Here is a 288,358-nt window from a genome sequence, read left to right on the forward strand (position 1 = left end):
CTGCGTAACACTTCACTACCCTGTGTCACCCTGCATTACTCTTTGTCGCCCTGCATTAACCCTGTGCTACCCTCCGTCATCCTGTGTCAGCCTGCGTCACCCTCTGTCATCATGCGTAGCCTTGCCTCGCCCTCTGTCATTTTGTGTCACCCTGCATTACTCTTTGTCACCCTGCATTACCCTGTGCTACCCTGCGTCATCCTGTGTCGCCCTGCGTCACCCTGCGTCGCCCTGCGTCACCCTGCGTCGCCTTGCGTCACCCTGTGTCGCCCTGCGTCACCCTGCGTCAACCTGTGTGCCCTTTGTCGCATTGTGTCACCCTGCGTCACCCTGTGTCACCCTGCGTCAACCTGTGTGCCCTGTGTCGCCCTGCGCCACCCTGTGTCGCCCTGCGCCACCCTGTGTCACCCTGCGTCACCCTGCGTCGCCCTGCGTAACCCGGCTTCACCCGGCGTCACCGTCGTGCCTCTAGTCGTGAGACCCCGGGGCGCGGCGCGCAGCACCGGTGACAGGCGTCGACCAACTTACTTAACGCTCTGCGCTGAGTTCCGAATGGGAGGCTTTGTTCCCGCGACTCGAGGCTCGACGAACAACCCCGGCCTGGGGTTCGTCACGCCTCGCGCCCGTGGGAGCGTGCAATCCGGCTGTCTCTACAACACCTCACGCACACAGCCTGCAGGTAGGACATACACAGCCTACAGGTCTCAAAAATAAAAAAAATTGGTTGTCTGTAAAGTCGGTTTACTGACGATAGTTTAACGTGACAACGTCATAACAAAACATTGATGAAATGATTGCATACTTTTATGAATAAAATTGAATCATTTTTATTGAAATAACACTATTTTGTATGCATACAAAGAAGGAGTGAAATGAAATCTACAATTTAATTGATAAATTTACTTTTATTTGCACTCTTTAATTCAAATATGTTTATTACTTTAACGAAGATATTATTTTAACTATAACTTTTATACATGTTTTCTATTTAACTTCTTCCAATCTGTGTTATTCTGTTGAGGATAGGACGATGATAGGAAAAGTAGGAAACGAATGGGAGTGTTTCAAGTTTAATGTGCCTCGAAAAAGTCAAATCGATGGTTGTTCCAATCGAGTGGAAGAGAGATAGATGCGGCGCAAGCGTACAATGAGCGTAACGGGACACATCGTAACGGGACAATGTGCGTAACGGGACACTTTTCCGTGCGTGCAGCCGGCGTTCATAGATTTATTAGACGTTGTCACGTCAAAAACTAGTGAAATGGCGGATGACCAACCTCTTTACGGCTAGGTATTGCACAAGCCTGTTGTAGATTGTGTAGCGTGATTTTAATTTTTATATTACATATTTGTTTTACAAGTTACGGTAATTTTTATCTCGTAATCGGCTAAGTTTTATCTAACCACACAATCTACCAACACTTTCGCGCGTTTTCACCATTTTTCTCTTCGGAAAAGCATCAATCAACAGTACGTTAACTGCTTTGGAACACGCTACTTCCTCGTCACTGTCAGATTCAAAAACATATTTTTTTTGTTTTAAATTATTTTCACTAACCAACAACATTTTCAACAGATATTCGCTAAATGTAATTAAAAAAAGAGTGTTAAGAAGTACTCAAGTAATTATAATTACGAACATTAGCGCGACTTTATACACCCATTATAATTCACTTAGCGAATATCTGTTGAAAATATTCGTGAGAGAAGAACAAATTCAAGAGGGGTTGAAATTTCAGAAATAGCCCTTAGGTAAAAATAATAACCAGAAATTTTAAAAAAAATCAACTTGGCGCAAGGACCACACAGATGCAACATGCAAACAACGCAGAAAATCAAGGTCGTTTATAAATCTCGAAAGTAGAAAGAGGTCATATACCCTACGACTATAAATTGTAAAACAGTACAAAAAAAATTTTCTTCCCCGGGCTTCTTTTATTGATTCATGTTTATCATGAAAACATATTAAACTGTCAATAGTTTTATTTAAAAGTGTTATTTTCTGCCACTGTGCGAAATGTTAACGTGATGAATAGAGACCTGAAAAATTCGCGGGTTCATTTCGTGTTATGCTAAAATTCAAATAATTATACCTTAGTGCTGCTTCTGTCATTGGTTCACTGTTAATCTGGAGGACTGATGGCCAATTAGAGACCCTCACTCATAGAAGTGTCGAATCACAGGCCACCCAGTCGAGACGACTCACAAGTCAGCAGCCAAAAAACAGTTGGCATTTGCCCGAGTGTGTACAGGATATTGGAGTCTATCCTGGAGGTCATTGAACCCGCGAATTTTTCCTGTCTCTGGTGATGAAAAAAAGAAAACGACATCGTGACTTTCTTAGCATTTGCGTCTTTGAAAGTCTTTAGAAACACTTCACTTCCAATACGGAAGGCGGACACGCAAGCCGAAACGCAAGAAAATTAAAATTGGGCGCTGCTTCTGCGTTTTGCGTATAAGTAGGTATAGTTTGCCAACGGGTATATGGAAACGTCGTTATTAAATTTGTCTTGCGTCTTGCGTAGTTTGTATAAAATTTAATTTAAATTCCTCAACCTAACAAATATTTCCCTGGCTACCTATGATTTTTTTTTATAGAAATTAAAAATTCCCTGATTAGTCCAGGTTTTCCAGTTAGCCTGCTAGATGCTAGATTAGTAACATAGGAAGTGGAGTCTAACGCAATAGGGAGCCAATGAACAGTGCACTTTACCCCTGGAGTATGCAGTATGACAGTGGAGTCTAGTCTGATGCGAGATCATGGGTCTCTACTAAACAACAGGCGCGCACAGAAACAGAAAGACGCGACAGCACGTGATGACTCGCGACACCGTTATTTCCGTTACGTTATTTCTTCCCCGCAATCTTGAAATCAAAATTGCTGTCGTGATTCTCCTTCAAAGATGTATAGTATAAAATAGGTCTTCCCTGCACTAATCTGCATCCAGCTCCATAATGAAAAGAAAAAAAAATGCTTCACAATCAACGATGAGAATCAGTTTCTTAACTAGTCAGCTATAAACACACTACCATAGGGTAAATGAGCGTATGCACACTACTTCGTTGAAAAAAAAAAAATTGTACACCTTCGCGTGCTCAGAACACTTCAGCCATCAGTAGAGACCTGCAAAATTCGCGGATTCATTTCGTGATATTCTACAATTCAAATAATTACACCTTAGCGCTGCTTCTGCAACTGGTTCACTGTTAATCTGGAGTAATGAGGGCCAATCGGAGAACCTCGCTCAAAGAAGTGTCGATTCCACAGACACTCAGTCGAGACGACTCACAAGTCAGCAGCCGAATGAACAGGTGGCATTTGCCCGAGTGTGTAGAGTGTAGTTAGAGTCTATCCTGGAGGTCATTGAATCCGCGAATTTTGCAGGTCTCTAGCCATCAGAGTGTCTGCTCGCGACGAAGTCTCATGTCTGATCGCGACAGTTCTGTGACGTCGTGTGACGCGGTCTGATTTCCGTGCGCATCGCCCTTAGGAGGTAAATTACATGGGAGGTGAACTGCTATCGGACTAAATGACGTGTTCGTGTCTCGTTCCCGTGTGCGCCCGGGCCTTCAACTGTCGGTCTGCCACCCCGCGGGCAATACATCGACCACAACAACGACGTCACGCTTTGAAGTCTCTCTCTCCCCCCCCCCCTCCCAACGACCCTCCCTCAGCAGAGTCGACACACACCGCCTCCGGGCGTGTGACTGGCCAATCGCGAATACACAGGCGTGTGCCTGACATGAGCAAGGGGTAAGAAGGGGGGAGGGGGGGCAGGAAGGGTTCATTAATAGAGACCGGAAAAATTCGCGGATTCATTTCGTGATGGGCTGAAATTCAAACATGTGTACAATTCTGCTGGTTCTGCTCACTCTAAAAAAAATTTGTACTTTTACAAGGAAAATTCTTGGAAACCCTATTGCCACGGATATTTCTTGCAAAACTACAAGGTAGAGCCTTGCAAAATCGCACATGGTACAAAACTCTGCCTTGTAGTTTTACAAGTAATATCCTTGGCAACAGGGTTTCCAAGGATTTTCCTTGTAAAATATACAAAAATTTATTTCAGTGTATTGGCTCGCAGTTTAACTGGACCAATGAGAGACTATCGACCAAAGAAGCGTCGAATCACAAGCTACCCAGTGGAGACGCCTCACAATTTAGTACCCAATGAACAGGCGTGTTTTACGTGAGAAATGCAGAGGATGATGGAGCATATATCCTAGAGGTCGATGAATCCGCGAATTTTTCCGGTCCCTATTCATCAAGACACGCCCCTTGCGCTCTCACGTACAATAATTACACTTCTGGCCAAAACCAGGTTGCTGCTAAGAATTGGCGGGAGGGGAGGGGAGGAGGCATCTTCGCTTGGGCAGATTTTCGTCGGCAAAGTGGTTGTTTACGTGACCTATGTTAGTTAGTGCACAACTCGCAAAACTACGAGTTCGTAATCGAGAGTGAGTTAATAGCTTTATTTGTAGGGACCGGAAAAAAATTCGAGTTTTCAATTACCTCTAGGATAGACTCCACAGTCCAGAGCAAGGGCGTAAATCGCGTGTCTTGGAAAGGGAAGAGCAGGGCAGGGGGGGCCCAGGCACCACTGCCACTTCCATAGAATGTTTTAATTTTACAAACACTGCTCTAATGCCGAATGATCTCGGCTCAAAAGAGAGTCAAGTACAGTAGTAGCTGCTGCAGTACTGAATTAAAACTTTTAAAGAAGGAAAAAAAAGTGTGAACGAATCTTTTAGTACTTTCCAGTGATGATGTGTAACATCTAGACTCGCTAACGAGCAAATTCATGTGTTGTCACGTTGCGAATACAATTATAATGCGATACTCACACACGTGATTTAACGTATAATTCTTTAGAATAACGCCGATCGAGAAAAAAAAAGGAAATTGTTTTTTCAACTACATTTATTGACACAAACGTAGCTTCTGCAAACGCCGCTAGAATTCGTTGCCTGAGGAGCTACGTCGACTATCGAATCATTCGATATGCAGAGCAAAAGGTTAAAATATATAATGAAGTGGCTCCGGTAAAAACGAAAAAGACTTGAAAAAATTACCAAACCTCAGCTTTGAACCTGATTTTCGACAAGGAATTTTATGAAAATACTGCCCTTCTTGTCCAAATTCATTAAAAAATTTAATACTATAATTTTTTTTCCTTTGGCTTTGTGAACTTTGGTTCGCGCTAGCCGCTACAGATGGCAGCACCGTGGTTACACATTTCCGTTCTTTGACTTCCGTCGCATTTATGAAATCACTACCACCAAATAGCGTGTTCCGAGAGCTAATATGTTACAATCAATGATAAGCATGTAATCCGACACATTCAATAGAGCAAAAGCAAAATTATCGATAAAGCTTCATTTCGTTCATGTATTGTTTCTGTTTCTACTAAGGTGATGTGCCCATTAAGTCAATGCTGTTTAAACTGAAAGAGTACATACAACGTTCATTTATTTTAAGCATAATAATGAGGTCTACACAAAAATATACTGATTTTTCTGGATGCCGCCCGATGTAAAGAACGAATCAGAATTCGACCAAACACTTTGGCTGTGGGTTTATCACAAAAAAAAATTAAAACATATATACGACTTAGGTTTTAAATTGCTTTCCAAGGATGCTATACGCTTTTGAAGAATTAGCCATTACTTTTTTTTTTGCATTAATAGAGAACGTATTTAATAGGAAACACTGAACGTCTGGATAATGTTTAATTAAACAGAGTTCTACAACCACCACAAAACTTGTCAATGCCGTAAAATATATATTTATTTGAAACATCAACACGTCAGATTAATGTATGGGAAATGGTGTATCCCTCAGATATTTCAATGAAATCATTTCAGCACAGCAACAAGTAGAAATGTGTTCAAAATAAACATTATCTAGGCGCTCAAGGGGCCTATCTGGTCGGGGTGTATGTGTATTAGTGAGGCGGAATGATAAGCGCGACGCTCGCTGGCATTTCTAGCGCGGTATCGCCTCTAAGCGCAAGACTCTGAACTGGTGCTCAGTCTTCTGGTCGGCCTTACGAAAACTATGAAATTTGAGCGGCGACCGTAACATTATATGACGGAGAAATGAAGATAAAGGTGTAATGCCAGTCCATCAAGTGCTTTCAAGAACATGTACCGGTTGTTTTACGCCTAAAAATTACTCTAAAAACCCGCCTTTTAACCATTTTAACTCTTTTAAAAATACTGTTTTAAAACTTCATCCGAAATCGAAAATATTTTTCGGCCCTCAACGAACTCTTAAATGCTTTTCGTAAGCAGACCCCACTCCGGTATCTTGAGTAGTTTTTAAATCACGTTGTTTTTTCCTGAAGCTCTGCGCACCGTGTGTGTGTGCCCGGGTAGGCGGGGGCCTTAAACACCTCTAATAATGACAGTAAAATATAAGTGGTTCCGCTCCAACTTCACACGCGTACCTATACCAGCCTTCATGGACGCAAAATCTGTAGGATTCGCAAAGGGGCAAGAGGAAATTTCCGTGGGGGGGGGGGGGGGGGAGGAGGCGAGAGTTTTGCACGTGGGGTTAACCGACACATCTCCAGTATACGGTGCTTGTATGTTGTACACTGCCCATATTTTGGCCTATATGCATAAGCAGAAACGCTTAAAATATACAATAAAGTTTTCCATAAGACATAGTTTTGACACCGAATCCGTTTCACCGTCACGCTTTTACAAGTGAGGAGCTTCTTAATTCCAGGGGGAGGGGGGGGCAGGGCGAACCCCCCCCCCCCCTCTGGATCAACGCCCATGCTAGCTTTGGTAAGAACTTTAGACTGTAAGTACCCAGTCTATATGTTTTCATATATATATATATATATATGTGTATATATATATATATATATATATATATATATATATAATATTAACCTATAACCAAAGTATGTCGGTGGGATTCTGACTCATTCTATACAGCCGTGTACAGACGGGTGCTGGACAAACATCCACTAGAACCCCGGTAGATTTTCTGCATGACATCTATATTTATATACAGATGTTCGGAAACTCCCGGGCGTACATTTAATGGGTGTTGTGGGGAACGCCATGACAAGCGGTTTTTTTTTTTTTTTTTATCAAAGAACAAATTTCCAGAAACACCTAGATGCGCGCAAAATCAAATGTTTGTCCTTCAGTTCGAACCTGTAGGTTTGCGTTTGTATACATCTGTTACTTTAAAAAAAAATCGCTTATTTTGGCATTCCCTGCACATCCTTTAAATTTATTTCCAGAAGTTTCTGAAAACTCCATACGAAAATAAAAAAATAAAAGTGATTTTACGTGTACTACCGCGATTTTGTACGTAGCTAAGGCTTTTCTCGCATTGACTGTACCTCTCAAATTATGCACTCTAAGATGTGGTGGACGTAGACAGAAATAAAGTAGAATGCATGAGTGCTGATTAAAGTAATTAATTTAAGTTTTGTAGTAATATTTATTCGAAATGCGCTATTTAAAATTATGAGAAATTTCAAATATAACATTTCAAGTATGTTTGATTTTTTTTTTAATTATTTTCATGAAATATAAAACTCCGATTGAATATGTGCCATGGTTTACTCGCTTTGTTTTCCTATTAAGAAGTCGGGTATTCAAATTCGGAATGCCGGAATATCTAAACCTTCTTCACTTGCTCCCGAACAGGTTTAAATTTGCAATACTCAGGTGCTGTCCACCAATAGAATTTGCAGTTACTTGAACACTGCTTCCTGTAATTAAGAACGCCAAATTAGCGCTTGGTTGTAGAAGTCGTAAAAGGTATAGATTACGCGGGGGAAAAAAACTTACCTCTTCAGAATACGTATTACTTTGCAACCTAACTAAGTAGAATATTAATATAAGATGAAAATGCATTGATTTAATTACAAATAATTCACTGCTTACTTCCACTGGACTATATCATCACAAATTTAATAATTTACAAAATTTAAATAAACAATCACTTATTCACTATTTTCCAAACACCAATCATCAATTGAACTCTACACTTTGTTATAATGGCGTTAAAAGACGCTGTCAAACATTATATTTTCGTAAATTTTGGTTTACTTGTAGTCGGTAACATTTGACAGGGCTGAAGGTAAAAATTGAGCTAGGTAAGTTATCGTGATTTCCACAAAAGCAATAAAATCGTTTGTGGATTTATTTCACATCTACTCATTCAAATATAAAAACCTAATTTTTATTATTTCTTATTTGCATTCAAACAGCCTCGCAGTCGGAAGTCACGTTAAACATACTGGTCACGTGCTATTGTTTATAGTAATAAATAACGTGCGATTTTAGCACATGTTTGAACGTTTCGTGTAGATCATATCTACATGCATTCAGAAAACAGCCATGATATCAGCAACAATTCAGCCACTGAAGTTACCATCCAGCTGCACAAATAAACTTGTAGCATTAAACTGTCCCTTGAAAAACCAATACATCATTCTTACGGAAAAAAAATGTTGTGAACTTACTCACCACAGGATCAACCTTGACAATTATCTGGTACTGCTTGCGTTAACAAAACTACTAATTAGGAAGTCGCAAAATTTAAACAAACTTAGGCTTACAGATAATTATTAGTGAGTTTTCTCACTACGACGCCGATTGAAAATTCACATTACGAACAATCTATACTTCCACGTCTGAGTACCTGACGGCGGTTACTGGTTTGGTTTACTGACAAAGTACAAGCATTAAGCAAAACGCAACGTTTTACCCAGCCACAACCGCCCATCCTAGCGGTTGAAAGCAGAAACACATGCAACTCAGTAGAGATACATAAAAAGAATCAGCTCGACCAAAACCCATCTTGTTGGGACGAATATCGGAACTTTTAATAAAGTATGTTAATAAGAGGGTTAAAATCAATTTTAGTTATAATTAAATCACACACACAAAACAAATTTTTTTTCTAAAGGGCATTAACATAAATCCTTAAAATAAATAGCATAATTAAAAATAAATTTTGTTTTAATAATAATTGCTCGGATCTGACTGTATAATTCTGGCCACTATTATCAAACTAATATCATTCTGGTGAATATTCACAGTACAACAGGTATGAAAAATAATTGAGATGTTACAAAATTATTTCAATTATTTGTATTATATGGAGGTGTACAGTATTCGTTTAAATGTATCACCATTTTAAATATTTTATAGCGGACACCTACAATTCACTGTATATATACCTGCAAAATGCGACAGAAAGAAACTCTGGGTACATCTCCGGCTCTCGTGAAGACAAGCCAGACATCTCCAAGTGGAAGGTGGTCATTGTTAGCTTTGCCCTGTGCTGGTTTTGTGAGAGCAGCTTACATGGCAGAGACAGAAGCATGGACCGTTCGACTCGCGCTATTACTGGAGATGACCTCACGTTGAGAATGTGGATGAAAGGAAATGTAGGACAGTGCGAGTATGCTCTTACATCTGCGGAACATTGCAGCTATCTCCCTTTACAGAGTATTGGGAATGGAATCAATTAATGAACTACTAACAGTTCTGAAAGTAGAATTGTTGGTTATATATATGGTATGGTGCACTGTTGCACTTAACGAAAACTCAAAAAGATGTGATAATTGTAGAGATCTTTAATTGGCACAGCACTTCAGTCCGAAAAAAAACCACGATAACACACAATCGTGGTCACAAGACACAAACAAAAGTCCGGAGTTGGCCCTTGGGTACCACATTAAGCCCACCCTGCCATTTTCCACGCAGCGCAAGGCTTTCGCACAAGAGAGGGAATTAGGTCTCCTGCTCAAAACTGTCGAGGCACTCGTGGAGCTGAAAAATACCATTTTAAACAGAAAATAAATTATTGAAACCAACGATCAGTGAATAATAAATGCTCCAGCTCCATGGTACAGGGTCTATCTCGGACAGTGGCCTATGCTTGACTGAAGCAGGCGCTCCCGGGATGCCACTTCTGACCCAAAGGTGGGAAGTAACATCACACACAACGTCCAAATTTAAAACACATCTGCCAGTCTGTCTTGCTGTTGACTATGACATCGCCAGGCTGTCCCTCCCTCGTTGATTTATGCCCGGCTGCCCAGCTGCTCTAGGTAGAGAAGGATTCGGCCAGATTGGCCCAGGAGGAACCAGCTCGAATACATAATTATTCAAAGCCTGTGTTAGCAGAATGTCTGTTTTATTCGCACAGAGACTCTTTACATGGGGCTGGTCCAGCTCTGCCTGCGACAGTCTGAAGCTTTGCGCGGCAACGCGAGTATTGTTCACCTACTCCACCACTGACACACTGGCCTGCACAAACTATATACAACAAAGAAAATCTAACTCTAAACCAATATATATGAACAAACTAAGAGATGACTGTTCCTTGGTAAAGCGTGCGATCCTATCATTGGCCTCTCCCCGTCCAATGCTAACGTGCCGGTAATTCGCAGTCTATCCTGTCACTGTCTGCGTGCCGCGATTGGCCCGTGCCTGCTGCTTGACCTATTGAGCTGACGATACTGCCCGACCGAGCTCGCTCCCAGACCAGGGCACTGTCCCCAGTAGTCTGGAAAGCCGTTGCCACTCCCCACATCATAATGCCAGCGTCCACTTACATGCTGCCCGCCTCGGTGTCCTGCGTGGCACATCTGTCCGCCGTGAAGGCCTGTCAGCGACTGCTGATAACTCTCTCCCCCCTCCCTCTCATCACGCGCTGCCACTGAGCACTGACGTGTCGCAGACGGCAGATCGTGACACAGTCGCCCAGTGAATAATGATTAACACAAACCCTTCAATAAAAATTCTATAAAAAGGAATTAACAAAGAATATTTACACAACTATTACAATTATTAATTAATACAATTATTTACACAACCTCCGAGTCTTCTCAAAGGAAATTCCTCTTCGGCCGTTGGCCTCCCTGATGCGCGAGTCTTCTCGCCCCTGCCCTAGCCGCACTGCACTGCACAATATGGCGCACTCGCGACACAGGGCAGGATAAGGAGTTGGCATGGCATAACAGGCTGCAGAAGCTAGGTAGACACTTGCGTCGACGTCAACTACAAGTACATAAATATACCCTATGCATCGAGTGTTGCCATTGGTGCAGTTCTATCACAAGAGTTCGATGGCCACAGGCAACCAAAAGCTTTCGCCTCTCGCACTCTAACTCACGCGTCGCAGTGCTGCTGTTGTCTAGGGGGGCGCCAGGCTAGTGGAACACTAGGCCGTTGGTGATGGGTCGTGGGTACTTGAAATCTAACCTAAACTTCCCTACTTGGTTGTGAGGCCGCTCGGCCGTGTGGAGGATGGGGTGGCGCGAAATAATCGTAAGCGACACCGGTTATGTTGATTTGCGTTTAATTAACGGACTTCTCCGGTGGTACGCATGGGTGCACGGTACTCCCTATGCATACTCTACATGGTGGCAGATCCGCTACAAAAACTATGCGAATGCGCTATGCAGCGTCTGAGCCGTTGTACAGTTACATTAACACACGCTGATTACAGAACAAAACACGACACTAACATATCACTATGAATTTGCCGCGGCAGTCTCGCGGGGCGCGGTTACTAGTGCTCTGGAGATGGCCAGTACCGAAAGTTAACTGTATTAGGGGGCTCAGTGAACGTGATCCTAAATTACACCTTACACTTACTTGAGGTTGCAGCCGGCAGGCGTATGCATGGCGGTATTAGCGAAAGCGCGTTAGCTGGAGTCGGACAGTGCCGTAAATGGCGTGGTCCGCGACGTGGTGCGGAACTACTAAGGAAAATGGTCGAGATAAGCCCGGGTCCGCAAAATACACGCCGAGTCGACGTGAGCAGCAATGAAGTAAAAAAAAAGTTTAGATATTAAAGTGACTACAGAATGAACGATCGGTGGAACAAAGTGGAAGGCTGCTCACGGACACACGTCTTGACCCGGCGCGGAGTGGTTGGAGATTGCCGAACATGGCCGCCTCGCAAGGGAGGGAAACTTTCACTTCCTTTGTGAGTCGGTGCCAAAAACTTACATTAACTTAATTTGCTCTATTATAAGCTAAAAACACGCTCCAAGTGCCCAATAAAAAGTTAGCACCTGGTAATTGGGTGCTTAAGGCTTAACAATTGTTTTAAAGTATTTAATTATTTGAATTGTGGCATCAAGTTGGCGACTGTAAATTTATTAACATATTGTCTCCCTGTGAACTGTATTAGTGGGATTTCTCCTAATCCGACTTGATCATTGTCACGGGCACTTTAATTAAGGCCAGTGGCTGCAGTGAATGTTAATGAGGTTCGTTGTCTGCTCCGTGCGTGCAGTGCTCACACGGAGTGACTATGATGCACTTGTTTAATGCCTGTGAATTAATAATTGTGTCCTAGTGTCTTGTCCCTTAATTGTTTTATGCGGTCGAGCCCCCGGGGTTTCGTGCCCTTAAGTTTATTTGAGTCTATTGGGTTCACGCCCGAGGCGCTCGCCTGACGCATTCCTGCTGGGCTAGGGGTGCGCTCCGAAAATTTTAAAGTTAAATATTTCATGATCATTAAATCAATATATTTTTGTAGATTACGGAAACTTGTTTCAATTATTATTAAACTGTTTTCGTAAAAATATATTCAATGTAAATTGATAAATTACATCAACAAGATTTCAAACGACGAGAAAAAATCTGTTTCGAGATCATCCATTGCAATTAATACAAGTGAATTTGAATTTCGCGGGCATTCTTCAGGTTGAGCCGCTAGGATAATTGCAGTCGGGTGTCTCTAGCGTTCGCCAAATTAAAAGGCCGGAGTTTCCAATATTGTTTTATTCCAATATTTGGTGTACCTATCATAACTGTCCCTGTGTCCATGTATCTTTAAACAGTTATTTTCAGTATGACACCGTAACAAACTACACGGATACTTCAAGCATGGCTCAGGTCTCAGGGAGTAACTTTACTAGGGGTGAATTGGTAGTGTTCTGCTACTTTGTTGTCAATATATTTTAAATGATAAACTACTTTTTCTTTTCTAATAATACTATATGATGATTTATTTAGTGAGGTTATGTCATTGACACGAGTTTTGCCTTAACAACTAATTATCTTTACTGTGTAGATAGTGATACTACTTTGAATTTGAGTGAATGGGATCGCTTAGACGTTTGGGCGTGAGGCTAAACTCATGCCTGAAGTGCTATAGGTACTTTAGTAGCGTGGGTTTACATCCCACGGAGTACGACGTGATAGTAGTCGGTGGCGGACATGCTGGGACGGAGGCATGCTCTGCAGCCGCCAGAATGGGTTGTCGCACCTTGCTGGTCACTCACAAAAAAGAAACGGTTGGTAAGTGTGTAACTTTTCGTAACAGAGATTTGTTTTCGAAGAGATGCTATTCGTGTGAAATGCAGCTGGCGGGCTTACTGGAGGATTTTGTACAGTGGGTGGATAATGGGCAGGCAGATAGATTCCTGTTTTATACAGTGGCGTAGCCAGGATTTGTGTATGGGGGGTGTTAAGAAGCATGGCCCCTCCCCGTATTAAAGTGGGGGGTCCGGGAAAATTTGGATTTTAAGGTGTAAAATAGTGCTATTTTAGCAGTTTTCGGTACTTAAATTTAAATAATGTAATGGTAAAAATTTTATTAATTTTAATATGAAATTTGTTTCAGTGATGAATAAGAAAATAATTAAAGATTTTTGTAGCTAAGGGGGGGGGGGGGGGGGGTTGAACCCCTAAAACCCCCCCGCTGGCTACGCCCCTGGTTTTATAATTTGTGAAAAAATATTCAACGAAGTACCTGATTAAGGTAAGAAATTGGTGGAGTGGATTGATGAAATCCTTAAAAATACAACATGCCGGGTAAGGGTGAAAAATGACCTGTCTGAGGAGGAATGTGTCACATGACGGGTGCCGCAGGCAGTATGCTTGGCCCACTGCTGTTAACCATCGTGGTGAATAATATAAAGGAGGGCAGTAAAGGGTTCAGGAGACTCTAGGCGGATGATATAAGTAATATATGGAGATGCAGAGGAGTCAGGATTACAAGAAGACTTGAATTTACTGTAAGAGTGGGAATAAAGGAATCAGGATAAACACGGACAGAAAAAAAGGTGGTAAGATTTACTAAGAAATAAAGTGGATAAGAGGATCACTGATGATAGGTGGCGCCATAAGCTACAAATATGTAGGGATAGTGCAGCAAGCAAACCTGGTGCGGGCAGAGCAAGTGGAGAAGGGGTCAAGAGCAGGCGGGCATTGGGCATGCTGGGGTGGGTGCTAGGGGGGCCCAGCAGCTGTATAAAAGAAAAGGCCTGTAACACCATGGTGCGCCCCATGCTGCAGCAGTATGGGACCCATACACAGAAGTATCGGGGAGGGAACCGGAGGGGGTGCAGAGGCAAGCAGCTGGGTGGGTTAGGTGAAAGTGGAGGCGAATGGGTAGAAATGCAAAGGCAGATTATTTTATTAGCCCCCCATTATCTGATGAAGGAATTGGGGTGGGAGAGGCTAGTTTAGGGTACATGAAATGTTGGTAGGGGTGGGATGGTGGGGAGAACTGGGAAAAAGAGTTGCGAGGGGAAAACTTAGAAGCAGAAGGGATAACTCAAGCAAGACTGTTGGGGAGAGAAGGAGAACGGAAAGGGAGAAAAAATCTAGATGGTAGTGAAAACGATAAGGGAGTGGAATTTGTTGGATAAGGTGTGTAGCTCAATTAAGGAGACGAGTGAGAGAGTAGAGAGTGAAATTCTTGCCACCGGGTTTGTGTCCAATTGCAGCGGCCTTCCTGAATGAATTAATACTGTAAATTTGTATGACTAGATTAGGATGTCAGAGGCTTGGAAGTAAGAGGTTGGGAGGGGGTGTGTGCAATCTTTGCCTTGTTCACACACCCTCGTTCCCACTTGGATTGCAAAACATTTTTGGTTACAACGAAGGATAAAAATCGTGGAGAGGAGTGTGTCCGATGAGAAAGCAAATTAAAATCCAAAAATTCATAAATTTTTTTCTTTAGGACATTTTTCTAACCATTCTGTGAAACTGCATGACAGAATTTTAGTTAACAGGTTTTGTTGGCTACGTTTTCTACATAGATCTATAAATACTTATTTTTTAACATTTTTATTAGCTTCACTTGTAACTATGTAATCAAATCTTGATAGTAATTTTTAACATACTCTAATTGTATCGATTTGAAACTTTGCAACTTTATGTAATTTGGATGACAATACAATAATTTCATGACTAGAACTTTACTTTCGAGCTATGGGCAAACGGCCACTACTTTAAAGCTATGGGCAATAACAATGCTTTTTGTGTATCTATGAGGTTGTCAACCATCAAAATTAATAAAATTTCAAAAATGGTTCTCTTTCTATTTGGAGTGTTTCTGATGCAAGAGGCTAGGTCAGGGTGTAAAATTTGTTTCCATTAAATTTTTTTCTTTTTAGTACTTGATTCTTATTTTAAGTTTATTAAAACAATTACCTACATTATACAGAGTTGTATTTCATTCTGTTGACTTGAGCAAATTACTTAAATTTATTTTATACTTACAAAATGGTGTGTTTTTTAGTGTTTTAAAAAATATTATAATATTATTTTACTTATTCACATATTGTCTAATCATTTTGTAAAATGGCATTGCTATAATATATGGTTTTAATGGTTGGTTAAGTTAATGTGAACTATTTGTGTAACTTTGGTTAGGTAAGGTTAGCAACATTAAAAATAATTTTTAAAAATTTGAATTGTTAGGCAGGTTAGTTCAGCTTAATTAATTCCATATTCATTATGTATTAAATACATTTTATTAATGTAACTGACGAACCCAACAAACTTTTCTATGTTGAAAGAATCTGCAACACGTGTGAAAATCTAACTTCGGAAACATATATTATTGAAATCAAACAATATCCAATGCTACTAAATGCAAAGAAACATTAAATAACTCACCTCGTCAACAACTGACAACCGCTCACAACTATACGAACTTCTTGTTTAATATATTCAACAAGGTGAACAACATATTCTATATTCATGCTACTGAAAAATATTTCTGTCTCATGTAGTAAAATTATAGAATTAAACTTTTGCTGTTTTACAGAATAATTATAAAAAAAGGAAAGGAAGTAAATATTTATTGTTATCATAAATAATTATTCCTCCTAGCAAGTTCCTTTCAAGCTATTAAAACCACTACCATTAGACTTTATACAAATATGATTTGTTTTGCTAACCAATTGCAAACCAGAGTGACTTCAACTTCATAACATGCACCCACTCCATAACCTGCCTTTCAAGTAATCCACTTCACTCCATTTGATCTTAGCCCAGAATTATTTCCACGAAAATTAAAGGAAGAGTTCACGGGTGTATCCTAAGGTCAGATGGGGTAAGGAAATATTTATTACATTTTTTTTACATTTTTCATATGTTTGCATTTCGGATTATCTTCTGGATTTCTCTCAAATCAAAAATTTTAAACTAGATGCAGTCATTAACCATGACTAAACCTACTTGGTCAAATTGTGATGAAAGTGTTTGTGTATTACGGGTAGGTACTAGAACATCACTGAAGCTCTTGAGTTATTTTATGAAGTGATTGGCAAGGTCAAATACTGCACTTGTTCTGTATTTCTAGGTGAGATGTCATGCAATCCGTCATTCGGAGGAATCGGGAAAGGTCATTTGATGAGGGAGATTGATGCTCTTGATGGCGTGTGCGGAAGAATATGTGACATGGCTGGGGTGCAATACAAGGTGTGTAGAGTTAGTTAACTACGGTTTGATTTTGGTTCCAATAAATTTAAAAATAGTTCAGTGTCTTAAATCAAAAAGAAGTATAACTTCTAGCATGCTAAAAAGTAGTTTCGACATTACATGTACCTTTCAGTTATTGTGTGTGTGAGAGAGAGAGAGAGAGAGTTGCCGCCGGGGTTAGGCGATTTAAACCACAAAAGTTAAACCAGGTGGTTATTATTTAAAAAAAAGTGTGTGAACATATGATGTAAGCATGCTAGAAGTTATACTTCTTGTTGATTTAAGACACTGAACTATTTTTAAATTTATTGGAACCAAAATCAATTAAATACTCAGTATTCAATAATAATTTAAATATGTGTATAAAATTAATTATTTAAGTTAGTAAAATAATCAAGATAAATTTTAATTAATAATTAAAATTAGTAAATATGCTGAATGTTTATCCTAATTTATTAATTTCAATTATTTTTAACTAATAACATAATAATTAATAATGCAAATAAATTAAACATACATGAACATAACCTCACATATATAAATACACTTAAAATAGATAATAAACAAAATTTCATTAATTTCACAATTAATAATTTTTTATTTAATTATATGGATCAGTATTCAGTATCAATCACTAAATTTCTGAACCCAACTCACACATATTTCCGCACCCACGGCTATAGCCTAATTCGCTACCGGAGCAGCTACATTGACTATCTATTTGCAGAGCAGAAAGGTTAAACTATGTAATTAAATGTCTCTGATAAAAATGAAAAAGAATTGAAAAAAATACTATATCCTTGGTTAAAATTCATTAAAAAATTAATAATATATTGTTTCTGCTCATGTGAGATGAGTATAAATTATTAAATGTTAAAGTAGTTGTACTATTATAAAGTTATCTTTTTCTTTTTACTCATGTGAATTCATGGAAATTAATTTCCTAACAAACATAGTTAATTTAATATTACTTTAAGTAGTAAGAGAGTATACAGGCAAAAGTGACAATATATGGGTTTATGTTCACACATTGGGGTCCGCCATTTTCCAGTGAAAATTTTCTTGCATGGTGCGTGCAAATTGTAAAAAATACACTCATAAATTTCCATAATACACCTAAAATTAAATATAACTTTTAATAATGTTTTCTTTAAATAGACTAATTACATTATTTTTTAATGAAAGGTACGTTTACTCACAAATAACAACAAAAATGTGTTCATTAATGTTTCTTGTGATTTAAGCATACAGGAACAAAATAAATATACTAATCAAGATATTATTTAAATTATCTGGGTAAGTTGTAAACCATACCAAAATACTTCTGAAATTAAAAAAAAATGAATTCCCATTCTGTGGGAAATCCCAAATATTTTTTTTAAATCCCCATTGTTTTGGAACGTACGTCTTTTATGGAGAGTCCTTGTGTGGGTAAATACTCTTTCTGTGGTCAAGTCCCAGTCAGATGTGCATATTTGCTTGACTTAAGCTCTTTGATGTTATAACTTTTCTGGGTCAACATGAGTGGCAGAAAGGGTTGTTGTTATGGCTTTCATTTGAAGAATTTAAGAGGGATTCAAGAAATGTGTTGAGGGCCAAATGTAAAAATGTGTTTTAAATATTTTTAACAATTATACTACTGTCACAGTTATTTTTATTTATTTATTTTTAGCAAAGTATTTTTGAAAAATCCTTTATATTAGAAATATCAGTAGAAAATTGGACTAATATTTTTGTGACTGAACTTGGCTAACTTTATAACATTTTGCATATAAGAAAGATTTTTTTTTTAACGAAAAGTAAATTTATTATTGTTGCTGTGAGTTTGGAATGGTGTCTAAATTCATTCATCTTTTTGAATAAGATATGTATATTTAATTTAGTTTCAATAACAAAAGTAATAAATAAACCCTGTTTTAATTGAATCAAACAAACCTTGTTTAAACCAACTGAGTTTTTTATAAACATGTTTTTTTCCCTTATTTCATTAATTTCTTTTTTCTTTTTTTCCTTCTCCTTCCTTCTTTCTGTCTTTCTTTCAACCCTTGGTTGTTGTTTCTTTCTTTCCCTCTTTCATCCGTTTCTTTTTCTTTTTTCCCTTCTTCCTTCTTTCTGTCTTTCTTTCAACCCTTGGTTGTTGTTTCTTTCTTTCCCTCTTTCATCCATTTCTTCTTTTTCTTTTTTTTTCCCTTCTCCTTCCTTCCTTCTGTCTTTCTTTCAACCCTTGGTTGTTGCTGATGGTGAGGGGCCGCAGGTGCTGAACCGGAGGAAAGGCCCCGCCGTGTGGGGCCCCCGGGCGCAGATCGACCGGCAGCTGTACAAGAGGCACCTGCAGCTGCAGCTGTTCGAGGGGACGCCCAACCTGGAGGTGATGGTCGCCCCGGTCGAGGACCTCCTCACCGCGGACGTCTCGTCCCCGGCCGACCCCGGCGCGCTGCGCCAGTGCCGCGGCGTCGTCCTGGGTGAGCTCCGGGCCGAGCACTAGGGGCCGGTCTAGTGATGAGCCCTCCCACCCCCTGTAACAGTTCGTTACATACGAAAATAAAACAAAAAGATGTTCTTCCCTTTTTCGTTTAAGTTTTTTTTTTATATTGTCCGAAAGACGAAACAACTGGAACCAATCCCCTTTCAGTATGCTGCTCGCACATTCCACACGTACATTCGCTAAACAATAAAATAACATCTTTAAGATTTCAAAAAAAACATTGGAGGGGAGGGGGTGGTAGCGGTAGAGCTGGTACAGGGATGTCTAAACCTCCATGGGACAGAGGGGTGTAGGGTGTCGACTGAAAAAAAAAAAGTATTATTCATCCCACATCGTTTCAGGTTTATTTCTGGTAAACTATGACCGACACATAAATAAATAGGCCTTCCTTCTCCCCGGGGTGAAAATAGTGATGAGCCCTCCCATCACCCTAAACCCTAGAAGACATTAGTTAATTAACCAGGCAAAGTTAAGTTTCCCATTTTATGAGTAATGTTTTAAACTAAATTTTATCAAACACTGTGTACTTAGCCACTTTTTGTGTACTTTTATTCACGGCCTCTACGCGAATAATAAAGATCACCATAAAAAAATTGATTATTGATAATAATTAAAATCAAAATTTAAGATGATATTGTGTAATTCTGTTCTGCCTGCCTTTTTATTTCAATTTTTTTTTTTAGTCCTAAGCAAAAATGTCAGCCCATCTTGTCTTCTCCTCTAACCCTGCACCCAGAACAAGCTCCCTCTTCCTGTCCATAGTCCCTGCCAATGATTTAAATGAAGCATGTCTTAACTTTTCAGAACAAATAAAATAAGTTTGTTAAGTATTTCTGTGTTTGAAAAATGTTTCTTAGGTCGTAATTTAAAAACATGTAAATAGTAACAGTTACAAGTTTAAAAAAAAAAAAGTTAATTTTTTAATTTTTTTTAATTGTGGTACTAACGTCATTTTAAAAAAAAATATTTTCAATGAATTTAGTATTTAAAAGATTACATATTTGTCATTATAGTCTAGTTTTTATTTAAATTCTTTGTAGTGTATTAACTTACATGTGGTGTATTAAGAAGTTTTTCTGTGTTATTTCGGTTTTATCGCAATTCACCATATAATCGTCTTGTTCACTGGCATACCAGCATACATTCTGTAAAGTTTTAATTTCTAATTTGTGTGGTGGCCATGCACAATTTTTTTTTTGTAATGACCACTGTGGCTATGTGAGTAGATATTTCATTGTAAGAAACGTAAATGCAGGTTCAATATCTTCGAAACATGAATAACACATGGAAATTGACCGAATGTTAACTACCAAACTTAATTGTTGATTTTGGATACTAGTGTGTTCCTGTAATGCCTTTAAAAAAAAACCAGTCTGTATTTTAATCACAAATTCATGTGTAGTTGATAACCCCAACTGGTTTCTTAACAAATGATTCAACTGCGTATTTAAAAAAGTTAATTGTCATTCACCTGGTCATGATAAATACTGTATTGATTTATAGTTTGATCAAATATTTTGGTTTTATTTGACAGACTTGGCAGCATTGGGTGCATAGCATTGGTGGAAACGATGACAGGCCGAACTGTTTATTTTGTGGGTAAAAATTCTATGGCCTATGGCCAGTTTAATGTATGCACTTTAACTTGCAAGATGAATTGATTAGTCAAGAAATTTAATTTTTTTTTTTTTTTTTTTTTTTTTTTTTTGGTTTGGACTGGAAAAACTTGGGGAGGTGGTCTTAAGGGGTCCGCCTACCCGGACACACATACGGTGTGCAGAGCTTCAGGAAAAACAATGCGATTTGATAACTACTCTAGGTATCCGAGTGGGGTCTGCTTACGAAAAGCATTTAAGAGTTCGCCGAGGGCCGAAAAGTACTTTTGATTTCGGTTTATGTTTTTAAACTGTAGTTTTAGAAGAGTTAAGATGGCTAAAACGCATGTTTTCAGAGTAATTTTTAGGCGTAAAACAACCAGTACATATTCTTGAAAGCACTTGAGGGACTTGCATTATGTACACCTTAATCATCATTTCTCAGCCATATAACGTTACGGTCACCGCTCAAATTTCACAGTTATCCTGTGTACGGCGAGAAGACTGTGCGCCAGTCCAGAGGCGACACCGCGCTAGAAGCAGATGTGAGCGTCGCGCTTATCGTCCCGCCTCACTGACACACGTACACCCCTGACGAGGCGGGCCCCTTAAGTGAAAGTGAGGGGACCCTGAAATGATGACCAGGGGCGTCTGCGATGGTGCCTCGGTGAGTTTCTTGACGGTGCGGCTTCCAGAGAACGGCGCCCGGGTCAGGGGGAAGGCTGTTGTCCTGACAACCGGCACCTTCCTGAACGGCCAGATCAACATCGGGCTGGAGGTGCGGCCGGCGGGGAGGATGGGGGATGCCCCGGCCGTCGGCCTCGCGAACACCCTGGGGAGCCTGGGCTTCCGGATGGGCCGCTTGAAAACAGGCAGGTCCGGGCCGCAGACGGCCCTTCCTCTTACAACCAGAGGGGAACACACTGATTTAGTTCTGCCTTTCTTCTTGTCCAACGAACAAGTACTCTTCAAAAAAAAAAACCTACTTTTCAAAAGAGAGTGGGGTTGACACTTGAGAAATTCACACTCAATAAACTTTCGTGCATAATAGCATACAATTTTACCCTTTTTTTTGGTAAAGTTTCCTTATATTTCTAAGAACTTTGAGATTTTTTTTTTTTTAACAGGGATGTACGGTATTTAATTCAGTAACTGAAACACAACTCGTGAGAATTCTAAATTAACGAATTTTCGACATATTTTTTTAGTTACAGTTTTGCGTTTTGTTTCTGCTTGAAAAATGAAACTAGGGTAATACTGGTGCTAGTAATTCAGAATACAGTTAGAAAATGTATGTCACTACACTATCTTTGTTTTCTACTTGGGAAACATTTTTTGTAGTCAAACAAACTTTTTGTTGTACCTTGTGATACCTGCATACGTATATGTTTGTAAAGGTACATAGTTCCCCCTGCATTGCGATTGTGCAACCGTTCAACATATGAGTGGCATAAAAATGCATTTAAAATTCAAATTTGTATGCAGATTTTACCATTCCATGCCATCCATTAAAATTAATCCCAGCAATTTCCAAAAATTCCTGCATATGGTGGCAAGATTGTCGAAGTCGGGTGATTATTATTTACTAAACCTGTTTTAAAAATTCACACTTTTTGTATACTCACATAAGTGATAGGCACCTTTTATTGAAATAGTGAAACTTTAGTAACAAAATCTTGGCTACATTCAAAATCGAGTGAGTTGCAGAGCTATGTAGGTATAAACTTCTGTGTGCTCTCATGTGGGGCAATGTTCTCGGCGCACATGTTTGGGTATTAATTTCTCGAGAAGACATGGAGTAGATTTCTTCGTTGCTGTTTCGCAGGCACGCCACCTCGGATCGCCGCGGATACAGTGGACTTCAGCGTGTGCGAAGTGCACAAGGGCGACAACCCGCCGATGCCTTTCTCGTTCCTCAACGACGAAGTCTGGATTAAGGTGAGTCGGCTTTAGTTGACAAGCCCGTGCCTTTGAAGCAACACACGTATTATACCAAGTCTTTATTGAAGTCAACTTTCTTTAGAGCCGATAGAGTATGTCAAAGGAATGACTCATCAGAGTGTAATGAAAAACAAAATGCAATGCTCATGTGTGAGGCACTTGATGGCAGATAGAGGGAGAAAGAGAAATAACAAATAAAATTTAAATTCTGATAACTGTAAGACTCTCTGAAAGTTATTTTTGCAATTTGTTACAATTTTTAACCTATTGTGTACTTAATTACGTAGTAATTAGTTTTATCACTAAAGCAAATTATTGAATATTTTTTTATTTTTTTAAATTTTATTTTTACTGTTATTGAAGTGTTCTAACATGGCAGCTGTGCTTTTTTGTTTTGTTAAAAAAAATTCTTTTCCTTTTGAACTATATAATTTTATTCTACTGAAATATGTTCCTTAATTGGTTTTATTCATAGTAAGTATAATATTTTTTTTTCTTCAACCTAAGACCTTTTCATGTCTACGATAACACTATTACAAACAGAAGGGGCTTGACACGAAAAGACATACAAAAATTCAATGTAGTGATCAGCAGAATCTTTTTTTTTGTGTAGTTCAACAGTTTTAAATTAGCTATATATGTTTCAAGGATATTAGTCACTTGCGTGTTCCATTATTATACCACCAGTGCAAGGTTAAATGCAGCAGCGTTTTGTTTTAGTTCAATTTTTTTTACACGTGTTTATTTTCTGTCACTTCATAAATATTTAAATCAATTTTTTTTTTTCCCTGCCCTCAGCCTGAAGACCAAATGGTTTGTCACCTGACGTTCACCGACCAGAGCATCAACCAAATAGTTCTGGATAACCTGCATGTTAACAGACACGTGACTGAAGAGGTGACCGGCCCGCGCTACTGCCCGTCCATCGAGTCAAAAATAATCAGGTAATAGTGCTACGAAGCAAGCACATCATTCCACTGTTTGAATGATTAGAAATTTGACTTATTTTGAACACATGGTGTTTTTTTTTTTTCAAATGGGGCATTACTCTTGAATATAAGTTAACACATTATATATACTGTATATAATTAATTATTATTTTGGTTGTGCAGTAAAAAGTTTCAAAATAATACAGGATGTGCATCAAAGCTATTAACTGTTCTCAAAACTGCCTCCATGCTGCCTTTGACCCTTTATTTCTTGGGCCTTTGCCTTGCACGGCCGCACAGCAGTTGGAATACGAGGCTGCACAGCTGCGTCTTCCACGCGCGGAACAGGCGTGACCTCACTGACCAATCACAATGCAGCTTTTACAAAGACAAAACAGTGTACAAGGTTCTTTTACCGTCCCAAAGTCTTCTCTGCTTGGCTTCGTGTGGTCACAAAAATCATAAAAAAAAAGCATAATGAAACTGAAGAACTTGTTGCAAAAGTGATAAATAAACAAAAAAGTAATGAAATAAACAGTAATGGTCCTAGAAGTCGCAAACCTTTGATTTCCATCTTTATTTTGCTGGCCTGCATCTTGTCTCCTGATGCTTAAATTCAGTTTATGGACGTACATTAGGTAAATTAGGTAAATAGTTGGAGATCGTCCTCTTAAATCATGTGGAAAAAAATCTCTGAAAACATTTAAGCTTTCTAACACAAAAATTGGCATGTTCCAGCAAATAGTGGATCTATTTCATATTGTAGTCAATTTTTCTTATTGTATATATAAAAAAAGACCATATGGTGTACAAAAATTGTAAGAAAAATTTAATTAAAAGGTCCAGAAAAATTCGGGGAATTGTTTGACCAGATGTTTGTAGATACTAATAATTTAACGAATGACACCTTTATAAGTTTCTTTTTCGCACTTCCATTCCATGAAATTTTGAGTGTTTTACCTTTTTTTATAAAGCAGTTATTTAATTAGCAAAATAAAAGTTACAAATAATGAGTATTTTGAAATAATTTAAATTTTCATTTTTTTTTCTTAGGATACTTTCACTTTTTCTTTTAGTGCTATTTGATCACTTTTTTTTTTTTTTTACTTACTTACTTACTTACTTACTTATGCAAGAGAATGGCATACATTTCCTCATGTACTGTAGTAAGTTTCATATTTTAAACATTTTGTGTTTAAAACATTTTTTTAAATTCGACCAGTCTTCAGTCTTGACATTAAACATAATTTTTGCATAGGGATTAACAAAACATTTAAGTAATCATCAGTTTATAAAAAAAAAGTAGCATGCAGTTATTGACAAATTGTGAATTTCTGGAAATAAATCTACAAACTCTGAATTTGAACTTTGTATGTTCATTCTTCAAGCAGCACTCTGTTTTAATTTATTTTTTTTGGTAGGTAACATTAATTGAATGAAAGTTTCTTAATAGTTCCAGTCAAGTTGACATAACATAAGATTTTTAAATAAATGGAAAAAAAAAACTTTCCTGACCTACACACTGACAAAATTTTTCTCCAAGTATTTTGTTTTGCTCCCTGAGATGATGATATAAAAGAAATGTGTTTTTTTTTTATCACTCTCCTGTACTGAAGTGATTTTGACGAATCATCAAGAATTTGGTTTTGGCTTTTTCAAACCAAAAGCAGGTAAGTCAATTTTAATAATAATTTTTTTAAGTTATATTGCTTTGCCTAATTTTTTAGTGTATTTCTCCTTTCACGTAATGTGTTTGATCTTGCCCAAGATTAATAAAGCAGATCACATTATTTCGAACTTACAATAACCTGGACAAAACTATATTTTACATTCCTAGATAAAACAACAGTAAGAGAAAACAGAGACAACACATTGTCACATAACAAGAATTAAACCCAATCATTAAAACATTCAAGCTGTACCATTGACGAAAAATTCATCAAAATAGTTATAAAAGAAATGCCAACTTTACAAGCCAGTTATACATGTTGGTTTTATACAGGCTGCATTAAAAATATTGTGCTCTTTTCAGTGCACAATATTTTAAGTGCAGATACAAAAAACAAAGAAAACCAGTATTTCTTGTAATTTCAGGGCAGGATATGTCCTGACATCTTGCCTCCTGGCTACAAGCTGGTTACATGGCTTATGGTTCTTCCGGATTAATTAAGACCACCATGTGGTCAAAAATTTTAATGAATTTTTGCTTGTGTTTGCTGTTATTTTGTATTGTCTCTTTTAATGTGTGTGTTATGTTTACCGCAATCAAACATAAAACAAAGTGACATTGTGTGTTTTTTCATCAGCATACAATCATGCAGACGTTACTGAAATCCTTTCGATGCCTTACAGCCGTTAAAAAAAAGCTTTGAGGAAGAAAAAAAAATCAACACAATACGTAAGACCAAGTCGACCAACCAACAAATATGTCCTGTTCCAGCTGATTATTTTATATGTATGTTCCAGACTTTTTGAGTAGCCAAACATTCACGAAGTAAAAGTTATAATTAGCTGGCAAAGTTGCATTTTTATTTTTAACATTTTTGTGCATTAACGATAAGGAGAATGAAGTGGAATATAAAACTGGAACCTTGTCATACAGTGTAATTTCTTTCAGAAAAAATCTGATTTTAGTTAGCCTTTTAAAATCCTCAGAAATTTTATGATTTTAAAAGTTTAATTAACTTAATTTTTCTGAAAGAAATTTGAAACATAACACGAACTATACACCAGCATTGCATTTAAACCCAGACATTTTCAGTTTATTATACCTTTTGGTTCTTCTTATCCATACTACACAAAAATGTTCAAAATTCATCTTTGCCAGCTAATTATCGCGCCAGCTAATTATCGCACGAAAAAGTGTCCCGTAATGCACATTGTCCTGTTACGCTGTGTCCCGTTACGCTCATTGTACGCTTGCGCCGCATCTATAGCTCTTCCACTCGATTGGAACAACCATCGATTTGACTTTTTTTTCATATTGTTGAAGTACAACTACTAAAGTCTACAAGTGTAACCATGTTAAAGGTGAAAATAAAATAAATACCTGGAATGGGAAATAACCCCTTAACACTGTAGTTTACACAAAGTGACTCTCAGCCGAATGCTGGGCTGTCCTTACAACAGGCTATGGCTGGCTACTTCCCAAGTTCTCCTTGTGTGAATCTCATTACCTCATTGTCGAAGATACGTGAAACCAAAAAAAATTGATAAAATATTCCGTATAAATTATCTACTACGCGGTGCAGTAGTAGCTTTTAAATTGAAGCGTCATCCCCGCTTCAAACTCCATGCGTGAGCGGCAATTTCCCTTCCGACCGGTGTTGCTATTCCTTTCCACCTTCATCCCTTTTCTCCCCTCCATTTCTTTTTTTTTTTTTTTTGTGTGTCATATGCCCCCTCTCCTCTTCCTCTGGTTTGTGTGTGTGTGTGCGTGATGATAGAGCAGTATTTATTAAAGTTCTTAGATGATTATGAACAGGAGGTAGCTTCGTAACATTTTTACTGTTTTTTTTTGTGAGTTTTATTTATGATTGTTTATGATGAACTGTACTATGTTTTATAGGTTAGATTGTGTTCTAATGTTGATATTTATACTTAATTTTGTTTACTGTAATTATGTATTACTTTTCTTTTATATATAATATCTAAATAGGTGCTTATTCATGGAAGTGCAGCTGTTTTATTATTTTAATTTTGTATGTTTTTAATACTGTTCTTGTACCTGTTTATGTGTTTGTATTTAATGTTTATTTGTATTTTTTTTTATGACATATTCTATACCATTATAAAGTATGGTCTATTGAATGAAATAAAAATCAATCAATCAATTCTTTGTGGATGACGTGCCTGCAGTCTTCTCCTGTTAGTCGTCGTCCAGAAGAGTCATTCTCGATGCGGGGTTTGATTGCACCAGCCTTTTTGGTCCGAGTGTCAGACCCCGATGGACGATCGGGGGAAAATAAAAGTTTGCTCCGAGACCGGCGACCTGGATTGGCGACAGGTTTTTCAGTGCGATGTTGAGCCTTGTGTGAGTTGCACGGCGGTTGCTTAAAGCGAATGTAAATGTCAGCGTGCCGGTTTGCTTTGAACCGTTTGTTCGACGGCTGTCTTATATATTTTAAGGTTTTAGTTTAAAATTGATCTCCGTTGCGAGTAATGGACACTGCGAGTTTGGTCTGAACTATCGTCATGCCAGGTAAGTGCTGTGTCTCGTAAGCGAGTCCATGTTTTGTATTCTAGTAATGTCTGTTTATTTTTCTTTGTTTTTGTTGCTCGTTGAGGGCGTTGGTCGCACTTGGCCTTAAAGAAAATTATGTAATCAGAATAACTTTTATTACCGACCGGGTATTATATTGCACACAGTATTTGTGTTCATTATCGTGTAACTTTGCTTTCTTGAGCCAACTTGTGGTCGAGTTGAATCGGGTCAACCCTGTTTTACTCTAAATGTGTAACGTCCGCATGCCTTTGTATATCTGCAAATAATAGTTTTTGCCCCTGTTAGCGCTGATGTAATTGCTGCCCTGGACCACGTGATCGTAGTTAATGGAATTTTCTATGTGAATCTTTTTACAAACCTATAGTATGTAAGTAAATTCAAAAATTTTCAATACGTACATATAAGTATGTATTGAAGTACTATGTACGTAATCCTCTTTTTTTTTTTTTTTTTTTTCTCTTTTCACTTTTCAGTTAGACAATGAAATAGATAAATTATGTTTCTTATGTACATATTAATAAACTTACAACATTACTTGTAAAAAAAATTGTTTTTCTTTACTTTTCTTAGTTCTTAAATGTTATAAAAAAAATTTTTTGTCCTAGCCCTGTTCGGATTAGATGGATTTTCGGATTAGCGGGACTCTACTGTAGTGTTATTATATTCTCCTTAATTGAGAATGGTCATATTCTTGTTGATAATTTCATGTTTGTGTTTGTTAATTATTTTTGTGACCTGTTAATTCTGGTATATATATAGGTAGATGAATTAGAAGTTGTTACAGTTTGCATGCTCTAGTATGATCACATATTCTCTGCACATAGTGTGTCCTTGTGGATGCCCTTAAAAGATAGGGACCAGCCCTTTCCTTATGCCCGGCATGATTTTTTGTAGTGGTTGGGTCTAGGATAGAACCCTGATCACTGCAAAATTATTTTTGTTAAAATACATTGATTTGTAAAGGTTTAGTTTTTTACACTTAACGCTAATCAATAATCTGTATTAACATGATATTCAGAAAAAGGTATAATTTAAATTTTTCTTCTCTTTATTGCAAAATAAATTTTTTAAATCTACTCTTTGAAGAATTACTAATTAATGTAATAGAAAAATAAATAATAAGTGTAATGGATAAACTATGGAAAGTAAACTTTAAACACCTGCAGACAATTCTTCCATTGAAGTATGCTGTAGCTAGGTAAATCTAATTTATTTTTCTGTGTAATATTTTACGCTGGATTTGTTGAAGTTAAGACTTCACAATTAAATAGTGATGATTAAATTCCAGTTTGAAGTAAAAATAGTGAGATGTGCACATTATCTCTGATTTTGGTTGATTAAGTTTATGTTGTAAATGTACTTGGGGAAAAAACAAAGAAGCTACATAAAATATTGACTTGTGATCATAGATTTCCTAAATGTGAACTTCATTGTGGTCACAAGTTACAAACATGTTGATCACATTTTACATCAGTGGTCTACTATTTGTATGTTAAAATTTTATAAGAAGTATAGTGTATAAGGTATATTAAACGTCCAAAGCATTAAGTATACAGATATATCATAGAGGTTGCATTCTATTTGCAGCTCTTTCTTATTTGTTTACATTTTCTTCTGTTTGTTCAAAATAAATTTTTTAGTATGCTAAATATAATTATATTTTAAAATCTTTTTGAGATATTAAATAATTCTGGTAAGTGCAAAAAATCATTTTAATACTGAATAACAAATTTTTCAACAAACATTTTTCTTCCATGAGATTTTTCAAATTTACATGCAAATAATAATCCAAAAAGTTTGTTACCTTATTATCCTCTTTTAGTTGGAGATGTTTTTTTTAATAAAACATGTTCCAGTGGGTTGTTTCAGGTTGTGACAAAATGGGCTATATCTTTTCCTGAAGTTATGTTGTTTCGAAAGACAATCTTAAGGCATATCTTAGGAAATTTCTAGAGTAGCAACTTTTGCAGGGAAAAATATCCCAGCAATAATAATAATTTTACTAATTGTTAAATTCTTAATGGTTTTTATTTGTACATATGCACAAATGTTTTTTAAAATGAAGGGTAAAATTCTGAGAAAGATTAATAATGTTAAGTCGGCAACATTTAAAATGCTGTAAAATTGTGCAGAAGACTGGTTAAGTTAGGTGATCAACATTCAAAATATTTCATAATCTTGTAGAATTTTGAAAAAAATGTTATGGAATCATAAAGGAACATTAGTAGGTTTTATAAAAAAATAATTTCTATTTTTTTTTTCAAAGACGTCATGACTCTCGGAACTTACTATCTCGTACGTGGAAAGATTTATAAATAATTCAAATTATGAATATTTAAATGTTCTTTGAAGAAAGCCATGGTTCACCGAGGGTGCAAACTTGTGGATACGTATATACCTCTTGAATTTTGAAAAATCACAACGAAAATATTGCCCACAACTTTTATAACTTCTAAGTTACGTATGTAAAAGATCTTACTACGCTGATGAATTTAGGCAAGTATGCACATTATTTGCGTACTAGTGCGCCACAATATTTTTGGATCAAGTTTGGCGGGGTGAGGCATCGCTTTTAGCCAGATTTGGCTACTATCTGGCCCCAAGTGGAAGGGTGCGTGGCCAGTAGTAGAAAGTAGGTCTTTAGGTCCAGAGCAAGGCTGCCTGAAGCGTAGCTGCGTAGGTTGTTTTGGGGGCCGGGTGAAAACTGCGTTGGGGTCAGCCTGGCGGTGCTGCGGCTCGGGAATGACCGTCGTCGTCGGGCCACTGGTCGGTTTTCAGTCGCCCTGGTCCGTCGTCATGGCCGCGGAATCGCAGCAGGACGTCTCGGGATCGGATCTCTCCCTCAGGGCCGGTCGCGCTCGACTGAGGTACTTGCGCGAGGGCCCCAGGCTGGTCGTCGGCGCGAAGGGCGGCGACGTGCCCCCGGAGTCCGTGCTGTGCCACGTGTGGTGGGACGTGCTGGAGCGGGAGCAGAAGGAGACCAACGCGGCGCTGCTGAAGCTCAGGAGGCGGCAGGAGGAGCGGCGCGGCGTGGTGCGGTTCGTGCTGGGGAGGGACCCGGGCCTCCGGGCGGAGCACCACCTGGCGCGGCTGGGGAGCCTCGGGCTGCAGGCGACGGTCGAGGCCAGCCCCCAGCTGGAGGGCGCGGTGGCCCGGGGCGACCCGGAGACGGCGGCGCGGCTGGTGCTCAGCACGGCCAACTGGGAGACCCTGCTGCTGGAGCGCCGGGAGTGGACGGCCGTCGTCAGCAAGCTGAGGGCGAACCATGAGGAGCGGCGCCAGATCGCCCGGGCCCTCGTCGAGGAAGACCCCTACCTCAGGAACCCGGAAACCGTCCTGGCGTTCCGCAAGCTCGGACTTAACAAAATCCAAGTCCGATGTTAAGATGGCCTGTTGATTCTCTCGACGTAGATGTTTCTCGAAGACCAAAAAGTGTACAATGTTTTTTTTATGAACATTTTGACGTTGATGATGTATTTGTTTTCAAAAACTTAAAGTTAAAAGTGGTAAACAGATAATTTATTTTTCTTCTCGACAAGATTGGCTAAAGTGCTTGAAATGGATTTCATGGATATATATTTTTTTTAATAACTTTGTGTTAAAAGTGGAAATTATTAAATTGAAATAACACTGCTATAATTTTTCGTTCTTCTTTTCTTTGTAGTAAACTTTTTTTTATCATAATGTAATTAATTCTCTTTGCTTACCATTTCAAAAATGTCACAGAGTACAAACTTTGTGTTTTGCAAGTTCTAATCTTTCATAGAGGTTGCATCTGTAGTTGTTTACATTATTTTCTGTTTAATGTACTTGTGAGGGAAAATGTCAGTGTATAAATTTTTAGCTTTTAAAATTAAATTATTGTTTTTGATTTGAATGCTTCCTGGTTAGTACTAACATTGTGTAACTTTAGTGGTTTAGTTTATGTCGACATGATTTAGGACTTATTACCTACTGCTTGTGACCTTAAGGCTGGCTTGCTTGTTGTGACTTGGGGAAATAGAAATTATTGTTTATTTTGATTAACCTGAAAAATGTTCTAATTTTCATATCTGACTGTGTAAATCAACTTTTTCAACTAAAATTCTTTCATCTTTTTTTTTGTTTAAATATTTATTTCTAGATAATTTTTGTAAGTCAAGTAAAATTGTATTACCATTTATTTTCATTGATAGGCACAATTCCTTTTTGTCCCTATCTGTTAACTAAGCAACAAGCAATTTATTAAAAATGTTTGAGATAATTTGTTGTTTTGGACCTTTTCATGTTAGATATTTATCATGTTTACTTCAATAAAAAAACGTGTAAAAATTAATTTTTCATACAAATATTCAAGAATCTTTTAGTCATCCACATAACTTATTATAACCAATGTTGTAAACCAACATATTTAAACTGATATATTTATACTAAACTGTAGGTGTACCATTCGCCAAAATTTATTTTTTTGGTTTTCACTGATGTGTATAAGTGAGTCCAGCCTCTAAAGTGTTCGTTTAGCAATTAAAAAAAAAATGTTATGATAAAGGTTTTGTATGGGTTATGGCCTACATTCAAAAATGATAAACAAGTTTCAGTGGGTACCTATTATTATTTTAAATTACAGCAAATCAGCAACGGTGAAAAAATTTTTATTTTAAAGTTTGAAAGGAGTCGAGTGGATGCTGTGTCTATGGAGGCTGTTATTCATTGGATCGTGGGTAGAAATGTTGGTCTGGCTGGATTGAACACAGTAAGTGTTTTGTCTTGGCATTCTATCATCCTGATGGCTCTCAGTACCAGTTACCTGTTTAGTAATACTTCATGATTAAGTGTTTATGACTTAAAAATATAAATTTTGAGCTCTATATAAAAGATTTTTTTTACATTTATGAACAGTGCTGTGCAAGGAACAGTGAAAGTCTTTAATCCAGCATGTTCGGGACCCCAGCCACGCCGGATTATTAGGGACAAGATTTTATTTATACTTTTATTTTTGTTCTTAAAACAGAAGATTTCTGGGTTATTGTTTTTTTTAAGAACTTCGTTTATTCATAAATATAGCTTATTATTAAACAAATATGAAACTTAAATGTATCATAATACTGATTTGACCAAAACAGTTCATGGTGCTCTTTTACAATATAATAATCTGTAATAACCATTTCTGAAAACATACATTTTAAGTTTTCTTAAAAAACTGTTTAAAAACAAAATATGGAAACAGAACTACCTACCCATCATCCTTAGGGTGTTCCTAAATGCTTCTCATAAACAGACACCTCAACAGAACAGTTTTCAAAATTGCGTGGTTTCTCCTGAAGCTCTGCACATTGAATGTGTGGCCAGGTAGGTTGACCCCTTAAAGGATTTCTCACTTAAAACTATACATTTTGAGATCCCTATAAGTGATTTTATTTTTTGTGAACAATTCAATACTTGTTACAGTAAATTGTGGTGGGTGCTTCTTCTTCCAGGTACGAGGTACTGAGGTTTCAGCTGCTGAGGATCCGCGGGCATGGCTGAAGAAGGGGACTGCAAGCCCTGGTCGCACGAGGCCGCCCTGCTCCGGCAGATAGTGGAGGACTACGTGTGGTGGCGCGTGGCCGAGAAGGAAGAGAAGGACCGCGCCAACCACCTGCTGGCGCTGCGCAAGGTGCAGGGCGAGAGGCGCGGCGCCGTGCGGCTGGCGCTCCGGCAGGACCCCGAGCTGCGGTCGCCCTTCACCCTGCAGCTGCTGCGGGAGGCCGGGCTCGCCGCGACGGCGGGGCTGAGCCCGCTCCTGGGACGCTGCCCCCCGGAGGGCGGGCGCCTGGCGTGGCTCGTCCGCCACCACGCCGAGTGGGCGGTGGCGACGCTGGAGCGGCGCGAGTGGAAGCGCGTCCACGAGCGGCTGAGGTCTCGCGGCAACAGGAGGCGCACCATCGTCAGCTCTGTCCTCGCGAGGGACCCCACGCTGGTGAAGCCCTCCAACCTGGGGCTCCTCCGCAGAATGGGGTTCAGAAAAATTTAGGAAACATCTCTTTCAAGTGCATGAAGGTGCAATTCACTCCGGCCTTAATGTAGTCCCGCAACACTAGGTCATTGATAAATGTTCTTGGAATCTTTGTTTCGAGTACCATCCTGTAAATTTAAAATGAGATTTTTATTATTTTCATTTTTTGTTTTGAAAATGTCATTCATATGAAATAAATATACTATAAAAAAAAACAATCATCCCTGTGTTTTCTCTGACCCTTACATTTCCCTTGGAGAATAAACTGAACGGTTTTTCCCAGCTTTCTAAGAATTAAGTGAAAAATGGGCAATGCATACTTTTTAGGGCGTTCATTGGCTCAATAATTGAACAGGATTCCCAAAGTGAAGAATCAAGAAGAAGAATAATCGGTAAGAAAGTCTTGTTTTTTTTTTTGTGAAATTTTCTTTGGTTAGAAATTTTGATTGAATTAGTCAAAAAAAAAAATACTTCCCTTGAATAATCCTGTGGTTAAAAGGAAATTTTTATATCGTTAGGTATGCTGCCAAAAGTAACCAAGTCAAAAAGTAGAAAAAATTAGATTAACTTTACCATCTGCCTAATAAAGGGCAGAAGTATAACTCAATAAAATGCCCAAGTCAGTAGTATTTCAATCAGTAGATAAAAAATTTAAATGTTGCTACTCTGACAAGGTCTCAATAACTCAAATACTGTTTACAAAAATATAATAAAGTTAACTAATTCAATTTTGCTACGTTTTGACTTTGTCACTTTTGGCACTATATTGACAATGTATCTAGAATTATTTTTCTTTTATACATGTGGCATCTTGTAGGAATCTCAAAATGTATAGTATATAGATTAACAGCTTTTTATTTAAAACAAGATCCTCTTGTTCTTCATTAGATACCGTTCTAGACTTATTATTATGCTCTATGTAGGTTAGCAACTCATTTTCTTCATAAAAATATCCTAAATTAATCACAGATGTAAGTACAGGTTTATTTATAAATGTTAGCAAAAAAATCATTTGGTAAACTCATGTGTCCCTTTCTTTTTCATGACTTCTTTCACATAATCTTTGAATATGCTGTTCAGTCATAGAGGTTGTAGTTGTATTCTTCAGTATTCTGTTTACTTTATTATTGTTTTCGTCAGTTGCTTATAAATTTCCTACATACAAAATTATTAAGTATTTCAGTTTATTTGACGGGGTGAGTAGGTGTGTAAATACTGCTTTAGAACATATGTTGTATAATAGGTCAATACATAAATAATGGTATATTTAAAAATTTAAATAGTGAGATCTGTTGTTACTTTATATATATAGCATATACAGTAGTCAAGGTTTTTTGAACTATTGTCACCTCTAATTTATATACTATGTAGATAGGCAGTCATTAATAAATATGAGGGCTTCAGTTTATCCTTTGTCCCCAGGCAGACAGATATTTTCATCTAAAGAACTACTATGAAAGCACATGATTGGTAATATCTACATACGATCCGGAAGAACATTCAAACATTTCTTCTCTTTGCTTCATTTCATATCTTTTTCACCATCTCTCATTTCCAGGGTTGAAATGGCACATCTCTCTCTCTCTCTCTCTCCCCCCCCCCCCCCTCCTTTGGTGTAGTTTGTGGGTGCCCTTTACTTCGTTCTCCTCTTGTGTGCGTTGTCAGCCCTGCCGCAAGTTTGTGCGATGTGCACACATTTTCTTCAGATAACACGGATCTTCTGACCCCTAACTGACAGTAACACACATTTGACTCTTAAGGACTGCAGCTTGTGAATGTAGGTAACCTCCATCTAGCACAGGCAGTTAGCCAGACACGTCACTGTACATAGGGGTGGAAGTGGCGTGATGGTAACTTGGCAACATTGGAAACTGTCAGCAGAGTAGAAGGGGAAGTTTTAAGATTTAATCTCTTTTGTCTTTGTTGTGCTCAAGTACAGATAATAGTTTTTACTTAGACCTTCTTGAGACCGAAATGAGTGTGATTGCAAGTTTACACTCTAGCATATTTTTGTGATTGTAAATACCACCAGAGGCGTTATTACAATTTCATCTCCCCTGTATACCTAGCTTGAAATTCTCACTGCTACAAATTTTTTTTTGATGGTTTGTTTTCAGTTACAACTCACCACAGCGTTAATCTTAACTTCCAGCGAAGCTCGACTCGGTCACAATGCCCATCCCGCGTGCAGCCGTATGGATCCCTCAGTTCGGGACGGACTTGATGGAGTGGCCGCTCACGCACCCGTGGACGGAGCCCGCCTCTCGCCCCAGGACGATGTGCGTGGAGCTGTGCGTCTCCGGAGCGGGAGACGAGCGGCGCGGGATCCTCCCGGAGCTGATCGGCTCGTACGTGCTGTGGGACATGCTGGAGAACGAGGAGAAGGACCGGGCCACGCTGCTGCTCAGGCTCGGCCGGCTCCACTCGGAGCGCCGCGGGGTCGCCCGCTTCGTGCTCCGGAACGACCCGGAGCTCCGGGACGGGGGCAGCCTGACGATGCTGCGGCAGCACGGCTTCGAGACGACCTGCCTGCTGAGCCCCCTCGGCCGCGACGCGCTCGCCGTCTCCCCCCGGCGGCTGAGGGAGCTCGTCCGGGGCTTCGCCTTCTGGGAGCTGCTGTCCTTGGAGCAGCAGGAGCGGGTCGCGGAGCTGGGGAGGCTGCAGAGGACCCACGCGCAGCTGTCCGAGATAGTCGAGGAGGTGCTCAAGCTCGACCCTCACCTCCGCGACCGGGAGAGCCTGGGGATCCTCCGCGACGCGGGCCTCACCAAGTTCCTCCCCTGCTGACCTCCACCTTTCCAAGCTGTCGAGTGTTGAATGCTGCACTGACCAGACTCTTCTGCAGAAACATCTTCCTGTGCTTCAACAGCAGTGCTGGTGAATGTAGCGTTGATTGTCTTATCCGTAATTTTAGTGACCTCCAGTGATGTTTCCGAGTTATCTACAATGGATTTTCAAGCAGGCACAGAATATTTTATTTAGTTCTCATTCTCAACAGTGATTTCAGTAATGCATCAAGGTAGCTTAAATTCCACAAAACAAAACATTTGTTAATGTGATATGAAACTTAATGTTTTTTTTGTTTAATATTCCACAAAATATATCAACCAAATATTGTAATCATTAAAAGTTGCAAAGGTTTTTATAAATTTTAATTTTTGCTCTAAGTTAACAAAAAGCTCAAATTAGTGTAAACAGTATTATTAATCAACACACATAGTTTGTGAAGTCAATATTGGCTAAAGAAAAGCTTAAATCTGAAGAGGTAAGGTTTGCTATTCTTATTTTATTTCTTTTATTTATTCATATGAGATGACAGTAGTTTATTATTTTTAGGACAGTACATGTGTATACTTAATTTTGAAGTTGTTATTAAAAACCGAGAGGTTAAATTTTATAGTACTTTTCTTAGTGTAGTAAATGTTTGTTGTGTGTGTTTAATAGCAATCAGAAACTAGGAACTAGAAAATGATCAGATTATTTTTAAATTTAAGTATGTCTGTTTGAAGAAATTTTTTTATAATTTATTTTTTTGGAACAAAATATTTAAACGTGCTATCTCTTTGTGCTTAAAAACCACAAAGAGATAGAAGTTAACTGGTTAGGTTAAGATTTGAAGTAAAAGAAGTCGGTAGAGGTTGGTTTATTCTACAATCGAGGGGAGAGAAGTGGTTATTGTAGATTTTAGAGGTAAATGATGCTCAAATATGTGGCAAGTTTAAATCCCTGGTAAGAAATGCTGGTTATGGGTTGATAATATGATAAGGAAAAGTTGGAGAATGCCAGGAATTGCAACATAACTATTCAGGCAGGGGTGGCTCCAGGGCCTCTTGTCTTTTTAGGGGGGGGGGGGGGTCCCTCCCTTCCCTTCCCTTCCCTTCCCTTCCCTTCCCTTCCCTTCCTCCACCATCAGCTTAGTCTATGGAAAATAGGGACATTTATGGGAAAAGGAAGAATTAAATTGTTATCATGTAATTTAAAGTTCTGGTCAATACCTTTCGATTTGAACTGAGTTCTCACAATTACATATTACAGTACAAAAAAATTTTCAAATTTTTTTTTTTTCTCATGTAATGATGCTATTTAACAGGAGTAGCATTCATAGAACTATCCAGAGTAAAGGAATTATGTAAGTACCATTTGGGCTTAAAAAGGATGTTGTTTCAGGAAGTTTATTTATTATTAGAGGGTTCCACATATAAATACTGTTTGCTATTCAGACTATCATTTTTGTGAGGGAAAGAATTTTGAATGATAAATATTTTTTTAAAACATTTTTAGGCATCTTAAAATCCACAGGGGACTTGTTATTAGTACAAAAAAAAAAGTACATCTTGTATTTGGTTCATAGAGAAAGTGAATTTTATTTGTAGAACTAGAATTGAAGTAATCTCCATGAAACATTAGTATTTTAATAATATATTTTATGTCTTGATTTGTTTTTCTTTGGGTAAAAATAAATGCGAAATGGGCTAAAGTAACCTGTTTTAAAATTGACTATGCATTAAAACATTTTCTTGTAAGTATTAATCAGTGTTAACCTTTTTTTTTTGTGTAAAATATACTATATATTGTGTTTTGCATAGAAAATATTTATCTTAACTGAATTGGGATAACAATCGGTTCCTGTACTAAATGTTAAAATGACTTAATTCTGTGTATATTATTTTTGAAAGTTCATAAAAAAAAAAATTTTTTTCTTTTACATTCTGAAGTGCATGTTGTACCTACCCCACATATTTGCCTTTCTCTCACTTCAGTTTTGTTTACTACAGAATACTTATGACTTTTCATTTATGATGTTAAGAAACCAATATTTCTATCCCACATTAGTTGAAAGGTTTGTTCAGAGGCTCTCACGCAATACATTAATTTATTTAGCCTAAGCCTCACATAGAATGTTGGTGATTTTATTTCCTTGGTGTTAACTATTAATTAATGACTATTTCTGTAAGTTTCAAGATGTTACCTCTCTTGCATTTGTGATTATATCACAATTATTTTCAACAGATATTCAGTAGGTGTGATATAATGAGTGTAATAAATTGTACAAGTGTTCTAAATTATTACCACTTGTGTGACCTTTGAGGCCAGTTGCATTACACTTAGAAATCAGTTTCATAATAAACTTACAAATCAAAATGATGTTCAAGAAAAGTAAATAATTATCATGGTATGTTAAGACCAGGTCAAGAGGCTGCACATTTTTGAATACAGAGCTAAGTCCATTGGATTGATTATTTTATACTAGGTAAGCCTATACACCAATCCCTCACTTAGGCATGTCTTCAAAATTGCGTGAATTCAGTTAGCATGTTAATTTTTACTGCCCTAGTCTAGAATAGCATGTCTGTAAATTTATTTCAGTTAGCATGAAGTTGCCACAGGCAAAAAAAAAGTCAGGCATGACGCCACAAAATCTGCTTCAACACGGTAAACAACAGTTAGCTAAACGACGGGGGGAAGGGATGTGTGCGTAGGTGAGTACGTTATCGGCTGATGTACAAACATCAGCTTTGGCAAGTTCAGTTGAGGCTATTGGGGTGTCAGCACATGGCAAACGTGCCTCCAACTTTTCATATGCATTTACTGCTTGCAACCGCACGTAACTCTATTTTTTATTTTATTTCACTTAACATCCTATGGCTTCTCACCATGAAAGTTGATGATGATGTTGATAGTAAAAAGAAATAACCAACTCAGCACGCAAGACCGATCGAAAACCGTCCGTTCCAGCCATGGCCGTGCTGCTCGTGCGCGGGGGCGGCTGCGAAGGGGAGGACGACCCGGACGTCGTCAGGTGGTTCGTGCTGAGGAGCGTCGCGAGGCTGGAGCAGAAGGAGGTGGACGCCGCCCTGCTGATCCTCAAGCGTCTGCAGGCGGAGCGGCGCGGCACGGTCCGCTACGTCCTCGCCACGGACCCCTGCCTCGGCCACGAGGAGTCCGTCGAGCTGCTGCGCCACTTCGGGCTGCGCTTCACGGGGCTCAAGCGCACCAACTTCCGGGACCCGGGAGGGGTGCGCGACCCCAACTTCGAGGTCATGATCCGCTGCGCGGCCAACTGCGAGGCGCTGGAGCTGGAGAAGGGCGAGAGGCGGACGGTCCTGCGCGAGCTGGAGAAGCGGCACGCGCGGAGGGAGGAGCGCGTGGCGTGCTGTCTCCAGCGGGACCCTCAGCTCCAGAGACAGGACAGCATTGACCTGCTCCACAAGATGGGGCTCGGAAACATCCAGCTAGCAGGGCAGTGATTCCCGCCATCGGAAATATTCCCACAACCTACAAGACCGAACGTTGGCCGTCAAGAATTTGAAATTCAAAACTAAAGACTATAATGCTCTGTTTGCCCTTTTTTTTATTATTATTTCTTCTTTGTATATACTCTCGTCTGTTACAAAATTTTGTGTCTGTGAAGGAATAAATTTATATTCTGAGCTTGTGATTAATTATTTTTTTATTTTATTTTTTAATTTAGAGTGATGTGTTCCTATTTTAGGTGGGATTGTAAAATTTTCTTGATTAAATTCCTTAGCAGTCACTGAAGTTTGACTTGTTTCATAATGCTTTCCGTGATGTCCTTTATGCTTGTTAAATACTAAGTTTTTTTTTTTAAGCCAATTCGCAGGAGATTTTGCGTAATGTTAAAAATAATTTTCATTCGACTGTTTGAAATCCTTAAATGTTGCATTTCAAGATATTGTGATCCAAAAGGACGTCTTAACACTGAGTAGCACTTACACTATGCGAACATTTTTCACTTTTCGTGCAAACTACACCGCATGTCGGTGAAAACACATTACAGGAATAAGAAAAAAACGTAATGCTCATACATCCTGTGACAATCCAATTATCAATATAAATTAGTTATACATATATGTGTGTGTGTGTGTGTATATGTATATATATATATGTATAGCTCTTGTTGTTGAGTCAAAAATTTAAAGGGGAGGCAGCCAGCAGGACGGAGGGGGGGGGTGATAGGGGAAATACACAGAGGACTCCAATGCACTGAAAAACAGTCCATAAAACTTCTGTTCTTCTATGCTGACCCATTGAACTATTACTAGAGACCATGGCTCTGCCTGGGATGATGCGCTGAGGAGTTGTTCGGTGTTGCCGCCCCCGCAGGTTCGGTAGCAAGCACCGCCACCAGATCTGGCTGGAGCCGGAGGGCCTGACGAGCGACGTCATCTACCCCAACGGCCTGTCCTGCACGCTGCCCGAGGACTTGCAGCTCCAGCTGGTCAGGAGGATCCCCGGCCTGGGGAACGCCCGCTTGCTGCGGCCGGGTGAGTTGACTCGTTACGCGTGGTACCTCGCCCGGTCGCCTCGGCTCGCCCCTTAAGGGGCCCACTTCGTCAGGGGTGTATGTGTGTTAGTGAGGCGGGTTGATAAGCGCGACTCTCGCTGGTGCTTCCAGCGCGGTGTCTCCTCTGGACTGGCGCACAGTCTTCTCGTCGTGCACAGGATAACTGTGAAATTTGAGCGGTGACCGTAACATTATATGGCCGAGAAATGAAGATAAAGGTGTTATGCAAGACCCTTAAGTTCTTTCAAGAATCTGTACTGATTGTTTTATGCCTAAAAATTACTGTGGAAACACGCGTTTTAGGCATTTTAACGCTTCTAAAAATACAGTTTAAAAACTTAATCCGAAATTAAAAGTACTTTTCGGTCCTCAGCGAACTCTTAAATGCTATTCGTAAATAGGCCCCACTCGGATATCTTGAGTAGTTTTGAAATCGCGTTGTTTTTCCTGAAGCTCTCACCGTATGTGTGCCCAGGTAGGCGGGCCCCTTAACACGCCTTCTTCTTAACGGGAATCTAGGCTGGGTGCAGCAGTTTTTTTTGGGGGGTTCAATATTTTTGTGCTGTCATCATTTGTGGGGGTTTTTTCCGTTTTGTTAGTCCATTTTTTTTTTGTTTTTTTTTTTTTGTTTGTCGACCATATTCCTGTTATGGAATATTATGTGGTGTTTATATCCTGTTGACAACAGCAATTTTTTTGCTTAATTTGTGTTTTTTTGTCTTTTGGGTTTTTGTATTTTTCTTCTACAGACATACATGTGCTTAGCAAATGGCGTATGTCCAAAAGCTTACATCAAGTCAGTTTTCTACAGTTGTTAAGCTAACTATCATTAGTCAAAACCCCTATTAAGTACCTAAATACCTTATCAGCCTATTTCATGTGAAGAACCTAAACCACCTCCCTATAACATCTGTTAGTAAGGCCTCTCACCTTCGCTGTTCGTCTGGGTCGCGGCCGCAGCGGGCCTGTTGATAAGGTGGTAGCAGCCGAGCTCTGTCATGTCGGCCACTCCCCGAAATAGCGCCTTTTCCCGGGCGTGGTTGCTGTATTTGAAACCTCAGGTCTGTGGTATGGTGCCAAGATCCTAGTTCTCTCTTCCCTTCCGCAATGGCGGCCGGCCACGCGAATGTGAAGCGCTGTGCCTATTTCGTGCTGACGACGCTGTCGTCACTGATGCCACAGCGTTGCCTGTGCGATGCGTTTTTGTAGTGACTTTGCGTCGTATCAGAGTGGTCCCAACGAGGCAGAACCGTTTTGGTTCCCAGCGGGGTGAAACTTATTTACAGCTGCTGGGGTAAGTTGAAGCGATGACTCATTAGAGCTTAGCAGTAAATTGCAATGATCAGGAGTGGGGTGACAATGGAAGAGGGAGAAGGGAAGGGAAGATAATGAATAAAGTAGAGAGTCGGACAACTGTAAGATACTTTGCAGTGTTTTTCATCAACATGTGTGTTATAATTGCGAAACTTTTATTGTGCACTTTATTCTTTAGTTTTATTGTTCAAGTGGATTATTGAAGTGGTTGCCTCGCACTGATTTTTTTTAGTTTGGAAACGTTACAGTTAGCATTTGGCTTTTCTCTGAGTAATTTCGTTTCTTCCATCCATCCAAGTCATCAATGCTGCATTATTATATCATCACACCTCATCATCTCTAAGACATCTATGTTGACGAGATGTTAAAACCCTAATTCATTCATTCATTCATTCATTCATTCATTCAAGATGGTCTCTGGTTAGAATTTTATTTTCCATTCTGATAAATTTAGTAGCTTGAACATTATCACTGTTCTGTTCAGATCATTATACTTGATATAATAGTAAATTTTTTTTATGTTGACTTGAATGTCTATTGACATCAAATGCACTAGAGACCTTAACACAAAAACTGCACATATCCAAGGGTACATCTTGCCTTACAAGTGTCACTAAAGGCAGTGACATACTACTTGGAATTCATCATTTCCTAGTGGCAGTCATAAGCTTTGAATCAATGATGCACTTTTTTTTATTTAATCTTTTCCATAATATTCTTTGTCTGCTGTACGCAAATTCACCAAATAATATGAAGCATTTTAAAAATTTAACAATTTAGCTCATTTTGAATTTCATCTCTGTCAGCAATTTGGTGGGTTTTTCTAGGTTTTTAGTCATACAATATGTTTAATATCTTGTAGGAGATAAAACTGCTACCAACACTTCGCAATTTACTAGCACTCTAAAATATATCCTTGATAACCAGCCTCAGTTGTCTGGGGATCATGGTGACTGTCTTCTATCCCTGAGGTCGTGGGTGCATTTCCTACGTCAGGATTGACTGTTCTTAGTATTAGTTTATTATCCGTCCCCCAATACACTTTAGGCTTACGGGGATAATGTCTTCTAAAAAGCCCCATACATGCTTAGTTTATCCGTCAGTTTACAACGTGTGATATCACTTCTGAACAATTGACTGAAGAAACGGCCCAGTTTTCTCCGGCAGAACCTGTGGTATTCGGCCTGAGCCCCGTGACTGACGGTTCATTCAAGTCCGTTAGTTGCAAGGAACATTTAGGGATGGTCGCATTGAGAAGGGAGAGCCTGCTTCCAGTTTAAAGGAAATGCACAACTAACTACCTTCCTGAGCTGTGGGAATTAGAAGAATACTGACAACCATCAAGAGATTAAAAAAGCTGCCACTTATGAACTAAACAAATGTAAAAGTAACCACATTGTAACTGTAAAGTAGTAACAAAAAAAAATTAACAACCTTCTCTCATCTTTCCGGGGAACTGACACAAATGGAGGAAAAACTGAAGGGACTGGACTGAAAACTGAGCTGTGGCCACAAAACCATAGTTCAGTTAGTTGTTGAGATTACGGTATTCTTTCACTTAGGATTCAGGTGAACTGACATAAACAGAGCATGTACGGAATAAAGTCCTCTAAAATAACATGTTTATGTAGTACATGCCAGAAGTCTGGCAAGCTGTCACCTTGGAGGTGAAGAACATGAGTGGTAAACAGGGCAAACAGTGAGTAATAGTTTTAAGTAATGTAAGTCAGTACCGTAATAGAATGATTTTAAATATGTATACGACAACAGAAAGTATTTACCGCATAAAATTTATGCACAGCACAATACACATTATGCCTTTGACTAATTTACGAACACAACATTATAGTAAAGTTGGAGTGAAAGATGCCTATGGAACTGTAAACAGGTAAATAGAAAATGTGTGTGACACCTGACTAGATTAAATTATTGTACTTTTTCATGGGTATCATTTTTTTTTAAGTATCGTTTGGAGATGCTTGTGTTTGAAATTCAGAAAGTTGAGAATTTTGGCTGACGCTGATACTGAAATGTTGGAATCTGCACATCACTAGCCAGGCTTGTGTTTTTTTTTTTTTACTTTTTTTACTTTTTTTACTTTTTACAAATCATAAACAGGTCACCGCGGACTTTAAATAATCACTTATATCAATATAAACATTCCAAACTGTTACAAAAATCCATTTTCATCTAGTTTCAATAATCGTTAAACATGTTGTATCAGCTGTTATGTGTCGTGCTGCGCCGCCCCCAGCTACTTGGCGCCCTGGGCGGTTGCCTAGTTCGCCTATATGGACGCGTTGGCCCTGTATATGTACCCGTGGTCGCAGGCTACGGGGTGGAATATGACTACGTGGATCCCCGGGAGCTGAACACCTCCTTGGAGACGCGGAGGGTCTGTGGCTTGTTCTTCGCCGGGCAGATCAACGGCACCACAGGCTACGAGGAAGCGGCCGCGCAAGGAATCGTTGCCGGCATCAACGCCGCTTCAAAGGTTTGTGCGTGTAGTTTTTTTTTTTATTTTTTATTTTTTAAGTTATACTTCTAATGCGACTTCCAACTAGGTTGCGTTAAACGTTAAACGCTACCATGGAGAATTATTTGCATGCAATTAAAAACTATTTTTTAATGATGCCAAAGAAGTATAACTTCTCTCGCGCATACCAAAGTACACGCACCCATATTTTTTTTCTCGTTGGTATCACTGGTTGGCTGAAGTAGGGTGGCAAATGCTTAAAGAATGGTTGCGGCCTGAAGAGGGAGAAATATAATTCGAAATCTATCATTTAATTTTCTAACTTTGGCTTTTTTTTAAAATCACAATATATAATTTAGTGGAATTTCCTGAAGTTATTGCATAGACTGGCTGGTAGAAATAGTTTTTACTTGTGAAGTCATTGGCATTCATGTATTTGGCATTAATTTTTGTGGAATAAATGCAACTGTAGTACCTAGTACTGCCAATAGACACGGAGTGGAGGGGACAGGGGAAGCGATGATGGCACCCATAGGACCGCCGCTGTGCAGACTCGGGGGTTTGTCGCTGCAGGTGCTGAACAGGCCCAGGTTCACGATCGACCGCACGGAGGGCTACATCGGGGTGCTGGTAGACGACCTGACGACGCAGGGGACCAGCGAGCCGTACCGCATGTTCACCAGCCGGGCGGAGTTCCGCTTGTCCCTGAGGCCGGACAACGCCGACTTGCGCCTCACAGAGAAGGGTGAGGTTGCTGAACGTGGACTTAGTGCAAAAACGGCCTATTATGACATAGGGTTGCAGATGGGTCGGAAATCTTATAACGACCCTAATCTCGGGAACCGTGATGGGTCGTTAATCTATTCTCCGTTCACTCTTAGCTGAGTTTTGAAATAAACAAACACTGTTGTATCACTGCGCCGCGTCAGCAAGTGATAGCCTGAATTTATCTTGCGTGCCGAGCACTAGTTGCAACACACATACTTCAGTGTGAGCCTGTGAAGAAAACTGAAGGATTTTTTTCGCGATTTTTTATGATGTCGTGCACTGTTGTGTTACCGACATCAAATTCAGTCGAATGTTTTGCAATACACATACTTCAGTGTGAGCCTGTGAAGAAAACTGAAGGATTTTTTTCGCGATTTTTTATGATGTCGTGCACTGTTGTGTTACCAACATCAAATTCAGTCGAATGTTTTGCAATCGTTTCTCCACTCTGAAATCTTTATATAATTTTTGTTTTGCTGTCGATTGACAGTACCACTCGCTTTCTTTTCTGTTCATTTGATGACATGATGAAATGTTACGCACAACACTTCCGCACAACACTACGGTATAATCCGTCGGAATGCAGATCACTGTTACAATACATAAAATTATCACCACCTTCACGCTTCAACAATGTACACTAATGGACTGTCTCCATGCGCCGGGTAATCTCTGAGGCACGGCGCCGTGCTGCGCGCGGGAGTGTACAGTCCGGTCATGCGGACATGGAATCGCGTACCTGTGTATAATCTATTCACGTAACATGGAACACAAAAATAGTATGTACATACGTATGAATGTACTAGTATTTTTTAAACTTTCTGTGTATATAAACATGACTGAGTCAAAGTACTTTGACCAACATACATTTTTCAAAGTATTTTAACTTTTACATACATATTGAATCACTGGTTATATGTAACTAAAAAATTGGACTTGATGAACATAAATCGCGTTTAATCCGCGAATCGTATGATCGAGTCGCTGATAATCGGGGTTCTACTGTATTTGCAATTCAATTTGACTTCGCAAATATTTTAGAAATTGGCATCAAAAAACTGGTACTCGCACAGGAGCCTAGTGTTCAGTGTTCGTGAAGATATATCGTGTGTTGCTTGCAAGTGACAGTGTGGGAAATGGGTGCCTTTGGTACGATGGCCCCTCCCAAAAAGTCTTCCTGGAGCCGCCCCTGTGATGATTTGTCCATTTTCCTTGCGCTCCACCACTGCTTCGATATTGCAGCTTCTTCTCGCGTCACGCACACAGGGGGGGGGTGACGCGCGGGTCGTGTTTTGTCGGGCAGGCTTCAGGGCCGGGTGCGTGAGCAGCGAGAGGTTCCACCGCGCCCGCCGCATGCAGCAGGACTTGGAGCAAGGCCTGGAGCTGCTCAAGTCCGTGAGAAAGTCCGCGGTGCACTGGCGCAGCCTGCTGCAGCTGCAGCAAGCCAAGTCCACCGCGCACAAGAGGTATCTGTCAGGCGTCTGCGAGTAGAGACGTCATGTAGTTTTACAGAAAAGTATTTTTTTGGAATAATTTCCCTGCGGCTTATCGGAAAAATTTCAGCACTACCCTTTCTCACAAACAAATTTTTAGCAACCGTTTTATACAAACATACCAAATAACAAAAAAAAAATAAGCCAAGAGCATGAAGACAAAATGTACGATACATGACGGAAAATACTACACAGTTCTGTACCTACTTTTTAACTTCAAAGTTTTTTTAGCTGTACTTTAATGGTAAAATAATATTTTACAAAGGGCATAAAAAGTTTGCATTTGAGGATACATAAAAACTAAACACTGTACTTGTACACCCATACACTACAACATACAAATTGCCTTTTAATATTTTTATCATTGGCGATTTCTGATTCCTGTTTATTAAATTTTCATACTTAATATTTTTTAGCTAATGTTGGCTTTATAATGGCTAATGCTTGTTTAAGTTGTAAACTGTATTGTGTCAATAGTTGGCAACACTTTATCTGATATACCAATATCATTGTTTCTGCAGTGTATATTTCAGCGGAAAGTTACGTGATTTGGTATTTTGTTACGATATATCAACAAGTTTAATTAATTTAATGTTGTTATAACGTAACTATTTACCGCTCTACATCATAATCATATAACTGTTGAAGTAACAAATGGACATGTCAAGTATGTAAAAAATTATTAGAGGTTGTAACTTAACCTCAATTTTTTTTATTGCAGATGACATTCATTTTCATGTTGTGACGAGTGAAGTTAATGTAGTTTGTTTGTTAAATAAATTTTATTACTGACATGTTATTACAAATTTACATCCAGTATTGGTGAATTTTTTTCAACTGAGACTAGTATTTAAAAATGGCCAAACCATATCACACAGGAAAGTCTTCCTTTCAGGACCAGTGGCAGAATGAACCTGATTTTAATGTTTGGTTACATGTGTGGTAATGCTAGTGTTGAGGGAAGATTTTCTGTATTTGTCTTATAGACAACATGAAAGAAGAAAACCTTGTAGCTGACAGGTATTTATGTGATGCTGTCAAGCTGTCATGTGTCTTGAGTGGTATTCAGTATGGGCCACATGAAATGGTATGAAAATATTAATAAAAGGTCTTGATAAAGTCCTTAAATTAGTTGACCAAATATTTGTAGACACTTTCATTAAGCCTAAATAAACATTAAAATAATTTATTAATTTTTAAGTGGTTCTTGCAGGCAGGGAAAATCTGAAGGGGAAAAAAAAGCGAAAATCTCAGGGAATTGAAAAAAAATTACTTGTGAACCTGGAAAAAACAAGGAAATTCTCAACAGTAAAATTTCAGTAATTTTTCATAATATGCACTATCTTATATCTTGAACCTGAATGTGTTTTAACCATAAATTCAATTGCTGTTTGTAGTCCGTATCTAATTTTTTTCTAACATTAATTAAACATAAGTGATACAAACAACTGTGTATTGATTCTACGGGAATCAAATATCTGTAGTCGTTAGTGTGATCAAAGTTGTGAATCGATAATGTATTATGTACTTCAAGTTATTTATCTTTATCAGTCTGGCAGTATTGGTTACGTAGTGTTGGTTACGTAGTTTTTTAGTAAAATTTGCATGATATGTACTTTTGTACAATTGTTTCTTGATAGTAAATTATAATTCTAGTATAAATGTTATTTCTCCAGATAGACCAATGATGCAGGAGGGAAAAAAAAATTTCATGGAACAGGGAAAACAGTGGAAACTCGGGGAATTTGGCAGAAGTAAGAGAGTTGGCAACCCTGTTTAAGGGCGGGTTCGACCGCCTGTTTGCAGCGCCTTGGAGTGCCTGTCGCTGCCCGGGGACGCGGTGACGGCCGAGGGGCTGGCGGCGGCGCTGCCCCGCGAGTTCGGCCACTTGGCGCGCCGCCCCGCGCTCTGCCACCGGCTCAAGGTGGAGGCCCTGTACGCCGCGGCGGTCGCCGACCAGCGGCAGGAGGTGGCGGAGGTGCGGCGCGACGAGGCCCTCGCCATCCCGGACACCATCGACTACGCCGCGTGAGTGTGCCCTGGAACCTCCGAGGCTCTGCCCTCAAGGAGGCCTGTCTCCCCTTGCTGGACTCTGTATGCGCACCCTGAGTTTTTTTTTCGCCCACTGCCATTAGGGAATCAAGTCGAATCTCTATCGGATCGAAGCAATCAAACCTCTTAATGTAAAATTAACACCCACCATGCCTTACCCGGGACCCGAACCCAGAACCCCTCGCACCGTTGCACCCTGAGGATTCTGCTGTTGGCCCAGCAGTTCATCTGTGAGACTCTGGGCCAGTGAGGAACCCTGAATCCAAAGAGGTTTTGAATCAACACGTCACCATTACCACAAAAACTTAAATTCAGCACGAAAACATTAACAAAGAAAGTCTGTGGTTGATGTTCTTTTGTGTTAAAAGTTTTTTTTTTTAGGTGTTAAAATTTTTAAGTCGTACACCACAGGTTTTTTTTTCTTCTTTCCTTCACATAAATGTTACAGCATGGCATACTTATAATGTAAGGACTGGGCACAATTCTTTATTACTGCCCCCTTTGGTTGAGTTACCAGCGTGGAGATGGGTCTTGTGAAACTGCCTGCTCTGGCTACATGTTAGCCCGACGCTGCATGGTGCATCCCTCATTTCCTCTAGAGCGTTGGTTTGTACTTCTGTGTACATTGAGTGACAATGTCGCAGGACTTATATTACAAATAAAGATTTTTAGGATTTATTTTTTTAAATATATATATATTTTTGAAGTTTGTGAAGTAAATACTAAAAAAATTCATCTATACATTTAGTATTTAAATAAAAATCAAATATCTGTTACGTAAAAACAAATAAGGATTTTGTTATTAATTGTGGAACATGATTAATTTCACTATCCACTTGGTCCTTATTATTTTGTTACAAACTTTTATGCTAAGAACAGTGGAGAACTTGCATGTCAGTGTTACTTGGATTTTATTGTTGATATGGTGTATTAAATCATTCTTCGGATTTATTTTGGTTTTATCTCGCAATTCACCATAAAATCTTGTCTCAAATGATACTTGATCAGTAATTTCAAATTTCATCATAGTTATTGAACATCATTAACTCCTGTTTCCAATGATATTGATCATGGATTGTAAGATGTTACCATGGTGTGTTTTTTGTAGTGATGGCCCGATATTCGATATCCGATATCGGAGATCGGTAATATCGGCACATTTTTCAATATCGGACATCGGTAAATACTTGCGATATTTTGATAACCGATGTTTGCTCTCGCCAATAATACTTCTCACATAACCTTAACCGTAATTCCAAGCTTATTTTCCGCGGGCGTAATTTATCTTTCTTCACGTCGCCATATTACCTAGTAATTCCAAGCATATTTTCCACAGAAACAATTTCAAGATTTCGAGCCTATTTATTCTTTCTGATACTGCAATGCATCCCGACGCGACAGTACAATTCTTCCATGTGTACACAAATCCCAGTCATTAGTGCATATTTATTCGTTTCAGATATTCGCAAAATGTTTTCGCTTGATGAATTTTCGAAGTTCACTATGTGTACATAAATTGAAATCATAAACGAAAATAATTACGATATTTAATTTAATAAGGGGTGTAGCCGTAAGTAAACATGAAGAAGAATAAAGTTGCTGCTTGATATAACAGACATTTTCTTTCCGTGTCGTTTCATGGTCGCCAACTGCTGTTCTATACAAAAACATTACGTAAGTTTTTACAAAAGCTAAAATATGAAACGTGTTTACGTAGGGCAAGTTGCAGCAAAGGTATTATGTTGGCTATATTGAGTGCATTGAAAACAACATAAATAAAGATGTGTGGTTTTATATACTCTGCAGTACGTTTCAAAGTTGTATTGAAATTACTTTTCACGTATTTTTAACGTGTTTTCGCACCAATAAATGGAGTGATACACTTGAACAATGGTCCCAAAATTTACTACTTGAAGACCTTCCTTTCTAGCATGTCGTTTACAGTGATGAAATTTTACAAAGGGTACAAAAGTTTGATGTTTTTCGGCGGTAGCCTACAACTCACGTAGTTTAGGTTCCCTACCACGTTCGTGCAACTTCGGATTTCTCTCAAAAATTGAAATTAAAAAAAATCGAAGTGTTAGGTTAGGTTAGGTCAGTCACAACATGCTTGAACTTCTGATTTAGCGGCTGAAGTGGCGTTAATAAACTTTGGAAATTCTTGCAGGGAACCGAAACTACGTGAGTTGTGGGCTTCCCGTTTTTCGGACGGTATTTTTCGTAGATTACAGTTGAGACACTGGACTCAGTACATGCAGTGGCTTGTAATTCATACATTATAAGCAAGTACACTAGAGACTAATACCGGACAGCTACAATATTTCTCAACATTTCTCCACAAAAATCTAAAATTTGTTTCCTTGTAGTTACAATATGTTTTTTGCATACTGTAGTTAATACCTACACCAGAATATTGCTTTATCTGGCCTTGAAAAACAATTTAAATTTTTAAGACCTTGAATTTAGAGAGCTTATTTGTAGGCCATTATGATAAATTCATTATTAGCTTTCATTTAATGTGAATTTACTATATTTTACAATTAATAAAAATAATATACATTCACATATATGTGTTTTATTAATATTTAACATTTTTCATTATTGTCTCTAACAATACTCCAGAACCACAATTTTATAGAATCAGTGTTAGAAATGAGATAGGCCTATTATCAGAATATCGGAATATCGGAATCGGTATCGGTATCGGGTTTTTGGATATCGGGCCATCACTAGTTTTTTGTTTGATTATTGACTGTAAGTTGTGACCATGGTGTTTTTTTGTTTGATTATTGACTGTAAAATGTGACCATGGTGTGTTTTTTGTTTCAGGGACTCTCTTTGCTTGTCTTTTGAGGAGAGGGATAAGCTGAGTGCAGCCAGACCTCAGACGGTAAGTCAGTTTTCTTCAAGTAGTAGTATTACGCCAAGGAAGGCTACCATGAGCATCAACCAGGGGGCAGTAGACAGGGAAATATATCCCCTCCTTCCCTTTTAAAAAAAAAAAAAAAAAAACTATCATTCTCACCAACACAGGGAATTAATTTGAAAGCAAACAGCAGGCAAAGAGGTTTTCATCTCCCACCCCTCACCCCCTTCATCCACAAATCTGCAAGAAATGTTCAAATGCCAAATCTGTACTTTCTGATGTTCAACATCTTAACTCTCGTGTATACAGCATTTTGTGGGAGTAATTTCTTAAGGGGCCCGCCTACCCGGGCACACATACGGTGTGCAGAGCTTCAGGAAAAACAACGCGATTTCAAAACTACTCAAGATATCCGAGTAGGGTCTGCTTACGAAAAGCATTTAAGAGTTTGCTGAGGCCCGAAAAGTACTTTTGATTTCGGATTAAGTTTTTAAACTGTATTTTTAGAAGAGTCAAAATGGCTAAAACGCATGTTTTCAGTGTAATTTTTAGGCGTAAAACAACCAGTACAGATTCTTGAAAGCACTTAAGGGACTTGCATTACACCTTTACCTTAATTTCTCCGCCATATAATGTTATGGTGGTAAAGATAATAATGAATTGTAACTGTAATTGTCAAAGGTTGAAATCTCAGTCCTGCTCAGTGACAAAGCTGCTTTCTTTTCAGGAATTGTAGTATGTTCATAATTATTGTGTATTAATTAATAAGCAGGGAAAACAGAATGCAGAAGTTAGTCTTAGGTTGCGCAACCGTTCTGGTAGTAAGCACTTAGAGGCTATACCGCGCTAGAAGCATCAGCGAGCGTCGCACTTATCATCCCGCCTCACTAACACACATACACCCCTGATGAGGCGGGCCCCTTAAGTGCGAGGGAAATCGGTAACAGGAAGTTGGTGCGGCCTACAGTTGGTGCTTGTGTGTTAGCGTGTCAGAAAGCGCAAACTTTTGTTTTCCATGGCGTTTGAAAAAAAAAGAGAGAAAAAGAAGAGACAGCTGTTTACCGTTCGTTCCACCAACAGTAGTCTTGAACAACACGACACATTGCCATGTGGCTTTTATAATAAGTTATAAATACATTGAGAAATAATCATGTATAACATGTAATATAAATTCAATAATTTTATAAGTGTTGTATTAAAATATGTGTTGTGTCAATACATAGTTTGCAATTTGAATTCATTCTTGGAATTTATTTGTATAAATTAAGTATGAGTAAATTAATTCTGTAATTGATGTCATTTTAAAGTTTTGAGGTCCATTCCTTTTAATGTCATGTTAAATAATAAATAATCCTTTTAAAATATTGCTCATAACCGAGGGTATATTTTACATATCACTGGAAAATACTGAAACTCACCCTTTTTTTTCTTTCTCTGAAATATAACACAATGACCTGAAGCACAGCTTTGGCATTTGGCAGAGTACTGACTTAAGAATTTTTTTTTGTATTTTTTTTTGTGTGTATGTAATTTTTTGGAAAAAGTCAGAAAAGAAAAAAAGGGAGTGGGGGATTGTTTTTTAAGAAATCAGCCTCTTTCATGGGGAAGGTGTGATACATAATAATCAATCACAAAAGGAAACATTTTATTATTAAAAAAAAGGAATAGTAAAATCTTAATAATAAATTCTTTGCTAATACTATCATTAATACAAAGTGTTCTTACAGTCCCCCAAAAGTGATATACGATATGCATTGCTAAGCAGTATGCTTAAAACAAAATATGGTTACTTTGTAATAAAAATTTGTGTTTGTACCAGTGGTAAACAATGTCATGTATGTATGAATGTTTTATAAAATATCGCAGAATGATTAAAAATAACAGCGTGAAGTTTCAACTAAACAAACACTGATGCCATATCGTTAGTTCAGTATAGAATGGTGAAAACAGCTAATAAAGTAATACTAATCTCATTAGGCAGGTAGACTATATATCCCTATAGGTATTACAGAACACATTTTTTTTTAGAGGTGTACCTAACCTAAAATTGCATTTATGTAATATCTTCAAAAATACATTTTATTTCAAACTGTATTAAAATTAGGAACACTTTTCTTAGAACACATTCTAGGTATTGCAAAGAAAAAAATATAACTTTATTTGAATATTTTTTAAATTTGTTAATCAAAATTTTTTTTAATAGAATGGTTAAAACAAACATGGTTACTATAGTATGTCAAAATTATTGTCCTTTCAGATTTGTATTCATGAGATTTTACATGTAGTTTCTGAGGATTAGTTACAAATTGTCTCAAACTAGGGCTCATTGCTGAATTTTTTTTTCTACTTCAGAAACAGGTGGGGTAAATAAGGGGGGCAAGATCCCCCCCCCCCCCCCCCCCCCCATTTCCCATAGATACGCCCTTGCTTGGCGTAGACAATAAAAGTACGGTAATTGATATAATTGTGCTATGAGACCCTTAAATTTTGAATTAACCTACAGCTAAATTTTTGGTAAAGATAATAATGAATTGTAACTGTAATTGTCAAAGGTTGAAATCTCAGTCCTGCTCAGTGACAAAGCTGCTTTCTTTTCAGGAATTGTAGTATGTTCATAATTATTGTGTATTAATTAATAAGCAGGGAAAACAGAATGCAGGAAGTTAGTCTGAGGTTGCGCAACCGTTCTGGTAGTAAGTTGCACACGATTGCCCGCAGATTGCAGCAGCGAGTCGCATAGCTGGAGTCACTCCGTCCTCCGTTCTGAGGCTGTTGCGACACGTGAAGAGCCACCAAGCAGCAGCCGCTTCTGGATTTTGAAATGTCTCTGACGTGCTGTTGCCTTCGTTGGATGTCAAACGGTGATTAAATACTATATGTTGTTTATAACTCTATGTAGCAATTAAATTACTTTTCACTTTGTAAAATTCTGTGTCAAAAATCTTTTGAAAGACAAGAGTTCTGTGAAGGTTTTTTTTTTCTTCCCTGCTTGATGTAACTTTATGGTTCAACAGTATTCAACATGTAACGTAATATTTTTGTTGCTGTTTGCTGTGGGATTAAAAAAAAAACTGTGACAGCATGCATGAAAACTATTTCATAGACACAGTTGCAGTGTAAATAAGCACTTATTTGGTTTTGGAATTAGTGAGAGACTTAGGGCTGAAAAAAAAAGCCATTCTTCACTTAAGTTAGTTTCGGGAGGCGTTTATTTTACAGTTAGTGGTAAAAGTACATTTTTCACGTAATAGTGTGTGCAAACTCTGATTAAGCAACTGTAAACAAAACATGACCTATGCTAAATCTTAATTTCTGGAAAAAAACTTTCTAAAAACTTACTAAGGTAAATTTGAAATTTTTTTAAAACAACATTGTATTTATTGCATGGACTTTGTGCATTTGTTTATATGTTCATTTACTATCTATGTAGGCTTCTGTAATACCTGCATTTTAGTTTAAATCAAATATCAAATTTCTCAAGAATATGAAATATTTTTCAAATCAAATTTAAAAGACAGTGCGAATGTTTTTTTTCCTTCACATTACACAGGAATACAAGAAAATATTAATGCAAAATATGTAAATAACAGTAAAATTTAAAGGGAAACACACATTGAAGAAATATTCATTAATTTTCAAGAAAAGAAACACTGCATTTCAATTTGTTAAAACAGTTAAATTTAAGTTTGAAAATTGTTTTGTTAAAACAACTGTAAAATATTTCCATTTAAAAAAAGAATTTTTAAGTGTAAAAACCAAATGGCATATTTTATTGCATTAAAAATGTATGTATGTATGTATGTAGTACTTGTGGGGAAAAAAAATCCAAATTTAACAGTTAATCTATTTGTCTTCATTAATTTTACACTATTTTCATTAAAATATTTTGTAAATGAATCCTACAAGTAAAAATATTTTTTTTAATACCTTTCCGAAATTTACTTTTAATGTATGGAGAAGATTTAAACAGCACCAGACTGCATTCATGTATTTGCGTGATATCATGTGTGCACGTGGTTAGTGCAAAACTTGTGTTCATACACACACATTTGTGACCACATATAACTGCGCATATGCATACGCATATGAATAAGTATGCATATATGTATGTACAATTAGTACATGTGCACTGATGAATTTGACTGGGGCTTGCTTGCATGCACACTGGTGCATGCGCACACTGGTGTATGCATGCACTGGTGCAATGCACGCACTGGTGCAATGTGCACACTGGTGCAATGTGCGCACTGGTGCAATGTGCGCACTGGTGCAATGTGCGCACTGGTGCAATGTGCGCCCTGGTGCCTTTGCACTGGTGTGTGCTCGCATACACGCACCAGTGCAAATTCACCACTGTGCAAAAGTGTGCACACAGCAGTGTGAATGCAAAGTGCACCATGCGTACACACACCAGTCCGAATGCACCAGTGCGTACTCGCATACGCACCAGTACGCACTCACGTACCAGTGCGCACTCACGCGCACACCGGTGCGAATGCTACAGTGCAAATGCACCAGTGCGCATGCATGCATGCAGGCACCAGTGCGAATGCACCAGTGTGCATGCATGAATGCAGGCACCAGTGTGCATGCATGAATGCAGGCACCAGTGTGCATGCATGAATGCAGGCACCAGTGCGCATGCATGAATGCATGCACCAGTGCACATGCATGCAGGCACCAGTGCACATGCATGCAGGCACCAGTGCGCATGAATGCTTGCAGGCACCAGTACGAATGCACCAGTGCGCATGCATGCATGCAGGCACCAGTGCGCATGCATGCATGCAGGCACCAGTGCGCATGCATGCATGCAGGCACCAGTGCGCATACATGCATGCAGGCACCAGTGCGCATACATGCATGCAGGCACCAGTGCGCATACATGCATGCAGGCACCAGTGTGCATGCATGCAGGCACCGGTGCGAATGCACCAGTGCGCATGCATGCAGGCACCAGTGCGAATGCACCAGTGCGCATGCATGCAGGCACCAGTGCGAATGCACCAGTGCGCATGCATGCAGGCACCAGTGCGAATGCACCAGTGCGCATGCATGCAGGCACCAGTGCGAATGCACCAGTGCGCATGCATGCAGGCACCAGTGCGAATGCACCAGTGCGCATGCATGCAGGCACCAGTGCGAAAGCACCAGTGCGCATGCATGCAGGCACCAGTGCGAATGCACCAGTGCGCATGCATGCAGGCACCAGTGCGAATGCACCAGTGCGCATGCATGCAGGCACCAGTGCGAATGCACCAGTGCGCATGCATGCAGGCACCAGTGCGAATGCACCAGTGCGCATGCACCAGTGCGCATGCATGCAGGCACCAGTGCGAATGCACCAGTGCGCATTCATGCATGCAGGCACCAGTGCGAATGCACCAGTGCGCATGCATGCACCAGTGCGTGCATGCATGCACCAGTGTGCATGCATGCACCAGTACGAATGCATGCAGGCACCAGTGCGAATGCACCAGTGCGAATGCACCGGTGCGCATGCATGCAGGCACCAGTGCGAATGCACCGGTGCGCATGCATGCAGGCACCGGTGCGAATGCACCAGTGCGCATGCATGCAGGCACCGGTGCGAATGCACCAGTGCGCATGCATGCAGGCACCGGTGCGAATGCACCAGTGAGCATGCATGCAGGCACCGGTGCGAATGCACCATTGCACATGCATGCTGCACCATTGCACATGCATGCAGCACCAGTGCGAATGCATGCAGCACCAGTGCGCATGCATGCAGCACCAGTGCGCATGCATGCAGGCACCAGTGCGAATGCATGCAGCACCAGTGCGAATGCATGCAGCACCAGTGCGAATGCATGCAGCCACCAGTGGGCATGCATGCAGGCACCAGTGCGCATGCATGCAGGCACCAGTGCGCATGCATGCAGGCACCAGTGCGAATGCACCAGTGCGAACGCACCAGTGCGAACGCACCAGTGCGAACGCACCAGTGCGAACGCACCAGTGCGAACGCACCAGTGCGAACGCACCAGTGCGAACGCACCAGTGCGAACGCACCAGTGCGAACGCACCAGTGCGAACGCACCAGTGCGAACGCACCAGTGCGCACGCATGCAGGCACCAGTGCGAATGCACCAGTGCGCACGCATGCAGGCACCAGTGCGAATGCACCAGTGCGCACGCATGCAGGCACCAGTGCGAATGCACCAGTGCGCACGCATGCAGGCACCAGTGCGAATGCACCAGTGCGCACGCATGCAGGCACCAGTGCGAATGCACCAGTGCGCACGCATGAAGGCACCAGTGCGAATGCACCAGTGCGCACGCATGAAGGCACCAGTGCGCACGCATGCAGTCACCAGTGCGAATGCACCAGTGCGCACGCATGCAGTCACCAGTGCGAATGCACCAGTGCGCATGCATGCAGGCACCAGTGCGAATGCACCAGTGCGCATGCATGCAGGCACCAGTGCGAATGCACCAGTGCGCATGCATGCAGGCACCAGTGCGAATGCACCAGTGCGCATGCATGCAGGCACCAGTGCGAATGCACCAGTGCGCATGCATGCAGGCACCAGTGCGAATGCACCAGTGCGCATGCATGCAGGCACCAGTGCGAATGCACCAGTGCGCATGCATGCAGGCACCAGTGCGAATGCACCAGTGCGCATGCATGCAGGCACCAGTGCGAATGCACCAGTGCGCATGCATGCAGGCACCAGTGCGAATGCACCAGTGCGCATGCATGCAGGCACCAGTGCGAATGCACCAGTGCGCATGCATGCAGGCACCAGTGCGAATGCACCAGTGCGCATGCATGCAGGCACCAGTGCGAATGCACCAGTGCGCATGCATGCAGGCACCAGTGCGAATGCACCAGTGCGCATGCATGCAGGCACCAGTGCGAATGCACCAGTGCGCATGCATGCAGGCACCAGTGCGAATGCACCAGTGCGCATGCATGCAGGCACCAGTGCGAATGCACCAGTGCGCATGCATGCAGGCACCAGTGCGAATGCACCAGTGCGCATGCATGCAGGCACCAGTGCGAATGCACCAGTGCGCATGCATGCAGGCACCAGTGCACATGCACCAGTGCGCATGCATGCAGGCACCAGCGCACATGCACCAGTGCGCATGCATGCAGGCACTAGCGTGCACGCATGCAGGCACCAGTGTGCATGCACCAGTGCGAATGCATGCAGGCACCAGTGCGAATGCAAGCATGCATGCACCAGTGCGAATGCACCAGTGCGAATGCACCAGTGCGAATGCACCAGTGCGAATGCACCAGTGCGAATGCACCAGTGCGAATGCACCAGTGCGAATGCACCAGTGCGAATGCACCAGTGCGAATGCACCAGTGCGAATGCACCAGTGCGAATGCACCAGTGCGAATGCACCAGTGCGCATGCATGCAGGCACCAGTGCGAATGCACCAGTGCGCTTGCATGCAGGCACCAGTGCGCTTGCATGCAGGCACCGGAGCGAACGCACCAGTGCGCACGCATGCATCAGGCACCGGAGCGAACGCACCAGTGCGCATGCATGCATCAGGCACCGGAGCGAACGCACCAGTGCGCACGCATGCATGCAGGTTCCGGTGCGAACGCACAGGTGCGCACGGACGGGTGCGAATGCATGAAGGCACCAGTGCCAATGCACCAGTGTGCATGCATGCAGGCAGGCACGCACACAAGCATGCACCAGTGTGCATGCATGCATGCACTCACTCGTGCCATGCATGCTGGCATGTACCAGTGCAAATGCACCAGTGCACATGTTTGCATGAATGCACCAGTCCCACAAAATTTTAAAAGTTGCCTCTTTCAGTGCGCACGCATGCATCAGGCACCGGAGCGAACGCACCAGTGCGCATGCATGCATCAGGCACCGGAGCGAACGCACCAGTGCGCACGCATGCATGCTGGTTCCGGTGCGAACGCACAGGTGCGCACGGACGGGTGCGAATGCATGAAGGCACCAGTGCCAATGCACCAGTGTGCATGCATGCAGGCAGGCACGCACACAAGCATGCACCAGTGCGCATGCATGCATGCAGGCACCGGTGCGAATGCACCAGTGCGCATGCATGCATGCACCGGTGCGAATGCATGCAGGCACCGGTGCACATGCATGCATGCATGCACCGGTGCGAATGCATGCAGGCACCGGTGCACATGCATGCAGGCAGGCACCGGTGCGAATGCATGCAGGCACCGGTGCGCATGCAGGCAGGCACCGGTGCGCATGCAGGCACCGGTGCGCATGCAGGCAGGCACCGGTGCGCATGCAGGCACCGGTGCGCATGCATGCAGGCACCGGTGCGCATGCATGCATGCAGGCACCGGTGCGAATGCACCAGTGCGCATGCATGCAGGCACCGGTGCGAATGCACCAGTGCGCATGCATGCAGGCAGGCACCGGTGCGAATGCACCAGTGCGCATGCATGCAGGCAGGCACCGGTGCGAATGCACCAGTGCGCATGCATGCAGGCAGGCACCGGTGCGAATGCACCAGTGCGCATGCATGCAGGCAGGCACCGGTGCTAATGCACCAGTGCGCATGCATGCAGGCAGGCACCGGTGCGAATGCACCAGTGCGCATGCATGCAGGCACCGGTGCGAATGCATGCATGCAGGCACCGGTGCGAATGCATGCATGCAGGCACCGGTGCGAATGCATGCAGGCACCGGTGCGAATGCACCAGTGCGAATGCACCAGTGCGCATGCATGCAGGCACCGGTGCGAATGCACCAGTGCGAATGCATGCAGGCACCAGTGCGAATGCACCAGTGCGAATGCACCAGTGCGCATGCATGCAGGCACCGGTGCGAATGCACCAGTGCACATGCATGCAGGCACCGGTGCGAATGCACCATTGCACATGCATGCAGCACCAGTGCGAATGCATGCAGGCACCAGTGCGAATGCACCAGTGCGAATGCTAGCAGGCACCAGTGCGAATGCACCAGTGCGAATGCACCAGTGCGCATGCATGCAGGCACCGGTGCGAATGCACCAGTGCGCATGCATGCAGGCACCGGTGCGAATGCACCAGTGCGCATGCATGCAGGCACCGGTGCGAATGCACCAGTGCGCATGCATGCAGGCACCGGTGCGAATGCACCAGTGCGCATGCATGCAGGCACCGGTGCGAATGCATGCAGGCACCAGTGCGAATGCACCAGTGCGAATGCTAGCAGGCACCAGTGCGAATGCACCAGTGCGAATGCACCAGTGCGCATGCATGCAGGCACCGGTGCGAATGCACCAGTGCGCATGCATGCAGGCACCGGTGCGAATGCACCAGTGCGCATGCATGCAGGCACCGGTGCGAATGCACCAGTGCGCATGCATGCAGGCACCGGTGCGAATGCATGCATGCAGGCACCGGTGCGAATGCATGCAGGCACCAGTGCGAATGCACCAGTGCGCATGCATGTAGGCACCAGTGCGCATGCATGCATGCACCAGTGCGAATGCACCATTGCACATGCATGCAGGCACCAGTGCGAATGCACCATTGCACATGCATGCAGGCACCAGTGCGAATGCACCATTGCACATGCATGCAGCACCAGTGCGAATGCATGCAGCACCAGTGCGAATGCACCAGTGCGCATGCATGCAGGCACCAGTGCGAATGCACCATTGCACATGCATGCAGGCACCAGTGCGAATGCACCATTGCACATGCATGCAGGCACCAGTGCGAATGCACCAGTGCGCATGCATGCAGGCACCGGTGCGAATGCACCATTTCACATGCATGCAGGCACCGGTGCGAATGCACCAGTGCGCATGCATGCAGGCACCGGTGCGAATGCACCAGTGCGCATGCATGCATGCAGGCACCGGTGCGAATGCACCAGTGCGCATGCATGCACGCAGGCACCGGTGCGAATGCACCAGTGCGCATGCATGCACGCAGGCACCGGTGCGAATGCACCGGTGCGCATGCATGCACGCAGGCACCGGTGCGAATGCACCGGTGCGCATGCATGCACGCAGGCACCGGTGCGAATGCACCGGTGCGCATGCATGCACGCAGGCACCGGTGCGAATGCACCGGTGCGCATGCATGCACGCAGGCGCACCGGTGAGAATGCACCGGTGCGCATGCATGCACGCAGGTACCGGTGCGAATGCATGCACGCAGGCACCGGTGCGCATGCATGCACGCAGGCACCGGTGCGCATGCATGCAGGCAGGCACCGGTGCGCATGCATGCAGGCAGGCACCGGTGCGCATGCATGCAGGCAGGCACCGGTGCGCATGCATGCAGGCACCAGTGCGCATGCATGCATGCAGGCACCAGTGCGAATGCATGCATGCAGGCACCAGTGCGAATGCACCAGTGCGCATGCATGCAGGCACCAGTGCGAAAGCATGCATGCAGGCACCAGTGCGAATGCACCAGTGCGCATGCATGCAGGCACCAGTGCGAATGCACCAGTGCGCATTCATGCATGCAGGCACCAGTGCGAATGCACCAGTGCGCATGCATGCACCAGTGCGAATGCACCAGTGCGCATGCATGCACTAGTGCGAATGCACCAGTGTGCATGCATGCACTAGTGCGAATGCACCAGTGTGCATGCATGCACCAGTGCGAATGCACCAGTGTGCATGCATGCACCAGTGCGAATGCACCAGTGTGCATGCATGCACCAGTGTGCATGCATGCACCAGTGCGAATGCATGCACCAGTGCGAATGCACCAGTGTGCATGCATGCACCAGTACGAATGCATGCATGCACCAGTGCGAATGCACCAGTGCGAATGCACCAGTGCGCATGCATGCAGGCACCGGTGCGAATGCACCAGTGCGCATGCATGCAGGCACCGGTGCGAATGCACCAGTGCGCATGCATGCAGGCACCGGTGCGAATGCACCAGTGCGCATGCATGCAGGCACCGGTGCGAATGCACCAGTGCGCATGCATGCAGGCACCGGTGCGAATGCACCAGTGCGCATGCATGCAGGCACCGGTGCGAATGCACCAGTGCGAATGCATGCAGGCACCGGTGCGAATGCACCAGTGCGCATGCATGCAGGCACCGGTGCGAATGCACCATTGCACATGCATGCAGCACCAGTGCGAATGCATGCAGCACCAGTGCGCATGCATGCAGGCACCAGTGCGAATGCATGCAGCACCAGTGCGAATGCATGCAGGCACCAGTGCGAATGCATGCAGCACCAGTGGGCATGCATGCAGGCACCAGTGCGCATGCATGCAGGCACCAGTGCGCATGCATGCAGGCACCAGTGCGAATGCACCAGTGCGAATGCACCAGTGCGAACGCACCAGTGCGAACGCACCAGTGCGAACGCACCAGTGCGAACGCACCAGTGCGAACGCACCAGTGCGCACGCATGCAGGCACCAGTGCGAATGCACCAGTGCGCACGCATGCAGGCACCAGTGCGAATGCACCAGTGCGCACGCATGCAGGCACCAGTGCGAATGCACCAGTGCGCACGCATGCAGGCACCAGTGCGAATGCACCAGTGCGCACGCATGCAGGCACCAGTGCGAATGCACCAGTGCGCACGCATGCAGGCACCAGTGCGAATGCACCAGTGCGCACGCATGAAGGCACCAGTGCGAATGCACCAGTGCGAATGCACCAGTGCGCACGCATGCAGTCACCAGTGCGAATGAACCAGTGCGCATGCATGCAGGCACCAGTGCGAATGCACCAGTGCGCATGCATGCAGGCACCAGTGCGAATGCACCAGTGCGCATGCATGCAGGCACCAGTGCGAATGCACCAGTGCGCATGCATGCAGGCACCAGTGCGAATGCACCAGTGCGCATGCATGCAGGCACCAGTGCGAATGCACCAGTGCGCATGCATGCAGGCACCAGTGCGAATGCACCAGTGCGCATGCATGCAGGCACCAGTGCGAATGCACCAGTGCGCATGCATGCAGGCACCAGTGCTAATGCACCAGTGCGCATGCATGCAGGCACCAGTGCGAATGCACCAGTGCGCATGCATGCAGGCACCAGTGCGAATGCACCAGTGCGCATGCATGCAGGCACCAGTGCACGTGCACCAGTGCGCATGCATGCAGGCACCAGTGCACATGCACCAGTGCGCATGCATGCAGGCACCAGTGCACATGCACCAGTGCGCATGCATGCAGGCACTAGCGCACATGCACCAGTGCGAATGCATGCAGGCACCAGTGCGAATGCAAGCATGCATGCACCAGTGCGAATGCAAGCATGCATGCACCAGTGCGAATGCACCAGTGCGAATGCACCAGTGCGAATGCACCAGTGCGAATGCACCAGTGCGAATGCACCAGTGCGAATGCACCAGTGCGAATGCACCAGTGCGCTTGCATGCAGGCACCAGTGCGCTTGCATGCAGGCACCGGAGCGAACGCACCAGTGCGCACGCATGCATCAGGCACCGGAGCGAACGCACCAGTGCGCACGCATGCATGCAGGTTCCGGTGCGAACGCACAGGTGCGCACGGACGGGTGCGAATGCATGAAGGCACCAGTGCCAATGCACCAGTGTGCATGCATGCAGGCAGGCACGCACACAAGCATGCACCAGTGTGCATGCATGCATGCACTCACTCGTGCCATGCATGCTGGCATGTACCAGTGCAAATGCACCAGTGCACATGTTTGCATGAATGCACCAGTCCCACAAAATTTTAAAAGTTGCCTCTTTCAGTATTTTTTTAAGATTTGAGGCAAATACTTCTAAGCGTTTGCGATATAAAATGTTCCTTAAAAGTACTCCTAGTGTTACCAACCAAGATATCAATATGTAATATTTACATTTCAGAATTAGAGTTAACAATAATAAGGTACAAGATTTTATTGTGTATTGCAATCGTGTATCTAAGAATATGAAACAATGTTAACACACCTTAAAAAATTTGGTTTATTTAACATTTTAAAATGTACAAAACACTTGAACACACATTTCTGTGGCACAGACATTTTTTTTTGCACATATTCAGTCTTTATTAAACTTGGTAATAACAATACTTGAGCTACAACATAAATGTGCCATAGTAAGTGTTGGGAATATTACCATTCCTGCAAAGTTTGTGTAAACTACAAGGATTACACAATCACAATACATCGGAATGTTGCTTAAAAAATGTATACCATTGTATGACTAAATAACAAAAAAAAAAAAAAAAAGTCTCGTCTGTAACAAACCACAAACTATAATCAGAATTTTTTCATACAAAAAGTCTTCTTTACTGATAAAACATATTTATATTTTACATCAGATGATTGCAGTATCGGTCTACAAAAGTGCAATGTATTTAACACCCCACAATAATTTTTAATGTATATGTTTTACTAGTTAACTGGGGAAAAAAATTTTTGTTTGATAAATATTTACACTTAACTATTTCAGGAATGTTGTCTATCACAAGTTTGAACATCAAACCTCAAGATCTTGAGCAACTATTTTATTTTTTTATATACAAATTTTATACAAATTTACCAACCATGTTCAACTATTATTTTACAGTAGGAAATTTACATCCTCTTGCAGTATGATGAAATAAGAATTTTTTTTTTAAAAAAGAAGGATTAAATCCATATTTATAGAGGCAAAATTATTCTCAGAATTTGACACATAGGCTACATAATTGCATAATGCATGTAGTGCAGTCTTAATGAAAATATTTCTCAAAAATCCTTACAAAACAAAAATTTGTGATGTATGAACAGTTGAGTTTTTTCTCCCACATAATCTACATAACAATTATTCTCTGCGACAAAAGAAATGTCCTGCTGTGGTATTCAATTTTGAGAAATTGTTCAGATTTAAATTTTTTCTCACAGCAGGCTATTAACAGAAATTTATTTACATACACCTTAAAAGTTTTTTGAACATAACTTTTTTCTTCTCTTTATTTTCTTTGTGTCATTGTTGAAAATTTGTATCATTAAAGAACAATAACTAAATCTGTATTGCACTCTCATATCTTCGTTAATAAATTATAATGTTAAGTTACATGAAACCACGGTACATTAAAATTTTTTTAACATAATCTGAGTTTTTCTAAGCAAGCACCATTTACAAAAATATACATTACATATTAATATTAATATGTATGTATTGATATTTCTTAGTCCCAGATATAATGAAGATTATAATTGTTTTTGTTATTTATCAAAACTACCACAATATATACTTGGGAATTATGATGTAATACTGAAACAGCTTTTACAACAACAAAAAAAGACATTAACATATAACAATTACACACATTTATATTGAGATCATAATCTATCTACGTCAACATATTTACAACTGGTAACCTTAACTTAAGGAACAGAATCATGCTAAGTCTAATAATAGCAATTATCATGTATAAAATAACTGAAAATTAAATTCTAAACCTGTAACATAGAGAGCATCTAATTACTAGTATTTTTCTAAGCATTTTTACTTTAAATAAAAACCTTACTCAAGATTTTTCAAAAAAAAAAAATATTGCGTGGAGTCCCTCCGCGCGGAAGAAGTGAAACTTCGTAATGTGGAAATGAAAATAGAAAGGGGTAGAAATTGATTTTTAGTGAAATCATATTGTTTCTTTAAGACAAACTTTACTAACATTAGCATTGTAAATGTTGTATTTTCGACGATTTTAACGAAGATGGGAAATGGAGATCGATTGGATGATGTTGAACTTGCACTAGAAATATTGAAAAAATAATGAATATTTTAAATTAAAATATAACAATAAAATAGAACAAGTACGTATTTAAGCTAATTTCACGACGCTCACACTGTTTACTTCGCTGCATAGCAAGAATACCACGCGCATGTGCTTGGAATATTGGACGCTACTCGTTGCTAACGCTCGCGCTGGCCTGTAACAGGTATACTCTGCGCATGCGTTCGAGTGCCACGCATTCACTCTCGCTCTGTCTCTTTCTATTCCCCCTCCCCAGGAGCGTTTAATCGTTTAACGCAACAGTGCTTTCATACCCCCTCCATGGTAGCGTTAAACGTTTAACGCAACCTTGTTGGAAGTCGCATTAGAAGTTTCACTTCAAAAAATAAAACTGCTACTATCAATTCACAAATGTTGTCGATAAATTAATGTCAATAGTACACAAACTGATTGATACCATCAGTAGTTAAACAACACAAGCATTTACAACATGCATGCTAGCAAATTATCATCCTCAAAATTCTTTATGATTCTACATGTAATTAATTTTTCAGAATACCTGCCAACTAATGAAATAACATAACACACAATTACAGCACAATTAAAAGTTACCCTGTATTCATAAAGATTTTTTGTGAAGAAGCAACTAATATTGCTAAATTTGCTTGGCAATATGAACAGAATTTTGGTATTGCTGAATTGCAGTGGATTATATTCCAGCCTTGCGCATGTATCGTTGCATAGTTTTTACTTTTACAAACCCCACAATCCATACTCTTGTACCTATGTGAAATATTTGATGATCAACCATTCATAAAACACTACTCTGCTTTTTTTTTTAAAATAATAATAATAATTTTGCTTACTGTTTGAAAGTATCTAGCCTGTACATTTATTATTAAGTTAGTGGTCACTTTTTTTTAAATGTTCTGCTTCTTCCAAGCCAAGTTTCATAATCATAAGTTGTTTTAAAAAACTTACTTTTTACTATACTACAATTTAAATTGGAATAACTGCTATGAAATAGTGCCATAAAAAAATTAAATTAAGTGTGTATATATAATTTGAAAATTGGATGATAATAAAATATTTATAAATGTCAGCACACAATGACTCACATTGAATTTTAGTTATACAAAATTTTTAGACAAAATAAATAAATTTAAATTTGTTTTGGCAGACCAGTGTGTGTGCTCTACTATGTTTTGAAAATTTTTCCCAACTTAAATTTGCGATTGATTAGAATAACTAACAGCATATATTCATTTTTTCACAACAAATAATGGAGAATTATAACTGCATTTCATTGGCTTGAAGAAAAGGATAATAATCCCGCTTATTTTTTTAGCACTATGTACCATCACTGAACAACTTAAAATCTGAGATGAAACACATTCATATCACAAATGTGTGCTGTAGTATATAGTTTTTTTTATTTTTTTCATTCTTGTGAATGCTGTTCAATCTTAAAAGTTTAGTTGTTTTTTTTCTGAATGAAAATATTTTTTTAATTTTCTGCTTATACTTTTGCTAGACTCAAAAATTGATCATTAAATGGAACAAAATCCATCACAGTTCAATTGTTGCAGTTATTATGACAAATAATAAGACTGATCTCTCTCGATCCACGTAAAGCACCCAGCTAACAAAGAAGGTCTTAATGATAAAAAAGTCTCTGCAAAATAGTAAAGTTTTCCCCCCCTCTATAATTTACATACACCTGAGATAAGAAAATGGCACAATTTATTACACAGAACTTCGTTTGTTAATTTGCTTCTTCCATATTTTTGGATAAAATTGACTTGTATTAGTTTAAAAAATATTACCTGCATGCACACAGGTACTACAATTGCTAGAAATTGCTAATTGTAACTAATTTCAATTTTCATCATGTTAAAAACTACAGACATGATCACATGAATAAAGCTTTCTCAACCTGCTTATTCTCTCAATTATAAAGCTCGCCTCACAAAATGAGAACCGTCACTACATACTGTCAAAACAGAACCAGTTCTTATATATATTTAGTTTTACATAAGTATTTACATATATGATTAATTTACTTGTACGAAGTACTAACAGCCCGTTTAGGAGCACAACATCTAGGTATGCCCAGTAACAACATAAGCTTGACTATGCTGCAAACTATCCACACTCAAAATTATAACTTCAGTGTTGTGCCTAAACTCTGGCTAAGTTCACTACTGGTTTCACGTATGTGAAAGACCTCATGCTGTACTGACAGTCGCCCGTAACTCTGTAAAGCTCATGCGTTTGAAAGTTGAATAATTTGTTTGCTATATAATGACTCAAACTAAAAAAAAATTCCTGTAAGTTATATATTTTCGTTAATGATCGTTTCAGAAACATGCAAAATCATGATTTTTATCAAAGAATGTAAAGTTCAAACATTGATACATGTTCAGAAATTTTGTAACTGGTGTGTTAACAACCTTAGTATTTAAATTCAACTTGATGTAACAGAGAATAGTTTCTTAAACTATTATATTGCTTTTTAATTTAATCTGTGGTAAAAGAAAGTTTAAAAAAAATTCCTCTTAGAAGTAAAACAAAAAATTTTGATTAATGAAAGCACGTAATGTGAAGAACAGTTATTAAATTTTTGAAATGAAAAGTTTGTATAGTTTTACTGAGGTGATTGATATAGGTTAAAGTTTGATAACCTTTGGTTTCAAATTCAGTCTGAACCAATGAGTAAATCTGCTAGACTACAGAATCGGCACCAAACAAAAAGATATTTCTTGAAATTATTTATCTTGCAACATTGGCATTCCTGGTAATATGGGAGTAGGATTGTGTGTTATTCTCATTGTCTTCCTTCTAACTTGATAAGATAATGTGCATCTGATAGTAAGTGATATCCCGATGTTTTACATGAGACACAGGCATTAATGGAAATTAAATCAGTTTGGATTTTACTTTGTTTATGTTTAGCTGTTTAATCATATAAAATATTTATCTTCAACCATTTGCAAACTAGTAAATTTTAGTAAAAAAAAAAAAAACTGCTAGTAAAATGTTATTAAAGGAAATCCCTGAACTAAAAAAAAAAAAAAAAAAAAACTACATTTCTTTGATTTGGAATCAAATGTATTGGACTTTTTAGTATTAAAAGTACCTACACCACAGAAAGTTTTGGGGGAAAAGTTACCATAGGAACTTTAAGATTTAAATCCACTCAGCTGCTTTTTCACTAAAAAAATTTTTGGTCGAGTTTAAACACTAGCAACAAAATTGTATACACACTTCGTATACTATGTACAACATTTCACAAAAATACAGTACTTACAATTTTTTTGGTATAAATAACCTTGTCAGAATTATATACAACATTTATTTCAATTTAACAGCACTTTCAATTTTAGTTTATTGTGCTGCATCTTTAAGTTATATGATAATATATTCTACATATCAGGAAAAAAACTACAAAAACAATATCTAGTCTTTGGATGCCTTCATTTAAGAACACAATGGTTTAGTATGAAATTGTGTGTCTAGAAGTTTATAGTAAGTTTACAGATCTTAATGCCTATTTTATTAAGTAGGTTTATTAAAATACTATCTAAATTCACCATCTTCTTAATTACCTAAATATGAATACATCTTAAAGTACTGTTATGAGCAGCAAGACATACTTGCTTGTTTGTTCATAAAATACAATTACAGGTATGGTAATATTACCTGTAAAAAAATAAATTTACAAATTGGTTCACATTGTGCAAAGATTTAGAGTGGAATGAATGACCAAATTATAGCATGATTTAAAATATCTGTTTAGTGTTAAATGGCCTTATTTAAAAACCTATACACAGTGTATTATACTGCTAATGTATGTAATGTTAGGACTCCCTCTAACGTAAAAAGAGTTATGGTGCTACAATTTTGAAGCACTGGAAACTGGTGAATCCTTCCACAATAACAACATCTTACTTCTTGTTTGCTTGCAAGTGCAACAAAAACAGAGCAGTCAAGAACTAAAAAGACAAATAAATACCTATTCTAGAATACACCAAGTTTTTTAAAACAATTTTGCAACATCATGTCCTTTAAATCAAAACAGGTATGAGCGAGCATAAATTTTTTCAAATACTTTAAAGTAAAAAGCAGATAAATATGTTTTTGTGGAATATGGTGATACACGGGGAGGATGAGAAATCTCAGTTGGCACAAAAATTTCCATTTGCACAACCAAACTAGTTTTGCTCTTCAGTGAGCACGAAAAGCGGGAATGTCTGTGGAGCCATCAAACTACGTACTCGAAGCCAAAGTTGCAAGGTAATTGATGTGACCAACTCAACGTAATGTCCCCAGTGATATGGTACACGTTCATTCAAGTGGTACAAATTTCCAACTCATGAACTCCTGTAGGCCTCCAAACACATGATGGATGGTGAATTACAGAGAACACAGTACGAGTTTCTTACAAAAGCACTGCTAGTAACTTATCACGACACAAGGTGTTAGCAGAATGTTCTTGTATGTGTTGTTTGATGCAGCAAAACACAAGGTTTTTTTTTGTGGCAAGCATCCTCGAGTGTAACTACTAGCTCAGTACAGCCTCTTCAAGAGAAATGGCCTTGGCTGCACTGATGGACTCATGAGAACACACAAGTTTATCCCACAGAGTGACTTTGTTACGGACTTGGATGTTTTTTTTTTTTTTTTTTTTAGATGGACTAGAACGTGGGAGAGTTTGCAAAGAGCTTGCTCTGTAAACACTCTTGTTCTCACTAAACACATCGTATTCGTGGATGCTTGCGTGCACAGGAGGTTCGCAGTAACTTGTACTGGTTCAACGTGCGATTAGCGGCACCAGCTGGATCGAGAAAAACAATCTGTGGCAAGTATCCTCAAGGGTAGCTGCATCTCGCTCAGCGCAGTCCCGGTTGTATCGATGGGAGTTTCTCACGCGTGCACTCATGCACTCATCCAACACGTGTTCAGAGGGCACGACCTTAGATAACGCTGGTGTTTGGTGCGAGGACTCGAGAGGGGAGTTAGTGACAAGTATCCTCTTGGGTAACAAGTGCACGCTCAGCACAGCGTCTGAAGCGGCATTATCCTCCTACCCGAGAACTCGAGAGTGACTAGTACTCTTCAACTTGGCACGCAACCAGATGTGTCTTGGCCGTCTAACATACCTGGGGAAGACTCGGTCCCTCGCTCAGCACAGCGTCTCAAGCGGCATGATCCTGGTGGGTGTCAGCAGACATTCCTACCCGAGGACTCGAGAGTGACTAGTACTCTTCAACTCGGCCGTCCAACGTACCCGGGTCCCCCGCTCAGCAGAGCGTCTCCAGCGGCAGGGTCTTGGTGGTGCCGGTGGTGAGCTCACCGACGGAGCGCCCCGACGCGTGCGAGCACGACGACAGGTGGCCGGCGCCGCGCGCCGCCTCGCGCCGCTCCTCCAGGCACCACAGCCGCTTGACGGCGCCCCACACCTGCGGGTGGCAGCCCACCACCGCGAAGATGAACACCCCCTGCAGCGTGTTCACCACGTCGGGGAGGTACCACAGGTAGCTGGGGCCGCCCGCCGCCCACGACACCACGTCCGCCAGCCACGTCAGCCCCATCACGATCACCAGCTTCAGGCACACCCGCCCCAGCGTCGACCTGCGCAACCAAGCCCCGTGTAAGGAGGGCTCAAAGGGGGGACCAGGCCACACCATCTTGCAATACAAAAATATTGTGAGAAGGGGGGGGGGGTTGTGGGGCATGTCTCCCCCCCCCCCCCCCACCAACACCACCTCCAGAAGGATATTATATATATACATATACATACATACTGTATAATACTACTTCTGAAGTAATAAGCAGGTATTATACTAAATACAGACATTCTCAACATGCATCAACTTCCTATGTGGTTCCAGGTGTTTTAACGGTTCAACCTAGCAACACCCAAAAAAAATAAGATTCTGCCTACGCAAAGATCTGGCATATTTTCCAATAAATAATTCATGTTGAAGCATGCGCCCTTCCCTTGTCGCTCCGGCGCGCGGCCTAGCGATTTCCTCCCCTCGATCATTTTCTTCCTCCCCTCCGTTGCTTCTTTTGATGGGTTTCCCCCCTCCACCTTCCTCCCCTTCTGTGGTCTCCCTCCGCTGCACTAGGAGGTTATATAAGCCCATGTCTAGCCTGGTCAAAAACAGTCTCGGGTACTTCGGTGGCGGTGGGAGAAACGTCTGGGTCAGATCTGTATCGGCGATGGCGAATTAAAAGAACACGGTAACCAGTAAGTACTTGCACGGAATGACAATGGCATCCTTTGTTGAGCCCTAGTTTGCTATAAAGTAATGAGACACATGAATTTTGTGCCTCGCCGATCGGCTTGCTGTTAGCCCGTGTGGTTTGCATAGCCACTTTTACCTTGCTTGCGTGATTTACGTTAACGTCCTGAGAAGCCGCACAGGTTTAGGCCGCCTATAAATTGTATAATGGGCTCATAATGGTAGGCTATTTAAGTCTGTGTTTTCTTGTTAGGTTTGTTTCCCCCCCCCCCGTAATCACTTGCCGTGCGGGCCTGTACCGTGTTAGGGCCCAGTTTAACTTTCTCTCCTGCCGCACCGAACCGTCCCGTCCCTATTTGTAGTAGACCCGACGTCTCACGTTTTTAATCGTTTGTAAATTCGGTCATTCCATTTGTTGCATTTTGTATTTCAATTTGCGTGCTCCTGCATGCCTGAAGTATATAGTATTACACGAGGCGTAACTCTTACGCGTATATGTTACACGAGTATACTTTGCGTGCCTCCGAGACAATTCACGTAATAGGCACCACGTTTAATCAACACTGTATTTGTAATACGCCCGTCGGGCATATATTCATTTAGTATGACGCCCAGAGGCAAATTATTGCATGACGCGCATGTGCGTTTTCTATAAAGGCCCTTATGATAAGGCTACAATTTATTAGCACGCTGGCTTGAAAATTTGTGTTGTAAGCCTTATATACCCTCTCATTTATTAGCACGCTGACTTGAAATCTTAAGGTGGTGTAAGCCTTATATTCTCTCTCAACGTATTTGTGACATAAATTGTAACGAGTATTAATTAACGTGTTTTGTTCCTGCATTTTTTTTGTACTTGCATTAATATTGCCATGTTACCCGTACGAGATTTTCAAAATTAAATTATCTTTCTACGGATTTGGACTTCCCTAACTCAAAGGAATACACTCCCAGCTCTCTAAAATTCCCTATTGGAAGGGAATACCAATTTTCATTGTGCTTTGGCATTGTAGTTTGCTCAAATTATTCAACCAGGCTGCAATGTGAAGGTGGTTGCAGTTTAGAATGAAAAAACAACTTGGAAACAACGCCGAATCATGTAACTTAGAACCATCGTACGTTAGAAAACCGTAACTTAGAAACAACACATCTTAGAACAGGCATAACTTAGACAATTCTGTCTTGTGTTTTTTTTCTAAGGCCCGTTTTACAATAATGACACGGAAACAAAGAGACGTATCACGTAAACGGGAACGGATCTCACGAATTAGCTTGGCGATGCCGAGCTCTCCCGTACGACCAGCAGTAGCCAAGCACCTGGCTGCGATGGTGGCCACGTTTGTTTGTGTTCTAGCACAAGAACATCTTGGGTTGTGTTATTACTTTCGTCATTTATTTTCATTATATGTGTAAATTCTGCCCGTGGGTATGATCTCGATGCCATTTATATTTAAGTCTTAGATTGCCAAGGTGCTAGTTTAATTTGTGACCTGTTTTTTGGTTGTATTTAACTACAGATGACTTGATTAACATGTTGGTTTTGAGATACGTATTTTTTTTACAGCTTCTCTATTTACTTCAGGATGAGTAACTATGCTAAATTTCAAGTCAATCGGGTGTATATTTTTCTGAGATCTCGTGATGAGTGAGTGGTAATATATATATATAATATATATTTCGTGACCTTGAAATGCAGTCTCATTGGTTGCCATTTGTTACGTCTCCGCGCATTGCGGAAGCACCAGACGGGGATCGATAAATCTGTGGTGTTATGGAAGAGAGGGTTAAGTCAAAAACATCAAATCTTATGAGAGGTGGATGAAAGTCTTAACATTATTTTCACGATCAAATATTGGTCGTTTATATTATTTATTATTGATATCTTATACAGGCAACACAAAACTACAAACCATATAAAGTGTCAAAAGGCATAGCCTTTTCAAATAATCCTTGACTTTCTTCCACCTCTTTTTTAAAATTTGATGTTTCTGACCAGGGGCGCAACAACTAAATTTCGAAAAGGGGGAGGGGGGAATATACCTTTTTATAAAGAATCATCGATCCCCCCTATTGAAGCGGGGGGTCCGGGGTTCCTCCCCCGGGAAAATTTGTATTTGAAGGTGGAAAGTGGTGCTATTTAAGCAGTTTTATTATCTACAAATTGATTACACAGCACTTTCTTTGCCCCCGTTTGCCACCACTTCAAGGTTTCAGAAGGGGGTGCAAAATACCCTTGCCCCCCCCCCCCTTGTTGTTGCGCCCCTGTTTCTGACTTTATCTGTGGTGTTATGGAAGAGAGGGTAATGTCCCGTTGCCGTGCCACCGCGGAAGGACGGCGCGCGCGCGCAACCACATACCTCTCTGAGCTGCTGTTGACGTCGCCTCGCCACAGGCCGCAGGTCAGCTCGCGCGCCGTCGCCGCGAACAGCAGCAGGTTCATGAGCAGCAGCACGCCCACCGGCGCGTAGAAGTAGGCCAGGATCTCCTTGTCCCCTGTGGCCGACACCACACTCCCTCCGTGACCGACTCGCTCTTTCACAGAGCCCTCTTACACGGCCTATCATTGTCCGGGAAGCCGACCTCCGTAGCGTAGTCGGATGTACACCGGGCTTACGGTGCGATGGGGTCCTGGGTTCGAGTCCCGGGTAAGGCATGGGTGTACCATATATATTCTGATATTTGATAACGACTGGAAAATTGAGATTCACGCTGCATATAATGACCCTTTGGCTATGGGCGAAAGCTGTAGGCCACAAAACTACATATAAAAATAAAATAAAATAGTTGTCCGGGAAGCCTACAATTCACGTAGTTTCGGTTCCCTACCACGTTCGGGCAACTTCGGATTCCTCTCAAAAATTGAAATTAAAAAAATCGAAAGGTTAGGTTAGGTTAGGTCAGTCACAACATGCTTGTTTTCATTTAGCGGCTTAAGTGGCGTTAATACCACAACGCAAAACTTCGGAAATTTTCGGAAAAACTTGCAGGTAACCGAAACTACGCGAGTTGTAGGCTTCCCTATCGTGTCCATCAAAAAAAAAAAAATTGGTTGTCTGCAAAGTCGGTTTACGGACGATAGTTTAACGTGACAACGCCATGACAAAACATTGATATAATTATTGCATACTTTTATGAATAAAATTGAATCATTTTTATTGAATTATCACTATTTTGTATGGATACAAAGAAGGAGTGAAATGAAATCTACAATTTAATTGATAAATTTACTTTCATTTGCACTCATTAATTCAAATATGTTTATTACTTCAACGAAGAGATTATTTTAACTATAACTTTTATACATGTGTGCTATTTAACTTCTTCCAATCTGTGTTATTCTGTTAAGGATAGGACGATGATAGGAAAAGTAGGAAACGCAAGGGAGTGTTTCAAGTTTAATGTGCCTCGAAAAAGTCAAATCGATGGTTGTTCCAATCGAGTGGAAGAGATAGATGCGGCGCGAGCGTAACGGGATAATGTGCGTAACGGGACACTTTCGTGCGTGCAGCCAGCGTTCATCGATTTATTAGACGTTGTCACGTCAAAAAAAAAGTTTGCGTCAATCGATTGAGTCAAGCTCTTGATAAAAATCATTGTTTCAATGGTGGTACCAGATCTGACAAGACACGAAAAACCGCAGCTACAAAAAAAAAACACGATTTCACTTTTAATATGCGAATTAATTTCGATGAAAATATTTGCGGGGTTGATTAAAAAGAGCGCGTCAATCGACTGACTCGATCTTTTGATCAAACAGTTGACAGTCCAGAGCCTCCTCTTAGTCGAGGCGTGACGGATATAGCGAAAACACTGACTGGATCGGAATTACTTGCCGAGAACACAAGATGGCAGCAGAGATTAGGGAAATATATAAAAAGGGCAGGGGGGATTTCAACGTACCTGCACGTACCAACATGGCGGCCGTTTTTATTACAAATGTATCAGCTGCACCTGAATTGGAGGTTAAATTTGAGGAAAATGTCTGTCAATTCTTACCATTCAATACATTTGTATCGTGAAGATTCGTTTTGGACTTTTAATATATCAATATTATCTCATTTTCTTCCGAACAGCTTTAACTACAGTTGTTAATAAAAGCAGGCTTCGAACAGCCGATACATATATAAACAAACGTCCGCCATATTGGCATGTGAAAATCGCAGCCGGGGGGGGGGGGGGGTGGATTTACATCTGACGGCTAATGCCCCATCTGTATCCTTTCTTAATCTCTGGACCACACATGCGATGAAAGAGGAGGGGGGAAGAGAAAAGTCACGCAGTCGCGTCTGTCTGGGGAAGCCTAGAACTCATGTAGTTTCGGTTCCCGACCACGTTCGTGCAACTTCGGATTTCTCTCAAAAATTGAAATTAAAAAAATCTAAGGGTTATGTTAGGTCAGTCACAACATGCTTGTTTTCATTGGAAACTTCTGATTTAGCGGCTGAAGTGGCGTTAATACCAAAACGCAAAACTTCGGAAATCTTCGGAAATCTTCGGAAATTCTTGCAGGGAACCGAAACAACGTGAGTTGTAGGCTTCCCGTCTGTCTGACGTGTCGGAGCTGACGGTACACATGTGGACATGGCGCTTGATTGGTTCACGTGGACCTGTGACGTCAGGTGCTGATTGATGGCGCCGACGAACTAGAACTCCCGCGGGAAGCCTTCTTTTCAGACGATAGAGCCAAACGCCCGATCGTGCATCTTCGGTTTTTTATTTTTTTTATTTTAGACAACTCATGATAACTAATGGTCAATTAAGTTAGGTTAGCTACATTATAAATACTTTAAAACATTGTGGACGGTTGATTTGGTTAGGATAGCTACATTTAAAGATACTGTGAAATAAAGTAAACGGTTTCCTAGCCCTGGATAGCTACATATTAAAAACGTTATTTGCTAAGCGACCTTCGGAGAACTTCGGGTGTGGCTCTCTAGTCTGTGAAATGAAGGCTTCCCAACTCCCGCGCTCAGGCATATCAGACAGCACCACCTGCCGTCTGACGTCATGAAAAATAATATTCGCCAATACGAAGCTTGACGAATACAAACAAAGTGTACGACAGCGCGTTAATAATCATTTCCAAGCAAACATTTTGAATTTAGGTTTTTTTTATATAATTTCGTCTTGGGAAACATTTTGTTGGTTTTTTTTTTTACGAAGTACCAGAAAACGCAAATAAAAATATAAAAGTGTGTAGGCACGAAATCAACAGGTTTTGCCCAAATATATACTCATTTTAACTCCAACAAATTTTCGAGTAATGATTTAAAATTCCTATAATACGAATTTCATTTATATCTCTCTTTATATATATATATATATAAATCCATCGAGTGATGCCACGCAATCTAGTGCTGCCCTCTCAGATTGATAATGTGAACCAGATGAATCTGACAAGTGAACGTGCCCCGTTGCTACAGGTAATCCATCAGACAACATGGTCGGACATCACAGGCAGATCAGTCAGACGCGGGGACGGACCACAGCGCCGAAATACCACAACGCCGAAAACCATAACGCCGAATGCCAAATTGACTACAACGCCGACAGCTAGAAAACTGCTGTGTACCACAACGCCGAAATACATTAACGCCGAAAAATGTAATTGCATGACTGCCACAAAGGTTAGGTTAGGTACGGTTAGCACACAAATTCATTCAGTTGTTTTTAATTTTGCTCCTGTGCCCTCCCCCCCCCCCCCTCCCCGCAGCAACATTTTTCGGCGTTACTGTATTTAAGCGTTGTGGTACACAGCAGTTTTCTAGCTGTCGGCGTTGCGGTCAATTTGGCATTTGGCGTTATGGTATTCGGCGTTATTGTACGTTCGGCGTTGTGGTAACGACCCGTCAGACGCGACTGCGCGAATGCGGTATAGGGCCTTCAAAGGACACGCAAGCGATCATAATATAATTGTGAACACTTTCGCTATTGTATAGTATTAAGTCATGTTGAGACATTTTGAGACGACACATCAAATGCAAAGAGTGTTATTGTGAGAAATTTACAGCCTATGCGAATTCCCTCAAACGACAGTAATGGCAAAGACATTATATAATAAATTATCGTGGGTATTTGATAGGCAACGACCACAGAACAAATATCTAGAGCAGAAAGCAGGGTTTATGAAGTTTCTGCACACTTTACAGCCGTTTAAGGCAGGTCAAGACGATGACGTACGCAAAGAAAAAGAAAACTGCATGTAAAGCTATCAATTTTACGATAATGTTAAAGGAGCTGCTTTATGAAAATTACGGAGTAACAAGTGCACACCCTCAAATATTAATTCACTCCATGTGCTTAATTCCGGGTTAGGAGGAGGGGGGCCCTCGGAATACTCCCCACCCTAGGCCTTAAGTGTATGTTCCGTTCCAGTTCTTTATTTTATATTTACGTTCCACGCGGTTAAACATATTTAGAGGGCGAATGTGCATTTCTAATTATTTTTTTTGCAGTACAGATGAGAATGAAATGGAATATAAACCAGGAACTTTTAAGTTTTAAAGTAAATTTTACTGGCTGCTATGTAATATGGTTTACTTTATTTCAGGAAAAAATATATATTCATATATAATTTTAACTGGCCTTTAAAAATTGTCAGAATTATTGTTAATTTTTAAAAAGGTTAAATAAAATTAAATATATTTTTTTAACATTCCCAGCACTACCAAAAAATGCAAAAAAAAAATCAGTTATTTAATTCATGGGGATCTCCTTATCCGAACTACACAAAAAAAAAATCAAATTTGCCAGCTTATTTGATATAATCAAAAAATATGCGCTAAGTATTTTTTGTTCATTTGTGGACGTTCGGTCACTCAAAAAAGTGTACTCTTGTTACAACGTCATACGCAGAAATCAAATAAAGACGTGGAACGGGAGCGTGAGACAGACGTCGCGGGAGGGGGGGGGGGCTGCTCCCGAGGGGTTAGGGGGGAGGGAGGGAGCTCCTCCCGAGGGGTAAGGGGGAGGGAGGGAGGGAGCTACTCTCGAAGAGTTAGGGGGGAGGGAGGGAGCTGCTCTCGAAGAGTTAGGGGGGAGGGAGGGAGCTGCTCTCGAAGAGTTAGGGGGGAGGGAGGGAGCTGCTCTCGAAGAGTTAGGGGGGAGGGAGGGAGCTGCCCTCGAGGGGTTAGGGGGGGCTGCTCCCGAGGGGTTAGGGGGGAGGGAGCTACTCCTGAGGGGGGAGGGAGCTACTCCCGAGGGGGGGGAGGGAGCTACTCCCGAGGGGGGAGGGAGGGAGCTACTCCCGAGGGGTTAGGGGGGAGGGAGGGAGCAACTCCCGAGGGGTTAGGGGGGAGCGAGGGAGCTACTCCCGAGGGGTTAGGGGGGAGGGAGGGAGCTACTCCCGAGGGGTTAGGGGGGAGGGAGGGAGCTACTCCCGAGGGGTTAGGGGGGAGGGAGGGAGCTACTCCCGAGGGGTTAGGGGGGAGCTAGGGAGCTACTCCCGAGGGGTTAGGGGGGAGGGAGGTAGCTGCTCCCGAGGGGTTAGGGGGAGGGAGGGAGCTACTCCCGAGGGGTTAGGGGGGAGGGAGGTAGCTGCTCCAGAGGGGTTAGGGGGGAGGAAGGGAGGGAGGGAGCTGCTCCCGAGGGGTTAGGTGGGAGGAAGGGAGGGAGGGAGCTACTCCCGAGGGGTTAGGAGGGAGGGAGCGAGCTGCTCTCGAGGGGTTAGGGGGAGGGAGGGAGGGAGCTGTACTAGAGGGGTTAGGGGGAGGGAGGGAGCTGCTCTAGAGGGGTTAGGGGGAGGGAGCTACTCCCAAGGGGTTAGGGGGAGGGAGCTACTCCCAAGGGGTTAGGGGGAGGGAGCTACTCCCGAGGGGTTAGGGGGGAGGGAGGGACCTGCTCCCGAGGGGTTTGGGGGGAGGGAGGGACCTGCTCCCGAGGGGTTAGGGGGGAGGGAGGTAGGGAGGGAGCTGCTCCCGAGGGGTTAGGGGGGAGGAAGGGAGCTGCTCCTGAGGGGTTAGGGGGGAGGGAGGGAGCTGCTCCTGAGGGGTTAGGGGGGAGGGAGGGAGCTGCTCCTGAGGGGTTAGGGGGAGGGAGGGAGCTGCTCCCGAGGGGTTAGGGGGTGGGAGGGTGCTACTCCCGAGGGGTTAGGGGGGAGAGAGGGAGGGAGCTGCTCCCGAAGGGTTAGGGGGAGGGAGGGAGCTGCTCTCGAGGGGTTAGGGGGAGGGAGCTACTCCCAAGGGGTTAGGGGGAGGGAGGGAGCTACTCCCGAGGGGTTAGGGGGGAGGGAGGTAGCTGCTCCAGAGGGGTTAGGGGGGAGGGAGGGAGCTGCTCCCGAGGGGTTAGGTGGGAGGAAGGGAGGGAGGGAGCTACTCCCGAGGGGTTAGGAGGGAGGGAGCGAGCTGCTCTCGAGGGGTTAGGGGGAGGGAGGGAGGGAGCTGCTCCCGAGGGGTTAGGGGGAGGGAGCTGCTCCCGAGGGGTTAGGGGGAGGGAGGGAGCTGCTCTCGAGGGGTTAGGGGGAGGGAGCTACTCCCAAGGGGTTAGGGGGGAGGGAGGGAGCTACTCCCAAGGGGTTAGGGGGGAGGGAGGGAGCTACTCCCGAGGGGTTAGGGGGGAGGGAGGGAGCTACTCCCGAGGGGTTAGGGAAGAAGGAGGGAGCTGCTCCCGAGGGGTTAGGGGGAGGGAGGGAGCTGCTCTCGAGGGGTTAGGGGGAGGGAGCTACTCCCAAGGGGTTAGGGGGGAGGGAGGGAGCTACTCCCAAGGGGTTAGGGGGGAGGGAGGGAGCTACTCCCGAGGGGTTAGGGGGGAGGGAGGGAGCTACTCCCGAGGGGTTAGGGAAGAAGGAGGGAGCTACTCCCGAGGGGTTAGGGGGGAGGGAGGGAGCTACTCCCGAGGGGTTAGGGAGGGAGCTGCTCTCGAGGGGTAGGGGGGAGGGAGGGAGCTGCTCCCGAGGGGTTAGGGGGGAGGGAGGGAGATGCTCCAGAACGGTTAGGGGGGGAGGGAGCTGCTGCATGTCGCTCACCGTATCCAATGCCGGCTGTGTTTCTAAAGACATGGGATTTTGAATTATACGCCTAAGTACTAGTATCATAATACGAATGCATCTGTTCTTGTTTGCTGTAGCTTGACACGCAGGCAGTTCAACCATAACACTTATATTATATTATAGTTATATTACACAGCCCAGTTATCTTAAGTATTTAATAATAAAAAAACCTTATGTACCATGCTGCGCGGAGCTCCTGGTTAACAGGCAAATCATTCTCCGTCTTTAGGGATGCGGCCTGTAGGGTGGCAATGCGTGGCATGATAGAATAATAAAAGAAAATAATGAAAAAAAGAAAATGCATAAAAATAATAGAATTAAGTATTATTCATATAATATAAATCATTTGCTTCCGACCTGCATGGTGGCATGTTTATTTTATTGTAACATATTTATTGTGTTATTCACGTTTCTTCTTTAGTTTTAGGTGCTGACTGGCGGCGGAGTGAGTGGTCAGTGCAACCACTCACCACCAGGGGCGCTTGCGTCCCTGGTCACTAAATCCAGTCCTGGACAAATAGCAAAGCGGACCACGAGTCCAAGTGCCCAACCCCCGCATGGTGGATTCTTTTCTACTCTGTCCAACTCTTCATCCAGACCATCCTCTTGTCTCCTGTATTCTCCTAAACTTTAATGCATGCAAATTTGCACCCCGCATGACAGTGTCCAGGGTTTTCCCTGTGTCTATTGCAGGTTTCACCTGGGCCCAACCTATCTCTAGTTATAGTCTAGATTTAAGAGTGAGGGGAGTTAGTCATGGCGCCAATCGCTGCCATGGCTGGCCAATCCCCTCCTAGCACATGATGCATGCGACCCTCTCCCTGCATGGCTAATCCCAGCATGACTAGGCGTATAGGCTTCGGCCTGAGACGCACCTAGGTCCCTCCCCTAACCCGGACCCCTCCAAAATACACTTAGTTTTAGTTAGGTTAGGAAAAAATAAAAAAATATTGGGATGCCTAAGATGTACATCAAGTTCTGTCCCTGCCCGAACACGCCGGAACCTCGGGTTTGTTTGTTTATTTTAATGTAGCTTTACTAACCTAACTAACCGTCCATAGTGTTAAAAAGTGTTTTAATGTAGCTTTACTAACCTAACTAACCGTCCATAGTGTTTAAAAGTGTTTTAATGTAGCTTTACTAACCTAACTAACCGTCCATAGTGTTTAAAAGTGCTTTAATGTAGCTTTACTAACCTAACTAACCGTCCATAGTGTTTACAGTGTTTTAACGTAGCTAACCTTAACCGACCACTTTTTAATATTTGAATTCATTTTTTTCCGCGCAAAAAAAAATTAAACGGATCCCGAGGTCGGCCGAAAGGTGAATGTTCGGGCGTGTTTTCGGGCACGGACGGAACTTGATGGACATCTTAGGGGGGAAGCCTACAACTCGCGTAGTTTCGGTTCCCTGCAAGAATTTCCGAAGTTTTGCATTTTGGTATAAACGCCACTTCAGCAGCTGAATCGGAAGTTTTCCAATGAAAACAAGGCTTGTTGTGACTGACCTAACCTGACCCAATCCTTAGATTTTATTTAAATTCGATTTTATTTAAATTCAATTTTAGAGAGAAATCCGAAGTTGCACGAACGCGGTAGGGAACCTAAACTACGTTTAGTTGTAGCTTTGAATATATATATACTGTAAAGAAGTCGCCAGCCCAGGTTAAAATTTCTAATACGGTTTTGAGGTAGTTGGTTAATTCACCGCCGCAATCGCCACCATCTCTAGGGCATCGACTTGTGGTGGTCCCTAGCGTACAAGTGTCGAACTCTTCAAACACCCCTTCCCCCTTCCCGTTGAACGACCTTGAGCTGCAGTGAATGATGGATGGGGGGTGTGGGGGAATGACAGCGGGCGACAGTGCTGCGCTCTAACGTGTAAAAAACAACCCAAGACGATACAGGGCGTTACGGCAGCGCACAGGCAGCGGTGAAGTTCCCAAGCTGCTCATCATACGCATCTGAAAAACGTAGAGTAAATCCTATCCACTCGCGACTTCTATACAGTATATATATATTCAAAGGTTGTAGGCTTCCCCCATCTTTAGGCTTCTCAAAAAATAAAAATAAACTCGGCTGACCGTAGAACCAGCAGCTGTGTCGGCCGAAGCGCGGCCTCAGCAGCGAGCCGTACTCGGCGGGCAGGTTGTCCACCAGCACGGCCAGGCCTGCCACGAGCACGGGGAACCCCCACGCGTACAGTTGGTACACCCGCAGGCGCCGCAGCTCCTGGCCCTTGTCCATGTTGGCCGGCCGCAGGTCCCTGCAACACCGCGACCACCAACCAACCCATCATCAACCTTTTCAAATTCAAATTCAAAAAGATTTTTATTCTTCTACGAGGTTTATTTTTTTTTCTCAACATCCGATCGGCTGTAATAAAAAAACGGGAATGAATTGGGAAATTATTTTAATGTCAAAAGAAACGTACATCTTTACTCTATTTTTCCACATAATCACCGTGCAAATTGAGGCATTTTTCGTACCGATGCACCAGCTTTCCAATACCCTCTGCATAAAATGATGCCTCCTGCCTATTCAGCCACGTTTTAACAGTGCTCTGCAGTTCATCATTGGTGTTGAAGCGTCGTCCTCCAAGCCACTTTTTCAACGTGGGGAAAAGGTGATAGTCACTCGGTGCCAAATCCGGCCTGTAAGGAGGGTGATCAAACAACTGAGGTGTGAGTTGGCCGCTCCACATGGTTGGTGGAAGGGGGTAAACACTACGAGACGTGTCGATTCGTGTACGAGCGATTAGGGTATCGATTAATGGGCATGCCATGGAGAAATGAAACTGTAATCACACTGCAGGGCACTGTTAAAACGTGGCTGAATAGGCAGGAGGCATCATTTTATGCAGAGGGTATTGGAAAGCTGGTGCATCGGTACGACAAATGCCTCAATCTGCACGGTGATTATGTGGAAAAATAGAGTAAAGATGTACGTTTCTTTTGACATTAAAATAATTTCCCAATTCATTCCCGTTTTTTTATTACAGCCGATCGGAGGATGAAAAAAAAAATAACCCTCGCACATGTTTACACTTTACAGTTATTTGTCAATGATTTATAAGACACGCCAGCCAGGGGCGTAGCCAGGGGGGGGGGGGGTTAGGGGTTTAACCCCCCCCCCCTCCCTTAGCACCACAAATCTTTAATTAATTTCTTATTCATCACTCAAACAAATTTCATATTAAAATTAATAAAAAAAATACCATTACAATATTTAAATTTAAGAACCGAAAAGCGCTAAAATAGCACTATTTTACACCTTAAAATCCAAATTTTCCTGGGGGAGGACCCCCGGACCCCCTGTTTTAATACGGGGGGGGGGGGGGGCCGCATGCTTCTTAACACCCCCCCCCCCCCCCCCCATACACAAATCCTGGCTACGCCACTGACGCCAGCACGCAGTGCTCTTTTGTCGAAAGTACAGGATTTTTAAATACAAATTTACACTTTGCTGGTATATACAAAATTTACAGAGGTTAACAGAAAAATATAAGAGGTATTAGTCAAAGGGAAAAAGGTTAAAAAAAAACCTTTGGTTAACCCATTAACCTTGAAGCCTTCTTTTCCACAGACGAGAAAAGAGCCAAACGCCCCGATCGTGCATCTTCGGGTTATTTTTTTTTTTGTTCATTGTAAATAAATATGGCAGTGTTGTTAAAAAGGATACTAATGGTCAATTAGGTTAGGTTAGCTACATTATAAATACTTTAAAACATTGTGGACGGTTGATTTTGTTAAGATAGCTACATTAAAGATACTGTGAAATCATGTAAACGGTTTCCTAGCCATGGATAGCTACATATTAAAAAGTTATTTGCTAAGCAACCATAAGATGATTTTTACAGTAGTTTTAATGTAGCTATGCTTACCTAATATAACCAACCATCCACAATTTTTTAAATTATTTATTATGTAGCTAACCTATCCTAATCGACAGCAAAATCTAATGCTACACCGGTTTATACAATGAGATAGAACGGGGGGAAAAAGCGAGCATGAACTTCGGGTGTGGCGCTCTCGTCTGTGAAATGAAGGCTTCCACTTCTCGTCGTAGGGCAACTATGAAACCTGAGCGGTGACCGTAACATTATCCTGGCGGAGACTTAAGATAAAAGGTGCAATGCAAGTACCTCGAGTGCTTTCAAGAATCTGTTCCGGTTGTTTTCATGCCTCAAAATTACACTGGAAACAAGCTATTTAGCAATTTTAACTCTTCTAAAAATTAAAAACGTATTCCTAAAACCAAACTAATTCTCGGCCATCAACAAACTCTTAAATGCTTTCCATAAGCACACTTCACTCGGATTCTAATCACGTTGTTTTTCCTGGAGCTCTGCGCACCGAGTGTGTGCCCGGGTAGGCGGCCACTTTAAGGGCTATTAAAAATCCGAATATTCGCGAGCGCGGGATCATTCGAGCGTGCGGCTCTCAACCCTGTGAACTGCAGGCTTCCAGTTCACAGGTATCAGAGAGCCACGACTGAAAAGTACCGAGTTCTATGTTCGCCGCTCGTTCGTGCAACCAATAGAAACCTTAATATTTTCAGGATTTTGGGAAAACATTTTTTTTTTTATTGATTTAATGAACTACATACCAACAGTAACGAGTTTTAAAAGAACGGTTAATCTAGAAATGTATAACATACGGTCCCATTCTTTCCAGTACATGCTATGACTGACACAAATGTTTGCCTTTAAGTTCATGAAAACCATTACATAAGGGCTTGTTTAGTACGGAAAATTAAAAAACAAAAAATTAGATATGGTTTTAGTATTAATTTATTTAAACCCTTCAGTCATATTTAGTCAATTCGTAAGATATACCTTATTAAAATATATTTATTGTGTTTACTGTTTTCTATTGGGAAATAATCTTACGCAATAATTATAGTATTGAAGTATAATAATTTTTAATAATAATTAATAAAAGTAAAATATAATTTATTTCATAGTCATAAAGTATACACTGTTCAATAAAATGCAGCTACACCTTACCCCACACATTCAAGGTTCGTTGAACTCCGTGCATTACTGAGAAATAAAATTGTCCAACTTCCAACTGACGAATGGACCGAAATAGTTTGAAACCATGAGCAAAAAACCACGAAAATGTTATAAGCACAATAATTTAAGTTAATACTCAGTTATAAAGAGCGCCGACAGCCGCTGGTGACACGAGGTAAGTGCCCTCATGAAGGATCAGTTACGTATATTCCCTCTCTCCCCCCTCCTACCGTCATGGTTGGACTGTAGCAAGGGCAAGTGTTATCAGCACGGCTCGTTTGGAGAAGAGGCCAGTATCCTCCCCACAAGAGCCTAGTTCTCCAGATAGTCGAGCGAGAGAGAGAGAGAGAGAGAGACAGCCTTCCATCACGAGCAAGTGGCAATAATGGGTTCCCCTTCCACACGTCAACCGATCTCTCGGGCGCCACCGCCACACGACGCGACGCCAAGCCGACATTATCGAACCTGCTCCCGCCAAGGACGCACGCGACGGACTTGAGACAGCAACCTTTGAATATATACACTGTATAGAAGTCGCGAGTGGATAGGATTTACTCTACGTTTTTCAGGAGCGCATGATGAGCAGCTTGGGAACTTCACCGCTGCAGTGCGCTGCCGTAACGCCCTGTATCGTCTTAGTTGTTATTTACGCGTTAGAGCGCAGCACTGTCGCCCGCTGTCATTCCCCGCACCCCCCACCTATCATTCACTGCAGCTCAAGGTCGTTCAGCGGGAGGGGGAAGGGGTGTTTGAAGAGTTCGACACTTGTCCGCTAGGGACCACCACAAGTCGATGCCCTAGAGATGGTGGCGATTGCGGCGGTGAATTAACCAACTACCTCAAAACCGTATTAGAAATTTTAACCTGGGCTGGCGACTTCTATACGGTATATATATTCAAAGCAGCAACGACGGACATATAACACGTCGCAAGCTAGGTTTGGCCGTATTCAATTACCTCTGCTGAACAGAAGATTTCAGTGAGGGATGTTAATTGGTGACTTTAAGTGTCACATGTCTTCGTTGTTAAGAGCAGTTTATTTGGAGCTGTGAGTTCTTATATTATTGAGCGGAAGACTCATTTTCTCTAGGTAATTGCCTAGTTATCAGACTGCGAGTTTGATATTTTGCTGCTTAATATGACGATTTGATGACACGGCACATGACGTCATCTATGTTTGAACTGATAGCTATTTATTATTTTGGCAAGATTATATATTTTGTAACAGCTGAAATACTGTTTATGGTCAAGGTGGATATGTTAAACTGTATGGTGATACATAACATTTCATTCTGGGCCCGTTCCGCAATAACACGTGAACGGAGATGGATCTCACGGAATGGAGGGTTTCTACGATATCATGCAGATGGAGACGGTGGTAGTGGTTCTAAACTTTGTGGACCCCTGGGCTCAGGGTTGAGGGGAAAATGAGTTTTTTTTAAACCCTGTTTCTGTTTATTACGTTAGTCATTTTTAGTTTTCAGCATGTTCAAAATGAAAGCCATACATCAAAGAACTGAAGTCTAGCAAACCTGCACATCGTACTGGGGACTCGAATCACAGAAACGGCATTTCCCCACAGGTAGATGATTCTTCATAGAATGGCTGTTTCTCTAGCCTTAAGAGTACAGTCGGGGATTTCCCACCGAATAGGAATTTAACTATTTGAGATTTTTTTACTTTACATGAGTATTTGGCTAGGTATAATTTACAACTTATTCGGATAATTTAAATATCTTCATTAGTGTGGGTATTTTTTGTTCCCGTACTTCACAAGAAACATTAATGAGCAAACTCGTTTGTCACTACAGTGGAATCAGACCTCAATAAAAAAAAATTGTACGTATTCTATTTAAAAGGACAATAAAAAACATTTGCTTTTTTCCCTAAAAACCACTTCGTTTAAACACTTTTAAACCATGGTTTAGTTCAGCCAACAAATAAAAAACTCTTTCAAACGTTTTTAACCCAACCTGGAACATTGATTTCAACGATGGTTTTGTTCTTTAATCTTAGGATATTTTGACATTCTTTCCTGATAAGTTATCCTCGGATCAGTTTTATAGGATTGCTTCAAAAACCTTTGCAGTAACTGAATGATTAATGATTAAATTATTTTAATCAGAGTCGTCATAAATCGGGCTATTCACTGTTTTTCAGCTTGACGTTGAGTTCTGGGACAGCCTGTATAAACAGACAAGAGGGGAAAAAAAAGTTAGAAGTATGGAGGGGGGAGGGAGATAGAGCTGGTGAAGATGAGTTGCCTAGCCGCCGTCGAGCTAACTAGGCCACCAAGTGTCCGGCATCGATATTTATAGTTTTATCTGCGTCTACTTGACTGGTGTATCTCCGGGTTGGACCTCCCCCCTGCAAGATGCGTTCACATCCCGTTGCGCTGCATGCACAAGTCATTACATGCAGAAGACGTTGAATGATCGTCCTTAAAAGAGTAAAAAAAAAAAGTAGGAAAAAACAAGGCCTCCTTAGTCGCAACGATGATGGTGATGTAAGTAGATAGAATGTATTGGGCCTAAAAATAACAGGAAGCGAAAGACGCCATCTTGGTTTCAATAGTTCTTGTGCCACAGCATATTTCCTGTACTTTAATAATTTTAACATTTGGGCTTCGTTAATCCACAGTTTTATAATTTAGTAGATACTATCTTTTTCAAATCTCATGTATGATTTATGCTTTTACTGAAGCAAATTTTAAACACTGACCGGTATAAAAAATTGATATGGAACAAAAATTGTTGAAACAAATATGGCATCTTTGGGTTTCCATAACCAACCCTTTAACGTCTCGTCGACATATCGGGATCACTAGATACTATAAACGTTTAAGAGTTTCCAATGGAACACTGACAAAATTAATGACCGGGGGAAAACGAAAAAAAGGGGCAATATATAACCCTATTATACCGAAATGCAACAAAGGCACCATAAAGCAGCTAAGTGAAATTAAAATTACTTAATCAGCATTTAAACGAAACTTACTTCAAATCACAAAAAAAAAAATGTAATTTTTTAATGTCAGAGTCAATGAATGTAATTTATTTAGCATAAATTATGTACCAAAATGTATGAACAACACTGATGTGGAAGAAATTAATTATGGTTTGTTTAATCGTGTATCTGTAATTAGTAACTAATTGTTACATTAATATCATTGGTACATTTTTTAAACACACATACACCTGTGACGTAGCAACCACCCTCCCAGCTATTAAATTCCAGCTGATTATAAGAATTCAACTTATAGCGCATCCTATCTTTCGATTGCATCAACTAACATCAAAATCCAAACTATTTTTATTTTTGTAATACCCGTGTGTTCAACTGTGCTTTAAGTGTTTGATAACTTTTACTGTCGGGTTGAGAAATATTGATGCAAGACACTTGACGATACATTTTTAATGTACCAGGTGGTTCTGCGAGAGACATGCTTATTAAACAATTTATTTTGAAAGTAAATAATAATCAGACCACAATACTAGTTTGGTGAAATAAGTATTCAGAACAATTTCAGGGTGTCTAAAAAATACCTATTTAAAGACCTTTAAGGATCTTTTTTTTAAAATCCCAACTACTTTTTGCACCGCAGTGTATTTTTGAAACATAAATCGAAACTGATATACCTATTATTCGCATTAACTTACTGATTTTGATGTTAGAAAACCTTAGAAGACATTAAGTTTTCATGTGATTTTACAATTAAATCTTCGACTGTTTTATTTAATGTTTGGCTATAAATTGAAGTATCAAGAAAAAGAAAAATATGGCCAGTTAGTAAGAGATTGCTGGGAATTTTTTTTTCGTGATATCCAGTAACGTTTCTACCGAGACTTTTTTTTGTAACTTACGGTTACCTGTCCTTGAAATTATTTGATTTGTCGTGACTTTCGGGAAACGCAAACATCCTGTAACTATTGTCACATTGGTTGGATAATGCACAGAGACTAATGGCGAGAAAAAAAAAAGAACGAGTCATTCAGTACTTGCCAGATATATGTAACATATAACCTCAGTAAAGAGCAAATTTTTGGGTTATCATGTTGCAAATACACATATAATATGAGGCTTGGGTTTCGGACAAGAAATTTAACGCATAGTTCTTTTAAAAAAATTCCGATCGTGATAAATATACGAAAGTTGCGTTTTCAACTATATTTCCAGCACCTGCCGCTAGAATTCGCTGCCGGAGCAGCTACGTCAGCTGATGAGTCATTTGATTAGCAGCCCGAAATTTCAAACTATATAATGTAACGGCTCCGATAAAAACTGAAAAAAAAAACTCGAAAAAAAAATACTGAAAACCCGGCTGTGGGCCTGATTTTCTACATGGAATTTTATAAAATACGGCCCATCTTGTTAAAATCCACTAAACAGTTTATATTATAAAGTTCGTTTTGTGCCTTTGGTTCGCACCATCCACCACAGCACCATGGTTACACATTTCCGTTCCATTCGCGTAAATACTCCTACCAAATACCGTATACCGATGTTACACATATAAAATTGGTTGTCTGTAAAGTCGGTTTACGGACGATAGTTTAACGTGACGTCATTGCAAAACATTGATCAAATGATTGCATACTTTTATGAATAAAATGGAATCATTTTTATTGAATTATCACTAGGTATTTTGTATGGATACAAAGGAGTGAAATGAAATCTACAATTCTAATTGATAAATTTACTTTTATTTGCACTCATTAATTCAAATATGTTTATTACTTTAACGAAAAGATTATTTTAACTATAACTTTTATACATGTTTGATATTTAACTTCTTCCAATCTGTGTTATTCTGTTAAGGATAGGACGACGATAGGAACAGTAGGAAACGAATGGAAGTGTTTCAAGTTTAATGTGCCTCGAAAAAGTCAAATCGATGGTGGTTCCAATCGAGTGGAAGAGAGATAGATGCGGCTCAAGCGTACAGTGAGCGTAACGGGACAATGTGCGTAACGGGACACTTTTTAGTGCGTGCAGCCGGCGTTCATCGATTTGTTAGACGTTGTCACGTCAAAAATTTAAACCACAATTTCGTGTCTCCAGCGATGGACCACCCAAGTTGCACGAAGAGAGACTCCAGAGTCTTGACCTCCCAGAAATAATATAAAAAACTACTGCTCTTGCACCGGTATGATCGGTCCGTGCGGAAGGTTGCAAGTATGTACTTACGCCTTCCAACGTCTCCGCGTTTCTCCAGGATTGTTCTCCCGAACCAGTCACGGGCCTCGTGCATTATTCATCATGCTGAACCTCGCGCATGTTTTAACCGAGCGTAATTAAGTGTTGGTTGGGTTTTTCGCCCCCCAACCCCCTTTTTCTCCTTTTTAAGGGCGTATGTCCCGTTCCAGGTCATGATTTTAGATTTATATTAATCACTGATCAACTTTTAGACATTTTCAATCGTTTAACTTTCACAAAATGAAAAATATATATATAGTTGCATACTTTTTGCATAATTAGCTGCCAAAATTAAATTTTTAGCCTTTTTGGGTTGTACAAATAAGGAGAATTTAATTTATTGCAGAACTGAAACTTTTTAGGATTAACTGCAATGCCACTGGCTACTTCAAGAAATAGTTTGCATTACTTTCAGAAAATATTAATTAATTTTACCTGACATTTCAAAATTCTCAAAATTTGTAAGATCTTGACAGCCAAGAAACATGAAATGAGTTTTTGTGATAGAAATGCAAACCATTTCTTGAAGTAGCCAGTGGCATTGCAGTTAATCCTAAAAAGTTTCAGTTCTGCAATAAATTAAATTCTCCTTATTTGTACAACCCAAAAAGGCTAAAAATTTAACTTTGGCAGCTAATTATGCAAAAAGTATGCAACTATATATATTTTTCATTTTGTGAAGGTTAAACGATTGAAAATGTCTAAAAGTTCATCAGTGATTAATATAAATCTAAAATCATGACCTGGAACGGGACATACGCCCTTAAGGCGAGCAGTACCTACTTTGCAATGAAGCAATCCACATATCAAGATCTGGATGAGGCCATGGTAGAATGGTTTAATCAACAACGGGCTCAAGGGATCCCGGGTTCTGGCATAATTTGCAGTACACAAGCAAAGTTCTTTTTTTTTGAAAATCTGGGTCTGGAAGGGAATTTCGATGCATCTTCGGGACAAGGCGTCTTTTTTCGGTAGCTGAACGAGCTAAGCCATCCTACACAGTAAAATAAAAACAATCGTGCAAATTAAAATTTATGCCGTGAAACATCCTATTCCGGCAGGTAACAACGTACATAAATGATAACCTAACAGTAACAACCAACTCACTCTCAGCGGACTTTAAAATAAAATAAAAAACCGCCAGCAGCAGTAATGCGATCTGGCAGCCAAGGTCAACAGCCGGATTACAGTATGTGCCTAACTATAGAATACAAGATTGAATACCCCCCTTACTGTAAAAAAAAATTATGGTAATTTTAAACTGCCGTGAAAGTTAAAGTACATACAAAACTGTGTAATTTTTCACACAAAATTACAAAAGAACCAAAACGTAAAATAAAAAAAAATTGTGAACTAGTCTTTCAGTACTCGCCAGAGATGTGTAACATCTAACCTCTGTAACGAGCAAATTATTTTGTTCTAATGTTGTAAATACACTTGCAAAACTAAATTTTTGGAAATGACAAATGTTGAATTCTTTTAAAATAACGCCGACAGTGATAAGTACACGAACAAATTATGTTTTCAACTACAATTATTGACTAGAATCGCACGTAGTTTCCGCTCCCGCCGCTAGAATTCGCTGCCGGAGCAGTTACGTCGACTATTGTGTCATTTGATTAGCAGACAAAAATTTTTAAACTATATAATGAAAAGGCTATAAATGATAAAAAAAAAAAATTTGAAGGGGGAGGGGAAACTTATCCCCGGAATTGGACCTGATATTTGACGCGGAATTTTAATTAAAACGCTGCCCATTTTGTTTTAAAATTCATCAAACAGTTAAAAAAAAAACAATTAAGTTTCCCTTTGGCTTTGCGAACTTTTGTTTCGCGCCGTACGCCACAACAGATGGCAGCACCGCGCGGTTGCACATTTCCCGCCGCATTCACGAAAAGATGTTAACCCCTCGCCAGGTACCGCCGCACACCGAGTGCTAAGGTACCCCGCTGACGTCACGCGGAGTGATAAAGTACCACGCATGACGTCACGCAGGTACAACTAACTAACTCCCCAAGGCGGACACCAGATATCCGCGCCCGACGGCCGGGCACGGCACATTGTATGCAAAGCACCGCCCGTCGTAACAATAATAGGAAGCACTCCCCCCTTCCCCCCCCCCCTCCCGCCATAAAACAAGGCCGCGATCACTCGTGTGGGGTCACCGCATACGCGCAGGATTTCATTTCGAGTTGGAGGGGAAGAGAGATAGAGATAGGGTGAGATATAGAGAGTCCGACAGATATAGAGATAGATGTATAAAGAGACCAATAGATATAGATAGATATATAAAGAGACCGATATATATAGATATATAGAGACCGATAGATATAGAGATAGATATATAGAGACCTATAGAGATAGATATAAAGAGACCTATAGAGATAGATATATAGAGACCTATAGAGATAGATATATAGAGACCTATAGAGATAGATATATAGAGACCGATATATATATAGATATATAGAGACCAATAGATATAGAGATAGATATATAGAGAGAGACCGATAGATATAGAGATAGATATAGAGAGACCGATAGATATATAGAGACCGATGGATATAGAGATAGATATATAGAGAGACCGATAGATAGAGATCGTATATATAAAATTCTCGTGTCACAGTTTTCGTTGCCATACTCCTCCGAAACGGCTTGACCGATTTTGATGAAATTTTTTGCGCTTATCCGGTATCTATGAGAATCGGCCAACATCTATTTTTCATCCCCCTAAATGTTAGGGGTAGTCCACCCCTAAATTTTTTTTTATTTCCAGTTTTTGGTAGGAAATCACCATGGCAACGGCTGTTGCTTTGTTGATGCTTCATTCGTCTCTATGGCAACGGCTATTTCATTTTTGCATTGTTCATGCCTTCTGCGTCTCCATGGCAACGGGCATCGCGCGGCAGTGGCGTACCCACAACGAGGGGCATGTATAATGAGCGGCGCAAGAGTGATCTGCCTGTAGACTGCCGTAGCGAAGTACGGGTACATCAGTTGTACGTTGCGTGCACGAGTCGGGAAACCATCGGTACATTATACAGCATTGTAATAAATTTTCACGGAATTTTTTATTATTTACCATTACTGTAAATGGGAGATGTGGCATAATTCTTTTTCCATTAGTATAGCCGTGCGAAGCCGGGTCTGGCAGCTAGTAGATATATAGATACCGATATAGATATATAGAGATCAATAGATATAGAAATAGATATGTAGAGAGACCGATATATATAGAACGATATAGAGATAGATATATAAAAAGAACCATAGATAAAAATATATATATAGAGATATGTGTCTATACATTTCTATATAGATAGAGAGAAGGATAGAACTTGACATAAAGTAATCTACCAAATCTAGTGGATTTAATTACTGATGAACACAAATTGAACACAGCCGGAGGTTCTATCCGATGAAAATTAGTATTTCCAGCTGCAAAATAATTATACTCAAGTATTTATTTGGAGAAATATTTTTTTTTCAAACAATTTTACAAATATACAATTACCACTGTGGAGCCAATCTCACTTAATATATCAAAGAAAACGAACTATTACACACTAAAATTTAAATAATTATTTACATTTATGTTAAGGCTGTATCTATAACAGATGACTTAAACATACCTACTCAAAAAATCGGTCACGCGATAGAAATAAACTATGAATAGAGACCGGAAAAATTCGCGGATTCATTTCGTGATAGGCTGAAATTCAAACATGTGTACAATTCTGCTGGTTCTGCTATTGGCTCGCAGTTTAACTGGATCTCTCTGGGCCAATGAGAGACTATCGACCAAAGAAGCGTCGAATCACAAGCTACCCAATGGAGACGCCTCACAATTTAGTACCCAATGAACACGCGTGTTTACTTGAGAAATGCAGAGGATAATAATGGAGGCTATCTTAGAGGTCATTGAATCCGCGAATTTTTCCGGTCCCTAACTATGAAAGTAGAACCTACAGTGCTACACATGGCGCGCTGTTTGCTTTCAATTTATTTCCATTTGTTGGTGTAGTAATATTAAGATTGTTTAGAATTTCTCGGAGAGGAAGGGATGCACACCACTTATATCGAAGCTGTACAATTTTTTGCACAGTAACAAGTAGTTTTTTTTTTCAAGAGAGCGTTTAAAAAATGTTTATACAATGCTATTTAAGGAGGCGGCTCTGGATACAAATCTATAATCCAACATACGGCTTTGTTAATCCGTAATCTTTAGCATCGCATCACTTCAAGCACATTTTATAAAGTGACCAAAATATTGCCACGACAGCGTTATATCAGATACTTGTGACCATCACAACATCGTTATTTGAACGTTATTTTTTCAAAATTTAAAATTTAGTTTGGGCCTTATTACGCTGGCATGTCCTTTTCCATTGGTGAAAAACTCAATTTCGCTTTTTTTTTTATGTGACCGTATTACATTCGACAGTGCGATTTGTGCGAGTAACGCTTTCATGTTCCTCGTAACTTGTTGTGAAATTTGCATAGGAGAAAAAGCGTTCATTCCCGCATATTTGTCTAAATGTGACCTCAAGGTCTCATACACTCTTAACTCTAGACATGTCCCCGAGTTTACTTGTTTTTCAATACGACATTAAAAATACTAAACTACAAACAATTACTGAAACACATTTCATCTACAGACATTAAACACGAGAAATTTTTTTCCTGCACCAATGCTGAGCAACGAACACCGCCAGTCCATTATACAAAACTACAATATTTCATCAAACTTTTGAAACAGTACCTACATACGCTATCGATTGTGATCTTCTGAATTGAATTTAGAAAAAAAAAATTAAGAAGCATTTTTTTTTTCAAAAACCAAGTTTAAGGTTGAAGGTGAAAATTTTATTTTAAAACTAAGTACTTAATTATTAAATTTTCAGTGCTTAGCACTTTCAATGACGCAATTTGCATTTTAAAGTCCGATTTAAAAATAATTAGCGGATGTCTACGTAGAAAAAGGAATACACGTACCAAATTTCAAGTCTGTGGGTATTAAAGAGTCCCCGAGAATTCGTGATGAGTGAGTCACTGAATGGTATTTCGCTTCATATAAACATCACCCCCTTTTCACCCCTTTAGGGATGGAAAAAAAAAATCCCTCCTTAGTGCACCCTAAGGTACTAAAAAAAAATATATTTTCTCCAAATTTCAAAACTCTAGGTCCACAGATTTAGGCTGGGCGTTGTCTGTCAGTCAGTGTTAAGAGTTTTTATTAAGTAGAAGTTATCAGTAGGTTCAAACAATTTAAAATAAATACTCTATCGAGTAAGTTAGATCGTAACAAAAATTATGATTCGGGGTAGGCAAAGTTATCACACACTCGTAAATTCCTGAGCCTTATAACTTCAAAGTCACCAACTGGAGAGGAAATTTCAGAGAACTTTCTGAAAACAATAATACATTTTTTAGAAAGTTTCTGTGACCACGAGAGGTTTATCTTTTCTTCCAAGGACAACGCCAATCGTATTGAAGTGTTTTCGACTCGAAATGAAAAATAGTGTTTTTGAAAGTATATCTTAAAAATCTGTTTTTCAGTCGTGAAGTGTTTTTACCTAGCACCTTCAAGAACAAATCTAACAATAACAATGATGCAAAAGTGAATAATGTCAAACAAAAATGGATCCTTTTTTTCTTTCGAAATTCAGTTGAAAAGGTTTTCCACCTGTTAACAAATCACTTTGGGCGTAACTTAAATGTAACTTTTTTTTTTCGGTTGTGGCGGTAGCTACTGTTTTCGACGCGAAACATCTTATAAATCAGAATGCCAGTTGGAAAAGTGGGGCGAAGGGAAAATAGGATAGATTTTGAACAATTATAAAATTATACACCGGGCTTAATATATTCGGGTTGCGCATCATATTGAGCACACGCGTTAACCAACTTGAATCAAAACAAAATCAATTTTGTGCGGGAACAACTGCGAGATAAAATTACGAGGGACTGTGAGGTAAAAAAAATACGTCGGGGGCGTATGGTGATTTTAAACTATCGGAACTGAAATAAATGACGGTTAGAAGAAAGAACAGCTTATGGCTATTCCTAAAAGGTGCCGAACGGACCAGATTCTGCAGGGAGAGGAAGAAAGCTAAGATGGCGGACTTTGTCTGGTCTATTAAGAGTGCAGGCATCACTGATGTGAGTAACATTGATATTGAAACAACAAACAGTTGAATGGAATAACTGTCTTTTTTTATCTTCCTTATTTACACGCAGTATACACGTTAAAAAAAAGCCAGACTCATTCAGTACTCGCCAGAGATGCGTAACGTCTAACCTCGTTAACGAGCAAATTCGTGTGTTCTCATGTTGCAAATACACTTGCAATACGAAAACTCTCGACATTAAATCTGTCGTACAATTCTTTAAAATAATGCCGAACGTGATAAATGGAGAGTAGGGTATAACGGGGTACTTAGTATAAATCGCTTTAATTTATTGTTTTAATATTGCGGTATCTGTCTGAAACCATCAGCATGCGTAGATTATAATGTGAGTTTAATTCTGCAACTAGTACCGTGTCTTCTGAAATATTATTATTGCAGAGATTTTTCATTATTTGAATGTATGCATACTACCCTGTTTTACCCAACTGGTTGGGTAAAACGGGGTACAGAAAGCAGATTTTTAAATGATAAAATATGTGCATTATAAAAAATTCTGAAAAATATGTAGTATGACAAATAAATGCAACTGTCAGTAAAAATATGAGAATTAAAAAAAATTCAATTATAAGCCTTCACCTTACATGTTCCTCTGTATTTGCAGTAAAACTTCACAAAAACATTGGTTTGCGGAAAATCACAATCATTGTTTGAACAACATAACACAACACTGTTAATTTTGAGGAAGTGGTTAGTCTAATAGCATAATCTAATTATGTATAATACAACCTTGCATATGCGGTTAACCCAAATATATGACAAAACATATGATTGTTTAATTAGCCTAATATGGCTTAGTAGGCCCAACAGAACACAAAATAAGGCCAGAGTCTATATTCCAAACTGGCAGAAATCACATTCAAATGGCCTACAGTCATCTGTGTCTACACCAGCACATCCTCCCCCTTCATGGCTCCAAGAATGACACTTTAAGCATTGCACCCAACTTTCCGCTGAATTTGAAGTGGAGAACTGTTCAGCGCAATACATGCCAGGAACGTCATCATCATCAGACACACGCAAAGTTACTGTTGGTATGGATTTGTTGCTGTCTTCATTATTCTTATGTTTTTTAGAACTGTTTTGAGATTTAGACACACCAGTATTTTTCTTTTTTAAAGATTTTGGTGAAGCTGACTGAATAATAATTAGTTCTTTCTTATATGGCGAGTCGGTCAGCACAGCTGCCTTGCCACGTCGTCGTCCTCTTCCTTCTGCAGGATTTCTTTTGGCATGGGGAATCGGCATCACTGTAGTCGGTGGATTGTGAAGCTACTGTTTGATGAAGCATTTCGATTGTTTTTATCAGATAGGCCTAAACGAGATTCAGTTGGTGAAGATACCAAACCAGGTGTCCCAGGAATATTACCAACACTGACATTTCCATGGGACTCTGAAGGCATTGTGTAAGCTCGGTCAGTTGTTGCAGCAGTTACTGGAATATCACCTACACTGTCATTTACACTCGGTTCTGAAGGCCTGGAGTTAGCTCGGTCAGTTATTGCAGCAGTCAGTGGAATATCACCTACACTGTCATTTCCACTCGGTTCTGAAGGCCTGGAGTTAGCTCGGTCATTTGTTGCAGCAGTCAGTGGAATATCACCAACAGTGTCATTTCCACTCGGTTATGAAGGCCTGGAGTTAGCTCGGTCAGTTGTTGCAGCAATCAGTGAAATATCACCGACAGTGTCATTTCCACTCGGTTCTGAAGGCCTGGAGTTAGCTCGGTCAGTTGTATTTTGGGTGACTGTATAAATGTACTGTAGGTAACTCTGTATAACATTTAGTATGCATAAAAAAACTGTTTTTAATTTTAAAAGTCATTTGCACATTTGATCGAAAATATGGTTAAAACAGGAAACTGGTTGGGCAGAACGGGGTACTACCCCGTTTTACCCATTACCTGTGTACCCTGTTTTACCCTACATGCAGGTTTTCAAGCAAAAACGACAACAGAAAATCTTAACACCCGTCAATTACATCGGTTACTATGGCAAAACCTAGCAAATATAATACTTTACTTGAATACAACTTACCATAAAATATATCTGCAACCACTGATTAAATATTGTATAGCCAATACACGCTAAACATTTTAGTGAAACATCATAAATTTGTAATTTCCATTATTACGCACGAAAGAATACTGTGCGACACTTCATACTACCTCACTCTAGTGACGACGTGTAGAGTAGTAACTTACCAAACGTACACACAGATAGCAGCACGTGTACGGAAAATAACAGTGGTACCCCGTTCTACCCAACTACCCTGTTTTACCCAACTCTCCCCTACGCAAGTTGTGTTTTCACCTACATTTCTGGACGCGACTCACGCGTAGCTTCCGCACCCGCCGCTAGAATTCGTTGCCGGAGCAGATGCGTCGTCTTACCAAATCATTCGATCTGCAAAAACGAATGGTTAAACTGCATAACAAAACGGCTTTGATAAAAAAAAAAGGGCGAAAACAAAATTTCGAGAAAATATATATATATTCTTAACTTCTGTCTTGGATCTGAATTTTCAACAAAGGAATTTTATTAAAATACTGCCCATCTTGTGTGGGGAAAAAAAAAATCATAAAACAGGTTTAATGCCACAAAGTTTCCGTTTAGCTTTTGTGAACTTTGGTTCGCGCCATTCCGCCCCAACGGGAGTGATTAAAGTAATAACATAATTGTATTTTGTAAACTACCAATAAAATTTCTTGCCGTTCAAATAGAACACGTCTCCATTACAAATTATTCAAAGTGCAAACATTTTTTTGAAATAGTAAATGTATTGTGAGTAATGACTGTGTACAAAGGTTTATATAAGTGTGAATAATTGCAGTTCTCACAAATAAATTGTTATCGCACCGTTGTTACGCGTTTCCGTTTCGTGCGACTTTCCGTTCCACTCCCGGAAATTTTACTCCCGCCAAATGCCGGAAGAGCTAGGGATGTTACACATCAAAAAAACTTGCTGGCCCGAGTCCCGACACAGACTACCCCAATTATTATTATTGTGTGTGTGTGTGTTTGTGTGTGAGTGTGAGTGTGAGTGTGGGTGTGGGTGTGGGTGTGGGTGTGGGTGTGGGTGTGGGTGTGGGTGTGAATGTGTGGGTGTGAATGTGTGGGTGTGTGGGTGTGTGTGTGCTGCATCCCTCGGAGAGGTGCGAGACAAAGAGTGCATACAACTTAGTTCTTAAGTCTCAGCTGGCTGGCAGCTGGGTGGGAAACGACTAAGTCGCTTCCAAAAAACCAGTGCCATTAAACCACCCAAGCGGACACAACCGTCCAAGCGCCCAAACCCTGCACGGTAGACTCTTTCTACTCTGACCAACTCTTCTTCCTGAACCATCCTCTTATTCCCGTAGCAAACCAGCTCGTCATCAATGCATGCAATTGCATCCCACATGACAGTGCCCAGGGTTTTCCCTCTGTCTATGGAGGTTTTACCAGGGGCCCAACTTATCTAGTTTTAGTTTAGAGTTAAGAGTGAGGGGAGTTAGTCATGGCGCCAATCGCAGCCATGGCTGGCCAATCCCCCGAACAAGCACACGATGCATGCTCCCTTGTCTGCATGGCTTAAAACCCAGCATGAATAGGCGTAAAGGCTTCTTCGGCCTGGGACGCACCTAGAGTCTTCCCTAACCCAGACCCCTCCCAAACAAAACACACTTAGTTTTAGCTTTGAATATATATACTGTATAGAAGTCGCGAGCGGATAGGATTTACTCTACGTTTTTCAGAAGCGTATGATGATCAGCTTGGGAACTTCACCGCTGCAGTGCGCTGCCGTAACGCCCTGTATCGTCTTAGTTGTTATTTACACGTTAGAGCGCTGCACTGTCGTCCGCTGTCATTCCCCGCACCCCGCACCCATCATTCACTGCAGCTGAAGGTCGTTCAACGGGAGGGGGAAGGGGTGTTTGAAGAGTTCGACACTTGTCCGCTAGGGACCACCACAAGTCGATGCCCTAGAGATGGTGGCGATTGCGGCGGTGAATTAACCAACTACCTCAAAACCGTATTAGAAATTTTAACCTGGGCTGGCGACTTCTATACAGTATATATATTCAAAGGTGTGTGTGTGTGTGTGTGTTGGTGCGTGCTGCAACACTCGGAGAGGTGCGAGAGACAAAGAGCGCGGCGCGGCTGCGACGAGAGAGCTCAGAGGCGCAGCGTTGCGTGGTCACTTCCTCCAACGGCCCCTCGGAGGCGCGATAACCCCCCTCGAGGTTCGCCGTCGGAATGCTCGTCCCGGATCAGAGAGGGCACTTGGACTCCAGGGTCAATGACCCGCGCGGGCGTAAACACAACACGAGCATGCTTCCTCCTCGCTTAACCCAGGCTAGGCCTCAACAAGCCGACATGCCTTTTCCATTGCTTCCATAGTGGGAGGCAATTAAAAAAAAAACGAATGATAACGAAATCAGGGGATGCAGTCTGCTGTTGCAGCTACATTATCTTATAGTCTAAGAGCCAGTGGGGCGGCTACCTAAATGTATTTGACCAGACCTGAGTTTTTGTACATAAGAGGCCCTTGTGCCTACCATACGTGAGATGGGGACTCACTAAGCCTAAAGTTGCGGACGCGACGGGCGCTCCGGTAAGACGGGTGTCGATTTTTGGTGAATTTTAAATCCATTTGACCACGTCGGCCGTTTTTAAATCTGAAAATATACTATTATTAGCATCGGAAAATAACAACGGCAGACCATTATCGCGCGGTTAACATTAAGGCAGACAATTTTTAAAATGCCAACAAAAAAAAATCTGAAAGTAATTGACCAGATCTGCCATTAGTATATTATATTCCATATACTCTTAAGAACTTATATTTATCACGGCAGACGTCTACATGGTGGATACAGATCAGGTAAGGGCCTCTATGTACAAAAACTCAGGTCTGGTCAAATACATATAGGTAGCCGCCCACTGGCTCTTAAGACTATTATCATATCCATCCAAAATTGTTTAATTACACCACTGGATAGCTAAAGGATCAAAAGAATTCGTAACGCTAAGTCAGGACTGTGACGCATCGCGCTCTCGTCAAAAATTTATCGATTGCACGTATAAAAAAAGGGTATAAAATAGTTACAGTGCATATAAATTGTGTTAAAATAAACAAATTGCGTATTTTGTATATAAAATATTACCTGTTACGTACACGTATTCACGTACAACACAAGGCCGTGTCCATGACACAGCCACACCCCATTTTTTTTTTTTTTCGATAGACACAAGGCCATCCACATTTCGGGAAAAAATATTCCAAGACTAGATGAAAGTTAAAACACTGAACGTTCTTCAGATGGTTCATGCAATGGGGAATTATGATTTAATGCAGATTTTTTTTACGCCATTGCAGTTTTGCACTGTTTGTCATGGAGAAAAAAAAAATTCCTAAAATCAATCAGATGAATCCGTGAAATTTTCCATAAACTAAGACCGATTCCTTCACAACATCCCGTGTGTGTGTGTGTGTGTGTGTGTTGGTGAGTGTGTGTGTGTGTTGGTGAGTGTGTGTGAGAGAGTGCGTGTGTCCATCTCTAATGCCATCGCCGCGGACGAGACGAAGTGAAATCCTTCCCACGACACGAGGGGGAGAAAAAAAAAATGCATCCCATCTCGAGGCGCCTCTAGGAAGAGGCGAGGTCCGAATACCAGAATTCCCCTAGACCGTTCCAAACACTCTCCTCCTTCCCCCCCCCCCCCCCCAAACCAACCTCCCCGGCAACATAATATTAATAGCTGTGACCAGGGGATTAATTGCGGCCATTACGCCGACGTGAAAGACGACGCCTGTGTTTCTGCGGTCTGGGAGGATCGGGTCGCCGAGATGGGCCCGTCGTCGTCGGGGCGTCTCGTATCAGGAGGATGGATTGCGTGGGGGAGGGAGGGCGGTCGCCGGTTGGCCACAACGAGGGCCTTTCTTGCGGCCGGAAGACCTTCTCCTGCGTCTGCCTCCGAGACGCCGTCGGCCGAAAACTCCGCTGTCCTCCGGGTAGTCGGTCCTGCGAGCTAGTCTCTCAATCCTCAGCCGGAGACGTGCGACATCATCTATAACCTCGGCGGCCGAGCAAAATTCACGCGTTCCCATGTCGCAAATAACACTATCTTATAATAAGAAACTCCGGACACGAAATATAACTTAAAGAGTTATTTAAAAACAATGCCGAGCGTGATGAATATAACGCAGTTTGTTTTGAATTACATTTTTTTGACGTGACAACGTCTAATAAATCGATGAACGCCGGCTGCACGCACGAAAAAGTGTCCCGTAACGCACATTGTCCCACTACGGATGTGTCCTGTTATGCTCATTGTACGCATGCGTGGCATCTCTCTTCCACTCGATTGGAACAACAATCGATTTGACTTTTCAATCATATTTTCGTCGTTTGAATGATTAATATTATGTAATTTAACGATCGTCCACCGATTTTCAGCACAATCGGTACGGTTATTTAAAAGTAATGTTGAATATTCAAATACGTTTTAAAACTTATACAACACAAAACAATATTTTTGTATATATAACATATGAAACATTTATTACCAATATGGCCTCGTGGCCGTGCGGTGAGCATCGCTGACTACTAATTCAAAGGTTGACGGATTGAAGCCCGGCCGCAGCAATATTTTTTTTTTTGTACGTTTAAAAATAAATACGGCGCGCGCGACACTTCATAAGCAATAAATATATTTGAATTAATGAATGCAAATAAAAGTAAATTTATTAATTAAATTGTAGATTTCATTTCACTCCTTTGTATCCATACAAAATAGTGATAATTCAATAAAAATGATTCAATTTTATTCATAAAAGTATGCAGAGGTAGATTTTATCATACAAACGATAGAAAAATTAAAAATATTCTTCCTCAAAGAATATAATATTATTAATGCCTAAATGGTTTGGTTGCAAAAACCTATTACGGCTCAGTCTCAGGCCGAATATGAAATTTCATTTTCTTCTGGATCAATCATTTCATCAATGTTTTGTTATGACGTTGTCACGTTAAACTATCGTCCGTAAACCGACTTTACAGACAACCAAATTTTTTTTGAAACGAAATCACACGTAGTGTATCTACCTGAAATAAAACACAGCCAACCACGAAACACAAGCCGATGATACAAAGCTTTCACACACGTCCTGGTCTGGAAATCTTGGGACCTACGTGCGACCATTAGAGAAAAGTTGAAGGTGGCACCAGTCAAATAAAACACATGAAACTGACTCCATTACGCAAACCTCACACCAAAAATATTCGAATTTTTGCAGGTATTCAGTAATTACGGATTTTTTTCTTTCTTAACCCAACTTCAAATAATTGTATTGGTTGGGAGAAGTCCGGATTAAGAAAAAACTCTGGAAGTGTGTCTCCGGCCGAAACTCGGTACGATACGTCTTATCGTGCGAGTTTTCGACAATGCAGGAAGGGTGGGCTCTTATGGGGATTGGCTAACAATTTACTAGAGTCAAGTTGGGCCACGGACGAATCCGGGAAGATTGGGGGGGAGGGGGGGGGTTTCCGGTCTGTGGGTTCCTGACCCCATCCTTCCAGAGGAATTAAAATTTAAAAAATAAAGCTAAGACAGGATAATAACATTATAGCAACCTTGCTACATCTATAAATATTATTTTGGAAGAATTATTAAAGTCTTTAGTGGGCTACGGTCATGAATTTCCTCCTCACCATAGCCCAACGTGACTCGTACACCGAAGCGGCAGGAATTAATTGTGTTTCCAAGTAGTCAATATTTAATGTCGGTTTGGACACCTTTCAGGGCATTTCTTTCATACAAACTTGACATGCACCAACATATTACGTTATTAAATACATGAATTTTCGGCTTGTTTTAAATAATTAAACAATTCACTTAAGAAACATGTATAAAAAAATTAAAATACAAAAATTACAAATTGTCATTTAACTTTTCTCAACCCAATTAATTACTTAAAGTCTTAAAAGTATGCCATTCCTAGGGATTTTAATGTGACATTCACTTTTCTTTTTAAAATTCGATCAACTAAAAACTACATGATGGTTCCTTCACAAAATTCTGGCTAAGGCCCTGGTTGCGCCCTGGTAAAACCTGCGTAGACGCAAGGAAAAACCCTGGGCTGAAGTCATACGAGGTGGAATAAGCCATGGATTACGAGTGAATGTTTAGTGCAGAACAAAAAAAAGGAATGGTCCAGGAGAAAAGTTTAGTTGGGCAGAAAAGGTTTCTACGGTGCATAGTTTGGGCGCTTGAAAATTGTTTTCACGCGCATACTCAGCACATGGGTGTGGACTTTTTTTTTTTGGGGGGGAGGGGGGGAAGGCGGATATTATCCATTATTCCCACCAACAAATGGAAATAATTAGGAAGTAAACAGCGGGAAAAGAAATTCTGTCCCCACAAAAAAAAAAAAAAAAAAAAAACAAGTGCAAGGATTTAAAATCTGCGTGCGCTCACGGTTGTTTTTGTCGGGAGATGCTGGGTTCGATCTAGTGTGACTAGCGCCGGTAGGTGTGCCTGTTAAAGTTGGCAGCGCTGTAATGACGATCTTGCAACGCCGGCGACTCTCGGGGGGGGGGGGGGAACCGCGGAAGAGAGCGAATGCCTGGCGAGGCTTGCATATGATGGCTCGCTTCCGGTCGCCTCTTCTGAAAGCCGCAACTCCCTCGGCATTAGTCCGTCCGGCGGGTGTGTGTGTGTGTGTGTCTCTCTCTCTCTCTCTCTCTCTCTCTCTCTCTCTCTCTCTCTCTCTCTCTCCTCCCCCCCCCCCAGGACCGCCTCGTCAACGACTCTGCCGTCTTGTGGGATGCCCGACAAAAAATATATATATATATATAAAGTGTGAGCGAGTCTTTCAGTATATACTAGAGGTGTAAAAGTAACGAAAAAAAAGTGTACCCGTATATGTATTCGTTACTATAACAATTAGTACTCGTTACTTTCGTATCGTTACTCGTTACTTCTGATACCGCATAACATGCTATGTTATGTAACAGCAACGAATCGAGTCGTATTTCGTACGCGTACAGTATGACGTCGCGTAAATAATAATAAATATAATATAAACAATTAAAAATATTTGATAATTAACAGCTTTTGTTAACCAAGAAACAATTAAATCTCATTAGAGCGGCTTTATTATAATATCTCTTTTAAGATAAGAACAAAAAACGTGAAAATACGCGATAATAAAAAAACAAAAACATACATATTTATAATTTGTGAAAAATACTTTCTTACGTTGTTGTTTCGTCTACACACAATACCTTTAATAAACAGTAAAAAAACTTGGACGACAAATTTCCAAATTATACTTTTCTTAATAAACAGACATCGTTCTTTGTAATGAATAAGCGCGCGCATGCGTAAAACATACGAAAAATGCGAGTAACGAAATGCATTCGTGTGTAACATTTCGTTACTCGTTACTAGATGCCGCACCCGTTACTCACTAACGAATACATACGGTTTGCTACAGCTCTAGTAGATACTCGCCGGCGATGCGTTAACATCTAACCTCGGCCAACATTCGTGTGTTCTCACGTTGCAAACGAACTTGTAAAACGCTAAACCCGAGACACGAAACGTAACGTAGAATTCTTCAAAATAAAGCTGGGCGTGATGAACATACGAAAAATTACTATATTTCTGGACGCGAATCATACGTAGTTTACCCACCCGCCCGCTAGAATTCGCAGCCGGAGCAGCTACGTCGACTATCGAATAATTGATGAGGGGACCAAAATTTTGTACTATGTAATAAAACGGCTCCGATAAAAGCGAAAAAAAGACTTGAAACATATTAAACCCAGGATCCTGTCAATCTTGTGAAAATTCATTGAATAGTTAATATTATAAATTTTTTTTTGTCTTTGTAAACTTTGGTTCGCGACATCCGTCACAGATGGCAGCACCGTTGTTACACATTTCCGTCCCATTCCCAAAATTTATCCTACCTACCAAATGTCGTATGCGGAGGTCTAAGATGTTACTCATCAAAAAAAGAATACTTCAAACCCCGCGCAAGGCGAATTTCGCGAGCGTTGCATTTTTTTTCCCCCCGAAGCGAGCCACTGCGACAGCAGCGGTCGGCCTTGCGCGGGATACGACGACGAAGGTATCGCAACCAGGAAGCAATTTCCCCCTCGGGCAACCCCCTCCCCCCTTCTCCTAGTGGCCGCGGGCGACGGACGCAGGTGTACCTCCGAAGGCCGCCGCAGAGTCGTAGCGGGTCCCTTGGCCGTCGTGTCTGCACAGCTGGAGCGTCAAAACGCCACGACGGACAACAACACGACAAAAATCCGAATACGCGTCGTACATCGTTCGAGCACGGGAAGCCTAAGAGATGTACAACAAGTTCTGTCCCTGCCCGAACACGCCCGAATATTCACCTTCGGCCAACCTCGGGTTTATTTATATATATTTATATTTCTCTATTTATTTAAATGTAGCTATACTAACTTAACTAACCGTCCAATAGTGTTTTGAAGTGTTTTAATGCAGCTAACCTAACCGACCACTTTTAATATTTGTATTCATTTTTTCCTGCGCAAAAAATAAAACAAATCCCCGAGGTTGGCCGAAGGTGAATATTCGGACGTGTTCGGGCAGGGACAGAACTTGATGTACATCTTAGTCTTCTCGTTCGAGCACGATAAGAGTCAACAGCGTAGGATTACAATACCACGACGACATTAGCCCGTCGAACTCTTAACGCGGCTGTCGGCAAATCTTCCCGTGCTAAAAGCTTCCGTAAAACGTAGTATAGAATGCGCTAATAACAGCGAAGGCCCAATAGAATTTTTTTTTGTATTATTTCTTTGTTGATAGTTGAACAGCGTAACGATATAACATTTATTTGTATCTAGGACTAAGTGAAATTAATATCAGTTCAGATACTTGGCTTCGGGGTTGTAACCGCTCACAGCAGCAGCCAATCAGGAAACACTCCCCTCTCTCAGGCGAGAGTATTAAAAAGGCAGGATAACTTGTAATAACATCAGTGGGTGGCTGTACCCTGACGATGGCGACTGCAACGTCGACCGAAACGTCGGTGATTCTACTCGCCTCGGACGCTGCTACAACCCCAGCAGCCAAGCAAATTCAGAAAAAAAAATGGCTGCGAAAGCCTTGCCATCTCTACCAAGATACAGAGCTGTGTCAATAAGGGACAGAAAAATAATTCCGCTAAAAAAGAAACGTAATGAATTGTTGAAGGTACATTACTTATGTGAACTTGTATCCAAACGTAAAAGCGAAATTTCTTTTTTCAGCATAAAGATTTTCCGAGTAAATATATATTTTTTTAAAGTTAGTTTTTTAAGGTTTCCGTTTTGATTTCTGTCTTGCGGCACGACACGACGAAATTAGAAATAGAACCGGCGAGGAAAGTTACGCAGGTCAGCCTCTGTGAAAATTTTCAAAATGTATTTGAAGCCATTTTGAATTTTTTTTTAAATGTACATTCGGAAGGTATACCTATACTTTGTGGTACATCATACAAATGACTACATTTTCTTGCAAGCAAGCCAGCCTCAACGTGGTGTTGTAAAGTAATTGATGTTGAAAAACTGAACTTTATAAGTTGGGGAAGGTCGGTATTATGTTAACAGCACATCTGTTTATTTCTTCAATTTGATGTAAAAAATACTTTAGTTTTAGTATAATTTTAATTAGATCCCATAAAAGAATGAAATACCTATCACTGCTTGGCTTGAGAATCGCATTTCACCAAAACCTTGTTCGCATAAAAGACTCTCCTCTGTGGAAGGAATCAAAGAATGGCTCAAGGCCTATAAATAAAAATAACTGAAACTTATTACAAGTCTTACGACGACAATTTATCAGTTTTATACATTCCTTTTTTTTCGCAGGTAGAATTTTTATGATACACAAGGCACTAGCTTTTACTGTTAAAAAAAAACCTCACTAGACTTCATATTTTGTAGTATTAGTTGTAATGAATTTTTATAATACTATATTAATTTTTAATGATTAATAATTTTTATATTTAATAAAATGCACCGCCAATACTGTTTTTGTGTTTGTATAATAATTAAATTTATCACCAGTTTAGTGTTTAAGATGTGTTAGAAAGAAGTTAGGTACCGAACATTATAACATTTTTATGGGCCATAAATGTGACTCTCTCTATACTACCAGTGAAAAAACGAATAGTGAAATTTAACCTTTTTGGGATGATAGTTTCTTGACAATAGTAAAGGTTATGTTCTTTTGAAACCTGCGAATAACAAGTCCCATTTTTCACGCAAAGCAAAATGAGACAACCAAGTCCTTTTTTTTTCTTCCCACTGAAATACCATCCGACAATCAAACCACCTTTCCCGGCATACGACCATGAAGTGCATCTTTATCTTTATTACAGCCCGCTGTTAAGTTACGGTACCATAAAACCTCCACGACATGCCGCAACATGGTGCTACACGCGCCGCCTTCGCTGTCCGACATGTCACGACCTGCGTGCGAGAAAGATTCTTCGCCCACTGCAAACACGACCACGTTAAAGAGGTTCGCTGTTCTAAGCCATAAAATCCGAGGCCTACGGACCTAACCTCCAAACGATATGCACAGCTTTAAAAAAAAAAAAAGGACTGGGAAGGTTACATCGTGTATGAATGAAGGAGAATAAATAAATTTTAAAAAAATTGGTTGTCTGTAAAGTCGGTTTACGGACGATAGTTTAACGTGACGTCATTAGAAAACATTGATGAAATAATTGCATAATTTTATGAATAAAATTGAATCATTTTTATTGGATTATCACTATTTTGTATGGATACAAAGGAGTGAAATGAAATCTACAATTTAATTGATAAATTTACTTTTATTTGCACTCATTAATTCAAATATGTTTATTACTTTAACGAACAGATTATTTTAACTATAACTTTTATACATGTTTGCTACTTAACTCCTTCCAATATGTGTTATTCTGTTAAGGATAGGACGATGATAGGAAAAGTAGGAAACGAATGGGAGTGTTTCAAGGATGATGTGAAGGAAAAACAAAAATAATATATTTGCGCCACGGACTCTGCAGCAATGCTAGGAGGTTCAGGTTAGCAAAGAGCAATATAAAATGAGCGTAACGGGACACAGCGAAACGGGATAATGTGCGTAACGGGACACTTTTTCGTGCGTGCAGCCGGCGTTCATCGATTTATTAGACGTTGTCACGTCAAAAAAATAACAGAATCCGAACGACTTGACAGAAGTTTATGGAGTTTGTTTTGTCGGCTAGATATTTTCATTACGGGTAACGATCACTCTGCTTGCTATTATTGAGAAAAATGATATTTCAATTTGGCTGGTCCACCAAGGAGTAATAATATGCATAATAGTCAATACAGTGTATTGTTACAATAAATTGGAAGTTTTTCATAAAATCAGAGCTTAAAAATAAAAATAATAAATATGAAAAAAAATTGGCATTAAGGATATTAAATTCTTTAAGAAAAACCTATACAACCAAATCTTATAATGATTTTTAAGCTAATTTTAACTTGCGAAATAGTCTATTGTGCAATCGTAAAACAACAGCAAATAAATACATTTGGTTAGTATAGGTTTTTTTATGCGATTTGAGTAATCTTGCAGCTATTTTTTTTTTTCATTTTTGTTTATTTCTTGGTTTCTAGCTCTTTTTTTTATAAAAACATCGTTTGGATTTTTTTTGTTAACTGTACATTCAAGTCTCCATAGGGAAAATATCCATCTGACAAAACCAATCCCATCGAATTCTGTCAAGTCTACATTCATGCAAAATGCGTATAAACCTCGAAAGAAACGCAAGCCTCAAATATTTGAGTACCGATATTTCGAATACGTGTTTATAAAGAACCTAAGACGCAAAAACGTAAATCAAGGATCAGCCAATTTTCAACCTCTTGCGTTTCAGCGTTCAAATATTTTGAAATGAACAGTAACGATAACTAATATATATATATATATATATATATATATATATATATATATAAAAATGAAACCCGTTTTCCTTGGTCACGGCATCATGCGTGAACGGCTGGACCGATTTCACTAATTTTTTTTTTGTTGTGTTTGCTATGGTCAGGAGAAGGTTCTTATGAAAGAAAAAATTTAACGGAAAATTAGAAAATTTAAGAATACTGAACCACCATGTATAAAATTATTTCCAAACTAACCCAACACTTTGTACAATATAAATATTTTTAAAGTAACCTTATGACATTCAGCTTTAAGCGTTTACAGTTTCCAGTGCGGCTTGCATTTGCAATGTCAATAAATAAATCGCAAGGGCAGTCGCTAAGTGTATGTGGCATCAACCTAGAAAATCCATGTTTTTCACATGGCCAATTATATGTCGCCTGTTCCCGTGTCGGAAAACCATCAACATTATTTATTTACGCGCCAGAACATAAAACTAAAAATATAGTTTATCAAAAAGCATTAGAGTAGAGAGAAGCAGTGAGGGGTACAGAGACTATTAGTTGATTTATAGAGCGCGCGTGGTATTGAGCTCATTGTTTACTTAAAAATGCCAAGTTGTTCAATAGCAATTTGTAAAAACATTAGTGGAATTATTGAATCCTATGGAATAAACAATATTTTGACAATATATATTTGGTTTTTTATTTAATTAAATTAGTAAGGTCCTTTTCAGTTATAGTGATACCAGGGAATTATGGATTCATTTTTATATGGAGGATATTATAGATTCCAGTTCAAATTGAATAGGTACTCATACCTAAGATAGGTCAGCTATACAAAATAAAGTAGTGCATCATTGCTACGCTAAGGCGGTACGAAGTTCGCCGGGTCAGCTAGTGTGTATATATATATATATATATATATATATATATATATATATATATATATATATAGCAAAGTTATTTTCTTTTTGACACGCGCATGCGTTTACACTCATTAATTTCACAGTGAAAGCAAATGACGTGTTTAAACCAAGCTAGTAAGTATTTAACACGTATTCGCGAAAATAAACAAATAAACGTTACCTACAACATTTTTTTTTATTCCTACAGTTTTACAGTTTTAATTTTTTGCGACTGGCGTGTTTTACAAACAACGATGTTTTCTTGTGTTTGTTGCGAGCAGCGTCTTCCTAGCTCGTTTGTCAATCGTCAATAAAAAAATTACACTTAATTAATTTGACTAATATCGGGAAAACACTATAAGCTTTAGATTAAACCAGAAAAATTTTAATTTTAAAAAAAATTATTTCCTGTTCAAGTACAAAAAATTACCTGACGGGAGATGCTACCTTTTATTGTTTAATTTTGATGACATTAATTTTTATCTAAAATAGTTTATTTGAATGTTTAAATAAATAAGCATTGAATTTTATGTTTTTTTTTTAATTCTGTCGCCAGAATTTTTTCTATTATTTGTAAAAATTCATGAAAATTTCGTAGTATTTGACTGTTTGTGTTGTTACTCGCTAGAAGTATAAACAAAATTGCTTCTTAGTAACATTTTCGAATTATTTCTTTATAAACTGTTTTTTAACAGCAGACAATCTTTAAATGGGCTGTGTACAGAGAAAAAAAAACATGGTTGCTAAGGAAAAAAAAAATTCACACTGACAAACATTTCGTGGAGACAGAAAAGCAATTATGTAGTGACTCATTCCTGTTTAGACTTATTAACACAAAATTTTACTAAAACCAATAACCAGTTCCTGTCACCACAAAATACTTGGCTAACCAAATATTCACATAAGTATTTTGTAGCAAACACACAAAAAAAAATTCTTCGGAGAGTTTGAGTTTAAAGAGGGTTGTGACCATCTTCCGAAATTTCAAGTATTATAATGAAATCTCATTTAAAAACTATTATTTCTAAAAAAAAAAAAAAAAAAAAAAAAACTAATGTCACATCAGAATCTGCTTGTTATTTTTTTCCCTTGTCAATGAAGAATTCGACCTTAAGTACTGTAAGTTAAAAAAAAATTATTAATAAATTCTCAAGTTTCGCCAATTTATTCAAATTTTCTACGGCATGTTCTGGTCGACTAATGTAGCTCGCGAGTGCGCGGGGGAGTTTCCAGAAACGCGCAGTCGCGAAGAATGCGACTTCGTAATAAATCTCCCCGGCAAACAGCCTTCTGCCAAGGTCACGTGTTTCCCCCAGCGGCCCCCCCCCCCCCCCAACCCCCCGAAATACCGCCTGCACCTCGGCGCAACCTTCAAGAATTTACGGCGGCGAAAATAACGACAAGTTCCTGCGTCACAGGCATTAGTTAAATGCCTCGCACGCAAGAAATTTTAGATTCGCGACGAGTTTAACATAAAAGATGTGATGTGGGAGATCGGGAAAGGCGCCAGCAGTGCTGATAAGGTCCAAGGGCTAAGGACACGGCCAACTGTCTGGTTAGGTGAGTGAGACAGGGAGGCTGAGGTGGTGACTATGCTGAGATGGGTAGTCCTAGCCTCTGGTCATAGCCGAAGCTATAACACCTTTCCTGATCAAAACTGGGGAGTAATCCCTTATACAGTTCTGGCTTCATCTATCGGCTCTGTAATGTTTAAACACAGATCTGTAGGTCGAATCCCAAACTAACCTATAAAGGCGTATATTTGGGAGGGGAGGTTGAGGGTTCCGACCTTCATGTTAGAAAACAGATAAGCTTTTCAGGACCGTCATCGCTAATTCCAAACTGTCTGGTGTTTGCCACACTGATCTAGAATGCAATGTAAAGCTTTCATGATACGAGATATCCTACTGCATTTTTTGGCTTTGCGAGGAGCTGGAAAACTGTTATAAACGAACCTACGGAGCTATCCAACTCATTTTTGAGGTGAATACGTCTTTAAATTGCTTCCATAGAGGGAGGCAATTCAAAAAACGAATGATGATAAAATCGGGGGATACAGTTTGGTGTTGCAGCTACGTTATCTTATCATCTCCATCCAAAATTTAATTACACCACTGGATCGCTAAAGGATCAAAGAACTCGTTACGGTAAGCGAGGACTGTGACGCATCGCGTGCGGTGGAGGGGGGAAGCGTCGCCATTTTGAGGTCAATTTGCTGCGTTTCGAGATTTTAATTTAGTATAACTTTTGACTCGGAGAAGCTACGACGTTTGCTTGGGTTTCAATCGTCAGCTCTCGTCAAAATTTATCGATTGCATGTATAAAACATTAGTGTAAAATAGTTACAGTGAATATATATATATATATATATATATATATATATATATATATATATATATATATATATGTGTGTGTGTGTGTGTGTGTGTGTGTGTGTGTGTGTGTATGTATATGTATATATATATACATACACACGCGCGCGCGTATTCACGTAAAACATATGGCAGTGTCCATGACACAGCCACACCCCATATTTGGGCTAATATTGGCTTTACTGCTTTTTAGACTAGCAGTAAGTGCATTACTGGGCACATGTTGATTCTCATATCCGCCGTTTTGTTTCAAACGCCTACATTTATATACATTTATAGATGTGTAACATCTGAGCTCTCGGTATAAGGCCATTTGGTAGGAGTATGTTCGTGAACTAAAGTACACGAAGACAAAAGGAATCTTTATAGTATTGGCTGTTTAATGAAGATGGCCAGTATTTAAATAAAATTTCTTGTAAAAAATCAGGTCCAAAACGGGGGTTTAGTATTGTTATTTCAAGTCTCTTTCGCTTTTAAAGGAGCCGTTTCATTACATAGTTTAACCTTTCACTCTGCAAATGGAATGATTTGATAGTCAACGTAGCTGCTCCGGCATCGAATCCTAGTGACTGGTGCGGAAACTACGTGTGAATTTCGTCAAGAAATTTATTTGAAAACACAATCATCACGCTCGGTATTATTTTTAAGAATTCTACGTTAAATTTCATGTCCGAGTTTCGTATTATGTTTATTTGCAACACGAGAACACATTTGCTCGTTACCGAGGTTAGATGTTCACACATCACTGGCGAATTCTGAGTCTCGCTCACGTTTTTTTTATACTACAAAGTTTTCAGTTGGTTTTTGCCCTGTTTGTGCCTAACGCATAGCACATTACATATTCATGGTGTTGTTCCGAGAAGATGCATTCGAAATGTGGCATACCAGTTTAATATTTTATCTGGATCATGCGTTTTTTAAAAAAAAAATATCGTTTTTCAAAAACCAGTGTGTTAAGAGACGTGCTACATCTTTATGTACAATATTTCGAGAAGTTTTAAATCCGTGGTTGTTTGTTTCAAATTACTCTTCAGCCGCGTTGAGCGATTTTTGGTAGGGGCAAAACTTATGGGTTCGCGTCACCGACATGCTGTAGTAGCAGTAAGTGAAGTTAAACTGACCACGCGAAAAGGTTTTATTTGTGTATATTGTGCATTGCCCAGTGAACAAATGACCTAGGTCTGACATCACTGGTAAATCATAGCTAGATAATGAATTTTTACGTAATTTTGACATACCACTGACATCTGTTGTAACTAAAAAAATGATGTAATGATAAATGATATCATGCTGACATCATACTGATAACTGATATTTATAGAAATCGAGGTATAGAGAGCTGAGAAAATCGGTATTAAATCTTCTGATGCCCTCACCCGATAAAATACAAATCAAGAATTTCAATTTTCTCTATTTTAAAGTAATTGTTTACAATAATCTTCCGAAAAGTAAAACAATAAAATTAAAAAGGGATATATTTTATAATAAATAATATAGAGTCCAACTTTTATATAATTGCCAAATGCGTACATAATAATTTGACATGTTATCGTGGCCTTTTATTCATTCTCCCTTAAATATTCGACAGAATGCATTATCATTTGTAAAGATGTGTTTTTCGATTAGTTTATATCATCTTACTAAAATGCTTAAAAGTAAATGGGTTGCGTAGCGTTGTGGATAGCGCATAAGACTGGTGAGAGTTCGATACTAGGTTCGAATCCCGAGTGTTGCACTGTTCGTCGTGATATTTTTTGTATTTGTAACATTAAAATTATATATTTATAATTTAAAATTTGTTTTAATAAATAATATATTTGTATACTTGTTATTGTTATTATTATTATTATTATTATTTCAATTAAGTTGTATTTATATTTTGTACTGGGCTTGTGCAATAAACTATACAAAATTGTACATAATTATTGTTCGGAGTGCCAATAGATGTGAGAACCAGACTAATGTTAATACTAACAAATTATGAAATTTTTATTATTCCGACTATAATTAATTTAGTAATTCAAAAAATAGAACAGTTATTCCAAAGTTTTTTAAGTTTTCACTTCTGTCGGCAGTCCCTAAGACTGTAATGCTCTATATTATTATTTTTTCTTGCCAAATACAACACAGCTCTCTCATTAGGAGTAGATGCTACAATTTTACGTCTGGTATCCATCGACAAACAAGTTACATATAGCGTCAATAACCAAACAAGCATGGCTTTTTTTTTTCAGCTGGACATAGGACAACGACAATCCAAGCGAGAGTGTGTGTGCTTTCCCACACGCACTGTTAGCAGTTCATCCGAGAAAATGTTGTGCACTGTTGCAATATCTCTGCCGAAAGCGGATGGGAACATGCTATCAGCAGTAACAACTCAAAAAGCGTTATGAAGACATCGGGTTTATAGGCTACCAGGTGAATAATAGTAGACAGCGCTTTCTAAGAACGACTGGGCCACTTTATAATCAGAACCTACTCTCTTACATTATATTCCACATACGTGTGGACTGCAGAATGGAAATTATGATTAATTTGCATCAAATGGGCGATTTTTCCAAAAATCACTGGTACATGATACAAGTATTCTACTTTTCTTACGTTTGTCTGGCTCAAATAAATCTTTGGACTGGATTTCATATTTTATAAATCTCCAAGTGTTTAAGGGGGGGGGGGGGGAGATAAATTGATTTGAGTTACGATATTATGGTCCATTAAAAGGTGAACGTTTTAAAGCATCTTTGGAACTAAACAAAGAACATAAATTTTGGACTGAAGTTCGTAGGCTCAGGTACAGCATTACCGCGGTAACAAGCAGAAAAATTGGGCTGATTGGAAAAGTTTCCTAGTCATTATCGAACCCAACTTGTTTAGCACTGTTCGAAAATCATCGATGTTTAAACCATTACGTCTAAATTTATAAACGTAATTTCAAAATCCCATCGCGGGGAGAGTCCGTGCCAACGTTCTTCCTAAATTTTAAAACACTTTCAAAGCGCCAGCATTCCGAACAGTTGAAAGCCGTCACGCGTAATGGTCGGCGAATTTCGGAACCAGCCCAGGGCCACGAAAGTGCCCAGCACGAATTACCATGCGATTAGTGGCTACTTGCTAAAGGAAGAGAAAAAAAAAATGTTCTAATCGTCTGGCACGCCCGCGAAAGCAGAAACTTTCGCCGCGAACGTTTGGCGTCGCACAATACGCACGTAAACGCACCAGCCATTCCGTAATCGCACCGCGGGGGTGGGGGTGGGGGGGGGGTGGTGGTGGTGGTGGTGGTGGTGGTGGTGGTGGTGGGGGGGGGGGGGGGGCGCCTCGAGAGACAACGTCTGCAAACGCTTCCACTGTCGCAGCAGAATTTTTTAAAAAAAGTTACATAATCTATATAAATAATGATAAATAATATATATAATGGAATTACGCCCTTAAACCAAAATAAAGAATTAAAGAGAAAGCAGTGGTTAATAATGTTATACAGAACGAAAAATATGGAAAAGAAAATTCCTTCTTGCATACCCCTCGGGGTTTATATCAAGAGGATAAAAGTTAAAAATAAACGCCTTTAAAGAACAGGATTAGTGTCGCAGAAGTTCTGCAATACAATGACCGCATTCTCACTGGACGAGATACATATGCAAAGACCACTTTTCACCAATCATAGCAAATAATAAATTCTTCCAAACACGAGCGTAAGCGTTATTAAGGGGGATTAAACCCCGCCACTTTACATTTTTTTTTCAAATTTTTGGCACTAATTCTAATTTCGTACTTGTACCAATTTTTGGCGGGTCAAGGCATAAATCTTATCTTCCAGACCGTTCACCCTGGTCACGACCTGTTAACAGACTCTAGTCCGGAAGCCCGCAAAAAAAAAAAAAAAAAAAAAAAACTTATGATTTCACGAGGGTCACTACAACTATCATGATAATCACACCAGTTCACAAGTGTTGACTTGAGAAAGTGGCCAAAGCTGAGTACTATGCCATATCAAGCCAAAGTTTTTAATACAGAAGCTTGATTGCAAGCGTTATCAAAATACGTGAAATTGCAAGATGGCGAGGACTAATCCCCCGTCTCCTAATTACGTCTTCAGTAACTACATTAATATATATATATATATATATATATATATATATATATATTTCTAACTTCGCGAAGCAAACTACGCTATGTAAAAACTTCGAAACACCTGGTGACGTGTCCGAAGCTACAGCGTGGGTCGAACCAGTCCTTGGACTCGCCGTATCTATAATCTTGTAGGACGCCTTCGGCTGTCTGGGACCTCGTTCGCCAAATTATCGTAATCATACGTGTGAAAGTGAGTGGTGTCGCCCGTCTAAGGCAGTTTTAATGGCGGTGGAGGGGGGAAGTGGTGAAGGGTGGGGGGGGGGAAGTTGTGAAGGGGGGGGGGGGGGGAATCAAGTTACAATCGGTTGTTTCTTTCACCCTCGTACCTGCCCTCCCAAGTGTTCGCTTCTTGAGAAACCCCAACATTTACGGACCCCGATACAGACACCAGAATAATTCACCTTCGTGCCACTTCGGAATTATTTTTTTTCGCAGCTGCAAGATGAAGGTAAGGTTGGATATTTTATGTACATGTAATATACTCGCAAAAATAATTATTCTATACTTTTTTTTTAGAATTTAGCTAGTTCAGGTCATCGAACAAAAAAATTATCAGTTGACTGGGTTAGATTATCAACATTTAAAATACTCAAAAATCGTGAAAATGCCTTAGTTCTCGCAAGGCGGTGACTCCCCCTGACGCCCCCCCCCCCTCCCCACAAAAAAAATTTCCGACCAAGAAATTGCGTGAAAGAGCGGCGAACTACGGGCACTGATCGGGGGACTGTGAATCTTAGGCTTCCCTGTCCACTCAGCGAACAAAAAAAAAAGTTGGCGAGTCTTCAGTATACTCGGCCAGTGATGTGTTAACATTTAACATATCGCATCACAAACTATGTATTACCACGACACGTATTTTAATACGCTTTATAAGTTATACTTACTTTGCGTAATAAAAAAAACTATCTTTTAGTTTGCATTCAAATAATCGACAGAAATAAAATAATAAAATGACTGGTGTGGAATTAAAAATTATGTTGGTAAAGCATAAATTCAACCAATTAATTTTTTTAAAATATATATTCAGTATTCAATATTAATATAAACATGTTTATAAAATTAATTATTTGATTCAGTAAAATAATCTAAATTTTAATTTATGACGAAAATTAAAAATATATATGTGCTGAAGTTTATTCTATTTATTAATTTTATTATTCATTAAATAATAATGTAAAAATTTATAACAAACAAATTATTCATACGGGAACCTAACTTCACGTATATAAATAAAATTTATATCACTAATATTCACATTAAATAAAACTGATTTTTATGGAACGGATCAGTTTTCAAAATTAAAAAAATAACGTAGAAGATTTAAAAACTCATATATATAATTTTTGACGTGACAACGTCTAATAAATCGATGAACGCCGGCTGCACGCACGAAAAAGGATGACTCATTGTCCCGTTACGCACATACTCCCGTTACGCACATACTCCCGTTACGATTTGTCCCGTTACGCTCATTTTACGCTTGCGCCGCATCTATCTCTCTTCCACTCGATTGGAACAACCATCGATTTGACTTTTTCGAAGCACATTAAACTTGAAACACTGCCATTCGTTTCCTACTTTTCCTATCATCGTCCTATCCTTAACAGAATAACACATATTGGAAGAAGTTAAATAGCAAACATGTATAAAAGTTATAGTTAAAATAATCTCTTCGTTAAAGTAATAAACATATTTGAATTAATGAGTGCAAATAAAAGTGCATTTATAAATTAAATTGTAGATTTCATTTCACTCCTTCTTTTCATCCATAAAAAATAGTGATAATTCAATAAAAAATGATTCAATTTTATTCATAAAAGTATGCAATCATTTCATCAATGTTTTGTTATGACGTTGTCACGTTCAACTATCGTCCGTAAACCAACTTTACAGACAACCAATTTTTTTTAAGTGTAGGGTTTTTTTTTTTTTTTTTTTTTTAATCCTGTGAAAATTTTGTTGCCTGGTGCGCGCAAAACGTAAAGACCCACTCTCGTTTTCTTTTCATAACGCGCCAGAAAGAAGTATATTATACCTTCAGAAGGAAAGACTCGACGCCGCGAGATGTCTTCCGAGGCGGCGGGGAAACTCCGTCGGCCATCCATCAGGACCGGGACAGGGTCTCGGGGAAAGATTCTGTAATCTTCCTCTCCCGGCGGATTCCCAAACAAGAAACTTTTCCTTCGGGGATTACTATACTCCCTTGAGCACTTTCACTCTCCCGCCCCATTCCGGCCACGTATTTCACTTTCTCCGGCAAATCCCGATTGTCACGCCGCCGCTCGCTTGACGTGGGAACGATGCGTTGAGAAATAAAGAGAAAGAGAGAGAGAAAGAGAGAGAGAGAGAGAGAGAGAATAAGTTGACATATTAATTATCTATTCCCCACGGCGGGCACCACCGACGGAAAAAAAAAAACCAAACAACAAAACAAAACAAAAAAGTTCACAAAAGCACACCCAAGTCGTCTATGCATTAAACATTTAGTGCGTAATTTGAAAACACCTAATGTGCCAAATCAACTTTTTTCTCAACTTCAAATCTAGAATCCGATTCTTAAAAAGTATCTCAAATTCTTATATATATATATATATATATATATATATATATATATATATATATATATATATATACACGCATACAAACACACATATGTGTGTGTGCCAGAATTAAAAAATATATTAGCAAAAAACTATAAATTACATTAGATCAATTAAAAATTAAATCATTAAAATTTAAAAAAAAAGTATATTTACATGTTTACGACAAAAAACAACGTGTGTCCAAAAGGTTCCCTGAAATGCTACACTAATATTCCCAGAGCACAACTTTTCAGTTCCTGTGATGTTAGCGTTAGAATTTCTGAATTTTCCTTCCTAAAGAATATCGTATCTTTACTTAAGATCCGATATCATGCTAGGGTTTTCAGGATTCGATTTGCGAATTCCGTGCGAAGAAATATGTACTACTAACTTGGATCTCGTAAATTATTTGTCGTTAATTCCTATATATTGAAATATATATCCCGAATATTAGCACAAGCAATTCAAATACCTTTCCAAGAGGAAATGAAATCACTTATTAATTTAGTTAACGTAATTCTCACACTAGGCCATGAATGTTGAACTAAACGAAGGTCCCAAAGATAGAACCTGTGGTACGTCGAGCCATATTAAATAATAGATACGTCTGTGGAGAATGGAGAAATTTTTTTTTATATCCTAGGTTTGTAGGGTATGTTACCTGCCTCTTAGTAATCAAGAAACTTCCCAACTGTATGATGAAATCGTAATAATGAAAACATTTGACTTTCACTCGTGTGGATCCGGGTTTAATTTCCGATGCAGACATCTGTGATTGCCTCCCAGTGTGGTTTCTCGACATTGTCGTCTCCCGGGTGGTTTTCCGAAATTCACTCCTCCTCCCCCTCCCCTCGTGTGGATTCATGAATTTTTTCCCTGGGGTTGATACCGAAATTCTCTCCCCGGATGGTACCCAGAATTGACTCCCAGGGTGGTTACTCGAAATTGACTCTGACAGTGGTTTCCCGATTGACTCCCAGGGTGATTCCCGAAATTGCTTCTCAGGGTGGTATCCCGGCATTGACAACCGGGTGGTTTCCCGAAATTGACCACCGGGTGGTTTCCCGAAATTGACCACCGGATGGGTTCCCAAAATTGACTCCCCATGTGGTTTCCAGAATTGGACACGGAGGTTTCCCAAAATTGACTCCCAGGGTAATTTCCCGAAACTGCCTCCCCAGGTGGTTTCCCGACAATGACTCCCAGGGTGGTTACCCTCAAATGATCCCCAGGTTCCCCCCCCCCCCTAGATTGATTCCCCGGGTGGTTTACAATAATCTATGGATCTGATTTAAAGAGTAGTCTGTTCACCAGGCCTGCATGTGTTGTGTATTCTGGAAGTCTTCCTTCTCTATACCGCTTCTTGTGCTTCTGAATATTGTCCAATGGGCAATATAAAATGTACCAATAATCTCTCTTCCATGAAATGAAATATTTTATGTTGGCTTTAAGGAATTGAATATCCACTGTTGTTTTGTAGACAGATTTATATCTATAAACTCTTTGGTGATTTTTTTTTTCTTCAAATTTATCTAAATTAATTTTTGTCCACAATTTATGCATTCCAGTATGATTCCTAAATGTTTGAATAAAGTTCAGATTCACTCCAGTTATTTCTGCAGCTTTCTCAGGGTTTCTAAAAAAAACATTGCGCGTAGAGTTGCCGTTATTTGTACTGCCAATATGCTGCTTAGGCTGTCTAACTCATGAATCTCTCCTGGACAGACTTTTTTTTCTTAGAAATATTTTCTTTATTTCAGAGACTCTTGTGTGCCTTCTATGCGATATGAAATATGAAAGATGTATTCAAACAGTCTGATCCAACAGTGAAGTAGTGATGTACCCAAGAGGAAAAATATTCTTGATTCAAAATGTTATTTTGGACATATGCCATTGCTGTTTTACACTGTATTCCATAAGAAACCTCAATAACGTACAAAATATATGAAAATTACGAGAACGATATACATGCAAACATGCAAAAAAAACAGCTAAAATCAATTTAGTTAAAAAATTAAAAAGATAAGCGGCACAGGTAATCCCGTGGAAACAATATTACAGAGGTGCCCACCCCCCTCAAACACTATGACTCACCCCCCTCCCTAACCTAATTTCCCCCCCCCCCCCGCGAAATTTTTTATGCCATTTTCTCAATGATTACTCAATTATTTTATAATATTATACTTTTTTAGTATTATATTTTATCACATTTTGCATTAATTAAAACTGATTTTCTAATAATAATTTTGGTCATATCAGGTAATATTTCCATCCTGAACCAACAGATGCCAAAATGCTTTTGTTGAGGAAAGTGCGGGGTTGCCAATTTGGTTTACAAGATCCCTTTCAATTATCAAAGCACCAGAAACGTATTTTCACATTAGAAGCTATAATTATGTAAATAATATATACATTTATACATTTTTCTCGTCTTTAAACCACCCCCCCCCCCTGAAATTTTAATGACGCAGTCTGCGTCGTTACCCCCCCTTGTGGGCACCCCTGAATATTACATAACAGACGGGCACACTGGGCTAAACGTACGAGACAGTAATAACAAGAACAGTACATAACATTTAAAAAAAACCACCTTGGACCAAACGGCAACAAGAAGACGAACCCAACGATGATACAGATAATATGTGGACACCACAACTAAAACGGTAGGCTTTCTGAGACAACAGTTGCGACGTTCGGAAAAACCGTGCGTGTGTTCTGTGGCGAATGTAGCCCGGCCTTAAAACGTTTTATTAATATTTTTTTTTTCGTTTTGGCGCGAATGGAGACTATATAAAGAAGTCTGATTTACGGCACGTTGATTGATGTGTTTGTTCGGCGCGCGTCAGGGCAGCGTGCCTTCCAAACGTAATGGTAGCGGTCAGATCGTAAATTACAGTCCCGAGCCGAACTAGCTACCAGAAGATCATTGAGGTTATGTTCCGTAAGCGCATATCCCAGCAATCTATACCACTGCCCCCTCTTCAAGCGTCTGACAACCTAAACAGCAATTCCCCCCCCCCCCCCAAGCATACTTATCTTATTCGAAACAATCCAGCGAATAATTGAATTGGGAGTCAAATGTCTGATCGACATCAATGGGGATGAAACAAAATTTGACAAGTGGTGCCCGTTTCCCCAACCGCAACTTACAAATAAACATATCGTGTTTGTTTACACAACAAACGGACGATCACGTGACGTTACGTTGTCAACAAACAATGTTAACAGGACGACAGCGGCAGAAGGATACGTACAACACTGATACTACTTCTGGGAAAAGGAATTGAGACAAGTTACAAAAGAACCAAAAACACATTTACTATTGGGACAATAAAGTAACCAACAAGGAATCTCATCAGTTTGGAAAACTTGATTTGGAAGACGTCTACTCATATTACTCTCACGTGTAATTTGACTGTTTCTTTTTTTAATGTGGGACATCTTAGCTCTCGGTATACGGCATTTGGTACGAGTAATTTCGTGAATGGAAAGGAAGTAGCATAGAACGGAATTACGTAACCACGTGCTGCCATTTGTGGCAGTTGGCGCGAATCAAAAGTTCACAAAGACAAGAGGTAAACATTATAGTAATAATTGTTTAATGAATCTTAACAAAACGAGCGGTATTTTAATAAAATTTTTTGTCGAAAAACAGGTCAGGAGTGTTTGGTAATATTTTTTTTTCAAGTCTTTTCGCTTTTATCGGAGCAGATTCATTATATAGTTTAAACATTTCGGTATGCTAATCGAATGATTCGATAATCGACTCAGCTGCTCCGGCAGCGAATTCTAGCGGCGTGTGCGGAAACTACGTGTGATTCGCGTCCAGAAATTTCGTTGAAAACACAATTTTTGTATATTCAAGGTATTTTATTTTAAAAGAAGAATTCTGCGTTAAAATTCGTGTTTCGAGTTTCGTATTATCTGTATTAGATACATGAGAACAGGGGCGCAAAAACTAAATTTCCAAAAGGGGAGGGGGGCAATATACCTTTATATAAAGAATCATCGATCCCCCCTATTGAAGCGAGGGGTCCGGGGGCCCTCCCCCGGGAAAATTTGTATTTCAAGGTGGAAAATGGTGCTATTTAAGCAGTTTTATTATCTAAAAATTGATTACACAGCACTTTCTTTGCCCCCGTTTGCCCCCCCCCCCCTGTTGTTGCGCCCTTGCATGAGAACACTTGAGTTAACCGAGGTTAGATGTCACACATCACTGGCGAGGAGTGAAAGACTCCCTCACGTGTTCTCTCCACGGCGCCTTCAAACGTGACCGGAAATATTCCCCCTTCTAAGAGACAGGCCGCGCGGCACAGCGACGCGAATGCAGTCCAAGGATGTTGTTGCAAAAAGTTGTGGAAGTGTGAAGGGGGTGGGGGAGAGAGGAAAGGAAAGAAGTCTATTGGAAAAACTGGTTCTTGGCCGAGATTCTCGTGCGCACTCAGGAACAGCGAAATGCGTTCTGCTCTTTTCTTCCCTTTAGCTCCCCCCTCACCCGCCGGTGTAATCATGGGTGTACACAAGGAAGGAGGGGGGGGGGGGGTAAATTTGTGGTGTATCTCCCCTTCCCCCTCCCCCCGAAATCATAACAAAAAAAAATACATGAAAGTTTATTTTCGAAGGTAAATATTATTTCTAGCAAACAGTTAAGCTTAAACTGGGTGTTACCAACTTGGGTTATACTAAAATCGTTGCATCATACAAGCAGCCCAACACACATCCAGCTATAATTTGCACGAGATTTGTCGTACTAAAATGCTGACAGACACACACGATGTACCATCCGTAATACCGCAGTTGGAGTTAATAAATCAGCGAAAATTCCCAAGCACAGTCCTAGTACTCGGGTCAGTTGGTAGTACTGCAGGTCCACTCCAAAGGAAAAACTGTACCTGCCGAAACATGAGACCTAGTTTTTTTTTTTTTTTTTTTTTAAGCAGTTCTGAGCCCGTCCGCTAGATGGTGGCTTTCATAATACATTCCTAACATAGCTACAATGATTGTGAGAAGTAATGCGTACGTCAGGCAAACAAACCAGTGAAAAATTAATTCACTCCATTTTAGTTGCTACATATTTTGTGGTGTGGCAAACCAGAAACGTTTGCATCGCATACTCATTTCTACGTTAACATTAGGTTTTTTTTTTTTAGTTACAAAACGGCCTTAAGTGTTATTCGCGCAGTTGAGATCACTTTTACCAAGTAACTGGTCTTCAAGTAAATAAATTAACATTACTAACATAAATTTTTGCACTACCGCTCCCATGTCATCTCACACCTTACATATATGCCTGCCCTGCCTGGGCGCACTCCTCCCTTTACAACCTCCGACCCATTCACACGCACTTTCTTCCTAGACACACGCCGGGACGATAGAATTGTATCCCCTCGGAAAGGTTATACCTTTCATACTTTTGGTGGCGGTAGTGTAGCTGGGTAGAAACTGGAAAAGTACCCTTTCCGATTTCTTAAAGTGTTTCGGTTTTAAAGCAAATATGCACTGGAAAGTTATCACATGATGTAGCTATACTAACCCGAACAACCGTCCACAATATTTTCAAGTATTTTTTTTTTAATATTGCTTATGATCTTACCCAATGAATCGTTACTTACTACATGATTCAAAACTACTTCAAATGAAAAGTAAAAAAAAAAAACTTTCTTAATTCTTAAGTTACGACTTTGATTGCACTATGAAAGAGCAAAATCCTTTCCGAGGGGATAACTTTCCAGTGCATATTTGCATTAAAACCGAAACATTTTAAGAAATCGGAAAAGGGTAGGTACCTTTCCAACTTATACCCAGCTACACTAACCGCCGCCAAAAGTATGAAAGGTTCCAATTACATGGGGATGCAAGTCAGCCCCCCCCCCCTTTCCCTTCAAAGCCTACTCCTGGGACTCCCCCGTGCCACACCACAACTACGACCAAACCTGCCCGACCAGGCCAAACTGCCACACATCCACGAAACCATCCGGAAGATCACCAACAACTTCCCTCACCAAATGATGCACCACCAGCCTCAATCCCAACATCCGATCAGCACAGAGCACGGGTTCCGAGTCCTCACTGCAACCCCCGCTCAAACCACCCAACTCGCGCAACACCTCAGGGTCACCAAGCATCCGTTATCTACATCACCATTAAAACATAATATGTATGTTCACAACCATAGGTAGCGAGCGGCAATCCGCGGCCTGGAACTCTACGCGGGCCCGCGGTTCGATGCCCGGATCTTGCACTCGGACCTCGAGGCCCACAGTGGCTATGATGACGGTACAGTTGCAGCTTACCCTGCGGCGGTATTGCCTGATTAAGCAAAAAGTCTGAGCCCCCCCCCCCCCTTACCCCCCAACATCCGACTCATCACAGAACCTCTCCCGGTCACTCCCCACCACAGACCACCTCCTCGAGACGAAGATGTCGTTGCCGTGGCCTGAGGATGACAGGGTGGACCAGCACTCCCGACGAAGGAAAGCACTGCGGGACCAACTCACCCCACGGTAGGTAGGTACCACACCAACTCCACCCTGATACCCGCCACCCGGATCCAGTCACCGACCGTTGCTGGTTGGCCCCCACAGCACCCATCCACCCAACCACAACAAATGCGTCAACCGAGGTCCCTCAAGGCATACCTGACTTCCGAGGGCTCATGAGTTGGATAGGAGTTTGTAACCAGTCAAGAAATAAAGTAAATAATGTAATTCCAGTGGTTTTATTTTTCTTTCAATTATTGTCAAGTGTCTCATTCCATGATGTATATTGGTACCCAATAAAGGACATCTTGTTTGGCAGGGTGACCCCCAATTAAAAAAAAAACTAGAACCTCTACCCAGAGGTTTTTTTTATTTTGCTAATAGTTATGGGTAGATACCCGGAAAATTCGCGGGTTCAATGACCTCCAGGATAGACTCCAACATCCTCTACACACACTGGCAAATGCCAACTGTTCATTGGCTGTTGACTTGTGAGTCGTCTCGACTGGGTTGCCTGTGATTCGTTACTTCTATGAGTGAGGGTCTCTAATTGGCCCTCAGTCCTCCAGATTAACAGTGAACCAATGACAGAAGCAGCACTAAGGTATAATTAGTTGAATTTTTAGCATAACGCGAAATGAACCCGCGAATTTTCCGGGTCTCTAGTTATGGGGCCCGCCCAACAGATGGCGTCACATTTTCGCGCGAAAACGTGGTTTCAGTCTCCTAGTGTTAAAGAGTCGCACTTCTATTTCTCCGTCTCAAGTGTTGAGAATCGCACTTCTATATCTCCCTCCTTTGTTCTGTGGAGGCCACACGCCGCGCTGCCGAATGACAGGACCTCGGACCGCCGCCTATCGCGCGAAAAAAAAGAAAAAAAACAGGGGTCGACGACCCCGCGAGTCCGCGCATGCGCAGACACGCCGCCCGCGTCGCTGACTCACCCATCCGCGGCCGGACCTCCTCCTGTTCGTGGAAGACCCACCCGTCCATTGCGCTGCTTTCAAACCCCCGAGTCCCATTTCACTATTTCATTCATTTTTGACGTGACGTCTAATAAATCGATGAACGCCGGCTGCACGCAAGAAAAAGTGGCCCGTAGCGCACATTGTCCCGTTACGCTGTGTCCCGTTACGCACATTGTACGCTTGCGCCGCATCTATCTCTCTTCCACACGATTGGAACAACCATCTATTTGACTTTTTTGAGGTACATTAAACTTGAAACACCAGACCTGCCAACATTCAAATTTAAAAAATCATGAGGTCCTCGATAAAAATTTTCAGGCCCATAAATACAGGTTAGATATAAAAAACAACAAATGAGAATCTTTAAATTTAAGTGACATACCTGTACATATGTTACATGGTCTCTGCTTCAAAATTTATTTCAACAAATTATAGGTTGCAGATTTAATCTAGTTGAACATAATTTAGCGCTGTCGTGTAGTGATCATGCAGGGCCGCAACTAAAAAAGATGTAAAATAACATTCTGCTCGTGTAACACTATTATCACTGTTCACAGAAAAATTAATTTTTTTATTGGAAGCAATACACTTCACGTGTTAGTTGTGTTTTTTTGTAGTGACATGTTTCACAATGTCTCCTCTTCCACTATGCGAGATAGAAAAATCAGCACGGCACACGCTACAAAACGCAAAATTGCTTCCTTTACGTGACTCCAGTATTGATGGAAACTCGTTACTGTAAGCTTTCGTAAAACTTGTTTTGTAACTTTTACAAACAAAATCTTGGGGCCCCGAAAAATCGTGAGGAAACACTATTTTGGCGTGAGGGCGTGAGATGGACCTTAAAATCGTGAGCCTCACACCAAAATCGTGAGAGTTGGCAGGTCTGAAACACTCCCATTCGTTTCCTACTTTTCCTTTCATCGTCCTATCCTTAACAGAATAACGCAAATTGGAAGTTAAATAGCAAACATGTATAAAAGTTATAGTTAAAATAATCTCTTCGTTAAAGTAATAAACATATTTGAATTAATGAGTGCAAATAAAAGTAAATTTATCAATTAAATTGTAGATTTCATTTCACTCCTTTTTTGTATCCATACAAAATAGTGATAATTCAGTAAAAATGATTTGATTTTATTCATAAAAGTGTGCAATAATTTCATCAATGTTTTGTTATGACGTTGTCACGTTCAACTATCGTCCGTAAACCAACTTTACAGACAACCAATTTTTTTTCATGTTTTTTTTACATATTACAATAAGTAAAATATCAATCTAACACAATGAATTAAACCACGCTATAGAAAACCATTAAAGTAACTTAATAATTAACATAATAAAAAAGTAACGCCAGTTCTTCCATAAATAAAGAAATAAGTAAAAAAAATACCTACTTGAAGGGTTTATTTCTATACAATTATACCGCATCTTATGAATTTGCTTTGGTTGTATTGACTGGGTAAGGGTCACACTTACAGTGTGAACATCTTTCACGCTTTCGACCCTCATAGAACTTTAATACCAAAATATTTGCAGTTATTTTAACTTTTTATATGTTTCATATTGTTAGGTATGTCTTTTAGAAATTTAAAAATAAATTGTAACACTGAAACATGAGTTTTTGTCTTTAGATTTATTCGGTGGCGTCCTAAATAAAATATGAATTTATTAACAAATAAAATTTGAATTCAATACACCTGCAAGTTAATTTTATTGATGTGATAAAGTTTGGAATACTTCAAAACCGTTGCCGCCTGGAGCGATACAATTTTTAATTCGCGTGATATATGGCAACAGCGCATGCAGGAACAATGACAGCGCTAACGGCATTCGACGTGTGTTAGATAGAGAGAGAAAGCGCCAATTTACTTCCCCACTGCAATCTAAGAGTGGGACGCTCTATACAACAGTCCGATACCAGTCCGAAACCGTGGCCTTAACCTAATGCGAATGACGTCACATTATCGCAAGGAAAACTGTTATGTATACAATTGCTATGTCCGATATCGGAATATACCGATTTCTTAAAATAGTCACCAGAGCGCAGTAAATATAGAGCGCTAAAATAAGTGTTTTTCGATGGTTTTTGTTTCTTGTTTTCATTAGTTGTAAATGACTACGCAGCTAAGTTTGATTTTTTTGATTTTTCAAAGACCATAAAACAGTGTAATGAAAATATTATTCCAGTTGTAGTCATCCTTAAAAAATAATAATAATAATTTAAAGCTAAACACCAATTATTATTTAACTGGAGAAACTATTTGTAGCAGTCGGTCACTTATAATAACAAGGCTTTACATTAAATTATGTGCTATGTTCACACATGACCAGAAAGATTGCTAATACTGAATGATATCAAAAGGTTTTTTTTGACAAATATGGTTGAAACCAAGATGGCGTCTTTTAGTTACGTCTCCTTAGAAGTAAAAAATGGGATATCATCATACGATGCTCTAAATAAAATACAAGTAAATGTATTTTTAAAACAAATCATTCAAAATTTTAATTTACAAAATATGTTTTAGATTTATTTTTATAAGAATTTCACTACATTATAAAGTTGTGTCTAAATATTTTGTGCTCTATGGCGTATATCTGGCAACAGAGCACATCGCAACTAAAGTCAACCTAAATTGCAGAAATCGTGCATTGGAAAAGTAGGAGTAATTGTCCATTAAACCCATCCGGTCTATTCGTACACTTTAAAGTGGACAATTCCTGTCTCAATGATACATGGAGTTTTATCAAACTTTGAATTCGTGGGGTGAAGGTTGTACCTACATTCTGGTGGACAGACATCATACTTTATGGCTAGGAAATAAACAATTTTTTATTTTACTTTTTATTATATATTATAGAATAATTTTACATCAATATTGTAATTATAACGTAAGTTTATTACCACAGAAAAGGGTGTATCTTGTGGAAAGGATTAAAATGCACGCTGCAAAAAGGAGGAGACAAGCTGGTGTCAGGGAATGAAAAGATCCCACAAAAAAGATCGTTGACTCTGCAGAGATTCGCCCACGCGGCCCTGTCACCCCCCCCCCCCTCCCCTACGCCAGAGGACGAACCACCCAGGAAGAACTACCCACACAGCACTGCCGCCGGGAAAGACAGCACTTCCTGAATCACCAGCGGCTTTATTTATCGCCTCTTTCTTCGCCGCACCGATGGAACAGTCGGCGAGGCGTCGCGTCTGTCATGCCTCTTTTAAGGCCCCTGCCCACACCCACACACGTGTGTGCAGAGCTTCAGAAGAAGCCACGCCATTTGAAAACCACTCAAGATATTAAGAGTCATGTCTTTGTTAAAAAAAAAAAAAAGCATTCAAGAATACGCTGAGAGCAGATAGATAGTTAGTTAGTTCTCTTTCCGTTATTTCGTTTTTAAACTTAAATCGCGTGTTTTTTTTTTTAAGGATAATGCTTGGATATGAAACGTCCGGGACAGATTCTTGAAAGTGCGCAATGGCCTTGCACTCTACACCTTAATCTTCATTTCTCCGCAATCTAGTTTTGGCAAATTGTATTTTTAGTAATTTACTTTTTTTTGCTTATCATTATTGGACTGTGCTTATTTACTTTTAAAAATTATTGTCATTGTTAACGGAAATATGTGATATATTTTTATAATTATTAGGGGTGACACCAACGCAGGAACTGTGCACCGAAAGTGTACGAGAAGTGTGTGCGTGGGTGTGACACCCTGTGCTGGGAGACTCGTACCAGAATTACGGTGTTTTTTTTTATGCGCGAGTGGCGCGCTCTGCGCATGCGCGGCGCCCGAGTGCCGCAGGTGAGTCTGCTTCGTGACGCCTGAGGGTGTGAACACGTGGGAGAGTGGGGCGCTCGACGCCTCCGTGGGCCGGCACATCTAGTAGTGCAGAGAGACTGCAAGACCGCCTGGACTCTGGCCGCAACACTTCAACTGCCAAAATAAGATGCGCCCAGTATTTTGGCCTCAGTGGTGACGGAACAGCTTCCTGAATTTTAAGTTTTGTGTAGAAGAAGTGTGTCTTTCCAGTTTGCTAATGACGAGGCATAGAACTAACTTTGTTTGATGCGGCACGTTTTTTTCTTTCCTTCGGGAAACTATATTGTAACTATTTTGCCAGTTTTTCATAGTCCCGAAACTGCTTCATTTTTAGTTTTGGAACTAGTGTTAAAGCGTGACGTCTGTTGCGTTTCCGCGCGCCTCCAACACGAGGCAGTTCCACGGCAAGCGGTGCGCGGGAGTGCGCGCCCAGGGTAACCTAGCCGCGCGCATCGGACTGCGAGCTCGGCGCGTGCAGTGTAATCCCTCCGGTAGCCACCTGCGTGTCTGCAGTGGGCAGGAGGAGGGCGTGGGGGAGTGACAGGCTCGCTACACTAGGCCTGCACCACCAGAACAGCTGCGAACATCAGTTTGGACTTTTTGATATATTTGTTCACTGCGAACTGTTGCTTCAGTTTTCATTCCGGACCTGTCTGCACAAATCATTTAAGTTTTGGAGCCATTTTAATGAACATACACTTCACATTCTTTTCGTTCAAGATTCGTTCAGAGACGCGATCGCACACACAAGTATAGTGATAAATTTGGTGGCACATCCAAACCATAAACTTAACAAACACTGTAAATAATTTATTCGCTAGTTTAGTATTAATTTTTGTAGGTTTAAGATTCATGTACACACACGTGTAAAGGTTTTACTCTACGACTAAGTAGGTACGTCAATAAATTCAGTAAGAAGTCAAAACAGTTTGACTCCGAATGATCTTACCTTTGTTATCTGTTATTATTTGTCCCCCTATTAACTCTACACTTTGTTACACACCCTTTTTTTAATTTAAATGTGTTCAACGTTTTGGAGGTTAGTTAACGTATTTGTGTTGTACCCCCTGAAGGAAGGAAGGCAGGGGTATGGGGTTGCAATGGATAATTAGGTTAGGTTAGCTACATTAACAATACTTTATTAATAATGTGGACGATAATAAATTAAGTTATTTTAACATCTTAAATTCTTTAAAATTGTATGAACGGTTGGTTAGGTTAGGTTACCTGCATTAGGTATACTTTTAAACGTATGTATGAAATAGTTGTATGCATGTACGAAATACGCTTCTCAAAACAATACCGAGCATTTATTACGAAAATTGGCGCCTTAATTATGTATTTTAATTTATGTTTCATCACAGCATATTTTTTTTTTAAACCATGAAAAAGATAAATCGAATATTCAATAACCGAACATCATTTTGTTTTATCACGCTTATTAATGTGCGCAGTCACAAAACTGGAAAGGTATTAAGGGAACGGTTTACAAAATGACTAACTGTTGGGAGGTACTGGGAGTACCTCGGACCCAGAGGAACAGTGTAGCCGATAAGAACCCAGACAATTCGACGTCGCGATGTGTAGCCAGTGACGTAGCTAAGGCAGGGTGTCCACAAGGAAAAAATATTTCGTACCAACTTAGGCGAGAAAAAAGTACTAGATTTGAAAAAAAAAGTTACTAAATTATAATTTGTTATGGTTTTTAACAATTTAGGAATTATTAATGAAATTGCAATGCTCTAACTTAAATATCACACGACACACACATACATTCCATAGTTTTTTAAAATAATTACGCTTAATAATAAACATATTGGAGTTACTGTAATATTATTACATTAAAGAAAAAAAGTACTAGATCTGAGCGTAAATGTACTAGACCGCTAAAAAAAACTTGTAAAAGTACTAGATCTAGTACGAAAGTACTAACTGTGGACACCCTGAGCTAAGGTGACTGGCGCCACTGGCCAGAATTGAAAATGGCGCCCCCTCTTGGATTAAAAGAAGGGGGGGGGGGGTTCCAGTAACGCGAAACCGTCGCCGCGGCGGCCCCCCCCCCCCCCTTTTGCTCCGGCGCCCCTGGCGGGGGGCCATCCCTGCCACCCGCTTGCTACGCCGCTGTGTGTAGACGGGCCTTAACGGGACGAGGACGATGGCACATCGACGACCGTCTCCAGCCATCAGGAGTGTTTCCTGGGCACTCCAGGCCCGGCTCTCTTCCTCGGGGTCTCCACACAACCTGTTTGGACAGCTCTGGGAGGGAGGAGGCTGCAGCCGGAGTGGACCACGCCGCGGATTTATTTAAGTGCCTCTTAAGAGCATCTCACGAGGTCATTCCGAGCGCCGGAGCACACACGTGCCCAACAAGACAACGAGAGCCAACAACGGCTTCATCGGATTACACCGAGCACCTGAGTCAATCTGTGCGCCACTTGGGATCCCAAACCAGTCAACAGTCAGCAACACCAGCCGAGTTCCTTCGGTGCTCTGTGCCCGAGTGCGCAGAGAACACAGAGCGAAACATTTTAAGGGTGTTATGTTCCCATTCCAGGTCATAATTTTTTTATATTTACGTTACACGTGGTTTAAACTTGCCGACGTTTTTTGAGTGGCTGAACTTTTCACAAAATGAAATTAAAAAATTATATACATATATATCGCACACGTATTGCATAATTAGCTGTCAAAGGTATGCTTTTTTTTCCGTTTGGAATATCAAACTGAAACCAGATTTTACTGGCTACTTATGTGGTCTTCTTTTATTTATTTTTTCAGAAAAATTGTTAGCTAACATTTTAATATCCTCATATCATTTACAATTTTAAAGGTTTAAAAAAATTAAATAAAATTTTTTGAAAGAAATTTGAAACATACCACGCATTAGCATCCAGAATTGCCTTTAAAGCCTAAATTTTCAGTGTTTCATTCCATTATTTTTCATTTACTTAAAATTAAATTCTGTGCATGTGTAACTTTTTTTTTGCTACAGATTCATTCCGAATATATTCTCCTTAAAAAATTTTAAATTACGATATTTTAGCAAATCACAGTTGAATATCATTGAATTATCATCACATTGTGAAAGATCAAAGCTTTTTTTAAAAACATTTCATACTGTTTTTTTCCTTCCCTGCTAAATAATTTATGGTAACATAATGTTTCAGTATGCCCTGAAAAATCAAGGGATCGTGGCCTACAGGCCACGAGAAAGATAAATAATTGATCATACCTGAACGTCCACCAGATGTTGAAGCACATGGTGTTGAGCCAGAAGAACGCAGCCAGGAACATGAAGTGCGTGGAAGTCGCTGGAACAAATCAGAACCCACATTATCGGCGTGAGGCACCACCTGCAAAAAATTTTGCGTCCTTACATAAACAACCAAGGCTGCAAAACTGGTATGAACATTTTAAGCCAATGAACAAGCGGCATTGCGCTGATAATGTGGATTAGGCCTACACCCTGATTCCAGCGAGAAAAAAAAAGACCAAAACACCGCAGGTCTCGCAATTTCAGTGACCTGTGGTATGGACTCATTTCGTTGCCGAATTGGTTTGGCACCAGAATTCATATCGTTTAAAAATTCTGTTTGATAACTAAAATATAAATTTATTAAATTAGCAACTGCCAACCCTAGCTTACGTTATTTTTCGTGTTTAACTCGTTTAGTTTTTGGGACATCCCTTTTGTAGCAAGGCTATAATCACGTGTTAGTTTCAGAGTAATTTATTTAAGTTAAATTTGTCTATAGGACACGTGGCTATTGCAAACAGTGGGGTGTCAGGATTGTGGTCACTAGTGAAGCGATTAGTTTCCACAGCTTGTATGGTGGAAAACTGTTTAAAAATGCCCTGCATAAAAATAATGCCATAAAAATGAAACAACACAACATGGCGGGTGAAATCAAGCCACTGGGTCCCCAAACACAGAGAACCAACAAAAGACATCTAAAAATGTTCTAAGCTCATCTTTAAAATCCAAAGAACTCCAGAACATGACAGAATCTATGTGGCAACAACAGAAACACTTACGTAGCTACACATTTTCACAAACTTACAGGAAAATTCAGGTCTTATACAAAACAATTTATACAGGTGTTCATTTTGTATTTGTATGGACACTACTACGTTATTGACCATCATACCATCTTACTACAACGAAAATCACGTGTTTTTTAAAATTAAAACTCAATATTTAAAACTGCAAGACATAAAAAAAGTTAAACATTCGTACTTGTTGGAAATCAGCAAAATACGATGGAACATAGTCTCGATTGCAATTATGCTTTTAACGTCCGTACAACTACGACCTAGTTTTTGCCTTGCTTTGGTATAATCTTACTTTCAAAAGAGAAGTAGTAGTAGAAGAATGACTGATTGATTGTCAAAGCTGCGGGAGAGAGAAAAAACTAAAGGGTGATAATTATTTTCACAATCAGGCGGGACTTAAAATGGCTGTAAGTTTCTTTCAAATGTGGGACTGGACGGTAGATAATTTGAATCGCCCCAAAATTACGTTGAGTGACAGGAAAACGCGAGATGAGTTACGCTGACGAAAAGCTCAGATTTTCATAGATTATTATTTTTTTTTTTTTGCAAATCTATACAACAGTAATAAAACTGAAATTTGATCATACATAAAACAACTGTACATTTTCATTAAATTGCGGACGGGACTAACTCAGTGAACATTAGAAGATTTTTCAATCGGAAGTTATAAGCTATTTTCTCGAAATTTTCACCTCAAAAGCGGTGCAACTTTACGCGACCAAGCGGCACGACCGTTTCGTTACGCGTTTCGCAAGGGGGGGGGGGGGGAAACTCCTATTGTAGTCAGGTGCCAAATCCTACCAACCGGGAAACCTACAACTAACTGATGGACCTCGAGTGCACGCCCCCAACAATCGGCTTTAGCGTTGCTACAGATTTTTTTTGCTTGCTTCGTTAAAGTAAAGGTAAGTTAGATTCAGTGGAGGCTACAGAAAAAAAATTCGGGATGGCAATGGGGCACAAGGGAACTTAAAAAAAAAGGAGAGAATAACTTGTGGATTGAAAAAAAAAAAAACTTGTATTACTAGTAGCCGTAAGCGAAGCGGCTTCCCACACAGCTGTGTTATGGTGCGATGTTATACCGAGAGCCAAGATGTTAAATATTTAAAAAAAAAAAAAACTGAAGAGCGAACCCAGCGTGTGGCGATCGCATTCTTGCGGACGTATCTGGCACTCGGCCATCGCGGAGGGGGAAGCCTCCATTTCACAGACGAGAGAGCCACACCCGAAGTTCCCCGAAGTTCATGTTCGCTTTTGTTTTCTCCGTTCTATCTCATTGTAAAAACCGGTGTGGCATTAAATTTTACGGTCGATTAGGATAGGTTAGCTACATTATAAATACTTTAAAACATTGTGGATGGTTGGTTAGCTACATTAAAAATACTGTAAAATCATTTTATGGTTGCTTAGCAAAATACTTTTTAATATATAGCTATCCAGCGCTAGGAAACTGTTTACATGATTTCACAGTAGGCATCTTTAATGTAGCTATCCTAACCAAATCAACCGTTCACAGTGTTTTAAAGTATTTATAATGCAGCTAGCCTAACCTAATTGACCATTAGTTATCATTAGTTACAATGGAAAAAAAAAACAGAAGATGCACGATCGGATGTTTGGCTCTCTCGTCTGCGAAAAGAAGGCTTCCCATCGCGGAGGCGATTGATTGTGCCGATTTGACGAGGGCGGAACAGCTGGCGGCATTCGAGGTTCGAGACCTCGCATGACCCGGTGTCACGATGGTAAAGGAGGGGGGGGGGGGCGAAGCCTGCCAATCATCTCGTTGAAAACCGGACGCCCATGTCTACGAGCACGTAGCCTGTCCGAAACAGCGCCGGCGACGGGCAGTCTGGGCCAGCCCGGGGAGGGAAGACGAGACGTCATCGGTGGCGGACCCTGCCAAGAATTTGGGGGGGGGGGGAGAGAGAGAGAGAGAGAGAAAGAGAGAAAGAAAGAGAGAGAAAGAGAGAGAGAAAGAGAAAGAAAGAGAGAGAAAGAGAAAGAAAGAGAGAGAAAGAGAGAGGCGAAAGACCGGTGAATTCCCAGTCAAATGGAGGTTTCCGACATTTTGGTTGGGCCATCTTAGTTTTGGATTCAGATTTTGGTGTTTATACCGTTACTTTCTTTTCGTTTTTTTTTTAATTTTTTTCTTACCAAGAGCACCATTTTTTTTTTCCAGGACTTCGAAAAGCTATTTTATCAACAAGGATTCATGATCTTAATGTAGGTCATCTGTGAATGTACACGTTGCGCCATATTGAAAAGATTTAGTTTGTTTTATGTCTACAGGAAAAGCATTCAGTGGATCATAAGACCGCCATACTGGAAAGAGGAAATGCCCGGTCTTTGCCCGGCAACAGTCCCGTGTGTTTGGCTTCACTTTTGCCTTTTTACACTACGCCGAGTCTCGGAAGAGCAGTGGAACAACGGCTAAAGTCAGCATCACGTAACCTACCTGTTGTTCTGTCAACAGTGTTTGTAAACAAAGATCGTGTGTTGCTTTGCAGGTGGTAGCACTGGTGCTACTTTAGATAACTTTCAAATCTGAGACAAGTTAGGCGTTCACACAGGCGCCAAGTTTGTTGGGAACTATTTGCCAACAAATTGTACTAATATTGACAAGTGTCGACAACACAGGCCGTTAAACATAGTTGAGTTCAGGATGCTTTCTGAGGAGTACGCGATTCTTGTGGTAGCGGCAATAGTCATTTTTAGTCTGTGTTCACGTAGACGTCAAAGTCGATTTTGGAGTCGCTGAAAGTATTCTGGACGAGTATAAATTTTGATGACTGAGGATTGCGTGTACATGAGAAGATTAACACGTAGTTTTAACAATTTCACAAGAATATATAGTTAAGATTTTGAGTTTATGCTTAACAACATTGGGAGAAAGGGAGAAAAAGAAGCAAGCAAGGCACAATCTGGCCAATCTTCACACTAAAGTAAACACACATTTCTCGGCTCAATTCCAAAATTGCACGTGTACAACAATGTTCCCAACATTATTCTTTGATGTTTACCACCACTCACCGGATGTGAAGATAAAAATATTTGTTGCCAACACAAAATGTTGTAAAAAACATTTTTCAGGTGCAGTTTCCGCGGTTTTTGTTGCCAACAATGTTGCGCGCGCCGGTGGCAAAACGCGCGGGCTTTTTTACATGACAACAGACTATACACCACTCGTCCAGGAAATGCAGACGCAAGCCAGCATTTTGCTATCTCGTGCGCGACGCCACGTAAAAAAAAAAAAACTTTGTAGTTGGTAGGTGGAACGATACAGGACGCACAAAACAAAGGAGGGAGGGTGGAGAAAGAGAGAAAGAAGAATGCTGACTAAAGAGAAAGAGGGAGGAACTCGCTTCGTGTAACTGGACCGGCCTACCCACGCCTTCGCAACGCCAAGACGCGAACCGCAAGCACGCGCTGACAGCTGCAGATGCAGTCACGCTGTACAGTCCGCGGGCGAATAAAAGTGGCAACCACGCGCACGCGAAGTGTTGATGCTTGTTTCGTGCAGAGTTATCAAGAACTTACGAATTTACCCTGTGGTTTGCAGGTTTTTTTGTCAAGACACCTTTTTTCAAACTCCCTGAGTTCCCCCCCCCCCCTGTTTCTTTGTTTACGGATGCAGTTTATGGATAATTCCTCTGTTGGTAGTCAATGGCATGAAGTCACTCACTCACTTCCTTCTGGCGGTAACAAGTAATGACCTGCTAATTAATGTTAAAACAACAGCAAGCCAGATGAACTGCCAGGTTTAAAAAAAAAATTGATACACTCGATAAATCTCTAGCGACTGTAAAGGATTTTCAAACGTGATTAAGGGATAAAATAATAAACCATTATTTGGCACCTAAAATACTAATGACTCCAAAATACACGGCCGACATCCAAAAATTAAATATCTCAACACCTTTATACGAAGAGTGTTTTTTTTTATTAATTGGCTGGAATAACAAATTAAGTTTCCCTAAAAAAGCAAACGCGAACACTTCAGCTCGACAGGAAAGGACAGAGATCAAATGAGACAGGCTGCTCACGCATATTACGACAGCAGGCGAGACACTTTCCTTGATACGCGGTCGTTCATTCCGTTATAATCTCCGACTCATTACTAATTAAAAATTAAGTTAAATTATGGTGGCATGTTCCACACTTTACTCCCGGAAATGAAACACAGAATTACTCCCAAAAATATTATTTTTTTTCTTTTCAGACAGAGTTTCTATTGTATTTAAAAAAAAAACAGGAGTGATCAGATTTTGAAAAGATTAAAAGTTATCAAAAATTGACTCATAGCTAAACATGCATAATCACGCAGTATAAATATTTTCTATCGCGAAACAAAAGTGTGAACAGTGTTTCACATGATTATTAACAATCTAGTAAGGTACTGAACACCCTTAATTACTTACAAGAAAAGCAGGAAGTAGCTGTCAGGTGGTAAGCATTGCCAGTATTATTACAGATGTCATTTCCAAAAAAAAAATGAACTCAATATTAAACGTCAAGAGGAAACTATTTGTAACCACCAATCATATTCAATTCCCAATAAATTATAAAAAAACATGATTTAAAGAAGCCATATTTTGAAAAAAAAAACCTAAACGATAGAATATTGTTAACGGCCTGAAAACTGTTGAAAAAACAAGATGGAATCTTTCGGGAAACCTGTTTGTATCCTAATGAATAAAGGAAAACTCTTGGTGTACGCTCGACGAATTAAAATAAGGTTACCTTCCCCAAGAAGGTACTCCTATGCAAACCCGCCACGTCAAGCTGTTCCGTTACTTTAAAACGAGTGTATGCGCAAAGTAAACGCACTGCTATTGTAGAACAGTTTGAAACACTGCACTATAGTGTTCAAGGGTCCGCCTACCTGGGCACACAAAACGACGTGCAGAGCTAAATAAAAATAAAAAAAAATCACGCGATTTGAAAACAGCTCAAGATATCTCAAGTATGACATTCAAAAATACGCTGAGGGAAGAAGAATAGTTCTGTTTTTGAACGGTATTTTTACAAAAATTGTAAATGGCTGAAAGGCGTGTTTTTCAAAAATAAAAAGTCTTAATGCCCTTAAAGGGACTTGCACTACACATTTACCTTCATTTATACACCGTACCATGTTACAGTCACCACTCTAATCTCGTGGTTGCCCTATGCGACGAAAAACAAGGGGAAAAGAGAATCTTGCTTTTGCAAAGCAGTACGTTGGCAAGCCACCGGAATTTTGAAGGCGGGTGCTATTACTGATGAATGCACATTCAAATTACGTAAACTACGTGGGTTGACAAAGAGGTACAGCGTAAGAAACTGCAGCCTACAGTTAACTAAGGCGGCGGAAGCATAATTGTATGAATATTTATGTCGGCAGCAGGGGGTTGTTTATTGCTGAAGATACCAGATTTCAGAGCCCCGTGTAGCACAGACTATGGTTGTTTTTGCTTTAACAGATAATTCTATGCATGCCCACCACAGGATGGACCAGAAAACGAAACATTGAATTTTTTGGACTATGGTTGCTTTTTTGCTCTTCAATTGTGAACCCAGTTGTGTACTATGCAGTTTAGTTTTAACGTTCAGAGAAATTATTCGAATTCATTAAATCTTTCAGATGAATTCTTTTTTTATTTTTTTTTAAATTTATTTTCCTATTTTTCAAAACTTCGGAAATAATTCACTCAATCAAACAGGAAATTCAGACACTCACAAAACCAAGCTTGTGTGCGAGTGTATCTTGTCACGGTAATCTACGTGCGGTATTTTGACTAAAGTAAACATTTTAAAAATTGTAAAAAAAAAAAAAAAACTGACAAATAAATAAATAAAAATGTAAGAAGGCCTACATTAGTTTTTATAATGTTCAAAGTTAAAAACAGCAAATAATGTAAATACAAGAGAAAAAATAAAAGGTTTCAGAAAATCTATAGAAAAAAGTCAAAAATTTAATATTTAAAAGAAGAAGTACAAGTAAATAATTTACAACAGTATCTATATAAATACTCATTTAAAAATTGAAGTAATATTCCTTAGTTAAATTAACCAGCAAAAATTTTACAAAGTTCTTTTTTACTTGATTTTTTTTAATTGTAAAATATATTCTTAAAGTGTGAAGAGCGTGGCTACCGAGAGTGACGATTATTTTTTCGAGACATTTTTCGTGAATTTCGTGGCCAGTTTGTTAGTTGTTATCGTGACCTGTAGACACTCTTGAGAGGAAACGAGGACGCGCTCTTTCGCAGAAGTGTTCGATCAAACCACGTGGCAGGAGATTGTGACTGGAACGGAGTGGGAAATGAAGGAGGGGGAGGAAGGGAAAGAGAGAGAGAGAGAGAGCCAGCTGGGCTGTCGAGAGGCACGTAGCCGCGCTGTTGCCTGATTGCCCTCTTTTCTCCGGGACACCCGTGCCCGCTCGGTCACGTACGACAAAAAGCCCCCTCCCCCCATCCCTCCCCCAAATCAAAGACCTGCCTGCTATTCACCGACCCCGAGTCAAAAACTCCCCCGAAAGATTCGCGTTGGATAGCCTGCAGTGGGTCGTTACCACAACGCCGAACGTACAATAACGCCGAAAACCATAACGCCGAATGTCAAAATTGACCACAACGCCGACAGCTAGAAAACTACTGTGTACCACAACGCCGAATTACCACAACGCCGAAAAATGATTTTGCGGGGAAGGGGGGGCCACAGGAGCAAAATGGAAAACAACTGAATGAATTTGTGTGCTAACCTTACCTAACGTAACCTTTGTGGCAGTCCTGCAATGACATTTCTCGGCGTTAATGTATTTCGGCGTTGTGGTAATTCGGCGTTGTGGTACACAGCAGTTCTAGCTGTCGGCGTTGTGGTCAATTTTGACATTCGGCGTTATGGTATTCGGCGTTATGGTATTCGGCGTTATTGTACGTTCGGCGTTGTGGTGCGTCCCCGCCTGCAGTTCGCCGGGAAGAAAAAGCCACAACCACAGCTTTTTAACAGTTCCGAAGTTCACCGAAGTAAAATGTTAGGTTAGGTTCGGTCGGTGTAATAAATAGATCTTTATTTTATTTTTTTATTTTTTTCCGTGGGAGAGTAGGTTAGGTTACAATGGTGGCTCGGATCAAGTGCTTAATGAAGCAATCCCAGGCGATCACCTCTGACTGGCTAACAGGGGTTTGTCATCATGGCCTTGATGGTCCCGGGGCAGAATGCTAGCACCTGGCGTGGATCCTTCCTCCCTGGGTCCGCTAGGAGCTCCGGGCTGCGGAAGAGGTTATGTACGTAGCCTGTATTGTTTACAAAACTAAGCGGCAACGATTTGTTTCGTTTCTTTTCCCCAAATTGAATTTGTTTACTCTCTCAATTTTAATTTAATACATGGAAAAATTAACGGGAATTAATACCTTACCTAACCTATTCCTTGCGACAATACAAATCCGTACCAGTACTTGAGTCGCCTTTATAGCCGACTTCATTAAGTACTACTTATATCAATGAATAAGCATGGCTTATTTGATTATGAATACTTGCGAAACAAGGCAAACTTATTTCATGACTGTGAATTCGTATTGAGCAGTACTTATTTGAGGCAGTGCTTCGTGAAGTATTACTTGAAGTAGTCCTAATAAGCAGTGATTTTTATTCACTATGAATTTAATGCCATACTTAAGCATGCATATAAGCAGTACTTTTTTCAAGTATTGCTTATATCACCACTATGAATTCCGCCTAGTGGCTAGTAGCTGCGCAGATGTGTGCGAGTTAAAACGGCCCCGAGGCAAATGACTTGCGTTGGGTTAATTTTTAATCTCGAGTCGCCTAGGCCCTAGGCGGTGGTAAACAATACTCTTGAGTGGGATTTCCAGCCCTTTCCGGCCGGTCTGTGGTGAAATTAAAAAAAAAGTAGGTTTGGTTAAGAGTGTTGCATAAACGAAACACTCGCAACCATTCGTTCTTTTTTTTCCCCCTGGGAGGGTAGGTCTTCGCACGTCTATGTGATATAAGTAGTACGTAACTAATATAAAACGTTGGTTAGGTTAATATCAACGACATTTAAAAATACTCTTAAATAAAGCATTAGGTTAGTCAGGGATATTTAAAAATACTCTTAAAATCGTGAAAATGGATGTATCCCTAGCAGCTTTATGTTTCGAGACTGATCGGGGCTCTGTGTATCTTAGGCTTCCCGTTGACCAACATTCTCTCTCTTCCCCCTTCCCAACACAAGACGCCCATCTGCCCTTACGGCGCAGCTGCCCGATCATCGAACCCATCCGCACTTCCCTTATCGTCGCGCTCCGAGGTCACGCGACGACTCTGACGTCAGCCGCAAGTCCCCGCCAATCACGCTTCGGGGCTTGCCCAACCGCTTTTTTTTTTGTCTTTGTTTTGTTAATATTTCAACCGGGCTGAAGAACGAATGGATGAACTGAGACTTGGGCCGTGTCAGAACTCACGTAGGCCCTATGCAGTGGTGTGCTTGCAGACATTGCGTAGGTACTTCAAATTGCCCTTGACCAGTGGCGGATCCAAGGGGGGGAGGGGCAAGTGCCCCCCCCCCCCTTCCCAAAACCAGTTGTCCGCTACATTTATATTGCCGACAAAAATGATTGTTTCTGAAACCAATAAAATATTTTAATATAACTAATGAATTTCTTGTAGAATCATAAAATCTGGTGTTTGGATGTTATGTGTAGTTTGAGCAGATTAAATACAAATTTGGTAATTTTAAAGACATTTTTTTCTCAGGCTATTCTGAAATCCTAGAGTGCCCCATCCGAGGTGAACCTCTGAATCCGCCACTGCCCTTGACTTATTTTTTCCCTTTCAAAATGGCGACGTGTCTTCAACTAGAAGTAAGCGAGAAGTACAAAAGACTCATTTGCATGCGCGCGCCTGCATACTTTCTGTTTGGACAGCCCTTGTGAGGTCACTTCCGGGGAAAAGTACGTACAAGTATATACTTCAGGCAAATTCGGACACTACCTAAGTACCCCGAGAAAACCCACCCACGCAACCGTTTGAAGTGGTGAGGGGGGAGAACCGAGGTTTGGCCCCATCGGAAATCGAATCTAGCCGGTTCCACCTTCGTTCGAAAAATAATTCCCGTCCGCGATGTCGTTCTGATCTTGCAACCACATTTTAGAGATATATAAGTAGTTTTTCCTTTCACAGTTTTGGTCTGTCGTTAAAACTAAGGAATTTTAGAAACCAAAATTTAAAAAAAACAAAAATTATGAAAACATTAAACCACATCGCATGGTAGCCAGTTGTAAATTGACTTCACACCTAAAAAGTTCCTGTTTTATGTTCCAATTCATTCTCATCCGTGCTCCACGAAAACGTTAAAAATGCAACTTTGCCAGATAATTCTGCAATTATATATTTTAATTATAGATATTATTTTGTTTTGTGAAAATTCTGCCTCTCAAAATGTCGGCACGTTTAACAGTGGTGGGAACGTAAATATGAAATGCAGACCTATTACAGGACTCGTCAGGGGTGTATGTGTTAGTGAGGCGGGATGATAAGCGCGACGCTCGTTGGTATTTCTAGCGCGGTATAGCCTCTAAGCGCAAGTCTATGAACCGGCGCGCAGTCTTCTCGTCGTCACGGGATAACTGTGAAATTTGAGCGGTGACCGTAACATTATATGGCGGAGAAATGAAGATAAAGGTGTAATGTAAGTCCCTTAAGTGCTTTCGAGAATCTGTACCGGTTGTTTTACGCCTAAAAATTACCTCTGAAAACATGCGTTTTAGCCATTTTAACTCTTCTAAAAATACCGTTTGAAAACTTAATCCAAAATCAAAAGTACTTTTCGGCCCTCAGTGAAATATCTTAAATGCTTTTCGTAAGCAGACGCCACTCGGATATCCTGAGTAGTTTTGAAATCACGTTGTTTTTCCTGAAGCTCTGCACACCGTGTGTGTGTGCCCGGGTGGACGTGGGCCTTAACAAACTGCGCAGCAGGGGTTTGTGGTGGGGGGGATGGATTTGTGGTGGGGGGGATGGATTTGTGGTGGGGGGGAAGGGGGGTGGGTTAAATTCGCTCCTACTGCAGCGGCGCACGAAGGCGTAGTTGGCTGGGAAACGGGTAAAACGGGGTCGACCCCGATGCAGACTTCTCGTTTCAAGGCCGGCACGACGCTATTTGAGAGAGAGCTGCCTCGTCTGGTGTCTTCCGCGTCTTCTCGCGTTGAAGAGGGAGGCAAAAAAAAATAATAATAATAAAAAGAGAGAGAAATGGCGCGTTCGTTTTCAGCATCACGTATCACATATGCAACGTGCATAGCTTCAGAAGAAGGGAAGGAAAAAAAACGCGATTTGAAAACTGATCCAGAGATACGAGAGAATTGCCTATTTAACATTTCAGAGTAAGCCGAAGATGGATGTGCGTATTTAGAACTCCATTTTTAAGAAAAGTTATTTTTTTTTTTTTAAAAAAAGGGCATGGGACAACCGGTAAAGATTCTTGAAAACACACAAAGGACTTTATTTCTCCGGCATATACGGTTACCGCTAATAAAAAGCTCATAGCTGTCCTATGCACGACAAGAAGACAGCGCGTCTGTCTATAACTCTACAGCCTTGTGCGCATAGAGGCGACGCCGCGCTAGAAGCACCAGTGAGCGTCGCACTTATAATCCCGCCTCACTGACACAGATACACATTCTGACTTGACGGTTCACTTAAAGACTCGGGCTCACGCCATGAATTAATTTTCTTCGTTTTTTCTGTCATGGCCCTTTTTTAAAGGGCTTTTTCTAAAAAAAATTTTTTTAACTCGATACCACCATTGTGTTTGTTGTTTTGCCACAATTGTGAGTGTAAAATGGAGCAAGTCATCGTAATTCGTAATTATGATCACTTCACGACTTTTTACACATATGAATATCTGTTGAAAACATTTGTGGCAGAACAATAAATGCAAAAATGTTAAAATCTTATCAATAGCTCTTTAAAAAAATCAATGACAATAATACATGGAAAAAAATCAACAATTCGTGTGAGACCCAAGCCTTAACATGTAAAAATTCTTATCTAAAAAAAGTCTTGGAAATCAGAAAATTGCATTATGAAGCATTTGTTAAAACAAAAAACCAAAATAAATTTTACTACCAAAAGACAGACGTGGCATAGTTTATGGTCATTTCACATTGTTTAGGTAGTTTTAATAAAAATAATTTTCTCTGTGAAATCATTCCAATAATATTCTACAAATAGTTACGTTATTTTGGTCAAATGAATGTAATTAATTTTCCTCAATTTTTTTTTAAAAATATATATTTCTTAATGTAGTTCAAGTCCGAGTGGTTCTAAGTCTACAATCATGTCGAGTCATGATTACACTGCTTCAAGTGAGTAAATCCGTCTCTCTTGGTTTTAGAGTTTATAAGTTCAGATCTATGAAATTATTCTTACCGGCATGGTGAACAGCCTTCTTAAAAATGGATTTAAGTGCTATAAGAAGTATACCACTTTCTTGGAATTATTCGTGCAATGGTGAAGACTGGTTTAAAAATTTTATGGACATACGCCATTGCTGGTTTTCACTGTGTGTCATAAGAGTAACCTCAGGAATGGACAAGATGGATGGACACACAAACAAACAGAAAGATAAGCCTAAATCAGCCTCTTTGTACCTGATGACGGGAAAAGAAGTCAGTTCCCGAAACGTGGCGACAATTGTGTTTTAGGAAACCTACTTGTGTTCGTCTTTTTGCCGTCGTCGGCGTGCTATCCAGAATATATGGTTAATTCCATCGCTGTGTTCGCCTGCGCGTCGCATGTATTGTCTTTGTATTGTCCAGATTATCAGTTTTGTATTATCTTTGGGTTCGTCTGTTAGCCGGTGTTTTGTTCAACGTGGTATTTTTTTTTCTTTCTGTTCCTGTTAAAACTGTCTGGTCGATATCAGCCCGCTGTGTTTGTCTGTGCCACATTATTTTTTCCTTCAAACTAATTCATTCCACGAGATTCTCTGTGCTGTCTGTTCATTTTAAATCGGCTGATTCTAGCTTGATTTTCTGCGTGTTTGTGTATTAATATTTTCTTGTCTATTCCTGTGGTTTAATCTTTTGACATGCCGTGAAAACCAGCAATGGTAGATATATGTCCGTAAAAAAAATAGTTTTGAAACATGTATACCGCTGTTTCGAGCCAACTTATTTTGAAACCATTTCAGAACACCCGAGTCTCGTGAGCTGGGCACCGTAGCAGGGTGTCCACAGTTAGTGCTTTCGTACTAGATCTAGTACTTTAATAAGTTTTTATAGTGGTCTAGTACATTTACACTCAGATCTAGTACTTTTTTTTCTTTAATATAATAATATTACAGTAACTCCAATATGTTTTATTATTAAGCGTACTAATTATTTTTAAAAACTATGGAATGTAGGTATGTGTGTGGTGTGTGATATTTAAGTTAGAGCACTGCAATTTCATTTTAACTTCCTAAATTGTTAAAACCATTACAAATTATAATTTAGTACTTTTTTTTCAAATCTAGTACCTTTTTCTCGCCTAAGTTGGTACGAAATATTTTTTTTTCCTTGTGGACAAACTATGGAATGTATGTGTGTGTGTGTGTGTGTGTGTGGTGTGATATTTAAGTTAGAGCATTGAAATTTCATTATAACTACCTAAATTGTTAAAACCATAACAAATTATGATTTAGTACTTTTTTTTTCAAATCTAGTACTTTTTTCTCGCCTAAGTTGGAACGAAATATTTTTTTCTTTGTGGATACCCTGCTCCGTAGTTCGATGGTAAGACGCATAGAGTAAGTAAAGGGAGAGGCGCCACTCCCATAGTAATGATCGTTTGCTTAAATTTGTAAACAAAACCCTTGCGATCATACCATTTCTTTGCAACTTGACAACGAAAAAATTACAGCCAGATACAACCTGAGAAAGGTTTAGCGCGCGATAGTTGGCACCTTTGTAGTTGCCATATTTTATATTTTTTACGATAAAGGCTACTGATATTGTAAAATTGCTTTATGATAGTCCTTATAATGGGACGTTAAACTATTTCCACAATAGAAAAAAAAATTCCGCAATTGAAAAAACATTGCTTCAAGGTGGATTAGAACCCGCGACCATTAGATCTGGAACACGACGCCTTTGTCCGCACGACCACCAATTCATCTTTTAAATAATTCTATAAGTGTATATACTTTAATATATTTCTGCACTAGTAAAGTACAAATTATACAGCCAGATTGAAACTCATGATCGTTTAGTAATTAATTTTATTTCTGTTTATTATATTTATTTTCCATTCCGTTATATATTTTTAATTTTCAACTTCAAAAACAGTAGCAGGTAATATGGAGAACGACAGGCCAACGTGCTTTAATTTTCGTTTTCGGCAATATGCCACGCTGCATCTAGTTTTCAGTGACATTTTAAAAATATATACTTTTACTTTCAAATCCCATTATTACCACGAGACAATACAAAGATGGCCGTATGTAATTATAACAACTGGATATGTAATAAACTAAAGAGATCATAACTTGTATTTTTTTTTTTTTTTCGATGTTGGTGAAACATGGTATGATACAATTTTTAAGGATTCAGTTTGTCCTATCTACTGTCACCCCCCTGGTAAGACGTTGGGTCAAAACGGGACCCGAAAGAGCAGGCGGAGACATGCATTGCCGACTCGACACGGCCCGGGTTACACATCAACTGTTCTGAAAACATCAACTGCAGTCATGACGCCGATGCGTGCCATCTACGTATCGCTCGGTTTAGGCCCGTTCTGCAATGGCACGTGGAAAATGGAGACGGATCACGTAACCAGAGACGGGGATATGCCGGAACATTATTTCACTATCGCGCCTTCTGCTTCCACAATGCGAGGAGACGTAAATGGCAACAAATGAGACTCCAATTTCAAGGTTGCGAAATGTTAATTTAAATATTTTAAAAAAATTCAAAATCACAGCACGGATATAATTAACATTCTGCTTCCACAATGCAAGTTGATGTAACAAATGAGACTGCATTTAAATGTTGCGAAATATAAATTCAAATTTATAAAAAAAAAAAATTTAAAATCACAGCACGGATATAAATTACATTCTGCTTCCACAATGCAAGTTGACCTAACAAAATGCAACCAATGAGACTGCATTTCAAAGTTACGAAATATTAATTTAAATTAAAAAACAAATTCAAAATCACAGAACGGATATAATTCACGTAAATATAAATAAACTACAAAATAATAACAGAACACTATATATTCTTGTACTACAAACAATTTTTAACGTATTTAGAACATAAACAAACATGGCTACCACTGAAGCCTAGCACTAGGTACTATACTACTGGTCGCACGTAGCAACGTAAACGGAAGAGCTCAGCATTGCCGAGCTATTCCGTAGGGTCCGTCTCCGTATGCGTGCTACTGTAGAAACTCTGTTCTGTGAGATACGTCTCCGTTTCTGTGTCATTGTAGAACGCGCCTCCCATTTCAGGTCATGAATATATATATATGTATATATATATCACTGATCAACTATTAGACTTTTTCAGTGCATACTTTTTGCATAATTAGCTGCCAAAGTTAAATTTTTAACGTTTTTGGGTTGTACAGATAAGGAGAATTTAATTTATTGGAGAACTAAAACTTTTTTGGTTTAACTGCAATGCCACTGGCTACTTCATGATACGGTTTTCATTTCTATCAGAAAAACTCATTTCATGTTTCTTGGCTGTCAAAATCGTAACAAATTTGAGAATTTTGAAATACCAGGTAAAAATTAATTAATCTTTTCAGAAAAAAATTCAAATAATCATAATTTTTTTCTTAAACAGTTACAATTCGGATAGCTTGAGCGTTCATTTCATTTATTTCATTACATTTGGTTACATTTAATTTAATTTCTATTGTTTCAATTAATTTTGTCAGATACATTACGTTTCAATTCAGTTCGTGAAATTTAATTGTATTTCATTTCCATTTGATTCGTTTCAGATTATTTCGATTGTTTAACTTTGATATGTGGAGTAAGGTATTTCAATAAATTTCCATTATTTTATTTGATTTATTACGTTAAACTTGAAACTATCGATTCTTTGCAATGTGTTTCATTTCAAATCGTTTTATTTCATTATAATTTGTTTCTAATGATTCAGTTTCACGTAGGTTCACTTCATTTCCTTTATTTATTACATTTGGGTTCATTTCATTTCATTTATATGTTTTCAATTTTTTTAGTTTGTTACATTAGGATTCAATTCATTTCATTTCATATGGTTGTTTATCATATCCGTTTGTTTCGTTTCAAATTATTTCGATTGTTCGTTTCACTTTGATATGTAGAGTAAGGTTGTGTATGCGTGTTCAGGTAAAGCTGGGTTTACGATTGATTTCCTTAAGAATTATAACTTAACATCGAGCACACGATTAAGTCAAAACTACATTTTCCAGTTTATGATTGACATAGAAGTCTTTAATTCCAACCAATCACAGCACAAAACACATGGTCGGCCATTGTTCGTAATGGAGAAGCAGGTTTGAAATAGGTTATTGACAAATGGGATATCTATTTTTCGAAATGGATGATGATTACAAATTACAAATATACGAATTCTAAACCAAAAAATACTGCCTCGCTCGGTACAATACCAAGACATAAACTTCCGGCTGAGAGGTTCCGGTTTGTTGTGATTGGTCGCTTCCCTTAAGTCTTAACGAAAAATATAAAATATAACCATTTCTGTTAAGTCTTAAGTCATCATATGATTCGCACACGACCCGTCAAAATTCACACACGACAATCATAAACCATTCCACTAGTTTACATAGAGTCATATGGTAAGTACACGACTAAGTCTTAATTCTTAATTGTTAGTTTTCAATCGTAAACCCACCTTAAGGCGGGGCCCCGGATCCAAGCACATGGCGGTCAACATATTTGGAACGGGTATTGACGCCTCTGGCGCGCGGAGTGTCGTGTGCGGCGCGCATGCGCGGGCAACCGTTAAAAACTCCCCCTCCCCCTCGGCCAAAGAACCACTCCCCCAACCTTCCTCGGCTCCTCCCGCCGTGACCGGACTTGTCAGGAATGTGATATATGAGGGGAGCCAGAGCGCCAGGCAGCTGACCCGCACACACCTTCTATTGTAAATGGAAAAGTACAAATTACTTCGTGTCTGTCGTGAAGTGATGTTATTGCAGAATTTAATTTACAGTAGCGTGCAATTGAACGTAATGCCTTAAACCTATTACGTATTTCAGCAACACGTATTGTTTACGCGGCAGTTAAGTCGATGGTTATGAACTATGACACTATTTTATTTAAGTGAAAATTATTTTTACATCCGGTAGAGTAAGGGGGCGTTCAAGTATTACGTAACGCAATTTGGGGGAGGAGGGGGGGTCTTGTAAAATGTTACGAAGCGATACAAGGGCGGGCGGGGGAATTCGAACAACGCGTTACTTAACATTGTTTTTTTTTTATTTAAATAAAAAAACCAGGCAAATAAAATTTTTCAAGTTCGCAACCCTTTTCGTTTATGTTTTACGGGGAATCCCTCGATATTATTGTACGTCATTGTCCAGTACTTTGCGCAAAACAATTATGACTTTTAAGTAAAAATGGTCACTTGGGTGTTACGTGACGTTTGATGAGGGGGAGGGGGTACAGAAAAATGTTACTGCGTGTTACATGGTTGGGGGGGGGGGAGAGAGAGAGAGAGAAGGGGGGGGGGGGGGGTCAAAAATCTTCAAAAATTGTGTTACGTAATACTTGAACGATCCCTAATATCAAAATCACACAGTAATGAAAGTAGTAGGTAACGTGTGTAACGAACGAATACTGTCCATTGACGCGAGGTTAAAAAAAAAAAAAAAAAAAAAAGTTTAGAACTGAAACACTTTTTCAGCCGGTTACAGATGGGATCAGAAGTACATGGTTTCGTATAGTATACTACCCAATACTTATACTTTTGTTTACTTTCGCAACTCTATAAACTCTCAACTCTACTGAAGTTGGGTCCTGTTTTAGCATTATAACTGCGACAATTTGTTTCCAAAAAGGGTAATGTAATCAAATATTAGGTATCATAAACCCATTAATTCATTCTTATATTTCAATGAAGACATGCACAGACACTAGTAAATAAAGGTATCTTTTCAACTAATGATTACGCTTGTTTCAAATATTAGAGTACCCTAAAAAAAAATTTTCTATCGCTCTTGCCAGTAAAAGTTTCGCTTCAAACGCACGCATCGGCCATGCACCCATTTATTGTTATTTCATATAAATATGTGTAAAAAACCAGACTTTTAAAAATACAGCTTAGAAACGTAATATGGAAACTTAACTACTCATCCGCCCTCAGCGTTTTCGTAATCAAAGACATCACTCTTGGTACCTTGAGACTTTTCTCAAATTGCGTGGTTTTATTTCTGAAGCTCTGCACTTCTTACACGTGTGGCCTTACGGGCTCCGCCCACCCGGGCACACACACGGCGCGCAGAGCTTCAGGAAAAACAACGCGATTTCAAAACTACTCAGGATATGCGAATGTGGTATGCTTAAGTAACGTATTTGAAAGTTCGCTGAGGACCGAACAGTACTTTTAATTTCGGATTAAGTATTTAAACTGTATTTTTGTAGAAGAGTTAAAATGGCTAAAACGCATGTTTTCAGAGTAATGTTTAGGCGTAATACAACCAGTACAGATACTTGAAAGCACTTAAGGGACTTGCATTACAACTTTATCTTCATTTCTCGGCCATATAATGTTAAGGTCACCGCTCTAGTTTCACAGTTGTGGGGTCGTCCATTAATCACGTGATGTTTTTTTAGCAAATTTTTAACCCCCCCTCCCCCCTAGTGATTTGTGGTGAGGTTTCAGACTACTACCCCCCCCCCCCCCCAATAAACCACGTGTATTTTTTTGGTACAAAATATTTTTAAAAATTTCAGAATATTATCTTTAAATATAGGTATAATCTAATTTAATTCTGGAAAATTAAGCACATTGATAAAAATGTCCAGACACACATTAAGGTTGCAGGTTTATTCTCACTGGCATAAAAATAATAAAGGAAATGCTTATATGTGATTTACGCATGTATTCGGCGCCAAAATCAGTCTTACTGGCGACTGGCAAGTCGGTTTAGTAGAAATCGCGCGAAAAAATAAATACACGTGATATCTCTCTACACTCCCCCTCCCCCTTTGTGATATTTCGTGATTTTTCCCGACACCCCCCCCCCCCCTTTTCGAGCCTTACGTGATTAATGGACGATCCCCGTCCTGTGACGACGAGAATACTGCGCGCCAGTCCAGAGGCGACACCGCGCTAGAAGCACCAGCGAGCGTCGCGCTTATCATCCCGCCTCGCCGACACACATACACCCCTGACGAGGCGAATCCATGAAAACATTCCTGCACTGGCTGTTAAACACAAGTGACCCCCGTTAGGGATTTTTGTGCATCCACCGGGCAAGCTATCTAGTTCGGTCTTCTTCAAAAGCTCCCGACGAGCGGGTAATCTCTGGCTGCCTTCCAGATGTTTTTTTCTTCTTCTTTCTTCTCCACTCTGGCCGACTAAACGTCAGATCTAATGAGAGGCTTGACATCTGCCCCCATATGCAGTGGCAGATAATTGCCGCAGTTGTTAAGCCGTGTGTACTGATTACATCCTCTGTAGAAAGACCCCGGATGTAGCCTCTGTTATGTAACTTGTCTGCAGTTTTGACAGTTCCCAAAAAGTGCTACAAGTGATTCTCATTTCCCCAACTGTCACTTTCAAACGTATCAGATGATGTTTGTTCGCGAACACTTGACAACATCGTCAAGCTGTTTACAAACAACTGTCGACATAACGGTGGCACAAATATACGTAGATCATTCGTACTGCTTTTGGAAACTTGTCAAAACCCGAGACAGTTACATTGCAAATCCAATATACCCGAGAGTTCGAATAGCTTATAGTAAAAATACTTGCAACTATCGTCATCAAAAACGTGCACTATCGCTTAAACTGGTCCTGGAATTCGGTGTTTCAAGTACGTCGTGAATGTTTGTGGCATTTATATGTGTAAAATTGTGTTTATTTGCTGGCAAGCCCTCCCTTTGGTAAGCCGAATTTTTTTTTAAGAATTGAGTGAGTCTTTCGGTAATCGCCAGAGATGTGTAATATCTAACCTGTAACGAGCAAATTCATGTGTTCCCATGTTGCAAATACACAAATAATTCCAAAATCGGACACGGAATTTAACAAAGCGTTCTTTAAAATAATGCCGTGCGTGATCAATATACGCAAGTTGTGTTTTCAACTACGTACATTTCTTGACGCGAAACACGCCTAGTTTTCGCACCCGCCGCTAGAATTCGTTGCCGGAGCATCTGCGTCGACTATCGAATCATTTGATTAGCAGACCGAATTTTTAAACTATATAATGAAACGGCTCCGATAAACGCGAAAAAAATATTTGTAAAAAATATATATATTAAACCCCGACTTTGTACTAAATGTTCGACAAGGAATTTTATTAAAATACTGCCCATCTTGTAAAAACTCAATAAACAGTTAATCGGCATGAAGTTTTCCTTTGGCTTTGTGAACTTTGGTTCGCGCCATCCACCACAGATGGCAGCACACATTTCCATTCCGTGCGACTTCCGTTCCATTCACGAAATTACTCCTTCCAAATGCCGTATACCGAGAGCTTAAGAAGATAATACATCAAATAAACTATTCTGTCCCGTTGTTTAGAGACTTTTTTTTTGTGTAGCGTTAAATTATAGGCTTTTTTTTTTTACGTAATAACGTCTTATAAATCGATGAACGCCAGCTGCACGCACGAAAAATTGTCACGTTCCGCCTGAGCCGAGCGTGTAAGAACCGGCCAACCACCGTGCGAGAAAAATCTTCTATAATATCAAACAGGTTAAGGCGGGCTTTTCAACTAATTGTTCGTGATTATATTTTAGAAAAAAAAATATTTAAATTAAATTTGCAAAAACTGTGAATAATACTTGAAAATTAAAAAGTATGCAATTTTTCAATAATGTTTTCTTATGACGTTTATCACGTAAAATTATCGTCCGTAAACCGACTTTACAGACAAACCCCCCATTTTTTTTTATTTTTTTTTTTAGGTTTCGTTCTATGGAATGGTTAACAAAGTTCACGTCATACTTTAGAGTGGAATTTTCGTTTTAATTGCGTTGTTCGAACCGCGCGATTCCAGGAAAGCAATCTGCAACCAGCCGCCTTGTGCCCTTCCTGGAACCGAAACTGGAAAAGCAAGGTGAGACGGGGCCATGAGCTCACTAACACGCAGTCGTTTCCTTGGGCGCCATTCCGATCGTGCGCCGTTTTACCTGCCTCGTTCCAGAACACGGGGACACTTAACCTCGATGGCAGGCGACCCGCTTTTCGCAAGTGACCTTGAATAAAAACCGTTCCGAGTTGAGGGGAGAAGGAAGAATTCATATTTTTGCCGTCTCCGCCGCTCAGATTGAAATATTTCGAGCGGGACGAGAATCATCGTTTCGAAAACAGCTTTAATTTCATTATTCGGTAAAATGGTGTGTGTGTGTGTGTGTGGGGGGGGGGGGGGGGGGGTTGTGGTTAGAAAAAAACTAACGGGCCGAAAAAAGAAAAATCACACGTGACAGTATTTATAAGAAATAACTTTTGATATATTGTCAATTAATTCTTGTGATTTTATTTCTTTTGTGGCACACCGTGAGGTTGAAGCACGGAGGGGCAGAAAACAAAATTATAAATTTAAAAAAAAAGTGCCAGAATGGTGTTATTGGTTCACAAAAGAATGTAGGTATGTAATCTAAATTTTAAAGTCATGCTCAGGAGTGAACGTATTATAAAGCTTTATGTATTATTGTGGCGCTGAGGAAACACATTGGATATCATTCAAAAATTCTTTATTTTTTTAAAATTTTGGATTTACTGGATTTGGGGGAAACCAAAATTTAAGAGATTTATTAATGCTATCCTAAAATAAAAGCGGTTAATGTCATTGTCGAAATGTAAATTTACCTTAAAACGTTGTTGAGAAATATAATATTTATCAAAAATTAAAACGTGACTATAACGTGAATTTCCAATTAAGTTATGTGCAAAATGAAAACGTAATTGCAAATCGCGCAACGTGTTGTTCGCTCCGTTGAAGGAAATTAGGCGACCTGAATGGCCAAAGCACCGGCCTTTCTCCTATTGTTCGAAAGTACCGTTACACCCGTGCGGGTTTCTGGGGGAGGGGCGACTGAAGAAGAAAAGGCGGAGAGAGAAAAAAAAAAAGAAATGAAGATGGAAGATAGAGACGCGCCGTGGTCTTCGTTTCGTCCCGAACAGATTGTATTGAATTGGAACTCATGCCGTAATTCTAAATGGCTGTAAGGCAGATGTCGACTACTAGAAACCTTTTAGTAACTACATAAAATATCTCACAGATGGCTTGTAGCTCTGGAAAAAAAAAGATTCGCTAAAGTAACGGTCATAATTTCATACAATTCAATCCCTTCCGTGAAATATATTGACATGAGAACATAACTAATATTGAGTTCCAAATGTTTTTGAGTACCGTATATAAAATTTTACTCATAGTTATACATATTTACGCACAATCGATGATTATTTAAAACGTGCATAATAATGAAATTTACTATATTATAGTTACTATGAAAAATATTCTAATGGCGTTAAGAAATTCTTCCGTCATTTTTTGTCCCAGAAAAGTATTTTCAACTGTGAAAGTGGCTGAAACTATTTAGGTTGTTTTTAAATGAAAATTTACAAGCAAACAATATTTAATTAGTGTTAAAATGTCATCACTTTAATCAGTTTTATCCAATGCCACGCCACAAAATTGTTTTTTTTTAGCACGCCAGAAGAAAGTTCTAAAAAAAATTCGTGACTGAGAGAAAATATTAAATAATTGAAATTTTAAATAATAGAAATGAGCTCATTTGGAGAGGGGAGAGGGGCGAGGAGGGGAGGGGTGGGGTGGGAAGGGACTGGGTAGAGGGAAGAGAGAAGAAGATATAGGGGAGAAGGGATAGGAGATAAGGGATAGGAGATAAGGGATAGGTGATAAGGGATAGGTGATAAGGGAGAGGGGTCAAGGGAGAGGGGAGTAAGGAGGTAGGTGAGAGGAGAGGGGAAAGGTCACACACTCGCCGACCTACATAATATCCTCGGAGACGCGGCCTGGGGCTCGCTAAGGTTACGGTCAGTGTCGCAAACCTTGTGTTGGCGGCGCGAGCTGTGAAAAGCGCGCAGCGAGGTCGCTTTTAAGAGGCCGTGTCACAAATTTGCGCTCCTATCTATATCAATGTTATTTTAAAAGGCAGTTTTTCTCAAAGTCTATAAGAGGTAGTGGCCGGAAATTTTGCCTACTGAAAGTATACAATACATTTAACATAACCGCTTTTTTCAAATTTAGTTATCATATCATATATTATTTCTGTGATGAAAATAATATTATCAATATTTTGATTTGTCCAGATACATTGAAATTTTGCTTATATTTATAATTATTTAGCAAAAACTGAAAACGCCATTGAAATGTATTGCACATTACCTTCCGATCAGTGTCTTCATGATCATGATGGGTTTATAAACCTGGGTGTAATCAAGTCTTTAACAATTACATGACAACATTTATACTTAATAATTTGGAGATATGCCTTTTCTATCCTCAGCCCCTGAGCTTTTACTATCTGGTCTGGCGACGGACCTGACACTCTTCAACCACCCCAGGGGTCTCCGATTGCACATCTTATCAAAAAAAAAAAAAGCTGTTCGTTCATTTGTTTTTGTGTTCGAGCGAAGGTTTACTTCTCCATAAGTGCCACAGACTTCACACATTTATGCCAAGGGAATATTCCGCTGATGTGACGCTATACGAATGTATTATTCGCGACCATACAACTTTTTTGTTTGTCATCGGGAAAATGACGCCGCAGTTTGATTTTTTGTGGTGATATAAAATAAATTTTCTTGCTAGGGAATGTTCATTTTGAATTGAGCATTTTTAAATGTCAGCGTAGAATATGCTTATCTGCCCATTTTGTTTCTTTCCATAATAATGAGTAAAGTTAACATTGTCATAGACATTTTATTATATTCGTTTGCCGTCCAAGTACAAATGTCACACTATATCGCACGTAATTCTATTTTTTACTAATTTGTTAGTTGTCATTTTATTTAAGTTATAAATAACAGTAATAAAAATTATTACTTAATAGTCCAGAATAGAGATTGAGTTATTTTTCATTTAATAGGAGTTTAAAATATGGTACTACATACATATTTATATTATCTTGTTGTCTTCTTTGTAACTTTACTGGAAGAATGGCATTTGGTATGTATGTTAACTCACAATGAAAATACTTCAGAAGTACTCAATTAACAGTGAACAACCTAGGGCCTATACTAATTTCATTATGTTCATGAAATATAATTGATATTACTAATAATGAACTGTATGTGTTTTGCGTAGAGATATCGTACGAACTGTATGTGGTACAGACCAACATTAGCTAAGACTCTGTAAATAAGTAATTTCAGTTAATGTGTAGAGAATATTAAAAGTTAGAAATAATGATATATATAAAACAATGCAGAGTAATCAGCATAAAAATAGAAGTTGTTTTTACGTAGCGCCTACTGGAATGTATATTTTGTGTTGAATTATGTGGTATGATTAGTATTCTCTTATTGTAAGATGTGTTTTGTTAAAATCTTATAAAACATCACTTACTGTTGAAGGATTTTCATTTTTTTTGTGATGATCTTACTTAAACAAGTTTTAATTATATTACACATGTATATTTTAAAAGCATTTTAATGTATACTTATAGAATTGTAATAGGCTTTATACGGACTCTCACGATGCATGTGAGCATCTATAATTAATAGAGACCGGAAAAATTCGCGGATTCATTCGGCGATAGGCTAGAAGTCAAATACATATACCTTTTAGATGATTTTGCTATTGGCTTACTGTTCATCTGGACGAATCTCAACCAATTATAAAACACCAACCAAAGAAGGATCGAATCACAGACAAACAAGCTGAGACGACTAACAAGTCAGCAGCAAATGAACTGCCGTTATTTGCCCGAGTGTACAGGGGAATGTGCAGTCTATCCTGAAGGCCGTCGAAACCGCGAATTTTTCCGGTCCCTAATCTACATCAATATTATGGCCGTTTCACAAGATCAAATATTTATTGAATTCAATCTGTTGCATTCATTGTACATGATTTTCGATATGTACATTGAATTCAATACAAATTGAAGATGTTACTCAACTAAGCTTATTCTTATTAACTTATAAGTATTTTGTTTGTTCAGTACATAAAAGTAAAAGATTCGTTATTATTTAAATAATGAGCATCTTTAAGCAATAACGTTTTCAAAATATTTACATAAACATAATGGAATATATTTTTTAAATACTTTATATCTACGATCACATCAACGGCAGTATTATGTAATCAATGAGGTAATGAAATATCCTGAAAGGATATTTTCTTCTCTGTAAAGTAAATTTGTAATGCAGCCCTCTTAATGTTAGTCTTGTGAGTTATTTCGTCTTCTAATATGCTACAGCAATGTATAAAATTAAGTTTTGTTAGTGTTTTAGTCTTGTGTAATGTGATAAATTCAATATTTTTTTTGTATGTTCGTATTCATAAAGGTAGGCTACATATCGTATTAAGATAAATAGTAATATTTGTAAATTTAAATTCTTTGAAACAACGTCGATAAGAGGTTCACCTACCTCTGTTAAACTGTATGATGGTGCATTGTAAAAAATTAGGTAGTCTGACTTAAGTGAGATTGTATTTAGATTGTGTGTGATGCATATGCAATATCTAAGCATATGCATTTATGTTATTATTCTTTTAAAACGTTACATGATGAATTTCGTATACTTTTTAATGTCAACTAACATTATTTTTCACGGACTATTACATCCAGATAAAGAATAATTACCACATGTTTGAAGATTAATTGTATTCCAATACGTTTAAAGTATTAAAATTTTTAGTTTTAGTTTTAGATACGACTCATACTACATTTGTTAAAGTGAGGTTTCTTGATTCTGAATCCCTGCATCTGCAATTTCCTAGTGAGCCGCCGGTCAGATTGTCATCCTCTCAGATTGTCGAGGAACCAGATACATTTTTCGTCGAGTAAACTCGAGCTGTCAACCTTCCCACTAATCCTGTGATAAGGGTATAGTAGCTTTATCACGCGCTGCGGCTACAGTTCCTTCGGTTGAAAAAGCCACTAAATCTCACTGTTAAAAGAGAGAACTTCTAGAGCAGAATATTGGAAATAAACATTTACTGACACGGCCTCTTAAGGGCGACCCTAGGCTCGCACCTCACGCGTTTCTTCGCCTCTACGCGATTCCAGGCACCGAGTTGGCGTGCGCGGATTTCGCGTCGGTCGCCCCCCTCCCCCCCCCCCCCCCGGACAGCCGAGCGGTGACCCTAGCATTGTACGGCGGAATACTAAAGCTGAAGGCTCCCTGTACGTCCCTACACCAATAACAATACTGCGTGCAAAATTTGTCTTGACTTGAACAACGCCCGTGACAGTTTGACTCGCACCCACACCTAAGAGTTCGCTGAGGGCCGAAAAATACTTTTTAATTTCGGATTAAACTTTTTAAACTGTATTTTTAGAAGAGTTGAAATCGCTAAAACGCGTGTTTCCAACGTAATTTTTATGCGTAACAACAACCGGTACAGATTCTTGATAGCACTTGCATACTTATCTTTATTTCTCCGCCATATAATGTTACGGTCACCGCTCAAATTTCACAGTTGTCCTGTGAAGACGAGAAGACTGCGCGCCAGTTCAGAGGAGACACCGCGCTAGAAATACCAGCAAGCGTCGCGCTTCATCCCGCCTCACTAACACACACACACACACGCCGACCAGACGACATCGTGGCAGCCATCTTGGAGCCACCATATTGTTTTCGCCCGCCACCATTATATTGGTTTGATTTTTACCTACTAAAGTGCCCATAGTGTCAATCACCAGACCGTCGTAGCTAGCATCCGCTATCTTATAGGCCATCTTGGCTGCCATTTAGAAAATCTGTAATCATTACCATAAAAATTTGGAAGAACAATTAAAAAGCATTAATAAATGTACTTATATATAGTCCTTGATTGGATCCTTGGCCGGAGCCAGAAAAGTTTGTTTAGGCTCTCTTCAATTTAATGTTACGCCATAAAAGTGTACAAACAGAGAGAGAGAGAGAGAGAGAGAGAGAGAGAGAGAGAGAGAGAGAAACTAGCTGTTTCGAAAAGTTTTAATTTAAAAGAGTTGGGATATTTATTTCAAAATCAACATATATTTGAACCCCTGTCCTACAGGTTCGGCGGGCTACTCAACCGCCTGCACTCGTCCAGGCAAAGCCCGATGTTCCGTCAAGGGTCACTACACTTCGGAGTAATTCGGCTGTTTGTTCCTGGCAACCGAGCAAACATTCGATCACTGCCCACTTATCAGAGTCGAGCGCAGCAGCTGTCGCCCGAAACGCAGTGAACAGATAAAAAATACATTTTCTTTTCTTTTTCCCCCACTTTCTCAATATTTGTTCACGACTACCGCAACTTCTACTGCTCGATTCTAAGAGAAAATGTGGACTATACATGAATGAACAGTCCCGAAAGGCAAATAACCAAGAAATTAGTCACAAATAGACACCCTATACTCTCAACGTGAATCAACCACTTAAATCAACGAAATCGTTAGTGAGTTGTTATACTAAGAATAAATAGCTTTACCACAAATACCACATACGAACTGTTAATTTAAAACCGTGTACGACACGATTGTATGTACCTAGTTCATGCTAGTAATTAAATATATATATGTGCATTTATGTTTTTCAAAAACATTAATCGAACCCTATATAAATTGTTTCTAATGTATTTAAATATAAATAAAATTACGAAATTATCAAAGAAAAAATCTTAGGACAGGAACATTTAAGACTGTCGTGGGCTCCATGTAAACATTTGGCAAACGACGCAACGCTCAGTTAAGCCGTCTTGCAAGACAAGTTGATAAGTGAACAAACTATACTGGCTACAATAGACGACCAGTTCCTAAAGACCAACACACACGATCAGTCCTACTGGTTGCTGTTGCTGTTGGATGTATCGTTTCATCGTGGAACATGGAAGAATCTTTGGATGTTGCAGTTGCAGTTGCACTTTTAGTAAGAGGGGAAAAAAACAACCTAACAGAATTGAAGAGAAAAAAATATTGTCTGCCACGACACTCAGCTGAAGGACTGATTGTTTGGACAGACAGTTTGGACTGGCGAAACGCTTTTTTTCTTTCCTGCACACAGCAGTTCGGTCCGATTTGATGGGAAGCCATCAGTTCGTCAGTCCATCAGAGTTCCGAACCAGGGACGTCGGAACAGGGGGGGGGGGGAGCAGGGGAGAGTCGCCCCCGTGCTGTTATGCATGGGGGGGGGGGCGAGAGTAGCATTTCGCCCCCCTCCTTTTCCCAGAATAAATGTTTGGTCTTAGTAGTATTTTTCTCAACCAGTACCTTAGTTACAAACGTTGCGTTGGTGATCACATTGATTAGAAAATCAAATTTATGATTGTCAATATACTGTAAAATGATTGCAAATTCCTAGATGGTATTTTATTTGAATTGTACTACATCTACTGTCAGAATAGTATTTAATACATACTACGTCATCAAATTCTTGGAATGGTATATTTAATATTTTGGTTCGGAAACTCATTAAATAGCACAATTTTGCATCTAAAATTACAAATTTTTCCGGGGGAGGACCCCCGTACCCCCCGCTCTAGAACTGAGGTAAGTGTGATACATCTTTTCGCCCCCCCCCCCCCCCCCCACACACACACACTCATGAAAATGTTCCGACGTCCCTGTTCCGAACTGATCAGTCCATCGTCCTTGCTCACACACGGCAGTTCCAACTGACAAGTCTGAACTGACTGTGTGTGGGGGCCTTTAGGTTGTCTAGCCATAGGAACCGGAAAGATTCGTGAGTTTGATGACCATCAGGCTATATTTCACTGTTTGTAAAAAAAAAATTCCTGGCCAAAGACGTAACTGACTGAGCGAGGAGTCTTGACTTTAGTCGTAAGTTATTCGCAGGGCCCCATGTTTGATCGAATACAATTTTCCTGGCCAGTAAATTATATATATATTTTTTTAAAGTTGCGAATTTGTTTTGTTATGACTATCCAAGTTCACAGGATAGTTTCAATGTCATAAAGATTACCTAGGCACACCAATATATACCCCGATGTTCACGAAACTTTAATATTCACGGGTGCATGTTGAACACGTGTGGTCCGCCATCTTGACTTCGGCTCGTGGCTACAGCAGTTTCTGCACGCATGCGCATTGGACTTTCAACCTGTTAAAATTTCCGTTCGGCAATGCGCGCTTAAGTCATTGCATTTCTGGTGCATAGGCCTACTAAAATTTCACCCTCAAGGCGCCTGAGGAAGTATTGATGCTCTTGATGAGATACAATAAAAGTCTTGATGTAAGCTTTTGGACATACGCCATTGCTAAGCACATGTATGTCTGTAGAAGAAAAAAAAAATACCCTAAAGATAAAAAACACAAATTATGCAAAAAAATGGCTGTTGTCAACAGGATATAAACACCACTTAATATTCCATAACAGTTTATTCCTGTTATGGAATATTATGTGGTGTTTATATCCTGTTGACAACAGCCATTTTTTTGCATAATTTGTGTTTTTGTCTTTTGGGTATATTTTAGTTTTCTTCTACAGACAGACATGTGCTTAGCAATGGCGTATGTCCAAAAGCTTACATCAAGTCATGCACTCCCATTGCACAAATCTTTCAAAGATAATAACAATAAAACGTATATTTTCAAAATTTTCATTCCAAATTTTCCTTTTACGAAATAATTGTATGAGTACCTACCTGTATTAAAAAAAAAAAAATCATTTACATTACAACGTCGTTTCCAAACCTAAGGTGCTATTTGGGTGTATCTGGCAACAGAGCTCACCCAGACAAGGACAGAGCTAACAGCAGATATCTTGCATTGGAAAGAGAGAGAGAGAGTAAATGTACATTAACCCTTTGAGGCACACAGAAATGTATTACAAATAAATTAGAATCTATTGTGTAACTTTTAGCAGACGTGGCGGAAGGAAAAATGAAAGCATCCAATGTTGCTTGTTCTTGTTAGGATCGCCAGATAGCAGCACAAGGCTTACTCACGCGAAGTATTTCGGCAATACCACTGAAACATTTCGAGAATAGTAACATTTTTTTTCAAAGTGGTATCATAGAAATACCACTACAAAACAAAGGGTTAAAACACACACTGTTAAACTAAGGCTGAGACACGCCACACTGGGATGCGCGTAAACGCACCTCCCTGTGGCAGCATTATTGTGTGCTGTGCGTTGTCGCGGTGGACATACGGCCCCGCCTGGGCAATTACGCGCGTCCGCTGACCAAGAACCCGGGGGCGGCGGGGGGGGGGGGAGGCGGTCATAGCGTACGTCCGCTGCACGTACCAATGGGTTTAAAGTGTGGAGGAAGACCGGGGGGGGGGGGGGACTGTCCGAAGAAGGGAAGCCACACAGGATGCATGTCTCCGCACGCCGTCGTCCTCCAGAATGGCAATCGCGGAAGAATATCGCACGGATTCCTTTCCTGGTTTGGATATCGTCTGCGAGCTACCTGAATCGTCAACCACGCTGATCACCAGGGGTGTTGGTGTTGGTGTTGGTGTTGGTGTTGGTGTTGGTGTTGGTGTTGGTGTTGGTGTTGGTGTTGGTGTTGGTGTTGGTGTTGGTGTTTGTGTTTGTGAGAGAGAGAGATTATGACCAAATTTAAAAAAAAATTGGTTAGGTCAGGTCAGCAACATTTAAAACAACACAAATATAAAATTGTATGAACTTTTTATTGTTATTATTCCCATCGCAAGATTGCACGAACGAGCGGCGAAATACGGGGCTAACGTCGAAACTGCTCTGGTGTCTTTTTAACTACACGATCAGTCCCGCTCACGGTTCCGGACTGCTTAGACCGAACTAACTCTTTTTCCTACTGAATAAAAATGACCCTTTGCACATAACGATCAGTCCAGGTGCTCAGTTAGGACTGAACTAATAAAGCCTTCCTCGCACAGATCGGTATTTTCGTTGCTGTTGCCATGTATCGTTTCCATCGTAGAATACGGAATTAACAGCTGATGAACTAATATAACTCACTCTCTCACACACATACTCACACTCTCACACACAATTACAACCACTCACACACATACTCAAACGAGAAGCCTAAGATGTCCATCAATTTGTTTTATCTTTGCGCAGGAAAAATGAATTCAAATATTTATAAGTGGTCGTTAGGTAAGCTACATTAAAACACTTTAAAACACTATGGACGGTTAGTTATATTAGTATAGCTACATTAAAATAAACAGATATATATGTATATATGTATGTGTATATATCTTTATATATATATATATATTTCTTGTGTGCGTGTGTATGTCACTGAACTCCTCCTAGACGGCTGGACCGATTTTGATGAAATTTTTTGTGTGAGTTCACGGGGATTCGAGGATGGTTTAGATTCAGAATTGGATATTTTATCTCGATTCTGAGTTAAGAAAAAACTAAAAAAACACGCTTTAAAAGCAAAAAAACTAAGCATTGTTGATAATTAGCCTCCATGGCAACGGGCTTTTGCATTGTTGTTGCCTTCTGCGTAACCATGGGAAAGGTTTTTGGTAACGGCAGTGGCGTGCCCAAGAGGAGGGGTATGTATAATGAGAAGATACAAAATGTCCAGCGTAGAAATACTTACCGCCATATCCATATCTCACAAAAAGTACATTTGGGCAGGACAATGTCTGTCGGGTCCGCTAGAAAGATATATAGAGATATATATGTAGAAAGATATATAGAGATATATATGTAGAAAGATATATAGAGAGATAGAGATATAAATAGAAAGATAGCGTTATAGAGATATATAGAGAGAGATAGAGAATTAGAGAGATAAAGAGAGATGCTTAGTATACGTTTAAAAAATTACAAAAAAATTGATTGAGGCATTGCAACGCATGCCGGGCATTATCTAGTATATAAATAAACCCCGAGGTTGGCCGAAGGTGAACATTCGGGCGTGTTCGGGCAGGGACAGAACTTGATGTACATCTTACTTATGCTTCCCTACTCAAACACTCTCACGTACTCACACACTCTCACATACTCACACACACACTCTCTCTCCTCGTTGCCCAACACCTTCATCCCTGCTCCCGAGTGTTATCTTGTCTTATCCGCCGCCACCGGAACGCGACAAAAGCCCCGGCCGCAGCATTCCTGCACGGAGGATGGGACCCCCAAACACCGGCTGGTTACAACTCAAGGCACGCGTCGCCCGCGGCAATAAGCGACTTGTTCTTTCCTGCACGCAGGGCCGGCCCAGCCCGTCGGCCGCTCACGAGGCTTGTCGCTCCTGGGAAGCCTAAGATGTACATCAAGTTCTGTCCCTGCCCGAACACGCCCGAATATTCACCTTCGGCCAACCTCGGGTTCATTTATATATATTTTTATATTCCTCTGTTTATTTTAATGTAGCCATACTAACCTAACTAAACCGTCCATAGTGTTTTAATGTAGCTAACCTAACCGACCACTTTTGATATATTTGAATTCATTTTTTTCCTGCGCAAAAATAAAACAAATCCCGAGGTCGGCCGAAGGTGAATATTCGGGCGTGTTCGGGCAGGGACAGAACTTGATGTACATCTTAGGCTTCTCGTCGCTTCTGCTGTAGTCTGCGCCATTCTACTAGCACGGGGGGGGGGGGGGATGGGGGTGTGGCTGTGTCATAGACACAGCCGTACGTTGTACGTGAATACCTGTACGCAACGGGTAATATTTTCTATACAAAATATAAAATACGATAATTTTTTATTTAGTTTTTTTTATTTCGTATTTTTTCAAGTCGTTTTCGCTTTTATCGGAGCCGTTTAATTATATAGTTTAAAATAAGATGATAATAGTCAACGTAGCTGCTCCGGCAACGAATTCTAGCGGCGGATGCGGAAACTACGTGTGATTCGCGTCATTAAATGTAGTTGAAAACACAATTATCGTATATCTTTATCACGCTTAACATTATTTTAAAGAATTCTACTTTAAAGTCTCGTGTCCGAGACCCGAGTTTAGTGACATAAAAGAAATATATCTTCGACACTTAAACCTTTTCAGCTGCACACAAGAAGACGTTTTTTTAAAGATCTTCTATAAACACTTGTGAAATTATAATCAAAAACGAACCACTCTCATCTGTTATATACTGAGCTCAAACGACAGTGTTGGCAGTATATGCAAAGCTGGTTCTTCAATCATGGTTGATTCAGACAAATACCTTTTTTAGAATCTTGCTTAATGTAAAACAGTATTTTGAAGACCTTCAACGATGATAAACAGAAGGAACTTTATAACGCCAGTTTAAAGGCTTCCTGAAAGCCTTCAGCTGTTAGACATGACATTTAAATCTCTAGGGGAAGTCTTGAATATGTTCGAATGCGAATAACAAAAACAAAAATATTCTCACCTACACTAGCTTGTCTCTTCAGTGTCATTATTTATGAATTTGTTTCTTTTTTTTGACTGTTAAAATGTTGTGGTGAGTGAGCGAGCGAGCTTCCAAATAACGTCTCATCGACATCGAGGTCATACGAAAATTGATCATTGAACGAATTGGCAGGGGGAACTGAAAGTACCCCGAGAAAACCCACAGTCAAGCATCTCAGAAACGTCCGCCACGTTTTCGATTTGTGTAAAATCCAGGCGTGACTCCACCACCACTCTGATCACCTAGGGGCAAAATAGCCCCCCCCCCCTTTTTTTTACAAACTTATGATCTCATAATCTTCAAACTCTCTGCAAGTGTTTAAATGAGCACATTTTACTCATAATACAAGCAGGAGCAGACTTAAACCTTAATCCCCCCCCCCCCCCCGCCTTCCCTGGTACGGTGAAGAGCTTCAGCAAAAGAATACGCGATTTGAAAACTGCTCAAGACAACACAGTGGTACCTGGTTACGAAAAGCATGTAATGGTGGATTAGGCATTGACATCTTGCGATTTCACGTATTTTAATACCGCTTGCCATAAAAAAAACTTTCGTATTTAATTTTTTTTTCTTGCTATGGCACAGTACTCAAGCTTCGACTACTTTTTGAAGTCAACACTTGTGAACTGGTGTGATTATCATGACAGTTGCAATCGCCCGTGTAAGATATTACGTTATTTTCCTCCAGGGGTTACAGAGTAGAGCCAGTTAGTGAATACGTCGTTGCAACAAGGTACAGAAGGTCTGGGAGATAAGACTTATGCTTTGACATGCCAAAAGTTGAGATTTAAAGAAAAAATTGGTTGTCAGTAATTTCGGTTTACGGACGATAGTTTAACGTGACGTCATAACAAAACATTAATGAAATGATTGCATACTTTTATGAATAAAATTGAATAATTTTTTTTTAATTATCACTATTTTGTATGGATACAAAGGAGGAGTGAAATGAAATCTACAGTTTAATTGATAAATTTACTTTTAATTGCACTCATTCATTCAAATATGTTTATTACTTTAACGAAGAGATAATTTTAACTATAAATTTAATACATGTTTGCTATTTAACTTCTTCCAATCTGTGTTATTCTGTTAAGGATAGGACGATGATAGGAAAAGTAGGAAATGAATGGGAGTGTTTCAAGTTTAATGTGCTTCGAAAAAGTCAAATCGATGGTTGTTCCAATCAAGTGGAAGAGAGATAGATGCGGCGCAAGCGTACAATGAGCGTAACGGGACACAGCGTAACGAGAGAATGTGCGTAACGGGACACTTTTTCGTGCGTGCAGCCGGCGTTCATAGATTTATTAGACGTTGTCACGTCAAAAAATTAGAAAAATTTAAAAAAAAAGGCGGGGCCTAATCCCTCTAAAAGATACGCTGAAGGAGTATTCTCTTTCCGGATTTCGTTTCTTAAACTGCATTTTTAGAACAGTGACAATTGCTTAATTTTTAAACATAAAACATCCAGTAAAGAATCTTCAGAGCACTCGAGGGGCTTGAAATAAACCTTAATCTTCATTTCCCTGCCTTATAATGTTACCTTTACCACTCACATATCATAAGTTGCCCCATGCACGACCAGAAGACGTGTGGGTCAACAACCTTGCGCTTAGAGGCGACACCTCACTATAAACTGGAGCGAACGCCAAACTTATCATCCTGGCTCACTAACACAAATAATACACCCCTGACTAGGCGTGCCCCTTAAAAGCTGGTTCCACAACGCCGATGCAGCTAATACACACGCGCTTTGTATTAACACGTTAAGATCTTAATAAACCAGGACGGAAATGATCCCATTAAAAAAAAGTCCCACAACTCAGAAAGGAATAGACCAAAATAAAAGATGGCGAGCCACACTTTCCCATCCGAACTAACATCAATTTCATGCATAATGCGCTTCCTGCCTCAGTAAAGGTGACACAATGTTCAATCATCTTTCCCTGAAATTGACGGATGACGCCGTGGTCTGTAATTTTTGGTCCAATTTGTTCCAGTTCTGTATCACAGCAACACAAGAAAATTTGGTTCTCACGCATGGGTGATGATTCGCCGCTAATTTGCCGTGCTTTGTACAAGGTAGTGGAAAAACGGGTTGAAACACCCAAGAATCGTTCGGCTTTGAAGTCCATCCTTGTTTATACTTCAGATTAAAAGATTACATATAAAATATAATCATGACATGAATAATACTTTTGAAAAATATTTTTGGTACTGTCGCAGTGTTTGTTACGTCACACACTGAACGCATAATCACATTATAAAAAGATACTAGGCACAAAAGCATTACAATTTTAAAAAAAAGACAGCCAAAATACAATATGGATTGAATAGTTAATGTGTTAGCGATACAGCATGCGCTTTGTAAAATCAAGACATTAATTCCCTGACGTAGCATAATTTCCCTAATTTCCATGACTATTATCTAATTCCCCCCCCCCCTCCAGAAATTAAAAAAATTTCCTGTAACTCGTATCCATCTTCTCTTCCGTAACTAAAACATTAAACACTATAAAATGGCAAGCAAATATAATAACTCATTCATGTTATTGTTTGAAATGTCGAAAGTTTATCCATTTTCCACGCATATTACGCGTGCCGCTTTTATGTCCCGTTTCAGCCTATTCCGGAATATTTTTAGGATTTATAAATTTACACTTAAGGAGTCCCCCATAGTCAGGGATGTAATCTCTGTTATTGAAGTGTGATGATAAGAGCGACGCTCGCTGGTGCTTCTAGCGCGGTGACGCCTCTACGTGCAAGGCTCTGTACTGGCGCGCAGATCGGTAATATAACCCCGTATGTGTGCCCGGGTAGGCGGGGGCCTTAACAAATTCTTTTTCACTTCTTTTAGGGAACAAAGTTTGACAAATATTGGGAAAAAAAGCGCATAATTCATTTCAGTGTAGATGAAACCATCTTTCACTTCTCGCATCACCACTTAATTTTGGCTGTATGATGATGGGGTTTGTAGGACCAAAAGGCTGGTTTAGACAACCTCTAATCACCATGGGCAGATGGTGATGATTGCGTAATGGGCACGTTGAATCTGCAGTCGCTCACCCTTGCCTACCGCAGGGTGGGAGCGAAACACAGCCAAGTGTTGCTTCTGAATGAAACACAGTTATATTAGAAGTTATTTTGCCCTAAGCAGAATGGCAAATATACCACGAAAGTTCACATTGTAACTATCTTTGTTGCACGTGGTAAGATGCAAGTATCATCCAACCAGCGAAAGAAACTTTTAACGGTGTATTTTTCATGAACATGCACGACCAAAACAGCTGTTTAAGATATACAGTATCTCCATGAAAGAATGTCCCAATTATAAATTTTAATACTATCAACTGTAAGCGTTGAAAATTTTTTGTTCAAGGTCACAATTAAAGTGTAACTCAAAACAGTTTCAGTTAAACGCATGCGCGAGAACTGCTTTGTTGTTCCATCGCTTGCAGCGCCACTTATGCAAAATGGCATCTCCTGAGCGTAAAGCGTTTTGTGTTCTGAAATTTGCTAAGAGTGAATCTGTAATTTCAGTTCAACATGCGCTTCGTTTAGAGTCCATACCGGTTACAGTTGTTACCTGCTCTTAAACCAGAAATGACTGTTGGATTGGTCGTAATGGTCGAGCCGACAAAGCTCTTTTTTCGCTGGCCTCCACGTTCAAAAGACATAACTCCATGCTATGTTTTTCCTTTGAGACTTTATAAAACATCGTGTCTACGTTCCACCGCTACCTAATGATTTTCCAGAGATGAGACACAGAATTGAAGAGGCTGTTGCTTCCACTTCTCCGGACGTGTTGAACAGAGTGTGGGAAGAATTTGACTTTAGTTTGGATGTGTGCAGTATAACAAAAAGTGCACATATTGAACATTTGTAAGAAAAACTAGGTTAGTTTACCTTCAATTTATGTATGATATGCAGGGACATTGTTTTATGGACATACTTGTGTGTGTGTGTGTGTGTGTGTGTGTGTGTGTGTGTGTGTGTGTGTGTGTATGTAACCCCTCAGGTATGTCGCATCACGTTATAAATTTAACCTCGAAGCCCGTTTCAACGAGGCTCAAATATGGTGTCGCATCAGTGGTCTATTAGTCATGGCCGACATTTTTTGATGTGTCTTTATTATGACCTCGTCGACGAAATGTAAACGCGAAGTGGAGGGAAAAAAATCGAATAACCGGTTGATCGGCCATCTGCCGCTTGCAGAGAGAGAGAGAGAGAGAGAAAGAGAGGAGAGAAGCAAATAGTATAAGATAAAGAAAAGACACAGAGGGTGACATAGAAAGACAGAGATAATATTTTTGGTTCATGGACCAAACAAACACACTTAGTTTTAGTTAGGTTAGGGAAAAAACATCAATCGGGCCACAAGTTCTTTTCCGTGCCGGTATTTACTCCCCTGAGGGATGAATCCACCAACACGAGCTACCTAGAGCCACGGCGTAATGGGATACGCCATTTCATAGCCAACTTGGGAGGTGTTTGGACAGAAGCTACAATGAAAGGCCAGTATCACCGCCACCCATTAACCAACCGACTAACCTGTGGTTGACTCTGAGGAGAACCCCTTCCTCGGAATATCACAAGGCGCTTAATCAAGAGACAAGAGAGAAAAAAGAGGGACAGAGAGAAGCAAAGAGAAATACAAGAACCAGAGAGAGCCACAGACAGAGAGACAAGAGGGAATGACAAGAGCCACGAGACAGTTAGAGAGACCGAGAGAGAGAAAGAAAGGAATGTAATAGAGAGAAAAAACATATAAAGAGAGAGAGAGAGGGGGGGGAGAGAAAAGAGAGACGAAAGCAGCGCGCGGTAGACACGTCAGCCCAGGATGAAACGTGACTATTCTCTTCTCGTTCCGCCTCCCTCGTTGAATCATTCATTCCGCGATAGCGCACACTCGTATACCCACGCTCATGAGGCGGTCGCCAACTGTTCTCTCGCTGGCGCACCGTTATCCAGGAGAGTCATCTCCCTCTATCCGCCGAGGAGGAGGTCATTTCGTCGGGCGGAGTTGAGGTCAAGAGAAATAATTGGTCTTCTGTAAAGTCGGTTTACGGACGACAGTTTAACGTGACAACGTCATAACAAAACATTGCTGAAATGATTGCATACTTTTATGAATAAAGTTGAATCATTTTTTATTGAATTATCACTATTTCGTATGGATACAAAGAAGGAGTGAAATGAAATCTACAATTTAATTGATAAATTCACTTTTATTTGCACTCATTAATTCAAATATGTTTATTACTTTAACGAAAAGATTATTTTAACTATAACTTTTATACACGTTTCCTATTTAACTTCTTCCAATCTGTGTTATTCTGTTAAGGAAAGGACGATGATAAGAAAAGTAGGAAACGAATGGGAGTGCTTCAAGTTTAATGTGCCTCGAAAAAGTCAAATCGATGGTTGTTCCAATCGATTGGAAGAGCGATAGATGCGGCGCAAGCGTACAATGAGCGTAACGGGACACAGCGTAACGGGACACTTTTTCGTGCGTGCAGCCGGCTTTCATCGATTTATTAGACGTTGTCACGTCAAAAAAATTACCACGAGATGGGTACGTTTCATCAAAATTAAGGGCCACACCTAACCGGACACACATACGATGTGCAGAGCTCCACGGAAAACCCAACGACTTCATAACAGCTCATGATATCTTGAGTGTTCCGTTTACGAGGACGGTTCAGTAGTTCTGTTTCCGCATTTCCTTTTTAACTGTCATTTTATAACAGCTAAAACGTCTAAAACGGGTCTTTTCAGGATAATCTTCAGGCATGAAACGCTTGGTACAGATTCTTGGAAGCACCCAAAGGACCTTGCATTACACCATCTAGTTTTATGGTTACCATTCAAATCTCATGGTTGTCCGATGCACGACGAGAAGACAGCGCGCCGGTCAACAGCCTTGAGCTTAGAGGCGACACCGCGCTAGAAACACCAGCTAGCGTCGCACTTATCACCCCGCCTAACCAACACAATACTTCTCTGACTATAGCCCGTCCCACTCTTAGATTGCAGTACACGGCTTATGGCGCGCGCTGTTGCCAAATCTCTAACACATTACGAATTTCAGGAGATGCGTGTCTTTGTAATTTGGATAGAACAAGAAGCATTTTAAGAAATCATATCGTAATTTATAATATTTTATACTATTACACATTTAAATTTGTAATAATGCCACTTTTATGTAAATTTCAAATAAAAACTACCTATTGTAGACGAAATGTTCTTATAGTTTTCTTTTCTGTTCTAAAAATCCCATATATATACCTATATAATTATATATATATATATATATATCACATTTCCATGGGCCCGATAAATGCCGTATTTTTGGACAAGTCATGTCCAAAATGATAAATAAAATACGGTAATGGAAATTCTCGGTCGAGTAAGTTATGGGAAAAATCCGAACAATTGGTTCGAAATGGGGAAGATTTTTTGAAAAACAGAAAAATCGCAACAACTCCCATAATATGAATAATATCGAATCCGTTTTAACGTATGATAACTCGGATTACCTAATGCCGAAAAATGTTTTCTAAATACATTTTTGATACGACCAGCCATAACTGCATGGGTTCGAAAAAAATTTTCACCGGACAAAAAAACGTAACTGCCTTAGTAGACACATTATCAAATCTGTTTAAATTGTTTGTAATAATATCATAATTATTTTCCAAAACTTTGTCTAAAACAATGTTTGATAAGATGCTTGGTGAGAAGGATAGAAAAATAATTCAAAATTTTGTACCATGATCGCTATTAAATTCCTTCGTATTTATTTCATACATTTTAAATATTATGTTCAAGAATCGATTATAATATTTTTTGTTGACTAAGGAAGCCATGTATTTGAAATTGCTTGTAGGACAGAACCCCACTTATCTAAACACACGGCCCTGTTTCCTTTTAGGACGGCAGCGCGCGCTCTTGTACTGATAAGACACATCTTTAACAGCTATTTCCACGGAAACTGTAGAAGCAATTGAGATGGCGCAGCTTTTAAAAACTAATTCAATTCATTGTGAACATTTTTCTCGCTTTCGTCCCCATCTATCTTTAATAGAAAAAAAATTTTCCGCGGGTCAACTTTTTGATGTGTCAGTATGTGAGAAAATGCATTTCAATATATTAAAAAAAATTATTTATGTGAAACCTGTACAGTTTTTGTCTTAACATTTGTTCGGTGGCGTCCTAAGGCATTAATTTACTAATTAAAAAAATCTGAATGAAATACACATGTAGGTTTTTTTTTTATGTGAAACATATCGGAATACTTCAAAACAGTTCGCAGCGAATAAGTTATGTTTTTTAATTTTTTCGGACACTTAAAATATTGTCAAGTATTCAAAATAAGCATTGCCTGATGCGTATTTTGATTCTATACAATATGAAAAAAAGCTTGGTCCAAAAATTAAAATTTTAAATTTCGTTTGATATTTGGCAACAACGCACGAAGAAACAAGGACAGTGCTAACGGCAATCGGCGTGTGTTAGAGAGAGAGAGAATGCGCCCATTTACTTCCATACTGCAATCTAAGAGTGGGATGCTCTATAGGCATCACAACTTTTTAAAATATTGACAATGGCCATGAGAAATGATCCCATTCGATTAAAAAAAAAAACATTAAACTATACTTCACTCTAGGAAGGTTGTCATTCCCAAATATGGGCGGAATCTGAACAAAGTTACATGAATAACAAATTATGTTGTTTACTTTATCTATTTTTTCTCTACTAAGGAGAGAATTCTTACAATACAACCAACTATTGTTACTACCATATTTCGCGCGGTGACTTTTTGCTTTTACAGTAGCGTTCTTATCACCTCCTAGTGTCTGCACCACGAATAATGTAACATCCTAAAAAACTTTTTGTATGTTTTTGAGGTGTAACATCTTAGCTCCCGTTATGCAGCATTTAGTACGATTAATTTCGTGGATGGAACGGTAGTAGCATGAAACGGAAATATGTAACCACGGTGTGCCATCTGTGGCGGAAGGTGCGAACCGAAGTCACAAAGACAAAGGGAAACTTACAGCTTAACCTTTTAATGGATTTTAACATAATAGGCAATATATTAATAAAATATCTTCTCGCATGATCATGTGCCAAGCCGGGGTTAAATAATTTTTTTTCGGACGTGAAAAAACGTTTATCGGAGCCGTTTCATTATATAGTTTTAAATTTCGGCCTCATAATCAAATGATTTAATAGTCGACGTAAATACTCCGGCAGCGAATTCTAGCGGTGGGTGCAGAAATTACTTGTAATTGGCGTCCAGAAACTTAGTTGAACACGCTATTTTTCGTATGTTTATCACGTACGGCATTATTTTAACAAATTCTAGGTTACATTTCGTGCCCGTGTTCCGTGTTATTAAGTGTACTTGTAACACGAGAACACTAGAATTTGCTCGTTACCGAGGTTATATATTACACATCTCTGGCGGGTCGATACCACAACGCCGAACGTACAATAACGCCGAATACCATAACGCCGAATGCCAAATTGACCGCAACGCCGACAGCTATAAAACTGCTGTGTAGGTACCACAACGCCGAAAAACAGTAACGCCGGAAAAATGTTGCTGCGGGGAGGGGGGGGGGGGGCACAGGAGCAAAATGAAAAACTTAATGAATTTGTGTGTGTTTCTTAAATGTATCTTAACGCTGAAATACCACAACCTAACCTAGGCTAGCTTAACCTAACCTAACCTAGCCTAACCTAACCTTTGTGGCAGTCCTGCAATGACATTTTTCGGCGTTAATTTATTTCGGCGTTGTGGTAATTCGGCGTTGTGGTACACAGCAGTTTTCTAGCTGTCGGCGTTGTAGTCAATTTGGCATTCCGCGTTAAGGTTTTCGGCGTTAATGCACGTTCGGCGTTGTGGTATTTCGGCGTTGTGGTGCGTCCACATCTCTGGCGAGTAATGAAAATACTCGCTCAAAATGTTTTTTGACAGTGTAGAAGTGTGGCACAGTCACGTGGCCGATGGCCATCTTGACAGCTGAACATCGGCGAGACGGCGGGAATGCCGGCCACTCGGGCGCGCGCTTGGCGGGAAGTGAAAACGAGTTTGGCGGAATGCAGGCGGCTAAAATGTTGGTCACACACTCACATAAGCATGCACTTACTCACATATTCACACATATACACGCGCGCGCATATACGCATACATACGCATATACACATACATACGCATATACACATACACACATACGCATACTCACCATGCACACGCATACTCATACACACGCGGTACACGGCCTTAGCTGCAACGAGATATATGTAGGCGTGGCTGCATGGCTTCGCCATTCCATCCGAGCGCGACCATTCAAACCTCAACAAGGTGTTCCAAGGTTCGCCGCACCAGAAGACGCCACTGGTTCGCCGACACATCTCCGGTCGTTACGCCCCCCCCCCCCCTGCCCCATTAACGATCCCCTTTTCAATCCTGATCCTACCATAGCGGGCTCACTCACATAATGTGCCATCGGACTATCTAAACATGACCGCAGGGACTGGTTACAACAAAGGAGAGCTGAGCGTAAGCGATCCTTGCCATGTTAATAATTGAAGCCGCTTCGAAAAACGACTCCCCCACCCACGCGTTTTACCATCTGGACAGCCAATTTAGTATTTGTAAATATAAGTTCCACACTGATTTCTTGCTGACGTGCTGTAAAAATCTGTTCATAGCAACACGTCACAATCATTACAGTTCATCCACGCGAGTTCATTACAAGCTATCGAACACACTTCTGGCATTGTCTTTATTCAGCTACGGTTTTTGTTTCGCTAAACAAATTGCTAACCGGAGTCACTTTACAAAACAGACATTCACCCCATGGACTCTAGACTTCCATGTCAAAAGACCGCGTTGTGTATCACCAAAGTGTTGGTTACTTCAGTGTGTTCGACCCTTTATCAGCTTGTTATTCATAATTCACGTGACTCCTAAGTGCTAAGCATATACCTGACCTGTTGGCTAAGCGGTTAGTGCTCTGTTTTTTTTCTCCCCTAAACTGAAGGTGTTTTATGTGTAACCTCTTAGATATCTGTACACGGCATTTAGTAGGAGTAATTTCATGAATGGAACGGGGAAGTCGCGTGGAACGGAAATGTGTAACCACAGTGCTGCCATCTACGGCGGATGGTGCGAACAAAGTCACAATGACGAAGGGAAACTTTATAGTATTAACTGGTTAATAAAGTTTTATTAAAATGTTGTTCATTTTAATAAAAATCCCTTGTCGGAAATTAGGTCCAAACCACGGTTCCATAATTGTTTTCCGGGTCTTTTACGCTTTTATCGGAGACGTTTTCATTGAACAGTTTAATATTTCGGTCTGTTAATCAAATTATTTCTATAGTCAACGTAAGCTGCTCCGGTAGCGAATTCTAGCGGCGGGCGCGGTAACTACGTGTGAATTGCGTCCAGAAATTTTGTTGAAAACTCAATTTGCGTATATTTACCACGCTTGGCACTATTACAAAGAATTATACATTATATTTCGTGTCCGAGTTTCGTATTATAAGAGTATTTTCAACATAAGAACACAAATTTGCTCGTCACCCAGGTTATATGGAACACATCTATGGCGAGTACTAAAAGACTAGCTCACTTTTTTTTTTTTAGTTTTCCTTAAATTATATATATTACGTACAAATATAAAACAATATGTAAAACCTTGACAAAACCTTTCTTAACTCTCAAAGCAACTGGCTTAATTACTTCACGATCAAATTATTACGTTATTTATGTACGAATCATTGTCAGATTTAATTTTGGTGTCGAAATTCTCCAAATTTTGAAGAACTTCCGACAGCCAAATTAAAAAAAAAAAAAAAAAAAAAGATAAAGGGAAATAAATGTTAATTATGAAGTTCAAAATGGATAACGACTTAACTACATTACCTAATGAGCGAACTCCAGGATTGGCCGAAGCCATTTACCTAAAAGTGTCGTCTCCAGACAGAGGTTACTCGTCTATACCTTTGAATATATATACTGTATAGAAGTCGCGAGTGGATAGGATTTACTCTACGTTTTTCAAGAGAGTAAAATGAGCAGCTTGGGAACTTCACCGCTGCAGTGCGCTGCCGTAAAGCCCTGTATCGTCTTAGTTGTTGTGTACACGTTAGAATGCAGCACTGTCGCCCGCTGTCATTCCCCGCACCCCCCACCCATCATTCACTGCAGCTCGAGGTCGTTCAACGGGAGGGGGAAGGGGTGTTTGAAGAGTTCGGCACTTGTCCGCTAGGGACCACCACAAGTCGATGCCCTAGAGATGGTGGCGATTGCGGCGGTGAATTAACCAACTACCTCAAAACCGTATTAGAAATTTTAACCTGGGCAGGCGACTTCTATACAATATATATATTCAAAGTCTATACTCAGGTGCCCTGGACTTACAATTTCGCACCCTCGCTCTGTTAACAAAAGAGCAAAAAAAAAACCAAGGTTGGCACTGTCCAGATTTCAAACAATTTTCGCGACGTTCCTAACTACTCCAAAACAATGGTTTCACGGAGAGAGAGAGAGAGAAAAAAACACACACACATACACTCCTTGGTTTTGTCCGCCTTGCTTTCTTTCACCTCATTCGAACAGAAGGTGGGGGGAAAAAGGAATGGTGGGAAGGGGGAAGGCTGGGGTAACTTCCGCGGCACGCAGCGGCTAATAATTACCGCCCGTGTAGGCGGCAGGAAGCGCAGCGACTGATCGTTACGCCAGTTTAGCACGCAGAGCGCTGGCGCAGCTAACTCGCGACTCACGATCCCCCCCCCTACCACTTCCTTTATTTCCTGTGACGGCGTCGGCCTCCCTTTTCCTATTTGTCGAGGGGAGGGGTGAACTGAAGGTAGGGCTACGAGGCCTTCTTCCCTCGTAGTACGCTACCGAGGGGGTGAACTGGCTGCAGGACAACTGTGGCGGTGCGGCGCGACGCGGCGACACGGTCAAAAAAGGAGCCTGGTCAACAGGCCAGCGCCGAGTGGTCAACAATTGTGGCGGCGCGGCACAACATGTTAAATATTATAGTGGCGTCACGGCACAATTAAACAACTGTGGCGACGCGGCACGCAGGCAGCACAATTACTGTGGCGCGACGCGGCACGGTCCCAAGATACGGCAACCTTGCGGTCAACAACTATGGCGGCGCGGCACATCAGCAGCATAAATTAACTACTGGTCCTGTCGTACTAATAGAAAATATTTTTTTAAAAAATTAAGGATATAAACCAACCTGTCTCATGCCTGTTTAAGCTCAAGAGTGGCGGTGCAGCAGATAGGCAGCACATGTTAACTACTGTGGCAGCGCGGCAAATCACCGGCAGCGCAACCTAACTACCCGCAATACCTGGGAGATGTGTAACAAGGGCTGGCAGTTTTCTGAGTCCAGTCATACATACAGTGAACAACCGTTGGGGGGGGGGGGGGAGAGAGAGAGAGAGAGAGACTGCATAGCTGCACAACCATTCCACACCAATGTCTGGGGAAACTCGTTGCAAGATGCAAGGGCCTGCAGTTTATTCCCGAAGGGGCGTTTTCCCACGTGGTCGACCACACTGTGATAAAACCGCAACTTCTGCACCAAGGTCCAAGGAAGACTCGTGCCAGAACTAGGAGCTCATTATGAACGATGTAGCCGCGCTTCTGACTTCTATGGAGGATTTCACTCACAGAGATTTCCCGAGTTCACAAACATGGCGGCACAGCACTGCAGCACAAACATAACCGAAATGTAGTAAAGCTGAAGGTCTTCACCTCAACAGAGTGATGTTTCAGCAAGCACAGACAAGAAGAGCATATGCGACCTGCGAGGTGATTCACCATCTGGGAGTTAAGCTTCACTTGCCTCGGACGCTCTTGAACGCAACAGAATCGTTTTTGCTTGGAAGTAAGCGTCTCTCCGTGCTTCCACGGTGGAAACACGAAGGCCGAAAGGAATCCCAACAGTAATATTTTTTAATCAAAAAAAATTGCGGGGCACAGTCATCATGCACCAGAAGTTAAATTTCACAGATAAAGGGATGGTAACTTTGTAAGGTGCACAAATATTTCAATCACGTGTAATTATATTTGAAAAAATATATTTATTTACTATTGGCCCATGTATTCAGTACAATCTAAGCTGTCATTCCCAATCCTTGACCGTAAGCGAGGGGTACGGCATTCAATAACTCCCCTCCCTCTCTCAAGAGCATTGCACTTTCCGTTATGCTCTTTTTTTATGGATCATCGTCTCTAGTTACCCTGCAGTCCACAAAGAAGTTTCACAAAACAAAAATTAACTTGGTGTTACATCGCACTGCCACAGTGCAAAGGCAAGGGCTGGAAGAAATTTATTTATTTTTTTACCCAGGAAATTCGTCTCGCAGCGCTGCCACAGTGGAAACGAAAGGACTACGGAAGAATTCGATATTTTTTGACGTGACGTCTAATAAATCTATGAACGCCGGCTGCACGCACGAAAAAGAATCCCGTTACGCACATTGTTCCGTTACGATGTGTCCCGTTACGCTGTGTCCCGTTACGCTCATTGTACGCTTGCGCCGCATCTATCTCTCTTCCACTCGATTGGCCTATGCGTCCGAGGAGAAGAAAGACGGCGGCAGCACACAACTTACATCTACACACGTGAACTGTTTCGTCGACTGTTTATAAAGTGAAGTGAAAAAGTTAATGTGGTTTTCATTACTTATTACAAAAACAATTTCGGCAATAAAGGTTGATTATTATTCTTGCATTTTAAAAATCTGATTACTATTATATATTCAAGTATTTATTATTTTATTATTAAAATAAAAATTATTCAATTTTATTCATAAAAGTATGTAATCATTTCATCAATGTTTTTTGTTATGACGTTGTCACGTTAAACTATCGTCCGTAAACCGACTTTACAGACAACCAATTTATTTTTTCGACTCGGGAAGTTGGTCTCGCCGCGCTGCCACGGTGCCGGGCAGAGGGGGGCAGAGGGAGACACGCGGCGCGGTGCCTTCCCGCCCCCGACACGCGATGCCAGCAGCTCACCCGGAACCCACGCCAGGCCTCCCCCCCACCTGGCGGGAGCCACAAGCCGTGGACAAGCAAGAGGGGCCGCCGCCGCCGCCGCCGCCGCCGCGTCCTACCCGAGTAAACATGCAACCACAACTCTCTGGCTGGCTGCGGGAGGGCTGTCGTAGCTTAGAAACACACAGCTTGGAAACACACAGCTTAGAACCCACACATTAGAAACACACAGCTTAGAAACCACACATTAGAAACACACAGCTTAGAAACCACACATTAGAAACACACAGCTTAGAAACTACACAGCTTAGAAACCACACAGCTTAGAAACCACACAGCTTAGACACCACACAGCTTAGACACCACACATTAGAAACACACAGATTAGAAACACACAGCTTAGAAACCACACATCAGAAACCACACAGCTTAGACACCACACATTAGAAACACACAAGATAGAATTTTGTTAGGCTGTGGCGGTCCTAGGCTGTGGTGGTCCTAGGCTGTGGTGGTCCTAGGCTGTGGCGGTCCTAGGCTGTGGCGTTTCTAGGCTGTGGCTTTTCTAGGATGTGGCTTTTCTAGGCTGTGGCGTTTCTAAGTTGTGTGTTTGTATGTTACTTTTTTTTTAAACTTATGACAGTCCTAAGTTGTTGATCGGCGCTTCGTGCATTGGGCAAAATATGAAAATTTGAGTGGTAACCGTAACATTATATGATGGCGAATGAGAGTCCCTCGAGTGCTTTTCAAGAATCTCTACCGGATGTCTCACGCCTGAAAATTATTCTGAAAAACAACAGTTCAAGAACGAAATAAGGGGGAACATAACTAGTTGATCCTTTCTCGGCGTAATCTTAAATGATTTTTTTTGTAAGCATACATTATTCAGATATGCTGAGCACAGTTTTCAAAATCACGTGGTTTTCTCGGAAGCCGTGCGCGTGCCATGCATTGATTGTCGACTCAGTACAAGTTCTCTATCCATTCTACGCGCTGAACTAGACTAGCGACAAGGCGCCGGCAAGCAGGCGGCGGGGTGGCCTGATGGAGGTGATGTAGGTGAGGCTGAGCTGTCTCGTCGGCACTATGTCGTGCGCGTGTTCGTGAGAACCGGGGGCCGCCATTTCCTCGTCCTCCGCGGGTCGTGGGAAGACATTCCAGCGCGCGCCGGCCAGGGGCGGCTCCTGCAGACCCAGTTCCCGCCCAGGTCGTGCCGAGGAGAGAGGGGGAGATAGTTGGAGTAAGAAAGGAGGAGAGGGAGAGAGTTGGAGAAACAGGGGATAGAATTGAGAGGGATAGAGAGGAAGAAAAAGGGGAGAGATGGAGAGAGAGATTGAGAGATGGAGAGAGAGAGAGATTGAGAGATGGAAAGAGAATGAGATTGAGAGAGATGGAAAGAGAGAGGTGGAGAGATGGAGAGAGATGGAAAGAGAGAGAGGTGGAGAGGTGGAGAGGTGGAGAGGTGGAGAGATGGAGAGATGGAGAGATGGAAAGAGATGGAGAGAGAGAGAAAGAGAGTACCATACTGGAAAACTACTGTATTGGCACTTTTCCCCTTGGGTCACCAAACAGGGGGGGAAATGCCACAATGGAAAACAACCATAAAGAAAAAGTACTTGGGGAATTCTAACAATTTTTTTATGCATCATGGTTATAAGATGACAGTTATGCTTCCTATAATAAATGTTAGGATCTTTTTTTTTTTTTTTAACTTCTGTCGCGCTCTGTAGAGTTGGTTAATGATTGTCACTGCAATTAAGTCACCGTCAGTCAGAAGTGCTATCTGTGGTCTTTCAAGTTATTAACCTAGAAACTGCTGGGGTTGACAGCGCTTCCTATCAAAGTGTTCTATACAATACTCTTTTGAAAGTGAAGGGGTCGTACTCATTCCATGGAGTGTATACGAAATTATGGTGGAATTCCCCTTGGTTCTTTTCCCTTACGGTAATTTTCCCCCTGTTTCGAGGATGGCACGGGGAAAAGTGTCATTATGATACTTTTCCCCCGACAAGGTATTGGGAAGGGGACTGAACCCTCCTCCCCGATTGTGTTTCGAGATTTTTTCCTTCAATGCCTGAGGTTAACCCTAACAGCAGGACGGAAATCACACGTAAATTGTTAACATTATTCATAGGCAATGGCGAATACAGTGAAAAAAAAAAAAAAAAAAGGGAAGAGAAATATGGGGAAATGTCACCCCCCTTAAAGTAATGGGTAAAAAAATTGCAAGATCTTGGTGAATTCAGTATATTATTTTGGGTTATGCATGTTGAGAATGATAATGCAAATAATACAACTATTGCTGTTGACGTAAAAATTTTTTGAATACAAAATCACTATTTTTTTTATATTCTTCCTAAATAAATTTTTATATCCGCCACTGCTCATAGGCACCCTTTTCAAGTTATGTGCAAAGCACATGTTATTTTTTATGTGTAACATCTTAGCTCTCGGTATACTGCGTTTGGTAAGAGTAATTTCGTGAATGGAATGGAAGTCGCAAGGAACGGAAATATGTAACCACGGTGCTGCCATCTTTGGCGGATGACGAGAACCAAAGATTACAATGCCAAAGGGAAACGTTATCGTATTAATTGTTTAATTAATTTAAACAATATGGGCAATATTAAAAAATATCCTTGTCGAAAACCAAGTCCAATGCCGGAGTTAGTATTTTTTCCAAGTCTTTTTCGGTTTTATCGGAGCCGCTTCATTATATAGTTTAAAATTTATGACTGGTAATCGAATGGTTCGATAGTCGACGTCTCGAACGTGATGCTCTCTGAGCGTGATGGTTAGAGACCGGAAAAATTCGCGATTTCAATGACCTGTAGGATATACTCCATGATCCTCTATGCACGCGGGAAAATTACATATGCTCATTGGCTACTGACTCGTGACACCTGTTAACTGGGACGCTAGTGATTTGATACTTATTTTGTTAAAGGTTTTTCATTGGCCGAGTATCATTCAGATAAACTGTGGCCCAATCACTGATGCAGTAAAAAGGCAAACTTTTTTGGATTTTAGACTATCACGAAATGAATCCGCGAATTTTTCCGGTCTCTAGTGATGGTGGTTAGTCAGTTTTACGATTTCGGCAGCGAATTCTAGCGGCGGGTGCGAAAAAGTACCTACGTGTGATTCTCGTCCAGAATGTGTAGTTTAAAACACATTTTGCGTGTATTTACCACGCTCGGTATCAGTTTTGCAGAATTCTGCTTTTAAAATTTCGTGTCCGTGGCCCAAGTTTAGTATTTATTATAAGTGTATTTGCAACATGGGAACACATGAATTTGCTCGTTACCGAGATTAGATGTTGCACATCGCTGATGAGTACTGAAATACTAGCTCACTTTTTTTTTACCGTCTGTGACTTAAGATTTAGACGAGACATCCAGTCCAAATAATAATTTAAAAAAAAAAAAACACTCCGCCAATTTTCAGTCATATGGTGGCTAAGCGAAACGCAACAAGAAGCTACCTGAGCAAAAAACAAAAGCGAAACAACCAGATACTACAATCCCGTGTGAGAGAGCAGTCATGATCAAACCTATTTTCGAAAGAGAGAGAGAGAAAAAAAATCTAACTAGCGTCAGAATGGTATGCACAGAGCTAACGGTTTAACATTCCTGTGCTATCGGGCATCTAAAGAATTTCTGTGACGTCATTCGGCGAAAGCACCCACTGGCCGTGTTTTTCTGGTACAGCTGCTCCAAGTATATGCAGACTGCAACCGAGTGTTAGTTCAACAACCACATATTTAACTCCATGCACTTGGGTAATGCAAGTTTCAAACTATTTTTATTAACCTGTATAAAGTTTTAAATTTAATTGTTTTCCTTTAATGACTGTGAACGTGAGTCGAAGATTTTGTACATTACAGAAATGACGAAAATTTAAATAATCAACATGTCTACTACGAAGATACCACAATTAACACTCTCTCTCAAAATCCTGACATTTTCAACAAAACTCATTTGGAAATGTAACGAGTGAAATAACTTTCCTAGACCAATGGTAGCAGCCCAGAATAAATTATAGATTTTTTTTAATCAAGTGATTACATTCTGCAGTTTTACTCAAACCACTTCAAAACTCACTACAATAGAAATTAAAAAATTGTTCCCTACATAAAAAGTTGTAATGATTGGCCTCCAAAGTTTACAATTAAGTCACAGGATGAGCCCGCGTGAAATTTTCGTCCGTAAATATGGAACCAATGATTGTATTGTGCAACATATTAAATATGATCGCCGGGATTATGACGAATGACCACCTACAATGAGGTGAAAAAAATTCTAATCGCTAGCATTCGTTCCATCTGAAAAAGCAGAATGTGCTATAGCGCTGTAAACTTTCCTGCTAGAACCACCATATTATTTTTTTTTTAGTTATGAAAAAAAAAGGGGGGGGCCTTGGGCGATATGGAATCACTTCCAGTTAAATGGGGAGTACGATATGAAGAGGCTAATTTAACACCATTCTGACGTCTCGAAAAGTCATTATTAAAACAAGGGTGTTATCTTTTTTTAAAAATTACTCACGCATGAAAAAGAAATCACACAGTACCCAAAACAGAATAAAAAATTATAAATTTTTACAAATAAAATTGAGCTTTATTCGCGCGGAATTATATAAAAAAATAATAAAAGCTGTTAACATTTTCTCTTAAATTCAAAAGTATCCATTATACCGTCTTGAGAAAGCAGATTACCAAACTTTCGATAATATAAATTTATATTTTTTTCTATTAACATTTACTCTGTAAAATTTGTATCGCAGACTGTGTCATTTCTTCTTGATTTTAGATTTTGAATGTCACACAATTTGGCCACAGTACGATTTTAAGTTGAAATTTCAAATGCACAATTTTACGTAGCGAAGGCAATAAACGTTGCAAAAAGGAGCAGTGTAAATCAATACCTAACAGTCACTAATGGGCTCTTGAATACTTTTATCATACGGGATCATCATTGTCTAAAATATCACTGACCGTTTTCCCATCTTCTGGGCAAACTACGAATCATCGCATGTTCACTTAGTTATAACGGTGACGCATGCCTTAGCTTCGCGCACAAAGGTCGTACATGACTCACGCCGCGGACAAATTAACTTCCAACAAGGAATGGCGAGGGGTCACAGGGTCACAGTCCAGACATTCGATGTACGGAAAACAAATCAGTGAGCCTAGCATTCGCGTGTAAGCGTAGACCAAGAACAAAACAATAACGAGAATGCAGCGACGTAATATTTTACAACAACTACCTCTGTATACGCGAATATATGCAGAATAAAGTCAGTCTAGTGGAGAGACAAGTGTTTTCTTTACAGGATAAAAAAAACTCCAGGACAATAAACGCGTGAGCGAAGTCTTCTAGTAGTCGCCAGTGATGTGTAACATCTAACCTAGGTAACGAGCAAATTCTTGTGTTCTCGTATTGCAAATACACGTTAATATGAAAATTTTGTTTTCAACTACATTTCTGGACGTGAATCACGCGTAAGTTTCCGTACCCGCCGCTAGAATTCGCTGCCGGTGAAGCTACGTCGACTATCAAATCATTCGATTTTAAAATAAATAATGAAAAGGCTCCGACAAAAGCGAAAAAAGAACTAAAATAAATACTAAACCCCGGCTATGGACCTTGGTTTTTCGACAGTTTCATTTATTAAAATACTGTCCATCTTGTTCAAATTCCCTAAACAGTTAATGGTATAAAGTTTTCCTTTGGTTTTGTGAACTTTGGTTGGCGCCATCCGCCAAAGATGGCAGCACCGTGGATGTTACACATTTCCGTCCCTTTGTCTTCCGCCGCGTTCACGAAATGACTCCCACCAAATGCCGTAAACCGAGATCTAAGATGTTACGTATCAAAATTGATTTTTTTTTTTTTAGATACTGAAGCTTGAAAGGTTCGATGTAGCGTTGACGTTATCACAAAAACCGGCTCACTGTGTTTTTATCTGCTGGCCAAAATCATTTACAATCCTGCGTCTGCCGCAGTTGGAATTATTGGAACGTACGTTATTATCTTTGAAAGATTTGTGCAATGGAGTGCATGACTTGATGTAATATTTTAAACATACGCCATTGCATGCACATGTATGTCTGTAGAATAAAACTACAAAAAACACAAATGACCAAAACACAAATTAAGCAAAAAAATTGCTGTTGTCAGGATATAAACACCACACAATACTCCACAACAGGAATATGGTCAACAAACAAAGAAAACCAAAGAAAAATGGATTAACAGAACGAAAAAAAAAAAAAAAAAAACACAAATGATTACAGCACAAAAATACCGAACCCAAAAAATTCTGCACTACAGTTGAAACGAGACAAAAACACAGCAAAACTAAAAGACGAAACAAACACAATAGTTTTCCAAAAAACAGAAGATAACGAGAAAAAAAAACCACAAATGATGACAGCACAAAAATATTGAACCCAAAAAAATTCAGCACAACAGTCAAAAACACGACAAAACGAACACAACGTTCGTTACCCCACCCCAGAGCGCTGACGTCACGGTCACGCCATACCGACGCAGGTTTCTCAAGGACGCAAGAGTGGAAAGCGTCGTTAAAGGCCAAGTCCGCGGGGACGCGAAGGCGGCGCTGAGTCAACGCACGGGAAATCGCACTACGTCGTTAGCCGCACGCGCCTAATGGCGTACATGGTTTTAGCAGCAAAAAGATGAGGGGGGGGGGACAGTAGGCCCAGTCGCATTCCCAACCTTCAAGGCCCTGGTCTTTGAATATATATACTGTATAGAAGTCGCGAGTGGATAGGATTTACTCTACGTTTTTCAGATGCGTATGATGAGCAGCTTGGGAACTTCGCCGCTGCAGTGCGCTGCCGTAACGCCCTGTATCGTCTTAGTTCTTATTTACACGTTAGAGCGCAGCTCTGTTGCCCGCTGTCATTCCCCGCACCCCTCACCTATCATTCACTGCAGCTCACGGTCGTTCAGCAGGAGGGGGAAGGGGTGTTTGAAGAGTTTGACACTTGTCCGCTAGGGACCACCACAAGTCGATGCCCTAGAGATGGTGGTGATTGCGGCGGTGAATTAACCAACTACCTCAAAACCGTATTACAATTTTTAACCTGGGCTGGCGACTTCTATACAGTATATATATATTCAAAGCCCTGGTGTCACGCTGTCAAATAATGTTTGTCTACAAACTACATTAGCCAATGGAGCTAGAGGGGTAGTACTGGAAGGAAAAAAAAAATATTTTCCAATTTTCTCCATTAAATAAATTTGGAAACATGCCACACCGTCAAATTTTATTTCTAGTCTGAGCTATATCTCAAAATTTTCAAAATTTATCTCATTTGTGAAAATTAAATAATGCATCACAGTATTGGATGGAGTTTAATTGTTACGCTTTTCGTTTATTTTTTTCAAAATTTTATTCGTGTGTAAATATAACTCACAATTATATTCGTTACAAAATAAAAATAAATGTTCAGTGATTTTTTTTTAAAAGTTCTAAAACGTAATTCCCTTTAAAATATTTTAGAACCCGTCGTATATGCAAAATATTTTGTGTAAACGCAAATCATCCTACTTGTCAAATAAACTTGAATGCGCTGGTGACGTTTTTGGTTGACGCCATAACCCTAAAAAAAAAAAAAAGGGGGGGGGGGTTGTCTGTAAAGTGATAACGTCATAAGAAAACATTGATGAAAAATTGCAAACTTTTTAATTTTCAAATATTATTTACAGTATTTCGCAAATTTAATTTAAATAATTTGTATAAATATAATCACGAATAATAAGTTAAAAAGCCCGCCTTAACCTGTTTGATATTATTGAAGATTTGAGTCTCGCAAGGTGGTGGTAGGCCGGTTCTTGCACGCTCGGCTCAGGTTGGAACGTGACAAATTTTTTCGTGCGTGCAGCCGGCGTTCACCGATTTATAAGACGGTTATCACGTCAAAATTCCTACAGAATTTTTCGCCACTGCGCGTTGACCGTGCTTCAGTTAAATAACTTTTCAACTTTGAGATTACTCCGCGCATGTCTGAGCTGTTTGTTTCACAACTCGAGACTTGTGATATGTCCGTGTGCGAGCGCGCCTGGTATCGAACAACTGTACAGCGCTAACAAGGTGCAGGAGGAAGAAGGGGGGAGGGAGAGAGGGAGAGAGGGAGAGAGGGAGAGGGAGAGAGAGAGAGAGAGAGAGAGAGAGAGAGAGAGAGAGAGAAGGTCGCTGAACTCCGTGAGCTCGTTATCAGGTCGGGCATGTGAACCTCGGCGCCAGAAATGTTAATTCGACGTGTCGTTACGCCGCTTGTGTCTTCGGCTAAACCGCACCGGCTCACGTGCTGGAATGTCTCTGGCTGCCTCTGTCCCACTATTACGGTACAGTTTGACAACCTCATTATGTATTTATTGATCATTGGTACATGAAAATCAGAAAATAACTATTAAATATTTGTTTTAAATATTCCAGGTTATTAAAACTGACTACAAAAAAAAGTATAAAATAATTTTTCATAGCCACGTACAGATTGTCTTGAAATTTTGTAACTGCGAATTTTCAAATACATATGTAAAACTCCATTGTCTGATGATAGTATGAATTAAAATCACCTTCGTTGACACACAGTCACTTTCATATGAAAAAGGGGAGTTTTAAAACTGTTTCCACTTCATTCTGCGTCTGACCAATATGGCGGAAAAATCAGCTGAAGTTAAAATAAACGGGTTCACCCAGTTGAAATGTAATCACTAAGACGTGGCAACTCCCTGGGGAAACCCCGTATTTTTTTGTAAGTGAAAAAACTGGCGAATTTTGCCTTGAGTAGGTACTGCTTCCCCCCCCCCCCCCTCCTACCCTCCAGCTAACCGACAATCAATTTTTCATTGCGGTGATCACAATAATTGTATTACAGGTCTTATAATTGTATTTCAGTTCATTTATTTGTTGTGATTAGAATTTTTTTTTTTAAATTATACTTGAAAATTTTTACTTTATTTTCAAACAAAGAAACGAGGCTTTCGTACTGGGAAGGGAGAAAAATAGTCCGCAATCGACCCTAATTACCACACAAATTTTGCAAAGATCACGAAAGTGATCTTCGAAAATTGTATAATAATCATCGATTTGCGGGAAAATCGTTCGCCAACTTATACAAATGGCGTACGAGGTTGGCGCGACCATTAAAAAAAAAAATATCACGTGCCCTTCTCTGGAACGGGGTACGAAACAACTCATCATAAATGGCGCTGTAATTGAGGCCAACTAGCGCCCCTGGAGGCGATCGCGTGATTTACGTTACCCTGAATTGCGCAGTCGACCGGCCACCTTAGTTTCCTTGGACCACCTTAATCTGCAAGCTGGTGGCGGCATATTCGAAGTTACGTTTTACTTACAAAAAAAGAACCACGTTAATTTTACCAACAACTTTTTTTACCTTCAAATTTGCTATCATCTTCCACGAAAAGCAAAATGAGCTCAAAGAGGCATGATAAGAAAATGCGACTTTTAAACAAAAGTTTAACGTATAACTAAAAGTATTTCCAAATTTTATTTAAAAAAAAAACATTTAACATGCTTTTTAATGTATGATTTTTTTATAACTGGTGAAATAACCGACTCTTGCTCCAAGACAAGCAAACACGAACACTTAATTGTTAATCAAATTATTGTTACGAGTGGGAAAAGTCGGTTACACTCCCCACTGGAGCTCGGCTAGACAGTCTCTCTCTTATCCGCGCACCTCAGTATCATACCTGCCAACTTTGGCCAGTCCAAAAGAGGTTTTTTAGTGGAGTATATACTTGTTCCCCCCAATAAAGCAGGGGGCCCGGGAAAATTTTGTTTATTTTGTAAATTTTGAAAAAAAAATTTAAAGAGTAAACCAGCATGATCAGCACAAGCAATGGGCAAATTGTGTTCTAAAATAAAATACGTTAACAAACATTCTGCTTTTGTCACACTATCTTCTTTCCGACTTGTGTCACGAAAAACGTCTAATTTCTGATTTGATGCTATATGCATTTAGCATTGACGGCATGTTTCTTCGTATTTATATGCTTCACAATGTCGCCCTTTCCGGCATGCGAGACGGATAAATCACAACGACAAAAAGAACAAAATGCAGCATGTTCACCTTTCCTCGATTGCAAAATGCACGGAAATTCGTCACTAAATGTATTCTTGTACACAGCAAGATACTTCACTGTAGGCTTACTTAGCGCCATTTCTATTAAATCCCTATTGCGGAGTAGGCCTACAACTATACAACGCGTACAAAATACTCATCAAGCAACTGCTTCCACAAAATAATATTTTTATGAATACACCGTTTAATAAATTCGAAGACTATACTATAATGCTACCTATACACTTCGTCTGTGAGCACAGACGCGAACAAAGGCGAATTTTTTCGGGGACGAACAAACAATTCACACATAGCCGGCTGACAAACAGAAGCGAATTTGGGCACGAATGTAAACAGTGGTATCATAAACTCATTATTAATCCAGTCCGTCTTTATTTCAAACCAACACCACCGAAAACACAGTTTACAATGTTGACATAACACGCCATCTTGGAAAACAAATGAAACCTTTTTCTGGTTGGTTAACAAACACCAATGACGAACGTGTACCAAAACAGCTCCCATAATTATCGTAAATAACTACGTTTCTTTCTTAGATGTACGCTTAACCAAGAGTTTTAGCCGACAATTGTGGGCATTTAGGCTATTAAAATAACTACACGTTATGGTACGAACCGTAGTTACTATACGATTGTACGAAATAATGGTACAAACATATTAATTCTATAAAATTATTGCATTAAAAACTTCAAGAGAAACAGAACCAAAAAACGGGAGATTTGAATGACAAATCGGGAGGGCGGGAGAAAGGGTATAAAATCGGGAGTCTCCCGCCTAAAGCGGGAGGGTTGGCAGGTATGCAGTATCAACGCGCTACCTCGCACTACTCACTCGTCCGCCGCACACACAACACCGTCCCGGGTGCTTCGGTCCCCGATGCACGAAGCCCGTTGCTCGACGTCCGCCTACGCTCGCCAAGGCGTCACTCGCCCTCTTAATTTCACTACCTCGAAAGATGGCGTCGCCGTTTTAATACCCCTCAGTCCCTTCCTGGAATGGTCTCGCTCCCCTTCGATGCGCCGCGTCATCAGGGTCGACTTGGCAGCCGAAGCTCCCAGAACAATAGCGTCCTAGTCACGCCACTGCACGCGGGCGGGGCTCTGGTAACGTGCCGAACCCTCCAGAGCCGCATAAAGTTCTCCGGAGTGCAAGGGGGGGGGGGTAGCGAGGCGCCGTTGCTAATCGCATTAGGCGTGTAGCATTAATAGACCGCGCCCCCACCATGCGGTTTGGCTGGCGAGCTGGGTTGTCTCATTGTATCGCATATACCCAGTTGTGGTCAAGTGAAAATTTCCAGTGTGCCTACCCAGGCACACATACCGTGCGCAGAGCTTTATATGAAAAAAAACACTAGATCTGAAAGCTGCTCAAGCTATCAGGTGGTGTCTGTTTACGAAAATAATTTAATAATACGCCGAGGACAGATGAGTTGTTCTGTTTCCGTATTTCGTTTTTAAACTGTATTTTTGTAGAGTGAAAATGGCATAAACGCATGTTTTCACAATAATTTACAGGCGTGAAACATAGTGTAAAAATTCTTGTGAAAGCACTCAAAAAAGACTTGCATTACACGTTCATCTTCATTTATTCCCAATGTAATGTTATAGCTATCACTCATATCTCAATAGTTGCCCTATACACGATAAAGACTGCGCGCCAGTCCACAGACTTGCGCTTAGGGGAGATACCGTGCTAGAAGCACCGCCTCACTAACACAAGATATACCCCTGTCTAGGCGGGTCCCTTACTATTATAGAGAGGCTGCAAGTCGAGAAAACATCGACCATAGACGAGGCATATATCGCGGGCACACCATTAGGGGTGGTAGCCTACTTAGATTCCCTCCAGTAGAGAACAAAGTTCTTTCATCCGGAGCTGCTTCTGTTATCTGAGCTATCGGTGTGTCACGATAAACATATATGTATACACACACACACACACACTCTCTACAGCCTCACAAGTCACTGGGCTTCCTGAACGAGATAACATCCTATCTACTCGGGTTCACTATCTAAAATATTATCAAATCCCTCCCCATAACAAAATAAAAAACTTTTTTTTTTGGAATGCCAGTCTCCTTGGAAAAGGACTTGAAGGCTAAGTCTAATATTATCATAATTTTGACAGAATATATAAATTTATATTTCATGGGGGGGGGGGGCAAAGTAAGAGACGCTATCTTTCTCTCAACCGATTTTAGGACATAATGTATTTTTCTACATTTGCCTTAGTTCGGGCAGAGAGAACCCATTAAAAAGGTTTTTTTGAGACTATAAAATAGTTTCTACAGACAGTATTAAAACAGTTCCAGACATCCTAGAAAATTAATTCAATACTAAAATCCAAATACTTCACTGGGAAAACCATTTGTAGTAGCCAAGCCGAAATTTACACAAGGCACTCGGTTAAATTTTCGACTATGCTTTATCAAAGACAAACTTCCAAATTAAACTAACAAAAAAGTGGTGACCTAAAAACTATTGAAACCAAGATGGTTGGTTCCCTTTAAAGGCCACGCCTACCTGGACACACATGCGGTGCGCATAGCTTCAGGAAAAAAACAAAGCGATTTGAAAACTACACAAGTCATCCGAGCGGAATCTGTTTGTTTACGAAAAGCATTCAAAAATTCGCTGAGGTGCCGATAAAGCAGTGTGGTTTCCGGATTATATGTTTTTTTTTAACTGAGTTTTTTAGAAGAGTTAAAAATTGCTAAAAAAAAGTGTGTTTTTGAGAATAATATTTTTATGGCATGAAACATCAGGTACAGATTCTTGAAAACCGAAGATGTTTTACTTTGTACAATTGTCCTTTTAGAGTGAGCAAGGTGATAAACCATGATGCATTGGAGACGGTGAACAATCACAAGTTAGTGGGTAATCATAACTTAAGAAAGTTAAGAGAGTACAAACAGCCCATAATACAAGCTTTAAAAAAATCTTTTTGTGTAAAACTAACACTGGAATCAAGTTGAATGGTACGTGATGATAGCATATGAAAAATACATTATAAAATTGAATTAATTATCCTCAAATGGTTCAGAGGAAATACACTTTAAGTATGGATTAACCAGTATTATGGTGAGAATTTTGTGGTCTTTATTTTTTCAGAAAGTGGCTCTCCTTCAGAATTACCAAAAATACAAATGATTTCTACACAATTATTTCTATAGACATAATTAAGAGAGAGAGAGAGACGCACACACGCACCTTCTCCCCTCCCTCCTTACCAGGGGCGCAACAACAAGGGGGGGGGGGGGCAAAGGTATTTTGCCCCCCCCCCCCTCCCTTTTGAAACCTTGAAATGGGGACAAACAGGGGCAAAGAAAGTGCTGTGTAATCAAATTTTAAATAATAAAACTGCTTAAATAGCACAATTTTCCACCTTGAAATACAAATTTTCCCGGGGGAGGACCCCCGCCCCCCCCCCTCGCTTCAATAGGGGGGGATCGATGATTCTTTATAAAAAGGTATATTGCCCCCCTTTGGAAATTTAGTTGTTGCGCCCCTGCTCCTTACGTACGCCACCAGCAGCGTCCACGCTGATTAAGCAGAACGTGGCCATGAAGGTATTACTTCTCAAGAGCGCACTCAAAAGGACGGGGCTTGTTTACGAACGGTCGGAGAAAGAGAGCTGTGCACACACACAGACGTCGGCGGTCGCTTGATGCACTGCCCCCGGGTAAAGAGGAGTCGAAAACGTTATTTGGGTTACGAAAACAAAAAACCACGCGGTGGTTCGAACCAGCCACACAAACACAAAAGACACTGGCGGGATCTGGCCTACCGCGAGAAAATAAACCCGGTATGGAGTTGTTGAATACGTGCTCGTCGAATAGGGGGGAGGGCGGAAAACTAGTACATATTACTCACTGACCCCAAGTCAAGACGCGTTAGTGCCACTTAAAAAAAGATATATATTTTGATTTTAAGTGAGACATTTTTACAGCCGGTTTACAGATGGCAGCAACAACGGCGCATTATTTCGTACACTTTCCAATACTTTTGAAAAACGTTCACACACTTTCTCATTACGTTTGCATACTTTCACAACTCTTTGAACTCTCAACTCTTGTGTTAGCATTAGAATTGTGACACTTTGTACGCAGACATTTCGAGTAGGGTTATATATATATATATATAGTATTACAGCTATCGTAAACCCATGAACTCATTATTATATTCCATTGAAGACATGGAAGGATATATATTAGTAAATAAATGTTTATTTTAAACAAATAATCCCACGTGTTTCAAATATTTTACCCTAAAAATTTAATCATATCCCTATTGTCTGGTAAGTTTCATTTCGCGTGACAGCCACGCATAGGGTTACTAGACGTCCGGCAAAAGGAGGACATGTCCTCCTTTTTATGTATTTTTTTGCGTCCGGCCGGATTTTCCTTAATGCTACAAAATGTCCGGCTTTTTTATAAAGTGAGATAATTCCTGCAGTTACACTCTGAGTAAAGCGCGCGGTGCGCACTAATGCGCTGTCCGCAGAGTCACCCCACTAGTAAGTAGTTCTATGACAGCTTGACAGGTAGCAGCACATGCAGAAGCACGTGTTTTTAATATGCTGTATAGGCCTATGCGTAGTTTGTTTGATTCTTTATACTGAAACTGTATTAAATGCCAAAACATTGTGTAATATCTTACTCCATTGTAATCAATTCATGGCTTTTTAAAAATATATATATATTGTCCTTTTTAGTGAAATGTCCTTTTGCGAGGTGAATGTCCTCCTTTTTTGTTATCAGTGTCTGGTAACCCTAGCCACGCACTCTTTACTTTTTTAACGGAATTATATTTTTTTACAGTCGTTGAGGTAAAGTCTAGGCCATTAACTCATCAGGGCATTACATAAAGGTACAATGCTCACGAGTGGGGCTTTCGATAGCAGATAGGAGGGAGGGGATAGCAAATAGGGTGTCTTAACAACTGTGAGACTATTTGCAGGTTTTTTCGTCCTCGGTTTTTGTTTACAATTATTGTGAACCTCCAGTTTCATTGTTCAATTGGATTATTTATGTATGAAGTTTCACTTCTAAAGCACTATTTTTTTTTGCAGTTTTTTAAAAAGTATAAAAGACAGGTTAGGTTAATTAGGTTAGGTATTGTTGCATAGATAAAATTCGCGTAAGAAAAGTTCGTTCTTCGGCTCGTCCAAGTGAACGTAACTAAATCGAGTGGTTGGTGAGGTTATGTCAGTACATTAATAATTCGTATTATCGTTGTTAAAGTATTAAAACTCTTGCAAAAAGACGTAAAGTTTTCATTTCCCGGGGAAGTAATATTTCTGCAGGTGATCGCAACTAGAATGAACGGTTGTTTGAGTTGGGTCAGTGTCATTTAAAAAAAAAAATAAAAATAAAAAATCGTGTAAAACTCGCAAAACTGTTTTTTTTTTTAAATTCAAACCACGAAGTTGCACGAGCGAGTGGCGAGTTTCGGATATGTTCGGGACAGATCCGAGATTAGTGAATCGTAGGCTTAACTATTCATTATTTTGGTTTGTGAAAAGCGGGGGGGGGGGGGGGGGAGGGACAGAGACCCCCACGCAGACGTTATGATCACTCCCAGGGGCCTCGTTGTTTATTTGAGTTTATGTTAACTCGAGAAAGAGGCGGCACCCGATGGGAAAAAGACACGAACAGTGCGGGTGAGAAGGTCTTTCACACCAACGATTCACCGTCTGTCCGCAAGCAGCGATCGTTCCTCGGATACCAGAAGCATTAACTAAAGACACGGTTGCTACAAATCCGGGAAGCCTAAGATGTACATAAAGTTCTGTCCCTGCCCGAACACGCCCGAATATTCACCTTCGGCCAACCTCGGGTTTATTTATATATATTTATATTTCTCTGTTTATATTAATGTAGCTATACTAACCTAACTAACCGTCCATAGTGTTATAAAGTGCTAACCTAACCGACCACTTTTAATATTTGAATTCATTTTTCCTGCGCAAAAATAAAACAAATCCCGAGGTTGGCCGAAGGCGAATATTCGGGCGTGTTCGGGCAGGGACAGAACTTGATGGACATCTTAGGCTTCTCCTACAAATCCTCACCAAGACAAAATTTACCTGACTATTGGGGTTCCTTGACAAAAAAAAAAATTACCTGGCTCTTAGGTTTCCTTGACAAAAAAAATTACCCGACTCTTAGGTTTTCTGGACAAAAAAATCTAAGTTTATAGGTATTTTTGAAATTAAATAGTTGCTATTACGATCAAACTTACTCACAAAAATAGTGCTAAGAATGTTATCAAGATCAAATTTCCAGAATTTTTCAAGGTTTCCCTAAAAAAAATTGATTTTCAACCATTTTTAAAATTATATAGTTGCTTTTTCTATCATACGTAGACTATTGTTAAGCGTGATTGAGACAAAATGGTTGGATTTACTTAAGCTGTACGACTTATATTTATTTTAATGCAAATTCCTATTACAATGTTATTTTTCTGATATCCACGCATATTGTTTTAGCAGTTAAACAGGTTTGTAATGCTTAAGGAAATGATTTCCATTGTTGCTGTATTTCAGGTTAAATTTTAAGCGTGCGTTCTTTTGCACTATTCTATTTTTTTTTTCATTTTCTCGTAATTACTACTATTTAAGTTTTTTTTTTAATTTACAAAAAATACGTCCGCTGCATTCATTGTTCCGTAATAAATATTTTCAGCAAATATTCACTAAGTGCAATATAATGGCTATAAAACTTTTATTTTTCATGGCGTCGAAAATATACGTAGGCTAAAAATTTGTTGTCTCTCTTCAGTAGTATGATGAACACTGAGCTATCTCTACATTTCAACGTTAACTAAGGTTTGTCAAAATATATACCAGGATTCTAACGTAATTTTTAAGTTGCCATTTCTATTCATGACTAAAAGTTGTAACAACGTATTGAAGAATAGTTGTTTAATTTTTTTAACACCTATGCGCGGAGTGAATTCTGCGATGTACAAGAAAGCAACATGCACGGATGGATCACGCCGATCCGCCGTATTTTTTTTTCGACATTCCTGAGACTTTCACACACGCGGAAGCACCGTGTTTACACATTTCCGTTCCTCGACTCCTGCCGTATTCACGAAATTCGCTCCCACCAAAATGCCGTACACCCTGAACTACGATGTCGTACCTCACAAGAGGGTTATTGCACCGGTCCCGCAAAGAGCACTGTCTCGGCAACTATGAAGCCTTCAGCACTGTCGGCAACTCTGAAGCCTTCAGCACTGTCGGCAACTATGAAGCCTTCAGCAACGTCAGCCGCGCCTGTAAGTATCCGCTGATGGGAAGCCTGACTTCCGGTGGGCGTGGGCGACCCGCCTTAATCTGTGGCACGAGCCAAGCGACGGCGAATATTTTAGAATTGGGTTGGAGTTGTTTGATAAAAGGGGGGGGGGGGGGAAGAGAGAAAGAAAGAAAGAGAGAAAGAAAGAAAGAGAGAGAAAGAGAGAGAAAGGGTGAGATAGAGGGTGAGAGAAAGAGAGAGAAAGGGTGAGAGAAAGGGTGAGAGAAAGGGTGAGAGAAAGAGAGAGAAAGGGTGAGAGAAAGAGAGAGAAAGGGTGAGATAAAGAGAGAGAAAGGGTGAGATAAAGAGAGAGAAAGGGTGAGAGAAAGAGAGAAAGGGTGAGAGAAAGAGAGAAAGGGTGAGAGAAAGAGAGAGAAAGGGTGAGAGAAAGAGAGAAAAAGAGAGAGAGAGAGAGAAAGTTTGAGAGAAAGAGAAAAAGAGAGAGAAAGAGAGAGAATGAGATAGAAAGAGACAGAGAGAGAGACAGAGAAAGACAGAAAGAGAAAAAGGGAGAGGGAGAGAGAGAGAGGGAGAAAGAGGGAGAACGAGAGGGAGAAAGAGAAAGAGTTAGAGAAAGAGAGAGCGTTAGAAAAAGAGAGTGGAAGAAAAAGAGATAGAGTAAAAGACAGATTAGCTGGCAAGCTTATACAACTTCCTCATATATGTATACTTTGTGTCGGTTGAAAGGGATATGTAGAACATAAGTGATAATGTGGGGAAGAGATATAAAAGTGCTTCACGAGTTGCTCTATTTAAACGCCACAATTTGCTGTTCAACAGAAGTCTTCTCGTACTCAAAGAGTATCGCCACCTTGGCGGATCAAAAGCTTGTTTCAATATATTTTACTATTTCTTAAAATAAAAAAAAAATAAAAAAACCATATGTAAATGGAGCGCGGTGGTGGGTAGCTTGAGACGTAAAGGTCTAGAAGGGGAAGTACGTCAATTTTCTCGTTGTGATCAACTAGCGATAGGTAGATAAACGCAGCAGACACTTTCACTTTAACCACATTAAAATATTCTCGTATTAACATAGTACGTTACAAAAGAAAGCAATAAAGCATAACAAAAAAAACTTCAGTGTATTATCTTAATAAAGCATAACAAAAAAAACTTCAGTGTATTATCTATGACAAAAATAACTTGAATGCTAACTAAATTCTCAAAGATAAAATAGAAAACGTATTTATATGTAAATTCGAAATTAATCACCAAGCACGCCTGCAGGGAAATAATTAAAGGCACAAAAGTCATTAGTTGCCAACGTATTCCACAACCACAGTTGCTTAAGTGAATGTGTAATGTTTGTAACCACATATCTTAAGTATTCCCGTTTTCTATTTTTTTTTAAATGCTGTGTTAAGTTATTTATTACTGAAAAAGTCTGGATTTTAGTTCTTAAGTTATTAGGTTAGTTTGGTACGAAAAGCTTATGAAGTATGATTTTTGTGTGGTTGTTAATGTACTGTGGTTAAGTGTAAGATAAGTTTAAAAGACTTGACTTCGCCACTAAGTCGATAAATTAAATTTAAAAAAAACATTACTCGCACATCCACACACACACACAGATTCATGCAGTTGGCAAGACACGAGCCGCGAGATTATAATGCTGAGTAGGTGTTCCAGAGATGCTTCTTCAACCTGTGCTTAAAAGGTAGCTTTAGGTTACTAGATTGTTTGTTGCCTCGCTGATGGTTTTTATAACTGTTGGTACGAAATCGTGCCGGCCGATTCGGCACTGTTTGGTTCCGTAAGAATTACTCCTACTATTTGGCCGTGTCGGTACATTCCGAGCAACGCATTTTTTTAATCGAACTATAGAGCCCAGACTTTGGTCCCGCAGTATACAGCCCGATGTTGTAATTTATGGGCAGCAACACAAAATTTCATTACGTGTTTCCAATTTAGCAGAATTCTTTTTGATTTTAGCATATTCAATCAGACTTTCAGTTCAGAACTTGGCAACATCCTGCGATCTGATTTTTAGTTCGCAGGCATTTTCGTCGAGCGTACGGACGGGGAACAAATTTCGCGTTTCGGATTAAAAAAAAACAGGTTCGTAAATAACGACTGAATTTCTCTGGGCGCTAACTGCGAAATAAAGCATGGGAAAATATAGGTGCATAGCCTCCACGCGAAAACTTCACAGACTAGAAACAGGAAAATGTATATGGTTATTTGTGGAGTACGCAATCATTTTAAAACACGTGTAATCGTGTGCTAGATTACAACCGTACAGGTAGAGGTGGGTCGAAAAGTATCAACATGATACTTTGTCACTGATACGCGGCTGTATCAGGAACGGCAAACGAGTACACTTGAAAAATATCAAGTACTTTAGTATCAGTTCAGAATTCGCCTGGAACAACACCACGGCCAATGTGCGCAGAACCCGATCGCAGATGACGGTCACTTGGGCGGAGCTTGTGAAAGGGGAGGGAGCAGGAACGACGAATAAGGGATAAAGAAGGGAAATAATGTAGGGGAGGAAGCGCAGGGGAAGGCGTTGAAGGAGAGGCGCAAAGCGAAATTGTTACGAGTCGTTTGGTTATTGTCCCACATCAAAGTACGCTCAGTGCGCAGTGCGTGCACAGTCTCGTTCAATAATAAAACTAATGAAATTTTAATATTAAAAAGTTCATTAATACAAGATATAATGTTTATATTTGTGCACCTAACAGCTATGAAAATGCAAATAAATTCTCAGTTGACACTAATAACAGATGTAAACAACATATGGACTTTTTTTTCGAAAACAATTAGTAACTAGTGTTTTCATACATTAAAAGATTACGATTTTATCAAAAATAAAAAAACAGATAGGTACATTAGTGAGCATACTATATCAATGTTTACGTTTCAAATGTTTCTTCAGATTAGTCGATGATGATTTATAACTCAGTTTTTGTTTACACAAATTACAATTAGCAAACTCATTATTTTCCGTAAAAAAATTCCACACAAATGAAGTCTTTTTCCTGCACTTATCCATTCCTTATTTCACTATAAAGATACTAACTACAAAGCATGACAGCCCGCAACAATGTACATGGTGGTACACGGCCAGGACGAACTGCAGAAATGTTGAACTGATTGATACTGGCTGTATCAGGCAGGCATGAGCGTAACAGAGGTAGAGAATTACCGGGCGTGATGAATAATGTATCAGAGACACCGATACCTTTTTACGCTGGTGATGACGGCACGGACGATGTGTACCCTGTAACGAGAATGCTGATACCTTGTCGCTTCCTGGGACCGCTACTGCTCTGATACAAAAGTATCAGATACTTGTAACTAGGTACATTACTGTATCAGTATCAGGTTGGAACAAATACCGAAAATTGCTGTAACAACCCACCTCTACGTACAGGTATATGCGTGTGCATGAGATCGAGAATTCCGAGTGCAGAGTGTGCGAATACCCCAAGACAAAAGCGTGCCAAGTATGTCACTGTGGTGTAATGCAACTGCTGCTGTTGACGCGCACAAACCACAAACCATCGAGCGCTGCTACGGCTGCTGTCTGCGTCTTCAGCAAGTATAGGTAATTTTATATTATAGACGAATTCGCGTTACACTTATCGTTACACCCTGATGACGTGTTCCGTTACTGCATCGGCTTACCTTACTGGCTAAAAATAAATTTCACTTCAAAAACATCTGAGCCAGTCTTTCAGTACTCGCCAGTGATTTTAAACTACCTATATAATGCAACGGCTCCGATAAAAGCGAAAAAGACTCAAACAAATATTAAACCCCAACCTTGGACCCGATTTTCAACGAAGAATTTTTCTTCTTCAAATAGTGCCCATCTTGTTAAAATTCATTAAACAGTATAGTACTAGGTATAAAGTTTCTCTTTGGCTTTGTGAACTTTGGTTTGGATGTCAGCGCCGTGGCTAAACATTTCCGTTCCACTCACGAAATGTCCTCCTACCAAATGCCGTATACCGAGGAGAAGCCTAAGATGTGCATCAAGTTCTGTCCCTGCCGGAACACGCCCGAATATTCACCTTCGGCCAACCTCGGGATGTGTTTTATTTTTGCGCATGAAGAAATGAATTCAAATATTAAAAGTGGTCGGTTAGGTCAGCTACATTAAAACACTTTAAAACACTATGGACGGTTAGTTAGGTTAGTATAGCTACATTAAAATAAACAGAGAAATATAAATATATATATAAATAAATCCGAGGTTGGCCGAAGGTGAATATTCGGGCGTGTTCGGGCAGGGACAGAGCTTGATGTACATCTTAGGCTTCCCTATACCGAGAGTTAAGATGTTAAACGGATCACGGGGTTCCCCCCCCCCCCCTTTCCCGTTTGCCGCTTTCCGAGTGATGAAGAGCTCGACCATAAGGAACGCTGGCACTTGGCTTGAATTTATATCGTCGGTCCCAGCCAATCACAATAGCACGACGGCGGCGACGCTAAAATTTCCAACCAATAACGTTCATCACATCCATGACGTAGGCGCGACAAACACAGCGAACGTGACAAGACTTCCCCGACTAGAAATATCTTCTATTTCCATCACGTCTTTGACGTGGCGTTACCGAAATGCGCGTAAGAATTATTTTCTTCCCTGAAGATGTTTAAATTGATGCATTGATATTTCGATTATTCTTGTTATTTTAAGTTTCAGTTTACTAACAAAGATTGCACGGTGATTTTTTTTTTAACTGAGAGTTAAATTGAAAAATAACATTTCTCTCATAATGCTTTAAAAAAACTTAAATAATTTTTTCCTAACATAAGTTAGGGACGTATGCGAAAATGCATAACTATTACAACAGTTAATTTTTTGTTTTAACGCGGGTAAAAACAGAATGTGTATGAATACGTAGGATTTATTACAAGAACACGTAGGCTATAAGTATTTTTTTGAAATTTTGTTATGTCTTGGTTAGTTTTTCTTTAAAAGTTTCTGTCATAAATTATTTTCAAACCGTTAAAACTATAACATTGAAATATATTTATAATAAACCTTTTTTTAAAATCTGTCTTTGATATCTTGTAAATTAGGTAAATCATGTTTATCTTATAAGCTGATATTTTGTTATTTTAAATCTGCTAGTGATTTAGTTTTTATTTTATTGTATATGTAAGTATTTTTATTTTATTTTTCTCGGCTATAATTATTAACCTTATCTTGCACGTACCTACTTGGCAAAGATGTACGTGGTTAAGTGTAAGACGCCTTTAACTTCGCCAATTAAAAATAAAACAGCAAAATGAATAATTAAGTGAACGATAACGCGATATCTTGCCGCCGGTTTTTTTTTTTATCCCACCATCAAGCGTTCACGCCTATGTTCTTGCGATTACATCTGACAGGCATCTAGGACGTCGTCTGGCAAGTCTACAGCGACGACGCAATCGTAAACCGGATCGTCACTTCGCTGACGATCACCAACAAACTCTCAAACAACATTCGGTTTGATTTACAAAATAAGTCGTCTGCCAACTGGATGGGTGCCCACAATTTACTGTTGAGAGTCCAGGGCGACTTCCAGAATTCTGTACCGGTATTTATGAACATCGCTACATAAAGTGTCCACGGCCAGGGGGTTCGATTCCGACGAGGGAGTAACAGTAAAAAAAAAATTTTTTAAACGCAAAACTCAAATCTTTGGCATTTAAATTTACGAAGTTTTAGGACTTGTTCAAATTCCGTTCCTCTGACGAACTTATTCAAGCTTTCGAACGTGAGATTGTTTCATGCAGCAACACTGGGTTATTTTTAACTTAGGCCTATCTATGAGACTATATGATGAGTAAATATTTCAAGTCCTCTTGGAAATCGGGTCTTCCCGGAACAAACGGGCTATTGTTTTGACAGCAGTCGAGCGCAAACATGTTTACCAACACAAATAACTTTATCTACTCAGGAAAGCTTCCGTTCATATTTCACAGGATGTCCGCACATCTGTACAAAAATTTCCCCGAAACTCCATGACCAAAATTACCAATTTCCCTGACGAAGTTTTTCAAACAATTTACCTATTTGAAAAACAGCAAATGCATACGAACAATACAAACAGATAAACCTCCATAAGATACAGGATGTCCATAAAATAATATCCCAATTTCAATTGTACATTAAAACAGTTCAATTTTGACTATTTAAAACAAATCATACATAAAATAGAAGGCAAACAATATTAGTTTTTTTTCCCCCTTCACAAATGTCTAATATGTACACCTTTAGCTAAATGGCACACAACCAACCTAATGTACAATTCTTCCCACACTTTGATTAACAAGTCCGGAGTAATGGAAGCATTACGTAGCTGCGGAACGTAGACACGATCTTTTATAAAGCCTCAAAGGAAAAAAAATCGCATGGCTTTGTATCAGGTGAACCTGGAGAACCAGCGAAAAAAAGAGCTCTGTCGTCTTCACCATTACGACCAATCCAATGTTCAGGGACTTGGACGTTCAACCACTCTCGTACAAAAATAATCTAATTGGGTGGGGGGGGGGGGGGGGGTGCTGAAACTACATATTAACTCTTAGCTAATTGCAGGATACAAAACGATTTTATGCTCAGCAGTCGCCATTTTGCGTAGATGGCGCTGCAAGCGAGAAAACAACCAACCAAAAGCATTTAACTATAACTTTTATACATGTTTTTTATTTAACTTCTTCCAATCTGTGTTATTCTGTTAAGGATAGGAAAAGTAGGAAACCAATGGGAGTGTTTCAAGTTTAATGTGCCTCGAAAAAGTCAAATCGATGGTTGTTCCAATCGAGTGGAAGAGAGATAGATGCGGCGCAAGCGTACAATGAGCGTAACGGGACACCACGTAACGGGAAAATATGCGTAACGGGACACTTTTTCGTGCGTGCAGCCGGCGTTCATCGATTTATTAGACGTTATCACGTCAAAAAAGTTAACTAGTATTTCAGTATGTACTCACAAGTATTGTGTAACATCAAACCTCGGTAAGATCTCATGTTTCAAATATATTTATAACACGAAAATCATATACAAAATTAGACGTATAACTTCAAGCGTGATAAAGATAAAAAAAATTGTGTTTTCAATTGCATTTCTGGACGCGAATCACAAGTAGTTTCCGCACCCGCCGCTAGAATTCACTGTCGGAGCAGCTACGTTAGCACAGCGGTTCCCAAACAGTGGGTCGCGACCCACCAGTGGGTCGCGGAAAGGTTACAGGTGGGTCGCGACTCGATCCTAAAACTATCAGAGACCATCGAATAAACCATCAGAAAATATAAGAAAAAACGAAACAAATCGAATTGTGTGCAAACACATATAGGTATCTATTTTTTAAAAAATAACTTTTTCTACAAAGGACTTATAATTTGTCAACCATTTTCAAATCATAACACAAATTGTTTATCAATAATCAATAAGTATCTTTAAAAAACATACTTATATCTATGCAATATTTTATGGTAAATTAAATATACATAAGGAAGGGATACGATACAAATTACCATGGACCGATAGACCGTGGAGGTATTCCCATAAGGAAATGTGGGTCGCCAGCTGAAAAAGTTTGGGAACCACTGGATTAGCAGACCAAAATTTTAAACCATATAGGCCTAATGAAACGGTTCCGATAAAAGTTAAAAAGACATCACAAAAATACTAAACCCCGGCTTTGGACCTAATTTTCAACCAAAATTTTTGTTAACTTACGTTTTGTTATTAACTTAATGGCCATCTTGTTCAAATTCACTAAACAGTTATTATAAGGTTTCCCTTTGTATTTGTGACTTCGTTTCGAGCCATCCACCACACATTGCAAGGAGTTGCATATTTTACGGTCAATAGTATTTTAAATAACGCTAACCTAACAAACCTTTCATTTTAGTTACGATAAACTAATCTAACGTAACGTCCCGGGGGAAAAAAGCACTATTATTTAGTAGAGTGACACAACCTAACCTTTTACTTCGGTAAACTTCGGAACTGTTTATGTTGTGGTTGTGGAATCAAACGGAATTTTCTTTTCTGATTCCAAGATTAAAAACACCCTTTTTTTTTTAGAGATCACAAATAAACATTAACAGTACTTAAACCAAATTTTTGTATTATTTTATATTAGTAGAAACACTCAGCATTTACCCCATTCAAAATGTTCTACGTCAAATTACAGTTTTATATTTAATAATTTTAAAAGCAAAGTCGCGAGTTGAGTAGTGTAAAAGAATGTAAATTTAAACCCACTTCATGAGGAGATTTTAACACTTCTGTTTGGCTAAAAGTCAACGTCTTGCTCGAGAGCGGAAGAAAAGAAAGTTTTGTTATTTTAACATTAATTAATGCCCGAACATCCGCACTCCGTCAACTTCAACTAGAAATACGTATGGCCTCCGACCCAGACGCCAAAGCATTATACAGTGTTTCTGCGAGCTTGGCATTAAAAAAAAAATCTCAACTTTGCCAGGTTTTCCAAACCAGAATCGACACCTGGGCTTATAAAAAATGTCCGCGAGGTGCCTCCAGGAGTAGACCTTTTTTTTTTAAGGAGTTGATGTACGTGCCAGTGACGTTTCATTTTGATCATAACGTACTTCAATTGCACGTTTTGGTAATAATTACACTTCTTTTCAAACGACAAACAATGATTATATTTACCCAGTGGCGTAGCGTGGGTGGGGCGGAGGGGGCGGCCCGCCCCGGGCGGCAGCCCGCGGGGGCGGGTCGCCGGTGAAGCGGGTTGAGATCTGATCTATGATTCATTCATTACATGTGTCAGACACACTATAATGTTCCATTTTTATCTAAAATTTTGCGCACCAACTATTTTTTAATATTTATTTAAAAGAAAAACTGCGAAATCACTGACAGAGCTCTTTATAACGTTTGTTTGTTTACATACGAACGGCAACATCGCATCACGCCGCGCCGCCCGGCGCGCGCGTGCCGAGTTGAGCGGCACTCCTTATTATGTTCATTACTCATACAAAATATTTTGTTTCACGCGTCGGCCCGTGTCGATGCCTCTCTTTCGCACTCATTGAATTTAGTACTACGCATTGTACTGTAAAGTTTGACCTTAACCCAGGGCAAACCAAACAACTTCCGCAAACCGGGACACAGTAAAACTCCTATATTGCCCCGTACCGCGAGCGCAGGTAAACCCAAAAAAATATTAAAACCCAAACTAATAGCAGGCTTAAAAAATACTAATAAGATTGCGAACAGTGAGAGGAGGCAGCAAGTTAAAAAGACGCAAAATTTATATGACAACATTTAATAAATATATATATATATATATATATATATCTTAAAATCGTTTCATCACAAATCGGCGCATCCATCATAAAATACCTACCCTATTACTACTTATAAAAAATAGCTATATAATAATACTAAAAAAATACTTTAACAATTCCCCGAAAAAATTATAATTTGATCATATACTTCGGAGCTCCAAAAATTAAATATAATTACCAAAAAGGCATTAAAAATATATAAGAACATATTAATACAAATACAAATACAAATATAGATACGCACCGGGCGTATCACCGCTGTAAATACTAATTAACATAGGCGAAATGTAGCAAAAAATTGACACACCTTAACATGCAAATAAATATACCAAAAATTTAGCAAATTACAAATTATGGGTTTACAAGCCCGTCTCAGTTTAATCATTTTCTAACGGTCGACGCCTTTTTACATGCTTTATATTAGCTTCACCTGTATGTTTGTCTGTCCGTCTGTAACTCTTTCGACTAAGTTTTCTTTTCTTGCAAAGCATATACTATTACCAGTTTCAATTGTTCCTTCCTCTGTGCTAGCCTTTCAGCTTGCTTAACTATTTTTTTTTATTTTTTTATTTTTACATGCTTTATATTAGCTTCACCTGTATGTTTATTTGTCTGTCCGTCTGTAACTCTTTCGACTAAGAGTGAGTGCCTCATGACTGTAAAATGTCCCACCAATTTCATTACGTTCGTTAGCCGAGCGGTCTAAGGCGCGCGACTTCTGTGACGTCAGCTTTCGGATTCAGCGGTCGTGGGTTCTACTCCCAGCCACGCCGGAAAAAAAGACTTGTTTTTTTTTTTTTCCGGTAAATTCTAAGATTATATCCATACATCTAACTGTAAATGATTCGGAGAGACTTTACCATTTCTTTGTGACGTTGCAACTCCAAATAGTTATCTCAGATGGTAGTAGTTAGTGTCGGTAACTCATTTCCCTATGATAATTATACATAAATATAGTTTAAAAAACTAAGAAAAACATGCTTTTAAAGAATATCAAACTAAAAAGTTAAAAATAAATATAGTTTAAAAAACTAAAAAAACATGCTTTTAAAGAATATCAAACTAAAAAGTTAAAAATAAATATAGTTTAAAAAACTAAAGAAACATGCTTTTAAAGATTATCAAACTAAAAAGTAAAAAATAATTTTAAAATTTAATTTATGACAATAGTATATAAGCAATACTAGTATAAATGAGAAAAAAGCATGGGGCGCTTAATATACAAAAAATATGGCACAAAGCGCCTCAAGATTTTTTCTCATTTATACTAGTATTGCTTATATACTATTGTCATAAATTAAATTTTAAAATTATTTTTTACTTTTTAGTTTGATAATCTTTAAAAGCATGTTTCTTTAGTTTTTTAAACTATATTTTTTCTTCTAGGTCTGGCAGGGATGGGGTGAAACACGCTGAACGTAAAATCCAAGTTTCAGTTTTATTAGTCCGTTAATTTAAATCCCAAAAATCCACAAATTATAGTTTCGCACCAGGGGTCTAAAGGGTCAACGGGGCAGTGGCACAATTACCTCAGATCTACTATGAGCTCCGCTAGACTATAAACTTGGCTATATTGTCGATTGAACAAGAATTGGCTGCTAATATTGATTTTGACAAAGTTATTTCTGACTTCGCTGCTCATAAGGCCCGTAGAATCCGCTTGTAAAACCACTCATCCTATTTTAACTTCAATAAAAGGTACCTCATTGCATGTGAAATTTAATTTTAACTAAACACCTATAGAATGGGGGCGGCAAAATGGGTCTCCCGCCCCAGGCGCCGAGATGGCACGCTACGCCACTGTATTTACCGTGTTATAGCAATGGCGTATCCAGAGGGTGGTAAAGCAGTTCCACTTTGGTAGATTTTAGGAAAAGAAGTAAACCGAGAAGGGGGGGGGGGGGGAGGAAAAAAAGAAAATTAAACAAAAAATATATGACAAAATTATTGACATGTTGGTTGATATTTCAACACTGAAAGAAACTAATATAGTGAAGTAGAGAAAACTGCGTCAAATACAACTTAAAGATGTTCTTCAATATTTTATTGTTTATTATTCCATCGCACAATCAACCCTCGTCGTCGCAACGTCCAATGATATATTTAGAAACGCTAGTACGGTAATTATAATCACGATTTTTATTGAAAACTTTATTTTTCCCCCATTACCAACATTGATCTCATAATTAGGTTGATATACAAAGCACAATATATTTTTTTTCCAGCATTGGTAGTTGGTAGGTAGGCCTATTGTTACAACCACGTTTTGTTCTTATCAGTTGGTAGAGAGTAGCATGGGTCCAACACAAAACTCAATTGGATGGAAAAGAAAGAAAAAATGTGTGTTTTATTTTGTTCCTGATTGTTTGCGTTTTTTCTGTGAAAGTACAACACTCGCTGGAAAATTTTCCGGATTAGCAGAAAATTTAAATTACTGGAAAATGTACCCAAAAATACTTTTCCTGTCAACTAACACAGTTAACAGTTCCGTATCTTGAATCCAAGTTTATCCTTTTATACTAATATCATGATTATATATATATATATATAATCTTTAGGTATATGATGGTGGCTGTTTTAATTTAGTACGTCTGAATATCCTGGCCAAACAAATCCTCAATTTCACGATACAAACAAGTTATGTTAGGTCTTATGGAAATTATTTCTTTAGTATATAACTAACAACAATAAATCATCGTTATATCCATTCGATTACGGTCCCTGGACCCAAGATCGGACACGACCACCCCCCCCCCCCTCCCACAAAACAATTTTACAGTCACGTGCTATATTAAAATTGCGTGGTTATTTCTAACCTACACTATTTTTTAGAATGTTATTTGACCTGAAAATACAGGGCAAATTATAGTTACTATTTATATAAGTCCAGGCTAAGCTTTATTTACAAAATTATTTTACTTTTAAGTGACCACAGCAAGTTTGTATATTTATTACACACGCAAGGATAATAAAAAACGGGGCTGGAGCCAGGGGTCCACCCAGCTCCACCCTTGTGGGGGCCATGAGTTCTGTTATAGCCAGGATATTTAGACGGGGGACGCACCACAACGCCGAACGTACAATAAGGCCGAATGTCAAAATTGACCACAACGCCGACAGCTAGAAAACTGCTGTGTACCACAACGCCAGAAATACCACAACTACGAAAAATGTCATCGCAGGACTGCCACAAAGGTTACGTTAGGTAAGGTTAGCACACAAATTCATTCAGTTTTTTTTTTTTTCATTTTGCTCTTGTGGGCCACACCCCCCCCCCCCCCCTTCCCCGCAAAATAATTTTTCGGCGTTGTGGTACACAGCAGTTTTCTAGCTGTCGGCGTTGTGGTCAATTTTAACATTTAGCGTTATGGTATTCGGCGTTATTGTACGTTCGGCGTTCAGGGCCGCAACTAGAGTCTCTGGCACCCGGGGCAGGAATGGATTCATGCGGCCACCCCCCCCCCCCTCCCTCTCTTTTTTTGCACATACCACACCAATAAAGCGGATGTCCGGGGGCCCCTCCCACGGAAAAATGGTGCTATTTAAGCAATTTTCCATACCTACATGAGAAACAGATTCTGTGCTACTGTAACTTCCATGCAAAAAATTTTTTTTACAAGTTACCAGTTGTAGTAGGAATTACAATGCAAGCGATTTCGTCGCCCCCACAGCTTTGCGCCCGGGGCGTATGCCCAGCTTGCCCCCCCCCCCCCCCCCCTAGTTGCGGCCCTGTAACGGCGTTGTGGTATTCAGAGGCGTAGGAACCGGGGGGGGACAGGGGGGACGTGTCCCCCTAAACTTTTTGGGTGGAGGGGGACTGTCCCCCCCCCCCAACTTTCTAGACCGTGATATTTTTATTTTATAATATTATTCTGCCCAACTTTATTTGTAATTTCTTCACTCATCAAATTTGATCTTAAGGAAACAATAATAATTTTAACATCGATGTATCCAATGGTTAGATATAAAAAACCTGCTTAAAAAAACCCTATTTTGCACTTTTAAAATCAAAATTTTCCGGTGGAGGACCCCCGGACCACCCCGTCTTAGTAAGAGAGGGGGAATGGGTTTACATGACATCAAAATCATTATTTGTCCCCCCCCCCCCCCACAACTTAATGAACACAGCTACGCCAATGGACTGGTATTTCGGCGTTGTGGAAACGACCCCATTCCGACGCCGCGGGGCGAGCGGGCAGGCAAGCAGCGACACTCACCCAGCACGAGGCAGAAGGCGCCGGCGACGCGGTGTCCCGACAGGTGGGTGACGGCCAGCAGGAAGTCTCCCAGCAGGAGGCACGCCACGTGGTAGGTCTGGCAGCGCCAGTGCAGCATGTGGTGCGAGGCGGGCAGCAGGCAGCCGGCCGCCAGCGTGCACGCCAGGAAGAAGCACGACAGGAACAGCCCCACCGGGTAGAGCACGAAGCGCAGATCGGCCGGGTCGCGGTGTACCGGCGAGTCATGGGCCGGCACGTGGCACGCGAACACGGACACGTCGTCCTCCGCCGCCCCCAGCAGGCGCTCCAGGCAGTGGTCTCCGTGCCCCGCCCCCGCGGGGGCGGTGTCAACCACCCCCAGCTCCTCGCCGTCGCGACACGCCGGGAAGCCCTGGGCCCTGCCCGCCCCCGGGATCCCCGGGTCACCCTCCGCCATGACGCACGCGAGCGCCGCCTCGCTGAAGCGCGCCTCCGGGCCGCAGCACTTGGGCACGCCTCCCCCGGGGGCGGCCGGAACCCCCGCCCCACCACCCGCCGCCGGCGACTCCACGCACGCCACGGCCTCCGAGTGGTCGACGCAGTACCTCCCCGGCGGTACCATCCCCTCGGTAGCCAGCAGGAGCAGCGAGCCGTTCTCGAAGAGCACGAACGCCGGGGCCTGCGGCGACGAGCGCACCCGAACCTCCGAACCGGCAACGCCGCAGTCGGGCCTGCCCCCGTCCACCAGGTTCCAGTGCGCGGGAGTCACGCCGAAGGGCAGGTACTCCCCGCGGCGCTCAGAGTAGATGAGCGGCGTCCAGGGCTCGTCCGTGGGTCCGCAGCCGCCTTCCAGCAGCTTCTGGCCGCGCGGGCAGCACCTGAGCACGTCGGCGCAGCGCGACGCCGTGATCACGCAGCAGAGCAGCAGCAGCAGCTGCTGCAACATCCTCTCGCGGTCCGCCTGCGTGCGCGGCCGCGCGGACACTGACTGGACTGCCGCGGTCAGGAGCCGGTTCCCCCCTCGCCAGGAGTCGGCGCCTCCCTCCCCTACTTCTCTCCTGCTTCCCCTCCGCCGCGCCAGGGTGGCGTACCAACGTAACCTCCTCAAGGTCGTTCGCTTCCTGAGACCCGCTGCATCTGCAACTATCATTCCGGGTCGCTTCCTTCGAGTCTCACGCCCAAAAACCTTCCTATTTCGATTCCCCTCAAGGGGTCGTTACCACAACGCCGAAATACCATAACGCTGAACATCAAAATCGACCACAACGCCGAATATGTCAAAATTGACCACAACGCCGACAGCTAGAAAACTGCTGTGTACTACAACGCCGAAATAACAACTGAATGAATTTGTGTGTGTTTCTTATATGTACCTTAACGCCGAAATACCACAATCAAACCTAACCTTACCTAACCTAACCTGGCGTAATGTAACCTAACCTAACCTAGCCTAGCCTAACTTAGCCTAGCCTAACCTAGTCTAACCTAACCTAACCTTTGTGGCAGTCCTGCAATGAAATTTTTCGACGTTCTGGTACGTCCCCTTCCCCGGGTGGGACCTACAATAATTGACGTAAAATCTTTATTTCAAAACAACGCTTAACGAATTTCAAAGCAGTCGGAGATGACTTTCTGTTTTTTTTTTTTTGTTTTTTTTAAGTGAGTCAGTTTTTCAGTCCTCACCAGTGATACGTTAAGGAGCAACCGTGGAATTATTTTACATTATGCCGAGCGTGATAATTATATACGCCAATTGTGTTTTCAACTAAAAAAAATTTTCTACGCGAAACAACGTAGTTCCCGCAACCGCCGCTAGAATTCGCTGCCGGAGCAGCTACGTCGTATATCGAATTGTTCGATTTGGAGAGCAAAAAATTTTAAACTATACAATAAAACAACTCCGATAAAAGTGAAAAAGACAATAAAAAATTTCCAAATCCCTGCTTTGGTCATGATTTTCGACAAGGAATTTTAATTTAAACACTATAAAGTTAATACTGTTACGACCTATGTGTGTTCGTAAGGGACAGCCTAATTATGTTTTCCAATTAAAATTTTATTACAGTTTAGTTAATTACTAATATTTGGTTTGATAATAAATAATTGTACTCAAAACTTTCCGATCACTAATCACTAACACTTAAAATGTTATATTCGCAAGTCACTCAATGTCTTGTCAACTTCCACAGTTCGCACTCCTCACTGGAGCTAGGCTCAACAGGAAGCCTTCATTTCACAGACGAGAGAGCCACACCAAAAGTTCCCTGAAGTTTACATGATCTCACAGTATCTTTAATGTAGCTATCCTAACCAAATCAACCGTCCACAATGTTTTAAAGTATTTAAAATGTAGCTAACCTAACATAATTGACCATTATAATCCTTTTATCAACACCGCCATATTTATTTACAATGAACAAAAAAAACCGAAGATGCACGATCGGGCGTTTGGCTCTCTCGTCTGTGAAAAGAAGGCTTTCCTCAACGGTGGTTCGCCCCTTGCCTCGCGTCTGTCCACACACACAGCTTTGAATATATATATATATATATATATATATATATATATATATATATATATATACTGTATAGAAGTCGCGAGTGGATAGGATTTACTCTACGTTTTTCAGAAGCGTATGATGAGCAGCTTGGGAACTTCACCGCTGCAGTGCGCTGCCGTAACGCCCTGTATCGTCTTAGTTGTTATTTACACGCTAGAGCGCAGCGCTGTCGCCCACTGTCATTCCCCGCACCCCTCATCCATCATTCACTGCAGCTCAACGTCGTTCTAGGGAAGGGGGAAGGGGCGTTTGAAGAGTTCGACACTTGTCCGCTAGGGACCACCACAAGTCGATGCCCTAGAGATGGTGGCGATTGCAGCGGTGAATTAACCAACTACCTCAAAACCGTATTAGAAATTTTAACCTGGGCTGGCGACTTCTATACAGTATATATATTCAAAGCACACAGTCTCTCGCCACTCAGTCGCACTCTCTCGATCCCGTCGCTCGGATTCGAGATTTAGATCCGAGAAAATTAGGATTTTCCCCCCATCGCTGGAATTTATCTTTGATCTCCAATCTTCAGGTTTCTTGTACGATCGCCCGCATGAACAAGCTATTGGCGTATTTTCCATAAAATTGTTTCAGATCCCATCGGGAGTAAGGCCACTTGGGTGAACCACCTCGGCGAGACCGTTGCCACACCGGCGAAATTCACGCTCGACCTGCCACGGAAGTGAGCGTAGAATGTTCGCTAGGAACTTTCTCTTCCATCGAACCGAGAAGCCGGAAAAAAAAAAATTGGTTGTCTGTAAAGTCGGTTTACGGACGATAGTTTAACGTGCCAACGTCATAACAAAACATTGATGAAATTATTGCATACTTTTATGAATAAAATTTAATCATTTTTATTGAATTATCACTATTTTGTATGGATACAAGGAATTAGTGAAATGAAATCTACAATTTAATTGACAAATTTACTTTTGTTTGCACTCATTAATTCAAATATGTTTATTACTGTAACGAATAGATTATTTTAACTATAACTTTTATACATGTTTGCTATTAAACTTCTTCCAATCTGTGTTATTCTGTATAAGGATAGGACGATGATAGGAAAAATAGGAAACGAATGGGAGTGTTTCAACTTTTATGTGCCTCGAAAAAGTCAAATCGATGGTTGTTCCAATCGAGTGGAAGAGAGAGATGCGGCGCAAGCGTACAATGAGCGTAACGGGACACAGCGTAACGGGACAATGTGCGTAACGGGACACTTTTTCGTGCGTGCTGCCGGCGTTCATAGATTTATTAGACGTTGTCACGTCAAAAGCTTTTCGGCACTCTTCGCCGAAGTCTGATCGCAATACAGTGGGACGCGGGCTTTTCTTGTGCGGAAAGAAGACGTTGAGAATGCATCAATCAATCAATCAATCAATGCAATTGAATAAAATCAAAGTGTTATGTGTAATCCATATTAAACGTTAATAATGTTCGCAGACTTTTCACGGCTATTGTCTGGAAGTAGCTTGGCTTCTGGGTTGTAGCCGTGTCCCTGGCGAATAATTCACTGACGTTTCGGTCAATATTGCAGTCGCCATCATCAGGGAGCAGTAATTCATATTTAACGTTATTATTTTTGTCCTACGAAATTATTTAACTAAAAAATAACTGATACAAAACATTTTTGTGATTACACGCCATTGATGGTTTACATTGTATGTGTATGTCATAGAGAAACATCAAGAACTATTTTTATATATATATATATATTTTTTTTTTTTTTAGGTTTTTCTGTTTTATACTGTTTAAACCAGCAATAGCGTATGTCCACAAAGAAAAGTTTTTAATCATTCTTCTCCATTGCAATAATCATCCAAAAAAACACGTTAACTCAAAAAACTGCTATGGCTAATATGCTTTCGAGGCTAACATTACTTATTTTTGATTGTAAAGTTAAAAAGTATAATTAAATAATACATAAGAAAAACAAAACTTAAGTACTGAATAAAACACCGTCTGAAAATACAGCTTAAATATTAAATGCTGAAACAAAACTACTCAACATATCCAAGTCGGGTCTCTTGACGAAAAGCATTTAAGATTTCGCTGAGGGCCGCAAAGTACTTTTGATTTCGGATTAAGTTTTTTTAAACTGTATTTTTTAGAAGAGTTTAAATCGCTAAAAGGCGTGTTTTCAGATTGATTTTTTTGGCGTAAAACAACCGGTACAGATTCTTGAAAGCACTTAAGGGACTCGCATTACACATTTACCTTCATTTCTATGCCATATAATGTTACGGTCACCGCCCAAATATCACAGTTGTGCTTGGAACGACGAGAAGACTGCGCGCCAGTCCAGAGGCGACACCGCGCTAGAAGCACCAGCGAGCGTCGCGCTATCCGGTGCGCGTCATTTGACCTAAAAGTCATATCTCCTAAACGTCACTTGACCTAAAAGTCAGTTGCCCTAAAAGTCATTCGACCTAACAGGCATTCAGCCGAAATTCATTTTAGGTCGAATGACTCTAGGGCAAGTGGAGTGTACTCGCGCTATCATCCCGCCTCGCCGACACAGATACACCCCCCGACTAGACGAGGCCATCTACGAGTGCAGCACTCGTCCTGCCCTCGTTCTTGCAACCCGCGCCTGTTCGCCTCGCCCCGCGTTGCGAAAGCGCGGTGCAATGGGACGTCGGGACGTGTGACCCTGGTTGGTCTTCCAAGTGCTTGCACTTGGCGACGGATGCAAGGACGAGAGGAGAGGACAGTGTAAGAGACGAAGTGTTGTGAAACGCGCGCATCACGTTCTGCGAAGACGCACGAGAGTAAGAACGCGCCGCCGCCATTTTCCCCCGCAGAAGAAATGGCTGAAGATTAAATGGTAATTAATCCGTGACTCCAGTTAATTTTTCAACATCACTATCAGTCGGGTGTTACGATTTTATCGCCATACGTAAAGGGGGGGGGGGGGCAAGAAAAACAAACTCCATATTGGTTTCAACAAATTGGTGATAGAGCACTTGAAGACTTTTTTTTTACATGATAATTTCTCTAACACTTTCCCACCCAAAAAGAAAATTTGTTTGCCTGATTAACAAGTTTAAGAATATGTAATGTGTTAAAAAGTTTCATAAATCAATATTTTTTTTCCTTCTACTAGCGAAGAAACCAGAAAATCAAATAAAGTTGAAATCAATCTAAAATCTCTTCTTTTTAAAAGTTACTATCTCGTGAACGTTGTGTCCCGTACCTCCGCGGGTACAGAAACAATAACGTGAACTTTGCCCGTCTCGAGGTATGCGTCGTCATGGTCGCAACGCCAGCGGGGGTGCTACGGGTCGTTACCACAACGCCGAATACCATAACGCCGAATGCCAAATTGACCGCAACGCCGACAGCTAGAAAACTGCTGTGTACCACAACGCCGAAAAACAGTAACGTCGAAAAATGTTGCTGCTGAGAGGGGGGGGGGGGGGGCACAGGAGCAAAATGAAAAACAACTGAATGAATTTGTGTGTGTTTCTTGAATGTATCTTAACGCCGAAATACCACAACCTAACATAACCTAGGCTAGACTAACCTAGCCTAGCCTAGCCTAACCTAACCTTACCTTACCTAACCTTTGTGGCAGTCCTGCAATGACATTTTTCGGTGTTAATGTATTTCGGCGTTGTGGTACACAGCAGTTTTGTAGCTGTCGGCGTTGTAGTCAATTTGGCATACGGCGTTGTGGTATTTCGGCGTTGTGGTGCGTCCCCGGGGTGCTACGACGTCCTGCTGACCTAATTTCGTAGCTCTAGCTCCCGGAAACTGCCAGAGGCCGAAGCTTGGTGCAGGTCGTGGTGGCAAGGTGAGACATTCATCAAATCTGAGCTTCTGTTTATTTGTTCATTTTTTTTTTTTTTTTACTCCCGCCCCTGCCACGCTGCTGTCTCCATGGAGAATAAACGAATGAAGGTGGTGGTGATGGGTAGAGGGTAGGGTGGGGAGTTTGAGCTACGGGGTGGAACATCTGCCCAGTGAAACCCGAGCAGCAGAACGGAAGTGAACCCCCCTCTACTCCTGTTTCCCGCTCTGCTCCCGGGAGCAGCACGGAACAAGACACCCTCACGTAACATGGAGAGGGGGGGAGGGGGTGTGGCCGAAACGAAGAAGGGAGTGGGGGAAGGGGAACCAGGGGTGCCAACTGTTTCCGAGCCGGCCTCATTGGGGCCGCGTCCTGATTCAAGTTTCATAGTTTAATATTGCGAGAAATAAAGCCAGTGTGCCAACCATCATTTATTCACCTTAACGTTGTATTCTTGTATGTCTCTCTCTCTCCCCCCCCCCCCCCCACCACAGAGTCGTTGTGAAATCGTGTTTGTAGTTGTTGGTGTACGGGGTAAGCGCCAAAGAGGACAACTAGGACGACACAAGTTACACCCATGTCTTACCCGGGATTCGAACCCAGATACCCCCGCACCGTAGCCCGGTGCATTGCCGACTACGCGCTGCGGAGGCCGACTCAAACCTCTGAGCCACGTCCCTGACTTGACAATAATTTTAAACAATATTTCTGAAACAACAATTGAACTTAACTAACGAATTAAAAAAAAAAAACAGGCATTTAGTACAGATTAGCCATTTACCAAGGGGAAGCCTTAAGATGTACGTATCAAGTTCTGTCCCTGCCCGAACACGCCCGAATATTCACCTTCGGCCAACCTCGGGTTTATTTATTTATATATTTATATTTCTCTGTTTATTTTAATGTAGCTATACTAACCTAACTAACCGTCCATAGTGTTTTAAAGTGTTTTAATGTAGCTAACCTAACCGACCACTTTTAATATTTGAATTCATTTTTCCTGCGCAAAAATAAAACATATCCCGAGGTTGGCCGAAGGTGAATATTCGGGCGTGTTCGGGCAGGGACAGAACTTGATGTACATCTTAGGCTTCTCTTTACCAAGCACCCAAACGAATGAAGGAAAAAAAAAAAAGTAATTTTGGGAGAAAAAAATAATAAAAAAACAGACGGAATTAGAACTTATGCCATATTTTATTCGAAGCTCCTATTTGACACAATGTTAATAATGGGTTGCCAGACTTATCTACGTGACCGTGGTCGACACTAGCTGTGTAGTGCTAAGTATGATGTATGTTAGATTTTTTACGTAATCAGCCAATCAGAATCGCTCCCAGTGAAAAACAAAAGCTTTCATTTCACTCTCAACAAATCTTTAAAATAAAAAAAAAAACACTAAGGGATTAAAGAGGTTGTAAAGGGTAAAATAATTAAAAATAACATTTAATTTATGCATGCAAAAAATAAATCATGTATCTTCAAAATTTAATGATCGCAGCCCAACCCTTTGTAAAATGCAAATAATAGATATTAACATGAATTAAAGTTACAAATGTTAAAAAAAAGTTATAACCACGGTGCTGCCATCTGTGGCGGATGGCGGGAACCAACGTTCACAAAGACAAAGAGAAAATTCATAGTATTAACTGTTTAATTAATTTTAACAAGACAGGCAGTATTTTAATAATAGTTGAACGAAAGTTTGCTAAGCGACGATACTTATTACCGCATCATTCATTCTATCTTCATATTCTATCTGCGATTCATTGTACCGTTCATTTTTGAACATCTCCGTAGCCACTGGCCAATCACGGGGACGTACCACAACGCCGAAATGCCAAATTGACCACAACGCCGACAGTTAGAAAACTGCTGTGTACCACAGCGCCGAATTACCACAACGCCGAAAAATGTAATTGCAGGACTGCCACAAAGGTTAGGTTAGGTTAGACTAGGTTAGGTTAAACTAGGTTAGGCTAGGAATAGGCTAGGTTAAGTTAGGTTAGGTTACATTACGCTAGGTTAGGTTAGGTTAGGTAAGGTTAGGTTTGATTGTGGTATTTCGGCGTTAAGGCACATTTAAGAAACAAAAATTCCTTCAGTTGTTATTTCGGCGTTGTGGCACACAGCAGTTTTCTAGCTGTCGGCGTTGTGGTCAATTTTGACATTCGGCGTTATGGTATTTCTGCGTTGTGGTAACTACCCGCCAATCACAGCCAAGCCTCCAAGCTGAATTTCGACGCACGTGCAGACGCGTAGAAAGGTTGATCATGACCTGACCTCGGGGAGGACAGGAAGCGGTGGGATAATTGTCGGCCGGGTTCATTCCGAAATGAATATGTATGAAGCACTGCCATGGCCCAGCGAATTACCTGCCCCGTGAAGGTTGGATTCATTACCGCGCTGTGAATTTTGTTTTCCTTGATTTCACAAAGGAATTCCCCGGAAACAAGTTTGTGGAAACTACATAGCTGAACTAAAAAAAAAAAAACATAATTTTCTTGTAAATCCACAAAAACATTAGAGCATAAATTTTACGACACACACACCTGTGATATGTATAAAACTAATGGTTTGTCAATACAATCTGAATGTATATTGTAGTCCCCCTAAATTATGACGAACGTATGTTTAAAGCATACTTCTCATACTTAGCATGATCACCTGGCGGCTTACCCACCTCCAGGAACTACGCCTTTCTGTAATTCGCTTTGCGGGAAGATAGTATAAAAATTGTGCACCCCTCCCCTCCCTCACCCCTTCACTTTCTTCGAATCAGTGGAAACGACGGCGGGGCCCAAAGTGTGCGGTTGTAAGATCAAGAGTGGTTCACGGTCCAGAAAAGGTAAAGGAAAAAAAAAAAAGAAGAAGAAGCTGTCGCATGTCGCTTGAGTCTATTTTAATTGCGTAAGGTTAGGCGGAGACCCTTAAGAATCATTCCCCGAGTGCGCGTGTTTTATAGCAAGTGACAATTTTTTTTCTCCATGCGCAAAAAATAAAAAAAGTTGTTTCCCGCCCGTGAAGAATTTATTTACGACTGCGCCCACGTCTTTCGACGCAGACATCTGGCTTGGGTCTTCTGGCACGTTCCAGGGAGGCGTCCCGTGTTCCTTTTTTCGGCGGGGGGGGGAGGGGATAGGGGGGTTTTCTAATGAGTAACAGAGCTGGCAGGCTGTCGAGGAACCCTCAAGGTTCTTTGTGACTCGTCCTGCCCTTCCCCCCCGCCCTTTCCATATCCCGAACCCCCTCCCTTTTCATCAGCCTCCATAAACCGTACCATCTCTTTTCGGGCAGCTACTTCCTGTAGTAGGGACAAAGCGAAATGATGTCGTCTCTCTCACTTCGCCCTCCTTCCGCCCCACATGTAGTAAGTAGTACACCCGTGGCCAAAACGTTGTGAATCTGACGACATAGGATTCACACGTGATTTAGAACAGTCATTACTTAGAATTCTCAATTTGAAAAATCCACATATTTGGAAACACACAACGCCAAATAACACCACTTAGAAACGCAGTAACTTAGAAAATCATATCATCACACAATGTAAAAAAAAAAAAAAAATATGTTGTAAATTAAAAAAATCATTACTTTTAACTATAGCAACTTAGAAACACACAACTTAGAACTGTACCAACTTAGAAAACACACACGCCGCTAGAATTCGTTGCTGTAGCAGCTACGTCGACTATCGAACTATCGAATCATTTGATTAGCAGACCGAATTTTTTAAACTACATAATAAAAACGGTACCGATTAAAGAAAAAAGATTTGGAGGGGGAGGGGTAGGAACTGAACCCCTACCTTGGACCTAAATTTTCGACGGTTAACTTTATTAAAAACACTGTCCGTCTTGTGAAATCAAAAATAAATTCATTAAACAGCTAACGCATTTAAAGTTTCACTTTGGCTTTGAGAACTTTGCCATCCGCCACAGACGGCAGCACCGTGGTTACACATTTCCGTCCCACTCACGGAATCACCACGGGTCGTTACCACAACGCCGAAATACCACAACGCCGAACGTACAATAACGCCGAATGCCATATCGCCGAATGCCAAATTTACCGCAACGCCGACAGCTAGAAAACTGCTGTGTACCACAACGCCGAAATACAGTAACGCCGAAAAATGTTTCTGCGGGGAGGAGGGCCGGGGGGGGGGGAGGGGGGGGGGGGCACTGGAGAAAAATTAAAAACAACTGAATGAATTTGTGTGCTAACCTTAGATACCTAACCTAACCTTTTTGGCAGTCCTGCAATGACATTTTTCGGGGTTAATGTATTTCGGCGTTGTGGTACACAGCAGTTTTCTAGCTGTCGGCGTTGTAGTCAATTTGGCATTCGTTGTTATGGTTTCCGGCGTTAATTTTACGTTCGGCGTTGTGTTATTTCGGCTTTGTGGTGCGTCCCCAATCATCACTACCAGATGCCGCGTGCCCCGAGAGCTGAGATTGTTACACGTCGGGAAGGAGTCGTGAAAGCTTGCGGGACAGGAGAGGGAGAGGGAGAGGGAGGGAGAGAGAGAGAGAGAGAGAGAGAGAGGTCTCACGACCGCCGCTGGGGAACCCGGGAGACGTCGTGCTGCTAGGGCGTCGCCTCAAGAGGACTCGGAGGACTTCGTGTCCTCGGCCGTCGTGACGAACCCCCTCCTGGCGCGGGATGTGTGTCAGACGTGCCCCCCTCCCCCATCCCCCTTCCTTCCCAAACCAAGCCTCCCGACGTCCATCTTGGTTTCAATTCCGTTTTATCGAGACACCCGGTCTCTCACGCCGAGACCTGCCGTTGTTCCTCCTGGTGCTGTCGGCGTTTGTTTGTCTGGAACAGGGAGTTAGTTCTGTGGTGTTATTGAAGTGAGGGTTACGTCAAAAACATAAAATTTTAAGAGAGGTGGAAGAAAGTCTAATGTTATTTTCACGATCAAATATTAGTCGTTATATTATTAATTATTGATATTTTATACTGGCAACACAAAACTACAAACCATATAAAGTGTCAAAAGGCATATCCTTCAAATAATCCTTGACTTTCTTCCACCTCTCGAGAAATATGATGCTTTTGACTTAACCCTCTCTTCCATAACACCACAGAGTTAGACAATGGCGCCTTCAGGATTACTTTTCGGGAGGGGCTATCGCACAAAGAAAGGTCGTAGTTGCAAAAAAAAAAAAATGAAAGTGGTCAGATATTGGGCTTGGAATATTATTTACAAATTACAGGTTTCAAATACAGAATCTTGGTAGCTCCATGCAACTTCTGATGAGATAAAAGTTTAACATATATTAAATTAAATATTTAAGTAAACATAAATATACACTAATCAATGAAATTGGTCTCGGGAGGGGCTATCGCCCCCACCGCCCCCGCCTTCTGGAGCTGCGCTTGTAGTTAGATCTACGCCGTGGGTTTCAACCGGCACAGAATTCATCTCTGGAGAGAAGGTGGCTTGCATGTCGTACACTGTGCCCGTCATGTAATAATCATGCTATAAGCAGGAGAAAAAAAATTAAAATATACAGAAAGAATTCCATAGAACATGGTTTTGTCGTTTACGTTTAAACCCCGTTTCACAGGCAGGCCTCCTCGGTAAGGGGCTTTAAAATGCCGGTAGGGGGGGGGGGGAGAGTGTGTCCCCTCCGGGATTTACGCCCATTGTCCAGATTATCTGTTTTGTTACATCGTCGGGCTCGTCTGTTTGACGCTGTTGTGCTCTGTTAGAAATGTTCCGAAGAATGCTGGTTACAAATAATTACCCACGGATCTTTGTTAATTTTACGGTTATCTTCGTAAGTTTACTGGTGGCCGAGTTCAGTTACTTTCCAAAAAGAATCAACAATAATAACATTATTACATTAACAAAGCATTCAAAATTTTGTTATGTCTACAGCCAAAACTATTTTTTTCTTCCTTTCTGCATATGTGTTTACCTTGTTTACAACGAAATACATAATTTGTAGTAAAATAATAGATTTTTAGTTTTTTTTGTGTAAAGTGAAAAATCAACGATAATTATCTTAATTAATGTATCGATACCTGAAGGTATCGATTCTTTTATTCAATACCTTTGTAAGATACTTCATTTTCGAAATTACTCACGAGTACAGTAAAAAAAAATGGTTTTTCATTCGGTACCGTGTCTCTACACGTCCCTCCCCGTGAATGAGTACTCAGTACGCCATTGTTAAGATCGAAAACCCAGCGGGATCCTCTTTGTAGAGTGAACTCTACGCTTCTCTTGACCTTGGTTCCTTTTTTCTACCGGGACTTAGTGATCTGTGCGCAGGTGAGGGATGCTTGGCCATCATTCTCCTTTTTCCTTCACAGCCCGACCCCCGGATCAACAGGAAGATCTTTCTTTCTCTCTCTTTCTTTCTTCCCAGAGCTCTCGGGAGCGAGGTTGCCAAAACGAAACGCGGCAGGGTCGCCAAATTTCCTGCGGCAAAAATAATTGCAGGAAGTTGACTCGCTAACCTAGTCTTTGAAGACTAATCTGTCTTGTTATTTTTTTTTCTCCTCCTTCTTTCTTCACACTAGGTGTTCGCTCATTTCAACACTTCCAAAAGAATCTTGTTTCCCACGAGTTATTTGTCAGGAGCACGATGCCTGCATGCTTTCCTCAAAGTTAGTTATCTTTCTACTTATTTTGTTTTAAATTTTCGACAATATTTGTGTTTGTTCAGGTAAATTCGTGATGTAAAAAAAAACTATTCGCTAGGCTTTCCACCAAAGTTTGAAGTGACTATAAAATGCTTTCTTTTATTTACTTTGAAGGAAAGGAAATAACCATGAAATACATTTATAAAATTTATAATGACTAATTATTAGAATGAATATTTCTCAGAATAAAATATATAGCGCTATCATCTACACAGATCATTTATATAGTTAGAGAAAATGTTTTGGTTCAAAAATACTGCCCAGTGGAACTGCTAGACTCAAGCTCAGAGAGTTTACTATTGTATTATTTACTTGAAATCTATTGAGACCTGCTATTAAAACCACTTTAAAACCATATACAAAACCCCTTATCACTTCTTTGTCCACCTTACCCGCATCCGCAATAATTTTTATCTGAAACTGTATCGAAATTCTTAGGTGGATCCGACTTACACACCAACAGGCTTAAATGTTTAAATCTTGTTCTATTGATTTGTGCAAAAGGTTTCAACGTTTGTGTCTGAACGTTCATGGAAGTGTGGGGGAAAAAAAAATGTAAGTTTACGAAAGAGATTCTAAACATAAATACATTATTAGGAAATTAATTTTACTAATGTGGTAGTATACGAGAAGAGCTTTCAAAAAAAATCTAAATGATAAATAGTCAAAGAGAACTGATCGCATACTTTTTTTTTTAGGTGAAACTTCTAATGCGACTTCCAAGGTTGCGTTAAACGAATAACGCTACCATGGAGGGGGTATGAAATCACTGTCTGTTTGTACGCGGTGTTCTACAAATACGAATTTTAATGGGGTTTTCAAGTTAACTTGAGCGTAGCAGAGAAAGAAATATAAGCTTTATTTCATCAAAATCGGCTCAAGGAAAGAAAAGAAATCTTAATTTTATGACATACAATATAATCATTATAAGAAGCCATTAAGTTTTGCTATTGTAAGGAACTAAGTAGAGAGTAAGAACAAAATAAAGATCCTGACAGTTTGTAGTGTCGCCATATTTGTTTCAGTTTTCTATACCTACCCTTTTTGTAAATTAGAATTTAAATTGCAGAAAAAAATCATGTTTCGTAGACACATAAATAGTGAGTGTGTGTCATTTCTCTATGTCCACGAGGTCTCGCCGCGTCAATTTTCTCCTTGGGGCGAACCCGTCCGCTTAGTTAAATAAACAGCTTTTATCGTTGAATGATTTCATGATTTATTTCATGAAAAACTGCTCTCATAAAAAAGTTAGTTGTATAGACATTCAATATGTCTCTCTCTCTCTCTCTCTCTCTCTCTCTGAAAATCAATCTATGAATCGTTACAAATTTATTTCCTTTTTTTTTTTTTAGTAAAATTTAAAAAAAAATAGGATTTCACTAAAAATAAATTTCTACCCCTTCCTATTTTCATTTCCACATTACGAAGTTTCACTTCTTCCTCGCGGAGGAACTGCAAGCACTATATATATATATATATATATATATATTTATTTATTTATTTATTTATAGCAGAAATTGCAATGTGTTGCGTGTTTGCGTCTTTTATTAGGCATCTTTGGAACACCTTCTTAGCTTGACCACTTCGCTGCTTATCAACTGCATGTATGTCTGTATGTGACAGGTATCAGTGTAACCCCATTTCCTTTTTTTTTTTTTTTAGTTGGACTAGTGTGATGTTTTGCCATTGGTTTTTATTGCAGCAGGTCAGGTTTATGCGTGTACTTAATTTAGAGTGGGATGATAATTGGTATTTAGGTTGGAGTTTGTAACGTTTAACTCTCATATTATCAATGTTATGGTCAACGCTAGGTACATAGCTAATGCAATCAATGGCTTACGCGGGAGGAGGGGGGGAGGAAATCATAAGAAATCTTTTAAAAAATAAATCTATAAATTTTACCAAATAAAAGGAAAAAGTGTTAAGCAAACAGCCGAAAAAAAAGAGGTTCTAAAAACCATACTATTCCCCTCCCCCAAAATAAAATTCTGCGTACGCTCTTGAATATAATGGTAGATAATTTACTTATGTGGATTGAGTGTAGGAGAAGTCTAAAAGCCTTATCTTCGCCACCTTCACAGACGTAAAATTAAAAATAATAAATAATTGTAGACGATTAGATGAACAAATTTAAACGCGGGGGGGGGGGGGGAACTAAAGTTATTTTAGCTTCCGCACACAGATAATGCGAAGGGGGGGGGGGAGAGGGGGGCTTTTGCTCAGTCTGTTCTCTCTCTCTTACACAAACACACTCCACCCCCCCCCCCAAACCCCCGTCTTTTTTCCTACCCAACACTGACTGTTCCGATAGGGGACGCACCACAACGCCGAAATACCACAACGCCGAAATACCACAACGCCGAAATACCACAACGCCGAAATGCCAAATTGACCACAACGCCGACAGCTAGAAAACTGTTGTGTACCACAACGCCGAATTATCACAACACCGAAATACACTAACGCCGTAAAATGTCATTGCAGGACTGCCACAAAGGTTAGGTTAGGTTATACTAGGTTAGGTTAGACTACGTTAGGTTAGACTAGGTTAGGTTGGACTAGGTTAGGCGAGGCTAGGTTAGGCTAGGCTAGGCTAGGTAAGGTTAGGTAAGGCTAGGCTAGGATAGGCTAGGTTCAGTTAGGTTAGGTTAGGTTAGGTAAGGTTAAGTTTGATTGTGGTATTTCGGCGTTAAGGTACATTTAAGAAACACACACAAATTCATTCAGTTGTTATTTCGGCGTTGTGGTACACAGCAGTTTTCTAGCTGTCGGCGTTGTGGTCAATTTTGACATTCGGCGTTATGGTATTTCGGCGTCCCGTTCCGATATCCCTGCTGCTGTAAGCAAAAACGATGGGCACATACTGAACCCGAGACTTATTTTTTTTTAATGGAGGGGGAGGGGTTGAATGTGGCGAGAGAAGCAGATGGCTGATGAGGCCTCAGCTAGAACCCTCTACCCCCCCTCCTCCCCCACTAATTAACACGTAGGCTTGGGGGCGCTGTTGCCATATTTATCCACCCTCCGATTTTTATTTATTGCTGGCGTGCCGCTACATCTTTTCCAGAGCGAGGCCGATGCACCATCTTGCGATTTTATCTATCTATTTACTTGATGATTTGGGTTAAAAATGGGAATTTAAGTTTACTTATTTATAATTCTAATTTTGCAACAATTATACTTTTTTTTATATATTTATAATTTTCAGGAGTTGACTGGCAGCCACACTGATAGAAAACTACAGTAAAATTTACGTACCTTTGTACGAAGAATTTAACTCAAATAAACGGAAGAGTTCTTCTTCGTAATTTAAAATAACTGAATATTCGTAGAATCTACGCCGTATTTCGACTGTAAAGTTGTGCCTAAGTTTCGTTTTAAGCAAAGGTTCAATACACGCGTAGACAAAATTTCTGTAGATTTAACCAGTTTTCTAATGTTTTGTTAGTATACCAAGAATGTTCTTTTAGATTCGTGTTCATTGTAAGTGAACGCAGTATCCATAAATTTAAGAAGATTCCTGGATAATTTGCAACCAGCGTTCTTTGTAAATTAAAAGGTGAAAATTTCTAAACAGTGCGGGTGGGTGACGAAACACAATCACCCGCCACTAGGAGCGCATGCGCCCCTGGTTATGCCAAATCCAGATGCGAACACATTTCTAACGCGGACAGTAATGTCCCAAGTAGGGAAGCCTACGATTCACGCCGAGTATTCGACATGCCCGAAGATTACCGAATACCTGCCTTCGGGTGACTTCGGAATTCTTTTGTTTAGGTGAAAAAACGCAATTTTTATTTTGCCGTGTGTTCGTGAATGCCTAATTAATTAAAATGGTCGATTAGGTCAGGTCAGTTACATTAAAAATACTTTCAAACTAAGCGGCCATTAAAAAAAAATAGAAATATTTTTAATGGTTGCTTAGTTTTAAACAACCCGGGACAAAGGATGAACAGTAGGAACTCACATAATTTTTTTTTTTACTTATTACTTGCGCTACAATATCCAAACAATAAATAAATCTTCAGTTAATTACATCGCATTTTAATTTGATGACATTGCCAGATGAATGTAAAAGATAAGAATGTTCGTTTATTTACTCAAATATTAGTCTTGGTTTTAATGGCTTAATTTGTATTATTGCTATGAAACTTCCTACCTTTATTTGTTTATGTCCGGCATTTAAAACAGACGTTTATTCACCTAAACAAAAGAATTCCGAAGACACTCGAAGGCAAGTATTCGGTAATGTTCGGGCATGTCGAATACTCGGCTCACTTAATCAAGCTACAGAGAATTCAGAATAAGAGTATTCGTATTGCGACAGATGCGCCTGTGTATTGCCCCGTAAGGGCTATGCACAGAGAGCTCAAACTCGAACTTTTAAAACATTATTATTTCCGAACTGCGCAAAAATTCTATGATAAATGTGCCATAAGCAGAAACCCATATATTTCATCACTGGGCGAACAAGATCCAGAGTTGCATGGAAAATATAAAATGCCAAATTCAATCTTGGCTCACAGACCTCCGTAGTGTGCTGTGGCTGGCTGAGCGATCGGCCAATCAGTCTCCCGCGAGTTGAAACTTAAATTATAGACATTAACGAAAAATTTGCTTATTCAAAATGGTCCGAAGCACGCAGGTGTAGGTTCGGCTCCCGGGAGTTCACTGCCTGTTGTGTTAGGGCTGACTCCCTATGTACGATGGGCATGGCCCGCCTGGCAGGCTTCACCTCCAGTGCCGGTTGTGTTTCTGAAAGACATGGGATTTTGAATTACAAGCTTGCAACCATGCCAGAATGCGAATAGGTCTTGACTTAATTCACCTGTAACTTTATACACCGACAGTTCCTCTATATATAACTAGTAGTATAGTAGTAGATATTAGAGATTTGTAAATTAGTAATAAGCCCTAGATACTAAGTAATAGTCATCAAAAATATATATTTCTAAAATAATAATAAAAAATCTAAAAAAAAATAAAAAATTAAAAAAAAAAAATTAAAAAAATATATATATATATTTTTAGTTCTTATTTTAGTTTTATCTTAAGCACTGCACGTCCATCCCTGAGTTGGGTGTTTGCATATTTCGTAACGAAATGCCTAGTTTGTAAGTCATTTATCTTTTTTCTGTTTTAGTTTCTTAGTTTTTTAGGTGCTGACTGGCGGCGGAGTGAGTGGTCAGTGCAACCACTCACCACCAGGGGCGCTTGCGTCCCTGGTCACTAAATCCAGTCTTGGATAAAAAGCAAAGCGGACTACGAGTCCAAGTTCCCAACCCCCGCATGGTAGACTCTTCTCTACTCTGTCCAACACTTCATCCAGACCATCCTCTGTCTCCTGTAAACTCCTACACGTAATGCATGCCAATTTGCATCCCGCATGAATGTGCCCAGGGTTTTCCCTGTGTCTATGCAGGTTTTACCTGGGCCCAACCTATCTCTAGTTATAGTCTAGATTTAAGAGTGAGGGGAGTTAGTCATGGCGCCAATCGCTGCCATGGCTGGCCAATCCCCTCCTAGCACATGATGCATGCGACCCTCTCCTTGCATGGCTAATCCCAGCATGACTAGGCGTATAGGCTTCGGCCTGAGACGCACCTAGGTCCCTCCCTAACCCGGACCCCTCCAAAATACACTTAGTTTTAGTTAGGTTAGGAAAATTTAAAAAAAAAAAAAAAATAAAATCGCGTGAATCGTAGGCTTCCCGTCCAAGTAAAGGCCCGTCTACAACGTCCAACGGACACTAATGGCTGATTGGTCCACGTAACCCTCTGACGTCATGCGTGGTGTGGGCGATGGTACGAATGCATTGGTCAACTTGAACTTTTTTTGTCCCAATCCGCGTGTCCTTTGGTAGCCCAGTAAAACAACTGAACATTCACGATGTTTTGAGTTTCCGGCTCCCGTTTGAAAAAAAGCATGCATGAAAACTATGAAAAAAAAAATTGGTTGTCTGTAAAGTCGTTTTACGGACAATAGTTTAACGTGACAACGTCATAACAAAACATTGATGAAATGATTGCATACTTTTATGAATTAAAGTAAATCACTTTTATTGAATTATCACTATTTTGTATGGATAGAAAAAAGGAGTGAAATGAAATCTACAATTTAATTGATGTAAATTTACTTTTATTTGCACTCATTAATTCAAATCTGTTTATTACTTTAACGAACAGATTATTTTAACTATAACTTTTATACGTGTTTGCTATTTAACTTCTTCCAATCTGTGTTATTCTGTTAAGGATAGGACGACGATAGGAAAAGTAGGAAACGAATGGGAATGTTTCAAGTTTAATGTGCCTCGAAAAAGTCAAATCGATGCGGTTGTTCCAATCGAGTGGAAGAGAGATAGATGCGGCGCAAGCGTACAATGAGCGTAACGGGACAATGTGCGTAACGGGAAAATGAGTCATCCTTTTTCGTGCTAGCAGCCGGCGTTCATCGATTTATTAGACGTTGTCACGTCAAAAAAAATTGTGTCTTCAGCGTGGGGCTCGCCGTACAAAAGCGCGGATTTTTTTCGCGCCCCGCGCCCACCCGTAAAACGCGGGGGCTGTCCTGTCGAGAGGAACGACTCTGCGGCAACCTTCAGGAAGCAGCACAGAGTCTAGGTTTGACCCCTCGGGTCGCCTCGACAGTGAGGCTTAAGCTGGGTTTACGTTTGATTCCCTTAAGAATTATAACTTAACATCGAGCACACGATTAAGTCAAAACTACATCTTCCAGTTTGTGATTGACACAGAAGTCGTTAATTCCAACCAATCACAGCACAAAACACACGGTCGGCCATTGTTCGAAACGGAGAAGCAGGTTTGAAATAGGTTATTGACAAAATTGGATATCTATTTTTCGAAATGGATGATGATTACAAATTACAAATATACGAATTCTAACCAAAAATACTGCCTCGCTCGGTACAATACCAAAACATAAACTTCCGGCTGAAAGGTTCCGGTTTGTTGTGATTGGTCGCTTCCCTCAAGTCTTAACGAAAAATATAAAATATAACCATTTCTGTTAAGTCTTAAGTCATCATATGGTTCGCACACGACCCGTCAAAATTCACACACGACAATCACAAACCATTCCACTAGTTTACATAGAGTCATATGGTAAGTACACGACTAAGTCTTAATTCTTAATTCTTAATTTTCAATCGTAAACCCACCTTAACTTCTATAGCTCGTCTCGCCCTTAGACTGCAGTGCAGAGCAAACGTCATCCGCTGCTGCCGCATTCACACTACCCGGAAAGTTAACCTAACGCTTATTTCCCCCTACTATCGACAATTACGATAAGTTTCAGTATATTTTAAAATTATTTTAAGACCACATAAAAGTGCCTTTGGATCGTTATAACAACAGTGGTATACTTGATGTAAGTTTTTGGACATACGCCATTGCTAAGAACTTTTTCTGTTGAAGAAAAACTAATAAATAAAATAAATAAATAAAAATAAAAATACTCAAAAAAATATACAAAAAACACACAAAATTAAGCAAACAATTGCTGTTGTCAACAAGGATATGAACACCACAAAATATTCCGAAACAGGAATATGGTCAGCAAACAAAGAAAAAACAAAGAAAAATGTACTAAGAGAACGAAAAAATCCCCACAAATGATGACAACACAAAAATATTGAAACCCAAAATAATTCAGCACAACAGTTGAAGCGAGACAAAAAACATGACAAAACGAAAAAACAAACAAATACAATAGTTTTACCTAAACAGAAACAAGCGACGTTTCGGGAACTGCTATCTGCTCCCGTCCTTAGCAATGGCGTATGTCCAAAAACTTACATCAAGTCATGCACTCCCATTGCACAAATCTTTTAAAGATAACAACAGTGGTATAGGTACGTTATGGAAAGAAAAAAAATATATACCGATTCTATTCATCAATTATTATTTACAGGAGAAACTATTTGTAACAGTCGGTCACTATTAGTCTCTATGATCTATCATTGATAAAATGTCTTAATATTGAAAGATATTTAAAAAAAAATCTACGATAAAAATTTTTTTGGAACCATGATAGAGGATTTTTGATATGTTTTATTAGAAGAGAGAATTGAATATTATCAGATGAAGCTCTTCATGAAAGACAACAAGAAGTTGTATTTTCAAAAATCTCATTCCATATTTTCCTCAAAAAATTTTTTTTAATAAATTTAAAAACATTTTGTTTTTTTTTTAAATTAGAAAGCTGTGGATTAAACTTTTGTGCTCTTTGAAACGGTAACGGAGAAAATCGGAAACAAGGACAGCTCTAATAGCATAGAAGAGAAAGTTAAATGTTTTTTTTTAAATGCACTTTGCAATCTAAGGATGAGACTCGCTATAGGCACGGGCGTGAGCTTTTGCTTCCTTACAATCCCCCCCCCCCTTTTTTTCCCCTTCACCGTCGTTCACAAACTCCTACGTGCTGCTTCGTGGGAACCAGGAAGTCTTTATTGCCTCCGCCCAACATTGCACGCTTCTGGGGGGTCACGGTTTAAAAAAAAAAAAAAAAAAAGAGGGGAGGAGGAAATATTCCTTATCTCACGTAGGCGTCCCTCCACTTCCCACACACAGCCAACTACATTGTTACCCTCGTGTAAAGAGTGTGTCGTAAAGCTGCGGACAGCCGCATGTTATATGAGCTGATATGGTAACTTTTTTGTTTTCGTCCTGTGGCTTTTTTTCCAGACCGAATCACAGGAAGCGAAAGCACACGTCACAAGACTCCCGACAGTAAACGGTGCTATATACACCGCTAGATTACACTAAAATCAATAAATACAATAATTACGAAACCTCTTTGTCTGTTTGAATCAACGTTATATTCTAAATCCTACAAATCTTTAAGGCTGGGTTTTTATTCGAGCCCAACTAAGTGTGCAAGGAACAGTGGCAATTACATGATATTTTTTTTCGGGTAGGGTTGGAAGAATTAATAAAAAAAATAGAAAGATTTAAAATTTGAATACGTGCTCAAAAAAAAAATCATACATTACTGTTGACAATGACGCACTGGCATATGGACCTACACTGGCAGCCCTATACGTGACTCTACTTCTCACACGGTAACAAACAGACTGTTTTCACTGATATTTTTTATAATGTTTACATTATTTCGGGGTGTTATATATCACCATATTTCCCCCGCCACAAAACCTGTGTCAGTCACTGCAGGAACCGAGCCCCAGAAATCAACCTCCATTCGAACGTGGCACGTTTGCGGACTCGGCCATTTTTCGATTTTCATTTCTTTCTTTTAATGGTTACATATAACAACAACGCAAACACTGATTCTTTATATTACATGTACCTACATTAATAACATAAAAAATTCTAAAATTACAAAAAATGCGTACAATGGCGTATGTCCAAAAACTTACATCAAGTCAAAAAAGAGGCATTCGTATAATGACACATGACAAAATGTCAGCTCACTGTAAACAAAAAATTCAGAAAACTTAAAATCTTAACAGTCATAAACGAGTATATACTAAGAATACTCTTATTCATACATAAGAAGAAACGCTATTTTCAAAAAAATCTAGATATTAATTTATACAACACAAGAAACTCCAATAAATTGAGGATAACAGTTCATAATACCAGTCAGTATGAAAAGGGCACAAATTACATAGGCATAAAAATTTACAACTTATGCCACAAAATGTCACAAATATAACCGATTTATCTATATTCAAAAGAACAATCAAACAAGTTCTGTTAGAACATCCTTCCTACTCTCTGATAGAATCTTTGATCTAATAACAGACAAGAAAACTAAACTCTGGTAAATATTTAAATCCATCACAAAAAGAGGAGAAAAATATTGAGTTTTGTAAACTAACTCTTCGCTCTGAGCCTTAGACTTGAGTTTATACCTTTCTTATGTACCCATGTTTTATTTTCTTTCTTACTATTTAAATGTAAAAATACTCTGTAATATTTAGTTTTTGTGGTTGTACAGTATGTTTGTATATATGTATATATTTGTATTAATTGACTTGTTCTATATCCCGGAGTCCTTACCTCCATATGGGATCTACAGATCAAAAACTGAATAAATAAATAAATAAATAAATAAATAAATAAATAAAAGTATTCCAGTCCTCGGTGGCCCTGCACTTTGCTGAACCCTCTGGGCCATTTGCTTTTGCGGAGCGCTAATACCGTGGAGAGTTGCCATTGAAACAACGTCTTTAAGCCAACCTGAATCTCAAATATCGACTATTCATTTTAATTCGTTTTAAAGAAATGTTCTTATTAAAATCCGAATATGTTAAGTTTACGTTATACAATAATTAAAGGTCTAAAATTAAAATGAAAAATAATCACATTGCAGGTGCATCGGTAATAAAAGTGTCGAATTTAGACGAGTACAAAATTCATGTATATATATATGACTATATGTATATATATGACTATATGTATATATATATACATGTAGTCATATATATGTATATATATGACTATATGTATATATATACATGTAGTCATATATGCATATATGAATTTTGTACTCCTCGTCTAAATTCGACACATATTCGACACATATTCATATATATGTAGGTATATATGAATTTTGTACTCCTCGTCTAAATTCGACACTTTTATTACCGAAGCACCTGTAATGTGATTATTTTTTATTTTAATTTTAGACCTTTAATTATCGTATAATGTAAACTTTACATATTCGGATTTTAAAAAGAACGTTTCTTTAAAACGAATTAAAATGAATAGTCGATATTTGAGTGTATATATTTGTGTATATATGTATATATACACACACACATAAAAAGCTATTTTAACTTATCTCTGATATCTTGGAAAGTTATTTTCAATTTATGGTTTTATATATTAAAAAATAATAATATTTGGGAAAAGTACACGGTAGATTAGCATAACATATTAAAATAATAATTAAAAAGTATTTATAAAATAAATTTTAGTTTCTCTAAAATGTAATACTTTTTAACGAAAACTTACCAACATGTGCAGGATGCTGTTGCTAACATAGCTAAAATACCATCAACCAGCATCCTTGTTGTTTCATAAATGATACAAGAGCAGTTTAGCCAGCATAGCAAAAACCATAAAAAATTGTACAATCATGGGCAATTTTTTTTACGGAAAATATTATTCAGAATTTGCAGAACCATTATTTTTTATATTAATGAATCATAGTCACACATGATTATTGAAAAAAATTACATAAAATAAATTTTGTATTGCAAAAAATTGATATTATTAGTTTTTTCAGGTTGTGTGACCATAGTCACCCCTGTGACCGAAGTCACCCCTTCTGACGGTAGTTTATAAAGTAGGTACGGAAGTATGAAATTGTGAAAAGAAGAAAAATAATTTCTGTCCCAGGCTTCTATTGCTAATTCAAATATAATGTGTGAAAGGCGGAATCAAGACGAAACGCAAAAAATTCAAAGTTCCGAGATGCTAGTTTTTGCGTGTTGCGCAGTATGTAAACACGTATTTAAAAACGCATAATTTCAACCTTTTACCTTTTACCCAGCTGAAGTGCATTTGTGTCAAAAATTATAGAATAAACAGCGAATTCACATGTTATAGATTTTTCTTGTTTATCATGTTTGTATTTCAAAACAACATTTAAAAAATATAACCCTATTAACTTATAATCTTATATAATCCATCCTAATCTAACGAAAAAAAGGGTTATTTGTTTATGATTAGTCAACGCACAATATGAACAAGATATGAACGTGGTGATCACACTCAATACAGCTGCCATCTGTTGGTAGGTATGGTATCTATCTCAAAGAGAAGTAGTTTGTTAATCTCGGTGACAAAAAAAGCGCCATGTTGGTTTCACGCACTCTGTAGGGAATTTAGAGTTCTGGGGGGATTGAGGCTAAAATTTCTGATATACTAATAATGGATATAGACCGCATTACGAAAACTGCGCAGAATAAATGTTTGTGTTCAACATAGGATGGCCTATATGTCAATGCAACTGTCAAACATGTGTCTCATGGCCGATGCAGCTTATACTGGTTTACGTTTTCATAGAACTTTATTTGTCCACATTTCAATGCAGTAAGTATTTCTTATTTCATTTTATACTGCATTAAAATCTAATTTTCATCCAATTTCGACTTTAAAATTATAAGTTTAATAAGATTGTGTGAATATTTAAATATCATTTGTAAAAAAAACTCAATTTGTCTTGTTTAAATCAGGAGATTTTGAAATTTCTGTTGGTAAATCGTATACTTAGAAGAAAATGATTTTTATATTTACATAATTACATTATTAGTATATGAGAGAGCTATGTATGCGTAATTAAAATATAGTTATTTATTTTTCAAATCACAATCTTGTAAGCATGAGCAGTTTGTTGCTGCTAAAATTTTTAATTATTATAAATACTGACTATCGAAATTTAATTTATCCTTAATAATTAAAATTTATGACACCCGTTGGTGCTCCCTCGCTCGTACAGGCCATTATGTCTCATCACCACCTCATCAGGGCAAGTGCAATGCAAGCCATGTGAGGAAAACAAATTCAGCGCAGGGCAGTGCAGCACGGTGCCATGTATCAACCGAACTACAACACCTTACGAATCGATTGTCACTCTAGCGGCTTTGAATATATATACTGTATAGAAGTCGCGAGTGGATAGGATTTACTCTACGTTTTTCAAAAGCGTAAGATGAGCAGCTTGGGAACTTCACCGCTGCAGTGCGCTGCCGTAACGCCCTGTATCGTCTTAGTTGTTATTTACACGTTAGAGCGCAGCGCTGTCGCCCGCTGTTATTCCCCGCACCCCCCACCTATCATTCACTGCAGCTCAAGTTCGTTCAACGGGAGGGGGAAGGGGTTTTTGAAGAGTTCGACACTTGTCCGCTAGGGACCACCACAAGTCGATGCCCTAGAGATGGTGGCGATTGCGGCGGTGAATTAACCAACTACCTCAAAACCGTATTAGAAGTTTTAACCTGGGCTGGCAACTTCTATACAGTATATATATTCAAAGCTAGCGGTAACTAATCAGGGCTTTTCTATTGTAAATTATATAAAAAAAAATTGTTTCAAATATTATAAGTTATTGTTTCACACAAGGAGTATAAGAGGTAGAGAGATATTTGACTACCAGGTTGAACCTCTTTGCTTATTTATTTTTCTCGGATAACGACCACTATGTAATGTATTAATACCATCAACCAGAGTGAAATAAACCTTACAATAAAATACTTTAAATATCTAGTTTTATTAATGCATAATGTTAAATTATGGTTTCAAATTTGTTATGACAATTTTTAATTAAATGAATGTATTTACGAATATTAAATTCACAATTACTCTTTAGAAAGTTTTTTTGTCCCAATACCACAGGATCTAGGGCGTAATATTGTATAGAATCTAAGGCGCTTAATATGTTCCAGTTTGTTGGAAATATTTTAATTCCCCTCCCCCAAATTCCTTTTTGGTTTTCATAATATAATCGTTCGTAGAAGAACTTAGGTGATTACCTATTCATCAAAGTATTAAGTTATTCTTAAGTTCAGCAAATACCCATAACCTAAAATTGACATGTTTACTTTAAGATGGGCATATAATTTTTTGAAAGATATTTTTTAAATTACTTAATTTGTCTATATAATATAAAGAAATCATAATGTGTGGAACAAACAAATTTGTCAAATATTCCACAAGTTTTCTTCTTAACTTTATACATACCTATCAAAAAGTTTAAAGAATTAAAAGTGACAAAAAAAATTTGTTTCAAATTCAAACTATTCAACAGTTTAAATTTTTAAAAGAACAGTGACACCAACCCAAAGTCATTAATACGACTCCTGCATTCAAAACGTCAAAGAAATAAGTTATTTTGAATTACTGTGACGTCGTCCAACCGAAGGCCACCCTAAACCCCGACCTGCAACCGCCAGTATCCGACCCCGCTAACGGAACGCACCCCTAGCCTTGGCCCACCCACGTCAGGCGAGCACCGCGGAGCAAAGGTAGAATTAAAGCCAATTGAAGCCGACCGCCAATGCTCCTCTATGTCGCATAGACCGCTATGCCACATAAACGTCTCGCAAAGGCGTGTGCACCGAACGCGCTCGTGAGCGCAACAAAGTGTAGTTCGTGCAACGAGGCGAACGCCAGACAACGAGTGCTATGTCGGCGGAAGGATCCGGCTGGGTGTGGCATATCCCTCCGCTGAACTACAGCAAATGCAATTATGTATATTTTTCCACAGGTTTTTATTAGACATTATTTTCATTATTTAATATTTCAGTCCTTTCAAAATTATGTTTCACTGTGCGCTTTGTCCCGAACCTGGCCGGTTCAGTTTCCCGTGAAAATCACACGTTTCTGCGGGAGGGCTGGCAGGGGGAGGGGGGTCGCGCGCGGCGAGGAAGTCAGTGTCCTTCAGGAGCTCGGATAGGCCGGCAGCCTTCGCGCAACGCGGAACCATCAACTCTTGCTTTCACCGATATGTAACTTCAATAGTTTTAATCTTTCTTAATCGTTTACGTACAGTTATGCAGTCGGCCTCAATTTACCATGAGGTATTTCACTTAAATAAATCAGAGCTCCAAGATGGGTGTTCAACGTATTACGTAAGTACTGTGGGGAAGTCTACGAGACGTTACAACGGTGCTTCACGCGACAACTTAGCTTACCAGCTATTTAGTTTTAGCCCGCACGGGGCAGCCAGAAGGCGACACGTGCCACCCAACGTACTAACGAATCAGTCTCTGGGACACATCTAAGAATCACGTAGAGTCGCCAGAGATACGGGCCTACGTGCCAATAGCCCAGTATAATAAGTATCGTGTAATAGTGAAGTGTTTTGTTCGTCAAGGTATAATTTGTCATTTTAGAGTTTATTTTGTAATTGCCGCATCGTGTGCAAGAGTACGTCCTTCACGCGCAGTAAAATCGTGAGCCGCCACTGAGGAAGTGGGCTGCGCGTGTGACTATGACGCCGTCGTCGGTGCTCCCTCTGAGAGCACAGGCCGTTATGTGTCCTCAACACCTGATCAGTGCCGCGCCTCGAACGCGCCCGTGCGTGCAACGTAGTGCAGTGCCCCGAACGGCGTGACGTCAGTCACGGCCCCCTACGTGTGCAAAGCGCCCGGCCGGGTGTGGCACTGCGCAACTAAATAATTTGTTCATGCATTCGATAAAACAAACAAAAAATAATACTTGTAAAATAACTAATAATTAATATTAATTCAATAATCATTTTGTAAACTGGTATCATTCACAAAACTGGCCGAAATCATCTTCCCGCGCTCCGTAGTTTCCCGCGGAATTTCCCCCCTCCCTGGCCCCGGTGGCCAGGGAGGTTAGTCAGTCGTCATCGGTGACTCGCCAGGGCCGGCAGCCCCGCGCACGGGAAGCACTCACCTCTCGCGCCAATTCATCATTAACTACAATAGGTAATTATAGTCAAACCGTTTCAACAGCTTCCCGGTCGGCCCTAACCGGCCGTATGAGATTTCGTACGGTCTTTAAATATAATGTGTGGCTCGCCATCGAGCCTTTCTTGTGATACGTAAGTTAAATAGGCGACCCGCCGTGGCGCCTGCGCCTCACGCTATCAAAATCCCCATGGGGAATTAGTTCATCGCCCACGCGGGGCGGCACTGCGCCAAACGCGAGAATAAGTTTACGGACGATTCATCATCTGGGACGTGCGATGGTCACGGACGTGATATCCCGCCGGATTCCGCCGTGCCCGTGCCCAGTATAACGTGGCCCTCGCCACCACGCGGAGTAGCCGCCATTGTGTAACCACCTGTGTGGGACACCCGGACCTGGTCCGAACCCGGGACTAGCCCTAGTGACGTTAGTGTATTGTTTCAGTGTTAATAACTTTGTGTAACCCGCCGTAAGCGTACTTCATATCACGCCCCGCCCAGACTCTCTCGGGTGCAGAACCGGTTTGCCGCTCACCTGAACATTCATCTCGCCTCTCGCCGGGTAACTACCCCTCTTAATGTACTAGCTGCCGGGCCACTGAGCGGCCGTAACGAGTACCGCCAAGAGAGGGTGGTGTAGGTGGAGCATAGGTCAACGATGAAGCAGCCAGTCGCGTGAGCATGTCAAGTGTAAAGTGTGCGACGGAATAAACCAGTTAAAAGTACGTGTGTGTTTTTACTAATACGGCATCCTGGGAGGCCATAACAGCCCGGGGAGCCCTTTGCCGACACGTCCCTGCCTGCAGCCACGAGGCCAGGAACCCCGCCCTTGAGATCAAAATTAATCAAAACATTTCTAATTCAGGTAAAATTCAAATCAGGCAGCGGGGATGGCGTCAACTATTCGATTCGAGACAACCGTTACGGCCAGAACGGGCAGCACTATGTATAGGGCTGTGCCGTAATAAATTCGTCAAGTATCCACCAGTAACTTTGTGTTCTTCTTCAGGGGTCCCAAGTGGCCATAACAGCTCGGGGGGCCCCTCTAGCCACAAGACCGAACCCTCCCTGAGATCTCGAACCCGAACAAAAATCACGTAAAAATCATAGGAGGTAGCGGGGACGGCGTCACAATACCGTAATCAACCAGACAACACGAGTCCTTTACATAATAAATTCAACGTAAATTAATGTTCACATCACTTGTAATTAAAAACCCAGTGCAAAGGAAGTGCGGTGTAGGAGTGCCCGGGTCCCTCACATTTGGATTTTTATTAATACATTTGTGAGTGCTCCCCTTGTGGCCTTCAGCCTAATTTAAATAAAGTAGTGTGTGACTTAATTATAACCGTCCCAAATTGTTATGTATCATTCGCCATTGGAGCAGTCATCAAGCGACGAACAGTCTCCAGTGTGACTCACATTATTCAAACTTAATTAATGTAAACTTGTTAAATCCAATTTCCAAAAGTTTCTATATATTAGGTTAATTGTTATTATTTAATGTGTTAATTTAGAGCCACTTAAAATCTTTTATTAATATAATAATTTACGATTAACGGAACTTTAGAAACCTTGGCGCGAGAGGATGCTGAGCCCTCCCCTCGCACCAGCGCCAGACACCAGTACCGAGCGACTCACGGACCGGGACGGACATGCGTTCCACGGGGAGCCTTCAACCATTGTCTTCACCGATTTCATTCCTGGTAATTATAGTCACTCTCCAAAACCTTTTTGTAATTAACTCCCCGTTTGCGCCCGATCCTTTTACGGTGTAGGGCCTATCCCAGCCGCTTAAACGTAAACTCCCCGCACCACGCTTTACACGGGGCAGTACAGCATATGGCACGGGCCGACTCCCGCCATCACAGATATTTGGTTAATTGCCGAAGTGCACAGGCACCGGCTACATCTAGTTAATGACTTTTAACTAATTTCATAGCGAGCCGCGGTCCACACAGGTGGGCCCGAGCGTCGCCGTTCACAATTTACGGGATTGGCCGACTCCAATTGAACTCTCCCCCTCAACCTCGACTGGCGTGAGGGCTTAATATTAGTGACGGCACGTCAGAGTGCCCAGTGTAAACATAGTGTAATTTGTGTAGGGAAAAATAGTGTAACTGTAACTGCAAGTGTAACTGCCACGTTCAATTAAACGTCCACTCCGCACACTCCGTGCGCGACGTGTATACGACAGTGCAAACCAGACTCATGTATGTTATTTGTGAATCTCCCCAATCCAGTTAGGGATCAGCGTGCTATGCTGTGTAGGGCCAGTAGTGCATCAGTAACCAGGGATCCCTAACACCACGACCACCGCCGCCGTTCCTAGTGGGCCACGCAGGGGCCTTCGTACCCACCGACCCACCTCATGGTTAACCACCGAGTTAGCCTGGCGCCCTCCCGGACACTTTTTCCGTAAAGACCCAGCTTTCCCTCTAGGAACTACGCCAGATCTCGAACACGAGAACCCGGGCGATGGCAAATGATTGTAAACATGTAAACTATAGTAGATTTATAAAATAAAATCAGATTTCTTCATCAAAGTCAAATAATTCAAGATTAAATTATTTAGTTTAACATAGCTTTCTCACATTGGCACAAGCCTTCTCCACAGTCTTCAATAAGGCCAGTGTAGGTCCTATATAGTGACGACCCCCTTGTTGCAAGGCCAGTGACAGGCACGTGCGCCTCGTATGATGCAAAACAAAACACTCGCTGGGTAGTGTGTACATTTAATACAATTATAAGGTGCAGTCAAATATTAAATTATGCTAACACGAATAAAATATATAGAATAAAATAATTAACTAAAACTAAAATCAAACACTAATTCATAGCAGGAACTGTTTGCTGTATTCTACAAAATACCCTATATAACATTGATGTTGAGGAGCGATGTTCCATAGTGTCCTCAAAGGATATTGAGGGTAATGAATTTTCTGACCACCTTTCTGTGACTACAATTAGAGCGAGAATGCAGGGGTGGCAGTTGACGTGTGGTTGCCCTTGTATCAATTCATGGAACATTAAGATTCTAGTAATCTCTGCAGCATTATGTCGCCATGTGACTTGCAGGAAGTAGCATGTAAACCAGACTGAGTTACCCCGGGATGTTAAAGCCCCCCAGGATGCTACTGAAAATATGGAATGGCAATCGGAACTCTGGTGCGAGTTATTTATTGAATGCACACACTATTTAGAAATTACTCATGCCAGTGACATGTTCCCGGCTCAAAGTCGTAGATTTGTTGTTTTACCTGTCACGATATGGGTTGCAGAAGGCAACCAAGCCTGTTAACCATTGTGGAATTTCCTGCACTGAATGTGCTACAGCTGGTCGCAACACTGACAAATTAATTTTGCGGGATAAATTCCTAAACACTCTAATGTGTGCAGCAAATGGTACAGTGATGCACAACACATTAGACATGTTGCATTAACAATTACCTTAACATGATACTTTGATGTCCTGTTTCCATCCGCCATTGATAATACTGATAGATTAATAAACTGACTAACTAGTTACTTAATGAGAGATCTAATGCTCTGGTAAGATTGACTTTATTGACACATTATCTTTGAAAGATTTGTGCAATGGGAGTGCATGACCTCATGTAAGCTTTTGGACATACACCATTGCTAAGCACCTTTTCTGTAGAAGAAAACTAAAAAATTCCCAAAAGACAAAAAACACAAATTAAGCAAACAATTGCTGTTGTCAACATTATATAAACACCACATAATATTCCATAACAGGAATATGGTCAACAAACAAAGAAAAACAAAGAAAAATGGACTAAGAGAACGAAAAAAAACCCACAAATGATGACAGCACAAAAAAATATTGAACCAAAAAAAATTCAGCACAACAGTTGGAACGAGACAAAAACACGACACCACGAAAAGACAAAACAAACTCAATAGTTTTCCAAAACAGAAGAGAACGAAAAAAAAAAAAAAATCGCCTGAAAGAACTATCTAGGAAGAATCGTACATATGTAATCATGAATTGAGTATTGTTATAAATATAAAGATTTTAAGGAATTAGAATTAAACTTCATTATAACAAAAAAAAGTTTTGCTATTCAGATAGGTACTAAGGGAAGGGTTGTTTCTCATCTTGACTTTAATAATTAACATTGCAAAGATTGTACACGCTCGATACCTAACTTCCTACCTCCATGATACAAATGTAAAGTTTGCTTACGACTTTGGTGTTTCAGACTCACCACATAGTTATAAAATTCCGGTCGATAACGTCCATTACGCATTAAAAATAAAATAAACTAAACTTACTACAAATTCAATTGCACAAAGCCTCCCACCTAAAACCGCATGAATAAATCTGCAAGAGGCAATCCAGACCACTTGACGATGACTCCACTTTTAATTTTTTTTCGAATTCGTGGCGATGTCAAAGAGTTCTTGGCTGTTAAAACTTTACGATGCCATCAATTGAGTAGCGCCCCACGAGAAATCGCACGTCGGTGACCGTCGTAAAATCAAACTGTGGAGTCACACGTCAAAAGGTTTTTGACGTAAAAACGTCTAATAAATCTATGAACGCCGGCTGCATGCACGAAAACGTGTCCTATTACGCACATTGTTCCGTTACGCTGTGTCCCGTTACGCTCATTGTTCCGTTCCGCTGTGTTCCGTTACGCTGTCGGCGAGTGCAGTAATAATAGCATATGTTACAATTGACTAAAAAATTATGGTGATTCATATAATTGATGATAGATATTTGATTACTGTTTATTTATATGAAAACTTGTTCATAATTATATTTAAACTTTATAGCTAAACGCCAGTTTTTAAAATTAATTACAAGTTATCTACACGTGAACTGTTTCGTCGACTGTTTATAAAGTGAAGTGAAAAGTTAATGTGGTTTTCTTTGCTTATTGCAACAAAAATTTCGGTAATAAAGGTTAATTATTCTTGCATTTAAAAAAACTGATTACTAGTATAATTTCAAGTATTTATTCTTTTATTATTAAAATAAAAATGATTCAATTTTATTCATAAAAATATGCAATCATTTCATCAATGTTTTGTTATGACGTTGTCACGTTAAACTATCGTCGCGTAAAACCGACTTTACAGACAACCAATTTTTTTTTTTCAATTACGTAAAGGACCTCCCGGCAGCCCTGCGCCCAACACTCGCGTGGGTGCGCGGGTCATCAAATACCCGCTCGCCCGCTTTCACTTGTGCCGCGTGCAGTTTGCCTGCCGACTTCCGCAGTTTAACCCGCCGACATGTTCCGAGAGAACTGTTCCCTCCCTGGAGCGAGTCTGAACTCGAACGACAAACCCACGACAAAATAAGTCGAAAAAATACACACGACTCACGGTCTAAAATTTCATTCCATGGCTGGTATACGTCTTTGAAGTTGAGCTGGACAGTCGTATCGTAAATCCACGGGAAAAAGGGGATATGTCAAATGACTTACCCCCTTTTTCACGCACGAAAACTTGTCAGTTTGTGATGTAACTCCAAAAGTTCAGTGCCACTGAATAACACACAAGGGTGCTAGACATAACCCATTTGGACCATTTTGTAGAGCTTGGTCTCCTTTATTCCATACCATAAAAAAAACATTTTTTTGCCAACATTTGACTTATCCCCCTTATTCCCGCGCACCCGCGAAATAATAGAGAAAGTAATCAAGATTGGAAACTGAGCGTCCCTCAGGCCTATCAAAAATTTATCATTGCTATAGCTACTTCATTTGACCATACTCTCCAACAATTACTGGCTATACGTCCATCAGTGGCCATACGTCCATTCAGTCCAGGAGGGGGCTATCGTACAAAGAAAGGACGCAGTAGCTAAACGTGATGCCAAATAAGTTGGAGATTCGTGGTCTCGAGATACTGAACGTTATTGGTTTCAAACCGTTGTTGATGAAATAAAAGTTTAACACACGAATTTAAGAATAGGGTGTCAATAAAAGAATATCCCAGTTTCAATGGTATATTATAACAGTTTCATTTAGATTATTTACAACAAATCACACATAAAATTGAAGGTAAAATAACGTAATTATTCTTAAAAATGAAAATGTTTTCAACATTAGTTATACGGCACACATCCACCTAAAGTCCGATTCTTCCCACACTTTGGTTAACACGTCCGGATAAATTGAAGCAATAGCCTCTTCAATCCTATGTCACAACTCTGGCTAATCATTAGGTAGCGGCGGAACGTAGACACGATTTTTTTTATAAAACCCCAACGAAAATGAAAATTGCATGGCAGGGGCGTAGGGAAGGGGGGGATCATAGGGATCCATCCCCCCCCCCCCCCGAAATGTGTGGAAGGTTTTTTTTTACCTGAGTTGTGTTTGTAATTTGTGTTATTTTAATATTCAAAAACAATAATGTTTACAGCAGAACAATATTCAATGTTATATTATGAAAACTGCTAAAATAGCACCATTTTGCACGGAAAAATCCAAATTTTTCCGGGGGAGGACCCACGGACCCCCCCCCCCCCCCGCTTCACAAGGGGGTGAGTGAATAGCCAAATGTTTAATCCCCCCCCCCAAAATAAAATCCTGGCTACGCCCCTGTTGCATGGTGTTATGTCGGGTGAACTTTGAGGTCAGCGTAAGAGAGCTGTGTCGTCTCGACCATGACGACCAATCCAACGGTCAAGGACTTGGTTGGGCGCAATGGCAGCTTCAGGACGACTTTTCGGGAGGGGCTATCGCACAAAGAAAGGTCGTAGTTACAAAAAATGAAAGTGGTCATAAATTGGCCGTGGAATATTATTTACAAATTACAGGTTTCAAATACAGAACCTTAGTAGCTCCATGCAACTTTTGATGAGATGAAAGTTTAACATATGAAATTAAATATTTAAGTAAACATAAATATACGCTAAATAAAATTGGTCTCGGGAGGGGCTATCACCCCCACCGCCCCCCGCCTTCTGCAGCCGCGCTTGTTGGACGTTCAACCACTCTCGTACAAACGAAAATCACATTGAACTGTTATCACAGATCCACTCTTAGCAAATTTAAGAACACAAAAATGTTTTTTTTTTACGCTTAGGAGTCGCCATTTTGCAAGCGAGAAAAAACAACAAAGTAGTGCACTCGCGCATGCGCTTATATCTAAAACTTGTCTTGAGTCACTCTTTGATTGTGACTTCGAACCAAAAACTCTGCAACGCTTGCAGTCGATACTATTAAAATTGTACAGCCGGGTACATTCTTTCATGGACGTACTGTAATTTTAAAGTGAACTTAAATACACACTCCGAAATCGATGTGAAGTAAAATTCGAGCTCCTTTCTGGAGGCGCGCGTGACGCCCGTGTACAGCTGAGGTCTTGAAGCCCGGATACATCCATGAGGAAGGGCCATGTCGTTTTCGCGAAAAGATTTCCAGACCAGCTGTGTGTTAAAACTGTGTAGCGTTATCTGTGTTTCGTGGTTGGCTGGGTTTATTTCAGGCGCATGTCTACTGCCGGCGTACCAATCGCAGCCATCCAGCGCGGAAGCAAACGCGTCCTGATTGGCCAGACCAGACAGGGCTGTGGCTTTCTTGCAGACGGCCGCCAATCTCAAGGGAACAATAGCATACTTTGTTGCAGTCTAATGAGTAGAGACCTGCAAAATTCGCGGATTCATTCGGTGATAGGCTAGAATTCAAACACATATACCGCTTAGATAATTTTGCTATTGGCTTACTGTTCATCTGGACGAATCTCAACCAGTTATAAACCCTCAACCAAAGAAGGGATCGAATCACAGACGAACCAGCTGAGACGACTTACAAGTCGGCAGCCAATGAACTTGCGTTATTTGCCCGAGTGTACAGGGGTATGTGCAGTCTATCCTGAAGTCCACCGAAACCGCGAATTTTGCAGGTCTCTACTAACTTTGAATATATATACTGTATAGAAGTCGCCAGCCCAGGTTAAAATTTCTAATACGGTTTTGAGGTAGTTGGTTAATTCACCGCCGCAATCGCCACCATCTCTAGGGCATCGACTTGTGGTGGTCCCTAGCGGACAAGTGTCGAACTCTTCAAACACCCCTTCCCCCTCCCGTTGAACGACGTTGAGCTGCAGTGAATGATGGATGAGGGGTGCGGGAATGACAGCGGGCGACAGTGCTGCGCTCTAACGTGTAAATAACAACTAAGACGATACAGGGCGTTACGGCAGCGCACTGCAGCGGTGAATTTCCCAAGCTGCTCATCATACGCTTCTGAAAAACGTAGAGTAAATCCTATCCACTCGCGACTTCTATACAGTATATATATTCAAAGCTACTAATTAGTGTCCAGATTATTTCGCGAAAAATGCATGCCCCCTATCCATGATGGCTGTTGGAGAAGATGTTGGAGGGAGAGGAAAAAGGTGACCTCCCCCCTCCTCATCCTGGATGGTGAACGGGAGACAAACGTCGGGGAAGGCGGGTCGCTCGGTTAGAAAGCGGGTAACCAGGGCAGCGGTGCAGTTGAGACGCCATCAGGGTACGCCGCGCCACAGAAGCGAAATACCGTGGCGGATACGCAAAGCCGCGAATTCTTTTTTTTTTTTTTTTTGACGTGACAACGTCTTATAAATCGATGAACACAAGGCTGCACGCACGAAAAAAGTGTCCCGTAACGCACATTGTCCCGTTAAGCCGCGTCCCGTTACGCTCGATGTACGGTTGCGCCGCATCTGTCTCTCTTCCACTCGATTGGAACAACCATCGATTTGACTTTTTCGAGACACATTGAACTTGAAACACTCCCATTCGTTTCCTACTTTTCCTATCATCGTCCTATCCTTAACAGAATAACACAGATTGGAAGAATTTAAATAGCAAACGTGTATAAAAGTTACAGTTAAAATAATCTCTTCGTTAAAGTAATAAACATATTTGAATTACTGAGTGCAAATAAAAGTAAATTTATCAATTACATTGTAGATTTCATTTCACTCGTTCTTTGTATCCATACAAAATAATGATAATTCAATAAAAATGATTCAATTTTATTCATAAAAGTATGCAATCATTTCATCAATGTTTTGTTATGACGTTGTCACGTTAAACTATCGTCCGTAAACCGACTTTACAGACAACCAATTTTTTTTAGTTGTCATTTATTTTTATGACTTTAAATTATAACAAATTATTAAAGCATAGTTGTACTAATAAAGTTTTATTTTTTAACACATATGTGCGGTGTAAATTCTGCGAGATTTTTGAAAGCAATAAATACGAATGAATCACTCGGGACCGCTGTATTTTTTTTTGTTGAGATTTCTGATACTTCCACAGATGGCAGCACCGTGGTTACACATTTCCGTTGCAATCGACTTCCGCTCCAATCCCGAGATTTTTCCTACCAAATGCCGTAAACCGGGAGATTAGTCGTTTGCACAGGGGGAAAAAAAACCTTCAATAAATTTATATAACGTAAAAACAAACAAAGACTCGCAGGACATGGCAAGCAACTGATGTATTGTTAGTGGAGCTACGACATCTGGCAGAGCGTTTGGTATTGATCAGGGCCGGTGCAAGGTAAATTGGCGCCCTAGGCGAAAACCCTTAATGCCCCCCCCCCCCCCCGGCCACCCCAAAAAAATTGTCCTTGCCTCAAAATACATCACGTAAGCCTAATATTTTGTCAACAATCAAATGTAAGCAGGCTTGTGTTTTTTCTTTCTTTTTTTATTACAAATCATAACAGGTCACCGTGGACTTTAAATAATTACTTATATCAATATAAACATTCCCAACTGTTAAAAAAATGCATTTTCATCTAGTTTCAATAATCGTTAAACATATTATATAAGCTGTTATGTGTCGTGCTGCGCCGCCCCAGCTACTTGGCGCCCTAGGCGGTTGCCTAGTTCGCCTATATGGACGCGCCGGCCCTGGTATTGATGCAATGTCGTCCTCCTCTATTAAAACCGTTTACCTGACGGCGGCGCTAGGTGCTGAAAAAATGGTGGCATTGCATCAGCGGGTAAACTAAACGGTGACTCTCTGTGTGTGTATGTGTTTGTGTGTGTGTGTGCTATTGCCTTAGACTTTCATTCGCGCGAGTGAAGAAGGCCCCTCTGTGACACAACCGCTATGCTAACAGCGACGGGTATTTCACAGGTGCATGTGTTACCAACGTAACCAATAACACAATGCTGTTTTAACGACTGTCTTGTTTCGCAGGGCAAGGATGAATAAAAAAAATAAATTCCGTGTCTGTATAAAGTCGGTTTACGGACGATAGTTCAACGTGACAACGTCATAACAAAATATTGATGAAAAGATTGCATACTTTTATGAATAAAATTGAATTATTTTTATTGAATTATCACTATTTTGTATAGATACAAAGAAGGAGTGAAATTAAATCTACTATTTAATTGATAAATTTACTTTTATTTGCACTCATTAATTCAAATATGTTTATTACTTTAACGAACAGATTATTTTAACTATAACTTTTATACATGCTTGCTATTTAAATTATTCCAATATGTGTTATTCTGTTAAGGATAGGACGATGATAGGAAAATTATAAAACGAATGGGAGTGTTTCAAGTTTAATGTGCCTCGAAAAAGTCAAATCGATGGTTGTTCCAATCGAGTGGAAGAGAGATAGATGTGGCGCAAGCGTACAATTACACTGCCCTGGCCAATATCAGATACGTAATTATTTGTAGCTAGGCCTATGGCTAAACCAATAACATTTTACGTGTATTTTGAAGAAATTATTACTGACGGAAATTTTCTACACGTTTGTTCGTTTCACAGTCCCTAGATCCCCCCTTAAAAAAACCATCGTCGATTCAAAGTTTATACATATCTAAATGAACACAAAAAAAAAACTGCCTTGATTTGTCAGAAATTAGATCGTTAGTAGGCTAAATCAGACCAAGTGGGAAACATAGGGGAAGGATTATGTAAAATAATGACAACAAAAAAAAATAACTCTCTAAAGATGGAAAATTTGTCACCCGTTCCTTAAAATTTAGTATATTTTTCCAACACATGATATTTTCCTGAAATTATTTCGTATTGCTAACCTCCCACACGTAAATTAAGATCATGGCAGATATAATTTATCATATTGTTTGAACACTTGCGTGGCCATTGCATGGATCCTAAATATTCCTGTAATGTTACAGAGGTTTTGATAATTTGTAAAATTCCATCAAAACAACAGAATCAATAAAAAATAATTGTTCGCAGTAGTAACTGAGTTCGGGTTCTTACCCGAGCATGTATGCTGTGTGTTGTTCCAGTGCGTCCAACAGTTAAATGTTATTTGTAAACCGTTCCCTGAACAGCTTTCCAGTATTAACTGCGAACATCAATAAGCACGATACTTCAGACTAATGTCAAATTTTTGAGTATTCGATCATACTTTCCACGATTACAAAAAAAAAATCAATTACGTTTGAATGAAACATCAATTGAAATATAAAATACATATATGAAAAAATAACCAGTCATGTGTTGTACACAGGGGCGCAGCCAGGGGGGAGGGAGGTTTAGGGGTTCAAATCCCCCCCTCCCCCCCTTAGCGCCATATTTAATTAAATTTCTTATTCATCACTCAAACCTATTTCATATTAAAAATTAATAAAAATTTTAAAATTACAATATTTAAAATTAAGTACCGAAAACTGCTAAAATAGCACTGTTTTACACCTTAAAATCCAAATTTTCCCGGGGGAGGACCCCCGGACTCCCCGCTTTAACAGAGGGGGGGGACCATGCTTCTTAACCCCCCCCCCCCCCATACACAAATCCTGGCTACGCCACTGGTTGTACAAAGATCCAATGTATTTCTTGTAGTATCGCAAACTGTTTATCGGCATCAGTTTTCAAAATTAATCCTTGTAAGATTAGATAAATATATTTATATATTTTCTGTTTGCTGGATTAGGAGACTTTTTTCACTGCATTTGGTTCCCACGAAGCTCTCTCACACACCGCAAAGTCCCGCCTGCCTCTGGTAGCAGCGGCGGGGCAGGAGGTGTGAAGGTCATGCTGTAAGATCGGCCAAGTGAAAGTTCAGAAAGCTACACAAGAGGGGAAGATGTGTTGGTGCGCCACTTTTCCTGCCTTCTCATCCCCCCTCCCCCACTCCACCTAGGGCATTCTTTATGTTGGGGGCACCCAGACCCCCCCCCCCTCTCCGCCTTAATACAGGGGACTACAACTCCCCCCTCCACATCTGACGGGCGCCCCACCGGGGGTTATATATGCCGGCGCCGAAGACCCCGAAGACGCTATAACATCGCTGGACGTCTCGCACATCGGGTGAGTACGTCGTTTCGAGGCTGGGTTTATAAACTGCAACGAAGCAAACAATTTTTTATATACTAGCCGACATAGCCACGCGTTGCTGTGTCGCTAACTTTGCTCAACGGATTCTTGAGCTCTTCTAATACGTTGAAGTCAAGCCTTTTTGCCCCGGGCATTGTTCAGATTCGATTTTTTTGGTGGCATTTTACTGAAAATAATAATTAAGTTTGTAAAAATTCAATCCAAATGAGAAATTAAAAAGCAAGCACTTAATACATAGATATTTTTGTAATTTTTATAAACTTAGATTATAAAATTTGCAGGAAAGGTAGAATTAATTAATACTTACAAATTTTTTAACATGAAATAAAATTTGATGAACTCTGATTCTCTAGCTAATATTATTTGTTTTATTATTATATCTGTAGATTGACAGCTGAAGATAGATATCAATAATTGTAAACACGTGAGAATAAAATCAAAAATAATACAAAAAAAGCGAGGTTACATAGTACATTGATCAACGAAACTGTGCACAACATGGAGAAAAATAAAATTTGAATTGAAACGTAGCGCCATCTATGAGATATTTATGTCAGACAGTACAACAGTTGTCTTTAAAAAACTGATTTAAGGCGCCATCTGTTTGAGACTTATGAAACTTACGATTAATAACACCAATCAACATTGATAATCAGTTTATTATTAATTATAAATTATTAAGATCGTTAATCGAAATAAAAACTACCCTATCTCTCAAGTTGGAAAAAATTACACATAAATGCCAATTTTCATCGAAATCGGTTGACTTGGTGAAGAGTTCACTGGAAAAAAAACATCAGGACACTGGATTTATACATATATTAAGATATATGGCGAAACAAATATTTACTTGCTGTAACAAAACAGTTTGTTAACCAACCATACAGTCGAGTTGACGAAATCATTCTGTCGGGGTCGACAAAATCTTTCCCACTAAAAAATATATTGTTTGAATCGAGCAGAACATAATCAATTATTTCGCCATGTACAAACAAATTATTTTGTTGAGGCAAACAAACCTTTTCTCCCACTGCAACGCAAGAAAATCACAGTCGTTCGAAAATCAGGCAAATGGTTTAAGACTCCACCGAACCTAAAAACCAAAAATTGTAAAACAGTAGAAAACAAATTTCTACCACGGGCTTCTTTTGATAGTTCACATTTATCATGAAAATAAAGGAAAAGGCCATAATTCGATTAAGAAGTGTTTTTTTATTCAACTGCAAGTAAGATTAACGAGTGTAAACATGGTGTACATAGTAAAAATAACATCGTGGGCTTCTGTGCCCATAACATCTGCGTCTTTTATTATTTTCTGAACCCTTCTCTTCAGACATGGTCGGCGAAAACGCAAGCCAAAAAGCTCAAATGTTGGAAGTTGAATATTACTCGCGTTGCGTTATTGCTCATTGCGTAGTTTATAAAACAGGCCTGACGTGTCAAGATCTGTTATTTGTCACGCGACGCTGGAATCACAATAGCGCGACTGTCGCGACGCGACAGCGAAATATCGCGCTTGTGTGCGCGTGGTTTTCAAACGCACGACGAACAGAAACAAATAACTAGATATATAATTTTTCCTGCCATTGCATACGAAACTATATGAATGACAGCCATAAATGTTTACAAGTTGGTATTTATGGACCAGAAATAAATAAATAAATAATAATAATCAGACTAATTTTTTTGTTGAAAAAAGAAAAATATTGTAAGTGAACGTATTTAAAAGATTTCGCAAACGAATTTAATAAACATGCTTTCAAAATACATGGATGATGATTGTCTAATGCACAAATGTAACCATCACTGAGAAATAATAATTAAAAAAAAATCCAACGCTCTTTGCAGTAACTTCGCGACGCGAGGGAAATATAAAGAAAAAAAACTTTCTCGTTGGAAAGTCTGTCGCGAACGCGAATTTAGTTGCGCTGACGTCTCAGATGTGTCGAACGGGATTGGTTAGAAAAATAATATATTCGCGTCGCGTTCGTCGCGTCGCGTCGCGTCCGTCGCACTATTGAGATTCCAGCATGCGCCTGCACGGTGGAACACAGATTCTGTTTTAACGGGGAGAAATACTTTGTACAAACCATAACTCACGGTACGCTTGTATTGTATTCAATTTTATGGCTTGATGTGACTTAATTCAACATTTCAAAATCAAACCAAAAACTAATTTACGCAACACTCTAACTCAAAGGTATAACCTCACAAGTTTACAATAATAAAAAATAAAAAAATGCGAGCGAGTTTTCAGCACATCTAACCTCAGTAAGGAGCTAATTCATGTGTTCTCATATTGTAAATACACTTATAATACAAAATCCGGACACGAAATTTTACGTAGAATTCTTTAATATAATGCCGAGCGTGATAGATACACGCGAAACGCGAATTGTGTTTTCAGCTACATTTTTTGACGTGAATCACACCATTGAATGTATACATATTCAATGATCACACGTAGTTGTACAACCCACCGCTAGAATCGCTGCCGGAGCAGCTACGTCGACTATCGATTAATTCCATTTGCAAAGCGGAAATTAAAAATATATAACGATACGGCTCAGCTAAAAGCGAAACATTCTTGAAAAAATCACTAAACTTAGGCTTTGCATCTGATTTTCGACTGTTAATTTTATAAAAGTACTGCCCATTTCGTTTAAATTCACTAAACAGTTAATACTATAAAATTCTTTTTGGCTTTGTGAACTTTGGTTCACGATGTACGTTATATATGGCGGCACCATGGTTACACATTTCTGTTCCACGTTATTTCCGTTACATTCACGAAATTACTTCTACCAAATACGGCGATGTTAAACATCACAAAGGAAATACATTGCATTAGTATCAGTCACTCACAAATGAGCACACAAATTCATGCAGCAGGTATTCCTCGAAGTAATCATGCTTAGTAGGTGTTTCAAACATGCTTTTTTCAGCCTATATTTGAAGGTAGCTACGTTTTTCAATAACCTTGTGTATTGGACTCTTAACTGAAATAATGTACCAACAATTACAAAGTGTTCAGATTAGTTGAAATGGGCTATTTTTCTACTTTGCTACAATGGGGACATGCAATAGTTGTTAGTTAAAAAAAATAAATTCAGTAGCTTTGTCCTCATGCCACCTCAGAGAGCATTGCGTAATCGTTTTAATAAGCACGCATATTTTACATTTTTTTTGGCACTTTGTAGGAGCCACATAATTGACTTGATGTAAGTTTTTGGACATACGCCATTGCTAAGAACTTTTTCTGTTGAGTCGCACCTGTGTTTCCGTACCATGTGCGTCTTTGCCTGAGGACGGGAGCAGATAGCAGTTCCCGAAACGTCGCTTGTTTCTGTTTAGGTAAAACTATTGTATTTGTTTGTTTTTTCGTTTTGTCATGTTTTTTGTCTCGCTTCAACTGTTGTGCTGAATTATTTTGGGTTTCAATATTTTTGTGTTGTCATCATTTGTGGGGATTTTTTCGTTCTCTTAGTACATTTTTCTTTGTTTTTTCTTTGTTTGCTGACCATATTCCTGTTTCGGAATATTTTGTGGTGTTCATATCCTTGTTGACAACAGCAATTGTTTGCTTAATTTTGTGTTTTTTGTATCTTTTTTTGAGTATTTTTATTTTTATTTTTATTTATTTATTTTATTTATTAGTTTTTCTTCAACAGAAAAAGTTCTTAGCAATGGCGTATGTCCAAAAACTTACATCAAGTCATGCACTCCCATTGCACAAATCTTTTAAAGATAACAGCCACATAATTGCTGTGTGTGTGATTGGAAGTGAATTATGACTGAGTCGTAACGGGGAGTAATGCATAGTCTGTCATGTATCTTACCTCAAAAAGGACAGTTCTCAAAAGTATTATTATTTTTATTTATTTAATTAATTTTTGTTTCGTAGATCCCACACGGTTTAAAGGTTCCGGAATATAGAACATGCCAAGTTATACAATATAAAAAATGTATGCACGTTCATTGCTAATTACTTACATTTTAAAAGTTACGAACATGTTAATTTCCTTAAAATACTGTACATGTTCACGAAAATTTAATGTGCAGTAGATACATGATAATGGCCCAGTTAATTTTATGTAATTATTTTAAAAAAAAATTTCTTTGTAGGTACAATAAATGTAGCAGTTACTCTATTTCAGATGTAAGGTTAAGAAAACGGTCTTGCCAATGTAGTTCAACAGTGTAAACAACTCCTTGTGGTTCGTAAAAACAAACGAAATTCTCAAAAACTAAATGTAACAATAAAAGTGACAAGTTTTTTTTATTTTTTAAATAAGGTATTTAAAATTTCACTAGAAAAACCCATATTCAGTAAATGTAGGCATATCAACACACACACACGCCTATAAATAAACATATATAATAATTTTATTTCCCCGAAAGGTACCTACCAATTTGAACGACTTGTTAGTATGGCTTCCAAACTAGGCTCGAGTCATAGTGATCAGTCAATGTGCCTAATTTCTACCTGGTACGTATAAAGGTACAACCATTGAATAGTACAACCGTAAAGAAATTAAAAGGCGTGCGACGAACGAACGGAAAAGATAACACTAAACAAACGTTATTTCTCTGGTTCATTATGCCTTCCGCATTAGTGAGAAGAAAAAAAAATCAAATTTACTTTTGAAATTAACCTTAGTAAACAATACAATACAAATATTAAAAACATATTATATTTTATTCTGTCCAGAAGCGTAAACAGAATTTTTTATTATGGGAAGGAGAGGGTGTGTAGGGGGGGGGGGGTAGTGGGGAGGAGGAAATAGAACCGGTAAATAATTTTTTTTTGTAAATGATTTAAGGAATATGAACCATTTTTTTTGCTCCAATTATCCTTGTAATATTTCGGTACGAAGTACATTAGAACTGTTATTCATGGGCTGAAACTCCCTTCCGATCGCTAATTGCGACAAGAAAGAAAGTTTTTATTTAAAAAGATGAGGGAGGTGGAAATTTTTAAAAATCATACCTTTCAAGAATTTCTGAACCCACCTCTATCACCGGTGGCTTTATGAAGAGGGGATAGAAGCATTGAATGATAGAAGTCAGATTTTGGTAAACAACCTGACAAAAAAAAAAGAAGCTAGTCTTGACAGTGATTTTTTTTTAAAATTTAACCTCGCGTTCTCAAAAGTACGTCGCGTACGAAAGGAAAAATAGCAAACACAAAATATATAGAAAAAGAAATCAAATGAAATTATACTGCAAAAACAGACATAATATCTTATTACGTATGATATGGTCATGTCACGTGAAAACGCATTCTTCGCCCAGTTTATTTTGATCCCTTCTTCCTTTCAAGTTTCAATTTGCCCTAATTTTCAACAGTTATGTACGTACTCATAAAATAAAAACAAACTACGTTTAGAAAAAAATAACCTTTTTACTTGCACGTATCTACATTTTAACCAAACACTTCAACCATGTGAGCAGAGTGGCGCAGTGGAAGCGTGCTGGGCCCATAACCCAGAGGTCCGTGGATCGAAACCATGCTCTGCTAACTGGCTTTTTTTAGTTTTTAAATTATGAAACCTGCGGATATATATTTTTACTTTACATAAATCCCATTTAAATTTTATTATTATTATTTTTTTTACAAAGAAATGATTCACGACACTCTTTCATCTGAATATTATTTAGATGATAAGCAAGTCTATATTTAAGAGCTAACAAACTTATCATAACATCTAATCTTACTGATCGTTAGAAAGCAAATACATGCCTGTTTGTATTGGTGTAACTATATTTTCTATATATTTTAAATATATATATATTTTTCTGAAAAATAATACAAATAAAAAAAGCCAGTGTTCTATTTCCACCTTAAGATATTATTTAAAAAAAATACTTATTTACATAATTTCTTCCATTACGGGTTTTCTTCGATTATATATATTTTTTATCTTTTCATATAATGTCGTTAGCCCAAATTCAGTTTCTGAGGGGTGTACCGCATCCAGGATCAAAAAATATATATAACCGTTAAGACTGAATAATTGAAATTATAGTAATTTAGCCACATTAGTTTACAGCTAGATTATCTTGGAAGTGGGTTTCAATAATGTATTACCTCCCCATTATAGCCTGCCATACTTCATACACAGAAGCGGCAGGGATTGCATTTTTAAGTAGTCTATATTTAAGGCCGGTTTGCACACGTAAGCATGTCCGTCATGCAAACTTGACATGTGTGTTTCATGTATTTAAACACATTAACATATATTCACGACTTGTCTTAACGAAAACATCAAACATTTGACTTAATTACAAAGTATTAAAAAACAATAAGATAAAATGTTCAATTTTATTAATAATGTTCGCAGGCTTTCACGGCCATTGTCTGAAGTAGCTTGGCTTCTGGGTTGTAACCATGTCCATGGCAAATAATTCACCGACGTTTCGGTCGACATTGCAGTCGCCATCATCAGGGAGCAGTTACCTACTGCTCCGTATTACTCAGTAGGTAACTGCTCCCTGATGATGGCGACTGCAATGTGGACCGAAACGTCGGTGAATCATTTGCCAAAGACACGGCTACAACCCAGAAGCCAAGCTAATTCGTTCAATTTTGTTTTCTCAAAAAACATGATTACTTAAAAAAAAAATTACGTGTAAACATTGGAGTTCTAGATTTCGACTATTGCATGAGATTTTTAAATTAATTTGTAAAGAAAAAATTAATCACAAAAAAAATGAGCAATAGTAGTGCCGACCACGGATCTGGTTGGATGCGACTGTTACCTTTGAATATATATACTGTATAGAAGTCGCCAGCCCAGGTTAAATTTTCTAATACGGTTTTGAGGTAGTTGGTTAATTCACCGCCGAAATCGCCACCATCTCTAGGGCATCGACTTGTGGTGGTCCCTAGCGGACAAGTGTCGAACTCTTCAAACACCCCTTCCCCCTCCCGTTGAACTACCTTGAGCTGCAGTGAATGATTGATGGGGGGTGCGGGGAATGACAGCGGGCGACAGTGCTGCGCTCTAACGTGTAAATAACAACTAAGACGATACAGGGCGTTACGGCAGCGCACTGCAGCGGCGAAGTTCCCAAGCTGCTCATTATACGCTTCTGAAAAACGTAGAGTAAATCCTATCCACTCGCGACTTCTATACAGTATATATATATTCAAAGCTGTTACTGACGGCGCGCCGTGTCTTTCGCCCCCGCAGACGCACCATGCAGTCGTGGCGCCTCTGCTTCCTGCTCCTGGCGACGGCGGCGCTGGCGTCGGCGCGGCCGCAGCGCGAAGGCTCCGTGTTCACCAACGAGGCCATCCGGCAGGCGCAGAACACGCAGCTCATCCCCAAGGACGCGTCCATCCAGAAGGTGGACGAAGGCATCGAGGTGGCGGCCGTGCAGAACATACCCGGCGACCAGAGCGTCAACCTGTTCCAGATCCTGGGCGACCACGTCCCCCCTGAGGTCGTCAACAACCTGCAGGCCCAGGTCGACCAAGTGGGCAAGCAGTGACGGGCCTACCCTCACCTCACCTCCCTTCCCCCAACCCATCCCCTTCTCCACCACACCCATCCGGGGCGCAATACGTCGCGCGCCGGCAGTAGACGCCGGAGAAGCTTCGATGACCCACGCCTCCCCACCCTTCCTAACCTCCCTCCACATACCTTCCGGTGCGCAAAACGTCGCGCGCCGGCAGTAGGCGCCGCAGAAGCTTCGATGGCCCACACCTCCCCACCATTCCCGACCCCCCTCCACATACCTTCAAGGGCGCAAGACGACGCGCGCTGGCAGTAGGCGCCGGAGAAGCTTCGATGGCCCACACCTCCCCACCCCTCCCGAAACCCCTCCACATACCTTCCGGGGCGCAATACGTCGCGCGCCGGCAGTATGCGCCGGAGAAGCTCCGATGGTCACGAGCCTTCAACACATCCTGTCCGCAACTTTACTGGCTGAAAACCTTTTTTTTTAATTTTTTTTTTTAAAGAGAGAGACTACTAGAAAGACCACCGCCAATTTCTCCAAGTCTTCCATCTCCGGAGGAAGAGAGAAAAATAATACATTCTATTAGGCCCAACGCCGTAAGGTTGAGATGAAGAACTAACTCTTTCTACGGATAAAAATCTAGAAAAAATTGCAGAATTGTCTGAGTACTGGTACATACATACATGATTTGTCGTAAAAGCATGTCAATAGGGGTAGGGATCGGCAAATAAATTATTCGCCATATTTTCCGGCGCGTAAAGCAGTATCCATCCAGCTAGTGCAGACGAAAACTGAGTGATACGTAGAGGCATTGATACGCTTCTGTGTACTCGACAATTCTGTGTGATTTTTTTTTTATCCTGGTTGATAACAGATAACGTCGTGGCACGTGATTGGTGGGCCGTAGGGAAGTGGCGTGCATTTAGAGCAAAAACAGAAAATAAATTCAAATTGATATTTTGTTCTGTCAACGTGGCAATTTTTTTTTCGCTACAACTCCATTTAAGTTTTTCATGCTTAGTCGTAAGGGAACAGTTGATTTCATAATTTGTAAACATCGGACTGTAATACTTTTTCTTTTATATAGTTTAAATATGTATGTTTGCAAAAGAAATGTACAGTTTCAGCCAATTAAATCTGACATTGCACAGAAAATATATAAAAGCTTAAATTTTAGGGATGTTTAGCTTGAAGTACACTTATTTTTTTTTTTAAATCATGAACTATTTATATGCGGATAAAATGTTTTTTTGTACTATTTTTTTTTAAATAAATGTAATTGTATCTTATAAAATGTGGATTTATTTCTAGTTTATTTTACAGATTTAAACACGATACATTTAATTACAGCGACAGTGTTATATTTATTTAGATATGAAAGACTGATTATTATTGAGCACTGTGTTTTCAAATATTATGTTTTTGACTTTCAGAACAGAATTGTAATTGCCATTTTATTATTATCATTACGAGTTTTAGCAGGGCTGACCGTAATATAAATACATAATTTTTTGATCCGTCAAGAGGTGGTGATCCTATTTTGTATCAACATTGCTAGTACTTTCGTACTGGATACAAAACGTTTCATAGATTTTTTAGTGTTTTAGTACGTTCACCCACAAATCTAGTACTTTTTTTAAATTAAAAATCTGTAGAAAATTAAATGTTTGATAGTGGACTTATTTTATATTTATGTACATTAAGTTTTATTTTTTGGACATTTGGAACACTTTCAACTACAATGTGCGTAAATATATTGTTTCACAGATTTCTGAACATTGGTCAAAGATTAATCCTCTTCGATTTAGTATAATTTTGACTTGATGAAATCACTAAGTGTACCATCAACAAACACAACTCAATGTTATTCATAATATTTTACGAGAATTTAATTCAGTTGACTTTTAATAAGAATATAAAATAGCCTATATTAAGATATATTAGCAAAATCATTAAGATTTAAGTTCCAGGTTGTCTTAGAAACATTGTTTTAAAGAGTTTATTTTACGAAATTTCCTCTCGGCAAGGACTTGCTTTGTTTCGTCTTTTCGTTTTGCTGTGTTTTTGTCTCGTTTCAACTGTTGTGCTGAATTTTTTGGGTTCGGTATTTTTGTGCTGTCATCATTTGTGGGTTTTTTTCGTTCTGTTAGTCCATTTTTCTTTGTTTTCTTTGTTTGTTGACCATATTCCTGTTGTGGAGTATTGTGTGGCGTTAAATCCTGACAACAGCAATTTTTTGCTTAGTTTGTGTTTTTTGTCATTTGTGTTTTTTTGTAGCAATGGCGTATGTCCAAAAACTTACATCAAGTCACTTGCTAAAAAAGTCTAGCTAGGCCCGCCTCTGGAAGAGACCGCCGTTTTTCAGTGTTTTAAAGCAAATACACCACAAATTAATACCGGACAGCTCCAAGATTTTTGTGTGAAAACTTTGCGTTGTTTTCACGCCAGTTCCGACATATGGCAAACGGTATGACCAGTATGAACCACGGAGGTATCACTTCATTACTTACCTCGATGGTATGAACGATGTAGCCGTTTCCATACGTACGGCATCCACAATTATGTCAACGAAAATAACTTTCTTTTAACTTAGAAAATAAAAATTAAAACTATACTAACAATCGAGTGCTTCAGATGACTTAAGTTAATTTTTTGACACCAGAAATTATTATAATATTTGATCTAACGATTTAATCTATAAAATATTTGTGTGGACACACCTCTTGAGGTTGTGTGTTGTTGGCACGGAGCTGTCTGGTGTTACAGTCTCTAGTGTGTTCGGTTGAAGAGCTGGGGTCGTTACCACAAACGCCGAAATACCACAACGCCGAATACCATAACGCCGAATGCCAAATTGACCACAACGCCGACAGCTAGAAAACTGCTGTGTACCACAACGCCGAAAGACAGTAACGCCGAAAAATGTTGCTGCGGTGAGGGGGGGGGGGGGAGGGGGGTGGAGGGGCTCAGGAGCAAAATGAAAAATGAATTTGTGTGCTAACCTTACCTAACCTAACCTTTGTGGCAGTCCTGCAATGACATTTTTCGGCGTTATTGTACGTTCGGCGTTGTGGTATTTCGGCGTTGTGATGCGTCCCCGAAGCGCTGGTGTTTTCACTGCGGCGGTCTTGTTCACCCCTGTCGCGTGATGCAATGTTTGAAAATGAGTATCGTCGTGGACCCAAAGGAGCGGTTAAGAGAAGAGGGGAAAGAAGTGGGGGTGGGAAAGGGTTACGAGGGCAAACCACAGTTCCTTCTCTGGTGCGCCTTTCACCCGAGCGGCGAGGCGCACGAACACGTCGACGAAACGAACGAGCGTCCGTTCGCCCGTCTTTCGATGCGCCGGTCGTTCGCTAGCTTTCACCGCCCGCCTGCACCCGCCCGCTCACCTGGTGAATGTCAGACGCCCCGGTTGCCCAATCTCTCTCTCTTTCCCAGGTGATTACCCATCTAAGTATTAACCACGCTCGACGATGCTTAACTTCGGTGATCGGACAATTTAACAATTAACAATTAATAGGTTTTTATTTTTCATAATTGTCACAATACATGGTTTGCAGGGTTATTTAGACATACCAGCAGTTTCCTGCTCTTTTGACAAATTTTTACATATTTACACTTTAGTTTTTACATGGCACAGAATATATACATATAATAAAAGTAAAATCAAATTCAAATTCAAATTCAAAAGATTTTTACTCTACATGTATACACTTTACAGTTATTTGTCAATGATTTATAAGACACGCCAGCACACAGTGCTCTTTTGTCTAAAGTACATGATTTAAATACAAGTTACACTTTGCTGGTATATACAGAATTTACAGAGGTTAACAGAAAAATATAAGAGGTATGTATATACAAAGGACAAAGTTTAAAAACCTTTGGTTTTGTCTGGAGCCCCGGGGCTCTATGTTTGGGGTATGGAAGTTTTTACTTCACTTATATACATTATATACATTAATTAGTTTTGAGAAAAGGGAGGAAAAGATAAAACATACAGATAGACAAAAAACTCGATCGGACGAGAACCGGTGTGTTCATCGTGATATGGCCGTTAGCAATTTTTACAGGTGAGTCTTCCAGTACTTGCCGGTGATGTCCGAACATCTAACCTCGCAAAAGAGCAAACTCAAAAGTGTTCCGTCTTGTTTCACGTTACAAATAAAACTTATAATACGAAAACCCGGACACCGCAGTTTAACATGTAAATCTTTTTTTTTTTAATAACGCCCGAGCGTGATAAATAATAAAAAAAAAAGTTCGCTTTTTCAAATTTAACGAAAACTTTCTCGATGCGAATCACACACGTATACTTCCCGCTGCCGCCGCTAGAATTCGTTGCCTGAATAGCAACCGTCGCTTGACGTCATTCATGGATAGCAGCACGGAACAGCAGGGAAATTTAAACATTTAGAAACGGCTCCGATAAAAAAGATAAAAAAAAAAAAACTTGAAATATCCTATACCCCGGCTTTGGACCTGATTTTCAACAAGGAATACTGTGTGAATTTTGTTAAGATTCAGTAGATAGTTAATACTATATAGTTTACGCACACGTTATTTGTTATACTTCTATGGCATTACTAACATATTAACATGAAACATTTTAAAACACATATTATAGCACTAAGTATATTTTTGAATATTTGTTTTTGCTTAAACGACTAAAATCAGTGTATAAATATGTCGTACGAACAAACACTAACCTTATTGAGCTGATTCAAAATTATTATATAATATTATCATATTACAATTTCACTAAAAAAAAAAAATTCCAGTTACGACCCTCAAGGTTGACAAGAACGAGCTTTATTGCTGTGATTCTAAAACTATTGGGCATTGTAAAGGAGAATATGTATTATTATCATTGTAATTACTTTTTACTATGACTATTTTAGTTTACCAAATACATTCCAGAGTAGTTTCACTATCATTACATTACATTTGGCACACCAATACGTTAGGTATGTTCCCTAATATTTTCGTAAGTGAATATATACGGGTTTATGTTGCGACACGTGGGTCCGCCATCTTGTTTACACATTTACGTTCATAAACTTTAGTTCCATTTATTCAAAATTACTCCTACTTAATGCCGTATAGTGATAGGTAAGATGTTTACACACAAACATCACGTGATTTAAAATTTTTTCAAGTTATCCGAGCGGTGTACGTTTACGAATAGCATTTAAAACATCTTGATTAAGGTCGCATAAAAATATTTAGGCAAGAAACTCCCGGTAGATTCTTGAAAGCACTCAAGGGACTTCCATTACACCTTATCTTCAATTCTCCGCCGTATAAATGCTATGGTTGCTGCTCGAATCTCATTGTTGCCCTGTACACGACGAAAAGACTGCGCGCCAGTTCACTTCACAGCCTTACGCTTAGAGGCGATACCGCGCCAGAAGCACCACAGAGGGTCGCACTTATTATCCCGCCTCATTGGCACAAATACACAACTGTCTCACAGCTAAGTTGGTTATTTCATTTTATTGCCATTGCTATTACTTAATCATGCACATTTATCTCTATAGCTCCTTTTCAGATTTGTTGCTGGATCAAAAATTTTCTCAACAGATATTTACGAAACGTTATTTAAGACTTAAGAGCTGCATAATGCTCACATAAGCATGTTTGGTATTTTATGTCATCTCAGAAGTTTGAAGTGTTTAAAAAAAATAAATCGTTTTACAGCTTCACCATTTAAAATGATAGTACATAAATGACGGGTAATGGAGGGGAGAGGGGAAGACCTAACGGCCCATTTGCCCCCCCCCCCCCTTTTTTTCCACTTCTTTTCATGCTTTGGTGGAAAGGTGTTAATGCAGTAGTTCCTTCATATCCATACTTAAATGAGTTATTTGTTAATATTCCTGTATTTAACATTTTAACTATGATAACAGGCACATATAAAGTATATATATGAGTGTGATTTAAACGTACATATATAAAGGGCCTATTGTAAACACACACATGCGAAATGCATCTAAAAATTGACGTAGATGAGGCAAAAAATTCCAATAAACATAGGTCCGTATTTGCTTCCGTTTATCTCAAGAGCCGTGGCCGTGTGCACCGAGATAAACTGGAGCCCTGTTATGTGGAATGCCACATCCGACGAGAGCACGCTTGTCTCGGAACTAGATCCTTCCGCTGCGTACGAGAACTGCTACGCGGCGGGTGAAAGTTCCCCGGGCGCTTTCTTCTGTTTTTTTTTTTTATCCGTCCGACTCGCCTCGAGAATGAGTGATGAGGCTCTACTTTCGCCATTTTGGCGATCACACCCGATTCCGACTGGCGATAAAAGTGGGACCGGCGAGCGGTGATGACGTCGGAGCCTTAACTTCGCGAGGCTCTTGGCAATATAATATAATATAATAAAATAAAATATAATATTGCATATTCCACCGGCCATCCGCAAGCCAAAGTCCGAATCATGATGATTGGTTATTTCGTCGCTCGCTTTTATGCTGGTAATGACGAGGAAGGGTTTCCCACCACAATAAAGTTACAAAATTTGATTAATATGAATCAATAATGACAAAAACAAAAATAAAATACGTGATTCCAGAAGAAGAAGAAGAAAAATAAGAAGAAAAAACCTCACGGAAAACTAGTATGAGCAGTATGTGAGTTTTATTCCATTGTAGTATCTGCTAGTGATTTTAACGAATATTCGCATTCACGAATATTAGGATATTTCTAAACGTTCGCATTCATAAAATTCACGCGAATTTTTGGCGAATATGAACACGAGAAAAAAAAGCGAAAATAATACTAAATAATATTAAACAATATGACTCTTAGCATTATTAATAGAAAAGTTTTTGTTATTCTTTTTAAAAAACTTAAGTTTTTCAACTAAGGTAACCTTGCAATTATACATTTTATCAGCCTTTAATTAAACATTAGATAATAAAGTTAATAACGCTTTAGACTTAGTATTATAAATAGTCAACTTTTTATTAGAAAACAACAAAAAAAACTATATATGTAGAATTTAAACAAACAAACAAGTATTTTTCACCCAAAACTTTATCTGTATTTACTTACACATTGTTTTGAATTTTAGTATTTTAAATAATAAATTTTTTCTAGAAACTATATATATATATATATATATATATTAATTTAGATGAACAAAAACGTTATTCTTCTCTTAAACTTTCATACTTAAAGATTATTTTTTACCTTTAGTGTTTTAAATAATAAATGTTTTCTAGAAACTAAAAAATATTAATTTAGACAAACAAAAGTGTTATTCGTCTCTTCAACTTTCATACTTTAACATTATTGTTTACCTTTAGTGTTATAAATAATCAACTTTTTAAAAATATTCACATTTGCATTCGCTAATGCCTAAAAATTTACATTCGTTACATCACTAATATCTACACTCGTTAATCTTGTGATAAACATGCTTTCCACCCCCCTCCCCTCCAAACACATTAATTATTCATGGGCCATGAGTAGCTAGTAATTTCGTCTAAAGTATGCTCCATGAACCAAAGAAGAGTCAAGAGTGTTTTTTTTTTTTTTTAATTTAGTGCATGAAACTCGTCTCGAATTTGACAGTTCTCAAAAGTAGCACGAATGGTCTACGAATATTTTTACCACTGTTTTTCTAAGAAGCAAGGATATGTAGTTAAAATTTTGTTAACTGCTCCTTACAAACTATTGTTCAATAATATATATATATATATATATTATTTAAAATAAATTGTGTTATTCCTTTCGTTATTATGAAAGACGTTGAATTAAAAAAAAAGGTCCCTTCTTTCATTCCTCCCCCCCCCCCCCCCTCAACCCAAATTCCGCTTTGAGGTGGACACTACCTTGATTACAAGTCGGTGAACTAATCCAATTCCGCTACAACGGAAAGGACGCATTTCCCCCAAAGTATGGTATTATATCAGAATACTTTAATTGCTAACACCTCCTGTTTACAGTTGGTCGTACTAATTCGCACGCCACCATGTTGAGTCGCGACATCTAAGGTGATTCAGCAAAAACGTAACTTAAAACGACCATTGGTAAATACAATTAAAAATTTTTCAACGTAGCGTGGATGTTATTAAAATGGCTATTGATTAAAATAAAATACACTGGTAATTTTTAGTTCGTCTACTAATAGGCAATACTTTAATTTAGTTTTCCTTTGTTTATACCTACTTGAATTATGACTTAGGACTGTTAGCTAAAACTCTGAAGTAATATTATATACAAACAAAATACAACAACGCAGGGACACATCAGTGGATGTTACTGTCGCATCTCTAGAATTCTTCATTTAGAAAACTCATGAACAGTTGCATTTACCTCGTTTAGGGTAAAATTTCAAAGGGGATTGAACCTGGAGTGGAGTGAGGAATCTAGATTGAAATTTTACTTAAAACACTTTGTTGTGGACTGAAGTTGGAGTGAAGTGAGATAATCCACTCCACTTGTTGAGGTGGACTGGACTGAAGAATCCGGATTGAAATTTTACTTTAAACACGGACTGGAGTGAATAGAAAACACGCACGAGCAAGCTGCCGCCATATTGCATTGTTTGTTATTGGTCTCGTTGCATTTCAGGCATAATTTGTGAAAATGGCAAAAAAAAAAAAAAAAAAAAAAAAAAGCAGAGGAATGTGTGGACAGAGATGAAAGTACAACATTTTAAGTCCATGTTGACTCTAACTTCGATTTTGTTTACATTTCAATCTGGATTGTGATATTTACCATAAACGCATTTCGTCAGTCTATGTTCGTTACACATTCACTCCGAGTTCACTCCACTCCAGGTTCAATCCGGATTGAAATTTTACCCAAAACGAGGTATATGTCATGTCTTGCGAGAATTCGGAAGCAACGAAAATATGGCCGTGTACACTGCAGTGCATTTGTGATGGATCCAGACACTTAGTCCGATGAAGTTAGCAGTGTGAAGGAGAAGGAGGGGGGGGGGGGGGGGGGGTGTGTTACGGACGCCTCCTTTCCAGGATAAAAAAAAAGCGAAGAATAATAGGAAAATCATAGCAAATAGCTACTTACAGATTATTTTACAAAGATTATTGTTATACTTAGTGGGTTACAATGATGTATTTAGTCCCCATTACAGCTCGACAAGATACCTGATACACAGAAGCGGCAGGTATTGGTTTTTCCAAGTAGTCTGTATTTTTTTTTTCCGGATTGCATACGTTTCGCTGTAAGCATTTCCTTTCATACAAACTTTACATGCATGTTTAATGTATTTAATAACATAAGTACACGCGTATTTATAACTTTTTTTTTTAAATATCACATAAAATGATTGACTTAAGAACAATTAAAAACCAAAATATAAAAAGGTTAAGTTTCTTCAAGCAAAATTCATTATTTGTAAAGAAAGGAGTTCTAAACGTTTGCTTATCCCTGAGATTTTATTTAAAGTGACACATAATTAGTCTTTTAAAATTCAGCTATAGAGAAAAATTATAAAAATAAATTAAGTATATTATAATGTTTGTGCAGGACTTCTTCCTTCACAAAATCCTGGCTACGGCCTTGCTTGATTCCTTATATAAAGGATATATTGATAGTTCCAACCAATAGGAAAGAGGCATCAGGATTGCGTACAGCGCATGAAACGGATTATGGTATGGCATTGTTATGGAGAAAAACAAGAACTAAGATGAATTTAAAAAAAATAATTAAAACTAAATTTTATTTTAACTTAAAATCAGCTATTTTCCAGCCAAATTAAAAGTTAATTTCAAAAGTAACGATTATGATAAAAATATGTTACAAAAGTAAATTTCTTAATTTAACTTTTAACATTTCAAAAAGTACAGTACTTATATATTCAAAGCTCTGAGGGTGATTTAGGGAATGTGGGAAGCAATAATTAATTTGTCCGCCATACCTTTTCAAGCTTCGATGAAAGGTTATTTAAGTGTAATTAGTTAATTTTCTGTATTTAATATTTTAAAAGTTGCAATCATCTTAACCCTACACGTATATGCCTCAAACTACTAACCTCCCTTTTCTATGCCTCAAAATCAAACGTAAACGAGAAAACAACTGACTGATTGCCGACATAAACAAAATAGCTAAAATGTTTGTGCGTGCTGCCATCTACCAGGAGAAGTTGGAACTACGTAATCTCTATCGATTGTGGTGCAATCGATCCAGAGGCCAGAAGCGTTGTTGGCACATGGTACATATGAAACCTCACAGATGTCGCTACTTTCCTTCACGTTGTTGCCGCGGGGGCACCACTAAATTGGAGAGTGCGTATGTGTCAGTAAATATTCTCTTTGTCTTGAAATAGTTATTGTACAATAAAAGATATTGCTCCACTACAATATTTCTTCCCCCCTTCTATATTTATATTTGTAGAATAATAAAAACAAAAAAAAATAATACGTCTTGTTATAGTCGTAGTAGTATGTAATTTTCATTTTATCTGATTATACTGTTATCTCAGCATGCGAGAAAAAACAATACATGAGAAATAGTTAAAAAAAATATTTTCTTCTGCAAATTTTTATTTAATACTGGTCGACACAAGTATTTTACAAAAAATGCACTGTGGCTCGTTTAACAGTGATCATACACGAAACGCAGTTTATTCCTCTGTTTAACCTTGCGAGAAATTAATGTTGATGCAGTTGGTAGTATATAATTATAAGGAAATAATTAGTTTCTACAAAGTAAAATAATATACAATTACTCAGGAAAACTGAAATAAAACTTTTTTTTTAAAAGCAGGTTTTTTTTTGTGGTACACAGAGATTATTCTTGTGGATTCGTGCTACATTCAAGTGAAATAATTTCCCATTAATAACCGAAAATAAGATCCCTGGATAATTGGCAACCAGCGTTCTTCGCAAAATTAAGGCAAAATGTTTTAACTGTGAACTTGCCTATCGGCTAAAGAAATATCTAATAAAAAAAAAACAAAAAAAAAACAAAGTTGAAACGGCTCAAATGTCAGCAATCAAGAAACTTGCGTTCTTTACCCGATTGTAGGGAGGACTGTGTAGTCTACCCTGAAGGTCAATAAACCCGCGAATGTTTCAACTCCCTACTTATAAAGTAGCTACACAATGGAGGTTATCGCTGAAGGTTCATAATCGAAAGAAAAAAAAAACTCATTGAGATCAAGACCCAGACATCCAGTTAGGTGACCTTGCATTATTCACTCCGAGCACTCATCCCCCCACCCCTCTTTTTTTCTCTCTTTACATTCTTTCGTTACGATCTAATGACGTCATCGGGAAATAAGTTTTTACTTCGCTAATAAACACAGCTTGTACATCATACGTCAGCGAAAATGCAATTAAATTCATAATTTTTTTTTTTACCGTTAACTCGCTATCCGGTTATGCTGCGTAAAATACTGTATTACGACGTCTAATGTAGAGAAAGGTTACTGAAATCTGTCGAGCGAGTTTGATTTGTGGGTGGGGTGGGGGGAGAGGTTGCGGTGGGGGTCACACAGGATGGATTATGGTTGAACAAGGAGTGGGGGTGGGGTGGGGGGGGGGGGATAACCAGCCACCCAGCATCTCGTCTGTACCCCCTCCGCTCTTTCCCCTCAGAAGAGACTTCTGACACACCTCCGCAGGTCGGAGCTGATACCTGGGGCCTCAGCATCCTTGCCGGACGACAAGCTGTCGCGAGTTGGTGGACGAGATTTGCTGGTGAGGAAATGAGGAAGGAGTTGAAAGAGAGAGAGAGAGTTTTTTTTTTCCTCCGAAATATACCTACATCCTCAAAGTCTCCTCAACAAATCCTTCGGGTATACACCCTGGACCCAGGATCGGAGATGCCCCCTCCCCTCACCCCTTACAAAATTTCACAGTCACGTGCTACATTATAATTACATGGTTATTTCTTGCCTACACTCTTTCTAGAATATTATTTAACCTGAAAATACAGGATATAATTTATTATGGTTACTATTTTGTGAGTCCAAACTAAGCTTTATTTATAAAATTATACATACATGCACACAACACACGCAATGACAATAACTAACAGCACCAATTTTTTTTTAAAAGTTTATCATTAATATATTTTTTTTTTAAATTTTAACATATGTCTATAATAATTAGCTGTAGGTGTAGAATCTTCTAAAATTTCATTGATTAAAAAATATATTTAATATGTTTTTCTAGTTTGTAATAATTTATAATGGTTAAACAATTAAAAGTAAACGGGGCTGGGCCCTGGGCCCTGGACTCAGGGGTCCACCCAGCCCCGCCCTTGTGGGGGCCATGGGTATACCACGATTCAAACATATACCAATACTCAAAACAAATTCTTGCGCTTTTGACTGCATCCTGAGCGTACAAACAGCTGCGGGTATTTGTGTGTCATACGATAGCTCACCTACATCTCATAGTTCACAAAAGTTCTATGCTCACCCAAGCTCACCCAAGCACATCCAAGCTCAGCAAACGCTCAGAAAAACTAAACCCAAGATTCACAAAAGCTCAGCCGAGCTCAGCAACTTTCAGAAAAGCTCACAGAAGTTCAGACAAGCTCAGAAAAGCTTAGACAAGCTCAGCCAAGTTTATGTAAGCTCATACAAACTAAGTCAAGCTCAGCCAACCTTACCAAAGCTCAACTAAAGCTCAGCCAAGATCATTCAAGTTCATCCGGGATCATCCGTTCCCACCCGAAGTTACTCTGAGCTCTGTTTAGGATAAGGTGAGAATTTATTTTAAGTGCGGCAAATCGATAATGTGATGCAATAAACCAAACAAACATCGATTCATGTGACATCAGACTAACTATACTTATTTGGTGATCTTATGATAATATTCCGTTTACAAAGTTAACAAGTCTTACCTTGTCTCGAACATAGTGTATTTACCCTGATTTATAGGCATATCGACAGTATGTTTTAACATATAACTTTGTTTTCACTATTTAGATACTGGGTGATCATTATAACATATTTTTACCCTCATACAGTGCCATCCAACTAACATTTGATCGACTGATATTTACACCATGTTGTAATCCAACTATCACAAGTGGTGCACTACCAAAACCAAAAAAAAATTCAACGAAAGCGACGACTAGCTGAGTATTACGAATTTTTAGTAAGGGGGGCATTTGTGTTCATGAGGCAGGATGATAAGTGCGACGCTCACTGGTGCTTCTAGCGTGGTACCGCCTCCAAGTGCAAGGCTAGTTCTCGACGTGCATAGGGCAACTGTGGCACTTAAGTGGTAACCATAACTTTGTACGGCTGGGTAATGAAAATAAAGACGTAATGCAAGTCTCTTCTGTGTTTTCATTCAAAAATCCGTACCGGGAATTTCATGTCCCTAAAGTATTCTGAAAACAGGGACGTAGTGATTTTCATTCAACTAAAAATATTGTAAAAATAAAATAAAATATGGAAAGATACAACTTTGAAACACACAACTTAGAACAGTCATAACACTTAGAAACCTCGAAAAAAATCCACGTAACTTAGAACTGTCATAAGTTAGAACGATCATAACTTAGAAACACTAACACAGAATCACACAACTTAGAAACGTCGTAAGGTAGAAAGTCATAACTTAGAACTATCACAACTTAGAAACTCACAACTTAGAACTGTCAGGACTTAGAAACAAGGTAACTTAGAAACACACAACGCCGAAACCACGTAACTTAGAACTACCATAACTTAGAAACCACACAACTTAGAACAGGCATAACTTAGAAGATTCTATCTTGTGTGTGTTTCTGAGTTGTGACAGCACCCCTCACGTCACAACAGCCGCGTGCATGCTCTGAATAGCGTTCATAGACCTGCCGTCGAAAGCAGTGGGCCAGTGCACTGGCTGATGTGCTGACACGTGGCTAGCAGTCTCCTGGAGAGAGCGCGGTGTGGCTCTTGGGGGGGGGGGGGGGGAGAGGAGCTCCCAGGGGCCGTGTTCCTGACCAGCGTGTCATCTCACTCATGTCCACAAGAAACCACCTACATCGGTTGCAAAATAAGCGACTTCTATCTTTATCCATCGCCATTGCCCCCAGCAGCACGTGTGTTACGAGTCGCTCCCCGCGATCCCGCCAAAGAAACAAAATTTCAACAACACCTCAGACGTAACCCGGTATCATCCTTTCACACAGTGATCCGCACGTGAACTCTTATTTCACGACAAGAGGTGGTGGGCAGGCATTCCGCGGGGCCTTTGGTTCGATGGTCGGTTCTGGCACACGGACCGCACGAGGCTACAATAGCTGTGGTGACTAATACACAGGGACTGGAAAAATTCGCGGTTTCAATGACCACTACGATAGACTCCACGATTCTCCATGTACTCGGGCAACTATCAACTGGTCATTGGCTACCGACTCGGGACACTTATTTACTGCGATTCTTATGATTAGGGGCATGCAGATTTCGCGAAAAGATTTCGAGACTAGCTTAAAGTTAAAACACTGTAGCATCGTCTGTGTTTCGTGATTGGGTGAGTTTCTCCCAGATACATATCGATTGTAACAACACCAATCACAGTAATCCAGTGCGAAAGAAAACGCGTCCTGAGTGGCCTGGTCAAATTAGGCAACGACTTCTCTTCGCATACGGCTGCCAATCACAAGGAAGAAACCACAGGTTCGGGTACACCTTGTTGCAGTCTATTAAGAGTTCAGATCTTTTCGCGAAAAACGCCTGCCCTTACTTATGATTCGATACTTCTTTTGTTGAGTGTTTGCCATTGGCTTAGAGTCCTTCAGGTGAATTGCGGTCCAATCACTGACGTAGCATTAAGGGGCCCGCCTCGTCAGGGGTGTATGTGTGTTAGTGAGGCGGGATGATAAGCGCGACGCTCGCTGGTGCTTCCAGCGCGGTATAGCCTCTAAGCTCAAGGCTCTGAACTGGCGCGGTCTTCTCGTCGTCAATTGATAACTGTGAAATTTGAGCAGTGACCGTATTTTTATATTACGGGGAAATGAAGATAAAGGTGTAATGCAAGCCCCTTAAGTGCTTTCAAGAATCTGTACACTTGTTTTACACCTAAAAATTACTCTGAAAACATGCGTTTCAGCCATTTTAACTCTTCTAGAAATACAGTTTAAAAACATGATCCAAAATTAAAAGTACTTTTCGGGCCTCAGCGAATTCTTAAATGCTTTTCGTAAACACACCCCACTCGGATATCTTGAGTAGTTTTGAAATCGCGTTGTTTTTCCTCAAGCTCTGCACACCGTGTGTGTGCCCGGGTAGGCGGGCCCCTTAAGCTAAACGAGTTTGGATTCCAGCCTGTCTCGAAAAGGAATCCGCGAATTTTTCCTGTCTCTACGTAATACAGTTTGTGTCGCAGTGTTGTCTGATCGATCAAACAGTCCTGAGCACAGACCTTCCTCGTCGGCCTGCGAGACTGGGTCAGACCAGAGTGTCTCACAGGTCCTTGTTGCGCAGGTCTGGTATCAGCGATCGCTTTCGGTCGCCGAAACCATCCCGGCCAGACGAGATCACTTAGTCTGGCGTTCGTGATCGTTTCGGTTGTAAACGGTTCGCCTCAAAAACAAGTGCGGGTTTTTCTTTGGTCCTGATCCATTAAACTGGTATTCCTAATCGTTTCGGTTGCGAACGTTCTGCGGCAGACAAGCGGGGTTGACGTCAACACGACAAAACAAGCGGGCCCGACGGCGCGCAAAGAAGTAGATTATTTTCCTAATTTCGTCGTGTCGCTTTGCACGACGGAAAGCATAAAGGAAACCGTAGAGCACTGAACTTATAAATATTTACCTACTTGGTCGTTTTACGTTTGTGTACACTTCCACATGTGTAGCGTGACTTCAACTGTGTATATATATATATATTTTATTTTTAACCTAGCTAATAGCGAAATTATTTTCTGTCACTAATAAACATATCTATAGCTTGGTTCCATAATCTTACTTTGTACAGTATACGATTAAGTGTTATACATATTTTGATGCTCTTCAGCTATCAACAGGGAATAAGAGACTTCTATAGAGCATGATATACTGCATTTTGCTTGTAATGATTTGCCGACAGACGTATTATAGTTCGTCGTGTTAACGTTGTCGTGGTATTGTGACCCTACGCTATCAACTCTGTCGTGCTGGTAACGATGTACGTGTTTGTCGTGTTAGTATTCGTCGTGGTGTTGTCATTCCAGTGTTATGCATGCCCATTGAGTTCTTTCAAAGAATATATACTGGGTGTTTAATGCCTAGAGACCTGCAAAATTCGCGGTTTCGATGGCCTTCTGGATAGACTGCACATACCCCTGTACACTCCGGCAAATAACGCAAGTTCATTGGCTGCCGACTTGTAAGTCGTCTCAGCTGGTTTGTCTGTGATTCGATCCTTCTTTGGTTGAGGGTTTATAACTGGTTGAGATTCGTCCAGATGAACAGTAAGCCAATAGCAAAATTATCTAAGAGGTATATGTGTTTGAATTCTAGCCTATCACCGAATGAATCCGCGAATTTTGCAGGTCTCTATAATGCCTAATAACTATATTGCAAACACATATTTTTTTTTTTTTGCTTTTATAAATATACAGTTAAAAAAAGAAATACGAAGACAGAACTACTCAGCGTTTGCTTAAATGTTTTACATGAAACAGACACCACTCGGATGGGTCGAGCGGTTTTCAGATGGCGTGTTTTTTTTCTGAAGCTCTGCGCACCGTGTGTGTGCCCGGGTAGACGGGGGCCTTAAGAAGCCCGCCTCGTCAGGGGTGTATGTGTGTTGGTGAGGCGGGATGATAAGCGCGATGCTCGCTGGTGCTTCTAGCGCGGTGTCGCCTCTGGACTGGCGCGCTGTCTTCTCGTCGTCACAGGACAACTGTGAAATTTGAGCGGTGACCGTAACATTATATGGCCGAGAAATGAAGATAAAGGTGTGATGCGAGTCCCTTAAGTGCTTTCAAGAATCTGCACTGGTTGTTTTACGACTAAGAATTACTCTGAAAACATGCGTTTTAGCCATTTTAACTCTTCTAAAAATACAGTTTTAAAACTTAATCCGGAATCAAAAGCACTTTTCGGCCCTCAGCGAACTCTTAAATGCTTTTCGTAAGCAGACCCCACTCGGATATCTTGAGAAGTTTTGAAATCGCGTTTTTTTTTCCTGAAGCTCTGCACGCCGTGTGTGTGGGCCCGGGTGGACGTGGGCCTTAAGTTTGCGAGGCCCCGGCGAAGGGAAACACATCACGTGGTCGCGAGCGCGCGCCGGAACCCAGACGTGTGGACAAACACGCGCGCAGCTGACGGCGAGTTCTGCCAGTCATCGCGAAGCAAAAGACTGTTTTTTTTTTTTTTCGTCTTGTTTGCTTTCGGGTTTCCATTCACAAAAAAAAAAAAGGTTAGTGAGTCTCTCAGTACTCGCCAGAGATGTTTAACATCTAACATCGGTTAAGAGCAAATTTTTGTGTTCTCATGTTTAGAATACACGTATAATACGAAACTCGGACACGAAATTTAACTTTTAATTCTTTTAAATAATGCCCAGCTTGATAAATATAAGAAACATTGTGTTTCTGACTATATTTCCGCAGCCACCGTTAGAATTTGCTGCCGGAGCAGCTACATAGAGTATCAAATCATTCGATTCTCAGAGCGAGAGGTTAAACTATATAATGAAATTGAGATGATAAAAGCGAATAAGACTTGAAAAAAATATTAAACCCCGACTTTGGAACTGATTTTCCACAAGGAAGAGGAAGAGAACAACGTCATTACATGCATGAGGAACGGCAACAATAGCGTACTTTAGGAACCAACACCACAAACAAAGATTGCTTCATCCATCGGATGGAAACAAGATGGCTGCCTCCAGCAGACGAATGAATATGGCGATGCTACCGTAACGAAAAGCGCAACATTCACGAGTGGGGCGCTCGATGACATCGCCTCAATTAAGAAAAGGACGATGTGTGGCACTCGATGACAACATTACGAAAAGTGCAACGTTCAAAACAGTGGGGCGTTCGATCACTAGATGGTGGACAGAAATAATATAATCCAGGATGGCCACTGAGGGGTCAATGGTCAAGATAAGAGTTATCCAAGATGACCAAGATGGCAAACGGAAATGACGTGATCAAATATGGCCACCGCGAATCCCTGAATCCCGAGTACCCAGCCCCTGTCCCCGAACACACTAAATGTACCTACTAACTACTTAATTGACGATAGATACGATTCAAGCGAAGGGAGGGAGTGGGGAATCACATCGAATTTAGCAACGATGGCGTGCGTTTTCCTTAGCTTTATTTTTCTTTTCACGTGCTCGCTCGTGATTGGCCAAATCCTCAATCCACGGACATTTCCAGCAATCTAAAGTGAAGAAACGGAATTTCTGGGCATTCCGTGACTATTCAATGAGCTCGTGTCAATCGGTAGGTTTCGAGCGACTCAATGAGCTCGTGTCAAGCGATTCATCCCAAGCATTTTGTTTTTTTACTTATTTGCGAAAACAAAAAAATTCTGGATTAATTGGTTCTTAAGAATTTATATTTCCAATGTTAGAGTCGAACCAGGATAATATTAAATGACCAGCGTGATCCTTTCTGTAGTAATCAAATAAATTTTTCAATCATTTAATGATAACGCTACAAATAAATTTGTTTATAAAACAAAGAGAGATGCACTATTCAGATCTCTGCGACAGGTCATGGAATACGGTTTTTTGGCTGTATTTTTGAAAGCTAAATCGACAGGTTTTTAAAAACGGTGCCCATTAAAACTCATCAATGGCACTTATTATGTTTACAAACTCCGTGTGTGCGCAATTAAGACCCTCGGAGACCAGCTACAAATTACGACTGGCTGAATTTGCACGGTTGCCAAAAACCTGAGTAAAGAAACGGTTCCGGTTTAGCTTCAAGTAACTGCAATAACCTGAAATGACATGAAATTCGAAGTTTAAAAAAAAATTGTCAAACGCAGCCGAACGTGTTAATTACCGTACTCAGCCGTGGTTTTAAGTGCCCTGTTTCACGCATGGCTGAACAGTGATGGTTACATATTTTATCGAAACACGTTATTTCTTCTTGATTTTTAATATATATATATTTCTTGTGTGCGTGTGTATGTCACTGAACTCCTCCTAGACGGCTGGACCGATTTTGATGAAATTTTTTGTGTGAGTTCACGGGGATTCGAGAATGGTTTAGATTCACAATTGGATATTTTATCTCGATTCTGAGTTAAGAAAAAACTAAAAAAACACGCTTTAAAAGCAAAAAAACTAAGCATTGTTGATAATTAGCCTCCATGGCAACGGGCTTTTGCATTGTTGTTGCCTTCTGCGTAAACATGGGAAAGGTTTTTGGTAACGGCAGTGGCGTGCCCAAGAGGAGGGGTATGTATAATGAGAAGATACAAAATGTCCAGCGTAGAAATACTTACCGCCATATCCATATCTCACAAAAAGTACATTTGGGCAGGACAATGTCTGTCGGGTCCGCTAGAAAGATATATAGAGATATATATGTAGAAAGATATAGAGAGATAGAGATATAAATAGAAAGATAGAGAGAGTTATAGAGATATACATAGAGAGATAGAGAATTAGAGATAAAGAGAGATGCTTAGTATACGTTTAAAAAATTACAAAAAAAAAATTGATTGAGGCATTGCAATGCATGCCGGGCATTATATATATATATATATATATATATATATATATATATATATATATATATAAGGTGTTTGGGTGGTTTTTGGTTCTAAATGACTATCATCCCAAGCCATTAAAATAGGCACAAGCTGCAGTTGAGAGACTGCATATTAAGAGGGTACCCTACCTGACGGTGAAGAGAGACACCAACGTGATTGAAATAAACAATCTTGCACGAAATTATATGTACTAAACGTATCAGAATTTTTTTTTTTCGCTCGAAAAGGGGGAAAAAAAACCCTTTATACTAGTACGCATACGTAAAATAATAAAATTATAACGGGAGGGGCATTTTTCATAATTCAACCTCTTTTTTTTGGGGTGGGGAGTGGGGAGTGGGGCTAAGACGGTTCATGATGCTATACTTTCGTAAGTCCACTTTTTTACTCTTCCCATTGGAGCGGAGCTCGACTGACAGTGGCTCTCTCTACTGTTCGTGTCTCTCACCGCGCACCTCTGTCCCAAAACACTGTCTCCGTAATAGTCCCCGATGATCTGATCATTTGTTATCCGATCTCTGCACTCGAAGTCCATGGCTCGTCGCCCGCTATCGCTCGCCAAATCCTCTTCACTTCGCTGCTTTCTCAGGTCATCCCTCTCGTTTGTACAACTCTCAGTTTCCACCCTGGAAAGGTCTCGCAAGTCCTCTGAAGTGTCACGCGCCATCATAACTCTCAACTTGACAACACCAAACTGCGAGAACAATGGTGTTCCTATTAGCTACGTCACTTTACGCGCCACTAATCGGATACGGCGTGCAGTGGTAGTGGAGGGACGGCCGCTATACCTGCATCGCGTTCCCTCCCACAAGCTAGGCATCCTCGTAGCATTATTGTTTGTAGCTTATAGCTGTTGTTGAACATTGTGTAACTTTCAAACGATGTGTAGTTTTATAACCTTTAATTGTTGAAGGAAACACTTCTAACAATCTGAGTGAATTATAGGAGTATCGAACTGTCTACCGACACATACCAGGACACTGGTTAATTGTAATTTCATCTATACATCCCCAAATGTGTAATTTAACACATTAGTTAATAGTAATGAAAGGTGAAAATTCGCATTTTTTCCCCAAAACCTGTAGCACAATTTGGTTTTTAAAAACATTTGTGTAAAATCACACCAAATGTACAATTTTTTTTTTCTTCAAAATAACACGAAAAAATGTAATATTTCAAACATTTGTATATGTAGGCCTAGTTTCACGAATTGTTTTTACAGTGTAGAGGCGATGGTGCATTTGTTGCAAGTGCAAATATCGCCATTAGAGAGCTTTTGCTTGTGTTACATTATCTGAAAGGCATACGAGTATCAGGTGCGCGAGCAATAGCCTTTGTTTTGTTTCAAGGCATGATTAAAGCAAATGATGTGCAATTTTCACTCTGAATTTTTTCGCCTTGAATTCTTGGAACGGAGTGACGTTTGAAATTAATGACTTATATCTCCTGGTGTGTTTGGTATTTTGAGCTTGGCGGTTCTACGTACCAACAAAGTCGCGATTTTTTTTAATGTCTTTTAATTGTACGATCAATTAAAATTTGTAGGCACTAATTGCTCCCAAATTAATGATTCCTTCCTAGAAATGTACAAAACAAACGAAGCCAATTTTATTCTACCGATAAAATGCAAAGGAATTATCCCTAGAAAGATTAATATCTTCAACGATACGGGTTTGAAACCAGAGAGCACAGTATTAAAATTTCTTAGTATATATATTTTTAATTTTGACAACTTCATTTAGTTTTACTAAGCACGAGTAATTAACTCTTATGCATAATGCAAACGTTACAAATAACAATTTACGAAATCGTAGCCTTCAAGGAGACAGGTGTGGCAATTATTTATAGTTTGGATTAATTATGTGCTTTTACTTAGAAACCCAATAAGGAGATATTTTTTTAGAAAGAATAAACAGCCACGTCAAAATTAAATTTATTCCCCCCTACACTCCCCAAAGCTGTGGAAATTTTTCCTATTTAGTAATGTATAGATTTGAAAGTTGCACCACTTTAAAAAAACAAAACAAATCAGGGTAGAAACAGTTTGTTTTTTAACATATTTACAATCAAATATCATTATTTGCAATAGCTATGGACTGGAAATAATTGCGGTTCAATGACCTCTAGGATAGACTCAACGATCCTATATGTACTCTGTCAAATTAGGCTAAATTACACCTGCTAATAAGCTACTGGCTCGTGACACCTGATAACTGGGATCCTTGTGATTCGATACTTCTTTATATTGAGGGTTTCCCATTGGCCCAGAGTCCTTCAGGTAAACTGTGGTCCAATCACTGAAGCAGCATGAAGGTAAAGGAGTTTGGATTCTAGCCTATCGCGAAATGAATCCTCGAAATTTTCCTGTCTCTTATCAGTTTCATATTTACAGTGTAACCTCCTAAAAATTATTACTAGTTTTATTTTGGGGGGTATTGTGAAGTGTTAAGTAGAAAATTGTTCATGCAAATAAGATTACGTGTCTGGTTGTTGACGGAAGCCGTTGGTCGCTTAAAAGATAGGAAAATGGCATGTTATTATTTTTTTTCCCCATAGGCAAGAGTTGTTGAGCCCTAGGTGAAAGTAGTAAGACGGCGCATATATAAATATTCACGGCCTTGAATCTGCCGGGAAGCTGCCTTATGAACCTCGAGAACTTCTTTTCCGACACATGAAATAACTTTGAACCAGGTACAATGTCAGGCGAATGAGCCAAGCGTATTAGAAACACAAGGCATTTTTTTTTCTAAACTTGTCATAACTTTCAAACAAGCCATGACCTATTTCAAGCAGATAAGACTAGAGTCTTCCAATTGCTAGACTTACAGTATGGATAAAACCAATTACAATCATAGACCAACAAACTAAGGACGTTTTACGCTTACTATAAGACCAAGCTTTCCTGAAATATAATTTTTTAAAAAAATTTTTTTTTACGATTACTTCAAGACCAAGATGTTTTAAATTATAAAATCTCTCAGTCCTGACTACAAACCTGAAAATGTAACTTCATATAGGAGACACAATTGGACACACATTCAACAAAAACGACATTTGCAGTGGCTCCATATGCTCCAGGTATCCAAATTCGGTCGGTTTTCACGATTTAGTCCTGGTTATTACTGAGCAAACAATCCTCGTTATTATTTATTTGTTTATTTCTTCATTTACAGAGGAATTTTTGTTTTGCTTTTTCCTCTTGAGGTATGAATTCCCCGCGGAGATTTTTTTATTAAAATATTCATTTTAATAAATCGAACACGGAGTCATTTCATGTTGCGACATCTGTTGGTAAAAAGCAGAACTACTAGAAGCACGAATTTTTCTAAAAAAAAAAAATCTCTCGCTCTTGGATTATTAAAATTCCTAACTAATTATTTGATTTCAATATAAAATTGAAGTATGTATCTGACCACAGTCACAAAAAAACTATTATGGATTCCGGATCGAAGCATGTAGCGTTATCGAAATGCCCCAGGTATAGATACTGCACCAAGATATTTTCCCTGAGAAAGATTGCTAAACGCCATAATAAGAACGATTGTGTTAATAGCCCACTACGCAAAATGTTCGGATGTGATCGGTATTTGAGGTTGTTTATGCGAAGTAATAGCTTAAAAAGACATGGCGGGACTTATAAAGACATGCACACTTACAAGATAGAGGTCAACGATGAAACCAACACACTAAATAAGAGTGTGCTGTATGACGACCAGAATTTTCCTGGTCTTGAACGTGATTATGTTCATAGCTCTCCTGATCTTGACAAAGTACTTGAATTAAAAGACATTGAAGGTTTAACAAATACCGAAGACAATGGAAGTATCATCATCGTGAAAGGTGAGAATTCATTCAAGCCGATTTCAAGTAGATCATCCGAACTTAAAAAAAAATGATGGACACTTAGAAAGGATGCTCGTAGAAGTTGAAGCTTTGACGTCAGAGATTTCGAATTTTTGCAGTAATCTAAATTAAGACGCTGATGGCTATGATGATGATAGTGACTTTCAGTGTGGTGATAAAACAGAAGTCTATAGAGGTGGAAGCAGCAGAAGGGACGGTTTACGTATCGTGAGACGATCCAAATGGTTTTGTTAACAATTTTATTGATTCTCTATGTGCAGGAGACTATTCTCGCATGGTTGAGATATCCTCCACACTTGAAGTCCTGAGAGAAGCAGAATTTATAGAATAAAATATTGATAAGTTGGTTAAATGATTTATATAAATTTTTTATTTAATATTTTTGAGGTGAATAAAAATAATAAATCAGTATTGCAATTTTTTTTCAGGACTCAATGAACCATAATGCAACATTGACTTTCTTTTGTCCTCCGGAACTGGGAACTTCGAGTAACATTCAGCAAATTCTTCAGAGCAATGATGTAAAAGTTTAAAAAGTTCCTTGGTTGTGTGGCAAAGATATTTTGATGTTACACGTAGAAATTTTTTTTTTAAATGTAATAAGTATTTTGATTAATGTTTTGATAGTTATTTCCCAAGTCAAAATATCATCCAACGAAAATACTTAATAATTTATAAGTGTACCACTGTAATTTCTTCAACAGATAATACAGAGTTTAGTTTAGATGGATTTACACACCATTTTGTTTCTAATTTTTTTTTTTTTAGAAAACTGTAGAGAACGAATCCCTTTACTATTTGACCACTTTAACTTTATCTACGACATTGTATCCTCCGCAGTTTACACTTATATTATTGCATACATGAATTTTTATGTTCATGTTCGTCATCATCATCAGCATCATATTCACCATTATAATATTATTCATCAACAGCATATTCATCACCACGATCAACAAGTAAATCAACCATGATCTTCATCACATTCATCATTAAATCCATCGTATTGTGTGTTTGTGTGAGAGCATCCGTCTGTAAATGAACTTGCTGACGAGACAGCTGACAAAAAAAAAAAATTTTTTTTTTTTTACGGTGTACCGGCCCTACAACTCGAGAGACCTCTGGACCACCGGGCTGGAAGGCTGGAAGGCTGGAAGGCTGGAGGCTGGAGAAGTGGCCCCCTGGACGCCCGCTGTAGGAGAGACGACTCTATTTACCAGGATGTCGGCACCTCCCTCCCTCCTCACATCCTGGGTCAACCAATCGCACAGCCGCTGTCCACAAGGGCCAAGTCAAACAGAGCGAACGAATATGAAAGAGAGAGAGAGAGAGAGAGAGAGAGAGCGAGAAGGGGATGGA

The 288,358-nt window shown here is 40.0% G+C and overlaps 4 protein-coding genes and 1 non-coding gene across 9 annotated transcripts; 4 read left to right on the top strand and 1 right to left on the bottom strand.

Annotated features, from left to right (window-relative positions):
• The first annotated feature begins 12,643 nt into the window (after window positions 1-12,643).
• LOC134539841 (protein MTO1 homolog, mitochondrial) lies at window positions 12,644-55,982 on the top strand. 3 transcript variants are annotated; one of them, XM_063382143.1, is made up of 13 exons: window positions 12,644-13,299; window positions 16,598-16,716; window positions 18,971-19,178; window positions 21,492-21,668; window positions 22,622-22,734; window positions 23,536-23,681; window positions 40,991-41,151; window positions 44,816-44,979; window positions 45,535-45,706; window positions 47,033-47,195; window positions 49,029-49,250; window positions 52,104-52,164; window positions 54,859-55,982. In XM_063382143.1, exons 1-13 carry the CDS (start codon window positions 13,101-13,103, stop codon window positions 54,958-54,960), a joined length of 2,007 nt encoding a protein of 668 aa, XP_063238213.1. In that variant the 5' UTR covers window positions 12,644-13,100; the 3' UTR covers window positions 54,961-55,982. The 3 variants fall into 3 exon arrangements, with proteins under 3 accessions (XP_063238213.1, XP_063238214.1, XP_063238215.1); XM_063382144.1 differs by having other exon boundaries at window positions 13,106-13,295; XM_063382145.1 differs by lacking the exon at window positions 12,644-13,299 and adding an exon at window positions 13,671-13,762.
• On the top strand, window positions 34,918-40,308 carry LOC134539842 (uncharacterized). 3 transcript variants are annotated; one of them, XM_063382146.1, is made up of 3 exons: window positions 34,918-35,061; window positions 35,983-36,742; window positions 39,602-40,308. In XM_063382146.1, the coding sequence occupies exons 2-3, from the start codon at window positions 36,061-36,063 to the stop codon at window positions 40,111-40,113; spliced, it is 1,194 nt and encodes a 397-aa protein (XP_063238216.1). In that variant the 5' UTR covers window positions 34,918-35,061; window positions 35,983-36,060; the 3' UTR covers window positions 40,114-40,308. The 3 variants fall into 3 exon arrangements, with proteins under 3 accessions (XP_063238216.1, XP_063238218.1, XP_063238217.1); XM_063382148.1 differs by lacking the exon at window positions 39,602-40,308 and having other exon boundaries at window positions 34,918-35,069; window positions 35,983-37,257; XM_063382147.1 differs by lacking the exon at window positions 39,602-40,308 and having other exon boundaries at window positions 35,983-37,257.
• A 13,828-nt stretch (window positions 55,983-69,810) lies between the features above and the next one.
• LOC134540306 (probable G-protein coupled receptor Mth-like 1) lies at window positions 69,811-216,429 on the bottom strand. The gene is made up of 5 exons (XM_063382966.1): window positions 215,301-216,429; window positions 136,847-136,925; window positions 84,118-84,299; window positions 75,406-75,541; window positions 69,811-72,431 (listed from the first exon to the last, which is right to left on the bottom strand). Exons 1-5 carry the CDS (start codon window positions 216,427-216,429, stop codon window positions 72,101-72,103), a joined length of 1,857 nt encoding a protein of 618 aa, XP_063239036.1. The 3' UTR covers window positions 69,811-72,100.
• A 39,516-nt stretch (window positions 216,430-255,945) lies between these two features.
• Window positions 255,946-264,785, top strand: LOC134539835 (uncharacterized). Its single transcript, XM_063382135.1, has 2 exons — window positions 255,946-255,997; window positions 263,221-264,785. Exon 2 carries the CDS (start codon window positions 263,228-263,230, stop codon window positions 263,519-263,521), a length of 294 nt encoding a protein of 97 aa, XP_063238205.1. The 5' UTR covers window positions 255,946-255,997; window positions 263,221-263,227; the 3' UTR covers window positions 263,522-264,785.
• Window positions 261,474-261,545, top strand: Trnam-cau (transfer RNA methionine (anticodon CAU)). Its single transcript has one exon. It is a non-coding gene; the product is annotated as a tRNA-Met (tRNA).
• Window positions 264,786-288,358: the final 23,573 nt, after the last annotated feature.

Source organism: Bacillus rossius, chromosome 16 (genome assembly GCF_032445375.1).
Source record: "Bacillus rossius redtenbacheri isolate Brsri chromosome 16, Brsri_v3, whole genome shotgun sequence".
NCBI classification, from domain to species: domain Eukaryota; kingdom Metazoa; phylum Arthropoda; class Insecta; order Phasmatodea; family Bacillidae; genus Bacillus; species Bacillus rossius.

What these genes read in the sequence shown, in the direction of transcription:
- LOC134540306 (XM_063382966.1), bottom strand. Translation starts at nt 216,429, where the DNA reads ATGATAGTTGCAGATGCAGCGGGTCTCAGGAAGCGAACGACCTTGAGG. An exon ending in AACATCTGGTGGACGTTCAG is followed by an intron (nt 84,300 to 136,846) that starts GTATGATCAATT and finishes GCGGTGTTGCAG; the next exon opens with GGACCTGCGGCCGGCCAACA. An exon ending in ACACAGCTGCTGGTTCTACG is followed by an intron (nt 75,542 to 84,117) that starts GTCAGCCGAGTT and finishes TGTCGGCCACAG; the next exon opens with GGGACAAGGAGATCCTGGCC.
- LOC134539841 (XM_063382143.1), top strand. Translation starts at nt 13,101, where the DNA reads ATGGGATCGCTTAGACGTTTGGGCGTGAGGCTAAACTCATGCCTGAAG. An exon ending in GTGCCGCGGCGTCGTCCTGG is followed by an intron (nt 19,179 to 21,491) that starts GTGAGCTCCGGG and finishes TGCGGCTTCCAG; the next exon opens with AGAACGGCGCCCGGGTCAGG. An exon ending in AAGTCCACCGCGCACAAGAG is followed by an intron (nt 47,196 to 49,028) that starts GTATCTGTCAGG and finishes GCCTGTTTGCAG; the next exon opens with CGCCTTGGAGTGCCTGTCGC.
- LOC134539842 (XM_063382146.1), top strand. Translation starts at nt 36,061, where the DNA reads ATGGATCCCTCAGTTCGGGACGGACTTGATGGAGTGGCCGCTCACGCA. An exon ending in GTGCTTCAACAGCAGTGCTG is followed by an intron (nt 36,743 to 39,601) that starts GTGAATGTAGCG and finishes CGTCCGTTCCAG; the next exon opens with CCATGGCCGTGCTGCTCGTG.
- LOC134539835 (XM_063382135.1), top strand. Translation starts at nt 263,228, where the DNA reads ATGCAGTCGTGGCGCCTCTGCTTCCTGCTCCTGGCGACGGCGGCGCTG.